The sequence below is a fragment of the Marmota monax genome, unplaced genomic scaffold (assembly GCF_021218885.2).
Source record: "Marmota monax isolate L192 unplaced genomic scaffold, Marmota_monax_Labrador192_F-V1.1 WCK01_AAM20220418_F8-fsc00068, whole genome shotgun sequence".
NCBI classification, from domain to species: domain Eukaryota; kingdom Metazoa; phylum Chordata; class Mammalia; order Rodentia; family Sciuridae; genus Marmota; species Marmota monax.
This window is the reverse complement of record NW_026692352.1, coordinates 3,193,900-3,476,077: the sequence shown is the minus strand read 5'-3', so window position 1 is coordinate 3,476,077 and position 282,178 is coordinate 3,193,900. Positions and strand designations below refer to the sequence as shown.

General features: G+C 49.4%; 4 protein-coding genes, 2 long non-coding RNA genes and 3 pseudogenes across 27 annotated transcripts; 5 read left to right on the top strand and 4 right to left on the bottom strand.

Moving 5' to 3' along the window:
- The first annotated feature begins 12,203 nt into the window (after positions 1 to 12,203).
- On the top strand, positions 12,204 to 36,293 carry Stard10 (StAR related lipid transfer domain containing 10). The gene is made up of 7 exons (XM_046441885.1): positions 12,204 to 12,316; positions 12,688 to 13,010; positions 32,362 to 32,509; positions 33,099 to 33,202; positions 33,845 to 33,962; positions 35,611 to 35,663; positions 35,879 to 36,293. Exons 2-7 carry the CDS (start codon positions 12,804 to 12,806, stop codon positions 36,122 to 36,124), a joined length of 876 nt encoding a protein of 291 aa, XP_046297841.1. The 5' UTR covers positions 12,204 to 12,316; positions 12,688 to 12,803; the 3' UTR covers positions 36,125 to 36,293.
- A 1,879-nt stretch (positions 36,294 to 38,172) lies between these two features.
- Positions 38,173 to 101,426, top strand: Arap1 (ArfGAP with RhoGAP domain, ankyrin repeat and PH domain 1). Of its 18 annotated transcripts, XM_058578519.1 has the most exons (37): positions 38,173 to 38,294; positions 51,767 to 51,851; positions 55,693 to 55,756; positions 58,978 to 59,081; positions 62,144 to 62,696; positions 72,800 to 72,942; positions 73,717 to 73,784; positions 74,395 to 74,516; positions 74,653 to 74,802; positions 75,166 to 75,235; positions 75,518 to 75,638; positions 76,040 to 76,242; positions 76,597 to 76,703; positions 79,254 to 79,453; positions 81,407 to 81,492; positions 82,975 to 83,157; positions 84,211 to 84,385; positions 85,545 to 85,679; positions 87,723 to 87,858; positions 88,156 to 88,258; positions 89,094 to 89,289; positions 89,552 to 89,603; positions 89,719 to 89,882; positions 89,984 to 90,196; positions 90,502 to 90,607; positions 90,999 to 91,146; positions 91,236 to 91,322; positions 91,408 to 91,476; positions 91,767 to 91,884; positions 93,186 to 93,299; positions 93,527 to 93,672; positions 94,209 to 94,241; positions 97,722 to 97,804; positions 98,905 to 98,955; positions 99,143 to 99,206; positions 100,468 to 100,617; positions 100,867 to 101,426. In XM_058578519.1, exons 5-37 carry the CDS (start codon positions 62,188 to 62,190, stop codon positions 100,882 to 100,884), a joined length of 4,323 nt encoding a protein of 1,440 aa, XP_058434502.1. In that variant the 5' UTR covers positions 38,173 to 38,294; positions 51,767 to 51,851; positions 55,693 to 55,756; positions 58,978 to 59,081; positions 62,144 to 62,187; the 3' UTR covers positions 100,885 to 101,426. The 18 variants fall into 18 exon arrangements, 16 of the variants coding, with proteins under 16 accessions (XP_058434502.1, XP_046297831.1, XP_046297835.1 ...); XM_046441875.2 differs by lacking the exon at positions 58,978 to 59,081; XM_046441877.2 differs by lacking the exons at positions 38,173 to 38,294; positions 58,978 to 59,081 and adding an exon at positions 50,951 to 50,988.
- A 9,027-nt stretch (positions 101,427 to 110,453) lies between these two features.
- Pde2a (phosphodiesterase 2A) lies at positions 110,454 to 198,815 on the top strand. Of its 3 annotated transcripts, XM_046441869.2 has the most exons (32): positions 110,454 to 110,748; positions 139,807 to 139,873; positions 150,458 to 150,519; positions 170,998 to 171,087; positions 174,364 to 174,452; positions 180,349 to 180,458; positions 181,290 to 181,345; positions 186,242 to 186,301; positions 186,870 to 187,023; positions 187,270 to 187,322; positions 187,538 to 187,612; positions 187,694 to 187,735; positions 188,250 to 188,318; positions 188,422 to 188,552; positions 189,312 to 189,423; positions 189,875 to 189,914; positions 190,025 to 190,088; positions 190,609 to 190,681; positions 190,808 to 190,985; positions 191,122 to 191,234; positions 191,897 to 191,974; positions 192,890 to 193,012; positions 193,514 to 193,584; positions 193,800 to 193,922; positions 194,280 to 194,367; positions 194,598 to 194,645; positions 195,782 to 195,856; positions 195,998 to 196,097; positions 196,369 to 196,481; positions 196,834 to 196,872; positions 196,989 to 197,095; positions 197,411 to 198,815. In XM_046441869.2, exons 2-32 carry the CDS (start codon positions 139,855 to 139,857, stop codon positions 197,619 to 197,621), a joined length of 2,766 nt encoding a protein of 921 aa, XP_046297825.1. In that variant the 5' UTR covers positions 110,454 to 110,748; positions 139,807 to 139,854; the 3' UTR covers positions 197,622 to 198,815. The 3 variants fall into 3 exon arrangements, with proteins under 3 accessions (XP_046297825.1, XP_058434500.1, XP_046297824.1); XM_058578517.1 differs by lacking the exon at positions 150,458 to 150,519; XM_046441868.1 differs by lacking the exons at positions 110,454 to 110,748; positions 150,458 to 150,519 and having other exon boundaries at positions 139,701 to 139,873.
- A 5,930-nt stretch (positions 198,816 to 204,745) lies between these two features.
- On the top strand, positions 204,746 to 204,855 carry LOC124091271 (small nucleolar RNA U13; annotated as a pseudogene).
- Positions 204,856 to 210,367: 5,512 nt separating this feature from the next.
- LOC124091170 (cGMP-gated cation channel alpha-1-like) lies at positions 210,368 to 214,833 on the top strand (annotated as a pseudogene).
- Positions 214,834 to 223,940: 9,107 nt separating this feature from the next.
- Positions 223,941 to 228,627, bottom strand: LOC124091004 (uncharacterized). The gene is made up of 2 exons (XR_006851283.1): positions 228,452 to 228,627; positions 223,941 to 226,069 (listed from the first exon to the last, which is right to left on the bottom strand). It is a non-coding gene; the product is annotated as an uncharacterized LOC124091004 (long non-coding RNA).
- A 10,263-nt stretch (positions 228,628 to 238,890) lies between these two features.
- LOC124091003 (T-cell ecto-ADP-ribosyltransferase 1-like) lies at positions 238,891 to 249,613 on the bottom strand. 3 transcript variants are annotated; one of them, XM_046441865.1, is made up of 5 exons: positions 249,552 to 249,607; positions 247,946 to 248,007; positions 243,500 to 243,584; positions 241,940 to 242,672; positions 238,891 to 239,305 (listed from the first exon to the last, which is right to left on the bottom strand). In XM_046441865.1, the coding sequence occupies exons 3-5, from the start codon at positions 243,542 to 243,544 to the stop codon at positions 239,259 to 239,261; spliced, it is 825 nt and encodes a 274-aa protein (XP_046297821.1). In that variant the 5' UTR covers positions 243,545 to 243,584; positions 247,946 to 248,007; positions 249,552 to 249,607; the 3' UTR covers positions 238,891 to 239,258. The 3 variants fall into 3 exon arrangements, with proteins under 3 accessions (XP_046297821.1, XP_046297822.1, XP_046297823.1); XM_046441866.2 differs by lacking the exon at positions 247,946 to 248,007 and having other exon boundaries at positions 249,552 to 249,613; XM_046441867.2 differs by lacking the exons at positions 247,946 to 248,007; positions 249,552 to 249,607 and adding an exon at positions 248,405 to 248,898.
- Positions 249,614 to 268,290: 18,677 nt separating this feature from the next.
- LOC124091241 (la-related protein 1B-like) lies at positions 268,291 to 270,455 on the bottom strand (annotated as a pseudogene).
- A 3,218-nt stretch (positions 270,456 to 273,673) lies between these two features.
- On the bottom strand, positions 273,674 to 279,921 carry LOC124091002 (uncharacterized). Its single transcript, XR_009226583.1, has 2 exons — positions 279,165 to 279,921; positions 273,674 to 277,155 (listed from the first exon to the last, which is right to left on the bottom strand). It is a non-coding gene; the product is annotated as an uncharacterized LOC124091002 (long non-coding RNA).
- Positions 279,922 to 282,178: the final 2,257 nt, after the last annotated feature.

Here is a 282,178-nt window from a genome sequence, read left to right as displayed (position 1 = left end):
CCTTTTTATATTTTATTTTGAGACCAGTCTCACCAAATTGCCCAGGTTGGCCTTGAACTTTGATCCGCCTGCTTCAGCCTCCCAAGTGTGTGGGATTACAGTTGTGGGCCACCCAGACTGGTTAGAGGTAGAACACAAGTTCAGAAACCCCTTATCTCAATCTCTGCCCCTGGGTGTAAATTCTGTCTATTTAGTGAGTTAGATCCCCCAGGCAAGAGTTTCATTCTTGTTTAAACAATTCAAACAGCTGTTTCCAATAGCCTATAATTTTAGAAAACAAGGCTGCTCAGTTAAGTAAGGAAGAAGTAGTCACTTAAAGCAAAGGGTTGTTAGGACATTTTTATGGTTGTGGTATGTATTTAGCAAAAATATTTCTTGTTAATTTTACCACCTTCAGGCAGGTGGCCCACGCCTGTAATCCCAGGAGTTCGGGAAGTTGAGACAGGAGGATCGAGTTCAAAGCCAGCTTCAGCAATGGCAAAGCGCTAAGCAATTCAGTGAGACCCTATCTCTAAATAAAATACAAAAATAGGGCTGGGCATGTGGCTCAGTGGCTGAGTGCCCCTGAGTTCAATCCCTGGAATAATAATAATAATAATAATAATAAAAATACCACCTTCTATGTGTCTGTTATTTCAGCCTGATGAATAGCAGGGCAGATTTTTACAGTCCAAACTAATTTTGAAGTTTCCAGGGACAAAAACTGAGGAGGGAGCTGCAAACTGATAAGCACACTGAATGTCAGACCACAAGAAACTAAAACAGGAGCCTCACAAAGGCAGGGGGCAAGGTGACTGTTAGTATACAGCAGCCCCAGGTCTGGTTTGCTGAGCTGTTCCATATGGTAACCCTACTGACAGCTATCCACTTAAGCTTACATTAATTAAAAGTTAATTAATAGGGCTGGGATTGTATCTCAGTGGTAGAGTGCTTGCCTAAAACGTGTGAGGCACTGGGTTCGATCCTCAGCACCACATTTATTTATTTATTTTTTTGTTTTGTTTTTTGTGGTGCTAGAGATTGAACCCAGGACTTTGTGTGTGCAAAGCAAGCACTCTATCAACTGAGCAATATCCCCAGCCCCTCAGCAACATATTTTTAAAAAGTACAATAAAGGTATTGTGTCCATCTACAACTAAAAAAAAAATACATTAATTTCAAAGTGAATTCAATTAAGTACAAATTTGAATTCATGCATGGCATTTATCCACATGTCAAGTGTTCAGTAATCACAGATTAATGGCTATAGTATTGAATAACACAGATAAAGAACATTTCCATTATTGCAGTAAGATGATAATTGAGAGTGCAGTCTCCGAGGAGTGATGGGGAGGGGGCCCTGTGGGAGTTGTAAACTAATGGGTTGTATTCTAAGACACATCCTTAGCAATGCTTGTGCACTCCTACGCTAGCTACGCGAATCCGCCACTCCAGGTTCAGAGCCTGAGGTTCGCTTGCAGAACCCCAGTAAGGTCTCCAAACTCTAATCTCCCAACAGGCGGCGGGTCCTTCTGCCACTCTGACTCTTGGACTTCTGGGAAACGTAGTCTTTACAGCGTTCCAGCCCCAGGAAGGTCCTAGCCGCGAACTACAGCTCCCATGCGGCGGTGCTTTGAGGTTCCGGTGGGATTGACTACGGTCTCGGGTCTGCGGCGGTGGATGCTAGGTGCGACGCCTGAGGTTCAGTGGAACGACGACAGAGATGCTGAAAACAGGGTGAGGAGGAGATAGTGATCACTCTGTGCCGCCCGTCGCTCCTAACATCTCCACCGCTCTGGAGTTGTGGAGACGCCCCAACCTACACGGAGCCGACTGAGTCCCCAGGGAGCCTTGGTGACAGAACGGCCACAACCGCTAGGAGGACTGGAGCGCGCAGGCTCTAATCTGAGGAGGAAGAGCCGCCGGAGGGTTCTGGCTAGGCCGGGAGGCTGGAAGCGCACGCGCAAATGCAGGGCCTCGAGGCCTCTGTAAACACTGAAGGGCGCCTGCGCAGTCGGAGCGCCTAGGGATCGACGCGCGGGGGCGCTTCAGCCAAGAGAAGAGCAATTAGGTAGTAATGTAGCGGTCCTGTCGTCTTTCTGCAGCCGTTTATAGTTTCCCAAACACAGCCCCCCCTCATTGCCTCTCCTAATTAGATCCTCACACTGTACTTTTACAAATGGGACAAATCAAAGAAAGCCACACAGCAAGAGTCCCAGCATCACAGAGAGTAAAGGACCAGGGAAGGACCAAGATTTCAGGGCTCTAATCCAGGCTTTGCCTTTGATTTGCTGTGTGACTTGGGTATTTTTGTTCCCTTGGGAACCTAAGCTTTCTCATTTATAAGTGGATTAGCTTGTTGGGAGAATCAAACGAGATCCAGGGATGAAAATGAAATTCCCAAGCAGTCTATAAAGGCAAAAGATTATTATAGTTAGGTGATTGCAGACCGAGGGACCCATTTCCTCTTTCTACAATTTGCAAAACTGAGAGTGCCAAAAGGGGTAGGGGCTTGCCTCAGGTCTGAGCAGCCTGTGAGCAAGAGTGAAACCCAACCCTCCTACTTTTGGGCCTGGAGCCCTTCTTTGAATCCAAAGGAGCAGTGTGTCTTTGTTGGATATAGGTGTAGAGAAATAAACTGTTTCCCTAAGGGCCTGGGCTTCTGCACAATGGCCTATTGGAGGAGTGTCCTGCTCTGTTGAGGTGACCACCAGAAGCAGGAAACTGAGGAGGAGCAGGAGAATCCTGGGGGAAAAGAACAGTGTTTCTGGAGATGTAGAGACCCTGCTTCTTGGGACTTGACAAAGGTGAGCACAGGAGCCCAGTTGTGACAGATGATGTGTCAGTATTAAGGGGACAGATTAAATAGAAAGGAATGGTAGGACTTGGACTCTGTTTTTGAGCTTGAGAGGCACAGATGACTCCAGTTGGGCCAGTGGCAGCTGGAGGTGATACACCAGCTGGCCTGGGTGGTGAGGAGAGGAAGTGATGCACATTGAGGTGAGGTTGTGGGAGCCACTAGTACAAATGGAAGAGAGGTGGTACCTTGCCACCTGCAGGATCATGCAGCTGCTCAACAGGGAAGTGAACTTTTCTCTGTTGTAGCAGTAGAGCTGGGCTGTACACAGCTGTTTCCCTCTGGAGAGCTCTTAGAGGTTGTAGGGGTAGGTTGAGGTAACAATTGGGAGATCCTGAGGTTTGATTGCTGTTTAAACATCCTCAGGCAAGTAAGGCAATTTGGCTATTTATAGAAATAGGAAATCCAAGATCCTCCCCTCTTTCAAGTATCTAATTCTGTGGGCCTTCACTTGCTTCTGTTTTTCAGCCAGGGAAACTGAGACTAAAGAAGAAAAAGGATTCTCTTAAGGACACATAGGAGTTGGGGGACAAGAAGACTAGAATAGGGATTTTTTTAACACATAGCAGTAATAATGACATCAAACATTTATTAGGTATCTAATGTATACTCTGAGAAGGGCTTCCTTGGGGTAGCAAATGGAAACCAGGATTGCAGTCAGACCTGCCTGGTTTTTCACCAGCCTTCCCAGTGATTCTGGGTGAGTCACTGCCCCTCTCTGAGCCTCCAGTTGTTCTGTAAAGTGGAGGTGGTAAGCCTTATCCAGGGCTGTCTTGAGGTTTAACTATAAATTAAGTTAAAACCTGTTTAGTGCACAGAACAGCACCAGGCACATAATAAGCACTTAATAAACACTGGCCACTGTTGTTCCTCGGGAAGACAGGTTGAGGCAGGCTGCAAATGGTTTCTCTTCCAGCAGACATGCAGCATCCCCAGGTCTGCCTATGCCCCTGATTCCTCCATACCATGCCCCTCACACTTCTGGAAGCCAAGGGGAGACCCAGGTCCCCATATTCTCCTCTGGCCTCAGAGCCTGGCAAAGAAAGAGATGTCTCCAGTGTTAACACCTCCACATGCATTCCCCACACCTGAGGCCCAGAGTTGAGACAATTCTTTCCTGAAGTTGTATGTTACATACCTGGACAGACCAGAACTGACCCTGGGATCTCTCCAGCCCCTTCAGGGTAGGGGGTTGTACCTGACTTCTCTTCCCTGCAGGGCAGAAGTCCAAGAAGACTGACAGCAGGTTCTTGACCTGTGTTTCCCCTGAGTGGAGCAGGGATTGGAGGCAAGGAGGAATTTAGGTGGAAAACAGGCCTGCCAGACACCCCACCCCCAGCCCGCCCTGCTTGAAGATGGAAGCCTGAAACAGTGGTCATTTCAACTTTGATCCATGATTCACTAATAAAATTCTGGTTGAACCCCTTATTTATAGAGGAGGAAACAAAAGTCTAGCACTGCCAAGAACTCACTGAGAACCTCAGAGAGGAGGGAGGATTCTGGTTCAGTATATAGCTTTCTGACTTCAGGTGAGGGCTCTGCCCAGCAGATGAATTGGAGTGGGCAGGGCTTTACTTCACCTCTCCTTCCCCTAGTTCTGCTTTGAGCCAGACCTCAATATGGCCACCCAACCCAGGCACATGAGCTCTAGCTGGGGTTGAGGGAGTTGGGAATGTGGAGACATCAGGGAAGGAGGGGTATAGACAAAAAGAAGGCCAGAGCCGACCTGGGGCAAGTGGGAGCAGGGAGCTCTTGGTGTGTGGCTCTTGTGGGATTCTGGGGCCTTATTAATCAGTCTGAGGTAGCAGAAGATAAAAATACCGTGGGAGCACACTCCTGGAGGAGGGTAGCAAAGCAGATTCAGGAATGAGTCACAGAGCCCTGGCCCTAAATTTAGAAGGTGCTGAAGGAGGCAGCCTTCCCCTGGGGAAGACTTGGAGATGCCTGCTGACCCAGGGACACCAGGGATTCAGGGCAGGAAGGAGTAGTTGGCAGGAGTTCCCTGAACTGTAGCACTCCCTCCTATAACTGAGCCTGCTAGAGGCCTGTACCAGGGGTAGATCAAACCCAGAATGAACCTTAACACAGGACAGAGCCTTCAGTCCCATTCTTAGAGTCCCAGGGAACCCACCCACTCAAACCCTTCACACAGTCCTGAGAACCAGCCTCTGCAGTGAGGACATCTCAGAACCGTGCTGCCCACTGGGTGGGCATGGCCAGGCTCCCTGTGCCACTTGCGCTGCCATTCTGGTATCCATTTATCAGACACCAAGGAGAGGAGTGTGAATGTAAGAAGCTAATGCCATTGAGTGAAGGTCTCTCAAAGGGGACCCAGCCAGACCTTTTGTAAGCTCCTCTGAGAATTGAGGATGAGGGAGAGGGACAACATGTCATCGTATCCACTTTTGCCTTATTCTCAACCCTCCAGGCTCCAGATTAACACAGGTCAGGAGAAGGGAGAGGAATCAAGGAGGACATGCTTTGGGGACAGATACCAGACCTGGGGGTAAGGAAGCTCAGGAGATAAGATAGACAGTTGCTGTGGCATTCATTGAGCACTCAAAGAGCCTCCTCTTCCATCCTCCCTTGCCCATCCTCCCCTGCCCATCCTCCAGTCCCTAAAACCTGACCCCTGCACTGAGAAAAGTGCTCTGTCCTCATTCTAATGATGGAAATCCTTGTAGTCCACCCATCTTAGAAGTCAGAGAGCTGGCTGGGCACAGTGGCACCTTATAATCCTAGTGACTCAAGAGGCTGAGGCAGGAGGATTCCCAAGTTTGAGGCCAGGCTTAGCAACTTAGTGAGACACTGTCTCAAAATAAGAAAGATTGGAGGCTGGTCATGGTGGTGCACACCTGTAATCCCAGCGGCTAGGGAGGCTGATACAGGAGGATTGCAAGTTCAAAGCCAGCCTCAGCAATGGCGAGGCACTAAGCAACTCAGTGAGACCCTGTCTCTAAATAAAATACAAAATAGGACTGGGGATATGGCTCAGTGGTCAAGTGCCCCTGAGTTATATCCCTGGTACCCCTGCCAAAAAAAAGATTGGGGATGTAGCTCACTGGTGAAGTGCCCCTAGGTTTAAAAAAAAAGTGGGACAGCTGAGACACAGAGAGGTTGAGTAATGTTCTAGATCACACACTGAGTAAGGTGTTTTAACCAGACAGTCTGGCTCCCTGGCCCAAGTCATTTTCCTAGACTGCTGAGCTAGGTTCTTTACCCCATCTGTCAGGCCTCTTCTTCCATCCTTCCAGGCCCATCCTCCAGTCCCTGCACCCAGAACCCTGGGAGCAGATCTTTGGGGCTATGCAGGATCCTGCTGCCCAGGTTACCCACAGGCTTCAGGAAAGGACAAATTTAACTGGCCCCCAACACCGCTATGCAAGACTTCACAATTGATGGAATCCTCCTTAACTCTGTGGGGGAGGCCTCTTGAGCCCCACCATTCTACAGGAGTACATCCTAGAGAGGTGCAGTAGGAAGGACTGCAGCAGAACCATAGGGACTCCCCACCAGGGAAGGCCCCAGGCTTGTGTTAGGACTCCTGCTAACAATATCTGTTGGGACCTGCTGTCTGCAAGAACTGAGTTCGATCTCTGGGTCAATGCTGCCTTCTAGAAGCCCTAGAATTTCCTTTCAGAGGTGCCTGATCCATCTGCTGACCTTGAGCCTTCTCCTGGGATTTGTGCTCAGGCTAAGAGGGTGGAGGTATCTTGAGTATTTTCAGGAAGGACAGGTTGTTCAGTCTTTCTGCAGGGTGGATAGAAACTCCAGTCCTGAGACTACAGCCCCTCTCTGACAGCCCACATGACTTCCTTCTTTTGGTTCCTTTTTAATCTAAAACCTGGGCCCTCAGTGCTCTGACTCAGTACAGTTTCATCTCCTGGAACTAGAGGGGCTTCCAGGAAGAAGTCAGAATCACATTTTGGGTAATAAGCGAGGTCAGGAGTCCACACCTAAGACCCCCAGGCTATTATCTTTCCAGAAGAAAGAGGCTCCTCTGGGACACATTGCTGGCCTGAGTGCTGCTGGTGAGTCTGGGAAACTCAGATACACCAGGGGACATAGCCTGGCCCAGGTATAGCTTGATTTCCCATAGCTAGGGGAAAACACACTGGGACACCTAGGATAGCTTCTGTTTCTTGCTTGGCTTTTTTTTCCCTCAGCTGTCAAATGGGGCTAATGGTCCCTGCCTAACATTTCACTTAAGGTGTGAAGGTGAGACAAAATGCGCATGAAAGACGTACCCTGGTCTAGTGCCATGTCACAGAAAGAAGGTGCAGAGGAGTGTGTGTGTGTGTGTGTGTGTGTGTTGTGTGTGTGTGTGTGTACATGGCAACTTATACACCACTATGACTTGGGTGCAATGTGCATATTCCCCTGACACAGCAGGCATCTGAGGTCTGTTTGGGAACTGACATGTGACTACATAATGCTTCAAGGTTTTGTGACGTGGGTGTGGCAGTGCCTCAAATGTAAGGTTGCCAGATTTAGCAAATTTTGGAGATGTAGTAAAGTTAATCATTGCTTGTCTGAAATTTAAATTTTTAAATTTCACTAGGTGTCCCATACTGTGTGTGTGTGTTCCTGGCACATGCTAGGCAAGCACTCTACCACTGAGCTACCTTCCCAGCACATTCTGTCTTTTTTTTTTTAAACTGGCAACTTCACTCTGATATTATGTGTGACCATGTATGTGCATGTACCTGTGCTGGACTGGCCATGTTTGAGAATGAGATGGTATGTATTTGTGTGTAATTCTGATAAGACATTGGGGTGATGTATGTGACTGTGACAGTGTCACCAGGAGGAGTAAGGATGTGGGTAACTCTGGGTGATAAATGTTGTGGCTGTAGCTCCCAGAGGTTGTAACAGCGCCCTCAGGGCAGTGTGGGCTGTTTGCTCAGTGAGGCCCATCAGGGCCAGGAGACCGCCTTGGGTAAACATTTAGATCCGGGTTTTTATGGGACTGAGATGTAGCTCCTATTGCCGCTGTAAAGAACACGTCCCTCTCCAGGCTAAGCCAGCCTTGGTGGCCTCAGAGTGCTTTGTCCTGGACCTTTCTTGAGGGCCTGTGGAACTGAGGCTCTGCTGCTTCCTAGTGACATCACACAAGTCACTGTCTAATCTTCTAGAATAGTGCCCCTAGGATATTGCTTTGTTGCCCTAGACAACTTGGGAATTTGCTCCACCCAAACTAACAGGTAGCATACCCCTGAGGAGGAGGTGGGGGCAGAAGGCACCAGTGGTGGGCCTTCTTACCTCCCAGAGGGGAAATTGAAGTAGTCATCTGTCTGTCTGGCTAAATGGTGAGTAGAAATGTGTACCTAGGAGCAAGTCAAGTCTTGCAGGACCCCTATTGTACAGGACATGGTCAGGGTGGGAGGCACTGGTGGTGAGGATGGAAACTAAATCTTGAGGATTAGAGAAGGTGGTGACAATGCTAAGGACCCACAGGCAAATGGAAAGAGTAGTATGTAATGGGGGTTAGGAGTCAGGAGTCCTGGGATTTTTATTTCTGCTTGACTCTGCTAGCTGGGCCTTCTGTTTCTTTTTTTGGGAGGCTGAAGCCAGATGACATTAGTCTGAGGGGTTTAGATCTAGTGTGGGGAGTTGGCCAAGGGGTGACTCTAGGCAGATGCCCTCACCCCTACTCCAATAGTTGTCAGGGCCTATGAGCAAAGTCTGGTGTAAATCTCTAAACAACTCACTGACCCCCCCCAAGTCCTGGGGTCACAGTCTAGGGGCTGGACCCAGAGGGGTTCTGCTTTGTGTATGATTTGGGCCCTCCTGGAGCCTCAGCTGCTCTCTCTAGGAGGAGCATAATAAGACTCAGTCTTGCTCAGTGCCCAGGGTAATAATTCCTCTCACTCCCATGAGGAGGCTTCTCAGTTTGCTAAGCACCTTCTTGTACACACTTTCACCTTCTACACCCACCCGGCTCCGCTTAGTGCTGTTCTTTCTGGGGCCCAGAGCAGTCAGACATGGGCTCTGCCCTGGGCTCACAGAGGCACCTCCATCCACCTCCTGTGGGACTTGGGTCTGTGGCAGGGGGCTGAATGGGCAGAGAGCAGGGGTCATACTTTGCCAGCCCTTTTCACTGCTTAATCTTTCATGAGAATCATACCTAACATGTCAAGGTGTTACTTTAATGCTTTTTGTTGGAGCCATACATTTTTGGACCAGTGCATTCCTCCATGCCCTACCCTATCCCCGAGTTATATTTTTGAGTGACACTGGCATATATACAGCTCTTCATTTCAGTAATTCTCAGAAGGTATTATTATTCCAGATGAGGAAACAGGCTTGGAGAGAATGTGTCACCTGCTTCTGGTTACACAGCTAGAAAAAGTTTTGAATCTAGGTCTACTGACAGACTGTGGGAAGCAGGGATGGCCTAGGCCTGGGACTTCTTTCCAGATTCTGTCCCCAGGCTCCTTCCCATTCCTTACTCTTCCACTTTTGAATAGCAGGCCCTTAGCTATGCTGCTCAGTGGTGTTGTGAGACTCGGTATGTTCTGTCATGTTCAAGGAGATGTAAAGAGCCTCAGAATCAGGGACACTTAAATTCCTAGGGCATCCTTTGCAAGGGCAAATTAATGAGTAGAATGGAGTGATGCCCTTCTGCCTACCTGCTGGCCAGCCAATCTCATCTGAAATCAAGACCCAGGGATGAGCCCAGGGCATAGCCACCTGAGCCCAAGGGTGCCAGATCACCCACCTTTACTGACCCAAGACCCAAAAGATTTATTCTTGTCTTAATCTGTGTTTAGATGTGAGTGATGTTTTGGTTCTTGCCATCTTGCCATCTGTATCTTCCTGGGTTTCTGTCTCTTCCTCAGATTGGCAGCCTTCTGGGGTGGGGAGTTCCTTCTGTCAGTTTGCCCTCACTGCCTCCTCCTGCTGTCACTCCAGTCTTATCTTACTGTCTGTTGAGATGTGCTGGGTGGGGGGACACTAAAAATGCAGAAGCCACCAGACCAGTGCTGCCATCTCTTCCTCATGGCTGATCCCACAGGTTATAGTCCAATTCCACAAACCAGACTTGGGTCTGCTGGGGTCCCCTGTGGCTCTCCTACCAGCCCGGAAGCAAAAGTGTCTTCCTCAAGGCCTGGGGAAGACAGTAACGTGGCTAGAATTGGGCCAAGGGCAGGGGAGGTAGATTAGAAGTCAGAACCTGGTCCTCCCCAGCTGAGAGCTAGCTGCCCTAACACCTAATCATTCCAGACTTTTTCTTTTTTCTTTATGTTTTTTTTGTATTTGTGGATAGACAACATGCCTTTATTTTAGTTGTTTATTTTTATGCGGTGCTAAGGATTGAAACTAGTGCCTCACAAGAGCTCTGCCATTGAGCTAAAGCCCCAGTCCCACACTCTTTCTTTTTTTCCAGTACTGGGGTTTGAACCCATGGGATCTATACCACTGAGCTGTATCCCCAGCCCTTTTTATTTTTTATTTTGAGGGAGGGTCTCACTAAGTTTCTGAGGCTGGCCTTGAACTTTTGATCCTCCTGCCTTGGCCTCTACTCAGGGGGCCTCTCAGGGGGTTGAAACAGGAGGATTGAAAGTTCAGGGCCAGTCTCAACAATTTAGTAAGACCCTGTCTCAAAAATAAAAAGGAGTGGGCTGGGGATATAGCTCAGTTGGTAGAGTGCTTGCCTCGCATGCACAAGGCCCTGGGTTCGATTCCCAGCACCACACACACACACACACACACACACACACACACACTAAATAAATAAATAAATAAATAAGTAAATAAATAGGAGTGACTCCTGGGTTCAATCCCCAGTGTGTGTGTGGGGGGGGAGGAGTGTGATTCTGGAGGTTGGAGGTGGTTGATAGAGATCTAGAGTCATCACATGGGCCTCATAAGGACCTGCAGCTCATTGTACAGGCTTCAATTTGCTGAATGTCTTGCTGTTGTCTTGCTGTCATGGCTCCCTATTCACCCCCACTCATTTTTAAAATTGGGCCTGATTTACAAACATCTCAGAGCCTTGAGCACTTCAGGAAGAGACACCTCTATTTGTGAACACACCATGCTGACTCCTTATATTTACTCTTAGTGCCTGTTAGCAAAGCTGTTCTATCCCAGGGCTCTGGATGGTGAAGCCAGGATATGCCTTCTGATTCCCTCCTTGTATAGGAGGAACCAAGGCCCAGAGATAAGCAAGTAGAGTAAGGAGCCCTGGGTAGGAGGAGGCTGAGTGGGCTTGTGTCAGATAGCTATGGACTCACTTTGATACTGGGCCAGTGGTAAGTATTTGTTGGACCTTGTTAGGTGCCCATCCAACGGAGCTCAGCAGAGGCCCTTCCTGCTCCTGTTTAGTCCAGGGCCAGTCATGGGACAGGTTGCCACACTCATACTGACCTGACCTCAGAGAAATTGATCTGTTAGCCTTAGTTCACACAGAGTAGCTGCATACAGAGATGGCACTAGGACCCAGGGAGCAAGGGGGCAGCCTCCAGGCTGGAAGGGGTGACTGGAATGCTGGTGGACATATCTCCCCAGAGGCCATGAAGCTCTGATCAGTTCAGCCTGGGAAGGGACCAGGAAGCCTTAGAGGTCTGGGGCCTGATGCTATTTATTGAGAATCTTGTCTAATACAAGGGAGATGTGTGCTGAGAAACGGTGACTTTGGACAACAGCCTGAGTAAGGGGCTGGAGGAGTCCTGGTAAAAGTCCCAGGTGGGAGTGAGACTAGAGAGGAGATTTTGCCCAAGTCTGCCTAGCCTGTGAACCTTGAGCCAAGTGAGAGCAACTTCCAGCTGGGTTGGCACACTCCAAAGGGAATTGGGTTGGGTGTGTATAGGCTTGGTGTGACTCTTGGTTGTTGGGGTTGCAAGTTTTGGGAATCCCTGAGTTGCTGTGGGGCTGTCATCCCTGCGAGTTAATCTCTTGATTATCGTTTGTGTGTGTGCCCATCTTTGGGTCTCCGGTGTTCTGGGGACGGAGTGCCTGTATGTAAATAGGTTGTTGCAGAGGTGTGTACCTGTGAGGGTGGGAGGGGGACAGCAAGAGGCGGTTCATAATTAACTTCCAGAATCCCTCTCTAACACCTCGCCTTCCTTCCTCTGAGAGCCCACTCTGTCTTGGCCACTCCTCACCCAGCCCCCAAGCCCTGCCTGAGGACTGCACCCCCGCCCCCGCGCGCGCCGGGTCCTCTCCCGGGGCGTGTGAGGGCGGGCACTAGGACCCTGCGGGGGCGGGACGGGGCTCGGAGCTCCGTCTGCTTTACCTCCGCAGCCTGGAAAATACCGAGCGAGGCAAGCCGAGCCCGGGAGCCCTCAATCTAGCCCGGAGGGAGGAGCGCGGGAGGGGGCGCGCGGGGCGGGGGGTGCGGGGCGGGGCCGAGCGGCGGGACCCACTGCTCCTCCCCCCAGGGTCCCCGCGCGGCCCCCGGTCGCCCGGGCAGCGGCGGCAGCGGAGGCACTCGCACCCCGGCCCCGGCGGGCCCCGGCGGAGCAGCGGACACAGGTGAGTGGCCCTGCCGGCCGGCGCCCCACCCCGCCCCCGCGCTCACCCGCGCGCATCCCTCGCCCGCGCCGCTGCCGAGTTAGTTGAGCCTGTCCGGTCACCACTGCGCGGGGCCCCCAGCCAGACCGTCCGTCACCTCGGATACCCGCGTCCCGACAGGCTTCCGCGGGCCACCCGCACCCGATACGCAGCCCCCGCGCCGGACCCAGAGAGGTCTGGGGTCGCTCATGGCGGGTAGCCCCCATGACTGTCCTGTGCCCGTCCGCCCTGCCCCAGGGGCCAGCCCCTGTCTAATTACACCAGTTCAGGACCCCAGCAGCTCCACCCGCGCCCCCAGCACTCTGACTCCGGTCCCCAAACCGGTCTTGCAGGTCCCAGGAAGGTGGCGTCAGCATCTGCAACCGCGTCGACAACGTTGTCAGAGCCTCCGCGAAGGACCCAGGAGAACCGGACTAGGACCAGGGTGCTGGGCCTCCCCTCTTTCCCAATGGAGAAGTCAGCGGCCTCAACAGAGCCTCAAGGGCCACGGCCAGTCCTGGGCCGTGAAAGTGTCCAGGTGCCGGACGACCAGGACTTCCGCAGCTTCCGGTTAGAGTGTGAGGCTGAGGTGGGCTGGAATCTGACTTACAGCAAGGCTGGCGTGTCTGTGTGGGTGCAGGCTATGGAGATGGATCGGACTCTACACAAGATCAAGGTAGGGGTGCACTACTGCACCTGCAGCCTCCACCACACTTTACTGCCTCATCCCAGGGTCTCCTGTTCTTGCTGCAGGGCCACAGACCCCTGGGGGTGCATCTTGGCCCAGAAAGAGTCTCCTGCCAGGAACTAGGAGGAGGCATGGTCTACTGGGCCAAGTCTCCATTATACAGATGGGCCAACTGAGGCCTGGAAAGGGGATGTGACCCACTCTGGCTCACTCAGTCGAAACCAGGCATGCCCCTTTTTGCTGAGGAGGGGGACTGCTGCTAGGCCTATCCAGGAGAGTGGTCTCCCCCAGGGACCCCTCTGTCCAGCAAGCCTCCACTTGGCCCCTGAGTTGAGTCACCCCAGGCCAGAGACTGACCCCCTTTTTTTTTTGTAATTCCTAGTTCTCAGCCTGAGCTGGGTCTCCTCTCCTATTCTCTGCCTGATCTTTCCAGCCTGATCCCTTTCTTTCTCCCTTCCCTCCGTGGCAGCTCCCTGAGTTTCCAGCAGGGGCTCAGCATTGTGGCTGGCAGATTGTGATTATCAGATCATGAAGGCAGGGCTTTGATGTCCCTGCTTTGCACTGAGGCAGGCTGGGGTGGGCTGGGGAAGCAGGGAACCTGTGGTCAGGTCAGAAGCCAGCTCAGAGGACAGTTGCAGACACAGCAGCCCCTCACAGGTACCCTCTCACTCCCCTGCAGCTTCATGGTTCTCTCTCAGTCATGAGGTAGACTTGGGGTATGATGGGTAGATGGGACAGATGGGTAGGGGCCACAGTAACTTTCCTGACACCTCTGGTGTTGCTTTGAGTAACACATTTTGAGGGTGGGTAGATTTTCCTTCAGAGGGCTTCTTGCTTCCTTTCCCTTGCCCTCTTCTCCCTTTGACCTGGAGCATGTGGAGGAGTACATTCCTGTTGCCAGGGGCCAGGATGGTGGTCTTTTTAGGGAGGACCCCTCCTACCTGGGACCTAATCTTTGACTTCATTTGGGTATACTGCCTCACACCAAACTTGAGCTGTCTGACCTTTCCCTTCTGATCCTGTGCCTTTCTGCCTCATTTTGCCTTAATCATTTACTGCTTTGTCCATCTTGTCCCCACATGATGTGGCTTGCTCTTTCTGCCTTCTCTTTTCTCCTCCACAGCTCTCTGCTTACATCCTGGCCATCGGACTCTTTCTCTTTGTGTTTCCATGTGTGAGGGTGGAAGGGGGACAGCAAGAGGGGGTTCTGTCTGTTCCCAGGCTGGAGGACCCTGGGCTGGGATTTCTCAAATCCATGTCTGAACTGAGGAGCAGGGAAGGATAGGGCAGCTAAGAGGTTCTAGCTTGATACTGCCTGAGGCAGGAGGGACAGATTCTATCTTCCCCACCATCAGGGCAGGGATGTTTGTTGAAGGAAGGTGGGGAAGGAAGAGACTAAGGAACAAAGCTAACGAAAATTGAGTAAGGTGGATACAAGGGAGCCTGATTGTGACCCGAGAAGGGCTTTTGGCTGGTAGTGCTTAGGGAGGTGGGAAAGTGTAGTTTCTTCACTAAGGTTGGTTCTGGGGGGTGGGTACTCCCACCCTCTGTCAACAGGGTGGAGCTGTCTCCTCCATCTGGCTTGGTTAATCAGTAAACCCAACTCAGCCCAGAGTTGGCAGGTCTGGGGGCCAAGTTGCCACAGTAGACCCCATGTGACCAGGTCAGACTTGTGAGGTGGCCTTCCTTGGGGGTGGAAGTCTTAGAAAAACTGGGATGTTCTGGGCAGGGTGTATATCCTGGCTCTACTTCCCTCTCAGACTGAGCAGAGGCTGGAGGTGCCAGAGGGGCCTTTGAAAGCCCTGTTTCATACTTCCCTTCCCCCCACACTGGGGTACAGGTAGTGAGGCCCAGAGGAGTCAGGAGCCAGCCCAGGGTCACACAGCCAAGTTCTGGCAGAGCTGGCTTAGAGCCCAGATGTGCTAGCCTCCCAGTCCTACCCTCTCCCTTACTTTTCTCCTCATGCTGCCCCCAGCTCTTTTCCCTGCAGTAGAGGAGGTGAGCAGAGCCTAGACCTATGGAGGAGACTAACACCTTGGTCATAAGCATCCCCAGGGCCAGCCCCCCTTCCTTGCCTTTCAGCATAGCAGATGGAACTCTGGGAGCTAGGCAAAGGCCTCTTTGAGCTACCCATCCCCAAAATTCCAGGACTCTCAGGTGCCATGCAGCTAATCCTATTTCTGATAAGAGCTCCTTCTCTGAGCCAAGCATGTTTCTCCTTCAACTAATTCACCCTCAGGCAAGTCCTGGGCAGTAGTAGACTTGTTGCCTTGTTACAAAGAAACTGAGGCTGAAAGAGAAGATGTCCTTTGCCTAAGGTCATACAGCAGTTGAAGCAACTGGCTCCACAGCCTCTGCCCCTCCGTGCATAGGCTCACATCATTAGGCAACATCTGGCCTTTAACCCCATCAATAATTCTTTGAAGAATCAAGGACACAATGTTTTCATCATCCCTTTCTTGTTTGATAGATGACAAAGCTGAAGCCTGCAAAGGGGAGTGACTTGTCAAGGTCAGACAGCAGGTTGAAGCCAGAGTTCCAGGGATGACTGGGTCACCCCAGGAGGCTTGGACTCAACTGCATGTGTTTGTTGAGCTTTGTTCCTCTCCTCCCTCTTCTCTCCTGTCCCAGCCAGCTGCCCCTAGACATGCCCTGTGTTCATAATGGAAGGGGAAAGGCATGTGTGTGGAGAGATCCATCTACTTATTTATTTGATTGATTTCCTCCTCTTCTTCCTACCCTGGTGTCCAGAGGTCCCTGGAAGCCATCACCTGGCTCTGGGCCCAGCAGTTGGAACCAGGACAAAGGAAAGGGGCTGTTGGAGGCCACTTTCACTCTTCCCTTTTTCTGATTTCCATTCTGGCCTGGCCCCAGGCCTGTACCATACTCTAGGTACTGGACAGGAGTCAGATACTGCCTCCTGAGAGTTCAGGCCTTGTACCAGAGGCAGACACTGAACATGGATCTCGTGTACAAGGCAAAGAGCTGCTTGGAACCTGAACCCGAACCCAGGTCTCCCAAATGCCAGACCTGCTCCCCCATGGTTCCCTTAGAGGTATAAGAAACGAAAACCTAGAGATTGTGTCCATCATTCAACTAGGGCCATCTGGGGAACCAGTCTTAGCTATGGTGTCCTCTTGCCAAGTGTGACTGTGGACAAGTTCCTGCCTATCTCTGGACCATTTGTCCATTTGTGCCAGTGGGCCCTTCTGACCCCAAAGGCCTCTGAACTCAGTGCCTGGGCCAGGAAGGAAGGTGGAAGGACTGGACTAAGGAACAAAGCGAATGAAAAGTGAGACGAGGAGCAGAGGGCAGATAGCAGATGACATGGCCTGCTCAGCCTGGATGCCATGTGCTCAGGGCCCTTTATTTCTGCTGCATGCCTAGCCTTGTGCATGGCTAGCCATGTGAGGAGGCAGAGGATGAGAACTGGGCCTTTCCAGAGTCTGCTGGAGAGGGAACAGAAAATTCCAGGTGACCCTTGCCTACCACACAGGGTACATATTCACAGGCTACTCAGAGGCAGGGCTGGGGCCTGGTGGGAGTTCATACCTAGGACAGGTGCCGGGTGCAGGCTGGGTTGGAGGGCCCTTGAGAGTCTTGGTTCTAAAGCAGGTGTGGGATATCTCTTGTGGGAGTGTAGCAGAGAACCTGAAGTTCCTCTTGCCACAGGAAACTGAGCAGTGGGGACCTGTTTCCACTGACTTCCTGTCTGCAGCCCCTCCCCTTCCCCTTTGAAGGAAGCTGTAGTGGCCCCCTTTCAGCCCTGTCTCACTGACCACCTGCCCCACATCACCGGCTCTCTGAACTCAGTGCCTGGGCCAGGAAGGAAGGTGGAAGGAATGGACTAAGGAACGGGACTAAGGAAGGGACTAAGGGTTCCAAACTCAAGCCAGTGCTCAGGTCTTACTCCCTGCTCCCTTCCCTTCAGTGCCTCTGTGAAACACAGCTCACTCAGGGATCTCCAAGGGCCCTTCTTACTCTTAGCCAGTGGGCCCTGCTGCTTACTCTTACTTCTTATTCTTACAGCCTGAAACTTAAAAGTGTCTTGGGGAAGGCGGGGCCAGGGCCAGGACTCTTGGCAACTGTCCTACAGGGTATGGCTATTAGCTTCATCAAACAGGCATGGAAATTGAGGCTCGGAGCAGGAATTCTCATGTGTAAGGCCAAACAACTAGAACTGCCTCAAGTTGGGTCAGAACCCAGGTCCTTGGATCCTTAAGGCTGAGTTCCCTTGGCAACTTGGGTCTAGTTATTAGTGTGGTTAGGCCCTTCTCTCTCCAGACCTGTGGCTCAGAACTTATCTTTCCCTTCATCCTTGGGTCACCCTGTGCTGTGTCACTGTGGGAGGGCACCTTGGAGGGCTCCCAGCTAGGCAAGAGCCTACTCCTTACTGTGTGACCTTGGGGGGCCATTTTACTTTCCTGGGTCCATTTTCTTTTGTTCTATTATTTTATTTTTTTCTCCTGGTGCTGGGGATTGAACCCAGGAACTCACTGGTGCTAGACAAGTGCTCTGCCACTGAGCTACATCCCAAGCCCTTTTTATTTTTATTTTTATTTTGACAACAATGTCTCACTAAGTAGTCCAGACTGGCTTCAAACCATGATTGTCCTGCTTCAGCCTCCCAAGTAGCTGGGATTATAGGTGTGTGCTAACATGCCTGGCTGGCTTTATTTTCTTATCTATGTGGCAGGGGCAGGAATTAATCTGATTTTAGGGCCTTGGACTATATGAGTTCAGGTCCAGGCTTGGCCTCTGCACTCTCTGGGGCTCAGTTTTCTCATCTCTACAGAAAGTTTCTGGGCAGGAGCTTTGTAGAGACTTTATTAACCTTAGGCCAGGGTAGGAAGACTTCACTGCTAGATACAGAGTACTGATGAATGTTAAGGCCTTGATAATTTGTGCCATGAGGGGGCTTTCAATTCAAAATTAGGTCTTGAGGACCCTAGCCCTGCTAGCTCTAGACTGTCTTGGCATGGGGGAAACTGCAAGAGGTAGCTCTAGAGCTGTCTTTAGGGAACAGGCTGCCAGAGATCATGCCCTAGGTAGGTAGTTTCCAGACTTTGGAGTAGGGACCTCAGGGAAAGTTTAGAGGTGAATGGAGGTATTAGGGAAGCCCTCCTGCCAGAGGTGCCTGGTTGAGTTGAGGATATAGGGGAGAGAGCATCAGAGTCCTGGCTGTGTGGCTCCAGGCAGGTTGTCTCTGCCTAGGCTTCAGCTTCCTCCTCTTTAAACGTGGATAGTAGCACCGGGCCGCCCTGCCTTCTTTGGGTACTTTGTTCATTCATTTGCTCTTTCAGTGTGATAGCCTTTCCTTGCCTGGCTTTCTGCTGGAGGTGGGGGATAGTGGGGAATCAGACCCTCCCTCAAGGCGCTCCCAGTTGGATGCTGAGCCAGACACTTGTCACAGAAGCTGTGGAAATCCAGAGGGGTCAGGCCTTGGGGGTCAGGGAAGGTTTCACAGAGGAGGAACTCTGAGGTGATCTCTTTGGAATTCAGTGGAGAAAGAGAAGTACAAGTTTGATAGCATCAGAAGCATAGAAGATCTGTATGAAAGCCCTGAGGCAGAAAACAAGGCAGTGCACGTGGAGAACTATAAGGTGATGAGTATGGGGACTGGAGGAGGTTAGAGAGCTAGGCCAGGGGCCTGGGTTGTGAGGTCGCAGGGGAGGGTTTTAAACAAAGGAGGAGGTGGGAAATGCTGTTGCTGCCCTGTGTGTCCAGAGAGAGGTGCCAACCCTATACCAAAGCAGGGCTGTGGTAAGTAGGGCTAAGAATTACATCCAGAGAGATTTAGGAGGGGTAACGGAGGGGACATGGTGGTCACCACATAACTGTGCAATGTGTGAACTGTGAACTAGTGCAGGCTGGGGTGTTAGGTGGTAGGGATGTGCATCCTCTTTGCACCTGCCCTAGGAGTGGGGTGGGGTGCCTCCAGTCTGTCCCTGTCGGGAGATGAAGATCCCCAGCCCCCCAGACTGGCTCTCTGTCCTCCACAACCAGCTCCCCAGGCTCTGGCTTTTAAACTTTAACGAGCCCCAGCTCAGTTTCTAGCCGAGAGTCTTTAAAGTTTCAGGAGATGAGAGAAAGGAGGAATCCTGGAGACAGCTGGGTTTTCTTTGTTTCCCCTGCATCTCCACGCCTGGCTGGGCTGCCTGGAGCCAGAGCTGTATGCTTCATGACCCCAGAGGCCTGGCACTCTGTGGGGATCTGGGTTCTTGGCTGGACTGTTCCAGGCTGTTTCTGAGGGACAGTGTGGTCATAGGCCTGTGTGCCTAGAATAGATGGGTAGAGACCTATTCAAGCTCTGACCACTCACTCTTGCCTCTGACCCGGCAAATGATCATGCTTTGGCAACTGGTGGGGGGAAGGCATCAGATCAGGTGTCAGGCTGGAGGTGTCCCCACTCTTCTTCATGCCTTCCCTTGGCATGCTTGAACTGGCTTTGATGCTCTGGAGTCCTGGAGACTAAGAAACATGGGCATGGAGGGCCCCATGCCATGGGTATGGAGGGCCCCATGCCAAATTCAGGGTCCTCTCACCTGTCATTAAAGAGAGTCTGGGGCAGCTGGCACATTTCTCTGGGACTTTGACATACCACTGCTTTCCTGTCTCAGCCTGGGCTTGCTAAAGGCAGATATCTGCCACCTCTGACATCTTTCTAGAATGCTTATATCTGGGGCCAGGTGAACAATCTCTGCACTTTTGGGCAGTGGGAGTGACTCCTGCCTCAGATCTCCCATATGGTGCCTAGGCCACTTACTTAATTTCATCCTTTGGGTTTCATTACACAACACCCGTCTGCCATTGACTCTCAGATCCCTTTTTACATCTTCTGGTCCCTGCTCTCTGTCCTTGGGTCCTTTTAGATTGCCTGGGACCTGTTACTAAGTGAGGGAGGTGATGAGTCTTGAGGCAGAGGCCCTCTAGCCAGAGTGGGTGGAGCTCTCTGTGTGTCTCCAACATGCGTGCATTCACTCATTCACTAATTCCCCACATTTGCTGAGTACATACCATATGACAAGTATGTGTTATGTCCAGGAATTTAGCATCAAACTACACAGATCAGACCCTGCTGTCATGGGGTTTACTTCCTGAAGGGGAAGCCAGCAAAAGGGAAGCAAACGATTGAATAAGAGACCAGATTACAATCGTGTGAGGACAGGACAATGTAATGGGGTTGAGGATTCTATGTCAGGGCTTTGTGAGTGGAGCTGGATTGTGGATGACTGTGTGTGATGTGGACCATTGGATGGACTGTGAACCCCCTAAAGCAGGTACCAGGATGCCCATCTCCTCTTCCTGCCCAGTTAACAGCTCTAGAGCAGGCACCAGACAAAGATCAGTCAATCTATGTTGAATACATGTGCGTGTGACTGTGGTTGTGTCTGTGCCTGAGTGTGAGACTGTGTTTCTGTGTCTGGTTTTACTCTGTGTGTGAGTCACACCCCCTCACTGCAGAAGCAGAGTTGTCTCTGATCCAATTGTGTCTCCTCAGATGTCTCTTGGCGGTACTCGCCCTCCTGACTCAACTCTCTTTCTGCCCCCAGTGAAGACTCCTGTTCTCACCTCTGGGACTGTTGGTGGGTCTCAAGGTGTCCCTTTTAGGTGTGTTTTTCTATCCCTGTCTTTGTTCCCCTCTCCCTCTATGCTTACTGCCTCTTGTCCCTTTTTCTCTACATTTTCCCAGTTTTTCTTTCTTAGAACAAACCTGTTTTCTTGCCTCCTACCCTACTCTGCCAGTCACTATGCTGGTGCTGGGGACCTGGAGATGAATAAGACCTCATCTCTCCTCCCAAAAGACTCAAGACCTGGTGGGGAGACAGAAATGGAGGCAGCCCTTCTTGAGAAGTGCTGGGACTGAGGCTTACACTGAGGCTAAAGGGGGCCAATGACTGGCAGCATGGTAGGGGAGAGAAAGAGGCTTCACCAGGAGATGGGATCTGGGTGGTGCCTGGGGGCCCAGCAGGAGTCAGGCAGCAAGCTGACAAGGCCCTGTGAGTCCCTCAGTGGGATAGGCTGCCTGTGTTTGGTAGGCATACAAGGCTGAGGGTGAGGAAGAGTGGGGACAGAGCCAGAGTGGGGAGGAAATTTTGGAATTTGGATTGTATCTTGAAGGCACAGGGAGAGAGAGAGAGAAAAAAAATCTTTGGGAGGAAGCTAGCAGAGGCTTTTAAGCTGGGCAGTGCCATCTTCAGCTCTGGGCTTTAGAAAGCTCCCTGGCTACAGGGAACTGATTGGCCTGGAAGCCAAAGAAAAGGATGTGGCTATAGGGCCGAAGCAGTGTTGGTGAGGCCTGCCTTGATGGGCAGAGAGGGGTTTCTGGGAAGGCTGGGTCTGAGCAGAACCCAAGGGGCAGGATTGGTAAGAGTAGAAGAGAAAGAAATGCGTCTAGAATCACACCCAGGTTTCAGGCACAGGAGGAAGGGTATGGGAGGAGAGTGGGTATTGGGGGAAGAAATGTGCTGGCCCTGGACATGGTCAGCTTGAGAGACCTGTTGGCTGTCCAGGGTGTGAGGCCCAGGAGGCTGAAGAAGATGAAGTCTGGAGCTTACTAGATTTTCAGGGGGCATCATCCATTGGTCATCCCTGAAGTCCTGTGAAGTATTTATCCTTTTATTCTTTGTCTGTCTTGATGTCCAGCGGCAGCTCTGACCCCTGTCTTATCTTCTAGGCCTGTCCACTCTCTGCCTCTCTTTCTCAGCTCTCTCTTTCCTCCATCTGGCTCCCCCTCCTCCCCCAGGATAGGAGTGAGGAGGCGGGAGGTCCAGAGTAGGAGGTCAGCCTTTGCAATGTCAGAGCAAGATGTTCATTACTGCTGCAGAGCTGGGGCCTGCTGCCTTAGAGCCTGGGATGGGGGTGGGGTCCAGGGAGACTGCTGGAGACCAGCAGGAGGGAGTGGAGAAGGCAGAGCAGGAATGAGTCACTCAGCCCTGGATGGAGAGCAGCACAGAGGGCCCCGCTGGGTCTGTTTGGGGAGCTCTGTCTAGGGAGACATGGCAGCACCTCCGTTCTCCATACTGTCTCAGGGAGCCCACTTTTGTGGGCTTTTTGTAATAAGCTTGAATTAGCTGCTGTCAGGTCTTCTTCTCATCAGAGGACCAAGCCATAGAAACTGTCTGACCATTTTATAGGTAGAAATAAATATTGAACCAAAGGAGGGGAAGGGCCATAACACATGTGCTTTATGTATCCCCCCACCCTAGGCAGAGCCAGTCCTGACATCCCCTTCCCATTCCACTCACCCACAAAGTCCCAAACTCTAGTATGGATGCCTTGAGAACAGACCTCTTTTAGCAAGGCACTGGCTTACCTAGGATTCCTTGAGTCCCTCATAAAACAGAGCCTGATTCTTGGGGATCAGTTTCAGGGGTGGACTTTGGTTCACACTGGGTTCCTCCACTTCACTTTTCTGAATGACCATTTACCAAGGGGCATAATATTCTCTCAGGCAATTGAAAGGATGGAATTAGGTGGGTCAATAAAACCCTTAGCAAAGAATCTGGCACAGAGCTGGTACCTTCTTAACACTTGTTGAGTAGATGAATGAATAAAGAGTTTGAGGTACCCAAGGGACAGCTCCACTTGTCACCTCATCCTTGTTCACTCAGGGTCATATGTTCTCTCCTTCCCCTGACCAGTTCGACCATTTCTAGTTCTCAGGTTTGTGCCATTACCTCTGCCAGGAACCTCTCCCCCTACCCCTTTTCATTTGAGTGCCATCTGTTCTTCTGGTCTTCCTTTAGGGCTCAGCTTTCAGGCCCCTCTCTGTACCTGTATCTCCTGTTTCCTTCTGTTTCTGCCCTAACCTTCCCCTTTGCCCCACCCACCTCCTGCCCAAGGGTGGGTGGCCCCAGTCCCTTCTGGCTCCTGGTCCCAGCACAGTTTTCTGGGTTCTCAGGGCACAGAGCTGCTTGGCTATTTTTTTCTGCTCTGGGGGAGTCTAGTATCCTTAGCCTTTGAGGAGCTTGGTGACATGTTGGCCCAACCAGATGCTGTGGAGCATTTTCATTACCTCAGTGTCATACAGGCAGCCTCAGGACCCAGCTCAGCTGAGCCCAGGCTTTCAGGTCCAGGAACAAGGACTTGTGGGTACAGGACAACACTTTTATTAGAAAGTGTTTTTAAAATTTGTTTTTTAGTACATTAGAATTACACATAGTAGTGGGGTTCATTTTGATATATCCATAAATGCATACAACCTAGTTTTCTTCATTTCAATCCCCAGTACTTCCTCTAAAAGTGTGTTTTTAAATATATTGTAGAAACTATATTATAGCAACAGTGACAGGAATCCAAAAATAAGAGTCTGGTGAGGTGGCAAGTACCTATATTCCCAGCTACATGGGAGGCTGAGGCAAGAGGATCACTTGAGCCCATGAGTTCAAGGCCAGCCTGGGCAACACAGGGAGACCCCCATCTCTAAATAAATAAAAATATAAATAAATGAAAAATAAATCACCTAGAGCTTTTCCTTGGTTCCTTCTAGCTGTCTTTCACAGGTGCAATTTATACATTGTTTAAACCATGCACAGGTATTAGTTTGTATCCTGTTTTGTTCATTTAACATTTTATCTGTAGAAGTTTCTCACATTGCTACAGAGTTGTTAATTCACAAAAATTTCTGGCAGCTGCTCACCACCAGGCCTGATCTGAGTTCTGAGGTACAGACTGGTTGCTTGGCCATTGCCTCTGCTCAGTGGGAGGACATTCTGGGGAAGATACATTTTGGGTACACCTGGAGGAGGAAGTGTCTCAGTACCCCTCATGGCAGGACTGATATACATCTTCCCGCCCCTCTTCTTTTTTTTTGGTACTGGGTATTGAACCCAGAGGCACTTTACCATTGAGCTACATCTCCAGCCCTTCTTTATTTTTATTCTTTTGAGACAGGGTCTTGCTAAATTGCTCGAGGCCTTGCTAAGTTGCTGAGGCAGGCTTTGAATTTGCAATCTTCCTGCCTCAAACTGCTGAGTTGCTGAAGTTATAGGCCTGTACTGAGGACACACCTATCTCCTCTCCCCTGTTTCCCTGGAAAATCTCTTAAGCACCCTGGAATGTCAGCACCCTGAAACATCTTTTAAGATGTTTTGATGGTGGGGAAGGGTATGAGGATCAAAGTCTTGGGAGTCTCCATTCTGGTACCCTCAGAAACCAAGAGGCAAGTGGCAGGTCATCCTTCAGCTTGGTCTTGTGCTAACCTCATGGGGCTTTGGGAGTAAGGCAGTAAGCAAGCCCTGAGAGCAGAGAAATGCAGAGCAAAGGGTCCCTGGTACTGAGCCTTTGACTTCCTGTGTGCCCTGGGCAGTTTGTGCTTCTCAGAGCTTCCTCTCCTGGTCCAACATGGTAAGGACAGGGTCTGGCTGTGGGTCATGAGGTTGGAGTGGGTAGATCTGTTCAGGGCTCTAGTGTGGAGGGCTGTCAGCCCCTTTCTGTCTGCCTACCCTGTAGAGGGATCTTGGCAGTATTTTTTAAAAACTTTGTTCCTAGTCCTTTTATATCCTGCCCTTTGGGGATTAGCAGGAAGGCTCCCTTGGGCAGGGCCTGGAGAGTCAGAGAAAATTGCTGGAGAGCTCCAAGAAGGGCAGCTGCCACAGAGGGTTTATGTACAAGTCTCCTTTTATCCTCATAGTACCACTCTGAGGGGAGGATGATCCCTATTTGACAGATGATGACACTGGGACTCAGAATTTCTGTTCTTTGTCCAAATTAAGGCCATACAGCCAGAACATGAGAGGCAGATGCCTGCCTGATGCAGACCACCCAGATTTCTGGGTAAGCTATGGGTCTGTGGGTCTGGCTGGGACCAGCAGGGCAACCTGATGGGGAAGGGTTTTCAGAGGAGGTTACTAGGTGCAGCACCCCGGCACTGGGTTTCAGAAAAGCACAGTCCTGCCTTTGAGCTAGTGAGGTCTGGGGATTGAGTCAGAAACTTTGTTCAGAAGAAGAATATGTGAGCTGGGCCTTCCTGGTCAGCAAGCCCTTCTGTATTCAGTAAACACTGCCTGATAACTACCAATTAACTAAAGCAGACTCCAATTTCTAGCATGTTTGTTTTAGCTGGGCCAGTTCTACGCTGATGAAGGTGACAGAAAGTCTTAGCACTTTGGAGTCAGGAACACCTGACTCTCATTCTCTGCCCCACTGCTGTTAGCTGTGTGGCCTTGGCCAGTCATTGTAACTCTCTGGGGCTATTTCATCATCTTTCAGATGGGAATGATGATTCCCACCCAGGTATTGGAGGGTAAGAGGCATTGTCTACAAAGGATGCGGCTAGGTACCCTTGATGTTTATTAAATTCCAGTTCTCTGTGAGGTCCAGGTCCAGGTATTCCTGTCCACTTTGTGGGACAGTCAATTGTTCAGTGATTCAAAGCATGTGGTAAGGCTTGTTGAGGTTGGGATTATTGACCAGGACTGTGATTGGATTGATCCTTTGAGCCCCATCCCCTGTTGAACATTTCCTCTTGTTTAAGTATGATTCTGCTGGGAAAGGGATTTGCTTAAGTTACTTCCACTACAAAACTGTGTGCTAAAATGTTATATGTAGAATTAGTATAGTCTGTGGGATATTTGCTTTACCCTTCTTTGGGCCTCAGTTTCTCCAGTGATGATCTGAAAAATGGTGGTTGAAGAGATTATCTCCTGGATTCTGAGGATTTTGGGATAATCCATGCCCCACACATCCTATGGGCAAAGATATTGGAGACTACCATGTGAGGTCTTGTGGGGAGGGTCAGACTTGGGTCCATTTGTGTGTGTCCATGTGCTTGTTACTGTCCTGACTTTTGGCTCTCAAGACCAGGGCTCAGCCTAATGGAGGCGACCTGTCTTCCTTTCCCAACTCTAGTTGGCCATCATCTGGGTCTTGGGAGAAATTCCTGTCTCCCATGTAGTAGAGATCCATGGGAGTACCTATTGGGTAGTGGGTAAGGAGTGAAGAGACAGCCTGGACATTGGATCCTCCTCTGAACCTGTTTAAGCCTCCTGGCCTTCTCCTGTGTCCTTGCAGTGCCTCAGCTCCTTATCATTTGGGGTTCAGTTGCCCTCTGCCCCCACAGTTCCTGTGTCTCCCCTTTTCAACCCAGCTGATTCTGTGTTCGGGTCCTAGCCTCTCTTACCACTCCATTTGGTGGGGCCTCTTTGAGGCAGGACCCAGGTCTGGTTGTCCGTGGTTGGTTACCCACTTCCACTTTCAGGCCTGGCTCACAGCAGTCTTCAGAAAGTGGTGAATGGATGAATAGAAGGGCAGGGACCAGAGTGAATCAAGAGAGGTGCCCAGAGCACAAAATATAAAGAGGTCCTTGCAAATTTGACCTTATCCATTCTAGTGTGGAAGGATGAATGGCTTCTCAGGAAGCCTGCTGAGTAGCAACAGCTATTTTTTGAGCATTCACTATGTGCTAGGCATATCACTTACATCATCTTACTCAATTATGGTATCCTCAGGAGGGAGATACTTTCTTTGGGGGGGTACCAGGGATAGAACTCAGGGGAACTCTGCCAGTGAGCCACACCCCCATCCCTATTTTGTATTTTATTTAGAGACAGGGTCTCACCGAGTTGCTTAGCATCTTGCTTTTTGCTGAGGCTGGCTTTGAACTTGCGATCCTCCTGTCTCAGGCTCCCGAGTCCCTGAGATTACAGGCATGTGCTACTATACCCAGCTAGGAGATAGGTACTTTTATTCCAGTTTTCATTTCAGGAAATTGAGTTTTGTTAAATCTTGTGCCCAAGGGGAAGAGTTGGTCTTAGGTCAGAAGATTGCCAGCTTCAAAGACTGTGTAAATCTCCCCTCGTGGCCTTCCTTGCTTTTCCAGTTCCTTCTGCCTGTGAGACTGGGGATATTGTAGGGGAGGGGAGTTCTCAGGGGTTCTGGGCAATCCCAGATACTCATGGGGACCTCCATCTCATGGGATTTTAGAGAGTGAAATGCTGGGGACAAGCCTGTAATTTCTCTGGTGACACTTGTTCCCTCTGGGTCTTGATTTTCTCAGCTGTAAAATGGCAGCATGTCAGGCTTTCTTCCCTAATCAGGCCTTAAGGACTGTGTAACCCAGCATGGTTCCTAGGCCAAACACCCACCTCCCATTCAGTTCCCATTTCCAGTGGAAGCTCAAGGGTTTCAGTCAGATGAATTGGCTTGCCTGTGACCCAATGACTGTGGGTTCTGGTCACACCTCACCCACAGTCTGCAGTGACTCAGCTCTACCCCAGCACCTGTCCCTCCTAAAGCCTCTTAGAATTACACCTTGTGGGGTGTGGCCAACACTGCCAGCACAGGAACAAAACCAGATATAATTTCCTCCACGTGTCACTGAGGTACTGCGTCCTTGGGCCTGTGGAAAGCCCCTTGGCTAGGAGCCAGGTCAGCTGCCATGGGCTTGGTATGTCTGTGGACAATTACCTTACCTGGGCACTCAGCCTGCCTCAGTTTCTCACCTAGGCCATTGCTGCCAGGGTTCTCACCTTCCCAGCAGGGTCCTGCTGCTAGCCTTCCTCCAAAACAATCTGCCACCAGCATGGGAAATCTATGAAGTTTCCTTCTTTATCTTCAAGGTAAAGTGCAGTGTTTACGCTAGTGGGCCCTTCTTCTCTCTTGTGGTTCTGCAAGTTTAGCTTCCTGCCTGCTGTCCCAGAATGGGGAGGGCTCTGGGCTCTGGAGCCACAATAGCCCTGATCCAGTAGTCTCTGGGAAGAGGATGGGCAGTGTCAGCCCTTTCCTGGGTGCATCCAGCTGTGTGGTTGGGGGTTGGGTGGTGTCAGGCCTGGCTCCAGAGAAGGTGCAGTTACAGTTTGGATTCTAATTTAAGAAGCAGAGTTTTGGGCTGGGGTTGTGGCTCAGTGGTAGAGCACTTGCCTAGAACATGTGAGGCACTTGGTTTGATCCTTGGCACCACATAAAAATCAATAAATAAAATTAAGGTATTGTGTCCACCTATAGCTAAAAAATATATTAAAAAAAAAAAAGGAAGCAGAGTTTTGTTGTCACTGCCCCACGTACATTCACTGTCCAGCATAACATGTTTTGAGGTCTTGCAAAACCAGTCCAGCTTCCAAAACTTGGATTTAGAGAAACTTTGATTTCCTCAGAAGTCACACTGAGTGCTCCCTGATGGTTAAGGTATAGGAAGACCTGGTTTTGAATCCTGCCTTCTTGCTTTCTTGCTATGTGATCTGGGCAAGTTTTTTACTTTTCTGGGCTTTGTGTTGTTTTGTAGCACAGGAATGATAACAAAAGTTTGAGGTGAGGAATGAGCACACGCTGAATGTTAGTGCAGCATCTGGACCTTTGCGTGGCTGCTCAAGAGAAGGCTGTTTGGATACTAATGGTGGTGCCCATCTGGCTTCTGCTGTCTTCTCCAACTCCTTTCTCACCATTGCATCCTTTCCATCACTTTGGTCACTCACTCCCTCGTGTCTCAGTCATCTCCTTCAGTCTAGTATAGTTCTCGAGTCTTTCCTTGGCTCTTATAATCATGGCACTTCTACGCCAGTTCTTTTGTAAACTGTCCCCATTTGGGGTTTGTCAGATGTTTCCTTATGATTAATGTTATGCACTCTTGGTGGAGATATCACATAAGCGATTCCAGAATTTTTTTCAGTGCATCCTATCAGGTGACACCTGGTTGTAGCTTCTCCTGTTACTAATGTTATTCACTTTGATCATTTAATTGAGGTAATATCTGTCAGTCTTCTATATTATAAAGTTACTCATTTTCTCTTTGTAATTAATAACTTTTAATAGGAAGGTACTTGGAAACTGTAAATATACCCTATTCCTCATCAAACATTCCTTATTCATACCTGGGTATATTTTGGTTTCTTATTTTACTCAATGGAGTATAATCTGTTGCTATCATTATTTAAATACAGTTTGTCACAAATTTAGCCCATGGTAGTTTGGCTGGAATTAAGGAGTTTCCCAGGATTCGAGTCTTTCAGTGATAAAATTGGGAGAGTCCTAGGCAAACCCCTGTATTTTTGCCTACTACCTCTGGGCTTTTGCCCTGGCTGTTCTCTCTGGCAAGACCACTTGGCAAACCCCTTGCTCCTAGACTGAGCTTCTCTGTGAAACCTGAGCCCCCCACCCACCCCAGGAGCCAATCTCTTCTGAGCCCCCACTGAGCATTTCAGGGCACCTGGAAGCTTCCCAAGGACAAGCCTCATATTCATCTCTGACTCCTTTGGGCTAAGGACTGTGCTGAAAGGGGGCTGCTAGTTAAATGGTTGGATCTAGTCATACCCTCTCATGCAGCAGAAAAGCAAACAGTGCAGAAAGGAAGGGTGACTTGTTCAGGGTCACACTTTGCAGGCTGGAGTCTGCCCTTTGACTTTTTTTTTTTTTTTGGTACTGGGGATTGAACCCAGGGCTTTACGTGTGCTGCTAAGCAGCACTGTACCACTGAAGTGCCCCCAGCCCAGGCTTTAATTTTCTTAATTCTAAAGTGAGGTTAAGACCTCAGAGCATTGCTATGAGAAGAAAATGAGGTACTGTGCATAAAACACTTAGTATAGTATATGTCACATTATCCCTGGGGATCTTTTTATTTTTTAAAAATTTTATTATTAGCTGAGCAGGGTGGCACATCCCAGCAACTCGGAAAGCTGAGGCAGAAGAATCACAAGTTCAAGGCTACCCCAGGCAATCTTGTGAGATTTGTCTCAAAATAAAATATAAAAAGGGCTGGGGGGGTAGCTCAGTGGTAAAGTGTCTCTGAGTTCAATTCCCAGTACTGAAAAACTTTTTTTCATTATTTTAGAAGCAGTATTATAAGATCAGAAATACAGATAAGCAAAAAGAAGATAAAACCATATAGAGATTACCACTGTTAACACCTTAATAGTTGTGCTTCCTTAGTGAGATCCTTCTCCATTCCTTTTCTTCTTCTTCTTTCCTTCCTTCCTTTCTCATGGTGATCAAACCCAGGGACATTTTACCACTGAGCTATATCCCCAGACATTTTATTTGTATTTTGAGACAGGGTCTTGCTAAGTTGCTTAGAGCCTCACAAGTTGCTGAAACTGGCTTTGAACTTATGATCCTCCTGCCTCAGCCTCCTGAGTCACTGGGATTATAGGTGTGTACCACCACACCTGGCTTCTTGAACTTTTCTCTGAATCAACCAATTAATCTATCTATCTGTCTACCTATCTATCTATTTCTTTTTTTCCACAAAGAGATTATACTGTTCATTTCTTTTATCCTCCCCTCCCCCCCGCCCCCCCCCCCCAGGCCTCACGATGCTAGGCAAATGCCTTGCCACTGAATTACATCCCCAGCCTATGTACATTCCGTTTTGTAATCTGCTTTTTTTTTTTTTTCCTGGCAGAACTCTCCTCTGTACATTTTTAGTGCATCTAATACTGACCACCTTCATGTTTCTCCAGTTGTCCCCAAAATGTTCTTTATAGCTGGTGTGTCCAGATCAGTATGCAATCCAGGATCACACTTTACATGTGGCTGTTATGTCCTTTGTCCGTTAAACCCAGTCCCTTTATTATGACATTGACCTGTCCATATGAAATTGACCTGCAGAAGAAAGCAGGCCACTAGCCCTAAAGAATGTCTCAGTATTTGGCTTTGTCTGGTTATAGTCTCATGGTGTCACTTAGCTTGTACCTTTGACCTCTGTATTTTCTGTAATCTGAAGTTATTTACAGGATTTGATGAGTTTCTTGGTACCTAGAATACCCCACAAGTGTGGTGTGGCCTTCCTGTCACCATTAGTGGCACCAAGGCCTACCTCTTAGGGTTGCATGCATCCCCTTGTGAGTAGAAGTAATATGTGTGTAGTCATTGTACTGTCATGTGTAACTAATTAAAACAAAACAACAACAAAAAAATGATTAGCATTTTAAATTTGCTGTAAAATAATAATAAAATTATATATGTATTAGAAAAAAAAGAGAAAGTAATATGTGAGGATTCTCCAACTCCGAATGCCAGTTCTTTTTTGGGGGGGATGGGTAATGGGGATTGAACTCTGAGGCATTCGACCACTAAGCCACATCCCCAGCCATATTTTGTATTTTATTTAGACATAGGGTCTCACTGAGTTGTTAAGCAGCTCGTCGTTAGTAAGGCTGGCTTTGGACTTGTGATCCTCCTGCCTCAGCCTCTAGAGCCACTGGGATTAGGCATGTGCCACCATGCCCAGCTGAATGCCAGCTCTGGGAGACCTTTTTTTTTTTTTTTCCTTTCTTTCTTTTTTTCTGTAGTGGGAATTAAACCCAGGATCTTATACATGTTAGGCAAATACTCTACTCTTTTTTTTTTTTTTTTAGTTGTTGATGTACTTTTATATTTATATGTGGTGCTGAGGATTGAACCCAGTGCCTCACACATGCTAGGCAAGTGCTCTGCCACTAAGCCAGGACCCCAGCCCCCAAATACTCTACTCTTAATGAGTCATATGCTCAACCCAGAATCCCTTTTTAGACTACACAAAAACACTTGTCAATTTGTTAAGGATAACTTGATCTTGAGGGCTGTGCTCTTTGGTAGGAAGAAAAAATTACAGAACAAGTACGTTGACTGAGTTTCATTTTTCTTTGCGAGTGCAAATCTCAAGAAACCTGGTTCTGATTTTACTTGCTTCCCAGACATGTGAGCTGGGTTAAATCCCTACATTGCTTCTTTACCAGCTGGGTGACCTTGGGCACATTACCTAACCTCTTTGAGCCTCAAATTCCTCCTTGGATTTCTTGTCTGGTAGAGTTGTTGGGAGAGTTAAATAAAACAAGGTATGCTTGGCTGTTTCTCCCCTAGATGGAAAGCTCTTTGCAGGCAAGACTAGTAAATAATTAATAAACTAATAATAATAAATAGTAAGACATCTAGAGGTGTTTGTGGAATGAAAATACACATGCAGGAGGACAAGTGGTATGGCTAGGTGATAAGTACTAGGGAGGGGAGGGAAGCCGTCATCCATCTAGGTGTTCGTTTTTTTACTTGTGCTCTCATTTCATTGACATATAGCCATCCCAGGCTCCACAGCGAATCAGCTGTGAGCCTCTGACCCCGAGGAGCTCACCAGGGTCTGCAAAGGCATGGACAGAGACTCAGGGTGGGGACCTGGAAGGTCTGACTGGGAAGACTTCCTGGAGGAGACTGGGCTGAAAATAGGGAGATGATCTTTGGATACAGGGGCTCTGTTTCCTGGCACAGGAGGCTTCTGGAGAAGGTTTATGGTAAGAAGTGAGTCCATGCTGGCTTCAGAGGTCCCTGATCCTTTTCTCCTTCTTCTCCTTCCTCCTTTGCCTGTCTGTCTACCCTCCACCCTGGCTAGGGCCCTGAGCCCTGTGTGATACTGACAACCCATGTCTGTCTGCAGTGCCGTATGGAGTGCCGTGATGTGCCAGCAGAGACACTCTACGATGTCCTACACGACATTGAGTACCGAAAGAAATGGGACAGCAACGTCATTGAAACTTTCGACATCGCCCGTTTGACAGTCAACGCTGATGTGGGCTATTATTCTTGTGAGCAGGCGCAGCACACCGAGCCCAACCCCTTGGCCTCCATCCAGACCTCCCCCAAGCCTCCTCCTGTCACCTTCCCTCCCTGTGGCCATTCCCATGGCCAGGCTGCTCAGACACCTGAGACTGAAGGATGCCTGTTTCTAGATACTTGGGTACACATAGGTACACTCACTAACACATATGTAGTTACATGTTCATGAAGACTACACATACAAACATGCATCCACACAGTTGTGTACACAACCCATAAAATGTGTCACATCCTTAGGCATATATTTTCATAACACACATTCATAATAATACTGTTTTTCTCTCATCACATATTCATATATACAAACTGGCCAGACCAGCAAGGTAAGGGCTGTGTGAGGTTGTGAGGAGCAGGGATAGCTAGACAGTAGGGACAAGGGATATTCTCTGTCTCTTCTCTGGTTCCAATGTGGGAGTGTCCTGGTGGGGGTGGGTAACTGTTTGGATCAGCAGGAGCTGGCAGTTAACTAGGCATCCCTCCGTTGCCAGCCTCTGCCACACCCTCACTTGCAGGCAGGAGGACCAGTGGTCTGGCTGAACTGTCCCTTGCCCTCCACAGGGAGGTGTCCCAAGCCTCTGAAGAACCGTGATGTCATCACCCTCCGCTCCTGGCTCCCCATGGGCACTGATTACATCATCATGAACTACTCAGTCAAACATCCTGTGAGTCCATCTGCCTTCCTTGCTGGGTGGGTGAGGCAAGGTGCCAGGCAAGGCTGGGCCATGGCTGATACCATGACTTCTCTGTGACTTTGGGCAGGCAGGGGGCTCTGTGGCCCTCAGTTTCCTTTCTGACAGGATAATGGCTTCTGTCTCCCTGCTTGGGCACTCAAGTACATCAGAAGAGGGTAGTTTGGGCCATTTCTGTGGAGAGGGGATGGGTTGGGGTGGCCTTGGTTTGATTGAGCACTGGGTGAAGCTGGACAGAATATAGAGAAGCAAGATGTGAGTGGCAGTGTCCTGTGGACCTCCCTGAGGTGGGGCCATTTTAATCACCCTGGGCAGGAAGAATAGGCAGGTATGGTTGGCCTGGACAAGGGTTGAGTGTCTATGTGAACTCATAAGCCTTGATCCCAGGCTGGGGGATTTCCTATGGGAATAAGGAAAGCCTTAAGAAGGGCAAGGATGATCTGATCTGATTCTTACCTTTCTCCTTGCCCCAGCATCAGGTCTGGCTTGGCACAGACACCAGAGGATGTGAACTAACTCTGTGTGTGTGTGTGTGTGTGTGTGTGTGTGTGTATCTCAAAGACATCTCTTTTGCCCCCATGCTGAGTCTCACCTCCCTGTACCTTCCATCCCCAGAAATACCCACCTCGAAAAGACTTGGTCCGAGCTGTGTCCATCCAGACGGGCTACCTCATCCAGAGCACTGGGCCCAAGAGCTGCGTCATCACCTACCTGGCCCAGGTGGACCCCAAAGGTGAGGGCTTGGCCCTGGCAGCCTGTCATGGGATCCTTCCCTATACTACACGGGATGGGCTTGATCTACTAGGGGTTCAGAGGCCATTTGTTAGGAGATGTCTTGTACTTGGGCATCTCTACCCAAAGTCAATGGAATGAAAAGAATGGGCCAAGGTGGTAGCTTCTGCTCCTCTGAGGAGACTTGGAACTTTCTTCCTGGGCCCTCACATTTCCAGCTCAGATCTGTTTCTGTTCACTATCTGTTATAGCTCTGTCTTTTGGGCTCCCATCCTCTGTCTATTCAGGAAGCCTGGGTTTTCTAGGACTGCCTTTTCTTGGGAGGGCTCAGCCACTCCTGGGGCTGCTTTTGAAGTTGACCACACATCTCTTTCTGCTGAGATACAGGTCCCCGTGGCCACTGATTTCCTGCACATTCTCCCTCAGGAGGTCTTCTTGGTACCTGAGACTCAGCATCCAAAGCTAAGCTCACCATCACCCCTCTCCACCTCTCCTTCTCCTAAGTCTCTGCCTTCCAGTCACCCCACCTGGTCAGCTGGAGCCTCAGCTCCCAAATCCAGTTCCTGATTCTTAATGATTCTGCCTCAGACATAGCTCCTGAATCTGCCATTTTTCTGCATATTCAGCTGCCCTATCTGTCCGTACCAGTTACTGGAGGAAGTTTTCTAAAATGACTGCATCCGTTTAAAATGCCTCTCTGACTCTCTGATGTCTCAGGATATAGTCTGAACCCCCTCCCCAGGTTTCTTAGTCCCTCCATGCCCCTACACTTTTCCACTCCCCTGACTTTTCCTTCAGATATACCTCTCTTCCCTTACTTAGCCCTCCAAGCCTGCTTCAGGTGTCACCTCTTCTGTCACTAATGCTCAGGGGAGTACCTGCTCCCTACTCTGGCCCACTTCCCTTTAGAATACCTGGCACATGGTTGAGCCCCCAGACAGTGAGTTCCTCTTTGGATCTCCAAGGCTGGTTGAGGGTAGGTATCACAGTGAATGTGGAGTGAGTGGGTGACTGAATGAGTGACTAAAGGATGGTTAAATCTTGAACATCCTTGCTAGGTTCAAGTCCCCAGAGTCATAGTGGTCCTAGTGCAGGGTTCCCAGGTCTCACTAAGTGTATTGGCTGTCAGAGGCAGAGCAGATTCTTGGCAATGAGGTAGTTGGAGAGCTGGGCTGTAAATTCCAGGTCAAGCCAGGCTGGGGTGTTCAATAAGATGCCTGCATAGTTAGAACAGGGGATGGAAGGACAGCCAGAGGAGGGGCTGAGCATCAAGGCCCAGTTATGGTAGTGGGGTTAAGAATGAGAAGGGACATCAGTGTAAAAGGAGGAAGGAGGCAGGCTGGAGCTTGGTGGGTCAGAAATTCAACCCACAAGTAGCCTGGGGTTACCTAGGACCCTGTCGTTTTCTTCCATGCATTCTTGGAGCTCAGCAAAGGGACAGTGGGGGCAGAGTTGACCCCAGGACCTTGAGGAGTGAGGTGGGAAGGAGTCAGGAAGACGTCTTGTAGGATTGCCTCACTCATCCCTTCCTGTGGAGTAAAGGGAGGCCTTCCAGGAATGCTAAGCTGAGGGAAGGGGCTGGGAATTGATGGGGGCTGGGTGTCTGAGGCTGCTTCCTCCCTTCTCACCACATTTCCCTGCCCTCTTAGGCTCCTTACCCAAGTGGGTAGTGAATAAATCTTCTCAGTTCCTGGCTCCCAAGGTGAGTGGCCTTGGGACTTCAAGGTTCTGGAGGCTGGGGGAGAGGACATTGGGGATGTTAGGGTGAGGGGGTGGAAACAGGGATGGACACTGGGGCAGGGGATAAGGGACCAAGTTATAAAACCCACAAGAGTTGGGAAACTGGTGGTGCTGGGAGGGGTTTGGGAAATTCCTAGTCCTGCTGGCACCCCTGACACTCGGGTATCGGGTCTGCAGGCCATGAAGAAGATGTACAAGGCATGTGTCAAGTACCCTGAGTGGAAGCAGAAGCATCAGCCACACTTCAAGCCATGGCTGCACCCAGAGCAGAGCCCATTGCCCAGCCTGGCACTGTCGGAGCTGTCAGTGCAGCACGCAGACTCACTGGAGAACATCGACGAGAGCACAGTGGCAGAGAGCAGGGAGGAGCGAGTGGGTGGTGCAGGTGGCGAGGGCAGTGATGATGACACCTCGCTCACCTGAGTGCAGCACTGCTGCATGGACTGAGACCGGACTGGGGCTGAGCCCTGGGGCATGGATCCTCCCGCACTTCCTCCTGTCTCTCACCCTGCCTCCTGGGGGCCTTGGGCTGCGCCCAGGCGGCATTGCAGCCTGGCTGGACACAGCCCCAATAAACGATCCCACAGCCTCAGCTGGCTCTTCGCTGTGCCTGCTTCCCACCTGCTCCAGCACTGCCACTGCCCTGGTTCCCTGGTTCTTCAGTTAATTTTGTTAATGATATTATTGCTTGCCTGGCCTTTGATCCTTTGGGCATCTTATTTGCCCATATGTAGCTGGGGCAGTTATTGCCCCCTTGTTCTGTCCATTTTCACTCATACATCCACCTGTCCTTGTTGCATGTTCACTTTGCCATTTGTTCCAGGCTATCTGATTGCCCTCAACTGATCTAAGGGAGGGAGCAGGCCTGACTATAGGCCTCTCATCATGGGTTGGAGAGTGGGGTTCTACAATGTGACCTCTGTTTCAAGGCCCCTTAGGTTCAACCTATGGAATGGATATCTGATGATCTCCTGTCATCACAGAAGGGCAGGGGATGGATCTGTAGGTCTCAGGCCACAGAGCTATGGGTCTCAGAGCTGAGGCTGAGGCAGTATATTATAGAGGAGGGAGTTCATGAGTGCAGGTGAGGGTCATTGACTCTACTGCAGTGGAAGGGACAGGCTCTTTTGTTGCACCCTTCTTAGTTTTTTCTGAAGGTTTCTGGACTCTGTTAACAGAAATGGTGGGGCCTCAGGCCTCCATCCCCTTTCTAGTGGCCAGATGCCAGCCTCCTTGCCCTGTGCTTCACCTGACTACTCTTAGATCTAGAGGTAGGCCTAGGCTTTATCTGTTCTTTGTGGCCTCTCTGTTGCCCGAGTGAGGGCCCTGTGTTCTGCTCCTCTCCAGTAATTTAGGTCCTATGCAAACTTGGGGCTTAAAATTTCTCCCCAAGGTCTGGCTTTTTTTTTTTTTTTTTTCCTTCTGGAAAGTTGCTTGCCTTAGTGCTGCCAGTGGAAGACATAATCTACTCAGAGTCAGGTCCTTCTGAGGGGAAAGGCAGATGGCTAATGAGGGTGGGCAGGAAATTCTGTCACTTACCTTGAAGGGTTCCAATCCCAGCTTTGCTCAATACTGGTTCTGTAACTTGGGGAAAGCATGGGAACTTCTTGGAGCTTCATTTCCTAATTCATAAACTGTGGTGACAATCTTTGCCTTCAAGCAAGTATGAGAATCGAGATAAAAGGAGTAAATTGCCCAGCACTATGCCTGGCATATAGTAGGTATTCAAATTAAGGGCATTTCTCTCTTATGGTAAACCCCTACACCCATCCTAGTGACAGCTGTTCTTCCAAATATCCCCACTGTGTATATGGAAAATACACAATGAAACCCAGAGAAAGTTAATGTCTCTGACTTAGCTGGACCTAGAAGTGCTTGCCAAGCCCTGGGTCCTCCTCTTTTATGTACTGGAAGGAGAGGAAGAATTTCCATTTTAAGTTCATTGAAGGAGCCTTAGGTGCTGGTACCTCAGGCTGCAGGATACAGCTCAGTGATCCTGTGACAGGACTCTTTCTTTCCCACTACCCAGGGGGATGTGGGTCCAGGGAGAGAGGAGGGATACTCTTAAAGAATGTGGGAAGAACTCCCGGAGGAGGCGTTCAGGGACCACAGTCCTCCATCCTCCACCGCCCCGCCCCCCTCCAAATCTCCTTCTCGTGTGGTGTGTTTGTATGTCCGTGTCCCTTCCCAGGGCGCTGACTCACGGGAACAGGGGTGGAGAGGGAGGGAGACTCCGGGAGAGACGGAGACTCGGCTGCCTGTGTGCAGGTGGCGGGGGGGGGGGGGGGGGGCGGCAGACTTGGCCTTAGGAGACCCGAGGACTTGCCAGCAGCAAGAAGGGAGGAGAGAGAATCAGACCCACAGGTCTGGCAGGCGGACCAACCCCGAGGACTCAAGGATCGCTACCAGGCTGGGGGCGGGGCGGGGCCGGGTCCCTGCCCCTTCTCCGCTCCCCCCTCCCCGGGGCGTCACGTGGGGCTGGCGGAAGCGCCCCGCGGGGTGGGCGCGACCGGCCGGCTGCCGCGAGTTGGCGGTGGCAGCTGGAGTCAGTAGCGGCCCCGGGACTTCAGGTCCCCGCGTGGACACTTCACAGGTCAGTGCTTCTGGCTTCCTTGGCCCCCGGTCCGCAGTCCCCTCTCCTGGTGTGTCTGCAGTTTCCCATACCTCGGAAGGGAACGCCGAGCCGCGCGGCTACCCAGCGCTGGGCTCCCACTTCCCTGGGTTATCTCCTCTGCTTTGCTTTTGGCCGGGAGTGGGATGGGGTGGGGGTCGCTGCTAAGGATGAACTGTTGGGTCAGAGCGGGCAGACACCGAGCTTCCAGCCCTCAGCCCCTCAGCATGAAGGCTCCCAGGCTCCGGAGCCAGCTAGTTCTCGGGAGTCTTGAAATTCTTAATTGTAAAATGAAAGCTCCCACCCCGTTGGCTGCTGCTGAGACCCTTAACCTTTCTGCAGAACCGTTTGACCCAGGGCCTTAGACCCGGGGCAGGCTACTTCCGGTGTCTGCACCTTAATTCTCGGCCGGTAAATGGGGGCATGGCCTCCCAAGAGCTTACCTGGCCCAATTGCTGGAAAAAGGAGGGCTGTGTTCACTGAATGGGGTCAAGCCGGAAGTAGGTGGTTGGGCCTGTAGAGCACAGGCTTGGAGTACCACCTGGGGACACAGGGTGGTAATTGGTCCCAGGTCTCCAGGAGTAGTTTTTGGTGCTGGGGAACTCTAATCAGGAGCCATCAGAGATGGCTTCTACTACATGCACTCACCCAAATCTCATGTCCTAGGGAGCCTTCTCTCGGGGAGCCACACTGGTGGGGAGGGAGGGCTTCAGGGGCAGACATGGGAGGGATGTTTAGGAAAGTATTTGAATGCCTACAGTCTCAGGGTCCCAGACTGAGGCACTCATGATACCTGTCCTTCAAGAGCCAAGAGCACTCAAGCTGGGGGAGACCTCCCAGCAAGATCATTATAGAGTAGAAGGAATCCAGTGGAGCCATGAAGACAGGTATGGACAGGTACAGGCCCAGGGAGGAGGAGATGACTGGAATGGGCCTTGGCAGGTCAGTGGCAATTAGTGAGGTCAACGGGCCTTCAGGTGATGGCATAGCTGTGCAGAGGCAGGAACCTGGATGGTGTGTTTGAAAAATGGCATGGAGATGGGTGTGGTTGCAAGGGGTGACAGGGGAGAGGTGTACAGAGAACTCATCCTTATATTCCAAGGGTCACTGGGGATTGTCTAGACCCTAGCCTAGGGACCCTGCCTCCCCATTGGCCATTTGCTCACTGGAGTAGTATAGGAGGGAGGTGTCCCAGGCAGAGTACTGACAACTATAGTGTGTGTGGTAGAGGAGGGCAGAGGTCCAATGTCCCTCATTGCCCCCAGGCTTTATTTGGGCATTCAGTCTCCTCCCTCAGTCCCAGCCTTACCTTTCACCATCTGGGCTCTAGTTATTTTTCTCCACACATCAAGAATCATCCTTTTGTGCAGATTGCATGTCCTCCCCACACCCTCCAGAAGTTTTCTCTCTATCCATATCCCACGTTATTTGGGACTTTAGTTTTCAGAAATGGGCTGCTCACTCTTTCCAGCCCAGTCTTTCAGTCCTCTCTAATAGCACAAGTTAGGAAGGGTCTTCCTGGAGCTCTGTGGAATAAGGTACTGCAGCGCCATGGGACTAACTGGGACTTGGGACCTGAAGTCCCAGGGCACCACCAAGCACTGTCTGGCAAGACCCCATACTTCTCAGATCCTTCATTTCCCCATCTGCAGGATGGGGTGGTAATCCCTGGCTTCATGTCCCAAAGAGAGACTGTGCTGGGGCAAAAATATAGTCTATCTGAAAATAAATCCTGCCCCCAGCATTGAGCATTTGAGTGAAGGAAAGAAGGAACCCAGGAAAAGTGGTCAGTTCAGGAGGGCTGCAGAGTACTGGGGCCAGTGGTGGACCAGGCCTAGGGCACTGGCTAGAGGGAGGGGAGTCCCCATCACCCTCCTGGGCCTCTCCCCTTCCCACTCCACTCTCCCTTGGCTAAGCTCAAAGCAGCCGCCAATGCCCAAACAAGTGGCCTGTGTTCCCAGGGGAGGGGGAGGGGAGGCAGGCCCTGGGCTCCAGGCCCGTCTGTCCAGCATCCAGTACTGACCCTGGCCCCCGCCCCTCTCTCTGGGTCTTAACCCTTGGGGGCCTGGACTGGGTTCTGAGCTGCTTGAAGGCTGGTGCTTCTTGCCCACCCTGTTTTAGGTTTTCAAGGGTTCTTTCTACCTTGTTTTAGGTTTTCAAGGGTTCTGTGAACCATGGGGGAATGCAGTAGGGTATCAGTTGGAAATGGGAAAGAAAGGAGGGATGAGGGATTGGGGAGAGGCCCCCTATGGCAAATACAGCCATGAACACTTAGACACCACTTGGCTCAGAAGCTTCTTTTGCAGATGATGACACAGAATTAAGGGCCCCGAGATCAGACCAGGATCACACAGGAAGCCTGGGCAGGGGGCAGGAAGTATCAGGACAAGTAGACTCCTAGTCTGGGGAAAGGGAAGAAGAGAGGGAAACTTTCTCTGAGAATCTACCAGGTACGGAGGCTATCACTGCTTAAGAGGAGAATCAAAGAGGAAGACACTGAGCCTGAAAGAGTTTAGTACTTACATTAGTGAGTACTATGTCGGCAAACATGCATATAGTGTTGTAGGCATCTTCATGTCTGTGTGTATATAGATATGCATATACATACACAAATGTGCATTTACACAGTTCTGAGACTAAACCCAGGGGTGTTCTACCACTGAGCTACATCCTCAGCCCTTTTACATTTTATTTGAGACAGGGTCTCACTGAGTTATCCAGGCTGGCCTCAAACTTGAGATCCTCCTGCATCAGCCTCCCAACTTACTAGGATTACAGGTGTGCACCACCATACCCAACTACTTTTATGTATATTAACCAATTTTATCCTGCCCACAACCAGAGAGATTAGGTGCTGTTTTACAGATCAGGAAACTGAGGCAGAGTGAGGCAGAGTAACTGGCCTTAGTAACAGTGGATTAGGGTAGTGACAAGATCAAGACTCAGGCAATTCCTTGCCTCCTTTAGCCTGATTTCCCCTCTCCCAGGCTACTGTCACCCCTGGAGCCAGGGTCTTGCTCAGTGAGGGACTTTCCCTGGGTGATGGCCAGTGTCACTTTGAGCCAAGTGTGTCCCCAATCAGGCAGCCCTGGGCCCTCCTTCAGAAGTAGAATCCATCCCTTGGGCAGCTTCTTGCACCCCATCTTCTGGTCTCAGCCCCCTCCACAGCCCTATACAGAGGGAGGTTTCATGTTTTACTGAGGAGAGGGATTCTTCACTGAGAGTGGCCACGTAGGTCTGAACAACATAAGGATATGAGGGACCCAGACGTCTGCCTCCAGTGTGTACTCCCCACGAAGCTCAGGGCCTGCCCCTGATTCAACACTAGGGTCCTCCAGCTCTGGTCAAAGAAGACATCTTGTCCATCTATGCTCACCCCTGGGAAGACCCCCAGACCTGTACATTCCAATAATGACTCTGGGATAGACAGTCCTAGCTCAAAGAGGCAGATGGTGCCAGGTGTCTGGGAGAGTCTGGGGCTATAATGCTTGGTTCATCTTTGCATAGTCTTCCTTTGCAATGTCTCTCATCTTTTAGGTGATAGTTCAGGAAGGACAAGCTTATCTCCCATAATTAGTATATCTGGCCAGGCACTGTAATGCATGCCTATAATCCCAGCGACTTGGGAGACCGAGGCAGGAGGATTGCAAGTTCAAGGCCAGCCCAGGTAATTTAGCATGACCCTGTCTCAAAATAAAAAATGTGCTGGGGATGTTGCTCAATGGTAAAGTAAAGCACCTCTGAGTTCAATCCCCATTACCAAAAGTAAAAAAACAACAACAACAAAAAAAAACATTAGGACATTTGCCCTGGATCATTGGGATGGTCAAGAGTGGCTGAGAGGGGATATGGACTTAAGTAACCAGTTCAATAACATTGTGATTTAGTTTAGTAGAAATAAATTATTTAATTATAGTTATAATAGCATAACTATTGTTTCTTGGAAGCTGTGCCAGGCAGTGTGCTAAGAATTTTGCATACTGATTTCCTTAACAATAATTTGATGGGGTAAACACCACTCCCATTTTATAGATAAGGAAACTGGTCCCAGAGAAGTTAAGTGATTTGCCCAGGACCATCTACTGGGCATTTGAATTTCTTTTGCTTCAGTGGGAACCCTGAGCATGGGGAGGCATTGCAGACAGAGGCATTGCAGTCCCAGCCTGGGGACTCCCAGTTGGAGTCACAGGCAGAGAATAGAGCGCCACCTGTTCAGGTGATACACTGGTGCCCAGCTGTGGAGCCAGGATCCCATCAAGGGTTTCCTGCTTGCAGACTGGACTAATTACTGTTGAGTCCAGAGTCCCCAGGAGCCCAGGGCACCTTCTGGAAGACTGATTTCTGCTCTTGTACTGTTTGGTCCAACCTGACTTTTGGTAATACAGTGGTTTTTGGATGAAGAGACTGAGGTCAGTAGAAGGTAAGTGACTTACTAGCAGTGAGCCAAGAAAACAGAGGGCTGGGACAGGAACCCAAGTTGGTGGGGGCTGGGGGGGGCTCTAAGATGTACTCAACCCCTGCCTGGGGCCTGGTTGGACCCCCTGAAGCCCTGAGCTTCCTCAGACACTTCCCACATTGACTTGCAACAGAAGCCAATCTTTCTTCCTGACCAAACCCCAGAACCAGTTCCTCCTAAGGTGCCTGGGATCTGCCACAGTAGGGTGTCAGTGACTGACCAAACCTAGGAAATATTCCTAGAGCCAAGAGGCCAAGATGCAGAGCCCACCTGTGATCAGGAATGTGATGCTCATGACCAGAGGGGTCCAAGGAGGGCTTAAAGGGTCAGAGTCCCCCATGGAGGGATATGGTAGAGTCTTCCTCCTTATCATTGTCTTCATTGTCATGAGGGCAAAGGTAAGGGCAAGAGGGGGAGACCTCTTATGACCATTCCTCTGTCATCATCCCAGGCCAGGGACCAGGGGCCATACCTGGAATCTTAGCTGCCCAGAGGCCCTGGAGGATCCTGGCCTGGTCTGGCCCTAGTTCCTCTGATCACGCCTGTGTGGGAGCTCCTGATGGGACAATAGCAGGGCTGAGTTGCCACTGCACATTGGTCTTCAGATCCATGGGTGTCTCTAGCCAGCTTCCCTCCTGGCCCACCTCTGTGTGTCCCTTACTCTCCTCCCACCATAGCACGAGGGGCCTGGAGTTAGGAACTCAGGGTCTGTCTGTGGCTTCTAGCTAAGTTCAACTTCCCTGAGCTTCAGGGAGGGCAGGGTGAAGTGGCTCCTTGGATATTCCAGGCTCACCAGCCCCAGATGTGGACAGCACAGGGCAGAAACCAACCAAACTGGACAGGTGGGAGGTGAAAGTAGAGGTAGAGGAGAGTTTCTCTTTCCTCTCTGCTCCCTCCTTTTCTCCACACTGGCTGACAGGATGTTAAGATTCCGAGATTCTAATCATCAGAGATTTCAAGGATTCTAGGGTTTTGCTATGTCTGTCATTCTCAGCTTCTGAATTTCTGAAGGTCCCAAGTTCCAAGAGCCTGCACAGCTTGGAGTTGGGGTGGATCACCCTGAGTTGAGGCTGAGCCTCGTGCCACTCTGTAGACAATCTGGTGTTCAACCGAGGATCAGAGAGTTTTGCAGGCTGCTGGGTGAATAAGAAGCCCCACTGGCCTCCAGCCTCTCCGTGCTTTCTGCCCACACCACCCCCAGCACACACACCCTGCTGCCTCCCTTTCCAGAAATCTGAGGAGCAAGCCACAAGGACAGGGTGGGAGCAGAAGAGACAGCTGTGGTTGGAAGGCAGGGGCCCCCTCTGCATTGACTGGGAGTAGTGGGGCTGTCCCCATGGACACCAGGTCAGGTTGAATGGAGACTCAGGGAGAGAAGGTGGTGACTGGCTGGGTCACAGAGCAAGGTCAGCATCATACTGCGGGCATAAAAGCCAGCATGAGATGTGGCTCAGCAAACCAAGATCAGGCCTTGAAGCTTTACTCAGGCTTAAGAACACTTACGAAGAGAGGTGATTGGCAGAAATCTGTGTCAGGGAGCCCAAGGGGAAGCACTATCCGGCCTTAGGGTGCCTGGGTCTTGGCTGAGGGCCTTGGGGTGGTTCAGGATGCTTCCCCCAGCTCTTCCCAGTGCTGTCTGGTCCTGTGCTCAAAGGGCCTTAGGCACAGGAGTGCTTCCTGGGAGACTCCCTGGCTGGGTGAGCTCCTTGCTGGGGCTTGCTTCTTAGCCCCTTCCTGGCCACTTCCCTCTGGTGGGGACTCTGTGAGGTGGGCTCAGCAGTTGATGCCCCAGTGGTTAGGGTGGCTGGAGCCCAACCCTGCACCCCTTGATGTGAATTGGGTGAGGCTTTCAGCCTATGAGCCTTGGTTCTCTTTAGGGGTGACCTCTAGCTGGCTGCTGTGTGGTTTGGCAGCTAAAATGCAAGTTTGTTTTTAGAGGCCATCATGGGCCTGGTGGGGAGAGAGGGACCCTTTCCTCTGGAGTCAGGGCTGGGAACTGATATTATTTCCAAATGGCAAGACAGCTTGGGGTGGAGTGTCCCTTGCTCGGTGAAGGGGTATTGGAGTGTCAGCTGAAGTTCTAATTCCCCACTCAGGCTGGGGCTCTTCCTCCTGCTTCTTCATTTTTCCTCAGTTCTACAGATGGACATGCTAAGCCAGGGAGTGTCTGTTCCAGAAATGTGAATCAGGACACTGACCTGCCTCTACTGCTGGTGGCCTGAAAACCCACATTTCTCAGGGCCAAACTGGCTTAGCCCACTTGGAGGGGCAGGTTACTGGATAAGAGATACTGGTTTGCTCCATTATCTCTGAAGTCATCTGAGGACCATCTGCCTACTAGTTATTCCAAGCTCAGGCCTGGTCCTGTTCCTGACTTGCTGTGTGTCCCAGTTAAGCTTTTGCCCTCTCTGGGACTTAACTTTTCCTTCTGGAAATGTGGAGGATTGGAAGTGGTGGTTCTTAATGTGGGAAGAATGGATGGTTGGGGATTACAAAGTGCCAGAGGGAAAGCAGGGCTGGATGGGACAGCAGGAGGGTAGAGCTGTAGCTAGTGGGCCCCAGCAGGAAGGGGGCATGGTGCTGGGAGGCTAGAGGCTGGACTTTAGCCACACTTGGGTTGCCGACTTGCAGGATGATCTGGGCTACTTGCTCTCCATGTGTAAAATTGGGGAGTATCCTTTCAGTCAATAGCTATTCATTGTGTGCCATCTTTGGGACATGGGAATCAGATCATGGTCCTGTCAGAGTTAGGGGTGAGAGACAATATGTGACAGATAGAGTCACACTGACCAGTGGTGTGATCAGAGCTGTCATGGAGTCAGAGACTGCTTCCTGGAGCAGGTGGCACTTGATCTGACAGGGTGAGGTAGAAAAAGATGTTCTAAGGTTCTAGACAGATGGAATGGTTATAAGCAAAGGCCTGATGGGAGGTAGTGCTGATGTTGGGAGTGGAGGGAATAAGGCCAGAGATGAGGGACAAGAAGCAGAAGCCAGTGGCTGGGGGCCCACTGAACCCCAACTGGCAATGGGGAGCCACAGAAAATTAGGCAAGCAGGGGAGAGGCAGCACTTTCCTAGTGGGTGGTGGTTGGTTTCAGGGACTCCTGAGAGCCTGTTGTAGTTCTGACCTGCTCTGGGGAACTGTTGAGTGATGCATGGGAGGGTGGGGTGTCCTGAGAGTCAGCACTTCCCTCTGTGTTGGGGGGCTCCCCAGAAGTGTTTATTGGGCCAGCCCAACAGGAAGTGGCTGGGCCAGCCTCAGAGGTCAAAAGAAGGGATAAGCCCAGCCACAGAGTCAAAAGAGCCTCAGAGTCAAATCTTTGACTCTATCCCTCCAGTCTGAACTTTGCCATAGATCTTGACCAATACCCTCACCTGTCTATCTCACCAGGGTGAGCTGGGATCAGCCCCAGATAGAATGCCTCCCAGGTCCAACCTTCTGCAGCCCCTGCCCAGCCCTGCCCACCTCTGTGTGTGTGCCCAGCCCCTGCTGCCCATAGCAGCTCCGAGACTTTTGGGGGAAGGATGTGAGGCAGAGGAGGAGGGGGATTCAGGAGGGAGAGGAACAAAGGCTGAAAATACTGACAGATGTCACATATTGAGCACCTGCTGCAAGCCAGGCCTTCGTAGATTTCCGTCAATATCTTTCATCTATAGTTATTGAGCATATTTTGGAAGACTGCTCCAGCTCCTAGGGATACAGCTACGCATAAAACAAGGCCTCTGCCTCCTGGCTGAGGAGGTTGACATTAACAAATATATAAAGTGATGTCTGGTAGTGATAAATGAGATGTTGAAGAATGAAACAGGGTGAGGAGAGAGAGACTTTTAGTGGTGCTTTTATAGGTCCATTGATCAGGGAAGGTATAGCATTTGTGAAGGTGCCTGAAAAAGTGTGGGAAGGATTTGTGCCAATGTCTGTCCAAGAGCATTCCAGGCCCAGGGAGCTCCAGCGCCTGGTCTGAGGCAGGAGCCCATGCAGTATGTGGTATTGGAGTAGCATCCAGAACAAGCAGGTAGGAACCAGTAGGGACAGACCTCACAGGGCCAGGAGGCTGTGTGCCAGATGGAGCTTTTACTCCGAAGGAGTGAGAGCTGGTCAGCTGTGGATCTGTTTTGAAGGCTTAAATTTATTCTTTTCTAGCATGCAAGACAAAGCTGTCATGATTCTATTACACAGATGTGTAAACTCAGGCTCAGAGAAGTTATGTGGATTCCCGTCTCACCGTCTGTGGCCGCGCGCTCTGTCCAAGAAACACTCTACTGCCTATCATGGCTTCCTCTCATCTAGACAGTAACAATGAGCATCTTAGGTTAGACTTCAAGTTCTGTCTTAGCCTACACTTGCTCTCTCTCTTCTACCTGCCCTCCCTGTCCCCTTCCTGGGCCCTGTGTGTCTCTGTGTCTTTCTGAGGAGATGGGGTGGAGAAAGGATCCAGGCAGTCCTTGATTCAGATTCTGGCCCCGGTGTGGCCTTGAGCAACCTCTGAGGCTCAGTTTACTCATCTGTAAAGTGGTCTAAAACCACCCGCTTTATCGATGTGTGTGGTATGGTGGCTGTGGATACAGTACTTGGCAGATAGTAGCCACTGAATAGTGTGTCCTGACAGTGCTCTGAGCAGGGAAGGCTGACCAGGGGAGCAGGTTAGGATGCCCCACTGTGGCTCTGCTGGACAGGGCTTGGAGAGGAAGGCTGAGTCGGGGAGTCCTCCTGTCTTGCTGGCTGTGTAGTGGGGAAAGCTGAGGTCACACAGGAAATCAGAGGCCATAGCCTGTGGGAATGGTTTCCCATCTCCCTCCTCCCTTCCAGTCACAGCCCCTTCCCCTGCCATTCTAGCCCCCCCACCCCCCAACACAGCAGCTTCCCCTTTCAGGTGGCAGCAGCGAGGGGCCCACTCATCTTCCGGCTTCTCCATTCTCCTAGGGGCCACCTAGGGAGGGGCAGGTCTGGGTCCCTGTTCCCCTGGGCCACAGTTCTGGGGTGCAGAGGAGCCCACCAAGTCCTCCTGAGCAAGCAGGAGCCTCTGGTTTCTGGTCAGTTCTTCTCTCTACCATCAATGCCATGCTGGCCCGAGGCCACTCCAGTGTATGCCAAGGGGCCTGGCAAGAAGAGCAGTGGTCACCCTCCTTCTGTCTGCTCCTGCCACCAGTGATTCTGTGGTCAGCCCTGTGTTCCCATCCTTCTGCTGTCTTCCTGTTTCTGCCTCATTTACAGTGCTGATAGCCCCTCCTATCTCCCCATGGGTAGCGGTCACAGCAGAGGGTTTCCTGGAGTCACCCTGTGGCACCTCAGGCCTGCCTCTACTCAGCACACACACTCTGTGGTGTGAGAGGTGCCCTGGGAAGAAGTCCCAAGCCCCAGGAGACCATGTTAGTGACTGAGGGTCATGGGCCAGGCCAGTGCCCTGTTGTGCTTTTGGCAGGAGCGCAGGTGTGGGTCATGGGTGGGAAGGGCCTGAGCTGGCCCTGGAGGATGAAGAAGTGGGGCAGAGAATGTGGATGTGGGTTGGGGCAGGACCTTTGCCATATCAGGTTCACCTCGTGGACTTGAGGGCAGGCTGGCTGTGGGTAGGGAAAAGCAGGAGGCAGGGACAAGGGGTCAGGGTCCAGGCGAGCTAGGCCAAAGGCTGGTATAGCTGTCAGTGGCCAGTGCTTACCACAGGCCCTGGGTTTCATCCCCTGCACTGCAAAAATAAACCATCAGAGGCCTGTTGTAAAAGGTGACAGGGAGAGGTGTGACAAAACATGCCATAGAGGAATGAGTTGGGAGAGGGGAGTGGTCCCAAGTGGCCCATCTGGGGAAGGGTACATGACAGGAGGAGAGGGATTAGTATGTGGCAGACTTTCATGAGGCCTAAAATCAAATCCTTTTTACTTTCAGCTTCATTTTTTTTTTTTTTTTTTTTTTTTTGCAAGTGAGAGACTTTGGAGTCATAGCTTGCTTCCTACCTGACCCTCTACTCGGAGGGCACTGAGCCATGAGGGGGCCGAAGGGTGAGTGTCAGGGCTGGGGTGGAGTCAGATGCTGTCTGGAAGACAAACCACGGAGTCCAGGGAGCCTTGGGTTTACTGGTGGGCCTCGGTGCATTTCTGGTTTGGGAGTTGGAGGCTGCGCTCTGCCTCTGGCCTCTTAGGCCTGGGGAAGACTGGGAGGGACCTTATTTGATAGCTGTGTGTGAGATCCTCAGGAGTTGGGGAGGGGGCTGTGGGTCTCTGTCTCTCATTCTCCAGTCTAGATGACCCAGCATATCAGCAATTTTGTTTATATTTCTCTTAGTAATCTATTGCATGCTTTATTTAAAATGAAGCTACTGTATAATGATAGTGTTAGGGAACAAACTGCAAGAAACTCAGTGCTAGTTACTTAAATACATTTCTCTTTTTTCCTTCTGATTATAAAAGTGATACACAGTTGTAAAAACTTCAAACAAAACAGACATCAAACTTGTAGAAAATCTTTCAAGATGGGTCAAAAGTTAACATTAGGCATGAAATTACGACCTGGGCAGTCTATTGTCCCTTAGTCTTTAGTGTCTCTCAGTCATTAATAAAACTGTGGTTTATCATTTTATCAGGGTGATGCTGGTGGGGCTACCATAAGAAAGTTGCTAAAATATCATGTCTCATTGGGCACACCCTAGGGATGTGATTGCAAGTTCAAAGCCAGCCTCAGCAATTTAGTGAAACCTTAAACAACTTAGTGAGACTTTGTCTTAAAATAAAAAAATAAAAAGGGATGGAGATGTGACTCAGTGGTTGGGTGCCCCTAGGTTCAATCCCTTGGCACCAAAATAAATAAATAAATAATATTATTAAAATTTGAAAAAAATCATGTCTCTCATCTACACTCTGTGGATGTGTGTTGTACACTGCCAAAGGGTACTGGGGGATGGGTGGAGGTGATGGCTGGAGAAGAAGATCTGAAACCCAGCCTTTCTTCTGCTTGCTGGGCTGTATACCCTGGTGCAGGGTTCATGGAGGAAGAGCCTTCTCTATCTAATTTGTTTAAGGGCCCCACCTGGGTTGAAAGTGCTTCTTTCAGATCAGGGTGCCAAAGAGCAGGTGTGTTTGGTTTGGGATGGGAGGTTGTGGTGTCTTGGGCATGGCAGGCAGAGGTCCAGCAGGCAGTGGGTGTCTGGTCTGGAATGATGGGTGCAGAGGGACATGGCTGGAGGTGAGTGAGGTAGTCATTGGTGTCGGGGGTAACTGAAAACCTCGGGATGCTGGGGGTCCCAACTAGATTCTGGTTGTAAGTCCAGTGCCATGGGCTATTCTGGTCAGCACTGGCCAAGGCCTTGGGATTAGGGACAGGAAGTGACTGCCTTAGCAGCAGAGAAGTGAGCAGAAGATGAGCAAGTGTAGCCTCCAGTACACATGTGGTGACGCGTCATGGTTGTCTGGGTGCTGGGCAGGGACTGAACGCTTCATTTTGTGGAGAGGGAAACCGAGGCTTGGAATATCACATGATTTGCCCAGGGCTTCAGGCAAGAAGTGGTGGAGCTGGGACTGAGTCCAGACTTGCTCTGCATACTGGGTAGGGGTGCCTGAGTCCTGGAGCCCAGGGACTTGCCCACAGACCTCCAGCTTCCCGCTAGGTAGCTGAGGCAGCTCTTCATTTACGTGGACCCTGGGGACACTTGCCATCAGCCTCCTATGCTTCAGGGACTCCAGACAGGCCGTACTGCAGATGGGATGGGACTCTCCTGGTGCTAGGAAGGTTAACAGGGCAGAGACACAGGCAGGAGCAGGACACGAGCCCTGGTGTGTCTTCTTGGGACTTGTAAACAGTGGCCATCTATCCCTGAGAGATAGAAAACAGGTCTCTTGGCCCAAGGGCAAGCTGACTAACCATTTGGGAGTTGCACTTGCTGTCTTGCAGGAGGCAGGTGCGGGTGCTGAGAGAGCTTTTTTTTTTTTTAATATTTTTAGTTGTAGTTGGACACAATACCTTTATTTATTTATTTTTATGTGGTGCTGAGGATCGAACCCAGGGCTTCACATGTGCGAGGCAAGTACTCTACACTGAGCCACAAACCCAGCCCAAGAGCTGTTTTTTGCAGGGGCGGGGGTCACTTCTGCACCCTTGGGGCTGGGAACCCAACCCCCACCTAGTTCCTCATATCTACAGGAAGTGTCTCCAAGGCTTGCCCGCATTAGCCTGAGCTAGTGGAGTCCCAAGCGCCGAAGCGGTTGGTAGATGTCCAGGAGGGTGACCCTGCCTGTAGGTATCACCTGGTGACTGGGCCGGGGAGGGCTAGACATCGGGGTCTAGGGCATGTCCAGGGTCTGGAGCATGTTGGGCTCCAGGGCAGTTGTGCACAGTGGGATTGTTGGTGGAGAGCCCGAGATCTGAAGGCCGTGTGGTGTAGTGTGGTGGGGCAGGTGGTTGTGCTGTGTGGCTGTCGGGTTGGTAGGAGGTGTGTGCCCTGGAGGCAGTGCAAAGTATGGGTTTGTGGTACTCTTGGGGTGTGACTATGTATGTTTTTGGTTCCTGTGTAGACAGCTCCGAGGGGTTTCTTGAGGTCTGTATACTCAGGTTCCTGCCCACCTGCTCGTGCTGGGAAGCCTGGGGCAAGGGGCAAAGGGCTGGCCATGCAGAGAAGGAGGAGGTGGGTGAGTGAGCTGAGACCTCAGCCTCCTGTCCCCTGGAGGGTTGGATCTTTCTTTGAACTCAGAGTGGAGCTCTGTGCAGAGGGGGCCCTGGAGATTCAGTCTGGGGAGATGTTCTGGCCCAGAGGACTTCAGAACTGAGTGTGGAAGGAGTTAGGACCTTTAAAACTGCCCTGTGCCCTGACCAAGGATGACTCATTCATGCGAAGCAGAATGCAAAGAGGCTGAGGGACGCCTCAGAGAGGGACACAACCGCATGGGTCAGCAGCCTGCCGTAGCTTCTCTGGGTGTCCTCTCTTCCCATCCTGCAGAACTCTCTGAACTTCAGGTTATCCAGGTCCTTTCCTGTCCTTGGGCCTCTCACATTCAGTTCCCTTTGCCTGGAACAGGATCCCTCAGGAAACCTCTCTGACTCTACAAGACAGAGGCAGCCATATCCTCTGAAGGCTCTGTGGGCTCCAACAAGTAACCTGGGTAAGTTTCCACCACATGGTGTGAAAGGGGGTAAAAATCCTAAGTCTTAGGGCTGGGGATATAGCTCAGTTGGTAGAGTGCTTGCTTGCATGCAAAAGGCCCTGGGTTCAATCCCCAGCACCACACACACACACACACACACACACACACACACACACACACAAATCCCAGGTCTTGGGATGGTTACAAGGATGAGTGAGAGGAAGGTGGGAGTCTGCAGAGGCTGGGCACACAGTGGCACTTAGGAGATACAAGAAGCTGGGGTATGGTTGTCATTCTTACTGGGCTACCAAAATGGTGCCATCCATCAGTGGTGGGTAGGAGTGCTGAGAGGGAGATGCCAAGCTGGGACAGAAGTGGGGCTCTGAAATTTAAACTCTGCTTTGACTCCAACAAGAGGGACTCAAGCAAGACATGAAGAAGGACTGTCTGGCAAGGATTAGAGATTCCAGATGACTGTTTCTTACTTCTGAACTGGGACTGGGTGCCCTTGTGAGCCATCCAGGTGCTGGGCTCCACTGTGGAGAGCAGGGGAAACAAGAAGAGGTACAGACTCTTAGAATACCCCAGGCCACATTGGTTGGATGGAGGTGGATCCCTGCAAAGAGAGCAACCAAAGAAAACAGAAACAGTGCTGAGCTGTATGGCTGTACAGAGGCCTAGGACACCAAGGGGCAGTCAAGGAGGACTTTCTGCAAGAGATGGCCTGGAGCCAGTGCTCTGAGGAGGGAGGGTGTGGTTTATTTACTCATTATCAGCTGACAGTTTTAGGGGCCCCCATAAGCCAGGCCAGCATCTGGTATAGGAAGTGACATGGAGAGAGTTGCGGAGGGGGCCAGCCCAGCCTGCCTGGGGCTTGGGGTATGTCACTGAGAATTTGAGCAAGTCACTTCCTCCCTGTGGGTGTTTGTTTCTTCTTCCGTTATAGTCAGGGCTGGACCAGGTAGAATGACAGCTGATGAGCTCCTGAGAACACAGGGATCTGGCAGAACTTTAGCAGGGTTGGGACCCTGGCCATAGCCAGCACAGCCAGCGATGGCAGAGGGAGATGAGCCAAGCGAGAGAGGAGGCCTGGGCCCTTGGGTTGGGGAGAAAAGCCCCCCAGCTGTGGCTGTGCCCTTGCTACAGGAAGACATTTGCCTCTGCCCTGACCCTGCCTCCCTGGGGGTAATGACTCTCTAGGACTTGTCATAGCAGCATAGTTTCAATTCCTAAACCAGGGCCAGGGTGAGGACAGAGTAATTGAGGTGTAAAATTTAAGGGGGGACTAAAGACCTCTGATCATCCAGGTATATCTTTTTTTTTTCTTTTTAGTACTGGGATTGAACTCAGGGGTGCTTTACCACTGAGCCACATCCACACCCCTTCACATTTTTCAGTTTTAGACAGGGTCTCACTAAGTTGCTCAAGGGCCTTACTAAATTGCTGAGGCTGGCCTTGAACTTGTGATCCTCTTGCCTCATTGTCCCAAGTTGCTGGGATTACAGGCATGTGCCATCACACCTGGTATAAGATATTTTAATGCCATTTAAAAAAAATCAAAATTTATGCCAAAAATACATGATGAGCAACATTATAAAATATCACAGTTTTCAGTAGAGAGAGGACAGTATTGCTGACTGGGCCTGCTGAGGCCCAGCCTCTGCAGAGCGGTGCTCCACTCTTCTTGTGTCCAGGAGCTTCCCTCTCCAGGGAGCTGCCCCTGACCCCAGCCTGGTGAGGGCCCCCTGGCTGATCTCATGAGCTGGTGGTGTTTGATCCCTTCTGGCCCAAAGTTTCTAGAGGCACCCGGTTCATGCTTCTAGCTCCTTGAATGGGGAAGTCATAAAGGGGTGTCAGTGTGAGACCTCATGTCTCTGACCTTGGCTTTTGCCCTTTAGTGAACGAATAGGAACTTGAGAGAGGCCCAGTGGGGGCCAGGCTCTGTTCAGGGAGAGGGTGGTTTCCTGTCTCCCTTGACCAGTCCGGTAAGGTGGCTGGGACCATTATCAGTCCACTTGTGTTACACCTCAGTCAGGTGCCTGGCCTGTAACAGGTCCTCCTTCGTGTTTGCTATCACTTTTGAGAAGCAGTGAGCTGAGTGATTAGGAGTTGAGAACTGTGCTGCCCAATGGAGATACAGTGCAAGCCACAAGTGCAATGGAAATTTGCTAATAGGCACATTAAAAGAAAAAGATGCCAGGGCCGCAAGTGTAGCTCAGTAGCCGAGCATGTGCAAGGCCCTGAGTTGATCCCCTGCACTGGGGGCTCGGGTGGGGTGGGGTGAGAAGAATTAGAAACCATGTGCAGTTAATGTTATTAACATTTTAAATCTAAATCATAATATTATCATTTATCATATAATCAATAGGAAAATTTGAGCTATTTTACCTTCTTTTTGTACCGAGTCTTCAAAATTCAGTACACCTCATTTTGGGGGGCTACATTTCAAGTATTCAAAAGTCATCTATGGGGCTGGGATTGTGGCTCAGCGGTAGAGTGCTTGCCTAGCACGTGAAAGGCCCTGGGTTTGATCCTCAGCACCATGTAAAAATAAATAAATAAAGACGTTGTGTACAACTACAACTAAAAAAAAAAATTTTTTAAAAAAATCAAGCCATCTGTGGCTGCTGCTGGCTACTGTACTGGACAGGGCAGGTCTAGACTATACTCAAATTGCTTCTTCCCAGCGTTGTGACTTTAAGCAAGTTACTTAACTTCCCTGTGCCTTAGTGGTTTTTTTTTTTTTTTTTTTTAAAGTAGACTAATAATCAAATGTACCTGATAGGTTGCAGTGATGTTGAGTTGATGTAAAGTGCTTAGGTATCTGGCATAATAAGCAGTGTTTGTCTTCTCTTTTTGTCTTTTGAGTAACACTGCCATTTTTGCCAACAGTTTCATCTAAAGTACCGGTTTCTTAAAATTTGTTTTTATAGTACCTACTTAGAAGCACATACCTGTTTTTACCATTTCCTAAGCAATGATAATTGTAGGGTCTACATAAGATAAATACCTATTAGTAAACTGTAAAATGGTCAGGAATGCCTGCCAAAGCCATTTTGCAGAACACAGGAGTTTTTTGGCTAACCCTGCTCTTATGGCAAGGAGACCTGACTTGACTCCAGGCCAGGGGAGGGAGACCTGTCCATTCCATTGCACCCCACTCTCTCCAGCCCCACAGAGCCTGTGTTGCCTGGGCAATAGGAGTCATGGCCTGCTGAGAGGATTGGCCTGTTCTTTCTCCTCCCCTGAAAACCCCATTTTTTGGCCCATTTTCCTCACCTCCCCCCCAAGTTTATGAGCGTGGCCCTGGGGTCTCAGGCCCTGCCTCAGTTGCCCCACCTCTGCCCTCAGCACATGTTGTGGTCCTAAGACTTAGTGGAGAGGGCCCTGCATCCTGGGCTCCACCTCTCCCGAGAGGCCACAGGTTAGGGGAGACTCCCTTAGCCAAGGAGCTGCATCTGTCCCTTCTTGGTGACCTCCTGGGGGGCAATCTCTTTGCCAGCTAGCCCCCACATGCAATCCAGCCACTGGTCCTAGGGGCGTGGAGAGTGGAAGTGCTGACTCCCCTTCACACCTGTGCAGCCCCCACCTCCAGAAGGTCTGTCTGGCTGCCTTCCTCGTCCCTGGAGGCCTTCTTCTGGTCCAGCCTCCATTGCTTGGCTTCCAGCTTCCCTGGACCCTTCTCTTTTCCTTTTCTTCTTCTTCTTCCACCTCTTTCCCACTTCTGCTTTCTTCCCCTTTCTTTGCTCTTCCTCATTACTCTCCCCCCTGTCTCTTCTCCTCTTCCTCCTCCTTGGCATTCTGGCTGCTCCAAGTGGCCTCGCCTCATGGACTTTCTCCCCCATCTCTGTCCTTGCAGCTTCCACATCAGGCCACCATGAGGAGCCCTTTGGAGTAGCTGTGGCTTCTGGGAGGATCAGCCGGTGAGTGAGGAACTGGGAGGATGGAGCTGGGCTGAGTTCTCAGGCTAAGCCCAAACCCTGAGCTAGGGAGGCTGGGACTTTCCATTTTGAGAACCAGTATTGCAGGCAGAAGGTGAGGCCCTGAGGGCTTGCTAAGAGCCTCCTCCAGGGTTCCGAGAGGAGGGACAGGGCAGGCTCCAGCAGGCTAGACTGGGAAGCATAAGCTGACTTGATTTCCCTTCTTGCCTGGTGAGTTTTGGTTTCTTTTTCATTCCCAGGCTTTATTGATGATTATCACATTATCTTTTTAAAACTTTCCTTGTTTAGTTTTTAAATGGTACAAAATTTTAAAAATATAGAAGGGTGTAGTGTCTCCTGTCTTCCCAACTGTCAATTCTCTCCCCAAAGCCAGTTTCTTGTGTATCTATCCAGAGTATTCTATTATATATTTGTGTGTGTGTGTGTGTGTGTGTACACATGTATATATTTCTTTTTTAAAACTCAGTTGTTATATAACTCTGTCCTGCACCTTACTTTTCCACTTAACAATAAATCTTTAATATTAATTTATATGAACTTTAGAACCTGTTGGTCTAAACCAATTCCATTTGGTAATTTCAGTTGGGAAATTATATTCAAGTTATAGCTTAACCCCGGGAGAACTGATGTCTTTATAATTTTAGGAGCCACTGTATCCAAGAACATGGAATGTTTGTGTTTATAACTTCCTTTGGCTCTCCCAAGTATCCATTATATTCTTATTCTTATTTTTAAAATTCAGAGAGTTCAAAATTTAGGTGATAGACTAAGTAAAGTGAAAAGTGTTCCTCCTGTCAGAGGCAGATTTCCAGGAAAGGTGGAATTTGACATTCAGGGGTCCTTCTAGGATCCAAAGAGGGGGCCTGAACAATGTGGACACATGGGTCCTGTGTTTTTGTGAATTTGCAAAAGTGAGATATTCTTGTGTTCTTTTTACCCCAAAGGGCATCTGGATTGTGTAAGCGTCAGACCCATGAGCTCTCATCTGCCTCCGTTCCCTCTTGTCCTCTCAGCTCTGTTTTCCACCTCTGAGGAGAGTGGTAGCCAGTGTTGCTGGACCCCCTGGGCCTCTGCAGAGGCTCTTCATATATTTTGCTGTGCATGCGTGCTGAGCCACTCTCTCTTTTTGTTTATTTCACACAAAAAACCAGAATGTTTTGAAACTGTCCTGCACTTTTCTTTCTTTACTTAACAGCATATCTTGGAGGTCATTCTGTGCCCATGTGTAAGGAGTTTCCTCCTTTTTAGGGCCTCTCAGAAGACTGCCCCATAATCTAGTTAACCATTCTACAATTGTTGGACATTTTGGTTATTTCCAGTCTTTTGTTATTATACACAGTGCTGTAGCCAATAACTATCTACCTCCGTCATTGCAGATGTGTTCCCGTAAACCTGTACAGTAAGTGTCTGTACTTTGACCCAGGGTATCTGGGCCAAAGGACAGTGGCTTTCCAGCTCAGGATCTTGTAGTTACTGTGGCATGGCTTTCCTTAGAGGCACAGCCACCAGCCAGGCAGGAGTAGCCCCACCCCATTACCAGGGCTGTGTATTTTTAAATATTTTTTCTTTGATATTCTCATAGGTGGAAAGTAGCATTGTACTATATTTGATGTTTGTATTTTGTTAAGTTTCTTGTCATATGTTTAAAGGCCATTTACATTTTCCTTTCTGTGCTTGTCTCTGTCATTTTGTAACACAGAGCATGGGTTTGGGTTTTTTATCTCATGAATTTGAAGAGTAAAATCCATGCACAACAAAGGGTGAGAGTAAAGCATCAGGATTTATTAGAGTAATAGAAAGCAGAACTGCTGAAGAGGGAGGGGTCCTAAGAGAGGGATGCTCAAGAGTGGCTTTTGTCTAGGGCTTTATATAGGTTTAAGGAAGTCAGCCCCTTGCCCAATGCTGCTTGAATACCATGAATACCTCATGAATACCATGAATACCTCATGGTGTTCATGCAGCCTTTAGTCCAATCAAAATATCAAGCAGGAATTTTTCCTTCTTTTTTTTTGGATACCAGGAATTGAACTCAGGGACACTCGACCACTGAGCCACATCCCCAGCCCTATTTTGTATTTTATTTAGAGGCAGGGTCTCACTGAGTTGTTTAGCATCTTGCCATTGCTGAGGCTGGCGTTGAACTTGCAATCCTTCTGTCTCAGCCTCCTAAGCCGCTGGGATTACAGGTGTGTGCCATGGCACCTAGCTGGATTTTTCCTTCTTTGGAGAGGCATGGACCCCAGTGACACAGGTCCTAGTTTAAAAATAGCCTTTTTGTAAGTTTCTTAGGAAATATCTGCAGGTGCTGTTGGTGCTGTACTGCCCAGGAAGTTGCTACCCAGGGGCCCATCTCCTATCCTCCCAGCCTTCTCTCTTTCTCCTGATGTCAATATTCTTTGCCCGTTTTTCTACTAGATTTTTGTTTGAAATGAGTAGGATGTGAGATGTCCTCTAGGTCCTCATTTACCTCTTGCTTTGCATATGGTGTCTCCACCATGTTGGCATGTTTATTTTTTTCTACAGTGTCACACAATGCTCAACAGTGGGGATACATTTCTAAAAAATGCATCATTGGCAATTTTGTCATTGTGTGAACATCACTGAGTATAGTAACTCAGACCTAGAAGGTCTGGTTCAGTCACTCCATGCAGCCTCGATGCTATCAGGAAATTTGCAGTAAACACAAGATGTATGAGCCTGCTGCCAGGTGAGCTGGCATTCTGTTTTATAATACACTTCTTTTATAAGTAGGAATATACTCTAAAATAAGAATAAAAAATAGAGAGTAGTAAACACATAAACCAATACCATAGTCATTTATTATCATTATCAAGTATGTGTGGGCTGTACTTTTATATGACAGGCAACACAGGAGGCCTGTTTAAACCGACATCACCACAGACCCCAGAGGAATATAGTTTGGCTACGATGCCACGAGGTGATAGGAATTTCTCAGCTCCATTATAGTCTTCTGGGCCTCTTGTCATCTATGTGATCCATCACTGATGGGAGCATTACTATATGGCCTGTGACAGTAGGTGAATGTTCCAGGCTTCTCTGCATACCTTCTGGGCTTATATCTTTTCCAAAATATTTTTACCTAAGGGGTTTTTTACGCCCCTTTGGTATCAGAGATTGAACCCAGGGGGGACTTAACCTCTGAGCCACATCCCCAGCCCTTTTTATTTTTTATTTTAAGACAGGGTCTCACTAAATCGCTGAGGCTGGCCTTGAACTCGTGATCCTCCTGCCTCAGCCTCTGGAGCTGCTGGGATTACAGGGGTATACCACCATGCCCTGCTCTAAGGTGATTTTTCAATCCTTCCATGGTTTTATTTTTTTATATTGAAATCTTTGATCCATTTGTGACTTATCTAGTTGTAAGGTGTGAGGCAAACAAAAACAGAACAGGGCTTCACAGAGGGGAACACCTTAGTTTTTTTCTAGATTTCTCTGCAGCTGTCCCAACAACTTAATAACCCCTTTCCCCCACTAGTTTGAGATTCTCCTTTCATTGTGTACCAGTTCTTCCATCTCCTCTTGAGCTTTTGTTCTGATTAATTAATCAGTTTGTTCCTAAGCTGCTAGCATATACTGTTTTAATTATTGTGACTCTGTGGTATGTTTTAATATGTGATGGGGCAGATTTCTACCTGCTTCCAAAGCTTTCCTGGGTCTTCCTGCTTTTTTATTTTTCCACATGAATTTTCAAATCCATTTGTCTAGTTTAAAAGGAATTTCTGTGTACACACTGAGTAGAATTGTGTGTATTTATAAATTAAAGAGACTTAATACCTTTGTGATGTTTCTGTCCAGAACTTATTATGTCTTCTCATTTGTCTTAGTCTTTTTTCCTCCCTTTTTTTGTCTCTCAAGAACACTACATTTTTTCTTCATGTAGACCTTGTTTATTTCTCTTTTCTTTCCCTACTGTGTTAGTCTGTCTGTCCTTTCTTCCTTCCTTTTGTACTGGGATTCAACCCAGTGATGCTCTATCATTGAGCTGCATCCTCAGCTCCTTTTGATTTTTATGTTAAGAACAGAGTCTTGCCAAATTGTCCAGATTGGCCTTGAGCTGGCAATCCTCTTGTCTCAGCCTCCTGATTGTTGGGATTACAGGTATGAACCACTGTGCCCAGTGAGATTTTTTTTTTTCTCCCAAGTACTGGGATTGAACCCAGGGCCTGGCACGTGGTAGGCAAGTGCCCTATCACTGAGCTATCCCCCAGACCATGTATATTTATTACGAAGTTTATTCTTGGTGTTTTATGTTTTGTGATCCTACTGTAAATGGATTCTTTTATCCTAAATTCTATCTAATTTTATCCTAAATTCTACTGGTTATTGCTTAGAAATATTGATTTTGAACTCACCTAACTAAATTCTTTTATTTTTTTTAGCTGTAGTTGGACACAATATCTTTATTTTATTTATTTATTTTTATGTGGTGCTGAGGATCGAACCCAGGGCCTCACACGTGCTAGGCAAGTGCTCTGCCACTGAGCCACAACTCTAGCTAACTAAATTCTTATTTATAATATTTTATTAGTTGAACTGCTTGGGCTTTCAAAAGTTTATATTATTCTCAATTAATGATAGTTTTTTTTCCTTCCTAATTTTTATACCTTTGTTCATTTTTGTTGTCTAGAACATCTAGAGCAATAATAATAATACTAATAATGAAGTGGATACTCTGGTCTCATCCAAAACTGTAATGGGTCTCTTCTGTTGCTTTTCCATGAAGTAAAGTGTTAGATTTTATTTAAGGAGTTTGTCTGTTGCTATTTTAGTCAGGTGTTGTTTAAGAGGTGAATGTCAAGTTTCATGGTGTGCCTCTTTAGTGTCTGGGGATGATTGGATGACTTTTGATCTGTTAATCATCTCTGTACTCCCACCAAGCCAGGAGCTCTTGAGTGCAGGGATGTGGAACCCAAGTCCCCATTGACAAGTGTGAGGCTTTTTTTGTTTGTTTGTTTGTTTGTTTGTTTTGGTACCAGGGATTGAACTGAGGGGCTCTCAACCACTGAGCCACATCTCCATCCCTATTTTGTATTCTATTTAGAGACAAGGTCTCAGTGAGTTGCTAAGCACCTCACCCTTGCTGAGGCTGGCTTTGAACTTGCGATCCTCCTGACTCAGCCTCACAAACTGCTGGGATTACAGGTGTGTGCCACTGCTCCCTGCAAGGCTGTATTTAATGAACAAATGAATGAATGTCCTTCCCCTTCCTTGGCAGGAAAAGGGGACTTAGGGGTTCAGGAACCCAGAGGCTGTGTGATCTGGTTGACTTGTCTTCTGGAGCATTCCACTTCCTCTGTGGGCACTGGAGATGAGGTGGAGGGAGGTGAGGCTCTGTCCCCACACTGGGCATGCAGAGGGACCATCAGTAGTGCCTTTCAATTCCACACATGTTGGCTAAGCCCCTGGGCTTGGCCCTCAACTGGGGACTTACCTTAGAGGGACTTGGTCCCTGGCCTGGCTCTTGCTGAGGGCATTGGGGAGGGGGTACCCTGTACAGCATCAGACATGCCATTGGCCAGTCTTGAAGAGTGGCCCAGGCTGCATATGGGCATGGGTGTGATGCCAACTTTGGAGGTGATGGAAGATTTCCTAGAGAAGATGTGGTCAGAGTGCTAGGAGGCCCCAGGGACAGTGTGATGGGGGGTGACTTAGGTAGAGGGAAAAGCCTACGTGTTTGGGAACTGCCAGTACTTGGCTTTGCCTGACACATGGGGCACAGGGGAGGAAGCTTAAGGATTGAACTTGAACCCATGGCATGAGGGGGTTTTGGAATTTTGGCTTTTAAAATCTCAACATTTACAGTTTTAATATTTTGGGATTGTAATTTTGGGGATTTTAGACTTTAGGGATTTTGATCTTTGGGGATTCTAATATTTGGAATTGGCCTTTGGGATCTTGTCTTTTGAGGATTAAGAGTAGCATTGGGGGGGTTGGGGATGTGGCTCAGCAGTAGAGTGCTCACCTAGTACCTGCAGGGTGCTGGGTTCCATCCTCAGCACCACATAAAAAAATAAAATAAAGGTATTGTGTCCAACTACAACTAAAACAAAATATTTTTTTAAAAAAGAGAAAGAGTGGCATTGGGGGCTGGGGTTGTGGCTGAGTGGTAGAGCACTTGCCTAGCATGTGTGAGGCCCTGAGTTCGATCCTCAGCACCACATAAAAATAAATAAATAAAATAAAGGTATTGTGTCCAACTATAACTAAAAAAATATATATTTTTTAAAAACTTAAAAAAAAAAGAAAAAAGAAAAAGAGTGACATTGGCCATGAAGGAACACAGAGGGATGCTGATTAGGGGAACTGCTCTGGGCCACCATGTCTCTGACCTGTGCTTGTCTATCCCAGGTCTGGTTCGAACCCTCCTGGCTGGGCCTCTGCTGGCAGGAACCATGGCGGAGGGCGGGGACGCTGCCTTGTCAGTGGCTGAGTGGCTGCGGGCGCTGCACCTGGAGCAGTATACTGGGCTCTTTGAGCAGCACGGACTGGTGTGGGCCACTGAGTGCCAAGGCCTCAGCGATGCCCGCCTGATGGACATGGGCATGCTACTCCCGGGACACCGCCGCCGCATCTTGGCTGGCCTGCTCCGTGCCCATGCACCTCCAGCTCCTGCACCCCGCCCTACACCACGACCTGTGCCCATGAAGCGCCACGTCTTCCGTTCACCGCCCGTGTCCACCACTCCACCTGAGTCACTGCCCACAGCTGGGCAGGATGAGGTGCCACCTGCTGCCCCGCCCATCCCACCCCGCAAGAGCTGCCTTCCGCCGGCCTGCTTTGCCACCCCATCCGCAGCTGCCCCAGACCCTGTGCTGCCCCCATTGCCTGCCAAGCGACATTTGGTGGAGCTGAGCATTCCTCCAGTGCCTCCTCGCACAGGAGCCCCCCGCCTGCTGGTGAGGTGAGTGGGTGCCATTCATGTGGGTGGAACATAGGCAGAGGATTCTGGACCGTAGGTGTGGAGTTCATGGCCTTCACACGGGTAGAAAGGCACTTCAGTTGGAGGGAACAGCCTGTGCAAAGCTCAGAGGAGGAAAGTGCTCCAGGTTCCCCCAACGATAGTGTGGCTGGGTTGGTGGGTGAGGCTTGGGGATAGTGCTGTGAAGGCCAGGCCGGGATGCCAGACAGGTTTTCAGCAAAATGATAGGATGAAATTTGAGGGCCTGGAGCATGATTCTGGCTGCTTATTAGGGAGCTTGGGGGGAGGCTGGGAGGTGAGTGAGTGGTCACAAGATCAGGTGAGGTCCCAGGTGCATCAGGCTCTGCTGATGCACCTGTTAGAAAGTGAAGATGAATCTTGAAGGGCCAGGACTTGTGGCTGCCTGGATGTGAGCAGCGAGGGCAGGGGGAGCCGCGACAACTTCTAGTTTTCTGTCTCAGGTGACTGGGTGCTCCTAGGGACAGATTTGGGATCCAGAAGTAGAAGTAAATTCAGGAGAAAGTCTGAATTCAGCAAAGGACCTGGATAGTATGAGATACTGTGGGGACTCGGGGCATGTTCTGTCACAAGGAGGTAATGTGTGGAGAAAATGGAAAGCCTGGGATCCTAGGGTAGGGTGGGAACTGTGCTTGTGCTCCTGTCATACCTGGACCCCCCAAATGTCCCAAATCCTTGGACACCTAAGAGGACTCATCCTGCTTACCCTCCTTCCTCTTCCGAACTGTTTACTCCATGACCCCTGATCCCCCTTTTCTTGGGTTCCTTCTGCTTCTGTGGACATTCTATACTGTCTCCTTCACATACACCTTCTTTCCTACCATTTGCTTGGGTGCCCAGCCAGGAGGGAGCCTCCCCAAGAGGTTTAGGTTTGTGTTCGGAGGGGGGATTTGTTGGAGTGCTTGGTTCAAGTCAGGCTAAACTAGGAAGATTTCTTAGAGGAGGAAGGGATATGCAGTCTACTGGTCCTGGTTATTGCTGGATGCTGTGTGGGGCATTTTGTATACATGATTTCACTGATCCCTGCAACAAGCCTTCTGAGGGATTTGTTTCCTAGTTTTAAGCAGGGACATTATGGCTCAGAACAAGGTATGGGAGGCACTGTTTGGATCCATGTCAAATGTATTATTCTGGGAGGAAGGTCAGGGAGGTTCTCCCAACCCAGAGAGGAGCATTAAGTCAGGGGGTCTTGAAGGTCAAACCAGGTCTGTGGTGGTATGAAGTTTGGATGGTGGAAGCACAAAAAAGGTTTGTGCCTCTCCTAGGTTCACACAACTGGGAACTAGAATCTCCCAGCAGCCTGGCTCACAGCCTAGATGGGAATTTCCTGGTGCAATTGTGCCCTCTATTGGCCATTCTTCTGTATGCAGGAGTAATTTTTGTCCTTCAACTAACTATTGTCAAGACACTGAGGGGCTGGGATTGTGGTTCAGTGGTAGAGATGTGAACTGCTGGGTTCGATCCTCAGCACCACATAAACATAAATAAAATAAAAGTATTGTGTCCAACTGCAACTAAAAAAAATTTCAAAAAAGGACACAGAGTTAAACGGTCCTGGGCTCACCACCCCAAATCCCTTCTCCCCAACCTGTGTCACCTCACATGCGTTGGGAAGGGAGACAGCACAGAGGAGGCCACTGGGTGGAATAGGCTGGGGTAAGATCCTCAGCCAGAGACCAACATGTAGGCAAATCAGCAAGCAAGCAAGAGTTGTCTCTCCTTCTTGGCCTGGTAAGGCTGGGGACTCTTCAGAGCCAGGCTCACCATTCTGCCTGGCCTCAGTGGACCCACTTCACCCCCAGAGTCTGCATTCTTTACCATTATTTAAACCTCTGGTGGAGAACTTGCTGAACTTGTGCTCCTGTCATACCTGGACCCCCAAATGTCCCAAATCCTTGGACACCTAAGAGGACTCATCCTGCTTACCCTCCTTCCTCTAGCATCTAGAGATGCTAAGACACTTGTCCATATTCACCCAGCCAAGCAGAGGGGAAGCAAGGATTCAACCTTGCCTCCTGGTCTCCAAGCTCCTTTTTTAAAAAAATACTTTTATTTAATTTATTTATTTTTATGTGGTGCTGAGGATTGAACCCAGTGCTTCATGCATGCTAGGCAAGCGTGCTACCACTGAGAGCTACAGCCCCAGCCCATCAGCTCCTTTTTATAGATGTGAACTCTGAGCTTCCCTGAGAGTCACAGAGAGATCACTGCTTCCTTTCTTTCTTTTTTTTTCCCTACCAAAGACATTTAAATTTTTTCCATATTTTTCACTGGTGCACTATAGTTATATTTAATAGTGGGATTTGTTATTTTGTTCATGCGCATGATATAACAACATAACTTGGTAAATATCATTCCCCAGTATTTCCCCTTTTCCTCACCTCCTCCTTTCCCTTGGTCCCTCTCTTCTACTCTGCTGGTCTCTATAGGGGTCATTTCTGATCAGGGACATGAGGGTCACTCCAGAGAGCCCCTCCCAGCTTGCTCTTAGCCTCAGTTTCCCTCTCTGGTATTTGGATGCCTGGAGATACCTCTGAGAAAGGAAATATTTGCCTGGAGGGGGCAGCTGTTAGCTGGAGTCATACTGCAAGGTCTCCCTCCTTTGCTCTAACTGCCTTCACCCAGCCAATCCCCGGTCTTCCTGAAGACTGATCACTTGTTGCTGGGGCAGAACCTGTTCCCTTTGAAGAACTTCTTTCTCAGCCTCTCTGGGGTTTCTCATGAGCGTAGGAAGTGGGAGAGGCTACTGCAGGGGCCAGCCAAGGCCGGGGCTTCCTGGGCGTCCATCCTGTAAGACCTCACAAGACCAGCAGACACTGCTGGTTGTCCCATCTTAGCTTGGGGGTGGGGGCAAGGGGGCGGGGAGGAAGTGTCTGCCCCAGGGGATTCTGGGTGACTTTCCTCTCTCAGTCAGTGTTTTCAGGAAGTGTGTGTGTTGGCCCGGGCTTCAGGGGGTGGGGGAGGCAGAGAGCAGGAAGCTGGGGAGACCAGAGCTGGATGCACATACACAAACACACACACACTCATTCTCCCAGACAGATTCACAGGTAAACTCAGAAATATACACACTCAGAGAAGCGATTTATAAATACTCAGAGACAAATCACAGGCACAGAGAGACTCTTGGGCTCCAACATCTCCAAGGGAACCCAGCCGCAGACACACCTGGGAAAAGGGCCCAGGCAGTCTGTGAGGCCAGCCCAGGCTGACACAGGCTTGTTTGGGCAGGACACGACACTTGAGCACACACTGAGCCTGCCTGGTTGGAGCCTTGGAGTCCTTGGGCCCAGGACCCAGCGGGCCTCTGAGGGTGAGCAAGGAGCAGCCTGGCTGGGCTGTCGGGTGGATGGGAGGGAGCCTAAGGGCCCGGGAGTCCCTGTCTGTCTGTCTGGTTGGCTATTACCCCCAGGCCAGATTTTCTAGGGTGCTCTGCTCCCCCTTCTCTGTTGGCTTTTAGAATTTCCTATCTTCTATCAGTTTCTCCACTTCTTCTATTTTCCCCCTCTCTTCTCCTTCTCCCCTGGGCTTTCCATGTCTCTGTCTCCCCATAACCTTTTTCTTGGGCCCACTAAGAGCCCATGGTGTCTATTTTGGGCCTTTCTCAGACTCTGCCTCACTGTTCCCCTGTGGGGTCTCTGCTCTGTAGGGCCCTGGTGCCCACCTACTCAGTTCTGGTGTCCACTCCTAGCTCTCAGCACCCCTCTGGCAATTCCCTTGGGGAGACTTAGGTTGCCTTAACTTACTGTTCCCCTCAAGGTTGCATTTTTCTGAACCCCCACCTCCAGTCCAGCATGGTAGGGAGGTGTGCAGAGGGCTGGCACATTGTTTGTGTATTTCCACCCTCTCCTGTCCAGGACTCTAGTGTGGTGGGTGCCTGTGGAGTGCTGCCCGCATGACTGTGGATCTCTACTGAACTCAGCAGCTCTCTGGTCACTGGGGACATAGAGTAGCCTCTAACCTGGGCAGCCGGGATGGTGGTGGAGTTCTGTGAGCTATAGTCTGTGAGTTCCCTGGGGGCTGAACTTCATCCCCTTCCTGCCCTCAGGAGCCAGCACAGGGCCAGGCCTGAGAAGTACACAGAGCTGCCTTGGCAATAGGCCTCTGCTGCCTCCTGTCCACAGCAGCAGGGCTGGCTTGTGGGGAGCTCCACATAGGCCTGGCAGTGGGAGTGCCACTGAGGCCCCAGTAGGCCTGTGCACTTAGAGGAGGGAAGAGGCATGTTCTGAGCACCATAGAGGTGATGATTTCTGATCATTAAATGTAAAAAGCCCCCAGCAGAAACCTGGCACACTATGCATAGCAAGTAGTAGGCTTGTCCTCAAGAGAAGTGCCTTGGCTGTACGTTGGGCTCTGGCGCTTGGTGGGCAGACCTTTCTGTGACTGGGATGTGGGCAGGGCAGGGCAGTGGTCATTCAGTACACATTCACTAAGCCCCCTTTGTTGGATACTGGAGGCAGGGAAAGGATTGGCCCCAGGAGAGGCAGGCTACAGATGTCCATTCTGGCAAGGGAGACTCCAGGAGGGGCTTTGTATGCTGCAGCCTGAGCAGAAGTGAGTGCTGTGGGAGTGCTAGAGGGCTTGGCCTGTGGAGCAGGGATTACAGGCATGTGTCACCATGCCCAGAAGGACAGAGCAGCCGTGGAGGAAGCAAGAGGCATAGGATTAAAGCTTGGGCTGCTGAGGAGGCCAGGGCACGAATGAGGAAGTGGGCAACTGGGAAAGTTTGTCCCCATGGGTAGGGGAGACCAGGGAAAGACACAGATGTCCCCAGATCTCTGGGCCTGGCCTCACCTTGCAGCCCTGCTGGTGAGAGTCTGGGGGGCTGGGATTGGCCTGGGTTCTTTCAAGGCCCACGTGGTATCTTAGGGACAAGTTCCTGCTTCCAGGCTGGAGTATAGACAGAGTATTTGGTCCGCTGAGGTCATTTCAGTGAGCAGCATAGACAGACATGCTGTGTGATAGGAAGCATGGTGACTGGGGGAGCCCCAAGGAGGCCCTGCACTGGCCTGAAGTGTGAGGGGAGGCCCACAGTGGAAGGGGAGAATTGTGCGGTGTGCCTTTTGAAGGAAGAGTAGGAATTTGGCCAGACAGGAAAGGGTATTCCAAGTGAAGGAACAGTGCATGCAAACATGTGTTTATATGGGCTGGGATTGTGGCTCAGCGGTAGAGCACTCGCCTAACATACTCAGGGCCCTGGGTTCAATCCTCAGCACCACATAAAAATAAATGAATGGAATAAAGGTATTGTGTCCAACTACAACTAAAAAAAATTAATATTTTTTTTAAAAAAAGATGTGTTTATAGAATGTAGCTCAGTCAAGGAGGCCTGGAATGTGACTGGCTAGTAAGTCCAAGGCCAGCAAGATATTCAGGCTACCCCTCTCTGCAGCCTACCTGCCCTCAAGGTGAGACCTGGTTCCTCTGGCCAGAGATCAGTGGAGATTGAAAAATCTGAAGGGGCCAAGTGCTGTGGCACATGCCTATAATTCCAGCAGTTTGGGAGGCTGAGGCAGGAGGATCACAAGTTCAAAGCCAGCTTCCACAAAAGTGAGGCACTAAGCAATTCAGTGAGACCCTGTCTCTAAATAAAATACAAAATAGGGCTGGGAATGCGGCTCAGTGGTTGAATGCCCCTGAGTTCAATCCCTGGAATACCCCCGCCCCCAAAAGAGAAAAATCTGAAGGGGAGTCAGAGACAGTTAGAGGAGGAGGAGGCTGGACAGCTGCCTCTGGCCTAGCCTGTAAGACTGAGTCTCCTTCACCCACAGCCAGGTGAGAAAGCTGTGCAGGTGATGCATGGTGCTCCCTTATTGAGGTATCCATAAGCAAGGAGGCAGGTCAGAGGGGAAACAGGCTAAGAGGTGAAGGGAGTAGCTTGGGGTCAGAGACTGATGATGGTTGAGGTGAGATTCAAACCCACATCTGCCTGGCACCAAGCCCCTGTTTCTTTTATTTATTTTTATTATAGATGGACAAAATACCTTCATTTTATTTATTTTTATGTGGTGCTGAGGATCCAACCCAGTGCCTCACACGTGTGAGGCCAGCTGCTGGGATTATAGGCATGAGCCACTGAGCTGTAATCTCAGCCCAAAGCCCTATTTCTCTTTTTTTGGGGCGGGGGGGGGGTTACTGGGGATTGAGCTTAAGGGCACCCAACCACTGAGCCATAACCCCAGTCCTATTTTGTACTTTATTTAGAAGTCTCACTGAGTTCCTTAGTGCCTCACTATTGCTGAGGCTGGCTTTGAACTTGCGATCCTCCTGCCTCAGCCTCCTAAGCCTCAGGGATTACAGGCATGTGTCACCATGCTCAGCTAAGCTCTGTCTCTTAATTAGGGTGACCACACATCTCATTTTGCCCGGGACAGGCCCTATTTGTGCCTACTGTCTTGACATGGTTAGTAACAGTGCCACTTTTAACTGTCATTATTTCTGTTTTTTGTGATTAATGAAACAGTCACTCTGCTCTTTTTTTTCTAACTTGGGACCTTCATGTTCCCCTGCTCCTGGGTATAAGGTCTGCTGGGTATTTTCCCTAGTCCCATAAGTCAGACTTGTTGGACTGCAGGCCCAGTCTGGGGTGGATCAACCCTGCTCAGGGTGCCCTGTTGTGCTGTGGGCGTAGGCGTCACATGCCTCTTGGCGAGAAGTGGAAGGACTGAAGGAGCAGGGAAGCCAGTGGCATCAGGGAGGCTGGGGAGGAGCTCCACTGGGGCATCCTGGGGACTGCCTGGAGGTGCAGGTAGGCTTCCATGGATGACGATGTGGGGAAGAGGGCAAGAGCAGGAGGAAATAGTGAGCAATGGCCTGGAGGTGGGATCGTGCATTTGTGCCCTGGAATGGGGCAGAGGCCAGTGAGCAGCACCCCAGTTGGACCTCATCTGGGCTGGCGGCTGCTTCTAGGGTGCAAGCCCTGCGAGACTGGCAAGGGCACTCCATGGGCCCCATTCTCGGTAGAGGGACACTGCCCTTCCCTGGGGTTTTCCTACATGCTCTGCCTTCCGGAAACCACTTCTTCTTTCCTGGGCCCAGGCCTGACTCAGCAGGCCCTGATACCCTGTGCTAGGCAGGCAGGGGTCAGCCAGGAGGTTTCCTGGAGGAGGTGGCTAGAATAGGGCATGGAGGTTTACTAGAAGCCCTTTTATCCCCTTTCCTGGGACATAGTTCCCTTCCTGCTGGGAGAGGAGCCCTTTGCCTGTGTTCTCCTCTCCCTTCTTGCCTTGGTCACTGGGCAGCCATCAGAGCTGTGATTTTGTTCCCTTTGGATAGAGTGTCAGCTCTAGAGCTGGCTAGACCCTCAGCCTAGGTGGCTATTGTGAGGAGACAGGCCTCAGAGAAGTCCTTATACTTCTCAGGCCTCATTTGCCAGGCTGTAGTGCTGGGATGGGTTCAAATCCAGCTGTAGGCCGAAGGACAAATTACTTAAAATTTCTGCACCTCAGTTTTCTCATCTGTAAAGTAGGATAACAAGCCTTAAATTATAGAGCCCTTGAAAAAAGTAAATGAATAAATCCATGTAAAGTACTTAGAAGGTGGCTGGGAACACACATACATAGACACACATCATTTATTAATAAGAATTAATTAATCTAGATAGTCATTTGTTTATAAATTTCTGCTCAGTTCTGAGGATACAAGAACTGAGAAGGTGGGGTGGAGGCAGAGGTCTCAGTATGGCAGACCCCTTGCCACAAGATAGTCAGGATAGGGATGAGGACAGACTGGGAACCAGAGTGAAGGGGCTGATGCCACCTGGATACCAACAGTGAGGAGCAGTGGGCAGCCTGGCCCTGTTGTCCCCCTCTTCCCATCAGCCCTTAGACCTGGGCAGGTGTTGGGAGCTATACCCCTTCAGCCTTGCTTGGTGCTCTTGGCATCTGGGAAGCAGCAGAGTGATTGATGGACTTGCCTGTCAAGCAGTCTCCAAGGACATTGTTCTGACCAGCTGGGGCATGTTCTTGGGCCTGTGGGCACTCAGTCATTTGGTTCTTTGGTCATCATTCATACTTCATTTGCTTCTCTTTCAACCCTAATGACCAGTTTACCCACCTGCCTATAGACTACCTTTCCTCCCACCCCCCTGTCCAACGTGCTCTTGCCACCAACTCAGCCAGGCCCTCCCTGCCCTGGATAGTGGGAATATTGAGTCAGATGCTGCCCCTGCTCTAAAGGGACCTAAGGGTCAAATGGGGGAGAATAGGTCAAATGGTACTGTGCCCACCAGAGGGTTTTCTTAAGTTCAGCTAAATGTTCAAGCTCTTGAGACCACCACAGCCCCCTCGAGACCACCACAGCCCCCTTGAGACCACGACAGCCCCCTCGTTATCAGATTCTCAGAGAGGCAGACAGGGTCCGGAGCAGCTTGCCACCAGCAGCTGCAGGTCTTCCTCTGCTATGGGGTCCTCGTGGCATACATGCAACATCTGCACATTCTCCATGGTCCTCCAGGTGACAGCTCAGAGGGAGGAGCTGAGGAATCAGAGTGGACATGTGGCTTGCAGGGAGCCAAGCCCGGTGTAGAAACCTCTTGTGCCAAGAGGGCAACCACACATGCGTGGCTTTAGGCCCTGCTTAGGATGTACCAGTGGGGGAAGCTCAAGCTCTGGCTTATCTCCCAGATTCAGAGTCTACTGACAGTTCCCGATGCAGGCCAGCGTGCCGGTGCAGTGCTGCCTAGTAACAAGGCTGCCAGGCCACCAGGAGGAGTGTCCAGAGGGAGAGGGCTGGAAGCCAGCTGAAGGTCAGACTGCACAGGAGCGGGTGGGCACATTCCCTTTGGTTATGCACTACAATTCGGAAGTAGTTACGTGTCCTAAGAAACACGGGTTGGAGCTAGGGGTTCAGATCTGCTTAGACACCAGCACAGTAACTGTCACAAGGGACTTTGAAGTATCATTTGGAATAATTTTGTATGAAGTTCATAATGGAGGGAAACATAGGGACTAGGGGAGCAGACGGGAGCGCTCAGGGCAGACTTTCAGAGGAGGACTTGATCTAGAGATGAAGAAGGGCGTACAACAGCCCCATGTTGACCCAGTCCTGCCCTCCTAGTCCTCCTTGCTTTTAACACACTGTTAGTCATTGCCAGGAATATGGGAACAGACCAGACCAAAAATAACCAAGGGAAGCTGCCCACTCTGATACTCTTTGTTGGCCCCTGTAGGACACTGGCAGAGGCAGGTGGTGGGACCTGGCCTCCAGGGCTCTGCACTTGTTCTAGCTGGTGTTGCCTGAACATCCTGTGTACTGTCCTGTGTCATATCTTGTCTGTTAATCCCCCACCACCCTCCTAGTGCAAATAGTTCCATTTTATAGAAGAGGAAACTGGGGTTCAGAGAGGCACGCACTTGTCCCAGAACACACAGGAGCTAAAGAGACTGAGGCGATATTCAGACCTTGCCTTTGATGACAAAGACCAGTCAGAAACAGGTGGTGTGAGAGTCCAGGGGGTCCTGAACCTGTCCCTGGAGAGTCGGGGGAGGAGAGCGATAGTGGAGATGAAGAAGTGGTGTCATGAGAGATGAGTATGTTGGGGCGAGGTGAGTTGAGGGGTCTGAGGGTACCCAGGAGGTAGTATTGAAGTCTGGACAAGAGAGAAGTTAGCCTTAGTCCAGAGACCCACAGTTCAGGGGCTCAGGAGTTGGTTTTGGAGACTGTGGTTTGTGCCTTCAGCCTCAATGTCCATTTCATTTCTGTCTCATTTCTTTGCCAACAAATGCCTTCCTACCATTAAAAGTGCAGATTCAGCATCACCTCCCCCAGGAAGCCTTTTCTGATCTCCATTCTAGTCTCTATCCTTCCTCCAGAGTGGACACCCAGTGGCTAAATTCTGGAATATTGGGGATAAGTGACCAGCTCATTCAGGTTGAGGAGGGCGCCTGCTTCCCTTAGACTTTGTGCCGGGAAAGGTCTCTGTCAGGAAAGTAAGGTGAGGGGCTATGTGAGGAGCTCCGGTGGGGGGGCGTCTGTAGGGTGTGGGTATGCGGCAGCCAGGTGAGCTGGCTCCCAGGGCTCGAGTCCTGCCTCTGTCGCTTAGTGACACTGAGCATCTGTTCTGTTCCCAGCCTTCCCTCCAAGGAGGAATTGTTGCCACCAGTGTCATCCCATCCACAGCCAGAGCCAGAGGAGCCTGCATCCACCGTCCCCCAGGGGCCTCCCTGCCCCCCAGAGATCCCTCCGAAGCCTCCCCGCCAGCCACCGGAGTTTGGTGGGTACTGCAGCCAGATGGGGCTCCTGGCAAGTTACCTGGGATTAGCCCTGGAGAGCATGCGAGGGTGCCGCTTACATTGCTGCCTGCCTGCCATCAGCCCACTGCGCTGCCTGAGCAGGTCATGGGTCTCCCCGAGTATCATTTTTATCTGCAAAATGGAGACTGCTTGCCAGGCGTGGTGGTGCATGCCTATAATCCCAGCAGTCTGGGAGGCTGAGGTAGGAGGATTGCAAGTTGAAAGCCAGCCTCAGCAACTTAGTGAGGCCCTGAGCAACTTAGCGAGACCCTGTCTCTAAATAAACTATAAGAAGGGATGGGGAAGTGACTCAGTGGTTAAGTGCCCCTGAGTTCAATCCCTGTACCAAAAAATGTAAAAAAAACTAAATAAATAAAATGCCTGATCTCCTGACAACTACGGGCGGGACACAGCCTGAGTGAGCCTTGGCTTCAGGGTAGGGAGTGCTCCCGTGGAGCCGGCTTGCGGCTGTGGGGTGGTCTACTTTCCTTAATTCTTGTTGCCTTTGTAGCCTTTTGGGGGCCGTCCCTGCTCCGACCTCCAAGCTTGCTGCCTGGTCAGACCTCCCTGTGGTGGCCCTGCCTCTTCTTTGATATAAATAGCACTTCCTGTCCCTGTGCCTTTTTTGAAAGCCAGGCCAGGGTGGGGGTGGGAGCTGCAGTATGGAGGTGGGCTTTTTGAAGCCAAGCTGCCAAGTCTCGAGAGGTATGGCCAAGCCATTCGCTGCAGGGTCTCCCCCACCTCTTTCTCACCAGATGACTCGGACTATGATGAAATCCCAGAGGAGGGGCCTAGGGCCCCGGCCAGAGTGATGACCAAGAAGGTGGGCAGGACAGCGGGCAGGTTGGGTTGCCTGCTGTTGGTATGGAGGGAGGGCCGCCCAGCTGCCTCCTAGACCTGGGGACCACCAGAGAGTGGGCTGCTGTTCCCCAAGGGAGTTCCCTTTCCCATTTCTTTGTCTTGCCATGCAGGGGTAGAGTCCAGTGCAACCCCAGAACCTTGAACCAGGGGTCTGGGCTCTGCTCTGGGGCTTCTGCTCCAGGCTTCAACTGTATCTACATATGTGTGGCCTGCCCCCTCCCTCTGTGTCTGTCTTGGAGCAGCTGTCCCTCTGTCTATTTTACTTTCTGTGTTCCCATGCCACCCTCTCTCAGTGCTTGTCTTCTCTCCCTCGTCCTGAGTCTTTCTCTTTCTTAGCTTTCTGTCTTTGTCCCTGTCCTAGATCTCTGTGTGCCACTGGGTCTCTGGTCCTTATGAGCCTGGGTCCCAGCATGGTCTTAGCTGGCAGGGGTGGGGGTGGGAAGAAGCAGAAGTAAAAATGCTGAGTTGTGTAGGGAAGGGATGGAGTGGACAGAGGTGCACGTGGCAACCCCCGGGGCTGTGATCTGGGGCTTGAAGGGAAGCCTGATGTTGAGTGGGCCTGGGGGGGGTAGGAGGAGCCCCCACCACGCCAAGTCCCACGGGCCGTGCGCGTGGCCAGTCTGCTGAGTGAGGGGGAGGAACTGTCTGGGGACGAGGAGGATGAGGATGACCACGCCTACGAGGGTGTCCCCAAGTGAGTGTCTACTCCTCTGGTAGTTCCCCCTCCCAGCCATCCTCCTTTTCAAAGCCCAGCCCAGCCCTCCCATCTCCCCAGCCCCCATCCTGAGGGAATCTCTATCCACTGCTCTCCGTCCCTCCTCTTTTCCTAGTGGTGGATGGCACACCAGTGGCCTGATCTCACCCTTGCCCAGCCTGACCCCTGAGCTCCCACCACAACCCATGGAGGAGCTGCCTGGGGGCTCCAGCCCCATTACACCGGTCATCAAGGCCGGCTGGCTGGACAAGAACCCACCACAGGGGTGAGTGAGGCCTCTTGGGTCCTGCTGGTGTCCACATGGGGTGGGCGTGCTCCAAGACACTGGTGTCATGGTTCCAGAGATCAGTGGGCTCCAAGATTATTTGAGGGAGACTCCTTCTGACATGCCCTAACCACTATGTTTTATTGTTCTTAAGAAGTTCTATTTTGAGTCTGACTTCAGTTACTCTTGCTATAGGGAAAGCCCATCTTCCTCTCAGTGACTACTTGAGATCATTCCTCCCTTATACCTGGCTGATCCTAACTTTGTGTATGACTGCTGGGGTGGTGGGGCTAGGGTAATGCTGGAACCTCTCCCGTGACGTCCAGTCCTTTGATCTGTGGTCCTTCTGCCTCTTCTCTCCAGATCTTATATCTATCAGAAGCGATGGGTGAGATTGGATGCTGATCACCTGCGATATTTTGACAGTAACAAGGTGAGGCTTACTTAGATCAGTCCTGACTTGACCCCTGCTCAGGCTGGGCCTGGGCTAAACTTTGATGTTGGATCCAGGTGGAGTCTAACTGAGTCCTCATTAACAGTGTGGTCTGACTCTTTGAACTGTGTCCTCCTGGCCCACAGGCAATGTTTGGGGTCAGCACAGGGCGATCCCTGATCACTGCCGGAGACCTCTGCAGCCTTCGGTTCAGCTGAGGCTGAGGGAAGCAAGGGAGGTCCCCACCGCCCCCATGAAATATAGCTCTTGTCTCTTCCCCAGGATGCCTACTCTAAGCGCTTCATCTCTGTGGCCTGCATCTCCCGTGTGACTGCCATTGGGGACCAGAAGTTTGAAGTGATCACTAACAACCGGACTTTTGCTTTCCGGGCAGAGAGTGATGGTGGGGAGTGGGAGGGGTTGCATGTGTGGAGCGGGGAGAGGAAGCTGGAAGTTTGGTCAGATAAGGAGGAGGAAGAGACATCTGCTCCCCTACCTCACACCTAGGGAGGGAGGGAAAGAAGGGGCTGCTCTGACTGGACCCCCCCACTCCCTGTCTCTCAGAACCACATATTCCCGTATGCAGGGGAAACAGGCTCAGACAAGTGAAGTGACTTACCCAGCCTAAGTGGCCCAAGCTGGGACAGGGGCCTGAGCTTGTTTGAGTCAGAGAAGTCAGGCAGAGGAAGAAGCGCCAGTGTGGGTGGACTTCTGGCAGAGGTGTTTCCCAAGGAGCCTAGGGCTAGGAGACCCTGGGGCTCCCTGCCAGGCTGAGCTCAGACTTATCCCTTCTTCTCTGCCTAGTGGAGCGGCAGGAGTGGATGCAGGCCCTGCAGCAGGCAGTGGCTGAGCAGCGTGCTCGGGCCCAGCCGGCTGGTGCTTATCTGTTGGGAGTTCGAGGCTCAGAGCAGCCAGAGCATGCTGGCAGCCTGGAGTTGCGTGGCTTTAAAAATAAGCTATATGTGACCGTGGTCGGTGACAAAGTGCAGCTCTATAAGAATCTGGAGGTGAGAAGGTTGGGTCAGGCCACTGAGGCTCCCCCTGCCCCATTACTGCCACCCTGGTCCTTCTTCCTGTCCCTTGCCCATTCTCCGAGCCCTGTACTTTCAGCTCCACCTTCCCGGCACTGAGCTCAGGACTTTGCCTCCCCTCCTCTGCCTCTGGATCTCAGCCCATCCCTTGCCTGCTCCCTGAGCACTGCTCTCCTGTCACCTCCTGGCTCTGGCACCTGCTCCTCGTTGCTCTGGACCCCGAGCGCAGGCCATTTCCCTATGCTCCGATCCCTGAGTCCTCCCTTATCTTTTTCCTGGGCACTTTCTAGTCCACTGAGGCCTCACCCTCATCCCTCCCTCTCCCGCCAGGAATACCACCTGGGCATCGGCATCACCTTCATCGACATGAGTGTGGGAAACGTGAAGGACTTGGATCGGCGCAGCTTTGACCTCACCACGCCCTACCGCATCTTCAGGTGTGCCTGCCCCCCAGGCTCGCCTGCATCCCCGCCTTTAGTGTTCTTTTCATGTATGTGGAGCTGCCCCTGCTAGGATGGTTTTCTTCCCACCCGGCCCTGCCCCACCTGTGCAGGTCCTTTGCTTTTTCTTGCTGAGCTGCTCGGGTCTCTCCTTTCTAAGTAGACGCCTCACTGCACTCTGCTTCCCACTGGTCCCCCCGTACCCCATGCCTACCGCACAGCTCACAGGTCGCCCCTACCAGCTTGCTTCACCAGCCAGCTGCTCCCCCACTCCACTCCCCTCTGCTGTCCTCTGGCTGCCCTGCTTCCCCCCACCCGCCATTGGTGCTGGGGATCAATCCAGAGCCTGTGTATGCGAGGCAAGCCCTCTTCTCTCAGCTACTCCCCAGCCCAGCCCTGCTCTCTTGATAGTGCTTCTGCTGTCATGAATGTTCCCTCCACTCAAAGGTTCCTCATTTTGTCTTGAGGGTACGTTCTGGATGCTCCTCCCTGGTCCCCAGCTTTCCTTCAGTGTCTGTGTCTATCTTCTGTTCTCTCCCTGAGCAGCCTTACCACTTCCAGACTTTCAGCTGCCACTTCTGAGGCACCATGCTGTGCCTGGGTCCCAACCACGGGCCCACCTCTGATTAGTTGTGTGACCTGGGAGACTACTGCCTTGTCTGTGCCCCTGTTTCCTAGAGACTGAGGACTCCAACACTGTGGGAACCACTCTGTATCACCATTCTCACCGCCACCATCTTTACCCTTAGCCCAGCTGGCTCTCCAGTTCTAGGCCTGTGTGTCTGACAGCTCTGTGGACATCTCCTTTTGTAGGGTCCCCCCAGGGCTCCATCTCTACCCCTGAGAATCCCTGCGTCTCCTTACCACTGTGCAAATCTGCCACCGCCCCTGTCTTGCCCCACCTCTATCTGTTCCTGTTCCTTTGCCCTTACCCTCTTGGCCTGGGCCTGACTGGCCCTCTGACCCCAGACCCCTACCTCTTCACTCTGTGGCTGACTGTGCCACTTTGCTCTGTCCACTGTGACCATAGAGTGTTAGCCGTTTCGTTGAAAGCCAAGTTTTTATTTGTCCATTTCTTACATTTGAAGTACTAATGACATCTTGGCCTGAGATTTTTGCTGTAATTCTTTTCCTTCTTCTTTTTTTGGTGGCACTAGGGATTGAACCCCGGGCCTTGCACATACTAGACAAGCACTCTACCACTGAGCCTTATCCTCAGCCCTTTTTAAAATTTTGCTTCAAGATAGGGTCTTGCTCAGTTGCTGAGGGTCTTGTTAAGTTGCTGAGGCTGGCCTTGAGCTTGTGATCCTCCTGCCCCAGCCTCCTTAGTAGCTGGATTACAGGTGTGTATCACTGCACTGGCAGTCCAGAATTCTTTTTTTTTTTTAATATTCATTTTTCAGTTGTAGTTAGACACAATACCTTTTTTTTTTTTTTTTTTTTTTTACTTTTATGTGGTGCTAGGGATCGAACCCAGGATCTCATACGTGCTAGGCAAGCGCTCTACCGCTGAGCCCCCCCAGAATTCTTAATTAGCACACAACTGCAACTACCCATGTGATGGGGTTTCCCCTTTATTTCTGTTTTACAGAGGCCACTCACTCTCCTCATCAACCTTACTTAGGTTGATTGGATGGATGTTCAGCACAAAGGGCTTCCCCCACCTGAAATACAGGGTACGGTTGGGTGCAGGCACATAAAGATGGACTTGGAACTTGCAAGGCTTTGGAAGCTTTGGGAATTCCAGTGACAGGCTTTTGTGGATAAGGGGAGTCTTCAGCCCCTCTTGTAAAGTGGTGCTGACATCCATTACCTCTCTATCAGTAACACCTTTCTCAGCATGGTGGTAGGTGCATGTGGTGCAGAATCTTGAATATACGTGTGGCTTGGAGGTGGTGGTGGCAGCAGGGAAAGAGCCAGGGGGGTCTTTTTAGGGTGGGGGACACTCATCCATTTATTGTCCATCTAGGACTTTCTACATGAAGAGCAGGAAATGGTGTGGCAGGGCTCCAGGTATCTGTGTATATTGGGTCGACTGGAATAGGAAGGCAGTTAAAGATGCGGATGGCATAGGGGTCTTTTAGAGACATATCTGTACCCTTCCCTTACTCCCACTTCAAACCACTATAGGTGCTCGGCTGTGCTGGGGGTACGCCTTGACCTCCTCTGCCTAGCACAGGCCCGTGTGGTCCTGGAGTGCCCATGTTGCCCTGCCCCTCTGCACATACTGTCCCCTCTGTCTAGAATGCCCTTCCACCACCATTCACCTAGCTCAGCCCTGCTCATCTATCAGGTCTTAGTCCATGCATCATTTCTTTCCACCTCCCTGGCCTGGGCAGAGTCCCCCCGCTCCATCTATACCTCAGATTCAGTGTCCTTTCCTTTGTCCATGCCTGCCTTCCTCACCAGACTCAGAAGGCCTCTCTTTTCCAGGAACTCCTAAAGCCTTGTTCTGCACCCCTCCCCGCCCTGATGCTGTGCTCCTTCCTGCTGCCCCAAGTCCCTCTGGGCCCTTTCCCAGCAGTCCTCTTACTCCTGTGTTCCCAGCTTCTCGGCCGAGTCAGAGCTAGAGAAGGAGCAGTGGCTGGAGGCCATGCAGGGAGCCATTGCTGAGGCTCTGTCCACCTCGGAAGTGACTGAGCGCATCTGGGCCGCAGCCCCCAACAGGTTCTGTGCTGACTGTGGGGCTGCACAGCCCGACTGGGCCTCCATCAACCTCTGCGTCGTCATCTGCAAGCGCTGTGCAGGTGTGTGTGTGCTAGGGGCTCCAGGCATACGGGGTCAGGGTTGGTGAGTTGGGTCAGCAGGTTGCCTGTGCTGCAAAAGGGACTGGAGTCACTGTTCATAAAGTTGCTCTTTCCCGCTAAGCCCTTCTCACCAGGTTTAACCTTAAGTCCTTACACAGCATGGCAGGGGTTCCATTTTCACAACATGGGTGAGGATATTGAGGCACAGATAAGGAAAATGGTTTGTTCAAGATCACCCCCAGGGACTGGAGTTGTGGCTCAGTGGTAGAGCGCTTGCCTAGCAAGTGTGAGGCACTGGGTTCGATTCTCATACCGCATGTAAATAAATAAGATAAAGGTCCATAAAAACTAAAAAATATTTATTTATATATATAAGAAGATCACCCAACAATTAAGTGAGTCTGGATTTAAGCCTAGGCCGATTGGGTCTGGTATCCCTGTGACATTGGAAGACTAGGGGGAGGTCAGCCAGGTGGGTGGAAAGAACTGCTGTTTGTCCAGAGGGGCTAGGAGGCAGGAGACCCAGGGACCTGTCAGATTTGTGGATCAAACTCTGACTGGTGGCTAGAAGCTGAGATTGGAGACCAGTCGGAGGACTACTGCAGGGTCCAGGATAGAGAGCAGTGGGAGGTCTGGCCTGGGGAAGGGATGAGTACTCAGGGTTGTTTAAGATCTGTGTTGTAAAAGTCTCAGTGAGGAGGGTGAGAATGAGAGGGTGGAGCCCAGATGCATTCATCCCAATGAATTTATTAAGGGGTTTCCCTGTGCCAGATGCTGTGCCAGACATTGAACCCTCATGGGAGCTGTCAGTGCCCAGGTGGTGGCTTTGGTTGACTGCAAGTGGGAATCCTCTGAAGTGGGGATCCATGGGGAGGGACAGGCCTGGGGAAAGCACTAAGCTCGGGGAAGAACCCCAAGGCCTGTGGGACTTCTAAGGCAAAGGTTCAGGGGTCTGGGGCCATGAGGTTGGGGTACAGGAAAGTGATGACCCAGCTGGGGAACATATGAGAAGGGCATCAGCTCATGGAGTTGTGAGGCTGACTGGAGGGGACAACATAGGTGTTCCAAGGGAGGCAGGCCAAGGCCAGAGCCGCCCCAACTCCCCTCCCTGTTCCAGGGGTCCCTGTCGTTACCTGTAGCTGAGCAAGGCTTCATTCCCTGCAGCCCCTCCTTTCATTCTGCCAAGGTTTACTGGTGCTTATCGTATGCCAGGCTTTGTTCTGGGCAGTGAGGATGAAGCCCTGAAAAGGGCAGGCAGGACTCGGGCAGCCTGCAGGCTGCTGACATTCTAGCAGGGAGGCAGAAAACACAAAAACCAAGAGAAGTGCTGGGAGTGCTAGAGAGAATGTGCTGTTGTCCAGGAATCCCTCCTGGAGGAGGTGATGTGTCAGTAGAGATCTGAAGGACAGGAAGGAGTGGCATTGGGGGATGGGGATGGGAGTCCAGGCAGAAACATGGGGCTGGAGGAAGTGTGGGGAATTTAGATTGGTCCCAGGGACCACTGGAGGTTGTAAAGAGGGATATGCCTTTTAAAGCCATCTCACTGCAGGGCTGAGTGGAAAGTGGCCTGACAGAACCAGCCCAGTAGGAGTCTAGGGAGGCAGGGTGGTGGCGGGATGGTGGGATGGGGGTGGCAGCAAGAGTCCAGGTGAGAGGATGTGTGAGGCACTGGGACCTGGTCAGATTTGTGGATCAGACTCTGACAGGTGGCTAGAAACTGAGATTGGAGACCAGTTGGGGGACTACTGCAGGGTCCAGGATGGAGAGCAGGAGGAGGTCTGGCGAGAGTTGCAAGGCACAGTGCTGTGATGTGGGGAGCAGGGGTGCGTGATCAGGCTCCAGAGCTATGCCTCAGGTAGAGCCTCAGACCCGGGCCCTGGGGCCTGCTGGGGTAGGTGGTACTCACATGAAGGGGAGGGCCCGTGTGACTGGAGTCTGGCCCTCTGTTTACAGGGGAGCACCGGGGCCTGGGCGCTGGAGTCTCCAAGGTGCGGAGCCTGAAGATGGACAGGAAGGTGTGGACAGAAACACTCATCGAGGTGGGCAAAGCCCCTGCTTGCCACCAATACTTAAGATTTGCCCCCCTCAGCTGCTCTCTGGGTCTCCCAGCTCCTGTCCCCTTCTCACTGACCCCAGCACCTTGGAGCTAGGGAGACCTTTGTGATAATGTAATGGGTGGGGATCTTAGAAAAACTGACTTTTGGCAAAGTCAGCAAACTAGCCAGTGAGCTAAGAATGTGTTTACAGTTTTCAAGGGTTATAAAAAAAAAGGAAGATGTAACATAGACTGTATAAGCCTGTAAAACACAAAACTATTTATTATTTGGCCTTTTTGGAGGATTTGCTGAGCCCTGATCTAGTTCAACTGTCATCCCATTGTACAGATGTGGCTGTAGTGGGCTTGAGATTACCCAGCAAATCCATACCGACCACACAGCCCTGCCCCTCTCCATCCCACCTCCTGGCTGACCTGGGCCTTCTCCTCCACCTCAGACATCCCCTCAGAGCCTCTTCCCCTTCACTTTATCTGAACTCATCCACACCAGTGGATATGAGGAGGCAGGCTTTGGGATACACACAGATGTAAACATGTGTTTCAGCGTACTTGAAGTTCCCTGGTACCCAGATGTGTGGTAGTTGCAGTGGAGAACATGGAGCAGGAGGCTAGTCCCAGGGACCTACCTCGTAGGGCATCGCTGACAGCATCAGCCAAGCTGGGGATTTCAGAGCAATCTGGGTGTCACATCCATTTGCTCTGTCCTCACCGTGTGTGTGGTACATAAGGACTTTGCAGTTGTTAATTAACTTGACTTTCAAAACAATCCTGTGAGTTAGGATTAAATACCCAGTATACAGTTGAGGACGCTAAGGCTCAGGGAGAAAAATAACTTGTTAAAGCCACAAAGCAAGTCTGTAGTGGTAGGGCCTATTTCTGCTTTTTCTCTACTGTGACTCCAGCACCCTGCATAGGACCTGAGAAAGGGGAGGTGGGAAACCAAGGAAATTGCTGTGGAATGAATGTTGAGCACAGAAAAGAATGAACTAGCTCCTCAAATGCTGGACCCCTGCACTCTCCTAGAATTTGCACCCCCCCCCCACCCCGCACCCAGACAGGAATGTCAAGACAGGAGATGTTTCCAAAACCCCTGCCTATCCCATTGGCTGACAGGTTTGACAACACCCCCACCCAGGACAGACTCAGGAATGCAGAGTTCCAGATGTGGGGCTGGGTGGGGCAATGACAGGGTCCCCAGGGACCAAGCACCAGGCCTGGGGCGTTCACCTGTCAGACTGTCTGCCTCTTGTCCTATGCTGCCTCTTGTCCTTGTGCTGAGCCAAGGAACTGGCTTAGCGCCCATGACTTAGTTGGGGGCACTCACAGCTCCCAGCAGACCAGGCCACTCCTCTCTTTCCCCATTGGGGAATGGGGGAGTGTCTTAGCTCTCCAAGGCCACAACCTCAGGGAAACCCACCCCCTCCCCCATCGGTCACCCCCTCTGACCTCTTTCCCATACCCGCAGCTCTTCTTACAGCTGGGCAATGGTGCTGGGAACCGCTTCTGGGCAGCCAATGTGCCCCCCAGCGAGGCCCTGCAGCCCAGCAGCAGCCCCGTTGCCCGGCGGCACCACCTGGAGGCCAAGTACAGGGAGGGCAAATACCGCCGCTACCACCCACTCTTTGGCAACCAGGAGGAGCTGGACAAGGTCAGGGCACTGTACCTCTTGGGCCCTTGAGCTCATCCCCTTGTCCCTGCTTTGTCAGGACCCCTTGCAACTATCCCTTGTCTTCTTGCCACTCCATTTCTCTATCTCAACCCATCTTTTCTACCAGCTCAGAACAATGAGTTGGTAATGGGGAAACTGAGGCCCAGAGGGAAGAAGAACCTAAGGAAACATTAGGGCAACGTCGGAGGAGCTAGGCCTTGGGCCTGTACCATGTTCCTACCATCTGTCTGCCTCCCTCTGGATTCCTCTGTCTCCCGCACCCCGTCCTGTTCCCTCTGAATCCTGCCAAAAGGAGTGAACTTGATGGGGATGCTATTTCCTGTCAGGCTCATGAAAAACAGCTGGACTGTGCCGACCCACCCCTATCCACACCCTATTCAAGATGAGGCCCCATATGGGCCCCAGGCCCTGACAGGCTGGGAGCCAAGTCTTCTGTCTTGATCTGGCTCAGCCTGGGTGGGAGGCAGCTTGCTCAAGGCAGGGGGATGCCATTGGTGACCTCTGGTCAGCCCTCAGTCCCTCCCCCAACCGGCCCCATCCCAGCAGGCTCAGTCTAGCTCTAGAAGCCCAGTGGGAGCCAGGCTTCCACCTCCCAGGGACCCAGGCGTCCTGCCCCCAGCCCAGCCCAGTCTGGCCTGCAAGCCAGGAGGGCGGCAGATCCCATTGGTTGGGAAGGTCAGGCAGGCGGAGAGGAATTCAAATGTGGGAGGACTTAGCTACAGAGTCCCCCTCTGCCCCTCCACAAGGCAGAGGGAGCTTGAGATCCTCCTCCAAAGGCTGACCGACAGCTGTGTCCCAGGGCTGCCATCCGGGTGAGGCCGCTGCTAGGTGACCTGTGGCCGCCCTCCCTCCCCTTGTCTTTTCTGTTATTCTCTGTCTTCCCTCTGTTCTTTCAGAAGAAAGACTCCTCAGAGTCTTTCTATCTGGAGCCACCCCAGACCTGGGTGACTCCTTCCTCTTTCTTCTTTTCCTCTCCTCTACCCCATCCCCACTCATTCTCTGCTTGAGCTCACCCTCCCTCCCTTCTCCCAGGCCCTGTGTGCTGCAGTCACCACCACAGATCTGGCAGAGACCCAGGCACTTCTGGGCTGTGGGGCTGGGGTCAGCTGCTTCTCAGGGGACCCGCAGGCCCCCACGCCCCTGGCTCTCGCCGAGCAGGCTGGGCAAACACTGCAGATGGAGTTCCTTCGGAACAACCAGAACACGGGTGAGTGGCTGGTGGGACTGTTCCCCTTGTCAGATCCTCCTGCTGATAGGGACTGGCCCTTTGGAGGGATTTGTGGGGTGAAGGTCCAACAAGGACCAGAGGCTTGATTTATAGGCTACTCTGAAACTGCTGTCACAGGTCCTCGAGGCACCCTGGGGCAGCAGTGTGTGATGTGGAGTGTGTTTGGATTTGTGTACACTTGTGCTTCATATATGTGTTCATTTGTGTCTCTGTGACTGTTATGTATTTGTGTGCCCCTTCCTGACTTGAAGGGTGGGTCCTGCAGGGTGGCATCTGTGTGTCAGGGCATGCACGCTTCAGAGTTGCTCTGGGTCTGTTTCCTTGTGGCGGGGAGGGGTGTTGAGGGCTTTGAGGTTTGCACATGCAGTGTGTGTCTGTTGCTGTGTAGAGGCAGTGTTGCATTTCTGTGTGTGTGACCTGCAGTGGACATGGCAGCCCTGTCCACTGCTCTGTTTGGGTGGAGCCCAGTCACAGACCTGGGTTGGGTCCCATTTGGCTCCCACTCCTTGGGTGGGTGAGGAGGGGATGGTGGGGGTGAATGGCACTGGTCATGGCCCAGGCCTAGCCTCTGGAGCCACATCCCAGGACTGAGGGTGGAGCTCAGTGGCTGGGGTTCTGGGCTCTGGGCCATGGGCGGGTGGGGTATGCAGGGTTGGAGAGAGCCCAGGTGTCCAGGAGGCATAGGAGACCACCCAGCTGGCTTGGTCTGGAGGGGTGTAGGACACTCCCCCCTCACTTGCATTGCTGACCACTGGGAGCAAGGCTGGAGCCAGGCTGCTTTGCTGGGCTTCATGCTGTCTGGGACAAACCTATCTCCAGGGATTGTTATTGAGTTGGCCCAAAGCCCCCCCTCATTCTAGCATTCCTGGCCTTGTGCCTCCAATTGGGAATAGGAGGGGGGCTGGGAGTCAGGATGGTCCTGGAGCTAGGTTTTGGGAATGAGTGGAGCTCCCACAGGTGGGCAGTAGTGGGGAAATAGCTTGTACGGAACCTAGGAGGTATGACTAGGAGCCTGGAAGTGCTGCTCAGGAAGCTGGGGGGCTGAGCTGGGACTTGAATGTGAGTCTGGGTGCCCAATACAAGAAGCCACCCTCCTGGATGGCCATCATGACCAGCCATTCTTTCCCCTGCTCCAAAGAGGTCCCACGACTGGACTCGATGAAACCCCTGGAAAAGCACTACTCAGTTGTCCTGCCAACCGTGAGCCACAGCGGCTTCCTCTACAAGACTGCTTCTGCTGGCAAGCTGCTTCAGGATCGTCGTGCCCGGGAAGGTGGGTGCTATACCACCCCCACCCTGGCCATGGCATTCTGGCATGGCTGCAGGGCCAGGGAAGCCAGAGCTAGACAGTCTGGTGGACCCATGAGGGTGCCAAATGGACTAGCAGAGTCACCTGGAAGGCTCCCTGGGTATGTCTCTGGTACATAGTAGGTGCTTAAAAGATGGGCTAATTGGGGGTGTGGCAGGGCAGTGCAGAGCAGGTCACTGCCAGAGTTTCCTTTCCACTAAAGAAGCCCGGACTCAGCCTCTGGGTGTGGTTCCATGCTGGGCATCTGGTATTTGGAACCTGTGGATGGTAGAAGGTTAGACGACTAACTTGAAGCTACATCCTATTCTGATCTCAGCCTTCCATTTACTCCTCAATCCTGAATACAACCACAGTCCTTACCTCATCCCACAGTCAACTGTCCCAGCCCCTTACCTTGAAGACTCTCTCCCCTGGGCCATCTCTCTGGCCTTGTAATTTTTCAGACATGCCAGATTATCTTCCACTAGGACCTTTCCTTTTGCTGTTCCCTTGTGCCCTAAATGCTTTCTCCAAACATCTGCATGATTAGTTACTTCATTTGGATCTCAGTTTAAATGTTAGTCCTAAATGGGCATGGTGGCTTACTCCTATAATTCCAGCTACATGGGAGGCTGATGCAGGAGGATTGCGAGTTTGAGATCAGTCTGGGTAACTTAGAGAGACCCTGTCTCAAAATTTAAGATAAGGACTGGGGATGTAGCCTAGCATGCATGAGGTTCTGGGTTCAATCACCAGTACCACAAAAAAATTTTTTTTTAATATTTATTTTTTAGTTGTAGTTGTACACAATACCTTTATTTCACTTATTTATTTTTATGTGTTGCTGAGGATCAAACCTAGGGTCTTGCACATGCAAGACTCTACCAATGAGCCACAACCCCAGCCCCACGAAAAGTTTTTTAAAATATAAAAAAAAATCTTCCACAGAGATGTCATCCTTACCACCTTATCCCATCTGTCCCTTGACCTGACTTTTTCTTTGAACCATTTATATGACAATGGTTTGTCTTTTAATAAAGTGTACATTGTATACTCTGTACCAATGGAACCCCAGTGCCTAGGAAGTGCTCAGTGCCTACCCAGTGGCATTTGGAACATGTCTGCAGAATGAAGGGAAAGGCAGTGCTGGCACTTCGGGAAGGAGCACATCCTGGGGACAGGCTCATGGACACATCGTCCTCAGTGGGCAAATGTTGGGCCCTCCTAGATGAGATGAGAGATAGAGTTTGCTATGGGAACAGAGACTGTTGCTCACTGCATCCCGCAGCACCTCCTCCAAGAAGCACCCCTGGGATGAATCCCTCCAAATCCAAAAATATTTCTTTGGGACTCTATGTTGTTCACGACCTCACTGCCCTGGTCTACCTCTGTCTGTCTGATAATGTCATTTATGTAACTGCCTGAGTCATCCTTTTTGCCCTGGGTGCCAGGAAGCTCTGAGCCATGGTGAAGCTCAGTGCTGTGAACTGTATAAGCCTTCATGGCCTTGACCTTCTTCTGTTCTTTCCATTACCTTTCGTGGTCTGGACTCCCTATTCTGTTTCCTGTATGGGATTTTGTGGGTCTCCTCAGATGTAGGAAGAGGCAGTATCTGGAGTGATGGGAGCTTCTGGCAAAAGAGGGTGGGGCAAGGGGTGGGCATAGAAGGTTTCCTGTGGTATTTGGGCCATGGGTGGAGGTAACAAATACTGGAGGTGGACAGAGAGGTGGGCAGGTCAGACCCGGCAGCTCCTTGAGTGCCAGGTTGATGTCACAGATTGTCCTGGGGAATGGTTTTAAGCAGAGGAGGCTGCTGGGAGTCCAGGAGACCAATGAAGAGGATACTGTAGAGATCTGGGGGAGAAGATGAGGTGTAGACTGGGCTGCGGTGTTAAGGCTGCAGAAAGGGAAATGGAATGGGGAGACGGACATGGGGCAGGAGGAGTAGGGACCCAGGGAGCATACAGAGATGGTTTTCAGGTGATGTGGGAGAATCCCTCATACCTTCTCTGTACAACTTCTTTCCAGAATTTAGTCGACGCTGGTGTGTCCTTAGTGACGGGGTCCTGAGCTACTATGAGAATGAGCGCACAGTGACACCCAACGGGGAGATTCGGGCCAGTGAGATTGTGTGCCTGGCAGTGCCCCCTCCTGACACTCATGGGTGAGCACCCCTGGCCAGAATCACACGCTATTGGTGCTGTGTGGTCCAACCTCCAAGTGGGGAGACAAGGAAATCGCCTAGAGAAGGGCAGGACTTGTCCAGGGCCATACAGTAAACTGGAGCTGTACAAGTGCTGACCCAGGCTCCTGAGACTCTAGGCCAAGGCTTTTCTACCACCTCTTAAGGGGCCAGGGGAAAAACAATGGTAAGGGCAGTGGGGGGTGCTGGAGAATGGTAGGTATTGGGTGGGGGGTGGGCCTGGGTGAGGTGCATGAGTCCTGGCCTGTGTGTTTTCAGCTTTGAGCACACCTTTGAGGTATACACAGAGGGAGAACGTCTGTACCTTTTTGGGCTGGAGAGTGCGGAGCTGGCTCATGAATGGGTCAAGTGCATTGCCAAGGTAGGTCTGTTTTAGCAGGGCTGGTGTCTGACAGAGGCAAGAGGGACCTCCTGGCTGATCCCATGAACCCCAGCTCTCACATCTCTGATAGAGCAAGGGCTGGACAAAGGGCAGCCTACATGATGGGGAACAGGCCTCTCGGGCCAAGGGCTGGAGATAGTCTGCAGCCCTGTGGTGGGACGTTAGGAGACCTGTGTCAATCCTTCAGGCTGTGGGATCCGTGTTGGATGAGTAGCCATCTTAGAATGGACAATGCTGCATCTGTAGGTGATCAGGGGAGGCTTCTTGTAGCTAAAGGCATGTAAGCAGAGGCTAGAGGAAGGAGGCAGGAAGCCTCCAGAAAAGAGCCCTACCTTGGAAACTAGAGCCAAGTGCCCTCTGGGGTCCCCTGTATTGTGAAAGCCTAGAGCTCTTTTTATCATTCACTTGTTTGTTGGTCAGTGGCTGGGCCCTGAGGATCAGTGCTCAGAGTCCAGGGGACCTGATGAGCCACTTGGTCCTGGCTCTTCAGTAGCTCCCATGTGGGTCGGGGGAGACAGATGGGTCCAGACAGCAGCAACAGTGTAGTCAGCGCCATAACAGAAGCAGAATGCTTGGCACTGTGGAGGCCCAGAGCAGGGACATCCCTGGCGGTGTCTGGGAAGGTTTCCAGAGGAGGATACATCTGAGTGGATGGGCATGATACCAAAGCTTCATCACTGTTGGGTTCCTCCTGGAAGAGAAGAGGAAGCAGCTGGGTGGGAAGAGGGTTCTTGCTCCAAGCCATGGAGCTGGGATACCCGGACAGGCAGTGCTGTTGGATGATGGGGTCTCTTGTGGCCATCTTCCTCACCAGGCATTCGTGTCTCCCTTGGCTGAGGATCTGCTGACCCGGGATTTTGAGCGGCTTGGGCGGCTACCCTACAAAGCTGGTTTGAGCCTCCAGCGTGCCCAGGAAGGCTGGTTTGCCCTCACTGGCTCTGAGCTCCGTGCTGTCTTTCCAGAGGGACCCTGCGAAGAGCCACTGCAGCTACGGAGACTGCAGGAACTTTGTGCGTGGACTCGGGCCTGGACCCCTAACCTCCAGGGCACTCTATCCCAGCCCCTGCCTGGAAGTCTGAACCCTATCCTGGCTTGGCCAGAAGGAGCCAGCCTGTCCTCCCTTGTCTTCTTCTGCCCTTGGGGTGCATCTTAGTGATCCTCCAGGTGGGCGGGTGAATGCTGCGGGGTGGATGTGCTCAGAAAGTCTCTGGAGGGATCAGGTTGGGGATAATGACCAGGGACTGGGCCTCACCTTGACTGGCCTCTCCACAGCGATCCAAGGTGACAGTGAGAACCAGGTGCTGGTGCTGGTGGAGCGAAGGAGGTGAGTCACTGCTGCCCTTGGGCTCTGAGAAGGCTGAGAGGGTCTGACAGGCTTGGGAAGAGGTGGGATGGGGGATAGACCGAGGTAGGGCAGTGATTGACTGTCCCTGTTCCAGGACCTTATACATCCAAGGAGAGCGGCGGCTGGACTTCACGGGTTGGCTGGGGGCCATCCAGAAAGCAGCAGCCAGCTTGGGGGACACACTGTCTGAGCAGCAGCTTGGGGACTCCGACATCCCTGTGATTGTTTACCGTTGTGTGGACTATATCACGCAGTGTGGTGAGCCCCTCCCCTATTGCCCAGGCTCCACCCCTCAGATACCCAGCCCCCAGTGGCCAGGATCCCTCTGAAAGTAGCTGCATGTCCCTGGCCCTCCCCAGGCTTGACCTCTGAGGGCATCTATCGCAAGTGTGGCCAGACATCAAAGACGCAGCGGCTACTGGAGAGCCTGCGGCAGGATGCGCGCTCTGTGCATCTCAAGGAGGGCGAACAGCACGTGGATGATGTCTCCTCTGCACTCAAACGCTTCCTACGTGACCTGCCGGATGGGCTCTTCACTCGCGCCCAACGGCTGGCCTGGCTAGAGGCCTCGGGTGAGCCTGCAGTCCATGCCCAGCCTTGTCCCCTTATATCTCTGAATTCTCTCCTGGTCCCTGCCATGCACTTGGATTAGGCATTGCCTCAGCTGGTGGGCTCCCACCCCACTTTCTTCTGTTGTCACTGCACGGAGACAGGCCCCTCAGAGATGGATAATTCCTTGTCTTTTCCGAGTGCCTGGCCTGCTTTGACTTGGAGGGTCAGGGAGTGTTGTCACCAGTATGAGAGGCAGAGCTGCCAAAGGGTAGGACAGAGGAGGTGGCTGCAGGAGACCCTGACGCAATCTGTTTTCCCCTACCAGAGATTGAGGATGAGGAAGAGAAACTTTCCAGGTACCGAGAGCTTCTGGTGCATCTGCCTCCTGTCAACCGGGCCACCGTGAAAGCCCTTATCAGCCACCTGTACTGGTGAGGGCTGATACTGATGCAAGGCTGTGGGGGGAAGGGGTGGAGAAGGTTCCTCTACTCCCAGCCTGGTTGACTGCCCTCCCCTGGGAACCAGGTAGGCCTGGGGACTGAGTATTGACTATGATCTGTCCTGATCTCAACTTTACTTCCTGTGGGATGGGAGAGTAGAGGAATTTTGAGGTACCTTGTCTAGATTTCCCAGCTGCCCATCTCTACTCTTTGCCAGGACCCAAGACATGTTCCCTTCCACCCTTAACTAGGGGTCTACTCTGACCAGGACCTTCCTGGTCATTCTAGTGGCCAGTCTTGGATCTGTCAGGAACTAGGAAGATGGGACAGGGAAGTTCTGGGCTGGACTCCTCACTCATGGCCTCTGTTCTCCCCTCTCCAGTGTCCAGTGCTTCTCAGACACGAACCAGATGAACACACACAACCTGGCTATTGTGTTTGGGCCTACACTCTTCCAGACAGATGGGCAGGACTACAAAGCTGGCCGGGTGGTGGAAGACCTTATTAGCCATTACGTGTTGGTGTTTAGTGTGCGTCCCCAGCCCGTGGAAGGGGGGAGTGGAGGGCTGAGCCTCTCAGATGGCAGCAATCATTTTCCTTTTCCCTTTCCCCTCCCCAGGTGGACGAGGAGGAGCTGAGGAAGCAGAGAGAGGAGGTCACTGCCATTGTGAAGATGAGAGTAGCTGGCACTGCCAGTGGGACTCAGGTGAAGGCCAGGGCCTGGGCGGGGTCTCAGGCTGGCTGCCTGTACCTGCTGCCCAGACCTCCATCTGAGCCCTGTCTCCCTGCAGCATGCCGGTGACTTCATCTGCACAGTGTACCTGGAGGAGAAGAAGGCAGAAACAGAGCAGCATGTCAAGGTGGGGGCTGGGGACCTAGAGGCCAAGGGGCCAGTAGAGGTAGGCTGGGTGAGGGGCAGACCCACATTACCAGGGAGCACAGCTTCCATCCCAAGGAGAGCCCAGTTTGGGACCAGGTACTGGTCCTGGTCCTGTCTTTTCCCCTACTCATCAGGACCCTCTGAGACACCCCTCCGCATCCCAGGACTCAGAAGACGCTGAGAGGGGTGGGGTTCGGCCTGAATCACACAGTAAGGTGGTAACAGAGTAGGATTGGGGTCAGGGTAGGCTGATCTTCTTGGTCACTGCAGATCCCTGCATCCATGACAGCTGAGGAGCTTACCCTGGAGATCCTGGACCGCCGGAATGTGGGCATCAGGGAGAAGGACTACTGGACTTGCTTTGAAGTCAGTGAGAAGGAGGAGGCAGGTAGGTGGCCACCAGGACTGGTAGAACACACGGTGTGGCCCGTCTCGTCTGATCTGTAGCCCATCTGTCCTCCTTCCCTTGCAGTATAGCAACTATGGTGTGAAAAGGGTTGTGATGACACCCGTTGCTGTCACACACTGGTGAAGGCTGTGGTCTCTGTGATGGTGGTGACAGGGAACTGGCAGGGGTTGAGGTGAAGACTGTAACAGGGCTAATAGGAGGCTGATAGTGAAGGGGTAGATGTGTCAGCTGACGAGGTTTTCTCAGGTGTCAGAGAGTGGTGCTGCTTGTAGGAGTGACAATGCTGAGTTTGGTAGGGGATTGTGGGCCACACCATTCTTGGTGGTGAGGAGAGTGGTAGGTAGTGGTGACCCTTCACGCAGGGGATGGTGGTGTAGGTGAGGGTGGCGTTAATGGTGTGGAGGGCCTTGGTGCAAGGGGCTGAGCAAGGGGGCGCGGCATCAGTGGAGGGTTATGTTTCACTGCTGTTTGTTGAGTGCCAGGCACTGGGCTGAGGGGCCAGGCTAACCATCCCTACCCTTGTGGGGGTCGGTCTGGTGTGGACAGAGACATTGATCCATTAATCCCATGAGCACACTGAGAAAACAGAAGCCATGTTAACTGGTGTAGAGGAAAGGTCCCAGGAGTCTCCAGAGCTTATGTCAGGGTCTCTGGCTTTGGATTCTTTAAGCCAGATGTGGAGGAAGATGGAAGTTATTTGGTGAAGCTGGGGGGAAAGTGCTCCCAGACAGCAGGAACAGCACAGGCAAAAGCCCTGTGTGGGCAAGGCCAGCCCCTCCAAGGAGGTGGAAGCAGTGAGAGGGTGCGGCTGGGGGTGGCTGGAGATGGAGGCAGAAGTGGCCACGCAGGTCTGACCGTGCGAGGCCTTGATGCTGGGGGAGAGGTGGGACAAGAGAAATGAGAACACATGCAGGAGGCCACTTTGAAGGCCTTAGTAGTAGTCTAAGAAGATGCCAGTAATGTGGACAGGGTGGGATAGTGGAGAGGGACAGAGCAGATTTGCCATGCTGAGGGGTGGCGGGAGCAGAGGAGCATTTCTGGCTTGAGCGGCTTGCCTGGTGGCAGTGCTGCTGATTGGACACATGGGAATGACTTGGACACGTGGGGATGACCATGGGCTTGGTTTTGGTCACAGTCAGGAGTGTCCAGCCAGAAGTGTGGTTGTGGGAAGGGTGGTCATGATGGTGGTTTGTTGTGTTGCTAGTGGACCCGGAAGTGGACATGCTGGCTCTATGTCCAGCCATGTGATGTTAGTGACAGTGGGTGTGACTTTTCCCCAGAGCGGCCCCTGCACTTTGCCGAAAAGGTGCTTCCAATCCTGCACAGCCTGGGCACAGACAGCCATCTGGTGGTGAAGAAGCACCAGGCCATGGAGGCCATGCTGCTGTACCTGGGTAGGTGGGGCTGGCAGGGTGGGGCAGGCTGAGGGAGTTTCTTTATCCAGAGCCTGTGGGAGGGACCTGGTGGCACCAGGGAGGAGCAGCTCTGATGCAGAGCACCAAGTTGGTGACCCTATGGAGACAGGATGAGACAGTTTCCTTCATGTGAGGATCTGGCCCTGGAGCATGTGGATCTGGGGGTGTGGTTGGTGCAGCTCATGCCCACTCCAGTCCTCTCCCAGCCAGCCGTGTGGGTGACACCAAGCATGGCATGATGAAGTTCCGCGAGGACCGTAGCCTCCTGGGTCTGGGGCTGCCCTCAGGCGGCTTCCACGATCGCTACTTCATCCTCAACAGCAGCTGCCTGCGGCTCTACAAGGAGGTTCGGGTAAGTGGAGCTGAGTCTTACTCTGAGATGGGCGCCTGCATCCTAAGTGTGCTTAGACACCCAAGCACACGTATTCCCCTTGGTCTGCAAGGGGCAGTCTCCCTACCTTGGGGTCTTGGGATAGCACAGGAGTGGGGGAGAACTGTAGACTCCCAGAGATCCTCCCGCTGTAGGCCTGGGTGGCCACTCCACTGTGCCCTGTACCCCATTAAGCCATGGTACCTGGTGCCATCATATCACAACATGCTGTTTCACCTGTGCCTGTGCCGATCACAGCACCCCAGGAACTTGCTCCAACATGACAGTCCCAGGCCATGGTCTAGGCCTGCCTTGCCAGGTCCGAGGCCTTCCATCCCTCTCTCCATACCCGCTCCATCTACATGCTGGGTGTCGTCCCAGACCAGATACCACAGTATCTAAGTGACCCCCCCAACTTCTGAACATAAATGCCATGCCCCTGTGCATCAGTGCACACACTGTCCTGGTGCTAGACCTCGGACGACTTTTTCCATAACCCTTGATCCTCTATCAAACAGAGCCAGAGGCCGTGGAGCGGGGCCCCTGAGACCGTGAGTAGTTATGTGCTCTTAGCTGCCTTACACCGCCTGGGGGCCAGGCGAGCTGGATGGGAGTATGGGAAACTTCAGGGCTCCCAGCTGTCTTCAGGCATGGTTCCCTGCCCCCTTGCCAGTGTACACTGGCCCCCCACCCTGGGACCTGGGACCCAAGCTCTGTCCTTAATCTGTAACTCCATCCCAGGGTCCTTTTCCTAAGATAGGGTCCCTTATCAGTGTGATGCTCTATTAGAATTTTCTGTAGGATTCAGTGTAGAAATTATGAAGCAGTAATGGAGACCCCAAAGCTTGAATCAGGGCTCTGATCCTCCTCTCCCATCAACTTGGAGTCACTCTCTTTCCAACCCTGGGCTATCAGAATGTCCTTGCCATTTCCTGATCCTAACGTGCTGGGGTTGGGGGATGGCATCCCTGTCTGTGGTGGTTATGTCCTCTGCAGCCCCTTCACCTGGTCGCTCAGCTTTCCTTGGCATACCCCAGGGAGAACGGAGCTCTCCACCCCTCCCTTGAGGCCTCCCTATCCTTAATGGGATTCTTCTATCTAGGAGAATGTGCATACTCTACTCCAGCTGAGAATCTGCCTCCCATCATGCCCCTATGGGTCCCAGCTATGTCTCTGGGGCCACAGAGCACAGATATTCTGCAGAAACAGGCCAGAGAGGCATGGTTCCAAGCCCAGTGGTCGAGCTTGAGCTCCCACAGCTGATCCACCAGTGTCTTTACCCCTTTCCTGCCTGGTGCATCTCCTGAGGACACATGGACTGGCCTGGCTTCCATGGATGGAGCAGGACCCTCACCTCCTCATCTTTGCATGTTATACCTGTATTAATACAGTCTGGCCTCCTGAAGAACACCTCCTCTTCTCTTTGCCGCCCTCTGTGATCGCATCTTCACTTCTGAGCCTATCTGTCCTTCCACTCAGTCCCCCATGGTTCTGGGATGTCACCTCCCTGGCTCCTCCCTTGAGAGGTGCTTAGTTAACACTGTGGAGCAGAGCAAGACCATCAATGTGGGCAGAGGGAAGGGAGAGTGTCTGAGGCTCCTGGAAAGGCAGCTGCTGGTGCCTCCACATGGAAGGGAGAAGGTAGGAAATCTAGAAAAAGGGAAGATCTGATGTTTATGAGCCAGGAGTGATGCCTGCCCTTCACATCCTGAGACATGTGGCCCACACTACTGTCCTGTGAGGAGAGGGGTATTCTCTGCCTGCACAGGTAAGAAGATTGGCTTTTGGTGACTTGCCCTTGGCCACCTCCAGGTGACAGAATGGAGTCTGAGCTATGAAACTCATGTTTTGTATTCCTAGAAGTTTAGGAACTCGAGGACATGGCGGGGAGGGCTGTTCAGTGATGTTCTCCACACCCCAGTGACAGCCAGTGCATCTGGCCAGGCAGAAGCTCACAGTGAGGTGTGGCTTGGCCACTGAGGTGTTGGTAATTCTAGTATTAATGGCTTTATGGGACAACCAAATATTTGAAATTAGGACATCCCAGGTGAGTCAGGCTCCATGAACAACCAGGCCTCATCCTGGGGTCTCCCATTGTTAAGTGCCCTGAGACACCGGGAAATGCATGTTCTAGAAAGATCTTGGTTTTAGCAGAGATCCTTGAGCATCAGGGGTGACCTGTGTTCTCTGCCTGTGACCTTGTCCCTCAGAGATGCCAGAAACACGAGGTAGAAGTCAAATTCTTGTGGGACTTATTCTCAAAAGGAGATTGTGTTGACTGATACTCCCTGACCCCACAACCCCCTCAGCCTTCCTGTCTTGGCCTCCCTCCCATGGTCTACGCGTAACCACACTCCCCAGATCCCAAGGCAGTGTGGGCCCTGAGGATCGTTTTCAGATTTTCAGGGAGCCTCAGCCTGATTAACATGCTTGACCTGGCCAAGAGGGTCATCGCTGTCACACCATGGACCTGCACCTTCCACCCTGACTTCTTTTACTCCTTGCTCCTAGTTCTTTTCCCTCCCACTCAGCACGATTCCGTGTTTACCGGGAGCCGCGTTTCCCCACGGCCTTCCTCCATCATGTCCAAGCCTGTGTTTTGCTGGCCTGCAGCTTACCCTCCATCGTGGCCTGTCTCGGTCTTCCACACGCACCACCAGGTCTCCCAGTTTGTGGGCTGATTTCCTCAGCCCACTGGCCTTTGCTCTCCCTGTTCACCTTTCATCCATGCTGTTTTCTCCCCACACCTCATTTTTCCCACATCTGCGGCTTCATTTCCCTCCCTCCTGCTCAGCTTCCTCCTTACCTGCGAGCCCTGCTCCTCCCACATGTAGAACCAGGTTTGCTCCAGGTCCTGTTGAGTAGATGGCGATTATCAGGTCAGGTGCTGTCTGTATAGGACATGGGGCTCCTCGGTAGGCCCTGGTTGTCAGGGAGTTCCTGGAAAGTCCCTATTCAGGCCCTCCTAAACCCTACATCCTGGGACAGCATGGAAGTCTCTAGTCCCTAGATAGCCCATCTTTTTTGTGAGTCTTCCCAGCTCCCTTGGTCATGCCCTAGTCTTCTCTTTGCTCCTGCTGAGGAGCCATGCCTGGGGGTGGCTGGGAGCAATGGTGGGAACAAAGTGGGGGTGGCTCAGTGTTGGACCCCCAGTTTTGGTTGTAAGTGGATCCTCCTGTCCTACCATCCATCCTGGTGCCCCTGCTGGCTCCACAGGTGCCTGGCATGGGGAGGGCTTCAAGCAAATGGACTCCAGAGCAAGAGGAAGGCTCATTAGCTTCATCTCCAAACAGCTCTCTTCCCCTTGCCTCTGAGCCAGCCTGCTCCTTCCAAGCCAGACCCATATGCAGAGGCGGGCCCAGAGAGGAGCGTGTCAATGATCTGGTGCCCCTCCCCAGTACATTGGTCTCTTGCTTCCTGTCCTAGATCATTGGGAAGTTCTCCCTCTGGTCTACCGAACAGTCATTCTGCTTTGGCTTGAGTCATGAGCTCTTCTCATGGAACCAAAGAGCTAGTAACTGCTGATCCTCAAGCCTTCTGCTCACACGGTCAACCCTGGAGCCTCTGTGGGGCAGGGAGGGGTGAGGAGTGAATAACCAAGACAGATGTAACACAATCAGCCCGCTGAGGCGCTCAGATCATGCCCGCCTTTTCCAGCTTGGTGCTGAGGACGATGCTCAGTGTTCTCCCTTGTGCACCATCTGATTCAGGCGATGCTACGAGTCAGTTCTCCACTGTGCAGGACAGCAGGGTAGGGCTGGGATTTGCTGTCCTAGACGTCCCAGCTGGGCTGGCTGCCTCAGGGACTGAGGGTTGACTGTCTGATGCTGCCTTAGGGAGAGAGGCCAGGGGACTGAGGCTGGATTGTGAACAGGGAGGGATGCGGCAGGAAGGCTCCTTGGAGGAGGTGCCCTGTGCTGAGGTGCAGAGGGGGCTGGGGAACAGGAGGAGGGTGGTGCCTAGGGTGACGATCTGTCCATGTGCCTGCTGGCCCTTACTGAAGTGCCCTCTTCTCCCCTCCCCCACCCCAGAGTCACCGGCCTGAGAAGGAGTGGCCTGTCAAGAGTCTTAAAGTCTACCTGGGTGTGAAGAAGAAACTCCGGCCACCCACCTGGTGAGCTGGAACTGGGGAGACAGGCCTGAAACTGGGGCCTCTGAGGGCTCAGAACTGATGAGGAAGCACAACCAGGGGCTTTGAACTTGACGGGTCATTGTTGTGGTTCTGAAGTTGTGGTCCCCTTGGCCAGCTGTATCATTTGGACACACCTTATAAACACAAATTCTCAGGTCCCTCTTGAGTCCTGGATTCTAGGGATGAGGCCCAGCACTCAGGCTCCTCACCCCACCACCCTTGGGATTGGGGGATTGAGCTACATCCCCAGCTCCTTTTGTTTTGTTTTCTTTTGTTTTATGACAGAGTCTCACTAAGTTGCTGAAGCTGGCTTTGAACTTTTTTTTTTAATATTTATTTTTTAGTTGTAGTTGGACACAATATCTTTATTTTTTTATTTTTATGTGGTGCTGAGGATTGAATCCAGGGCCTTGCATGTGCTAGGCAAGTGCTCTACCACTGAGACACAACCCCAGCCCGGTTTTGAACTTTTGATCCTCCTGCCTTAGCCTCCCAAGAGGCTGGGATTACAGGCATGCACCACTGAGGTGCAGAGGGGGCAGCACTATTTTAAATAGCAAGTTGTCCAAGGAGCTCTGGTGCTTGCTCATGGCCTGGATTAAAATCCTGTCTCTGACTCTCTTTGGGGCCTTTCTGTGCCTCAGTTTTCTTAGCTGTGGAATAGGGACCCTGAGGGTACACCTGTTTCTAAGGGTGATCGTTTATTTTAAAACATTGGGAAGTGATGCTTGCCACTTTTACCTTTCGTTACATGTTGCAATCACCAGACTTGGTTTTCTGACTTTTTCTTCAGCTGCTAGCTGTGCCTGGCTATTTCTGGGTCTAGGGCAGGCCTGGAACAGGACATCAGTAATTTTTTTTTTTTTTTTTTTTTTTTTTTTGGTGCCTGGGCTCAAACCCAGAGTCCTGAGCATGGTAAATTAGTGCTCTACTCCTGAACTGTGACCCTAGCCCAGGCCTCTGGTGGAGATTGGAGAGCTCGGGGCCTAGTGGTTAGTGGGGGCTGAGAGAGAGAGGCATGCTACCCTTGTGAGGAAGCTGAAGGCTGTCAAATGACCCCACCCCCCCACCCCTCTCTGCAGCTGGGGCTTCACAGTGGTGCACGAGACAGAGAAACATGAGAAGCAGCAGTGGTGAGCAAGGGCCCCATCCTGAGACCCCGGGGTTAAGGAGAGGTGGTAGCATGGGCCCCTCAATTGGGTTTCCCCTCACTGCCCAGCTCTGTGACTTGCTGGGCGACTGTGGGCTGGGGAGATGGGCAGGGTAACTCCCCTTCAAGCCAGGCCCTTGGCAGTGTCCAGACCTGTGCTCTCCCTGCAGGTACCTCTGCTGTGACACACAGATGGAGCTCCGGGAGTGGTTTGCCACCTTCTTTTTTGTGCAGGTACCAGGGGCAGGGGGTGTGGGAGGCTCTGCTATAGAGAAGGGTGCATTTCCTTCTCTCAGGCCATCCACTGCTTCAAGGAGATATCTACTTGTTTTTAATTCATTTACCTGTATGTTCAGTAAGCCCTTCCTAGTGCCTGCATAGTCCATCCCTGAACCAGGCCTGCTAGGGACAGCACATAGGCCCCTGCCCTTTGGGGCACTCCCCAGGCAGGAAGAAAAACAGGCCCAGAAGTGATTTGTTATATTCTAATGTGATCTGTGTTGTGGTGGGAGAAGGAAGCCCAGGAACCTAACCAGGTGGGCTTCGAGTGGGAGGGGGACTCCAGGGAGAGGGTGTCATGGGAGCTGAGTCTCTGGGCATGGGGGAGGGTTTACCAGGAAAGGAATGGCTTCCAGGCAGAGGGAAGAGTGTATGCAAAGATCTGGAGACTTGAAAGAGAAGTACAGTTTGTCCAGTGGGGTGTAAAGGGAGAAGCCAGGAGGGCCAGAAGTTGGCCTTGGAAAGGGAGTCAGGAGCAGGAGCCCCAAGAGCCTTAAAGGCCACACCCAGATGCTAAATTTGCCCCAGAAGGTAGTGGAAGAGTTTGAAGAGAGAGAGGGAGAGGGAGAGAGGGGTGTGTGTGTGTGCAGTCTTCTCAGATTCCCTCTGGATGTGTAGGGGAGAAGGACCTGAAGCATAGAGCCCTGGGGTAAGGAGGTCAGGGAGTTGGCTGCTACAGTGGCACAGATAGAAGGGAACAGGGTGGTGATGACCCCCGAGCCAGAGCTGGGACAGAAGCTCCTCAGATTTAAAACAGATGAGTTAGAACAAGGATTTTCATCTGGAACCTCAGAATGGTTTAGGTAAAAGGAAGACAAAACTACCAGGACCCTGGGTTGAGAAGCTCAAGTGGTTGAGCTTCCTGGTAGTCAAGGCCTAAAGGGAAACAGTAGATTCTGTAGTTCTTGGTTTCTGCTGAGGAGGCACAAACGTGTTTCTTCTCTTGGAGAAATATTTTCTTGGTGCTGCATTCTTGGAGAGGTTTGTGGATCCGGAGATGAGAGTCATTGAGTAATGAATCTGGCTGTTCGCTGGGGATATGGTCCTGTTCTGCTAACAGCTGCTTCTCATATCGGCTGGGATCAAAGCTGAGGGTGTCACCTCAGATCATAGCTGGAGGCTTTTCTGGGAAGTGTGGGTGGATCCAGAGCTGAGTGTCTGGGTGAGCTGAGGCATGGCCCAGACCCCAGCAGCCCTCCTCTTCCCTGTTTCCCAGCATGATGGCCTGGTGTGGCCCTCAGAGCCCTCGCGTGTGTCCCGGTCAGCCCCTGAGGTCCGGCTTGGCAGCATATCACTGATCCCCTTGCGTGGCAGTGAAAATGAAATGCGTCGGAGTGTAGCAGCCTTTGCTGCTGACCCCCTTTCTGTGAGTGACTCTTCGTCCCTGTGGGCAGGGGGCTGGGGACCTCGATGGATGCCTGCCTTCCATCCCACTCTTCATTATTTGAGTAGCCTTCAATACCTATCCTCTACCTGAGTAGGTTCAAAAGCCCCCCTACCTGGCCTAGGGATACCAGCTGGTGAAGCTTCTGTGGCCACCCCTCCATTGCTAGCTGCCTGGTTCCTCGACCATCACAAAGCACTTACAGAATCTGGGCTTCTGTGCTTCCTACAGCTCCTCCGCAATGTCTGAGCACTCAACCAGCCTGGCTGTGGGACTGACTCTGCTGCCTCGACTGCGACCAGGAAGCCTTCCTGTCCAGACACCCTCATGCCCTGCATTCCTGGTGTGAGCCAGCATGAGGAAGCTGTACCCCACATCCCACATCCTGACCACAGCATGAGGCTTCCTGGCAGGGATGCGGGGATTTGGGGTCTGCCCAGGGAGGGACACTTCTGGCTCTTCAGGTGTGCAGCCCTCCTGGCCTAGTTTGCTCACCCACTCTGAGTTTGTGGGGTTGGAGAGATGGGTAGAACCAGGAATTCTGGAGGACATCAACCTTTCAGAGTCTGGAGGCCCTGGGCCCCCGCTGGAAGGGAGCCTACCCCTTTGTACAGACTCCAGAGCCTTAGGAAGTGGGGCCTTAAAGGAGCACTCAGCCAGGCAGGAAGGGAACTCTTAGGGAAGTTTCTACAGGACTGAGAGCTGAACTTTGGGAACTTTAGCCCCCCTTCCAGTCTGGGCTTCCCCACTTTGGGGTTTTTTTGATAATATAAATATATCTGTATATTTTACCCTGTGTTGCTGAGGCCTGTGATTGGTTGGGGGGATTGTGTGTCCTGGGGCAGGTGGGGACAGTTGGTCTGGAAGCACAGAGGTGGGTGCTTAGTTCTCTGAGGCTGGGAGCCTGGATGCAGCTCTTTCTGGACCCTGAGCTGATTAGACACTCCTCCTTGCCCCAGGCCAAGCCCTGGCCTGGCTCTGTGCCATCCCTTGTCCCACTATGCAGCCAGGCTGGACTGAAATTGGCTTGAGCCCCTGCCCCTGTTGCAGTCTGAGCCAGGGCCTGGGTATGCAAGTCAGTGACTCAGGGAAGGAGGCACAAGGCCATGGATTCCCAAAAGTTTTAGTAAACTCAAAAGGAGAGCCTCAGGTCCTCCTTAGCCCCTGAGCACACTCCTCCAGAGGTAGGACTCATCTTGCTTCAGGGAGCTGCCCTTGTTGGATACTGCCTGGCCATCTCCTCCAAGCAGACAAGGTCTTAACCAGCAGGGGAGATAATAAGCTGTTCACAGATAGATTTGGGACTCTTGGGGAAGGTGCTAGATTCCCGTCTCTCCTAGAGCCTCGTTGTCAGTGAACAGACCTGCTGACCTCCCTGCCTCAGCCAGTAGAGCTGGGCAAAGCTGATCAAGAATGGGCCACCCATCCCTGACTCTTGTGATCCTGCTCAGTGGGGAGGCCTGGGTACCCGCAGAGTCCCATAGAGTGGGTGAAACTGGAGTTGCCTCCTGCTAGCCTCATACTGCCCTGGCTCAGGGGCTGGCTGCAGGGGCTGCTATGGGCCACCAGGGGGCAGCCATGGATTGCTCATCCCTGTCTCTGAATAGGCTTAGGTTTTGCTCTGCTGGGGAGTGGAGCAGGACCTAGCTCTGCCTTTGACTGCAGGTGGTGATATCTAGAAGGTAGCTCAGTACAGCAATGTGCTTTGAAATCCTGGGGCTCTAAGAGGAGAAGGGAGCAGCCCTGGACCAAGCACCTGCTGTGAGTCTGCACTACTGCTGTGTGCTCCATCTCTTCTTGGCCAAGGAGGAAGTTAGGCCCAGAGAAGGAGGCTCTCTTGAGTCAGGCCTAAGGACCTCCACTGCTCTACATTGGAGGAGTCTCTCTTGGCTCCGTTCCTGATTGCAGCACTGTTTTCCCCTTTCAGGAGTAGCCATGTGTGCTTCTGAAGGAAGGGGATATGAGCTAGCAGGAATCAATGCCAGCGCAGACTGCTTTCCCTTGGAATGGGGATTGTACCCCAACAGGAGCCTTCAGGGCCTCAACCTTAATGACAAGTGCCTGTGACAGCAGTGTTGGGTGGATTAGAGCAGGAGACTCTGCTGATCCTGTCACAAGAATTCCTAAAAAGGAGGCTTCTTGGGATCCTGGGTGGTTTGTGCTCTTGTTCAAGGTTGTTTGGGGAGAGAGGTGGGTGAGGAATCCAGAGATAGGGGTGGGGAGCCGCTCTCGGGATGGGAATTCTTGGTGATTGATGTTGAGAGAGGAGGACAGGGCTTGAGGGCCAACCCATGTCCAGGCACTGCCCCAGGAGACCACAGGGAACCCTGGGAGAGAAGGCTGTGGACAATCAGAGGCTGAGGAGTGAGGGCATTGTGGGTGGAGAGAAGGCAGAGAGGGAGCAGGCGGCTGTGAGGTCTGCTTCCTCCTCCCCCCAGCTCAGCCCCCCTGTCCTGCAGTGTCCAGCCTCTGGGCCTGAGGAGCCCTCAGGAGACCCATTGGGCTCGCAGGAAATGGATGGGACAGGGGAGGAGAGAAGCTGGGCCCAACCTCCCACTCCCTTTCCCCTTGGGCACAGGTGGCCTGGGGCTACAGACCCTACCCACAGCTTGCTGTCCCACTAAAGCATGGTTGTGGATGCCCATACTCCCATTTACAAGCTGAGCGGCTTCTCTGGAGGTACTTAGGGCTCTGACCCCTGTGTTGTACGTGGGAGACATTAATAGTGGATGCCTCCTAGTGGGTTCTCAGAAGGACTCAATGAGCTGATGTGTGAAGCACCTAGCACTGTCCCTTGCTGGTTCTCTCTCCAAATATGTCTGATATCATGGCATCCAGAGTCTTTTCTAGGCCCAATGTATTTTCATTTGACAAACACTCATTGAATACCCACTATGTGTAGAGCTTCCTGGAACACATGGTGGGGAACAGATGAGTAAGTGGGTTGGGTTGGGAGTCCTTTGGTGGGGGATATTGATCAGGGAGAAGCCTCATAGGGAATGGGAACCTAGACGGACAGACGGTGTTCCTGTAGGTGGAGCTGAGAGGGAAAGAGATCTCCAGGGGAGGGAAGGGCTTGAGCATAGGCAAGGCCATGTGACCTGCAGCTTGTTGTGGCTGGAGCCTAGTGCCCCTGGGTACCCCAGGCCCTCTCCTCCACTCCTCCACTGTTGGATCTTTGCTCTATCCCTTGCTCTGAGATATGACCACATCCCAGCCAAATGGGCTCCTTGGGACCTTTCCCCATCAGAAAAAGACATACTTGATATTCTCTTATCCATCTCTGTGACCTGAGTGACCCAGGCCCTGCTCTGGGGACTGACTGACTGCTTCTCTCATTCATACAAGTGCAGCTGGAGGGAATCACACAACCCTCCTTCAAGAGGACACCTCCTCAGGAAGCTCTCTGGATTGCTCTTCCATCCCACTGTACACTGTGCATGTGTGTGTTGTGGGGGCAGGTAGGCCACATGCACCTAGCTGGGGAATGCCCCAGGAAAGAACTGTAAGGAACAGTGGCTCCAATCAGCACAGGCTGGCCTAGCCTTGGCCTGTCCCTTTTCCCACACCACTTTCAGCCTGTGGAAATTTCCACACTTTCTCTGCCCTGGTTACAGCTCCTACTGCTGTATTTATCACCCTGGAGACACAGTGGCACAGGCGCACACATGCACACTCACACACTCATGCTCTGCACACACGTGCCTATACACCTCAGCCTGCACTTTTGGGTCTGCAAGTGCATCTCACACACACACACACACACACACACAGCATGTGGAAGAACACCTACACACAAAGAACTCTCTAGGAAATGTGCTCCTCCTCCCTCCTCCTCCTCCTCCTCTGCCCACCCACCACCACCCGCCTCCAAACCCTGAAACCAAAGAGATGGGCTGGACGGTGCCTCCCACCTCTTGTCAGCTGGGAAGCATATAGCATTTTCCCCTTGGTGACTGTAGTGTGCCCCCTCTCCCCAGTCTTCCCTGCCTTCCCCCTCTCTGCCACTTCTGTACTCCTATCTTTTCTCCACATAAGTCACTCTGAGTTCTCTCTTTGTCACTCTTTTGACTTGGAGTGAAAACTGCCCTTCCTCGCTCTCCTGAGTCAGGCTTGGGGGCCTTACTAGCTAATGGAAGATGAGAGGGACAGGCTGGGGAAGCCCAGGGGCCTGAATCCTCAGCTACTGTCACCTTCAGTCCCTCCTCCTGGGTGAGGGGAGGCTGTGTGCCTAGCACCATGGAGACCAGCGTCATGGCAACACAGTCTGGGTGGGCATAGTTTTCTTCTTCCTTCAGGGTTGGGGGGCCTATAGGAGGAGCTGCCAGGAGGCCTGGAGGAGGTGGCCTTGTGCTCATGCCTAGAACTGGCTGCCACATCTGCCTCATCCCTTACCACCCCCAGGACACCTTACCAGGGTGCACCTGTAGCCTCTAGTGCTGCAAGTCCCCTGGGGCTGAGAATCCTCACAAGCTAAACTCTAGACCTGGGGGCCAGAGAGAGCAGGGGCTTGCCCAGGGTCACAGAGCAAGTCTAGCCAAGCTCTTGACTCAAATCTCATTTCTTTTCTGGTCTCCTGCGTGCCACCAGTCACTGGGGGCAGTGAGGTCAGTCCAACCTTGGTTCTAGCCACCTGAGAAGTCTCCAGCCAGCCCTTTGTGTTGGCAATAATGATGATACAAGTGACAGTGCTGGTCCGTCATGGGAGAGCACTACCTCCTCCTGTGCTAATCTTTGCATGTGTCATTCTCAGAAGGGTCTCCAAGAGGAAGATGACCAGTGAGTGGCCTAGTGAGGCCAGAAACACAATGTCCCTCCCTGATGGAATGGAGGACCCAAGCATCAAGAGCAGGTGCTGTGCTCTTGATGAACAGCAAATGTCTTCATTTCTATCTTGGTTACTAGAGAGAGTTAATGGGGGAAGATCGGGGGCTTAATCTGGATCTGACCTTAGGGTTTCTAGAAACTAGAGGGTTGTTTTTCTAGGAAGATGGAGGAAGCATCCTTCCTCATGTGGTTAGATCTAAGGAAGAGATTTTTTTTTTTTTTGCAGTCCAACAATGCAGAGACATAACTACCAATCCCCAGGTCCTCTCAAAGCCATGTCTACTGACCAGGCTGGAGCCTGGGAACAGAAGGGGAAGGCCCCTGCCTCCTGCCCGGCCTCAACTTGTCTCCCAACCTTGATGGAACTGTCACGTTGCAGCTAGCTTATGTAATCACTCAAATATAGCAGCTGCCTTTATCCCACTGAGTCACACCCACTCCATCCCCCACTCAGGTGCGGGGAGTTAAGGGGGAGGAGGAGATCAGGGCTGAGTGGGGGACCCTGGCAAGGAGGATCCTGCTATGCTGGTTTGGAGGGTGGTCATGAAGAAGCTCGAGCTTCAAGGAGAGCAAAACCATTCCTAGAATATGAAGTTTCAGGGGCACTTCTGCCCTAGCCCATGGCCACTGAAATTCCACATTCCTGGGGAACCCTCCCCAGAGCCTCAAGCTATATCCAGTTTTCTTTCCTAGGCTTTGTCCCAACTGGAAGAGGTGAGTGAGGGAGAGATGTAGATTATGAAGAGGAGGAAGTAGTTTGGGGGGCATTGGCCAGGAGTCCCTGGTCCTAGGCCCAGGCCTGCCTATTATTTTGTGACCTGTGCACGTCTCTGACCCATTTCCCTATTGGTACCACGAGGGATTGAACTCCACTGGCCCTAGCATCTTACGCTCCCTGATTTCTGTCTCTGGAGATGACACCAACTTAGTCAAGAGGCTTCCAAGTGTTGGGCCCAGCTCCATTCCATTCTGACTTCCCTCTTTCTGCTCATCCCCAATCTACCCATTCTTTCTGAGCCATCTCAGCACACTCCCACCATGGAACAGGGTAGGCAGGAAGTGCCACCGAATTCTGAGCTGAGTGACTGAGCAGCCTCTGGATGCCTCTCTCCTAAAATGATAATAAACTGCCTCAGCTCCCTGCCCAGCATGATGAGATCACAACCCCCACCTAGGGTCATCCCTTCCCTCAGAGGGCAGCACTGACTGAACTCGGAACCTGAAGCTGAAACATGACTATTCATCCCTGCGTCTGAGTTCCCAAAGCCTTCCAGAAGAGATGGCGAAAAGGTCGCAGAGGCAGTGATGACCTTTCATTTCTTTGTCAGCCAGTGTTTTGTCATCCATGGTGCGATAGGGCCCATGCTTACTGTAGGAGTGCAGGGACTGTGCTAAGCTCTTATGGGCATGGTACCCTTCTAGCCATTGCTGTAGGAGCCCCAGGTGGCAGCTTCCTGACTGAGGGGAGGGGGAAGGATGCTGTGAGTAGCTCCCTGCTCCACCCCTTCCTCCCTCTCCTGGGCTCCTGTTGCCGAGACCCAGATGTGGGCCTAACCTGGCCTCCATCCAGAGGGAGTCATCCAGGAATGTTTAGGCCAACCCTCGGTGAAATCCACATTCTGCAATTACCAGCCTTTCCCCAGAGAGTTTAGAGCTGTCTCACCCTCTGCAGCCTCAGCCTGCCCAGGGAAAAGGCATGGCTACAGAGCAGGTCAGTGGGGGCCTTCCACATGACCTGCGCTCCCCCATCACCTATGGCCTCTTACTGAGGCCACATTTCTAGGTGGCCCTGGGCTGAGCTCTGACATGCACCTCATCCCCATATTTCTCTCTTTCCTTCCCTCTGACTCCTCCACCAGCATTTCTTCCTCAAACCTGAGCTGACTAGAACTTTGGCCTGTCCTCAAGGAAAGCAGTACGGAGTAGAAGAAATGAGGTGAACCTGAGCAGCGGGGGGTGAGGTGGTGGGGCAGATGGCAAGTTCAGCCAAAGGCTGCCCAGCCCCTCAGCACAGAATCCTGGGGATGGTGGGCAGGGTGTGTGCTGAATTGACCCAGGAAGGGTGAACCAGGATTTGGGGCTGGCACAGAAAAGAAAGATGAGGGAAAGTCAGTCTGAGAGGAGAAACAATGTACAAAATCAAGGAGCCATCTTAAATGCCAGGGTGAGGAGGTTGACTTTGGTCCTGAGTACACTGTGTTGCCTCGAGCAGGGTTTTGAGAAGACATTACACGACCACACAGGTGTCTTAGGACAGTGCCATCGGGTGCAGACTGGATGTTGGGTAGAGAGGCTGGACTGGAGTAGGGGGCTGGGAGGTGACCAGGGGAAGGGGGAGGAAGTGGGTGCATGGGGAATGGAGGGAGGGGAGGATGTGAGAGAACCAACAGGCCTCTGGACACACTGGGCACAGAAGGCGGAGGGCAGGGAAGAGACCAAGCGACTCTGGAGTTTTCAGAAGTTTGCTGGTGCCTCTGATACAGGCCAAAGTTGTGTTGGATGTTTAATAGATGAGTGGGCTATTCCCGGAGACCAGGGGGCCTACAGCTGGAGCGCCAGAGAGGGACCTGGGTTTCAGGAAGCGAGAGTTCCTATGTTGGGGGAAGGTTCCCTCCTGGTGGGGGCGGGGTGGAGACTGAGGAGAGACCGCCGCGGCCCTGTGAGAAGCTCGGTATTGAGGGGGCCAAGAATGAGCCAGCGAGGGAGACCGAGGAGGGGCCGTCTGGAAAGTGGGAGGAATCTGGTCGCCCGTAGGAGGGGGCGGGGGCGGGCGCTGAGAAGTCGCCTTTTTGGGCAAGGAGGAGATAGCTGGAGCCCGGGAACCTGCGGTCTTCCCAAGGCCAGGAGAGCGGTGCAGAGGCCGATTCCAGACGTGAACTCCCGCCCCATCACTTTGCGCCGCTACTCCGCTCCCCTACTCCGCGTCCTGGCTCCTCCCAGTCCCTTCTACAGCGCCCCAGCTGGCGAGGAGCCGAGTCGGCTGGCCGCCCGCGGGCGGGGGTCAGGGCCTGGGAACGCGGCTCTCGGGGCTCAGCACCCTGGAGAGCAGCTGGGGGGGCGGGGCGGGGCGGGGCCCGAGCTCCAGAAAACCGGTCTTGGACCCAGCTCTCGCCCCTTTCTGCACCACCCTTGTCCGTGTTGCCCCGCTGCTTCCGGCAGCACTCTGCCTGGACAGCCTCCTGCACAAGCTTAGTTGTTCCTGTCCTTCCCCATCCCCACGCCAACACAGGGCTCTCATTCCCTCGGCTCCATCAATTCCACTTTCCAGTGGAGGTGAGGGACAACCATTTACCAGGAACTTCAGAGACATCTCTCAAACCTCACAACCCTTCAGGCTTGGAAATTGTGATCCCATATTTCAATGAGAAAACGAAATTGGAGTTCAGAGAAGCGAAATCACTTATCTAGGCACATGGCAGGGCCGGGATTTGAATCCTGCCTGCCTCACTCTGAGTCTAAAGTCCCCTTTAGGCCATCTAAGTCCTGGGCTTTGATTTTGTTCCTGCAGACCCTACTTCTGGGCAACTGGGGTATCTGGTGTGGCGTTAGGATGGGGCAGAGACCCTCTCTCCATACTCCCAGGAGATTTCTAAGGTTGAAGCCACCAGTGTCTCCAGAGTGGGAGAGCATAAAGGGGGCTGAGGGCCAGGTGAGGCGCCGCACCTGCACCCACCCTTGCCCAGGAGGCACCCTTCTTTGAACTCTTCAGACTCAGCCAGTGAAGACTCCTCAAGCCAGTGAAGTGGAGTTGTGAGAGAAGAGACTCCAGACTCGAGTGGTGGGGTCACTGCAGTTCCTCCTCCCTGGAATGTACCCTCTGCCTTTCAAGACACAGCTCAGATCTTCTCCCCCAGAAATGCTTGACAACTCCCCTGGCTGGGTCAGAGGCCATTTCTGGGCTCTACAGATCCTGTGCTTCCCTTTGTCATAGCCTACAAGTTTGGGTGCTTCTCACAAGCAAGGGACAGTCAGAGCTGTATCTGATGGGGTTGACCAGTGGTAGGTGTTTGCAAATGAATGACTAAATTAATTGTGGAGCCAGAGCTCCACCCACCCTGCCCCCTGACTCCTGCCTCAAGCCTGGAGCTTTTCCTCCTAAATACAATAGGAGCTCGGCTGCCCGAAATGCCCCTAATTCACTGGGTTAAAGCTTTGTCCCGAGGAGTCTTCTCTGAGGACTAGGCAGAGGTGCAGGGTGCCTCCCCCATGTCTAAAGCCCAGCGGTGAAGGGCATGAGGGGTATACCGTGGCCTGGGTGCCCACAATTTCTAGTGAATGTCCATGTGCACATATTAGCTTTCAGCCAAGCAGAGCCACCATGAGGGGTCTCTATCACAGGTTCTGAGTCCAAAGGCCATCTACAAAAGTTCCCCCTAGGCTGCTGCGTACCATGTCCATGCTGGGATGCACCCTAGGACATGACTCAAACACAGAGGGGGTAGCAACTAGTCTGCATGAGGCCTGGCCCTCTCAGACTTGAAGACAGGCATGTCCCTCACCCTGAAGGACTCTGTGATGGGGCAGCAGAAGGTCTGGGTCATGTCCACCTGCCCTTCAAGTCCCCAGCTCATGACTGCAAATCCCTCATCCTCACCCTCTGTCTCTCCCACCTCTTCTTCCCCCCCTCCCTCCCTCCATTTCTGCCTCTGATTTATTTTTTTTCCCTTTTCCTCTGGCTTTGTTCCTCTGTGTGGGTTTTCCCCTATGCCTCTCTGATCTCTGTATTTCCATCTTGATGTCTCTGAGGCTATGATCCCTCTCCCCTCTTCTTCTTCATGCTTCTCTCCTCCTTCCTGTCTCTGTCTATCTCTCGGTCTCTCCCTCCATGTGTGAGTCTTTCTTCCCTCCCTTCCAGTCTCCCTACCCCTCCCTCCCTGTCTCTCTCTCCCTCCCTCTCTCTCTCTCTCTCTCTGTCTGGGCCTCTCTCAGTTCCTCCTCCCTCCTCCCTCCCCCTTCTGCATTATCAGACCTGCTCCAACCTCCTCCCAGAGCCAGCGAGCAGCCTAGGCAGTGGCAGCGGGAGAGGGAGAGGCGGAGCAGCCGCCGGGGCAGCAGAGCTGGATTGGGGTGTTGAGTCCAGGCTGAGTCGGGGACAGGCTGTCGCTCTTGGTCTTTGTGCCTGCTGGGGGCGCCCTGCCCAGAGTTCTGGGCAGGGGTGAGGGAACAGGGCAAGGTGCCACCTTAGTCTGGCTGGGGAGGCAGACGATGAGGAGTGATGGGGCAGGCATGCGGCCACTCCATCCTCTGCAGGAGCCAGCAGTACCCGGCAGCGCGACCGGCTGAGCCGTGAGTACTAGCGAGGGGCTGGGGCTCTAGGAGAGCGGCTGAGAGGCGCCACAGACTGGGTCCTGGGAGTCCCTCCAAGGACTGGGATTGACATGAAGCTAAGCCACGTGGGAGGATCGATCTTGCTTCTGGGCACTGGTTGCAGGACTGCAGCCTCGTGGGGGCCTCTGTGCAGGGTGGGGATGCCTGGCATCAACCTTGGAGGTGTTGAGACTTGGGTCTCCTTGAAGGGAATGCTGGCTTGGGGAGGGGCTGGTGATGAACCTGAACAGTCCCCTGGGGTCTAGGATCAGGGAACAGGAGTTACAAGGAGCTCTGGAGCTGAGATAGAATGGTTCAGGACTCTGGAGAAAGATAGTGTCTTGGACCACGAGGGCTGTGTGTGTGTGTGTGTGTGTGTGTGTGTGTGTGTAGGAGAGAGTAAGGAAGAGAAAGAATGTGCATAAGGAAGAGTAACCCTGCAGCAAGAGAGGGTCGGGGTAATCAGCCTGCATGGAATTGGGAATTGGGGTTCAGAGCCACCACTTTATGCAACTTTACCACACAGCATCTATCCCAGGATCAGGTAGAGAGAGCTACAAAGCTGGATGGGACGAGGCCCCTGCGTGCCAGCCTCGTGTTTGCCCATGTGCAGAGGGGTGCATATGCAGATGAAGGGTGGACTCGGTGGAGGTGCTTCTTCGAGGGTTGCTGAGGTGGCAGGCAGATGATTGTGTATGCATGCACGTGTGTGCATGCACGCACATGTGCCCAAGTCAGAGGTGTAGATCTATGCCAAGCTATGTGAGTGTGTATATCTGTGTATGCGTGTGTGTATGCATGTGGGGTGTTAGGCACATGGTGGGTGTAGAGGGGCCTGTAGGGTTCTGGGGTCCTTGGTGTACCGATGTGAAGCCGCCTGTTGGAGTTCGGGAGTGCCGTGTTGACTGTGGGTGTTCATCTCCTGTGTCTGAGTGAAGCTTGGTGTGTATGTGCGTTGGGCTGGGTTTGCTCATTGGTGGGCATGTTAATATGTGTGCTATGTCTGTAAAATTAGTGACTCAATACATCTGTTTGATCCAGTGTGTGTGTTCCTGTTTGCGTGTTATTTGTTAGTGTGTTGCTGTGTGTGTAGGTGGGTGTCTGTAGTAGCACAAGTGTTCAGGTGTGGGTATGTGAGCATGGTGCCAGTGTGTATCCATGTGTGTGTATCTTGGCGCTTCTGTGGCTGGTGTGCAAGTGTGCATGTGTATAACTATGTGTGTGTTCATGTGAGTGTGTGGGTGGCTGTTTCCTTCCCTTGGTGGTGGAGGACACAGCTGGGACACTGGCCTGCTGAGGCAGGAGCAGGTGGCTGAATGTGTGACCGTTTCCAAGAGCCCAGGACAATTCATTCTACACCCTGTGGGGAGATGCCGAAAAGAAATAGGCAATAATGGCTTTGTCCTCTGGGGCCTCCTAAGCTTCATAGACATAAAATAGCTGGCGAATAATTAGGTAGTAAAGATCAGCATCAAATTAACAGGTGGGGTGGGTGTGGGAACAGCATGAGCAAAGGCCCTGGGTTGGGATGGACACGTGACTGAAGCAGCGAGGAAGAGAAGAGGGCCCGGGACGTGGCTGCTGGGGCACGCTGGATTTGTGGGCTTTTAAACCAGGTCTCTTGAGCTTTGTCCAAGGGGCCCCAGGGAGCCTGGGAAGGTTTGTCCCTGGGAGGGACACCATCAGATTTGGGTTTTAGAAATCTGCCTCAGTGGTGCTGTCAAGGTTGAACTGGAAGAGTGGGATGGGACCAGGAGGCCAAGGACCAGACAGGGCTTTCTGCAGGGAGGTTTGGGGACCTGGGGCAGGCTGGACAAAGGGGGATGGAGCAGGCAGCACTGTGGGTGCTCAGGCTTTGGGTGGCGGGGGTGGGGGGACCTCAGAGAGTCAGGATTTCAGGACAAAGAGCTCTTGTCAGGTTCAGGCCAGCTGGGTGTGGGCTCAGGCTGTGGACAGACCCTTGAGGAGTTTCTGGCTAGGACACACAGGGTCAGAGGTCACAGAGGCCTCTATTGACAGACAGAAACAGGTTGTCAGTCTCCTCTGGTTGCAAGGCTGGGCTGAACCCCTTCATCAGCCCTGACCCTCAGTATCCTTCTCCTTCAGGCCCTGCCCAGAACTTCTTGGGCAGCTGAGCTGGGTCAGCTCACTCAGGGTTAATTGCCGTTACGCTCCCTGCACCCCCAGTTCCCCCTACCCACCAAGCAGCTCCTGCAATTCTTCCTGCTTCCCACTCCAGCCTCCTGTCCCCAGGGACTGCTGATGGCTTGGCTGGGATCTAGCCAAATGGTGTTGGGGCGGGGAGCAGAACTCCCGGCAGTAACCCTTCCAGTCTTAATGGACTGGGAGTCTCACCCTCAGCCATGCTGCTGTCAGGCCAGGCCCGGTCTCCCCAGACTTCTGCTGCTTGGGCCTATGAAATCCACCCACTCTGCAGGCTCCCATTACTGCCTTCATTCATTCATTCACTCACTGGACAGGGGCTCCCCAGTGCCTGCTTGGCACCCACTGGGCTGGTCACTGGGGACACAGAGAAGACACAAACCTGCTGTCAGAGAGCACTGGGCCATTGAGGGAGCCAGGAGTGGAAATCTACAGCCCCACAGCGTGAGCAATGCTAGACCCTGTGGGATGGGCAGCAATGGCCCAGGCGATGAATAGCATGGAAAAGTGGGCAGGTAAGAAAGAGCAACATGTTCAGGGGACAGAAGGTTGAGGCTGATAGAAGCGAGAAGGGACACTGCGAAGAGGAAGAAAGGGGCCAGATTCTCTAGGATTTCCAATGTCATGCTAAAGGCCTTGGACTTTTCCTTATAGGAAAGGAGTTGGGGAAAGGTTTTTGAACAGGATGCCTCCCCTAGGAAGCCCTCCTTGGTTACCCCCTCCCTCTGACCTCAAGGCCTACTCTGATGTTTCTGTCCCTAATGGTATAGGATCAAGAATGTGACTCCAACTTGGCCTTCCCCTGCCACGTCTCCTGTATGGAATGCCTTACTCAGCCTATCAGGAAGTTCCTCAAGGGCAGGAGCTGCCTCATCTGGCTCTCCCACCCCTCTCAGGTACAGGGCTGAGCAGCCTCTAAGAGGGAGGAGATATTAAGAGCTGCCTTCTATCAACCACTTCCCTCCTGTCTGCTGTGTGCCTATGGATCTGTCCAGTTCCCTGCCTGCACACCTGGGCACAGGATGCTCATTCCTTTAATCCTGGTGCTTCTATCTGCCCTAGGCCTTCTCTACAGGGCCTGGCTCCCTCACCAAACCTGGCCCGGCCTCATCCCCTTTCTTCATCTTGGGTCGCTGTCTTTCTCCTAAGCAGAGCCGGGCTGGGGCATAATGATCCAGGAGTGGTTCAAACACATCCTAGAGAGTGGGGGAAATGGGCAATTTGTGTTTCAACTACACACAGTGAAACTGAGGTAGGGCCAGGCCCTGATTCCTCTCTTTACCATTATCTCAAAATAATGATAAAGAAGCAGGCATGGGCTGGGCACAGTGGCTCATGCCTGTAATCCCAGCTACCTGGGGGACTGAAGCAGGAGGATCATAAGTTCGAGGCCAGCCTCAGCAACTTAGCAACACTGTCTCAAACAGAAAGGGCTGGGGATATAGCACCGTGATAGAGTGTCCCTGGGTTTGATTCCCAGTGTCTGTCTGTCTGTCTCTGTCTGTCTCTGTCTCTCTCTGTCTCTGTCTCTCTCTCTCTCACACACACACACACAAAAAAAAAAAAAAAAAAAAAAAACAGGCATGACTTGAACAGGGAGTGAGGAGAGACAATAGGAAGAACTTCCTTCCTGAGCAAAAGGGCTGTGAAATCTGCTGGCTACAAGAGAATGGATTGTGAGGCTGCCGGGAGAGTGTCCTGGGGCAGGAGGGGAGTGGGAGACAGGTGCTCTCCATCCCTGACCCTTCTGCAGGGAAGTAGACTGAGCTAGGAAGAGGGAGAGTGGGGGCTCATTTGTTCACAGAGCCATTTGCAGGCTTGTGCCCAGAGGAACATGGTGGCCCTGGAGGGACATGGACAGAGCCACTGATCATGTAGGGGGATGCTGTCTTCCCTACCTGTGCGTGTCAAGGAATGGCATTCAGGAGGAGGTGCCCCTGGGACTGTCCTTAGAAGGGAGAGTCACTTCAGGCTGAATTGAGAGGGAGCACCAGGAAGACGTCCGCCGTGTGCAGAGGCCTGGAGGCAGAGCTAGCGTGGTGTTATTTATGCCAGGACTGTGGGAGGTCAGAGTGGCCAAAGGATGATGTTCAACGCTGGAGGGAAGCACTGGGCAGAGACGGAGTGGGACAGGCATGGGGAACTGAGGTGAGACTATAGGAAGCACTTTCCTGCTGTGAAAGTGTCCCCAGCAGCCTTGACATGTGGAGATCCTTGTAAATTTGTGACATCTTGGTCTCTCTCAGTGCCCCTGGCCAGGGCCTGCCAAGGAGACCATCCTACTTGAGAATAGGTATGAACAAGCAAAGACTCTGGAAATGAGGGAGAGGCAGCATTTGAAGAATATGGGTCCCTTCCAGAAAGTGGCATGCAAATGAATGCAAAGTAATATGCAAATGAGCCGGCTCCAGCTTGGCAGCTTTGGCTGGGAGCATGAGACATCACCCCTTCCATGTTGGCCTCCTCCCCCTCTGCCCCAGCCTCTGGCCAGCCAGACAGCCTTATCTGCTGCTCTGAGTACCCCAGCTTGCCTGAGCCATGAGACTGTGGCCTCCAGGGCGGGGCCCACAGGCTCCCTGTCAGCACCCCGAGCCTCTGGGGAAGTCGATATATTTAGTAACAGGGATGTTTTCACACATTTATCTCCCATTGTTCAGCTGCTTACTCCCTGGGAAAGGCCAGGTCTCTAGAGATGTGACCCACTTCTTAAAGTCCCTGAAGTCACCCTCTTATTGCCCTCCTTGGAAAACAGGAGGCAACTGGGGCTTTTTGAAGCAGGAGGGACTTAAGTCAGATATCTGAGAGGACTTCCTAACAGTGTAGCTGCTGAGATGTGTGCATCCTGAGATTTCTGGGCTCTCACTCTTTGGATGGCTACCCTGGTTCAGAGGAAGCTATGAAGATAGAGTAGAGAAACTGGCAGATAGGCAGAGATTCAAATTGCAGCTCCAGAGCTGTGGCATCCTGGGCAATTGCTTAACTTCCCCCTGAACCTCAGGCAAGTAGTGCGGTGGAGATAATCCTACCTTCCTGGTGGGATGGTTGTGAAGGAGCTGAAATACAGAACTTAGCGCCAGGCATGCAGCAGGTGCTCATAAAGGTTAGCTGCTGCCATTATGAACCGCCCACGCTCACCTACACTTTTAGAAAGATTCAGTGGGGGCCTGGAGAGGGGGGCGACCACAGCTAGGAGCCCAGACACAGCCACTGTGTGGGAGAGACAAGGAGGCCTGAAATGGAGCCCTGGTGGGTATGGTGAGAAACACAGACGCTCTGTGGGAGGGGCCAAGGTGTCTCAGGAACATGGGACCTCCTGGCTAGGCCGCCCCTCTCTGGTCTGAGACCAATCCCCAGGGAGCACAACGGAAGAAAGGGATTGAGGAGGGCGTGGCTAAGCGTGTGGCCACGCCCATGACAGCTGTGAGTCATTCTGGGAGTTGTAGTCTGGCATGAATTGGCAGGAAGTACAACTTTGTACTGCCTCTTGTCATTCAAATCCACACCCTGCTGCCTGGGCTGGCTGGCAGCAAGCCCTGGTGAGTGCTGGGGGATGAGTGGCCCAAAGGGGACACATTGTTGACCCCTTTCCTCAAGGATCCCTCTGCTTACTTACTCTGGGGGCAATGTAGGTGGGAGCAGGGATGAAAGGATGAAGCTGTAATTATGACTCCTTGCATATTCACACAGATGTTTACTTCTGCCTGAGCCCCGTGTTCACATCCATGATCTTGTTTAATCTTCACCACAAACCCAAGAGATGCTGTTTTCTGGATGAAGGAGCAGAGGATGGGGGTGGGGGGGATGATGGCAGAGAGGTGCTTAGCCAGTGATGGGTGGGGCCAGGCCTGATGCACAGGTCCCTTGGCCTCCAGAGCTCCTGCCGTTTCCATGGATTATATTGTTCCATGTGGCAAAGGCCAGGCCTAGAAAAATACGTAAGGCATGGATTGTTAAAATTTGGGGTGAAGCATCTCAGCAGAGCAGCAGCTGAGCAAAGAGCTGTTCAGGGGACAGAAGGCAAGGGCTGGGCTCTTCAGGATGCAAGGTTAAGAGGTGGGCTAGCCAGATTCCAGAGACCTGATTCTAGACTGGGAGTTTGGACCACCAGGATCCACCTGGGGTTTTGAGCAAGGGTCGGACCTGGTTAGAGTTGAGCTTTGGGAGAGTTGATCTTGCAGTCTGGGATGAATGGATTGAAATGAAGAAACCCAAGGCAGCTTAAGGCTTCTGAACTTCATTCTTGGAGCACCTAGCACTTTGCCCGGCTTCCTCCTCTTTGCTGAGAGGACTTCCTTTCCCCTGCTCCTCTCCACCCCAGCCTTGGGAGTGATGACTGTGTATCATAGAACTGTGCTGTAATACCACATGCTTCCAGCAGGGGTTGCTGCACATACTCCCTTCCAGCCTGGATTTTCCTTAGGCTGAAGGGCTAGCTGGAGAGAAGCCTGCAGGAGGAGAGAGATAGCAGGCCCTGTTATATAGAGGTGAATGAAACTGAGGACATGCTAGACCTTACACAGCAGGGGACAGACACACTGGAGGAGTTGAGCCATGGGAACACACATTTTCTTCTCCCAGTTCTGGGACAGGCTAAGATTTGGAAATGGGTGTAGAATGACATTGCACTTGGGGTCTGGGTTTTTACTGGGTCATGATTTGCTTGAGATTTGCATGATACTAAGATGTGGGGTGAGATTGGTTGGTTTATTTGTCTCTGAGTATGTATGTATGTGTGTGTGTGTGTTTGTGTGTGGACCTGAGTGTGAGTTTCCAATTGTGGACGTGAGTATACACTCTGAGAAGGTGTGAATGGGTGTATAAAAATGTGGACATACTTGTATATGTGAGCTTGTTTGTCCATTTTAATGTCTGATCAGTGGTAGTGATTGTGTGTGTGAGCGTAGCTTGTGTGTTTGTACACGTGCTCAGAGCGTGGCATACATATTTTGTGAAAATACATGGGTGTGTACCTCCGTGTGCACAGGTGCCTGTGTTTGTGAATGCATGAAGGAGAGGATGTGTGTGAGCCCCACATACCTGCTCTGCTGATCCCACAAGGTCATGCCCAATGTTTGGCTACTTGTCACTTTCTTCCCTGGGTCCCATCCACCCAAGTATATACGAACTTGGGCTGAGGGAGTTATCATGCCTTTTATCCATGTGTGAGGCTGGGCTTCCCTCAGGGGACTCTGAGATCCCTGACTGTCAGTGAGGGCCTTGGAGGAACAGTGTGTCTGTGTTCAGGCTCAGGATCCTAGGCAATCAGATTGAGGAGCTGAACATGGCTGGGGAATATCTTGGTTCGATTCGCCAGAAAGCCCTGTCCCATTTTTTATTTTTGGTACCGGGGATTGAACCCAGGGATGCTTAACTACAGAGCTACATCCCAAGTCTTTTTTTATTTTATTTTGATACAGGGTCTTGCTAAGTTGGCAAGGGTCTTGCTAAGTTACTGAGACTGGTTTTGAACTTGTGAACTTCCTGCCTCAGCTTCCTGAGCTTCTGAGATGACAAGTGTGTGCCACCACACTTGGCTCCACAGAAACTCTTAATGGTCACACCTGTACCTCATTATGCGTTTCAGGATCTCCCTGCTTAGTCCTCTTGCTCTATAGAAGCAAATACTGAGTCCAGAGAGGAGCAGTGATTAAGTCACCCAGTAGGACCTAGGATGAGACAGCAGGGCATGGAGCAGAGAGAGGGGCATGCCTGGCATGGATGGCCTGCCCCCCTCCACCCCCTCAAGCAAGTGGGGAGCTCCAAGTAGATCTGAGTCTGGGCCCAAGGCCACTCCTCCGCCTAGGGCACTTCCATGCCTCCTGGCCTCAGATGCTGCCTTTGAAGTTTCTACAGAGCTTTTGCATGCTGTGAGATTCTTCCAGGGGACTTGTGGAGTCAGACATCCATGGAGCATGGAAATTCATGGACAGGAGCCCAGTGGTGGGCGGGGCCGAGGAGGGCCCTCAAAGTCTCAATTGCTTAATCTTTGAGCTGGTCCTTTTTTGGTTTCTGTGGTTCTATAACATTCAAGACGTCACCTATCCGCTCTCCTGGGGCTCTGAGCACTGGGAGCGAGCTGGAGCTGTGGGGGAGTTTGGCTTAGGGTGAGGGAGGCAGGACAATCGCCTGGTCAGAGGCTGCCTTGAGAGGGAGGCCTGAGCTTCCTGTCCATGGGAGGAGATGTGAGCAGCTGCTTCAGGGGGCTGCAAGTGAGCCTCCCTCCTGCAAAGGAGTTGGTTGCAAACTCTTTGGAATCAGGTTTAAGCTATAGCTGCCATGGAGGGGCCAGAGGAGGATGTGCTTCAAACTCCTTAGGCATGAGCAGGTTTGGGTCCCCAGGGTGTGTCCCCAGGCCAGACCACCCAGGTAGAGCACGGACATCCCCTTCCCTGGGGAACTAGAGAGAGCACTGTCTTCCAGGAGGTGTGGTATTGGAGGCGGGGGCTGGGTGCCAGGCACTCAGGTGGAGTTGGGGTGGCATGGGCAGGGACACATCCTGAATCATGGGCTGGGGGTGAGAGGCTCAGCACTAGGGGCGCAGACATGGGCTCCAACTGGAGCAGAAAGGGAGGCTTCCTGGAGTTGGGGGATGGGTGGGCACTGGAATAGGAGAGGAGAGAAGGCAGTGGGATCACACCCTCCCCAGGCCCGAGAATTCCCAATCATCTTAAAACTCTGAGTGGGGTGGGATTTGGGGGCCAGATGGAGAGAACTCATGTTTACCAAGTGGCCTTTATGTTTTAAAAATCACCTTCTTTAATCACTTCAACAATCCGTGAAGGAGTCAGCCCCTTCTGAAGAGAGGAAACAAAACAAATGACATTCAAGTGGGTTAATTGAAGGCGATTTGATGAAGGAACTATTAGAGGTGGGGAAGGATCGAGGAAGAAAATAGGGCATATCAGGGTACTCAGGACCGGGATCACAGATAGGGACCTGAGGGACGAGAAGAATGGCACAGATCCCCATGCTGGGGCTTTGGAGAAGGGGCTGCCCTACCAGAGCTTGGCCGAAGTGAGTGGGGATGTGAGGGGCAAATACCCTGAGCCCTCTGCTCTCCTGCCAGCCTCCAGGGCCACCCAGAACTGAGCAGGAAAAGGTGGAGATTAAATATGGAGGGACAAATGAATGATGGGAAAATGAAGTCCAGAGAGGGTGCAGACTTGCCCAAGGTCACACAGCTGGTTGGTTTCAAAGTTGGTGCCAAAGCCAGGGCCTGCCCATTTTGTCTTATTGACTGAGATCTGATGGTTGGCCAGGCACCCACCGGCTGCTGATGCTTTTTGTTGTTGTTGTTGTTACCAGGGATTGAACCCAGGGGTGCTTAATCACTGATCCATATACTCAGCCCTTTTTAATTGTTGTATTTTGAGACAGGGTCTTGCTGAGTTGCTTAGGGCCTTGCTAAGTTGCTGAGGCTAGCTTTGAACTTGTGATCCTTCTGCCTCAGCCTCCTGAGTTCCTGGGATTACCACACCTGGCTCTGCCCCAGTGCTTCTTGAGTGCTTCCATGTGAACCCAGTTGTCCTCTGTCAAGCTGGAAGCTGCTTCCTGACACAACCATCCTGCTCCCTATCTGTGCAGCATAACGATACTGAAGAATATCATTATAAGAATTCATACAAAGTGCTCTGAACCCCCACCATGCCACCTGCTCATTCAACCCACCCTTCCTGATGCTGCCCTGATGGTCCTGGCCCTGTACATGTCCCTCTGGCCATGGAGATGGACCAGACAGTGCTTGCTCTCCTCTTTGTTAGAGAGGCACATAGCCAATCAACTTGTGGGGTGAGGGCCGGGTGGCTCCTGAGGACACCTCTTCAGGAGGCAATGCTGGATCTTAGCCTGCAGGAATGAATGGGAGCTTTTCTGGTGGAGAAGAGGAGGAGTAATACAGAGGGAAAGCCCCACATAAGCAAAAGGGTACAGAACAGTGAGCGGGCCCCGGGGGGCAGGTGTGGGGCTCCTGGGCTGGAGGAGGGCCCAGTGGTGGAGAGGAAGGCCCGGCTCACCTGGAAGAGCAGAGGTGGGCTTAAGCAGGGTCAGGCGTGGTTAGTTTTGGGCTTTGGTGAATCAGAGAGGCCAATGTGGAGGTGGTGTGGAGACCCAGGCAAGCGTCAGTAAGTCTACTCCAGGAGCTGAGGACATGTGGGTGGCACAGACAGACCAGAGGAGGAATGACAGTCCCCACCCTCAGCTCATGTGTCTGCCCTCCAATGAAGGAGTGCGTGGCATCTCTAGACCCTCCCCTGGGGACATCCCTCCCTGTCTCAAGCTGCATGAAGCTTCCACTCTTAGAAGCACCAGTCCATGGCACACCTAAGCCCAACCCTCAGACCCAGGACCTGAGAGCAAAGCTGGGGCACTGCTGCCTCATCTCCTGATCATGCGCATGGCCCTTCCATTGCCAAGTCTAGAACAGGTCCTTCCCTGGAAGACCCTCCTCCTGGACTCTGTCCTGGACCGCCATCCCTTGTGCTGTCTGGAGCCCCAACTTTGGGCCTCCCTGGGAGATGAGTCAGTGAAGACAGCCCCCTCACGGGGCTGAGTGGGTTAGGGACTTTGGCCCAGACAGCTCATCCGTGTACTGTGTGCTGGTCGGGACCCACTTTCAGCCTCCACTGGGCCTTGAGCCCTGACTCATTATCAGTGATAATTAGCACCTCCCGTGCAGCCTCCTGCCCCACCAAGCGCTCAGTGATCATTAGGTGCTATTGTGGGCAACTGGATCCCAGCCCCAGCTCCCCTGGCCCAGGATGCTCCTCCCTCCCCAGCTGCCTGAGCTGGAGGACTAAGTGTCCTAACCAAAAGCATCCAACACACAGACTCAGATGCAGCCCAGGCAGAGAACACCGACACTGACACAAACACCGAGAGCAACAAACTTGACAGATGCAGAACGCCCCACACGGGAAGCAGACCCCAGCACAGGGGCGTGGGGGGCCTCCACACGCACCACACAGACATCAATTGGTGTGCCAAGAGCAACAGGCACAGGATGAATCCAGAAATTAACCTGGAAATAGAGAAATAGAATGACCACAAGGATACAACACAGAGGTGCAGCACGGGCGCCATTCAGCACATGCGTGGTGCACCTAGTAGTGCCTTCACCCTCGGCCAATGTGTTAGCCAGACAGTGCTGCCTGTGCTTCCCGGCGGGGCAGCATCCCTAACTTCTGGGCGGTTACATATGCTGTTCCCTTTGCCCTGCACCCTCTTCCTCGAGGCCTCCATCCCTGTACTTGGCCAGTTCCTGCCATTCCTCAGATCCTGGTGTCCTTTCTTCCAGGGATGCTTCCCTGCGTCTGGGTAGGGCCTTTCCACACTCCCCAGCCTCGGAGTTCTTCCCTACCCACCCCCATCATCGACTTTTCCAACCAGTCTTTGTCAAGTTTGGGGATGAAGGATTTCTTTTGCCTGCTCCCAGGAAGGTGGTGACTGTGGGTGTGAGTGGCCATTAGTGCCAAGAAACTGGACAGAGACCAATTTTGGAGGAATGAGTCAAATACAGCAGCAGGGAGCCCCTGCTGTGCAGGGCCTGAGAGGGCCACAGCTGGCACGGACAGAGGACAGATGCCCTCTGCCTCTTTTTCTCTGGCTTTGCCTGAATTTTTATGTCTCTTTCAGGCTTGCTGCCTGACCCAGATCCCTCCTTCCCAAAGCCATGCCCACTTACCTGGGTGTGCCCCGTCCCTACTTGCTAAGCCCAGTGAAATCCTCACCAGTCAGGACCTGGGGCCAGAGGTCCCTCGCACGCACGTGGCTTCCTAACCCATGCTGTTTAGTACCTTAAAGAAGGTGGGGGGTAGTGAGCGAGTGCAGGCCTTGGGGACTGTCTCTCTGCTCCGCCACATTTTAGCTGCAGGAGTCATGTAAATTCTGCCATCTTTGTTCCCTCATCTGTAGAAGGGAGATGAACACAGAGCCCACCTCATTAGGGCTGCTTCAAGGATTCAATGAGACAAAGTGTGTAATGTACCTGGGATGCACTTGGGCTCCCTCTCTGGGCTGCCAGCGAGCAGGGAGAGAGCTAATGAGCTCGAGGATGTGCAGGTGCACCTGGGAGGCGCCCAGTGACTCTTCTAATTGGCACCGAGTGAAACAAACATTTGTGCATGAGCACCCACTGTGTGCACCGGTGGCTGCGGCTCTGCCCCTCAGTGGCTAGCAATTCTCCCCAGCAAGGCTGCCTGTGGGGTCCAGAAGGTGGGGGCTTCTCTTTTTAAGTTTATTTTTTTTGTATCTGTTTTAATGAGGCATATCTTGCATATAGTAAAATCACCAATTTAAAGAGTCTAATGAGTTTTAATAAATATATGCAGTCATGTAACCACCACTACAATTAAGAATTTTTGTCATTCCCAAATGTTCCCCTTGTGCCTTTGTGGTTAATCTCCTGTGAGTGTCAGGGTAGGGACGTTAAATTCTTACAGAGCTGTGGGGGGTGCTGGGTCATCCTGGAGCTGAAACCCAGGCACACAGAGCGGAGCTGCCCCTGGCAGGCTGGGATATGCCAAGGAATGGCTCACCCTCTCTGGGCCTTGGTTCCGAGACAAAGAGGCCAGGCAGGGAAAGGATGCTCAGGCAATGGCTCTTGACAGCAGGCCCTGAATGTGAGGTTGACACACCTGGAAGTGGTGGCTTCAGAAATACAGGGTGGGTGACAGGGAATAGAGTGGGTGCTTCCACAAACCTGCCCCTCCTTGGGCCAGGTATGCCCCGTGGCCCTGGTGGAAATGGTCTCATGTTGGTCCAGATTGGAGAGAGGACTGGCGGAGATGACGGCATTCTGCTCCCCCAACCCAGGGACCATAAGCCCCACTCTGTGGATTAACAATTCCCTGAAAAGAAGGGGGGCCCTTTTGTTCCCCAGTTCTAGAACCAAATATTAAAGCAATTATGTAACTAGCAATAAATTACTTAAAGTAGTGACTCACTCAGCTTAATTAGAGCGCGAGCAGGGAGGGATTAAGGTATTTTTAGAGCACACACCTCGCTCCCTCCTGTGGGGGGAGGCCTCTGTGCAAGGTGGGGGTGGAGAAGGGGCTGGGAGCTCATGGAAGCACCCCAGGTGTCTGCCAGGAGATGGAGGCTGATCCTCAGCCCCACTGAGGACTTAACTAAGAGAGGCCACGTCACAGTGGCAGCAAGAGGGATCTAGATCAGAATCAAGGAAAGTGTTCATTGAAGAACTAGGGCAGGGACACTAGATTATAAACCCTTGGAGGGCAGGGACTAGGTCCCAGGAATAGATCAAGAAGACTTAGAACCTCTGGGTTTGAATCCTGCCTTTATCGTTACTAGCTGTGTGGCTTTGAGCAGGCCCCTTTGTCACCCCAGGGCTTTCCATTTCTACCACTAGAAAATGGGCACAATGGTGTCCTCCTGTGTACACCTTGTAAGGATTGAGAGGTCGGTAGGTGTAAAGCAGACCCCAGTGCTGACTCTGCTAGACCCAGAACTCTACAAAGGCAGGGTTAGGCCTTTTTGTTCACTACCATCTCCTTACCTTCATTCATAGGACTGTACATAGTAGGTGCTCAATAAATGCCCTATGGTTAGTTTTATTCCCATTCTCCTGATCTATATAGGTTCCATTTTGGGGGATTTTTGTGAGTGAAGGGAATAGGCTTTGTGTGTGTGTGTGTGTGTGTGTGTGTGTTGGGGATGGAGGTCACTGGTGGGAGTCTGACATGTCTCTCCAGGCTGAGGACTCTCTGGGTTCCAATGGAATAAAAAGTCCGACTTCTGGTGAAGGTGGTGGTGGTGGTGAAGGTGGTGGTGGTGGTGAAGGTGGTGGTGGTGGTGAAGGTGGTGGTGGTGGTGGTGGTAGGGGTTGTTCAGGACCACGGACAGCTCCCGTCAGCATTGATGCTGTGCTGAGTAGCTGGGATGGGAAGATCTGCTTGTTGCGACTTCCACATCCCAGGGTGGGAGAAAGAGGAGCCACCAACCCAGTGTGTGGAGGGAAACCAGGACCCTCACCCACCATCCCTGAGGGCTCAGAGGATGTGGGAATAAGTGTGAGTGGGGCATCCTCAGAGGCTTCCTGGAGGAGGGGGTAGGATTGGCTGTGAGGATTCATAGACAGATGGAACATCCAAGTCTCTGTAAGATTGAGCAATAATTTTGATCTTGTAGGTGTTTTGCGATGATTAAATGAATTACTTTTTTAAGTTTTATTTTTTCTTTTTATTGGTGCATTATAATAGTGGATTTTTTGTTACATATTCATACATGCACACGATAGAATAGTATAATTTGGTCAATTTCATTCCTCAGTACCTCCCCATTCCCTTCCCTCCTCCCTCCCTGGTCCTCTACTCAATTTGGTCTTTTATTTTCATCCCCCACACACCTATTGCGTTATTTCTCTCTAGTTTCCACATTTGAGAGAAGACACATGACCTTCTAAGTTTGACTTATTTTCCTTAATATGGTGTTTTCAAGTTCCATCCATTTTTCTGCAGATGATATAATTTCATTCTTCTTAGTGTCTGAATAAAACTCCACTGTGTGTATAGACCACATTTTCTTTATCAATTCATCCATTGATGGGCACTGAGGCTGGTTCCATAATGCACAGTGATGCCTGGTGTATGCCTGCATATTTCAGGGTACCACATATGAGCTAGATTCCTTCCCCTTCCCTCCATCCCTCTTCACACACCCTGTGACACAAGGAGGAATATTTCCCTGTCCTATTTGAAAACTCTGGGACTGGGCACTCACTCACAGAGGCTGGGGGGCAGGGGTCATCACGGCTCTCAATGACCTCTGCAGCTGGACTGAGCTGGATGCAGATAGGTCCCTGGGAAAGAGTGGGGAAGGGCTGTGCTCTTCCTCCTCACTGGGGCTTTGGGAGGGTGAGGGGGGCATGCAGTCCCTTCCCAAGGCCTCAAGACTTCTGTCCCCCATAGCCATTCTGATCAGCTCTGACCAACTCTCCTCACACCTCGCTGGCCTCCCAGGGCTCAGGAGATGAATTAGTGATGACAGCATCCAGCATTGCTATGACGACGGTGTGGTGCTCTTAGTCTCCATTGGGCATGGGAGGCAGAGGCCAGAGACCCCTTTGGCTCTGGGCCTTTGTAATGGTATGTGTGACAGGCTGGGGCCAAAGGGGTAATAGGTGAGGGGGATGGAGGGAGCATGGCCAGGGCATAGGGCCCCTTCTAAAGTGGACAAGAGTCAGTGCAGATTGTGAGATCCAAAGGGATGTTAGAGAGGGTCATTTCCTTGCCTCCTTCCTTCCTTCTTTCATCCTTCCCTCCCTTCCTCCTTTCCCTTCCTTCCACTTTAGAAGGAACCCTATTCTTGTTTGAGCCCCGGGGCTTCCTGCCCTTTCCTCCACCTGGGGAATCAGGCCCAGCTCGCCCTCACCCTGGGGAGGTGAGTGAGGTGGGGCAGCCACATTCTAGCTTAGGCCTCAGGGAAGATTGTGGGAAGCACCAGGGACCCTGCAGAGGCCTGGCTTAGCTCTGCCAGAGGCTCTGCCGAGAGAGGAGGAGGTTCTCCGCAGAGAGGAGAGGCTGCAGCGAGGTCTAGAGGTGAAACGCCGCAAGATAGGGAGCAATGGCAGTTCAGAGCAGCCCCAGGGTAGCCGATATCTGCAATGGATTGGGAGAAGTGAATGCCACAAGGAGCTTGCAGATTGTCCCACAGGCAGAGGGGCCCTGAAGATTTCTGTGGTTGCTTGTTTGATTTTTAAATGAGAGGTTCACTTTAGAGATAGGAAAACTGAGGTCCAGAAAGGCAAAGTGACATGCTCAAGTTCATTTAAGTCCCTAGAGACCCTGAGACTATAGGCTCTGCTCAGGTCCTGCTGGGCCCCAGCTAGGATCTCTTGCCCCAGACATGCTAGCCAGAATTTCCCCCAAGCAACCACTGTGTCCACAAGCTGGGGACAGCCATGGGTGACTTTGCTCTCAGTTTGAGTGAAATTTGCATAGGCCAGACCGTGTGGAGGCCCTTCCTGCTTTGCATCAGACATGCTGGCCTGGGTATGCGTGGTGGTGGTGGAGGGGGGCATCCAGGAAACATCTGGAAGTCAGGGACGTGGCTAAGATCAAAAAGGAATTAGGGTCAGAAATTGATTCCAATTGGGTTGGGGAGCTCCCAGCCCAGAGCCCATGCTACATGCCCTCTTCCTCCCACTCCCAGAGACAGCAGGCTGAGTTGGTCACTTGTGGGAGGCAGGGGTATCCCAGAGCCCCTCAGGCTCTCCTCAGGGCTCTTCCTGGTCCCAGGGCCTAACATTGGACCCTCTGTGCAGAGGTTTACCTGGGAAGAAAGAATCCGTTAGCCCCATTGTCCTGATGATGGAATTGAGGTCCAAGGTAACAGTGACTCATTAGGGTCACAAGGGGTCAGTGACTGGGCCGGCCCTGGCTGTCTGGCCCTCGGATTGTCTACATATCCCGTTCATCCAGTAGCTCCTTCCCCGCCCCTCCCCCACCCTGCTGCTCAGCCTTGCTGGGCCCGCCAGCCTTGATGGATGGCCCCGCAGCCCGGCCTCCCTCCTGCTTCTCTCCGGATGCTGGGCTGTTAGCCTCCTAATCACCAGTTCTGCCTGGTGGCCACCAAGACATCCATCTCCCCTATGGGCTCACTCAGCACAGGTGATTTTGGGGCGTGGGTGGGGAGGGGCCACAGCTAGTCCTACTCTGAGGTTGAGAATTCAGCTGTAGCCCTGCTGTAGGGGACCCAATGGTTAGGGAACAACCTGTACCCTCTTTCTGGAGTGCCAGATCCCTCTGGGACCTCCCAAGCACACCTATACATGCACACTCACCCACACGTGGGCTCAGTAACACTAATAAAAGCTTCTGTGTATCAAGAAATTGTATGTCAAACCTTGTGTCAGAGCTCTGTGTGTATGATCCTCTCATCCTATTATCTGGGTGATATTGATAATCCCACTGCACAGCTAAAGAAACTGATATTCAGAGAGGTTAAGTGACTTGCACAGCACACACATACGGGAAATGAAGGGGCTGGGATTCAAACCGGGACCTGGGTGGCTCACACACTGCATTCACAACGCATGCTCCACTGACAGGCCCGTGCATGCGCACACATTTGTAGGTCTGCACAGGGGTACGTTGCACACGTATGCGTGCACGAACACGAGCTCCCATGCTGGCCCTAGCACCACCCTCCACCTGGCCAGATCCCTCAGGAGGGAAGAGAATGCTGGGCTGTAGAGAGAATGAGGGGACGCTGGGCATCATTCCCAGGCTGCCCCAGACTCTCACCCTGGCTGTGACACTGGACAGCTGGGGGGCTGCATGGAAGAGGCAGCCTCCAGGCACTGGGAAGGGGAAGTGGGGTGGCAGATCGATCATCCCTTCAGCGCAGCCTTCCAGGAACTGGGGCCCAGGGGAGTGCTGCACCACCAGTCAATTTTCTGGGCTGTGGCCCAGACCCAGCGGACAGCATGTGGGGCGAAGCTGGTGCGCAGCACCTGCCTTCCCCTACCGGCCCATGTCCCGCCCTGCCTTCCCCTGCCAGCCCCGCATCCTGCCCCTGCTTCTCTCATGCCCGCATGAGCACGCCAGACTTGGAAAATCAAACCCCCTGATCCCGGGCACCCACTGCACACTGCTATCCATCCCTCTCTACTCCAGAAGCAGATGTCAGGTGGGTACCATGAGAGCCACCTATGGTGGTGACAGTTAGGGATGGTGCAGAGAGATGGGGTCAGCGCATGGCCCTTAAAGACCTCCATGGACTATTTAATGAGATAATAAATGTAAAGTGCGTCATGCCATGGGGCACATAGTAGGTATTTAATTAGTCTTCTCAATCTTCCCTGAGAAATACGGAGAGACGGAAGCTGGCGGGGGTGTGGGGGGCACTTCTGAGGTCACTGAGTTCCCAGAGTCTGCTATTGGGGTCCAAGACAGTGTTAAAGGGTTAGCATAGAGAGGTGGGTGGTGGCTGGGTGGGGAAGATAGAGATTAGCATCTGAGTCTAGCTAAATGCTGTCACCCATTCTGACATGGGGAGATGAGGTGTCTAATGCTAAGAGGAGTGGTGGCCAGAACAGGGTTTAAGACCCCCCAACCCTGGTTACCCCCACGTTACCCCCACATCCTTCCTGAGAGAGTCCCCTGAAGACCTGGGTCCCGCCCCTGGCCACCCCACCCTGGTCTCCACAGGGCCCTTCACCTGCACTGGCCTCAAGAGACCCGGCTTTCCATCCTGGCTCAGTGCCTGCTGGCTGGTGGGGATAGTTAGGGCAAATCAGTTCCCTCCGGGGCTCTTGTTTTCTCGTCCGTACCCCAGGTGTGCTGAGCATTAAATGAGATCTTGCCTGTCAAGTGCCTGCCACTTCTCTGGTCCCCAGGAGCCAGGCTTCCCCGGTGCTGGCCTTCCCAAGCCACATCCCTGAGATGAGCAGCTGGGTTCATCTCCCCCCCACCGGGCTGCCTGCTTCATCCTCGGGTCCTCCGTGTCCTGACAGGGCCTGTTGTAGAAGGAGAAGTGAAACCCAGGGCTGGGCTCTGGCCCTCACCAGGGGATCCCACCTTACCCTCCACCTGCTGCGGGGCAAACAAGCCTTTCTGCACTTAGTTCCATGGGCAGCTAAGAAGTGGGCTGACTCCAGGTGGGACTGGGGAGGAGCTCTGGGCTGACATTCTCAAAGCCTGACTTCCCACAGGCTGCTTTAGATACTGCCTCACTCTACAAATTTGGGCCAGGGTCTGTGTCTAGATGAGTCTGTGTCCTGGGGGAGGATCCTGGGTTATGGGGCACAGTGGGCAGATCAAGGAGGCAAGGCCAAGACTGGGGCCAGCTCAGGAATCCAGTAACCTCAGCATCCTTGTCCTCATATTTCTGCCATTTTGCCCCTGCCACTGTCAGCTCTGCTCCCAGTTCACAGTGACCCGCCTGCCCTTCTCCCTTCCTACTTCTCTTCTCCTTATCGCTGCCTCTCTACTGCCACCCCCTCAGGCTCATCTCTTTCTGTCACAAGTCTGTCCATCTCTGTCACTCCCCTTCGACTCTCTGGCACACCCTCCCCACCCTTTGGGGATGGACGGGGGGCCTCTCTGGGAGTTGGTCCCTCTCAGCCACTTGTCTCTGGCTCTCTGTGACTGGCCAGCTCTAGTCGGCTTCCACCTTCCTGCACCTCTCCGTTTATAGTCCCAGACTCCCTTTGTCTCGCCCTGCATGTTTCTCTGCCCTTATCTCTGGGTCTCCTCTCTCCGGTCCTGTCTGGTCTTCACCTTCTTCCCCTTGCAAGCGCAGGGCATCAGGTCCAGCCCTCCACCCCAGAGAGAGCACGTAGTCACCCTCCTCCTTCCTGCTGGCTGCCTGGGAAGCCCCCGACAAAGCCCTCTGCCCCACACCATGCCTCTTGCTTCCCTTGTTGCTAGGCCCTGGGCTGGAAGCACCTGGCTTCCATAGCGACGGGTGCTTAGAAACGGAATGCCACATCTCCTAGTCCCACCACGGGAGCCTTTGCCTATAAGTGACTTTGGATCAACCAGGAAGTGTAGCTGGGCTCCAGGCTGCCGCTGGCTTGGGAAGGAAAGAGAAGAGGGGACCTTGACCTCTGTCTTCTGGAGTGTGGGGACTGCTGGGATGGGAGGAGCTGCTCTGATGTGGCCCCAAAGCCAAGCAGGCGACCAGGAGGGAGGCCCTGGCCTCTTCTCCCCGGAGTCAGTCTGCTGCAAGAGAGCCAGCTTGGGAGCCTGGAGGGGCCACGCCCAGATTGCTGTTCTGCCATTTCTAATTGTGTGACTTTAGACAAATGACCTCAGTCCTGGAGCCTGTTTTGCCAACTGAAAAGTGGGGCTAACATCATGGAGAGTAAATGAGAGAATAGATCAGGAGGGTCTTTGCTTAGAAGGTGGTCACAAATGGTTATGCCCCTCCCTTACCCTGTAAAGGTGTTTCATTGGCACGGAGTGGGCAGGTCTCTCCAGCCAAGGGATTGGAATAATCAAGGGTGGAGGTGCTGGAGTGCATCTCACACCCACAGAGGTGTGTAGGGGAGGACCAGGAGCCATATCTGGAAATGGTTCTGCCAGAGAAGCCCAGCTGAGGGGCTCATGGAGGAGGGAGAACACGATCCTGGTCCCCTGAGGGGTGTGTTCTTGCTATGTTCAAAGGGGTGGGTTGGATCAAATTCTCCTCTAGCAGCTAGTGCATTGGTGCACACCTGTAATCCCAGTTTCTCAGGAGACTGAGGCAGGAGGATCACTAGCTTAAGGTCAGCCTGGGCAACTTGGCAAGACTATGTAATACAAAATAAAATAAAAAGGACTGGGGATGTAGCTCAGGGGTAGAGTTCCCCTGGGCTCAAGTCCTAATACAAAAAGAAATTTCTTGTAGCATTTTGTTCTTGGGGTTGGGAACCATATTGGGGTGCCCTAGCCTATTCCTATACTGCTCCCTGCCTCTACCTTGTCACAGCCCCAAGACAGTGGCCTCTACTGGCTCTTCCTCCCTTCCAGGCCAGCCCACAGAGGTCACTATGATCACATAGCCAGAATCCTAGGAAAATGAGCAGTCCATGGAAGACCTCAAACTGTCATGGTACAGTTGAGGAAACCAAGAGTCGGAAGTAAGAGGCTTCCCTGATCCTGACCCCCTCTCCATCAGGCTTACCTTGTAAAATAAAGACTGCAGGGACCAGGGGGAGGGGAAAGAGGAGCAGGTGGGCTTGTTGGAAGCATGGGGGCCAGCAGGCTTACGTCACCTGGGCAGCCAGGAAGGGGTCAAACATCTCTATGTCCAAAACATGGGCCCTGGCCCAGCCGGGGACTCTGACCAGCTGGGGAAGGAATATGGCTAGCTCTATATTTTCCTGAGCTGTGGATGCCTGGTTCTGTGCTAAGTGCTTATGGGCCTCCCCCCGTTTATTCTTCATAACCACCTTCTGAGGAAAGACAGTTGATTCCTGGTTCAGAAATGAGTAAGCGGAGGCTCTGGGGGCTGCTTGTTGAGAGGTACATAGCCGCAGGAGGGTGGGGCTGGCCCTGTCCCTTCTTGTCCCCACACTCCAGGGCTGCCCATGGTGTTTCCTGGCTTCCCCAACCCCTGCTCTCAGGGGTCCCCACTGTGGGCATGTGCAGGGCTTCCTGGGACCTGCCCCTTCCCTGATCTTCACAGAGGCTCAAGCCCACAGACCCCTGGTTCTGAGGGACATGGAGACCAAGGTGCTGGAGTCCTGACATCCTGGGTGGTTAGGATAATAGGACGATGGGATCCTGGGCTCCTGCACTGTGAGACCCCAGCTTCTCAAATTCATACAGTGTAAGAAGCACAGACTCTGAATAATGGACATTATAATAGAAAGTGATCTTTTTTTTTTTTTTAGAACATGAGGCTCTGAGAGTTCTTGCAGCCTTGGTCGCAGACTGGGACCTCCCTGTTTGATGGTTTCTGAGTTGGCAGGGAGTTTTCAGAGCATGGGGCCATCGGTTCCCAAAGCTTAGATTTTCTCCCCTCAGTATCTCTGATGGGCTCAGCTCTAAACAGCCCTGGGTGTGTGTATATTGAGGGGCACTAGAGTTGGTGTCTGATTGCAGCCTGCGTACTCCTGAAGCACAGCCAGCCCAGGAATAGCTGGTGGTAGTGAGTGGGGACTGGGTAGCTTGATGGGTAGGGCTCTTGACCAAGGACCAGCCTGCCCTGTTCACCCACCCAGCCTTCCAGCTAGGGCTCAGGAGGAAGCATCTCCTTGTGGTACTCCTTGAGGGGAGCCAGAGCTGCCCTTCCTAGTCCTACAGACTGAAGGGCAGGAGGAGCCAGAAGGAGGGGAGGAGATGGGGCAGGAAGTAGTAAACCTTTATCTGAGCTGGGCTGGGCTCCTTCTTCCCATGTCTACCCAAGGCTGGAAATGTTGCTAAGTTGTTCTGAACCCTGGGGTCTGCCTCTCCTTCTGCTGGACTGACTCCCTTCCAGCTCCCCATGGGGATGCATGGTTCAGGAGATTCAGGGTTGACAGGATGGTGCCGTGAGAGGAGTCAGGCACAGCCATCCCATAGGGGACAGAGCTGTCTGGGAAGAGGGTAAGCTTCCTGTCCCAGGAAGTATGCAAGCAGGAGCTGGATGGCCAGTCCGAGTGACTTCTGAAAGGGGTTCAGATGGGAGAGAGAAGGAAGTCTGGAGGTCTCTTCTTTCAGACAGTGAGGTGTGGCTGTCCTAGGCGGCCCCACCTTCCAGACATCCCTGAGCCTCATAGAGGGGTTGTTACACCCTGGGCTCTGCTGAGTACTCGGCCTACTCCCAGGTCTGTCCCCTTCTTGCTGTCTGAGTCCAGCTGCATGCTGGGCATGAGCACATGGAGCTGAATCAGACCCAGCCTCTGCCTAGAGGAGCCCCAGTCTGATGGGGGAGGCACACAGGGCCGGGCGGGAGAGGAACCAATATAGTCGGGTAAGTCCCACAAAACGGGAGTTAAACCAGGCTGGCAGGAAGGTTCTACCATGATTCCTGATGTGGTTTTTGAGTAATTCTTCTAGTTGGGGACTTCTAGAAACTGGGGACAGTGAGAAAAATAGAGAAAAAGTCCTGTCCCCTGAGTTGACAGCATTGTGGGAGGTTCAACATCCCCAGCAGGAGGAGTGCTGGAGGAGTGGGGAGTGTGGCCCTCAGGCAGTGTGGACAGGGGGAGGGGAGGCCTGGCCTAGGCTTAAGGTCCTAGAACAGCTTCTAGGTTGGGATCAGGGTTCCCACTGTGCCCCTTGGGCAGGGGGAGCCATGTTGGTGTAAAGGAGGTAGCACTAGGCATAGAACAGGTGACTCCAGCAGGGTGGGCATTGGGAGGGAGGCCCACCTGTGCCTCTGTGTGTCAGAGCCAGGGGGCCTGTTTCCCTGGGTGTGGGGGTGGTCAGGGACGTTGTGTGTGCATGTCTGTAGAAAGGCTCTGATGGCGTGTAGGGGTGTGTATATGGGTGTGTAGGGCCCAGCCTTGTGCAGAGGAAGGATCTTGGGGTTTGTGGATGATGGGAGCAGATAGTGAGGCCTAAGGTGTGCCGAGGTCTAGTCCCCAGACCTCAGTCCTGTACAAGTCCTGCAGGTCCTGGACTAGTCCTAGAATCTGATGGTTTCCTCCCCCTTGAAGGGCCACAGAACTGGCCATCTGCTGCAAACAAGATAAATGTAGATGCAAAAACATGGAAATGATGAGATGTGTGGCTGACCCACCCCATGTGCCCTCATCCCTGGGCCTCAGGTCACCCAGCCTGGGCTCTTCCTGACTCAGAGCTGATGTCAGGGCTCTAGGAGAGGCCCTGCCCACCCAGAGCCGAAACCCATACTGTCCCCAGCACCTCCTCTCTCTGTTTCCACCCCTCCAACTGCAGCCACAGCCAGTGGACACAATGCCAGTGGCCACGGGCAGTACCTCTGTCAGTTGTGAACTAGAATACAAACATGTGCACATATTCACACATAGTGCATGCACACAACATACTGGAGACTTGTGCATACACAACTGCACACACATGTACACACTCCTGTAGACACACATGCGTGACTGTGCTCACACATAAGTGCGGGTATATAAAGGAAGTGTTACTCACCCTCACAAAGATACAAACTTACTTACTGTGCTCACACCCTCTCCCACTTTCCTACTTATGCTCACAGACCTGGGTGCAGAACCTTACACACCTGAGCACACACACACACAGCTCTCAAAGGGTGGTTGGCCCTGCCCAGGTGCACCCCCACGCCCACACCAGGGCTAAAGTGTTGAGGACAAGATCTGTAGGCAGAAGCTGCAGAAATGCCAGCTTCCTTCCAGGAAGCCTCAGGACAGTTACTGTACAGAACCCCCAAAGAGAACAAGGAGGCCGTCTTTTAGTTCATGGGCTCCACCCCATGTCATGGAGAGATGGAGCCACAAACCGTCTCCTGAGGAGCCTCCCATATTGAAATCTGGTCCTTTCTCATAGTCCTTGGCCTGGTGTGCCTGGATCCTGCCTCCCTCCACCTCAGCTGCCTGGGCCCTCCACAAGAACCCGGCCAACTTCACAGCTGCAGAGAAGTCTGAGGTTAGAGGGGACCCGAGCCTTGCCTGAGGTCACCCAGGAAAGGCTTGTATTTGAACCTGGGCTTCTTGGGTTTGAACGTGGTCAGCAGTGGGATAGGTGCACATCAGGCACAAGACAGACTCGCAGAAGCAAGATGCAAGATCATGGGGAGTGGGATTAGACTTGGACTCTACTGAGGGTCTGCCATGCCCATCATGAAAGATGGAGAGATGCTGAGATAGAAACTATCTTTTACTTAAGGCTACAGTGTTCCCAGCCCGGGCAGGATTGTGGAGGGATGCAAGGAAGGATTGGAGACCTTGGGGAGGGCTGGAGATGGGTGAGGAAGGGAGAGGATGGTGTCTGTTGGAAAGATCTAGGTGGTTCTACTTCTCATTGGATCAGAATTTTCTTCTTGTGTCTCAGAAGATCTGACTTTTAAGTTCTTTATCCTCAGTACCTGGTAGGGAGTACATTCTCAATAAATACTTGTAGCATGAATGAATGGACAAATGCTTGATGTTGACAGGCAGATATGCCCTTGGAAGGGCATTCAACATGGGAGAGGAATAGTTGAGCAAAAGCAAGGAGGTAAGGCCAGGCATGGTTTTGTATACCTGTAATCCCAGAAGCTTGGGAGGCTGAGGCAGGAGGATCGCCAGTTCAAAGCCAACCTTAGCAACTTAGCGAGGACTTGAGCAAAATCAGTGAGACCCTGACTCTAAATAAAATATGAAAAGGGGCTGGAGGTGCTGGGGTTGTAGCTTAGTGGTAGAGCACTTACCCAACACATGTGAGGGCTTGGGTTCGATCCTCATCACCACATAAAAATAAATAAATAAAGATGTTGTGTCCATCTACAACTAAAAAAAGGCAGGGGGGGGACATGGCTCAGTGGCTAAGTGCCCCTGGGTTCAAGCCCCAGTACCCCCCCCCAAAAAAAAAATAAAATAAATAAGCAAAGTACAGCTTATAGGAGTCAGGCATGGCCGATGGTACAAAGGGGTAGGAGAAGCTCACTCAGGGATGAGCCTTGTGTGCTGTGCTGAGAGGTTGGATGTTGGAGATCATGGGGAGCCACTGCAGGTGTGAGCAATGGGTATATGTGGCCAGAGCCATTCTGCCTTGGAGGGCTTCAGCTGCACGCCAGAGGTTCATTCTAAGTGTCAAGAATACTGGGTGTGGAGTCAGTAACCTGGTCCAGGTTTCTATACTGACCAGCTGGGTGAGCTTGGGCAAGAGTCTCTACTTCTCAGAGCCTCGTTTTCTTATTTATAACTTGGAGTTGAAGCAGTGCCTCCTAAAGAGATGCTCTGTAAGGTCAGGGCCCACTTGTGGGATTATGATTAATGTTGTTACTATTAGGAACAAAGCGGGGCTGATTTCTGGAAGAGGCCTGAGATCAAGGGGGCCTAGGACTCAAATGAGTCATTTTTTCCTGAAATACCAGTCTGGGGTAGCTGTGCTGCTCCAAGTGGGCCCTAAGGTTAGAGATGAGCAGAAGGTCCAGGGACTGGGGACGTAGGATTCTCAACCACTGCATTGTTGGGATCCTAAAGAGAACTAGGTAAATCCATTTTTTTTTTCTACCAGCCTTTGCTTAAGAGGCAAGGCATATTTAAGGCCCAGACTGAAAACAGAGAGCCAGGATTTGAATTTTGGCTCCACTGTTACTAGCTATGTGACTATGGGTAAGTCAGTCTCTCTAGACTTAGTGCCTCAGTCTTCCTGTAAAATGACTAATAATAGGCCCAGCTTTATATCACTGTTGAAAAATAAAATGTGAGGCATATAATAAGTACTCCATAAAAGCCAAAGCTTCCCAGCCCCAGATATATACCCAGATATATAGCCCTAGGGGCCAGCCCTGATGCTTGTCTCCATGGAATGGAGGTCAGCCAGGGATGAGATGCATCTAATCCATGACTCTCAGACCAGGCAGCAGATTGGAATAATCTGGGAGAATTTAAAAGGTATCCGGGATAGGGTTCTAGGCAACAACTTTTTAAAATGCTTCCAAGTGATTCCAATGTGAGCCAGGGTGGGAAGCCAGCACAGTATCACAGAATGTAGAGCTGGAGTGGGGGCAGGGATCTGTTGGGGAATAGAGGAGTACTAATCTTGGAACAGAGGTCACTTCCTAGCTGTGAAAGCTCGGCAAGGCCATTCCCCTGGCAATATGGAGGAGCTTTGGTTGCTTCCACTGGGATGGGGCTGGTTGGAGAATTTCAAGGATTTCATGAGAGAATGTTTACAAAAGGACTCCACATCCTACTAAGCTCTAGAAGAAATAAATATGGTTGTTTATTGAACCTAGTATGCTAACATGTCACAGATAGGGAAATTGGGACCCAGAGAGATACAGCAGCCTGCCTAGAATCACACAGCAAGTCTATGTCAGAGTTAGGACTCAAATCCTCTGAGGGATCTTTGAATCTGAAAAACAGACACAGAAAGAATCTGAGTTAAGGGAGACATAGAGCATGCATCTGGGAGTCTAGTCATTGAGCTGCAGTATGAGAGACTCAAGTAAGATTTAAGGAATAACTCAACAGTGGAGTGATGTGGAGGCCCTGTTTAGAGTGGTAGCTGTGCCAGGCCAGGGTTGGGTCTTGATTTATAGGGCCTCTCCTAAGAAACAAGTAGCTCTGGCCAGTGACCAATAACAGATACCTCCTGGGCGCTGGCATCCTACCCAGGCTATCGAAAGCCCAGGACTGAGCTGGTGACACGTGCTTGAGACTTGACAAGACTAACTGTGCACTGGGATTGGGGCTCAGAACTTGGTCTTCATCATAGCCCTTACATTGTTCCTCCCCTTTTGCAGAGGAGGAAACTGAGGCCCCCAAAGGGAAGGAAGGCCCTTTTGGGGACCAGGCCTTCACACATCTTAGCTTGTATGATATTCTCTTCAGTGTTAAGTAGGGCAGATTGCCCTATTTTAAAGATACAGTAAAATACTTTGACTTGGTCCATGTCACTTGTCCTCCACCTCTCTCCAAGATCCCAGACATGGTTCCCAGGAAAGACACAATAAGGGCCACAGAGATGACTAAGGTAGTAATGGGGAAGGTATCCTGGAGGAGGTATGCCTCCAAACTGCCCCTGAATGATAGGCAGGCTGAAAAGGATGCCCCAAAGCCTGGGGATTGTGTGGCATGGGCAAAGGTCTGGAGATGAGAATGAGGGGTCCCTGATCTGTGTGGAGTAAGAAGTACAGATGAGAAGGTGGGAGCAAAGCTGGGTCAAGGTGGAACTGGAGAGTCTGGCATGTCAGGCTGAGGGTTTGGGCTTTATTGTGCTGGTTGTAGCCAGCCACTGAGTGTTTCAATAGGGGAAGAAACATATTTAGATCCCTGCCTCAGAAAGGTGGGACAATGCTGTCATGGAGGGTCACCCTCTGAGCTATTGGGACTGCCAGGACTCTGCCAAGCTGGTACCAGGTGCCTGGACTGTGTCCAGGACTGGGCTCAGTGACTCAACGTTGAGGAAATCACTCCCCAGGGGGAAAGGGCCCAGATGAATCATCTGAATGGGGACCCGCTGGGAGGCTGGGGGCTCCCTGAGTCACCGTCCTGGGATCGGGAGGGGGAAAGTGACAGAGAGGTGTCGGCAGTGCAGTGGAAAGAATTCAGGTCAGACTACAGCCGAGAGCTGCCAAGGGGCTCTGTCTGCCTTCTCATCATTCCGGACTTGATCCTCCTGGCAGTCCTGAGCAGGATATGGGAAAACTGAGGCCCAGAAAGGTGGGGAGGGGATCTGACCAAGGTCATTCAGCAAGTCGCTGGCAAAAAGACCCACACTCACCCTTCTGTTCAGGCACATCCCACCGCCTCAAATGCTCTCACGGAAAGTGGAGGCTAGGAACCGTGTTGGTCCAGACAGGGAGCTGACCCGGGTTACAACCCACCAACCTCCTCTCAATTCCGCCAAGCCAACTGCAACTGGGGCCGGGTTGCGCCACTGCGATGAAACACCAGGGGGCGCAGGAGTGTCACGGCTGCCGCAGGCGCCTGAGCACAGAGGCCGCTCTGCAGAGGAATACGCTCCCGGCGCGCGGGTCTCACCGCGGAACTGCGGACTGCGTGGCCCTGAGGCTTGCACCCTCTCCAGGCTCCCGGACGCCGATGCAGACCCGCCTGTCACTCCTGGGGGCTAGGTGCCCCCACCCCGCACTTAGGAGGGGTGCGCCTGTGTGTCTGTGCGCACGTGTCTCCCTCGCAGATTTGCTACTGCTTCAGGGCTTGTCGGTCTTGGAGCGACCTCTAAAATTCTCCCTGACTTCCCTCTTCCTTCTGGGTCGGAGGGAGAGGAGCAAGTCCAGGGCTCTGTAGTGTCCGCGATCCCCTCCTTCTTCTCCCTTTTCCGCTCCCACCCCGGACCGCGTTTCTCTTGGCCACGGGGGCTCTGGCCCCGCCCAGGACTCAAAGTGTAGGGGAGGGGATGTGGCCGGGGCACCAAGCTCTGAGAAGCGACCCCTGAGAGATAGGGAAAGGAGTGGTGATGGGGCAAGGGAGGGGAGCGAAGGCTGAGCGCCGGCTTCCAGGAGGGGATCCTAACAGCCGATAGGCTGGAAGAGTCTAGGGAGGGGCGAGATGAGGGAGGGAAGAGGCGGCAGGGGTCTTGGGGGGTCCGAAGATCCCGCCAGCTGAGAGGTACCGTCCCATGTTGCTGGGAGGAGGGCGGGGCTGGGGCGGTCTGGGGGCGGGCCGGGGGCGGGCCGGGGCGGGGCCGGGGCGGACACTCCCGCGGACCGAGCGAAGCTGTCGCGGACGCGCTGACCGAGCGCAGCGGCCGGGCCGGCGGGCGGGCGGGCTGCTGCGAGCATGGTCCTGGTGCTGCACCACATCCTCATCGCTGTTGTCCAATTCCTCAGGCGGGGCCAGCAGGTCTTCCTCAAGCCGGACGAGCCGCCGCCGCCGCTATGCGCCGACAACCTGCAGGTAGGGGGGCCCCCCCATTCTGGGAACAGCGAGAACCGGGTGTCCGGAGAGCGCCTGGCCAGGGCCGGGTCCTCTACCGAGTGTGTAGTCGCCAGTTCCACGGTCCCCTCTCCCCTGAGTCCCCTGAACCCTCCTGGGGAGAGGACCCCTCCCCTAGTTCTGATCCCCACTTCTGTGCTAGGACAGCAGCCCATATCCAGAAGGAGCCCTTGAACCCCCACCTTTCAGTCTAAATGCCACCCTAGACTCCGAATCCTATTTGGATCCAGTACTCCACCCCAAGCGCCAAACTCCTAATCCACAGTGGGACCCCAGTTCACACCACTCTACTCAAGCCTGCAACACCTACCCCCAGAGTAGTGGAGGACCCCTTCCCAAACCCAGAAGCCTCCACTGGGTATACCAGACTGCTGGCACACACAGACCACCTGAACCCCTATCTGCCCTGTGGCCAGATCTCAGTTGGTGCCTCACCCCAAGACCTGAACCTCCACTCCACAGCCTCAACTGAACCCCCAGATTCCCACTCAAACATCTAGACTTTAGTCCTCAACCCAAACTCCACCTCAGGGTCCAAACCACCTTCCCTCTGGGCTTGTCTCCCCTGTGGAACTCTTCCTCCACATTCCTTCCCTCTCTCTTGTATAGAAAACCCCCTAGTCTTTTCCTGCTGGTATCCCCCTTCTCTTGTTTCTCTCTGGGTGTGGTGGTCCTACTTTATTCTCTTGGTTTCTCCTTGGGTTTCCCTCTAACTCTTGGGCTTACTCTCTCTGCTTCTCTCCTGTGTGCCCACCTTTTTGGGTCTATTTGTCTCTCCAATTTCTCTAGGTCTCTGTTCTAGGAACTCCTCTCTCTCTCTCTCTCTCTCTCTCTCTCTCTCTCTCTCTCTCTCTCTCTCTCTCTCGTTATTCTTCCCCCTTAAGTGTGCCTCTGCTTTGGGATAAAGGGAGGACAGGTTCAGAGGACAGGGCTGCTGTCCCAGGACCTGCACCCCTCCCCATGTTCTCAGGACTGGCACTACGTGGGCTCTGGTAGAAGGACCTAAACATGGAGTGTGCTGCCCTCGGGTGGTGCCCAGAGATCTAAAGAGGGTGGAGATCACGTGGCAGCACTGGCATTGGTAACTTATAACCCCCTCATCCCTGCTGTGCTGGTCTTGACCGAGGCAGCTGGGGATTTGGGGATGGGAGAGACAGTCATCTGGGCGAGTCTGGGGTGTATGTGTTTGTGTGTGGCATGGGCTGGTTGCATGTGTTAGTGTGCCTGGTGTGTACTCGTGTGTTGTACTCTGTATGATCATGTCGTCATGAGTGGGATTATGGTGAGTGTGGGATTGTGGGTCTTTGGCGTTGTAAGCTGTGTATGGCTAGAGAGGCAGAGTTGTGGGTGTGGAGTGGGAGCTGGGTGTGTGTCTGTTATGTGTCTGTCATTGTGGGGTGGAGTTGTGGGGCAGCTTGCATAGGGATTGCATGTGTGGTTGTGTATGTTATTGGCTATTGTGTGTATTGTTATTGGCTATTGCCTGTCCCTTGGTGGGGACCTGATGGGTTTTCCTGGATGTTTTGTCAGAGAGGTGGTAGGGGTGGGTTGTATGTGTCCACGTGTGTCAGTGTCTACCTGATGGTTTAGAGTCACTGTGGTACAATCTGGGTTTGCTTGGGGAACACATAAGGACCTGTGTGTTGGTGTTTGTGTGTCAGTGGTGGCTGTTTGTGCATCCCTGGACAGGCAAGGCTGCAGCTAGAGCCAAGAGGGTGGTGGACCAAGAACGGGGTAGGAGGGTGGTAGGAGGAGGCAGTGGGCAGGCAGGATTATCTGTGCTGAGGGGCTTTGTGTGCCCACAAATGTGTGACATTAAGTGTTCACATTATCTATGCAGGGTGTGTCTGCATGTGCCTCATGTCTGGGTGGTGTGTGTGTTGAATTTAATTGGATGATGTGTCTATGGTTGGGAGGTGAGTGTGAGGTGTGTGAGGTGCCTGGTGGGAGATGGAGTGTGAGTGTGGCATGCGGTGTGGGTGTGTGAGCTGTGTGACTTTTCAGCGTGAGGTGTGGAATCTGTGATCTTTTCTCCCTGTGAGCTGTTTGTGTGTAGTGAGATGTGAGGTGTGTCCAGTGACTAGGGGTGTGTGTGTGTGTGGGGGGGGGCTGTAGAATATGCTGCAGGGGGTAAGGAAAGTGTGTAGTATGAGGAACGAGGCATGCTATATTTGGGGTGTGTGTATAGAATACAGTAGGTGCCTCATAAATGTTTGTGGAGTGACGTGTCTTTACAGGGGGGGCTTGGCTGCCATCCTGTCTCTCCCTCCCTCCCTCCCTCCCATAAGGTCCCTAGAGATGCCCTCCCATGCCCCGTGCCTCCCCCAGGCTGCCCCTACCCTTTGCCCTTTATCCTCCTCACTTTGACCAAAGCCTTTGTCTTGGGTTTCCTGCTGAGCAGGCGCTGGACAGGCAGGCGGCAGGCGATGTCGCAGTCCGGGAACCTTTGTTCTTTTCCTCTTAGCCTGACTTATGTTGGGGCCAGGGCTTGGAGGGGGGCGGGAAGAGGATGCACGTGTCAGCAAGGTCACTGTGTTTACTACTACCTCGCCCCGTGGTACAGAGAAGGGAGGGGCCAGTACAGATGGTGAGGCTAGGGTGTCTCTGGTAGCGCCTCTTGGTGCCCAAGCAGACTGGGCTGGGCTTGGAGTCCCGCAAGTCTGCAAACCACACTTAGTGTTGTGTGGCCCAATACCCTTTCTGGCTTATATCTCCCAGCACTCCTTCTCTATGCTCCCCTACCCTCTTCCCTTCTCTGTGTGGCTGTGACCCCCAAGGAGGGTCACTGGACTAGAATACAAACAGGAAGACTTCACTCTCTCTTTCTCTTTTATTGCCCCCCTCCCCACCGCCTAATGTCTAATGGAAGAGAAGTAGTTCCTGTCCTCATAGATACCCTTATCTGAAAAGGAAGACTTGAGTCCTGATCACACCTTTGGGGACCCTGAGTATGACGGGGGAGATCCTGGTCAGTAGAGGATCCAGGTTAGACCTCCAGCGAGGCCATGGAAAATCTTCTGGGTGGCCTCCGAACAGGTATTTGAAGGCATCAAGGTCTAGGACTCCTTAAGGTTGGAGGCACAAAGACAATTGCAGTCAGTCAGGAGAAGCCAGGGATTTAGCATTACCTTCAAGAAGTTTGTCTGAAGGGAATGGGCTTATGCTGGGCCTTGAAGGGGTGTTGGGGTGGGCAGAGAAATGCAGCCTGGGGCTGAAGAAGATTCTGATCCAACCGGCAAAAGGAGGAATCTTGAAGCCCAGAAATGCTGCATGGCTCTGAGTGGCTAATCCTGGGCCTCCAGCCTTCTCAAGCTTTCAAGTTACCTTGTCCCATCGCATTGTCTTTGACCGGAATCATTGTCATCATGGTTGTTATCATCATCATCATCACCATCACCATTATCTTTTAGGCATTTCTTTCCAACTTTCAACTCCCTCACAGATGTCTCCTTTGACAGATGCCTAAAAGCATTTATGCAGCCATGCTCTAGGCCGGGCAGGCACAGTTCTCAGTGCTGGGGTCATAGGGTTGACCAAGTTGGCCTCATGGAGCTCCCAGCTTCTGTTTGCAGCCACACTGCCACCCTTCAGGCCTTGGGCAGTTGGCTCCTCCCTTCTGATGTTTCTAGCCTAAACTGTACCCAATTCTATTGGGGCCCTAAGTTTGCACCCCATTGCAGTCTGACTCCTGCCAGAATAAGAGCTTTTCAGAGGCTGGGTCTGGGTCTCCTATCTTTGACCCCTGTGTTCTGAGCTGGGCTTGGCAAGGTCCAGGAGCTCCTTTCTGTTATCAGATGTCCATAGTCCTCTGTATAATTGGCAATTGTCCAGCTGCCACTTAGGGAAACTGAGGCACAGACTTAAGGCAGCATCCTCATAAGACCCTCTTTTTACCAGCATTCCCAGAGACCAAGAGAGGTCAGGTGACTGGACCAGGGCTCACAGAGAGGTGGCAGGGCTGCTACCATTATCCAACTCTTCTGGCTGCCTGGCTGGGCTCTGGCCCCAGCACCATGCTGCTCTCTGGCTGGCCTCAGTGCTGCCTGTGGCGGGTAAATTATTATTAATGACCCCCCTGGCAAAGAGACAGGAAACGCTTCCCAGCCACAGCTGGGGAGCTGCTCCCTGCCAGCCCGACATCCATACCCGCTCTGACCCTGGTGTCGGCCCTGATACTATCTCCATTCCTCCTCGGCCCTCCTTTGCTGCTCCTGTCCATCAATCTGCCACCTCCCTGACCTTGGTCTCCAGGGGTTAAGGACAAGAAAAGGCAGGACTTTCTTTTCCACATCCCTGTCACTCTCCACTTTCTCCAACCTGACTCATTATCTGCTTTCCTGCCCCAAAGGAATCAGAAGCAGCACCTCCTCCAGGAAACCTTCCCTGAACACGTGGCCAGTCCTCCAGGTGCTGCTAGTATAGGCCCCCGGGGCACTGAATTGCCCTCATTGCAGACTCTCTTCTCACTCAGCTTGCTTTGGTGGCTCTAAGGCTGGCCTATCCCCAGTCGCTGCCTTAGGACTGACCCATGGAAGATGTCCCCAGTGCCTCCTCTAGGAAGACTCCAGCCCAGCTCAGGAATCTCACCTCATCTAAGCACCCCTGCCCCACTGGTCCAAGCTGCACACAGTGTACCACCAGTCCTTCATAGGTGGATATTAGTGAGCATCTAGTACGTGTCCAACCGGGACAGTGGGTAAATATGAGCAAGATACGGGCCTTAAAGTCCTCTATACCTTCCCCCAAGCCTGAGTCATGAGCCTAGGCAGGTAGCTCAGACTGGGTGCCATGGATGAGTTGGGGTGGGAGCAGGGATGAAGGCTGATGCTGGTAGCACGTGTAGTGAGGACAATGATGGAGATAAACTCAGGGGCCATAGTGGGACATAGCCTAGGCCTCTAATTCAGCCCAGAGCAGGAAGGGAAGAGTAAGTTGGGGTGCTTCTGAGAGAGGAGACAAATCTAAACTGGGAGCTAAGGGATGAGTCAGGAGAAATTTCTAGACAAAGAGAAAAGGAGATTATTACTGTGATGGCTTGCTGGTGGCAGACAAACCGAAGAAAGCATGTGTTCCTTGGTGCTACGGTTCTGGGGTGGAGCTGGGTCTTGGACTGCTAAGGCGGGGCAGGGTGGGGAGGGGAATGTGTGAAGCATCAAGAGGCAAGGGCTAGTGAGGCTGGTGAGGCTGGCATGGACCAAATTGTGCAGGACTTATAACCCATGCTAAAGATGCAAGATGTTTCCCCCCAGAGGGAAATGACATTGGGGGAGGGGTTAAAAGAAGGGAGCTGCCCATCAGGCCTGTGTGTGAGGAGCTCCCTGGACCATGGGTTAGAGGCTGAGGTGAGGCTGGTGTGGCCTAGGCAAGGGGTGGTGAGGCCTGGTCAGGGAAGGAGCTGAGGGGTGGGGGGGAAGGGAGGGGACTGAATGCTAAGAGACAGGTGGGAGCTGTTGCAGAGGTGGAAGGTCAGGGAACAGAGTGCCTGTGCCTCAGATCTGCGTGGGCTCTGGGCAGCCTCTGAGAGGTGTGGGAGGGAAGCCAGGGCCTGTCCCTCTAAGGGCTTAAAGATGTCCTGAAGGCCTCCCAGGAGGTCATAAGCTTTGAGGCTAAGTTGGCTCTGGACCCTGCTCAGAGCTTCTGTGCCCTTACCTGTGCTCCTGGGGAACTTGGATCTGCCCTAGGTAAAGAGTGTTCAGAACTCAAAAATTAAAACAATCTGTGAAATGTAATAATACAATTCAAATCCAAAAATGTATAAGGATATTCCAAAAATGAGTAGAAATGTAAATTTATGAAAATGCCAAACACATGATCCCTCCTAATGTAAATCGTGAGCCTCAGCTGCTTCCCTGGACTTTGGATCTGGCTCCCTTGAAGTTGCTGCCTCTGCTGTGGCACCCCTTGGGCCAGGGCCTTGGTGTTCAGCTCTAGGCAGAGGAGCCTTCAGGGCCCCTCCTCTGAGGACCCTGCCCTCTCCCTCCTGCTAGTGGCTTCAAGGGACAGGCATTTTGCTTTTCTTGTTCCTTACCCTGAGAGAATTGGTCCTGTGCTCCCCCATCCATGGTTATCTCTATATGGGTGCCCTGGGGCAGGGGCAGGATGAATCAGGTGGGGAGTCTGAAGCAAGAGCAAGGGGAAGTGAGCGAGGCTGAAAGGGGAAGTGAGGGAGTGAGAAGCAGCATCACTCACACAAATGCTGGAATTTCAAAATTTGCAAGTTGCAAATTTCTGGATCACCTCCCCAGCCCAGCACGCTGAGGGCCCATCTTGCAATTTCAGAGTTGGGCACTGCTTGGCTTCTCGCTCTCTGGTGATCTTGCACAAGAACACTTTTTGTGCTACATTTTCTCAAATGTAAAAGGAGGAAGTTGGGGGTTAGTAGCTCCAAGGGCCGCCTGAGCTCTGGCTCTAGATATAGGGTGTATGATTTGAGAATCTGGGCTTGTGGGTTTGGGGCTGTCTCTGGGAGGATGCTAGCCTGCAGTGACTCTCAGCTCCCAGCCAGGGATGGGTGGGTGTGTGGTTGTGTGATTCCAACATTTTGTGACTTTAAGATGCTGAGACTCTGGGAGCTAAAGATGCGGACATTCTGTGCATCCAGGATTCTAGGATTTGATGATTTGATGATTCAATGATTCTAAATGGGGCTGCTGGGAAGAGCTGCAGCCACCTGCCTTGTTAATGTCAATGTTCAGTTATTAAATACATAATAAGAAGCAATGGAGACGGATATCTTGGGATGGTGGTGCCCCTCGGCCCACCCCAGTGAGGGAGGGGAGGGTGGCATGCTGGCATTAGAGGATACTGGAGACCCTTTCAACCTGGTCATAAAAGCTCTCTCCCATCACAACAGAACTGGTGCGTGTGCATGCGGGAGATCTGCCATGCCCTAAGCTTACAGGGTTGGAGTCATTCCTGTCATCCCCCTGCCTCCATTCCGCAACCATTTCAGCCTATGGCAGAAAGGAGCATCTTTCCTCCCAGCCCCCAAAGTCTCTGGGCAGAAATGTGGACAGAAATGTGGAAGGAGAGGCTGGCTCACCCCCCTTCTACAGCAGCTGGGCCTGAGGGGAAAACAGGACATGAGCACTTCCTGGACACAGGCGTGGAGACACACGAACCCCTGCGCGTCAGGGCCCTAGCACCAAGGGCTTAGATAGGGCAGCTGCCAGTTGCCTGCATATAGGCGGAAGAGGGAAGACTCTGCTCTCGCCCTGAGGATCAGAGGGTCTGGAAGAGCTGGTGGGTCCCTATTTGTGTCATAGGCCCACTGCCGAGCTTAGCCTAGCCCAGGGCTAGCCCAGTTGTCCAGTATCTAACTGCCACTTCCTGTTCCTCAGGACCCAGGTGGGAACTGGGGAGGGGAGAATTTCGGCCTTCTAGAAGCCGATGGCACACATCTGAAGGCTTCCCTAGGGCACACTGTGCAGTCCAAAAAAGGTGGAGGGGGGGCTTCCTGATTTGTAGGGTTCTCCTTGTTACTCCCAGCCTCCCCCTTTCCCCCGGGACACCTGAGGAGCAGGAGTGGAGGAGACCCAGGTTTGCAGGGTGGAGTCTCTGTCTTGTCACCCCTTCATGTTTCTCCTACCACTGGCTCGAAAGCAGGTGGGGTGGGGACAGCTGCTCCCTGTCATCTACAAGGCTCCATTGTCTCTCATCTCCTGACTTGGTGTCAGGATAGGGTTTCCAGCTGCCATACCCACAGCATGCCTCCCGGGGCTCTCCTCTCCCCACTCTGCTACCCTCTTTCTCCTGCTGTCCCATCCTCCCTTTCATCTCCGCCTGCCCCGGGCTCCCTCCCAATCCCTGTAAGTCTTCATCTCTGGCTCTCTGGGAGTTTAAGTCTTTCTTGAAAGATGGTTGGACTTGGAAGGGCCTGAGGAGATCACCAAGTCCCAGCTTTTCTTCAGATAAGGAAACTAGCTCAGAGAGGGGAAGGTCCTGTCCCAAGTCACAGTAGGTTGTGGCAGAGCTCAATTCTGTGCTCCTTCCACTTCTGGGTCACACATGCACCCTGCCCATAGTATCAGGTGTCCAGGTTTTGAAGACTGACAGTGCCAGGACCAGTGGGGGTGCTGAGCATGCAGATACCTCCCAAGGTGCAGTGGGATTCTCTCCCCAGCCCTCCCCCACAGCCCCAAGTTGCTCTTCCTTTCTCTTTTTTTTACCCAGACTCCTCCTTCTCTATGGTTCCTGCTGCCTGGCTGACCTCTACCTTGGGCAGCTCCTGGCCTTGGGACTGGGATCAGAGCACAGGCCTCCATGACTAGGATGGCACCCATGCACACAGACACACAGACACATGGCAAAGTATATACAAATCCCAGATGAAAACCCAATTGCAGTTAGGAGGCCACACCCTGGAACCCAGCATCCTCTTCTTCCTGTGAGGCCTTCTCTAGGAAGCCCCCCAGGACTCCCACAGACCGTCTCCATCCCACTATCTCCTTTGTGACAGCTGAGCTCTAAGAGCCTTGGTTCCTTCTCCTGAGGGCAGGGCTGATCCTCCCCTTCAGTCCTGGGGCCCCTCCTTCAGTGTCTCCAGGAGGGGCTCAGCTTCCTGTGACTGGGTGGGGAGAGCCCTGAAGTCCCTAGAGGATGGTGGGACAATGGGGAGGCCGTGACAGATGAGACATTGAGTCTTTCCCAAAGGAGGCTCCACCCTCCTCCGATCTCCCTGCCTGGTATCTGGGGTTGGGGGTCCCTTTGCACTGGGGTTCTGATCTGAGCCCACAGCGCAGAGGTTTGGAAATCAGAAGCCCTGATACTCTCATAGCAGTTCCCTAACTGGACACTTTGGAGCCCAGGTCCCCAGAGCACCTGCTGAAGAGTCCTGGGGCATTTGGAGGCAGGGTGTGAGCTGGGCTTCTCTGGCTTCCCTGGAGGGAAGTAGGAGAGTGGCCAGCACTGAGGCTGGGTGGGGCACGAATGCCAGGCTGATGCCTCTCCTGCTCTCCACTTTCTCCACAAGAAGTCAGGTGAGGATGGCAGGCAGGGCCTGCAGCTGGCCCCTGGGCACTGCCTGTGCTGGGAGCAGCAGGAAGCCTGCGGGGGAGGCCGTGGATCAACTGCAACCTGCCCTGCCTCCTCTCCGGGGAGGGGAGGGCTGTCCAGGGCAGCGCAGTGGGTAGACCATTGGGAAGAAAAGGCTCACGCTTTGTGGACAAAAGGGACGCCCTTGGGGTCAGCTGGTTATCTGGGCCCTCGTCATTTCCTCCACTGGATACAGCTGGGTTAGCGGGGTCATCGCACAGAGGGAAGGAATGGGCCAGAGCCAATGACTACCAGGCCCTGTGGTCGTCAGGCACATGAGAGACCTCGTCAAGCCCTGGGCTGCAGTCAGTCCCCTGCAGAGGTCCAGCCACATGGCCACAGTCACCCTGGAAGATGGCCACTCCTCGACCATTAGCTCCCCCATAGCCACACAGTGACCCTGCTTAGCTGTCCCCCTAGGACTCAGGGATATGTGAGACAGCCAGATACCCTGCCACAGCCAATGCACATGCATCCACACACCAGGTGCAGCTACTTCCACCCCTACAGCCACTCAAGGAGAGCCATAGATTCCAGCAGCCATGGACAGGTGTTCAGGGCCTGGTCGAGAAGAGGGGGACACGAGGCAGGGAACTCAGAAACCCCTTCCCCAGGCCAGACTGTGCCCTCCCCCCAGCTCACTGAGTGCCTGAGGCTGTTTATTTCCTAACGGGGATGGGTGTCTCATCCCCCTCCCCCCTCCCTGTCCCCACCACACGCTTCCCAAGCTGCCAAATCAAATCAGCCCCTGCACCCGCGCCAGGCTGGCATGGCGGCCAGCAGCTGACGGGAATGAAGCCAGGCTCAGAATATCCCGCCGCCTGTCCGATGCTGGGCACGCTTGCTGGTGGGGGCAGGGAGGGGCAGGAGCCTGCACACAGCCCCTGGGCAGTGACTGTCAGAGAAACTTAAGAGTTTCTGGAAGCTGCTTGGGTGGTGGGCTTCAGAGAAAGAGAAAGTGGGTCCCTGTGTGTCTGCCAAGGCCTGTGGCAGCATCTCCACTGCCAGCCTTCAAGGAGCTATGGAAGTGATGCGGGTGGGACAGGGGGTGGGGCTCTTAATAGGAGCCCAGAGGACTCCGTTTCAGGCACTAGGGGTGGCGGATGCCACTTGAAATCGCATTCATTTGGGGTTTGCAGCACCTCTGGGCTGAAAGCCCCTTGATTGCCTGTGAACCAAATGTCCAACCCACTGTGGAACCTCAGAGACCGTGCAAGGAGGACATAGATCCTGTTTCATAGATAGAGAAGCTAAGGCTCAGAGAGGGCTGGGGGAGTTCCCTGGAGAGATGTGGAGGGGACTCAGGAGGGGTTAGGATGTGGTCATTTCCACTCCTTGGGAGTGCTAGGCAGAAAGAAAAATCATGGCTCTATTCTCAGAGTCAAGAAGAAGAGAGTACAGGAGAGCCAGAGAGAGCGGAGGAGGCTACCTGTGGGCTTGCTGGGAGGGCAGGCTGGGGAGAAGGGGAAATGGCCTGGCAGGCCTCAGCCCCTGGCCTTCTTGTCTCTGCAGCCAGCCAGGACCCCCTTGCACAGGAGCCAGAGCCCCCAGGGAGTAGAGACGACCGACTGGAGGTGAGAGCTCAGTGGAGGGAGGAAGGGGTGGGCTTGGGGGGTTGGGGGCGCAGGCTAGAGGGCAGTCTGAGAACTGCCCCTGCCCCTGGGAGGACTGGGAGGCTGGAGCCACATCCCAGTCCCAGCCCCAGCCCCTCTACCTCACACCAAGACTATCTCCCCCCACTTTCTATATACTCAGCCTGGGGTTCCCCGTCTCTGAGGAATCCTCCTTCCCTCAACTAACCTGGGAATCATTTCACATCCCTCCCTCGCTGTGGCTTCTCTGCCCTGAGCATGTCCTGAGCTCCTCTCTTCTCCATTCCTCCTGCTGCTGGGTCCTGTCCCATCAGCTCCCCTGGACTCACAGGTGGCCTGCTTTCAATTACTCCATCTTTATGTGGGTGCCAGAGGATCCTTCTAATACAAAAACCTTACTTGTCATTCTCCTGCTCACAGATTCTCAGTGCTCCCACCAGGACCCCTCAGAAGCCCCAGTTTGGCCACAGTCCCCCTAAAGGACTCCTGCCTCCCCCAAACCACTGATGCTTGTCCCTTCCCTTCCTTGGCCTACTAAATCCGTCTGGGCTCCGCTCTAGCCTCCCTCCTCTGGGACATCCTCCCTGCCCCTCCATCACCTCCAGACCCAGCTGGCTCATGCTCCCTCCTCTGAGCTCTCCTGCCTGGCAGTCGGATGCTAGGGTATTCTGCTGTCTGTTGCCCACTATGTGTGCCACTAGCACCCTGTTTCCTCCATTACATGACTCCATGTGTGTGTGTGTGCTTATCTTCTCTGCACTGTGAGCTTCTTGAACCTGGGCACTGTGCCTTTTTCATTCCTGAGTCCCCACTGTCTCCGTGGGTGCCTGCTACAGGGCTTGGTCAGTGTATTTCCACTGATAGGAGAAGCGGCTGCTCCAGCCCCTGACCATGACTTTAGGGTACCTTAAAGAAAACTTTCATGTTCAATGAAGAACAAAAATGTGTGTGTGCGTGTGTGCGTGTGTGCGCGCGCGCGCGCGCCTGAATGCTGGGCGAGAGAGAATGAGTCCAGAGTCAGCTCACATGCCCCAGGGCCAGCTCAGAGGAGAAGGAAGCTGTGGCCTATGTGTCAGCCTCCTCTGATCTGGGTGCATTAGATACTCTTGTCTAATCTCACCAAACCCCTAGGAGGTAGGGACTGCTATTGTTTCTCTTTTAGTTTGGGGAAACTGAGACCCAGGGGATGTCCTGAATGAGTCAGAAAATTGCTGAGAGAGGGGAGATGCCCACCCACTCCCTGCCCTCAGGTAAGGTGGGAGGGAGATGCAGCACAGTGTCTGGAGCTGGAGGGGTTCAGCAGGGGTTCCCTGCTGTCGCATGGGGCCAGGGCTAAGAATGTCCCTCCCTGTGGGCCTGAGCCCTGCAGCTGGGAGCTGGTGAAGGGAGACTGGGGAGGGCCTGGAGAGTCATTATTAATTTATTTATTGCTATGGCATTCCCCATGGGGCGGGAGCTCCCCCCAGAGCTGGGACAGATGGTGTTCCTGGGAGCCGGCAGAGTCTCAGCAGCCTCGGCCAACTGCCAGGGAAGGCTGGATTTGTCATCTACCCAGGAAGCCACTAGGGGAGGGGGATTTGGAGAAGCTGAGACCCTCCTGGGCGATGAGGGCTGGGTCCCATGGGAAGGAGCCTGGCTCCAGTCTCCTTGCCTGTGCCTCTGTGCAGGGACTTTCTGCTGCTGCTACTGGCCTGCTCTAGTGAGTTCTGACTCCTCCCTACTTCACCAACCTCATGGTCTCCAAGAGGCCTCCCTGGATCAGCCCATTTGCTCCCATCCCTGTATTCTCTCTCTGATTCTCCTTTATTCCTATTGCCTCCTGCCTCTGAATCCTAGGCCAAGAGCACATCAGCTCTTGGCTTTGTCCTGCCCCCAACTCCATAGCCGTCCCACAGATGGTCAGTGCTGCCTGGCCTCCTGGCAGGGCCTGCTTTGTTTCTGGGTCTGTCAGCACCCCCACCCTGAGTGCCCAGGCTCATGCTCAGCCCTGCTGGAAAAGAGGCAGGATGCCCTTGTGGATTCCCCAGCACAGAAAGGACAGGCCTGGAGAGAGTGGGGACCTGAGAGTATTGCTCAGATTATAGAACAGCTGGAGGGAAAAGAGAGGGTAGGGGGAGCATGCTGAGGACCCTCCTGTCACATGGAGGCTGGAGAGATAGATGGCCTCATAGAGTGGACAGACCATGAGTTTGGTAAGTGTGGGTTCAAGTCCCAGTTTCCCCACTTCCCAAGTGGGTGGATCCGCACTTGGCCAGCCCAAGCATTAGCCTTCTCACCTGCAAACAGGGATGAGATCCTCTGTTGTTACTGGGCAGATCACTGTTACTGGGCCTTGTACACAGAGCTGCTGGGAGAAGTTATAATAAGTGAGTGTGACTGTCTGGCCCAGTGTGATCTACAGCAGGTCCTCTGAGAGAGCTGCCCTCCCCTTGCTCCCCATCAGGGTAAGATCCTTGGAGCCAGGACTGGGCTGCAACCCCGGGAGACAGGGCATGCTGTGGGGCTGGGCTGAGGCTAGTGGATGTTCAACGGGCATGGCACATTCTCCTGGCATTTGCTGGGTGGCAGCCAGAGGAGCAGAGATACTGGCACCCATCCTCACCCAGTGGGTTTGGGTTCAGCACGTCCTCTTGGGATGGCTCTCTGGCTCCTGGCCAGCTGGCTGACTTGGAGGAGGGGCCCTTCCAGCTAAGCCTGGGATCCTGAGGGAGAATCCTCTGCATCGTTGCTGTCTCTGGAGGTTTGGGCTGAGACAGTTCAAGTTGGTGAGCCGGGAGCATTGCATGGATGTCCTTTCTGTACTGGATCTCAGGCCCAGACGGGTCTTGGGAGCCCTGGGATGAGGGTTGGGTAGTGGACAAGGACAAAGTCCCAAATGTAGGGAGCAGCACTGCTTTTCTATTGCTGCTCTTAGGATAAGTAACAACCACATCCCTTGGCATTGTTCTCTCCACCTGCTGGGCCCCTCATGTCCACTCCTTGCCCCCAGACAGCCAGTGCTTTGGCCACAGGGCCATGCTCACTCCCCAGCACATGCCAGTTCTTCTGACTCCTCTGTCCTGAGCAACCTTTCCTTGTTCTCCACTCACGCTTTTCAAGGGCCAGATTAGATGTTACCTCCACTGTGAGGTCCTCTCAGACGGCTCCTTCCACATCAGGCTGAGTCCGTTTGCACCGTGTTCTGAACCTCACAGCTCCCAAGTTTCCCTGGGGTTACCTCAGGTAACTTGTTACCCCACGTGGTTATGGGGGTTATATATTCTTTCCCATTTGATTATAAACACCTCAGTCTCCTTTATCTCACATGGGGTCTGACACAGGCCTAGTATACAGTAAGTGCTCAATAAAGACCTCTTGAATGAATGAGAATGGCTGTGAGTAGGGTTGGAATAGTTTGAAGAAGGGGGCTCAGTTGTCGGGTTGGGGCAGTCTTGGAAACTTTGTGGAGGAGGTAGCCTTAGGACTGTGAAGGAGGGAGAGGGTCAAAGCCATGGATCAGTGAGGCCCAAGATTGCCTGGGCAGGGGCTGGGGATATAGCTCAGTTGGTAGAGTGCTTGCCTTGCATGCACAAGGCCCTGGTTCAATCCCCAGCACCACAAAAAAAAAAAAAAAAAAAGAAGAAGAAGAAGAAGAAGAAGAAGAAAAAGATTTCCTGGGCAATCAGAGAGGTCAATGTGGTCAGCTTCGGACAGGACCAGCTAGGGGCAGCAAGGACCAGCACCGGACTGGGAACAGAGAGAAGAATCTAGAACAAAGACTTGGCCCCAGAGGTGCCTACAGGAGGAAGGCACAGTGCTGAGAAAGGAGCTCCCGGGGCTGGGGTTGTGGCTCAGTGGTAGAGCTCTCGCCTGGTATGCATGAGGCACTGATCCTCAGCACCACATAAATATAAAGATATTGTGTCCACCTAAAACTAAAAAAATAAATATTAATAAAAAAAGAAAGGAGTTCCCAAAACCTCTGCCTGAGTTGTAGCCTGAGGAAGGCTTGGCCTTTGGGTCAGGAGTGAGACTGAGGCCACCAGTGAGTGGGCCTGGGTGGTGGGGTAGCAGTAGGTGAAGTGGAGAAAGGCTTCTCGACCTGTGCATGGGTGGGTGAGCAGGATGCTGCTGTGGTCTCCATGGGAGAAGGCTCTGCGTGTCAGTGGGGCATAGGCTCCCAGGCAGAGAGCACTGTGTAAGTCAGGAAGGGCCACTGCAGGTGGCACTTTTCAGGCCATAGTTTAAAATTCTTGAGTGAATGCTCCTGGCTGCCAGCTGTGCCTGCCTCTCCTGGATTCCGCACATCAGTAGCAAGTGGCCTTGATGATGCTCTGTGGCCTCAAGGGAGCTGCCGCCAACAAGTTGGCCATAGCATCTGGCATCCTTGGGAGCCCTGAGGTCCTGCCATCTGTCTGGGCCCACCTGTCAGGCTGCACAGGCCCAGGGTGTGCAGGGACGTGCGGCTGGGGGGCAGGGTAGTCTCAGCTGCCACTCTAGCCTGTCTGTCTGTCTGCCTATCCATCTGTCTACACCCCTGACTGACTGAGGACAAGGAGAGACGGTGTCATGGGGTCTTGCCATCCGCCTAGTCTCAAGGGGGAGGCAGTAAGCTCGGGGACTTACATGAGAGCAAACACAATCTGAGCCAGGCTGTGGGCAGGGCTAGGCCCAGGGACAGCAGCCTCTCTAGAGCCTGCAGCAGAACTCAGAGGGAGGCAAGGACCCACTCAGAGGTGCACAGCAGGTCTGAGGCAGTACCAGACCAGAGCTGTGGCCCAGAGATGAGGTTCCTCTAGTGGGCCCCTCCCCCACTGTCCTGCCTGGCCCTTGGCTGTAAACACAGAGAGAACAAGTTCCGTTTCCCGGGAAATATTTATCTCAGGCCGTGTGGGGAGCGTGTGCACTGGCCTCCTCCTGTCCTTCCTGCGGGCCGACTAGGGCAGGAGGTGAGGGCCCTTGGCAGCTGAGGAGCCTTGGCAGCCCTGGAGGCTATCTGTGGGGCCACCAGCAAGGCCAGGGAGGGGCATTCCCTGAGGACCCTGCAGGGGAGGCTGCCTCTGACTGCTGCTGGCTGGGGAAGGAAACCTGTTTTCTCCAAACCCCACAAACGACCTCCCACTCTCTCATGTTCCTCTGCCTAGCCCTGTCTCCTCCAGGTACCCTTCTCCAAGACTTTGCTCCCGTCTGGTGCTCCCACCTGGGATGACTTTCCTCCTCTTCCTCAGCTGTCAAGGGCTTCCTCTGGGGTGACTCCCTGCTCTCACTCTCTACCCCTTTGTCCTCCATCCACCTCCCACCTTCCCCTCCTCAGGCTTCAGCTTCAGGCTGCATCCCTGCTGGTCTTGTTCAAAGTTGTTCCGGGCAGGGTAGGCAGCTTCTCTCAGCTTCCCTCTTGGCAAGCGCAGGCCTGGGCATTCTGAGACTAGGGCAAGGCCCACAGGTCCCCCTCCTCTGCCCATCTCACTGTGACCAGCATGAGCCTGGGCACTTGGTGGGTCAAATGGGGGATGATGGAAAATCCCTTTAGTCCCACCAGGATTGGTCCTGAGGCAGAGGCGGCCGGGGTTCCTGCTGGCCCTCTCCTGGGCTTTGGACTGTGTATCCCAGACGAGACCAGGCCAGAATGGGCCCTGACAACAGGAAATCCTTGAAGGAACAAGCAGGAGCTGAGGACTCTGAGCACAACAACAGGAAACAGGCTTGACACAGGGCAGCAGCTCTGTGACCGTGCCCAGCAGGGGCGGAGGGACCCAGGGTGACGCTGAGGGTGACACTGAGACACTGACTGTGGGACAGTGGGTATTCTATTGAGTGTGTGACACTGAGCTTGTGACATGTGATATCAAGTATGTGACCATGACCTGGGATGCTGTGTGAAGATGGGTTAGTCATTGAATATGTGACCTGGGTGTGTGGCACTCTGTGATGGCCAATGTGGGAGACAGTGGGTGTGCCACCAAGTGTGTGTCACTGGGGGTGATGATGGATGCATGAAGGGTGTGACATCATGAGAATCAAATGCCATGTGCAGTACCAGATGTGGCTTCAGTGTGGGGCTGGAGTGTCTGACACTGAATGGTGAGATTGAGCGCCACCCAAGGATATGATACAGTGGGACTGGGTGTGCAAACATGGTGTGACAACTGAGTGAAAATGAGTGTGTGATGCACATGGCCCCAAACCTGACACTGCATGTGTGAGGGTTGTGACCATGTGAAGTGTAACACGCAATGCCATGTGTGACAGTGTTGTGGGAAGACACTGATAGGTTCAGGCGGAGAAGCAGCGTGGTCTGAGAGATGGTGTTGAACGGCGGCTCTGGCTGATGAGTATGGGGGGACAAGTCAGGGAACAGTGGGGAGGCCATCAGGTCCTTTAGAGTCTCCTCAGAAATGGCCAAGCTTTATAGATGTTTGTCAGGTAGAAATGACCAGACTTGCTGATGACCAAGAAGGTGAACAAGAACGACAAACTGAGGACGAACAATTCCCAGGTTTTTGATTTGAAAAACCAGGTGACGGAATATGGAGAGGAGCAAAGACGGGGATGATCAGGGGGTTAGTGGGGACAGGGGGGAAGGAGGCAGAAATGGAGAGGCCTGCTTTGGACGTGTTAAGTCAAACATGCAGATGAAGCTGTCCAGTGGGCAGCAGGGGCCAGGCTGGCCGTATATTTAGGAGTCCATAGGGGTGGGTAGTGTTAATCTGTGGATCTGGCTGGGATGATCTAGGGAGAGAGCATTGTGACAGAAGAGGTGGGGACTGAGGACTGAGTCCTTCCCACACACCCCAGAGTGCAGAGAGGTGGTGAGGACAGAGAGCCACCAGGGAGGTGGAGGAGACCAGGAATGTGAAGTTGGAGGCCAAGGAGGGAGAGAGGGTGAAGGCGGGGGTGGGGGGGAGTTGGGGTATAGATGCTGCTAGGCCCTCAACTGAGGTAGGGGATGGGACACTGTCCCTCCTGGGCCATGAGGGTGTGCCAGGCTGGTAAGACCTACTTCAGTGACAGGCGGGGCCAGAAGTCAGACTGGCCTGGGAGGGACAATGAGTGGGAAGTAAGCACAGCAAGCCTTTGGAGACACTGGTCTCTGAGTGATGCAGAGAAGGGGTGGGCATATCTGGAAAAGGGGTGGGGTCCAAGGAGATTAAGATTTTTTAAACTGTGGAATATTTTAAACACACACAATATTGGAGAGAATAATACAATAAACTGCCATATTCCTATCACCCCAAATCAACAGTTGTCAAGATTTGGTCATATTTATTTTATTTCTTCCTCACTTTTTTTTTTCATTTTTCTTTGCTTAAGTTTCTTTTAAAAATGTTAATTATGGTAAAATATATGTAACATAAAATGCACTATTTCAACAACCTTTTCTAAGGGTGCACACTGGTGTTAGTGCACTCACATTGTTCCGCCACCAGTCTCCAGAACTGTTTTCATGTCCCAAACAGAACCTGCAGCTATTGAACAATATTGACCCTGCCCTGGACACCACCAGTTACTCTCTATCTCTAGGAATTTGACCTCTCCAGGTACCTCATGTAATTGGGATTACGGAGCATTTGTCTTTCTGTGACTGACATTTATGTTCACTTACCATAAGTTCATCTGTATTGTAGCATGTGTCAGGATTCTCCTCCTTTTTATGGCCAAAGACTATTCCATTGTATGTAGGGACCACATTTTGCTTATCCACTTGTGTGTCCATCAATGGACACTCTGGTTGCTTCCGTGGTTTTTCTTTTGTGAATCAGACAGCTATGAACATGAGCCAACAAAGATCTCTTTAAGACCCTGCTTTAGGTATACACCTATAAGCAGAGTTGCTAAAATCATATGATAATTCTATGGTGGATTTTTTTTTTTGAGAAAGGGCCATACTGTTTTGCAGGGCATCTGCACCATTTTACATCCCCACCAGCAGTAGACAGGTGTTACAGTTTCTCCATGTCTTTGCCAATTCTTGTTATTTTCTGGGTCTCTTGATGGTAGCCATCCTAGTGCGTGTGAGATGGTCCCTCACTGTGTTTTTTTTTTAAAAATATTTTTAGTTGTAGATGGACACAATACCTTTATTTTGTTTATTTAGTTTTTATGTGGTGCTTGGGTTCGAACCCAGTGCCTCACACATGCTAGGCAAGCGCTCTACCACAGAGCCACAACCCCAGCCCCTCTCCCTGTAGTTTTGATTCGCATTTCCCTCAGGATCATTGATGTTGAACATCATTTCACATGTTTGTTGGCTATTTGTATATCTGCTTTGGAGAAATGTTTATTCAACTCCTTTGTCCATATTTTAAATGAGAGTTTGCTTTTTTGTCACCGAGTTGTTAGGAGTTCTTCATATTTGCTGGCTATTATCTTCTTAATAGATAAAGGGATAAATGGTTTGAAAATATTTTTTCTCATTCTGTAAGTTGCTTTGCTGAAACATTTTAAAGCATCATTATGAAATGATGTCATTTCATAAAAGGTGGATTTTTTTTTCTTTTGAGACTAGGAGGTCCTGGATGATGCTGAAATGCGATAGTGTGATGCAGAGCCAGCACGGTACCTGCATCTGATGCTGTGGGTGACAGTGTGGCCTTGGGATTCTGATGTAGGATACTGAGAATGTGGGACACTCTGAATTAGGGTGATAGTGATGAATCACTCTGTGTGGCCCTCTGACACTTGATGTGGGGCCCTGTGGAATGATTGTGTATCACCAAGCATGTGGGACGTGCTCTGTGAAGGTGACAGTGATCACATCCCTGTGTGTCACCTTGGGGTGAATAGTATGAAACAGAGCAAGACACTATGTGTCAATGAGAGGGGCTGACAGAGCACATGCAATCTGAGGGTGATCAGTCCCAGTCTCAGCTGCTGAGCATCAGAGGGAGTTTGGACAACAAACGTCCACCATGGACAGAAACAGTGTGAGCTGGCACGAAGCCCTCTCCCTTCTCTGGACACCCAGGAAGGTTTCCAGGGGCCGGTGGGAACCTTGATGGGATGTGGTAGGTGCTGATGGGCAGGACCCAGGGTGTGGGGCAACCCTGCCTGGGCTCTGACTGTGGCATTTTATCTTTGGAGCCTCAATTTCCTCGAGCATCAAATGGGACTGTCAACAGGACTGCACAAGATGCCCTGTTCTATCCTTCGCTCTATGTCAGTAATCCCCCCACCCACTCACTCCTGCACCCTCTTCTCCTTCGTTAGCCTCCAGCCCAGGTTCCTGCAGCCTCATTCAATTAGGCCTATGCAATTTGCTCAAGAAAAAGCCCCATAATTTGGTTAATCACACCAGTAGAAGATCTGGCCCTGGTGGGGAGGGGGAAGAGGTAGGAGGGCCATGCCAACAGCTGAGAGCATGGGTCTCTCCAAGTGCTTGTCCCTGGACCCCTACAGCCACCTCTCAGGCTCCATTCAGGAGCCAACAGAGTTCAGACGCCTGGTCTTTCAGATGGCAGCCACAGAGGCCTTGAAACCAGAGTCCCCTGGGGAGGGCGACCCTGCTCCTCTCTAAGCCTCTGTTTCCCATTTGGACAACGAGGGTTGGGCTGTGAGTCTCCGGTCACCCAGCCACCTCAGGGTCTCTGCATCTCAGCTCCAGTTCACCCCCTCTTAGGGCTTCTGTAGGGCCTCCTGGGCCCTGGGGGAGAAGGGTGGAGCGGGGAGGGACAGAGCCCCAGGGGAAGTTAAGAGGGATGGGTGTCCTCAGAGTCCCATCTAGGATGTGTCCACTCAGTTCCAGAGTCAGAGAGCCTCTACAGGTGGAGGTGGGAGCAGGAAGAAAGGGAGCTGCCATTTCTTCATCACTTACAAGGCCATTGCTTCCTAATGCAGCCTGTACCTCACACAGGGGTGCCAACAGAGATGGAGTGATTCTGACATTGAGCCCACTCCCCTCATGGAGGCTTGCCCCTCAGGGATGCCTTTTCTCAGAGTGCTGGGTCCCTTTTTTCTAACTAGCACAAGGTGGCCTTGGCCCCTGCAAGTAGCTATCTTAGGTGGTACTTGGATGGCTCCAGTTTAACCTAAATTTTACAGATGAGGAAACTGAACCCAGGAAATTGAAAGACTTGTCCAATGTGTATGGTGTGTGGTGGGCCAGGGAGATGGCAGATCTGAGGAAGGTGATAGAGGAGGTGACAGGGTGCCTAGGGAGGAGAATTATATTACCCAGATACCAACACTCTCAGCCACACACTCATTCATAGACAAGACCCCAAAAGAAACAAAGCTCACGGCGTGCACCAGGCTCACATCGATGTCAATGACCTGATTCACACCCGCAGGGACATAGGCAGTGAAAGCCATGTGCAGATGACCAGGTATGGACGTGGACATAGGATACTCACACATTCACACTCTTAAACTGTCTTCCACAGAAGCACAACCCATATGCTTTCACACAGATGTTTTCCTAGTAACCCAAGGGTCATATTCTGCTGTGGTCACATGGTGGCCCATAGGGACACACCATTATGGACCACATATGCTTAGATCACCAGCCAAGCAAGAACTCCCTAGAAAGTGAGAGAAAAGGTCAGCCTTGATGAGTATACCCAGAATCTTGCTCTCAAAAAAGCCACACAGAAAGCTATTTTCATTTTCATTTCCAAGATAAAATTCATTTTCAATTGCAAATATAGGGTCTGAGGACAGGCGGAAGGGCATCATCCTTTCAGGACTCTGGGACTCTAAGAAATCTGCACAGACTCAGACACAACAATCCCACTAAAGTTCCCAGGCTTTTGTCTATCCGGCCTGGGTTGTATGCACGTGTGCGTGTGAGCACGTGTGTATGCACACATGTGTAATTGCTCTGGCTCCCAGGCTCTCGGGATGCAAGGCGGGAGAGTAAGAAATTCCAGAGAATCCGGATGTTTGTTCTATGGCTCTTGGGCCCTCCAAAGGCAAATAACTTTGGATGCCAGCCTGCCTGCCTGTACGAGCAGGGTGGGGTAGGGTGTATGAGGAGCCTGCCTCCGTCCCTGGAGCCCCTCTGCCTAGGACCCTGTGCACTGATGCAGTAACTGAGGACTGTGACTAGCTTCCCACAGTCTCTTAGGCCATTACCTCCCACCTCTGGGGCTTCGGTCCCTCATCTGAAAAATGGAGGCAGAGGGGAGATGAGACTGGGTGGGATTTACCCTGGTGACCGAATAGAGAGAACCCCTTGGGGCCAAGGGTCCAGAAAAGAAAACCAAAGCTGGAGAGGGGTCATGCAGGGGACCAAGAGGGTCCACGTTCAGGGCAGGGCATGAGCCCCAGAGCCTGCAGTGCCTCCCTGCCAACTCCCTCCTTCACTGGCAGAGGACTCTGGGCCTCAGTGCCCACATCTGCTCTGGGATCCTGCAGCCCAACCCCTGGGTTGCTCTGCCAAGGCAAGCAGGGGAGGGAGGAGGTGGCAATGAGTCAGAGAGCCGGGCTGGGGGTTTCCCAGAGGACCAGCTCAGGGCTGGACCTGGAAGGACAGGAGAGAAAAGAGGGCACCACATGCAGGAAAATGGGGAGCCAAGGCCCCAGTGGGGAGAAATGAAGGGGTGAAGAGAATGAGGTAGAGTTGAGTAGAGGCCCAAGCACACCCAGCCTGGGTGAAGGTGGGGAGTCAAATGGGCACAGCCCCTTGTTCCTTCACTCCTTTGGAAGACTCCAGGAGGGCTGTACAGGCAGCTCCCCACGGCCCCAGGCTAGAGCCCACGGTGGGTGTGATGAGCACTGGCAGTCTTATGGGAAGGCAGGGTATAGGCACACTTATGTTTTAACAAAGCACTGCCGGGAGCCAGGCATGGTGGCACATGACTAATCCCAGCGGCTCTGGAAGCTGAGGCAGGAGGATCTCGAGTTCAAAGCCAGCCTCAGCAACTTAGTGAGGCCCTAAGCAACTTATTGAGACCCAGTCTCTAAATAAAATATAAAAAGGGTGGTTGAGTGCCCCTGGGTTCAATTCCTGGTACCAAACAAAAACAAAACAAACAAAAACACTGCCAGGGTAGGGGGGCCGAGAGAGGCCACTGCCCTGGGGAACACAGTGGATGAGAGCCCAGACGCAGGGGCATGCCTGAGATGAACCCTGCCCAGAAGATTCCTCACCCCAACTCCTAATAAAGAAGGGCTATTTTTAGGGACAGTAAAAGTGCTCAGACATTCCTGCAGGGGGAGGGATGGAGAGGGAAGGGTAGGATTAGTGCCCAGGGAGAGAGAGGGAGGACCCCGCTTCTCCCCCCAACTCTGTCTTTGCCTTCAAGGCCTTCCCCCCAGGGGATTCCCTGGCTGGCCCTGCCACTCCAGTCTTGTCCCCAGGGTCCCCTTCTGGCTCTTATGTCTGTCACTATGTTTCTGAATTGATCTCTGTCCCTGTCTCTCTTTCTCATACTCCCATTTTCTCCCTCCCCTGGGATTTGGGGAACAGCTGGGTTGGGCCAAACTCTGAGGATGGAGCCAGATAGAGTCACGGGACAAAGCAGCGTGAGGCTGTGGGAGAGACGCCCACCAGAGAAAGACAGCGAGGGAGGCAGCGTGGTGAGCCCGGGAGGCCCCGAGAGAGCTCAGCACAGAGCCAGGGTGAGCCCCCCAGTAGGCATCACTAGGCAGCCAGCTGCCCTGGGCCTGCTGTATTGTCCCAGAGGCGGCCAGCATTAGGCCCCCCCGGCACCCTTACCCACCCCACAGCCCCTCCCCAGGCTTGCTCTTCCTCCCTGCCCTCTGCAGGCCCACACTAACCCTGAGCCAGGCCAGTGCCATTCAGCATTTACCTCCAGGGTGGGCATGGTGTCTGGCACAAGGGCAGACAGAGACCCTGACCCCAGCCCAGAGGAAGACACCCCACTCCACCCCACATCTGAGAGGAGCTCATCCAATCCCCTGGCCAATACAGGGTGTCCAGGGGTCCTGAAGACAAATTGCTCAGAAGGGAGGTAGACTGGTGTGGCTAAGAGGGCTGGGCTGGGGCATGAGCCTCCCCCTCCAGGGGAGAACCTGAGCAGGCCTTCCCTGCCTCCTCTGGCCTTAGTCTACCCCCGTCAAGCTGGGGACTGGCCTCCAGGAGGCCTGGGGCCTGTTGACTGTGGTCCTCTGGGAATTCTCAGGAGTTCTGGGAGTAGGACAAGTGACCACCTGGGTTGGAAGTCTTCCTGGAGGAGGTGATGTCACTCACTCACTCAGTCACTCACTCACTCTCCTGACCTGCTGCCCCAACTCCTTCTTCACTGGGAGATGATCCCAGTGCAAGAAGGGCCTTCTGGCCTGCACAGACACCCCGGGAAGGTTGCCAGAAGCTCTCAGCACAAGGTGCCCTCATTCCTTTGGCTCTTCTCTAAGACTGTTGCCACACCAGCCTTGGGAGACTTTGAGAGAGCTCATCAGTTCCCCTGCCTGGGGGTCTCCAGGGGTCCTGAGGCCCACCTTTCGATGCATCCTTCATGGCTCAATAGCCCTGAGCACCCAGCAGTTCACAGGTCAGCGAACATCTGACTTCTGTGAGGGGCTAGGTGATGCCAGGGACCTGCAGAGGAGCAGGGCCCAACCTTCCCCTTCTAAGAGCTCCGAGTCTGATGGGGGAGCCAGGTGAGAAAGAGCGACAATACATTGACACACACAGTGCTGTGACAGGAGTGCACAGGGTCATGGGGCCCTAGCGGGGAGGGTCAATCTGCCTGTGAGGGAGCACCAACCGAATCTCCCTGAGAGTGGGGTTGCTCAGGGGAGAGGGGTCGCTCATCCATCCATGGATCACGTTCTTCCTTTTGGCTGTCATTTCCTAAAGAATGTACCCCTCGTTCTGAACTTGCTTTGTCCAGCTTCTGACCTACCATGGAGGCCCTTCAAGGGGGTGAGGCAGAGGAAGCCTCCCAACATTGAGGTCATGGAGTCGTGGAGTGTAGAGCTGGAGGGGCTACTCTTTGCTCGCACACTCTGGAGAAGGGCAGCCACCCTCCTTGCCACCCAGGTTCTCTCAAGGCAGGATGCTGGCTCACAGTGTGGCTACAGCTGCCTCCTTGTGTCTGGGCCCCTGTCCCAGCTCTGCCTTCATGGGCTCCAGGCCAGGAGACAGGAGAGTTAGAGGTAGAAGCAGAACCACTGCCCGGTAGCTGGCTGGGGGAGCAGTGGTGAGGGACTGTGAGGAGAAGGTGGGTAGGAGGGATGGGGTCGCTGTTGTTTGAAATGTACATGACACAGCTGAAGGTGAGGAGGGGTGGAAGAAGCCCTGAGCCTGACCTGACCTCTCACTGAGGTCATCTCCCCCCTCCATGTTGGCTGCTCTCTTGTCCCCTCCCTCCTTGCTGGTCCCCAGGCTGGGGATTGAGTCAGGCCTCAGAGAACTGATGGTTCAGACAACCCCTGCCTTCCCTGCCCAGCCACTTCCCCCTCTCCCCCAACACGACCTAGCCCTCGATGGACCCAAGGGGGCCTGGACAATTGGCAGGAGCTAGAGAAGCCAAGTCTGGAATAGGGTGAGAGGCCCAGAAGGAGCTGGCCGCGGGTGTGGGAAGGAGGGATCCAGCAATAGTGCCAAGGTCATCAGGGAGGCGGGACCCACGGGAGGCACCAGGACAGGCACAGGTGTATTCTACAGTGCACGTGTCTCCAGTGTGGCTCGGAGGCTGGAGACGCGGCCCTGTTGGAGTAACAACTGAAGCCGGAGTCTGCAAAGGGTGGGCAGGAGGGAGAAGGAGAGGGATGGGGACAGAGAGGAATAGGGGGATGGAATGAAGGAAGGTGGGAAGAGGAATGAGAGGGGAGGAGGGAGGCAAGGCCTCGGCGGGTCCTTCTTCTAGGGCTGGGCTGCAGGTAGCCCCTTCCACGTGCCCTGAGCCCTGTTGCCTACCACCCCAGTTCTCTCCTTCCTCACCCCCTGTCTGTCCCCTGTTTCAGTACTTTCCCCATGAAGTCCCCTCTGTGGGGCAAGTGGTGTAGAGTTATCTTCAGAGGCTGGGCTGCCCTCACCAGAGCAAGGCTCTCCCTCTGTCCTTAGCTCCTTCACCTATAAATTGGGATGATCAAAACAGGTCTCCCCAGGGCTCCAGGAGGCTCTGAGATCATGTAGGTTAGTGGATCTCAAGGTGTGGTTCCCAGACCAGCCACACCACCATCATCTAGGAATGATGGACCTCATCCCAGACCAACTGGGTCAAAATCTCTGGGGACAGGGCCCAGAACTCTACATTTTTAACAGGTCTTCTGGTGATTCTGGTGCATGCTAATGTTCGAGAACCCCTGGGGGACACTGTAGCCGTAGTAGGTGGTTGAGACAGATGCTTTCCCTTCCTCTAGACTGCTTCAAACAAAGCACTGACATCTGAGCTAACCCAACTGTGGCCTAGGTCTCTGTCCTGCCTCCCCCTTCAGACTAGTTTCAGGAGCGTCACCAAGCCTCTTCCCTCTGCCCGACCCCTGGTCCAGCTCAGCCTTGCTGTGGGGAGGTTTAGAGGTACAAGATGTTAACATGCATAGAGGACTCTTCTCTGAGTATTTCAGGCACCAGTGTCTGCTAGAGGCGGCTCCTTGGGCAGGTGGCAGGCGTGGGAGGGTGGGGAGGGAGGGAGGAGGGGGGAGGAGGAGGAGGAGCTGCCTTATTCTGCTTCCTTGTCTTCTGTCTCCCTGGCCAGGCGTGCTGCGGGGCTGTGAGGAGCCACAAAGGAAGCCCAGGGTGCTGGGCTCAGTCTGGGGTCCAAGGCTCAGCCAAAAGGCTTCTCTGGTCTGACCCCCCGGGAGGCCTCCTCTGGGGGAGTTCTACCGGTTCCCCTGACCAAAAAGCTGCACTTGCTACTTGCGATGCTGGGCACAGAGATGGGCATGTTCTCTTTTGCCCTTGAAGGACCCCATTCTCTGGAAAGATTAGAGAATGTGTATGTTGCCCATCAGAACAGGAGGCAGGGTGCAAAAGAGGTGCCCAGGAACCCCCAATTTTCCCCATCATGGTCACCTTCCTAAGCCCCACCCCCCCATTCTGCAGAGGGTCTATTTGTGGTCAGGTGCTTTCTCCTCAAGTTCTCAAGATGACTACTTGGACGTTTGGGGGAGGAGTGGGCAGGAGAGATGGGAGCAGGTAGGGACAGGGATTATTCAGGGGAGAGAGATGGAGAGTGGGAGGATCAGCCATCCGGGAGGAAGAGGGAGGCTGGGGAGGTGGAAAAGACTCAGAGGCAAGACAGGAGAGCAGCATGTGGCAGAGGTGGACATTGGCTGAGGGAATCAGAGAGGGGCAGAGAGATCCACCCGAAGAGCCTGGCCCACAGAGAAGCAAAGAAGAACAGAGAGGCAGCAAAGCCTCAAGGTCCAGGGGATCTTGAAGGACATCCCCACCCTTTAGAGAAGAGGACACCAAGTCCCTACCCCCCAGGCCACGCAGGGGACCCAGCACAAGCAGAGTTGGATGAATCAGTATGGACAGTCCCAGGAGCACAGCATGAGATGCAGGAAATACTTGGCTCTTGAGCTTGATGTTATTCTTCCCTGGAGGCAGCATGAGGGCCACTGCAAGGCTTCATCTAGAGCAGGAGGCAGGGGGTCTAGGTGCCGTGCAGTGGGGAGGGCCACAGGAGGGTTTGTGGAGATGGGAAAAGACATAGAGACTCATGGGGATGGGACAGGAGGGCAGATTGTGACAAAGACCCTGAGCCTCAAGAAGTTTACCAGTCCCTGTGCTAGTGGCTCCAAAGACGATAAGGCCAAGGTCTCAGGTTTCATGTAATTTTAGGTTGTCAGGAATTAGAAATATTAATTACAGACCCTCTCCTCGCTCCAACGAAATGCTGGTCCAGATCCAGCTCCAGGACAGGCCCCAAACCTGGCTTCAGAGGACCCCGACTCAGAACAGCCTCCCCTCCCCTTGGTACCTGAGGAGAAAAGATGGGTGTGTGGGCATGGTGCTGTCTGCGGTGCTGATGGCCTTACCTCAGACCACAGAGCAGCAGGTGGAGAGCTGGGAGAGCAGGAAGGTTCCATCCCTCTATTCATCTACCCATCCACCAGCCTGCCATCTACCACCCACTCCTCCACCCATTTTTCCACTCACCCACCATTTACCCATTCATCCATCCACCCACCCAGCCATCCTCATTGAATTAAACGACAAAACCATAGAACTACATGCAACCGAGCTAGAAAGACCCGTTTTTACTAATGAGGAAACCAAGGTTCAGAAGAGGAAAGGGGTGTGCTTCAGGCCACACAGAGCTTCTGTCGTCAATCTGGGGCAGAACTAGAAATTGCTGTTCTTTTCTATACACCACAGATTCTCCCCTGGGGTCTGGGAAATTGCCTGGTTGTTATGCCGATATTTACACTGGTGTTTGTTCAAGAAAGCTTTGAGGACAGGAAATGTGACTCCTTCACCCCACCCTGAGCCTGGGCTCTGTGCATGCTGGCCTCACTGCTTACTTGTGTGTGCATTGGACATATGGTCGCATTTCTGTGTGTGTATGTGTGCATGCTTGGGTGAGGGTGTGCGCACACGGGCATGGCCAGAGGTGTAAAGATGGCAATATGCATTTATGTGACATGTGTGGATGGGCATATGAGCTAGATTGGCTGTGACTCCTTTCAGAATTCTTGGGGCTCCAGCTCAGACTTGACCTGGCTCCCCACCTGTGTCTCCAGTTCAAGAGCACCCCCACTTCTCATTTATAGCTGCTTCCCACTGATTTTCCCTCCTTGTTCCTGCTCCAGTTCTCCCCAGTTTTCTTTCCTGCTCCCCCACCATTATCCTGTCCTTGCCCTGAGAAGTCAAGGAAAATTGATCAATCAGAAGAAAGGCCAGACAGGCACCCACCAATTCCAGTAAAGGACAGTTCGGGGTACCCCCCAATCACAGCAAAGGGCAGATTGGGGAGCCCACCAATCAGAAGAAAGGACAGATTGTTCTCTCTAAGCCCCCTGAGGCAAGACACAGGGGTTGGGGTGCTGAGCAGGAACCAGGCAGGGGCCAGAGATCCAGAGATCTGGGCTTTGGATCTGACTCTGTCTTGACCAGCTAGATAATTACAGATAGGTCATTGCTTCTCTTTGAGTCTCAGTTTCTTCATCTGTCAAATGGGAAGACTGAACTGTCTGAAGCCTGTGACTTTGAAAAATCTCTCCTCCCATACCAAGCTCACTCCATTGCCTGGGCTTCTCTTCCCCAGTTTCCAGCACACCCATGTTTGATGTCACTGAGGGCAGAATCTTTCAGAGGTTGGTTTGGTGACCCACATGCCCCTGCCCCTTGCCTCCAGGCAGGAATAGTTCTACACCAGCACCAGCAACTGGGGCCCTGACCTTGGGAGCTCTGGTCTGGGGAGCCTGGTTCTAAAAAGATTATATTTTGAGATTATCTGGGGCTTCTGCTCTTTCTCCCTCTTGGTCTTCACTTTGACCTTGGAAGGCCACAGCAGCCTGTGTGTGTGCTGTATGAGCAGGTGTTGCTGGAGCCCTTGCCTGTGAATCCCTGAGACCCCCTGTGTTGGTGTGCACACATGCCTGGAGGGATCAGAGGCATGGTGGCTCTCTGTGAGGAGGTAGATGTCTAAGGTTGGGTGGTGCCAAGGATCTGTGAACTGTTCCCGCAGCTCCCAAGAGTCACAGGAGAAAGGATTCAAATTGGGGATTGTGTTGTTTGAAGTCAATGGCTTCCAGTGTCCAAGGACAGACATCTTCGTGACCAAGATGTATCTTCATCCTTGAGCAGGAGGAGGGATGAAAAGGAGGTTCAGGGCTGGGGAAAGCAATGCCTGGACATTTGGGCATAAAGTTCACTGCTGTCCCCCTCCTCCTGGGAACAGGGGCTTGGGTGGGGGTGGGGGAGAAACTGTAGCCAAGAAAACCCCAAGTGTGAAATTTAGATCTGAAGCCCAGACCATAGGCTTCATTCAGACTCCAGAGCAGGCCTTCCCTCTGCAACCCTCCTCCTAAATGGGAGTTCCTCCCATGCTTGCATACCCTCAGAGATGGGAACCTCACTTCTTCCATGTCTCCTGGTGGCCTCTGCCTTTGTACTATGGCTTTGCCGGTGGGAAGGTCTTTTATCCCACTGGACAGATACCAGCCTCCTGTGACATCCTGTGGGTCCCCAGGCCATCAGGGGGCCACGGACTTCAATCCTCCAAAACTGGAGTGTCTGAGAATTTGAAGTTGGAGACTGATAACCCTGAGTCTGCTCTGCTAAGCCTTCCTAGATTGTCCAGTCTTACTCAAATGAAGGACTTGGTTTCCAATTCCCTCCTTACATGGATCATGTCCTCTGGAAGAGGCTCATCTTGTCCTTACCTTAGTTCATTAACTAAGGATGGTTTAACCAGATTGTAGAAGTGGAGGATCTGTCATCTTCCTTATCTGGGCTAACAGATCTCTATTAATATGGCCTATAATCTCAGCATTTTTATTTTTATAAGTCATACTTAACACTGGGGGCTCATGTTGAGCTTGTGGTCTGCTAAGACCCTCAACCTCATGTTATTTTCACCTGAATGGGGGCCACAGCATGCCTCCTTGCAGTTAATCACTTTGCTTTTTGAACAGAGACCTAGCCATCCACAGGGAAGATATCAGAAAGGACTTCCAAGGGCTGGGGAGAGGGCATGGCTGAGTGGATGCTGTGAGTCACCATTCTGCTTTGGCCCTGGATCCCCTGTTCCATTACCTTTCTCTTTGATCCCTGTGGCTCTGGCCAAGTTAATAGAGCGAGAAGCAGGGACCTTTGTTGTCTCCGTTCCGGCTCCCCAAGGACAAGGCCTGTTTCTGAGATGGGAAGGCTGCGAGGCAGCCAAGGCTGACTTCTTCCCCCCCTCTGGTTGCAGGAGTAGCCCCAGCCAGCCTCTCCCGGGGTGTGAGGCCGGGCCCCCCTCTCAACCCAGTCCTCGCTTGGCTGTAAAATGAGACCTGCGCCCTCCTGGGAAGAGCCCGTGGCCGGCTGCAGGGAGTGTTTGGCTAAGCGCCTACTCAGTGCTGGACACTCCCTGAGGCACTTTTAGCCTCAGTTTCATTTTTATTTTCATTTTTTTATGTGCTCAGTTTCAGTTTGTCTTAATGTCAGCCTGTAAGGGGCAGTAGCCACAGTTGCCCCCAATTAACAGATAGATGACTGAGGCTCAGTGATTGAAATAAGACAAGCTGCTGATACATAGTGAGCCGGGTATCAAGTTTAGGTGGGTTCATTTTTTTTTTCTGGTTATTTACTTTTTTTTTTTTTTACTGTATTTTTCCTACACTTTCAGAGCTGTCCTCAACTAAAGGACAAGAGATCTGGGGGCTACTCTTAACTCACTGTGAGGCCTTGGCTAAGTCCCTGGCCTTTCATCGAGCCTCAGTTTCCCCATCTGTAAGACGAGGGACTTGGTCACTCGAAGGTCCTAATATTGTTTAATTCTGAGACCTTAGGATCTGGGGATTCAAGTATCTGAAGCCTCAGGCTCGGGTCTGAGCCGGGGGTTTGTGTTCACAGCCCTCTGGGCACGCGGGGCTGCCCTGGCCTGCCCAACAAAGCCCTCACTGCCCTCTCCTCTCTTCCAGGATGCTTTGCTGAGCCTGGGCTCTGTCATCGATGTTGCCGGCCTGCGACGGGCTGCCAAGGAGGCCCTCTCAGCTGTGCTCCCCAGAGTGGTAGGTGCCCAACCTCACCCCGCACTTCCCAGCCTACCCCAAAGCCTCGCACAGGGTCAGAGAGGAGGGGAAGAGGCAGGACCTGATCAGAGGACCCTCATGGGGAACTGGAGGGTCTGGGTGTGTGTCCTAAGACGGTTTGCTGGAGGAGGAGGGCTGCAGCTAACACCAAAGAATGAACTTTTTAAAAAGAATCCCACAGTATCTGAGCCAGAAGGGGTCTTAGAGGTTAACTGGAAAACCTGTCTCAGATAATGGAGGGGATTGCAACAGGACATGATGGCATCGGGTGGGTTTTGGAACATGTGCATAGGAGGTTTTGAGTGTGGGCATGAAGAGCTTCCTGGAGGCCAAGGTTTGCAGGTGCTAGAGGGCTCAGCTTTGGTGACTGGATCTGCACTGGGTTAAGGTGTCCTGTCTGGAGACAGGAGCCTGGACTGAAATGACCCTTAGTAATCTTGAAGCTTCTCTCTGTCCCATCCCAACACTAAATGGAGTTGCAGATTTGGGGCAGGTAGAGGGTGGTAACCCTGGTCACATAGACCCTGAATGCTTTGTTGGGGAGATTGTGTCCCTCCTTGGTGGCTATGAGCCTCTTCCAACCAGGCTTTAATGCCTACTGTTCATCTCTTAAGAAGGAGGGTAGATTAACTGGCTGTTGAAGCCCAAATCAGCAGGGTCTCAGTTGTGTTATATAGAGGAAAGTAAGGAACTTTTGGAACCTGAGTGAGGGATCTGATCCAGTCTAAGGAGCATGGAAGACTTCCTGGAGGAAGATGCCCAAATTGAGTCCTAATGGCCTTGAATGTCCTCTCCCCTACTCTCACCCCCAGCCAAGGGCAGCCTCTATTCTGGGAAATTGAGCCAACTCAGGATGCGACCTTCTTGCCCCGGCAGAGCCCATTGTCCCTGAATCTGCATGATGGATGAACCACCGGAGGCCCAGAGAGGGAGGGCACTTCCCCCAAGGTTACACAGCATGACAGGAACAAATGGGACTTGGCACCTCAGCATCCCCATTCCCTCTCCTCAACTCTGCCTTCTCCAAACCTCCTAGAAGTTCAGCGCCCAGGAGGAGGGCTAATGACTGAGCTTTATTGAGCGTGAAATTGGTAGGAAGTGGGTGGTGTGTTGGCACCCAAAAATAAATCCTCCAGGAGGGGAATGGGATTGAGGCAACATCTGGCCTGGGGTAGAGGCACATCTGGAAAAGGAGGGTTAGGGGAAGCTGGCAAGGCAGTGTCCACAGGCTGGTCCTGAGGGCCTTGAGTCTCCCTTGGGTGCAGCAGGAGGAGGTAACTGGCTAGGTTTGCTCAGGCTGGGTGCCCTGGTGGCTGTGCGGGCATAGATGCCCTGCACTGGATTAATTGTAGTCCTAAAGCTGGGGGCTGGGTGACAGCTGTGATCCAGAAAACGAGATTCCTGGGATAGCGGAAATGTCTACCCCATTCCACCCAAGAGACCTGTCATGAGCTAGGGAAGCCCTGACTTAGGGAGACCTGGCCTGATTCCAGGCCCACAGGGAGGTAAGGCAGGCAAGGTCCTCGGCTGCAGGGAGGGTGGGGAGATGGGGAGGGGTCACCCTCCACCCCGGGGAGGATTGCTGCAGGCACCTGGCTTCCTCATCAGCACCCATTGTGGCAGGCAGCCCCGACGCAGATGGTGCTGATGTGTCTGAAACTGTTCCCTCCTTCTCTCCAATACACTCAGCTAATTTTAACCCGGAGGGCTGAATGAGGGGGTGGGAGACGCGGACATCCGGAAGTGAAGTGAGGCTGTGTCCCACTCCACCCGCAGGATTACCACCCTCTCCCTGCGAGGGACGACTCTTTGTGTGCACCTCATGGGCTCCCAGCCTGTTTGGGCCCATACCTCTGGCCCCTCGTGGCTGCTGAAGAGAATGACAAGAGGAGCCGGTGGCCTCATTCCCAGAGTTCTTTTTTTCCTGAACTCTTGCCTGGAGCCTCATCCCAGGAAGACAAAGGGGGTGCAGGGTCTTTCCAGTGTTTGCCACTCTCAGTCACATTGGGCTCTGTCATTCCCATCTGCCACCCCTTAACCTGGAAATGGTGCTGGGGCATCTCTTGTGGCCTGAGAGAGGGGCGCTGCCTAGGGACAGCCCCTCACAGTCCTAGAGGCACTCCTTCTGCTGAGATGGGTCCCACACCTATTGAGGGTGGGCCTTCGATACCAAGCACCCTGTCACCTCCTTCTGAAGGTTCCCTGATCCCTGCAGTGAAGGAGAGCCCCCTCCAGCCTGTCACAGAGAAAACTACAGAGTTGCACAGTTGGGCTGTGCAGAATTGGGGGTGGGCAGGGACCCTTAAGAGTCGCAAGTTTCTGCTCAGAGGGAATGTGAGGTTTTGCCTGTGGGTCAGTGAGAGCGACTTCTGTCAAGACGTGGCCTGCAAAGAAGGCCAGTACTGCTCTGGGCCCGCGGGGGAGGGAGGATTGGAAAGCTGAGGACTTGACAAGCTTTGAGCAAGAGCTTTGATCTCACTCTAGGGAGCAATCTGTCCAAAATACAAATCTGCTCATCAGGTTCACTGCCTGCCTGGCCCCCAGCTGTGCTCTTAAGGCCCTTCAAGCTCAGGCCTGCTCACCCTGAGCAAACCCCTGGACCTCTGGACCTACCTACACACCTGGTGCTTGACCCACGAACTGGTTCTCTCTCCCACTTCCAGTCCCCAGATGTGTCCATTTCTCATTCAGTTACAGCCTAAAGCTCTTTCCTCCAGGAAGCCCTCCCAGGCCCCACAGAGGATAGGTGCTGTGCCCTCTCTGCTGTCTCCTGGCTCTAGTCACAGTGTGTGTGTGTGTGTGTGTGTGTGTGTGTGTCTGGTTGTTTGCCAAACACCTGAGGCTGGAGTCAGGAAGGAAAGTATCCAGGGTGGAGGTGATTGGTTTGCACTCAAACCTTTCACACTCTTTCCCCAGCACCTTGGATTTAGGGTAAACAGTTAGAAAAGTTGGCAGATTCATGGATCAATCACTTTCTGCCCAGAGCCCCTTCCGAGAATAGAGGGTGAGGTACTCGGTTTATAAGGGTGTTTTTGCACTCTGGCTGCATGTTAGAACCACCTGGAGAGTAAAAACAAACAAAAGTGTCAGAACCCTGCTCCCAGAGAACGCATGATTTGTGGTACAGACACAATTTGAGCGTGAAATTGTGCCCAGAGCCCCTTCCGAGAATAGAGGGTGAGGTACTCTATGTATAGACTGGGACTGGGCCGCTGGGGGCCTCTCCAGAGGGCTCATGAGTGCCTTTTGTCTTAGGAGACTGTCTACACCTACCTGCTGGACGGGGAGTCCCGGCTGGTGTGTGAGGACCCTCCGCATGAGCTGCCACAGGAAGGGAAAGTCCGGTAAGCCATTCCCTGCACCCCCTTCGCCCTCTTGCACTGCTGAGGATGCTCAGAGTGAGAAGGCCAAGGCTATGGAGTCTGTGAGTTTGAATCTATCCCATCATGCCATGAGAACCGTCTGTGGTGACAGTCACCTGCATCTGAGAATATGGAGCCCCCCTGCCTGGTTCAAAGCCCAGTTCTGTGTTTACTGAGTAATCTTGGGCAAATTATACAACCTTTCTGGGTCCAGTTGTCTTTTTGTTACATGATGAAAACTGTAGTCCTTGTAGGGTTGATGGGAGTATTCAACGCATTTAACACATGTCAAGCACTTAAACCAGCTTGATCCATGATGAGGGCTATCTATCTGTTTGGTATTATCATTATGATAGAGGATCAGAATCAGGGATTTTAGGATCAGGGCTCAGTATCCTATAGTCCCCTGATACCTCTGAGCCCACTGAATTCAGCTTCTTCATTTTATAGAGGGGCAGGAGACATACTTCAGGCCACATACCAGGTGTGAGGTCTCCTTGTTCCTGGGTCTGCAGTGGTCAGTAAGAGGAGGAGACTTGTCAGAGGAGGAAGTACTGATGGCAGAAGTGTAGGTGCAGAGGAGGCTGGCTCCAGAGCACTCGATGTTGTTTCCCAAGAATGGAAGCTAGGGCCATCCCGTGGCCCATGGAGCACTGGGCTGGGAGCTGAGGGCAGAGTGGGCACTGGTGAGGGTGTTCCCAGGAGGTGGCTCTTCCCCGGTGCCATGTGGTTTCAGAGAGTACCTGAGGCTTCAGCACCCCATTCACAGAGGCCAGGGGCAGCATTTGGTCTGGAGAGGCTGACTCGCAGTCCTGAGGTCCCTCCTGTTACTGGAACCCTGGATTCTAGAATGGTGGTCTCTCCCTGCCCCCCCAGCCCATAGACGTATCTGGCTTTTCTCCAATAGGCCAGAGCCTTCCCACCTCCTGTCCTGTTCCTGAGGTCCTTGGGGGTGGGTAGCTGTGACACTCCCTTTTAACTTCTCCTGGCAACTTCTCCCTTCAAGGACTATGTGAACAAAGCCACCTACTGTCCCCTCTGGCCTCTGTGTCCCATCTGTAAAATGATGGGATATAACTAGAAAGTCTTTGGAATCTTAAAGGAAAACATGCTGTAAGGGGCTTGGGTGCAGTTCAGGGGTAGAGTGTCTGCTTAGTGGGCACAAGGGACTGGGTTTGATCCCCTGGGGGAGGGAATATAATAATGTCTTCTTATTTTCTCTCAACTAGCTCCCCCCACCTCTAAGTCTAAAGAACTTTGTCTAATAAGAGCTTAACTCCTCCAGGAAGTTTCCCCCAAGCAGCCAGGAAAGGCCTTCCTGGGAGGGACGCAGGATGACAGGGTAGGGAAGCAGGGGTGGTCCTGAGGGCTTGCTCTGCCCCTTCTGGCCTGCAGCACCGCCTCTGGCTGCTTGCCTCTGGGGGAATGGGCAGCTCTGCGGGGCCCCCAGGTCCTTTGAACAGCAGCCATTCAGCATCTTCCCCATAACCGCTTGAGACCCAGCAAAGCCTTTGGAAAGGGAGGGGGGAGAAAGGCAATTAAAAATGAAGGCTTAAATGCAAATAGCCCAGAGCTTGTTGGAGATTGAGAGGCAAATGCCTTCTGGAGACAGGGGTCAGGTTCCAGGAGGCTACCATGGACCAGGAAAGGAGGAAGCAAGAGGGTGAGGGTAGGGTACCCCAGAGACACAGAGATCAGCATTCATTCAGGTTGGCAAGGACCTTGGTTTGGGGGTGCAGGCTTAGGCCTAGTGCTCTCTTCCAGAATCTTTGCTGTGCCTGCCCCCCTGTGTGTCCAGCATACAGGGTCAGGTGTTCAGCTCACCTCCACCTCTAGGAGCGAGAGGCCCAGGGCTGGCTGGGCCCTGCTCTTGGGCACTACCAGCAGGACCAGGGCTTTAGACGTAGGTGTGTGTGGAAGAGGTAAGAGCCCGGAATGGCAGCCAAACGCGCTTGGCTTCTGGTTCAGCCTGCCTCACTGTGTCCCACCTATGTGTTGCCTTAATGATAATGGGTGCCAGTACTTAGCACAGTGCCCAGCACACAGTAGGAGCTCAGGGATGGCGGGTTGCCCAAGTTCCTCCAGTGATTAATTTTGGGTGACCTTGAGAAAACGACTTTCCTTCTGGCTTCAGTCTCTTTTTCTGAGAATCAGGTGAGGCTGGATACAGGTTTTCTCCAGTGGTGCCCCTGTGACTCTGGTCCCATCAGGAGGTGGAGGCACCTGTAGATGGAGGTGTGGGTGGTGGCGGGGTGGGTGTGCTCCTCCAGGAAGCCCAGGACCGCTGTCGGGGCTGGCAAACAGCAGCAGCTGTGACATGGAGGCTGGATCATAAAGGCAGATAAGGCCCTTAGAGGAAGGGGCAGAGAAGCAGCTAAGGGTGGCGTGGGGGACAGCAGGGTGGAGGTGGATCTGGGCAGGAGTGAGTGAGGGGCACCCTTGAGCCTCGTTGTCCCACCTGTCCTGCCCCTTCCCACCTGCAGGCTCTGGGATGCCCGGCTGTACCCCCAGGCTTCCTTCTGTCCTGCTTGTAGATGCTGCTTTTCCCCTGCAGGATCCTCCCCTGTCTCACCTCCACCTCAGCCAATTCCATTTTCCTTTAGTGGCCCCGCCAGAGGCCCTCTTCCACAAGCCTGATCCACAGCTCCCTGGCACTGAAGAAGATCCAATCTTCAAAAACAGGGGTCTGGTCATAGTGGCCTTCCTGGAGATGAATCTGTCCACAAGGAGCTAGGGGTTGGGAGAACTGGGTTCCAGGACACATGGCCGCAATCGTGACCCCATGTACTCTCTAGTTTTTTTTTTTTTTTTTTTGCTGTTGTTGTTGTTTTTTCCAGTGCTCAGTATGGAACCCTGGGCCATGTGCATGCTAGACGAGTGCTCTACCACTGAGCTACATCCCCAGCCCCCTGCTATCTCTCTGGACCTTGTTTTGCCTTTCTGTGAAATGATAAGGTTGAGCATTCTGTTGTCATGGGCTGGTCCAGCTCTGAATTTTAGGGGCTGCAAGGGGCTTCAGGGCTGGAGAGGAGAGAATCCTGGGAGGCTTCACCTCTCCTTTGTGGGTGCCCCCACCCCAATCTTCCAGCCTATTTCAGTCTCCAGCCTGCCACCTTCATCTTTTCATTGCATCGTTTGCTACCCTAAAGCCTCTGAAATCTTGCCACAGAGCATGGGAGACCTCAGGCCCTGCAGTTACCAAGAGGGCCCCTGCTCAGGCTGGCTGCCATTACCATTAGGGGCCCAGGGCCCAGCTTTGAGAAATCTCCCTCAGGGCAGACCTGGTCTCCTCTCATTGAACAGTTTATCTGCCCCTCTGGTTTATCTGGAAAACACAGGGACTTCTCTGATCCCTTCTCTGGATGCTCACATTTTGGAGAAAAGAGAGGGAAGAAAGGGTCCAGGTCTGCGCCCGGATCATAATTTGTCTTCAAAAGAGAGATGAAAGGTCAGAGAAAGGTTGATCCTCAGTGAGAGAGGGAGGGCTAAGTGAGGGGACGGGGACTCAGTAAGGAGAGGGGACCTCAATGAGAGATGGAGGCTCAGTGAAGGAGGGGGATCAGGGAGAGCACAGGGGCTCAGTGAGGAGGTTGGTGTTGTTGATGAGATGGAGCTCAGTGGGGCACAGGGCTCATCAAAGTCAGGCTCAGTAAAGGGCCTGGGCACTCAGGGCTGGGGCTTCATGGCAGGTGGGGCTCATGGAGGGGCCAGGCAGGGGGTAGGTCTCATTAAGGAGAAGGGGCTTACCCTGGAAGAAGATCAGAGAAGGATGTCGGGAAGGAGACCTGGGCAGTTAGCTCTTTCCAGGCTATTGACCTTACCAACGGAGAGCTTTTCCCTCTATTCTTTTTCCATTAAACAAATAGTTGTTAAAGGGACGGAACAGTCATAAAATCCACGCCTGTTCCTCTCTCCACTCTGCCCATCTGTCTTTATCTTTAGAGGGGCAGACCATGACCATTCAGGGACCCAGGGCTGAGTCATTGGTCTTCATCTGGACAGCTGGCCCGGGGGTGTGGAGTCCCCCCAGCCCCAGCATCAGCCTGGAAGATGGGGCAGGGGACTGGAGAAGGAGAAACGGAGGAGCTGAGGAGGAGGCCAGAAGGGCCTTAGTGGAGAACCATCCGGGAACCTAAGTAATGGGAAAGCCCCACTCGCACGTGATACCTTGCCTCAGTTGCCTTTAGGGGACCTCAGGGACATGCAGGGGAGGTTTCCAGTTAGCTTTTGGGGATCTGGGGTCTAGAGCTCATTGAGAGTTGGAGTTCATAAGCCATGAGCACAGAGGAAGAAGTTCTGTGCAGAAGAAAGGCTGGGACATATCCTTTCATTGGGGTCCCTGGGGAGAGGCTGACGCTGCCCTGGGTCTATGGGTGGGCAATGATAGTCAGGGGTCCACTGGGGAGGCTGCAGGACTTACCAGCAACATAGGACTAGCGCCACCTTGTGGCTTCCTGATAACCAGAGTGTCAAAGGCCAAGTAGCTGGGTGGGGTTTAGCTGAGGGTCACTCCTGTCCTAATGAAGTCCCAACCTTCATCAGTTTAGTCCATTGTCCTTCTGCTGCCCTAGCTCTCTATTCCTTCCTGGGGTGATTCCAGGTAGTCAAGATAGCCCAGAACTGAAGCCCAGCATTTGGGCAGACTCAAAAGCTCCTGGATGTAGGGGTGAGAAGGTGGGAGACACCACTGGTTTTTGTAGATTCTGAATTGGTCAGAGGGGCCAGGAGGGAACTAGTCTGTGTGACATTGAATGAGATGATCAACCTCTTTGGGCCTCTGTTTCTCCAGAGGCTGTGACCTCCTGATCTGGTGACTTGCAGGCTGTCCCCTCTTGAGTCCTCATCTGACCTGTACTGGATTCCCCTTAGTGACCCCAAATGCAGACACCAGTGTACCAGTCCCCTAAGCTTCTCGTCCATCCAGATCAGGCAGTTCCTATAAAAACATGGAGGCAGCAGGAGAGATGAGGAGCCCAGGACAATTCATCACTGAATTGAATCCAGAGGCCTGGGGGGAGGGTGGAATGTATGGCAGGGCAGAGAGAAATGCATTCTTTCCACAGTCGACCTCCCTGCCTCAGTTTCCACCATCACACCTGGGTACTCATGCTAGTCTCCTGCTCAAGTGTCACAACTCACCAGTCTTTGGGATGGTTCAACCTAGTTCTGGTGCCAACTGCCTGGCGCTTCCAATTATTAGCTGTGTGATCTTGGGCAGGTTACTTAATCTCTTTGTGTTTTAGCTTCTTTATCTGAAAATGAAGTTGATGGTAATCTCTAACCCACAGAGTTGTTGATAATTCTGAGCTAATCTCTGTGAGTTGGTTGGACTGTGCATGGCACAGAATAAATGCCCAATAAACTCTAGTTATGATGACTGCCTGTGGAGTATTGCTCCTATGCTTTGCACCAAACTTCCTCTACAGCTGTTTTCTGAGGTCGTGGTGGGGAGGGTTATACTCTCCCCAACTTCCATTCTCCCAGGGAGGCCCAGAGAAGTTAGGTCACTTGCCTAAGGTTGAGAAGCAGCAGGGGCGGGGTTTGACCCAGGCAACCTAGCTCTCAGCCTGCGGGTGCCCTCCCTGATCTCCCCACTGCCTGGGGTTCCACACTGGGCTCCACACACATGCTTTCCCCACATCTACCAGCAGGAGGCACCAGAGACCAGGCTGTAGCTCCCTGCCCCGCACCTGGGGCCTGGGTCTCCACCCTCAAGGGCCCTGGTTTCATTTTTGTCCTCCTCTATTCCACCCTAAGGCAGTTCAAGCTGTACAGATCCTCACAGGTGTGCAGGGTCCACCCTGCTGTGTGTCCCCAGGCTGGGTCTTGCTCTGCTTTGATCCCAGGACTGAAAGGTGGCACCATGTCCTCTTTTCAGAGAGGCTGTGATCTCCCGGAAGCGGCTGAGCTGCAATGGGCTGGGCCCCTCGGACCTGCCAGGGAAGCCCTTGGCCAGGCTGGTGGCTCCGTTGGCTGCTGACACCCAAGGTAAGGGCAGGGAGCAGGGCAGGGTAGGGAGGGCTGTGGTTCTGCTCCCAGGTCATGTATGTCTTCTGCCCGTCTCACCTCTGTCTCCTCTCTCTTGCTCTGTTTCTCCAGCAATCCCTCCATCTAATTCTCTCTCTAATGTGCTACTAACCTCCCCGAGCCTCAAGTTCCTAACTGTAAAATGGGGACAACAGTACCCACCTTGAGGGGGTGTTGCAAGAAGCAAATGAGATGACGCATGTTAAGGGCCTGGCACCTAATAGGGCTCAGTGGACAGTGGCCGTGGTTACCGCTTGTGCCCATTGGCAGATGGGGCTGTAGTTATTGTCATGGTCTCTGTCACTTTCTCTGTTTCTGTTTCTCTTCCTCTCCATGCTCCCTGTCCGCCATGTCTCTCTCTGCCTCGTGTCTCAGTCTCTCCAGGTCTCTGTCCTCTGTGTCGATGTGGAAAGTGCACAAGACTGGGAGTCAGGAGACCTGACTTGCTGTGTGACCTTGGGCAAGTCACTTCCCCTTTCTGGACCTCAGTATCCCAACGTGTAAAATAGGGGTGCTCATCCTTACCTTCCTCCCTCCCTCCCAGGGTTGCTGGGAAGATCACAGAAATTTCTCTAGTGAGGGGGTTTCCTTTTCCACAGGGGTCACTGCTGTGGTTGTTTTTTGTCACTGGCTCAGGCGCCCTCTCTCTGTCTCATTGGGCCTCTGGGTCTTCCTGTGTCTCTGTCCAGGCCTCTCTCTGTCTGTGTCTTTGTCTCCTTCCCTGGGTCCCTGCTCAGTATCTCTGAGCCTCACTGGCCCCACAGGACCACCTCATTGCCCTCTCCTCCTCAGTGCTGGTCATTCCGCTGGTGGACAAGGAGGCCGGGGCTGTGGCAGCCGTGTTCTTGGTAAGAGCTCGCCCAGGCGGTGGTAGTGTGGATGGGGGAGGGGGCAATGGGTGGGGGCTGTGTGTGTGATGAGAGCCGCAAACTGGGGCAGAGAGGGGAGGTGGGGTCTGAGGGGAGTCTGGGGGCATCCCCCACGCCCAGCAGTGTGTCCCACCTTGGATGGGTAGAAGTAGGTCTGGGCTCAAGCCCCACCTGTGCTCTCAGCCCCCGTGGAGTTGCAAAAGCTCAACCCAGGCACGACCCTGGCTTGTTTCTTCTTTGGGATCCTCCTGGTGTATTGGGGACAGTGTCCAACAGGGCAGAACACAGTGAGATGGGACACGACTGACAGACACTGAGGAAGGACCGGTGGACATGAGAAGCTGAGCAGCAGATGCTGGGAAACTCAGTCAGTGATAGGGGTGGCTGGAACCAGGGCTCTTGAAGAGGCCCATGGGGTGGGGACCCCAGCCAGGTCCCAGCCAAGGCAGCAAGGGGACCTCCTGCAGGGGCCATCAAGGGCGATGGGGAAGGGTACTCTGTGGGAAGTGGGAGATGTGAGGGGGGCACTGCAGGGCGGAGCTGGGCAGGGGACCTGGGCAGGGCTCCCCTCTGCCTTCTGCTGTCCCTTGTGGAGGAGAACCCCAGGCTCTGGCTCACCTGGGGGGTTGGGAGGGTGGTGAAGGTGCCTTGCAGAGAAGATTCTGTCTCCCGTTCAGCCTTTTCTTCCCTGTGAAGTTGGGGTTCAAAATCCTTGTCCCTGTCCTAGGGAAGGAAGGGTTAGCCCCCAAATTGCCGTCACTGGAGGTCTTCTTCCCCCGAAGTGGCTGCCACCTGGGCAGATAAGCCTGCCTTGGTGTGCCTGGGGGACTCCTCCCGAGCTCATTAAAATGGAATTAAAGATTCTGAGGCTTCTGACCTTTCCCAAGCTGCTGGGGGAGGAGAGTGTAGTGGGAGTGGGGGGCGGCCTCCAGGGGAGCAGGGGAGGAGGACTTGGCCTGCTCTCCTCGCCCCATCTGCCCAACCGAGGGAGACCAGGCCCCTCCTTGGCTTCTTCTGCAATCTGCTCCCACCTCCAGCTTCTGTTCCTGCAGGGACTGGATCCGCTGTTGGCAGAGTTCTCAGTGGGCTGCCTCCCCATCTCCTTCGCGCTTGTGTGTCCCAGAGCTCGTGGGTGTGGGGAGGCCAGGGCTAGGGGTAGTGCAGAGGCGTGGGGTGGGGAGTGGCTACCTGGTCCACCTCCTTCTCTGTTGAGGTCTGGGGAACCAGGCTCCTGAGAAGCCTCACAGACCCTCAATGGAGTCTGGGTTGAGGCCATGAGGACAGGAAAGGGATGCCGCTCTTGGCAAGGGGAAGACATCCTGTGTGACTATGGTCAGCCCAGGAGTCCAGGTCTTGGGCTTCTGGAGTGAGGAAAGGTGTGTGTGTGTGTGTCTGTCTGTCTGTCTGTCTGTCTGACTGTCTAGGAGGGTGTTGAGATCACATCACTTAAATTGAACTCACCCAGAAGAACTCTGCTCTGGGCCACATCCCAGGCTGGGTGCTGGAACAAATGTATCTGCCTTCTAGGAAATTTCAATTTGGGGAAAGGCAAGGATACCTTTGAGCCACCACAGATCAAATAAAATTAGCACTACCAGCAGGTGTTCTGGTAGCAGAGGCTGGAGCAGCCAGGGGGATCTTACAGTGAGGACAGAACTGAGAGGTGCTTTGGGGCATGGATAGGAGTTTTACAGACAGAAAAGGGAAAGGGTTTTCCAGATAGAGGGAACCCCATGAGCAAAGGCAGGGGGCGCCGTGTGGTGTGTTGGGAGAAGAGTGTGGAGAGGTAGACATGTAGGGTTTGAGGAACATGCTGCCCAGGGTTTTGGCTTCCAGAAATTTCCCATAACCATTCTCTTACCTCCTCAAATACCCTGGCGGAGAAGTGTTCTTAACTGTTATTTGGATTATTCGCCTTCTGCCCCTCCTCCAAGTCTGTACCTTCCCACTCAGGTAGAAATACACTTCCCTAGGACACCTCTCTCCCCAAGAAATCTGAGAGCAGAGGGTGCAGAAGATAGAGGGATACTGCAGGGCAGATCTTTGGGAAGGCTGAGTCACAAGCTCCTTTCTTGACAATCCCCAATCCTCTCTGTAGGCCTCTGCTCTTTGTAGTCATCAGTTCACCCATTTATCCATCTACCCATCCACCCACCCATTCATCTACCCATCCACCCATCCACCCATCTATCCATTCATCCACCCATCCATCCATTGAAGAACTATTTCTGGAGTACCCACTAGGTGCTAAGCACTGCACTAGGCTCCAGGAACAGATGTGACCAGACAGGCTCTGCTTTCACAAACCATAAAGTCTGGAGGGCATGAAACAAGTGAACAAAATAAGGATAGAATTGCTAACGATGCAAACCCTAGTGAGGAAACCAGGAAGCCCTGCGAGGAGTGCTATGAGACACAGTTAGCAGAGTGCTTGCTGTGGAATATGCTGCCCAGGTGCAGGGCTGGGGGGCTCAGTTCTGGCCCTGGCAGCTCACAGCTCAAGGCGCCTTGATTGCAGATTCTTTGTGTAGGAAAGTCTCCGACTCATTCTTCAGTTCTGGATAATAAGTCCCTTTGAGGAGTGGGCGGCCCTTGGTCTCTGGCATTTGATGCTTGATTTGTGCTCGCTCTTTCCCCAGCTGTGCCTGCCACACCAGCTCCTTGCATGGGGATGGGGTGTTTGTGGGGCTTGGTGAGGGTGGGGAGCTAGCTGCTGCTCTGGGCTTTAAACCATTTCTACAGCCCCAGTGCCCACTACTGAGTGTTCCCCTGGGGCCCAGACTCCCTCCCTGAGTAGCTATGGCAATTGCAACAAAAGGCCACGTGTGCGTCGGGATGATTGTGTTTGTGTGGAGGCGGGGCATTAGAAGAGTGTGCATGGCTCTTGGGTGTATGAACTCAAGTTTCTTGTGTTTTGGTGTGAATATGCACATGCAAGTGATACAGACACTAAGGGTGGGTGTGGGGATGTGTCTGTGACTGCACTGTGTGTGTGTGTGTGTGTGTGCGCACGTGCGCACACTTCCATGGGAAGTATGAGTGTGTGGGGCAGGGCGCTGAGGTTCTTCATCAGAGTACATATGTGTGTTTGTGCACAGGCTGGTTGGGGTGGAATGAGACATCCCAGGGGTGTGTGCTGGGGTTGGCAGGGAGGGGGCTCCATGATCCCTTCCTCAGTCTTTCAAAATCTCCAAGCTCTGCATCTGGGACCAGGCAGTTTGGGCAGCACAGGAATTGTTTGCCCCACAGCCTAGAGGAGTGCCAACCTTCCCTTTTCCCAAGAGATGGGCCCAGGTCCAGGTGGAAGGAAAGGGAAGGATGCCCTCCTCCATGCATAACAGTAAAATGCCAGCATATTTATATAAACCACATGCAACTGAATCCTGGCCTCACTTTCTTTCTTTCAACCCTCTGTCCTGTGGGAGCCATGGGGGAGGTGTCATCCATAGCTTAAACTTTGACACCATCCTTGGCCACCGAGGTCTCTTTGAGGTCTTCCTGCCTCCAGTCTTGCCTCTCCTAATTCACCTTCGACTCCATTAACTATGGCCCCCAGGCTAAAGCCCAATTTCTTAGCTTGGCCCTTGAGGCCTTTCCCTATGTGGCTATGTGGACTCTCGCCCTGCCCAGGTCCTCATTTCCCACACACCAACCAGACTACCAGGACAGCCTCCTGCCTGCAGGATCCCCTGTGGCTCTGCTTGTCTTACGTATGCTTCATTGTCAATACAGGGAGCCTCTCAGATGCCCTCCCCCTGAGCCAGGTTGTCTACCCTCTTTCTTCTTCAGGTATGGGCTCCACACCTTCCCTTAAGTGCATCCTCCCAGGCTGCCCACCTCCTCAGGTTTCTCTATCTGCTCCTGGCAGGGGACCCACAGAAGAGGCAGGCAGGGGCTGCTGAGGCTCAGAAGGGAGGATGGAGGAGGAGTCCCCAGTACAGGCCCTGCAGGGAGCCCCACAGGAGGTGAACCTCTTCAAGTCGGCAGGAAACTAGTGAGGCAGGTGGGGAGCGTTGCTGGCAGGGCCTGCAGTGGGCCCCCTAGACTGCCACCACTCCATTTTCCTCTTCTAGCACCCAGACGGGCTGGAGGAAGGGACTCCATAGAGTTCGAAAGATGGCTAAGGGGAGCCCTGGTGACTAGCATAGAGAACTTGGAGAAGGACAGGATAAAAGGAGTAGGGGGTTGGTGAGAGAAGATCTGGGGAGGGAAGGTGTAGGCAAGGAGCTGTAAGGCAGGGCTGTCCTAACTCTGCCACTTTCTGCTTTGTGAACTTGGGCAAGTCTCTAAACCTTTCTGGGCCTTGGGTCATCTGAAGCTTGTATCACACAGTGGTGAGAATCACAAGTGAGGCAAAGCACTTCATCAATCCATTCATCCACCCTCCCCTCACCCAGCAGATGTGTCATGTTGAACTCCTTCCTTTATTCCAGACTGAGGGGTGCTTCTAACTGAAACTCAGAAAGAATGGAGCTGGGAGGCTGAGGTTAATACCACTAATTCTATAATCAGGGCCTGAAGGACCCCATGAGTGGAAGACAGGATTTAAAGTTCATCTCCCTGACACTGTACGCATGGTCTGTGCTGTCTGGGGGACTGTGGATTTTCCTTGTGATGGGACAGTGCTGATGGAAAGTCATGGGATAAAACCAGAAAAGTTCCACTCTTTGAATCTGCCCTAAAAGGCTTCCAGCAAGAGGGGATTTTCTAAAAGTTATCTGCATGGTCAGAAAAAAAAATGGGCTTACACAGAGGCCCATGGACTGGAGTGTGTAGGTGTTGATGGGGCCCAGTGTGTGCTGGGCATGATGCCGGCACTCTGGCTGAGACAGTCTGGGAGAAGTCACAGGGAGTTCTCCTCTTCCATCCCTCCAGGTGCACTGCGGCCAGCTGAGTGACAGTGAGGAGTGGAACCTGCAGGCCGTGGAAAAGCATGTGAGTCCTGGCGGGTAGGGCTGTGGGAGGATGGGGGCTGCTGAAGATTCTTATTACAGCTGGTGGGGCGATGACCTGGCAAAGGAACCGGACAGAACTGGGTTCAAGTTCTAGCTCCATCACCTTTGAGCTTTGGGACCTTGAGCATGTCACTTAACCTCTCTAGGCTTCAGTTTCACATCTGAAAATGCGGATAATGATAACACTAACCTACCTAGGGTAGTGGTGAGACGTCAAATACCTGTACATAACTTAGGCAGGACTAATTACATAGTGAAATTGAGGCTCTTTTCAGCAGGAGATTTTAGGATTTTGTGACTTTAACAAAGCCTTAAGAGTCCCCACCGGTGCTAGAGACAGAGAAATCCTACCTTGGCCTATCTTGAAAGAATCTGAGGGCTAGCAATGGAGACACACCCTATTTGTTCATCCACGGAGGGATGCTCCAGGGCAGTGGGAACCCCCCCCCCCCCCCCCCCCGTAGCGTGGCATGCTGAGGGCGGAGCTGTTTGGGCTGGGCGGGGCGAGGGTGGGGCCAGTGGCGTGCTGACCACTCGGTCCGCCCCAGACCCTGGTGGCCTTCAGGAGGGTGCAGGCCCTGCAGCAGCGCGGGCTCGGCGCGGCCCCTGCAGCTGTCCAGAACCCCCCAGCGGTCACAGCGGAAGACCAGAAGGGCGGGATAGAGTACACCGACCACGACCGAAAGATCCTGCAGCTCTGCGGTGAGGGTCCCGCCTGGGCAGGTCGGGAGGGCGGGGCAGGTAGAATTGGAGGAGTGGGAGGGGCCTGAGAGGAGTTGGGCGGCCCCGCCAGAAGTTGGAAGGGATGCCTGAGGGCTGGGTGGTCGGGTGGGGGCGGGGGCGGAGGCGGAGCCTTGCGTAGTCCTGGACTTGGCGATGCCGAAGGGACCTGGACCCGGCCACCTAGGCAAATCGGGGCCCTCTCTGATCCGCGCCCTGTCCTTGCAGGGGAACTTTACGACCTGGATGCCACTTCCCTGCAGCTCAAAGTCCTCCAATACGTGAGTCCCTGAGCCCCTCCCACTCTCCTCAGGGTCCTGGCTCCCTGCAGGGACCAACTTCCCCCCAAACTCTCCATCTCAGTTGGTATTGCTTGTTCCGCCCCTCCCTTTCCTCCACAAACCTGAAGAGCCTCCAAGAGGCGAGAGGGTGGGGTGGGGTGACTTCATACCAACCATTCGCTGTCAACCCTTCGCTCTGTCCGTCACCCTTTCAGCTTCAACAGGAGACCCAGGCATCCCGCTGCTGCCTTCTGCTCGTGTCTGAGGACAATCTGCAGCTTTCCTGCAAGGTGAGGGCCTAGGTCCACTGGCAGAGCGAGGGACCTGGGTTTGCCTTTCCACTAACAGGTCCTCACTACTCGATTTCTCAGGTCATCGGAGATAAAGTGTTGGGGGAAGAGATCAGCTTTCCCGTGAGTCCTGTCTGGGTCCCCTGTGTTGGAGTCTGCAGGGACTGCTAAGACCTGCTAGGCAGTTGCAGGGGGGAGGGGGGTTTGCCTAAAGGAATTGAGGTCCTCTAGAATCTCTTGGAATCTGGTGAAATTAATCTGGATCTTGGGATCTGCTTAAAATTACAAGGTATCTCGGTATGTTATGATCAGGCTCCACTAGAACTCTCTTATCATATACAGGAAGGCTTACATGAGGACCAGCTCAGTTCTAAAATACTCTGTTGGAGTATTTTTAGATATGAATCTGTCCAGATCAATGAGAATTCTTGGAGTCTGCTTATCGCCCCCCTAATTTGGGAAGAGCCTAGAGTCTTCTATAGATGATTCTTCCAGACCTCCCCCTAGCTCTCTGCTCCTCAATATTTAACTCCATATACTATTTGGACTGACTGAAGTGTTCATTGAAACTGGGGATGGGTTGAGATCCCCTGACCTGGGGAGAGCTGACCCCTGACAACCTCTCCTCACTCTCCAGTTGACAATGGGTCGCCTGGGCCAGGTTGTGGAAGACAAGAAGTCCATCCAGCTGAAGGACCTCACCTCTGTAAGCCATGGCCTGCTAAGCCAGGGGAGGGGAAAAAGGGAGGACTCCCTGCCTAGCCCCCAGAACCTGCCCTGACTTACTCCCTCTCTCCTCCCCTTTGCAGGAGGATGTGCAACAGCTGCAAAGCATGTTGGGCTGTGAGCTGCAGGCCATGCTCTGTGTCCCTGTCATCAGCAGGGCCACTGACCAGGTGGTGGCCTTGGCCTGCGCCTTCAACAAGCTTGGAGGAGACTTGTGAGTCTGGGTGGGATGATGTGTATCAGGAGCTGGAGCTGAGGTGGGGCAGGGCTCTACTAGGATAACAGCGTGGGAAGGGGACTATCCAGAGAGTATGCTATCTAAGCAGTGCTGGGCTGAACAGTTTGTCAGTGCTAGACTATTAGGGGCTTCTAGACCCTTGCAGCTGTTGCTGGCTGAGGCACAGGTAATCCCAGACTCTCCATCACCTTTTTGACTTGGTTAAAGCCATGTTAATATCCAGTCATTTCCCCTCCCTTTTTGGAGAGGCACTTGGGCAAGAGCAGGAGGACAACCCAAGGGCAAGTCTCTAGTCTGAGGGGGGAGACTTGGCCTTGGTCCGGGTAAATCCCCAATTAGAGGAGGGATTTACAGCTCTGGTTTTAAAAAGCAATAGCCTTGTGGGTGTCATCGGGGCACCTGTAGTCCCAGCTATTGGGGAGGCTGAGGCAGGAAGATAGCTTGAGCCCAGGATTTCAAGGCCAGCCAGGAAAACACAGGGAGTCCCTGCTTCAAACAAAAACAAAATAATAGCATGAGAATAAAACCACACTTTAGTCTGAGAAGTACAACCTTCCCCTCAGGGAGCTTTCAGTCTAAGGTGGCAGGCAGGCAGTGGAGCAGCCCCAGCAGAGGAGATATATGGTTGGCTGGTGGCTGCCTCTATGGGGTTTCTGGGGGCACAGAAGTAAGGAGAATTGGGGAGAGAAGCCTGTCTTCCCTTCCCTCTTCAGTGACCCCAGCCCCTCCCTCCAGGTTCACAGACCAGGATGAGCATGTGATCCAGCACTGCTTCCACTACACAGGCACAGTGCTCACCAGTACCCTGGCCTTCCAGAAGGAGCAGAAGCTCAAGTGTGAGTGCCAGGTGAGCGGCCTGCTTTGAGCCCCTCCCGGGACGAGTTCACCCAGCTCACCCAGCTCTCGGGACTAGAGAGCCAATCCCTAAGGAGGTGTCCATGCCTTCCTGGACCAATGGCTGCCCTGCGCTGCAGCAGATAGGTAACCTAGTAACCTGGCGGCCTCTTAAGAAGAGAGGTCAGTAGTTTCCTCAGGCCCAGCCCAAGCAACACCGGCCACAGGCACTGATCGCCCTCTAGTGTTCAATGTGGGCAGTTAGACAAGAGATATCTTCCCACTTTCTCTGGGGCTATTTCCTCACTTCTTTATTTATTAGCCAAATAACATATTAGATACTGTCAGATTCTAGCTTGTCCAGAGAGCACAAAACAAGGAATGAGAAGCCCCTGGGAATTTTGAAGTGGGGAACTGGATAGAGGGTCCTCAATCGGCTATTATTTCCATTTTCTCCTTTCCAGGCTCTTCTTCAAGTGGCAAAGAACCTCTTCACTCACCTGGGTGAGTGCAGTGTCCTCCATGTGAGGCTGTCTGGTTAGGAGCGGTGGGAAGGCTTGGCCTCAGTACTACAACCTGGTGTCAACATTGTGCTGTTCTTCTCCCTCCCCCAGATGATGTCTCTGTTCTGCTCCAGGAGATCATCACAGAGGCCAGAAACCTCAGCAATGCAGAGATGTGAGTGGATCTCCCTAGAGGGCTGGAGGGAGAAGGTTTTGGGCCTCAGTCCTCATTGCCTCCTTTCCTTTCCCCCTTCTCCACCTCCCTGCCTTCTTGTGGGACTCCACTGTGTGTGTGTGTGTGTGTGTGTGTGTGTTGCTGGGGATTGAACCCAGGGCTTTGTGCATGCAAAGAAAGCACTCTACCAACTGAGCTATATCCCCTGTCCCCCCACTGCATTTTGACTGATCCTTTATTTTGTACCTATCTCCCTACTGGACGGTAAACTCAACTGACAGCAGAGCCAGGGCTAGCTTTGCTTGCTGTGCCCAGCTCTTATCACAGTGCACTGCACATAGTAGGTGCTCTTCCGAGTAGACAAATGCCAGGAGCCAGCCATACCTGAGGGGATCTCACTCCAGGGCATTCCTACTAGTTCTCAGAAATCTGGTCTCCACTCAAATCATAAGAAGTCGGGGTGGAGGGGGGTGGCTGGAGGGATGTCAGGGCTCTGAGGACTAACCTTATCTCCCCACAGCTGCTCTGTGTTCCTGCTGGATCAGAATGAGCTGGTGGCCAAAGTGTTTGATGGGGGGGTCGTGGATGATGAGGTGAGGGATTGTGTGGTCCTGGGCGGCGGTGGGGGTGTATGTGTGAGGGGGTGTCCGTGAATCCTCAGGGGGCCCTCGGTGGATAGGCCACTAACAATCCTTTCTGCTCCTTCCTTGCTGTGGCAGACCTACGAGATCCGCATCCCAGCCGATCAGGGCATCGCGGGCCACGTGGCCACCACGGGCCAGATCCTGAACATCCCAGACGCGTACGCCCACCCGCTTTTCTACCGCGGAGTGGACGACAGCACCGGCTTCCGCACGCGCAACATCCTTTGCTTCCCCATCAAGAACGAGAACCAGGGTGCAGCCTCCGGGCAGCGGGGGCGGGGCTGGGGCGGTCCAGTCGGGAGGGGCCTGAGCGGGGTGGGCGGGGCTCGGGAGGGCAGGTCCCTGCCCGGCCCCTCCGCTGTGGTTCCTAGCCCTTCTCCCTTCCCCAGAGGTTATCGGTGTGGCCGAGCTGGTAAACAAGATCAATGGGCCCTGGTTCAGCAAGTTCGACGAGGACCTGGCCACTGCCTTCTCCATCTACTGCGGCATCAGCATCGCCCATGTGAGGGGGAGGGACGGGGGCGGGGCCGATGAGGGACAACCCCCTCCCCATTCTACTTCCTCCACCCTCTCTCCCTACTGGGTCTAGAAGGTTCAATTCCTGGGATGGGACTTAGATCCTGGGATGCTGCTGAGGTGCCACGCAGCCTTCAGTGCTCTGGGCTTAGTTTCCAGTTGGGGATACTATTTCTTGCCCTTTCCACTTAGCCTCTGGGTATCATGAAAAACCCTGGTTGCTGAAAATCTACCCCTGTCCTCCAGAAGCAACGACCTCAACCCAAACCCCTGGTCAACCTCTTTCTGACCAATATTGGGTCTCATTGTCCAGCTTGTTGGAAGTTCTGATCTGAGAATCCAACCCCAGTTCCCTGGCATGAGTCCCCTCCTTGCTGCTCTTCCTTCCGTGGGCCTTGGTATTCATCACTGGAGTCTGGGCCAAGCCCTGGAGGGGTGCAAAGTGCCTCAAATGTGAAGAGGACTGGGGAGGTGGTTTCGGGAGCTCTGGACATAAGTCAGAGGTGGGGCCTGTACTCTGGTTGGAGCCAAAAGGCTCAGTCTGGGGTCCCAATGGGCTTCTGTCTCATCCCTCTGTACCACTTTTGGGTGTTTCAAGGATTTCACAGTTGTCTTGTTTGAGTCCTGTCTTTCTCTCTCTCTCCTCAGTCTCTCCTATACAAAAAAGTGAATGAGGCTCAGTATCGCAGCCACCTGGCCAATGAGATGATGATGTACCACATGAAGGTGAGGCTTGTGTGGCGTTTCTGTCCTTTTCAGGGCCATCTGCTCCTGTACCCTCCTTCCCTGCCTTTCAGAATCTTCAACAGCCCAGGTCAGGGCTGGGCTTTCTGACTGATTGATCACCTAGGGTAGAGAAGACAGACCCAAAGCAACACCTGGCCTCCTGCTCTGCTCAGGGACAGCTTCCCCAACTCCTGCTTACAGACCTCTCCTCTAAGCTGTTTCTCAGTTCAGCACCAAGGCTGCAAGTAGCCTGCAGGCAGTATTCTACCCAGGGAAGAACTTGATTAAATCAAGTATTTCCCAAGTCCATGGAGTAAGTCCCATCTTGGGAATTACTGAAGGCTGGGAAACCCACCCAGGGCTTTTCCCCACCACTTCCCTGGGTATGAGAGTTACACAGTCCTGGGCAACCCTAACTGCTGATGTTCTAGCCCATTCACAGGTCCTGTGTCAGAATAGCTATTTTAAGCCTCAGTTCACAGTATGTGATAATCATTGTTCACTTGGACATTTCTTCTCATCTGTGTCCAAACTAAAGGGTCCCAGACTTTGTGAATAGGCTAAAAACTGTCATATGAAGAATTGAAGTTAGACTCTAGGAAGGTCTCCCAAGAGAAGGACTGCTAGGTTAGTGTCTATGAAAAGCCACCATGAGTTGAAGTGTCACAAAGGGGTGTCTCCCTGTCTTTGTGGAGGATAGGATATCTGCATAGGTAAAAGGTGGTCACCGGCAGGAAGGTGGGTTGTAGGGCTGGGTGGGGAGGGTGGAGATCTACCCATTCACAGTTCATAGGGTAGGGGCTCAACTGGGCTGCATTCTGTGTGAAGGATCCCCCACCTGCCATGGGAATTTGAGAGTGAGGACACTGGACAGGAAGGAAGCCATTGTCTAATTCTCTGGCTGGCTTCTTCTAGGTCTCTGATGATGAATATACCAAACTTCTCCATGACGGCATCCAGCCTGTGGCTGCCATTGACTCCAACTTTGCCAATTTTACCTATACCCCTCGCTCTCTACCAGAGGATGACACTTCCATGGTGAGCTGGCCCTCCCCTGCTTGACAGGGAAGTGGAAGGACATACAGTCAGAGATTTAAGTTAGATGTGCGTAAGAATTTCCCATAAGACAGGGTCATCAAGGAAGGCTATGGAGGCTCCTTTAGAGATGGAGTGGGCATGTGGTCTGTCATTATGGGGCTGTGGAGTTGTCCAGGGCCCAGGGGCTGGACTGGATGATCACCAAGAACAGCTCCAGGACCACTGATACTTGAGCTTGTGGCTTTAGGATTTGCAGCCCCTGCCCCATTTTTCTAAGATTTTAGGTGAGCTTTGTTCCAAGAGTTCTTAGTGCTAGGGCCCTTAGATGTCTAAAAGTTCACAGACATGAGAATGCTTGGTTCAACAATCTTATGATCCTTTAATTTAGATTTAAAGTTATAAGACTCCCAAATTTTGAGCTGGGACTTCAAAAATGTCTGAGACAGGAGCCCCATCATGATATTGACAATTCCTCTCGTCCTTCTCATCCATTTCCTCCAGGCCATCCTGAGTATGCTGCAGGACATGAATTTCATCAATAACTACAAAATTGACTGCCCGACACTGGCCCGGTATGTGCCCCTAGCCCTCCCCTGGGTGCAGACAGCCTCACTCTCACCTCTGTTGGTTTCTCTGAGTACAACTGCAGGAGACCCAGTCTCGTAGGGTTGGGGAGAATGCATGAATGAGATGCAATCTGGATCATGAATAAAGGAAGGCAGAGCCCAAAGGGCTTCCTGGAGGAGGGGAAGCTGAGACCCCTCTGCTGCCTCCTGTCCTCTCCCAGGTTCTGTTTGATGGTAAAGAAGGGCTACCGGGATCCCCCCTACCACAACTGGATGCACGCCTTTTCTGTCTCCCACTTCTGCTACCTGCTCTACAAGAACTTGGAGCTCACCAACTACCTCGAGTGAGTGGCTGCTCCTCCCCCACATCTGGCAGCAGCTGAGGTTCCCTACCCTGGGAGAGGGAGGCATCTCCTATGAGGCAGGTCCTGTACCTGCACACTCATGGAGTCTTCTCAGCCTGGGGAGGAAGGTTGCATAGCCCCCGTCTCCAGGAGGGACTGGCTCAGGATTAGTGACTAGTGGGCCTGATTCCCACCTGGGTTTGCCACACTCCAAACCAGTGCTTCTTTCCAAGAAGGAGACTGGGGTGTCCCAACTGCCTGTTTGGGTGGCTGCTGGACACTTCCCAGCTGTCTCTCTTCTGGGGGGCTCAGAGAGGGAGCTGTGGGTGACTTTTCTTCTTTCTGTCTCCTAACCAGGGACATCGAGATCTTTGCCTTGTTTATTTCCTGCATGTGTCATGACCTGGACCACAGAGGCACTAATAACTCCTTCCAGGTGGCCTCGGTGAGACCTGCCCTCCCCAAGCAGGAGCCCTCCCTGACGTCTGGGAGGAGAGGTGGGGGCATGAGAAGGGGAGCAGTTTAGAGCCTGGAGATGCCTTCTGGGGTTGCCCAGGGCTCTCAGAGAGGCAGGAGCGGGGCAGTGGGTAGGAGCAGATGCTGCTGAGTCTCAACTGTGGTGGATGCTTGGACCTGCATGTGAGGAGTGACTGGAGTTTTCCTGGGCTTTTCCAGAAATCTGTGCTGGCTGCGCTCTATAGCTCCGAGGGCTCTGTCATGGAGGTAATTGTCATTCTGCCCTGACCCTCTCTTGCTAATCCCCATAAGGCCAGTGACTTGCAAAGTTAGACTGTGACCCAGCACCTCCTGTTCCCACACCAGGCTCTCTAAACAGGCTGTGGGAGCTGCTGCCACTCCCAGGGCAAGTCTGGCTCATTTTCCTAACTGGGTTGGGGGGTTTGTGGGTGCAGATGGGTTTGTGAGTGGGGCTGTAGGAACTGCCTGAGCCAGGTTTGCAAAGGGACTACTGGGTGTAGGGTGCGTCCCTTTGGCTGTGTGGGTCAACCCTGGCCCCCTGTCCAACTCAGCCTTCTCAGCTTTGTCTTTTTTTTTTGTACTGGAGATTGAACCCAGGGATGCTTCACCACTGGGCCCCAGCCCCAGCCCTGTTTTGCATTTTATTTAGAAAAGGGTCTCATTGAATTGCTTAGGGCCTTGATAAGTTGCTGAGGCTGGCTTTGAACTCTTGATCTACTGGAATTACAGTGGCTCAGCCTTGCCTTTGATTGTTGGGTTCCCCACCCTCACTTGGAGGATCTTTGGATCAGGACCAGGTCTGAGACATGTCTGAGTTTTCTGCACTTGTCTTGGCTCAGGTGGGAGCCAAATCTCCAAGGTCACTTTGCCCTAGGCTTCCTCCCACAACACCCTTCCAGAGGCTGCCCCTGTTTTCACACCCCCAGAAATGCATGTGGTGCTTGCCTTCTCCCAGGAGACCTGGCAGCAGCCCTGGTTGTGCCCTCTGTCCCCTGGCCTCAGCCAGCTCCTCCTCCGAGTGACAGCCTTTCAGCATCTGGAGACAGGGCCTTGCTCTCGCCTCCTTGTCTCGCCTTTCCTTGTCAGCAAACAAATGTTTTCTGCGTGAATTAGTGTCTAAGACTTCAAGGAAACCTTTCAAAATTTTTCCAACCTGTGATGCCCTTCAAGTTTACTTTACTGGGTCTCTCCATGTGACAGCTGAGGTGTCTGAGGCGTGGAGCTGGACAAGGACTTGCCCTGGGTCACCCAGAGGGTTGGAATAGCTCAGAAAGGGAAGCAGGACTCCTGAGTCCCCTTTCTACCTGGTTTGACTGCCTCTTGTGGGGCCAGGGTGTGGGGAGCCCCTTTGCCCCAGCCGTCCCTCTCTTCTCTTCCCCCAGAGGCATCACTTTGCTCAGGCCATCGCCATCCTTAATACCCACGGCTGCAACATCTTTGACCACTTCTCCCGGAAGGTGATGGGCGGGGAGCAGCGAGTAGGGGTGGGTCCAGCAACTGGCCCAGACAGAAGAAGGAGCTGTGGGTACTCCTCAGGGGTGAGTGGGGGGGTTGTGTCCAGCGGGAGGCCATGAAGCTCCTCCCTTGACCCACCCCAGGACTACCAGCGCATGCTGGACCTGATGCGAGATATCATCTTGGCCACGGACCTGGCCCACCACCTCCGCATCTTCAAGGACCTTCAGAAGATGGCCGAAGGTGCCTGCCATTAGCCCTAGGCTCCCAGCCAGGGAGGGATGGGTGATCAGGGTGGGGAACTGCTTGGGGAGCATCCCCAGGGCTCAGACACATTCCCTTTCAGCATTGGCCCTTCCCTGGCAACATGGCCCCTCCCAAAAGACCCAGCACTGGCCCCTTGACTCCCATTGGGAAGGCCCAATTCCCTGGCTAGCTTTGAGGTGGGAGCCTAGTTCTCAGAGGGTACAAGGAGGCTGCTCCTCCTCTCCTTAAACCCATGGTCCCCCAACAGTGGGCTATGACCAAACCAACAAGCAGCACCACAGACTTCTCCTCTGCCTCCTGATGACCTCCTGTGACCTCTCTGACCAGACTAAGGGCTGGAAGACCACCAGAAAGATCGCAGTAAGTGATCCCCTGTCTGCGAAGGTATAGGCTACACATTCTGCTCAGCTCTGTGACCCCTCTGCAGCCTCTCTGTGCTAAGCCCAGCCTGGCTAGATTTGGGGGAGACAGAAACCTAGACTACTCAGGTGATGGGTGAGGAGACTCAGGGTTGCACAGAAAGTCAGTGACTGGTGAAAGGTGGACCAGAACCCAGCATCCACCTCTTCTAGGACCACCTCACTGCCAGGCTTGGGCTGGTAATGTCAGGCCCTCAGTGGGACTGGATCACTCGGCCTCAATTTGCTCTTGGAGCATGGGCTTGGGGGGGTGGATCCCACCCACAGCAGGTAACAAGAACATTGTCTTCCAGGAGCTGATCTACAAAGAATTCTTCTCCCAGGGAGACTTGGTATGTTCAGGTTGGGGGAGCACTTCTGGCCTAGGCTGGGGCGGGATTGGGCTAGCCTGACCCTGGTCCCTGATGGAGGAACAAGAGGGGCATGCCTGATGTCTTGCTGCCTGCAGGAGAAAGCCATGGGCAACCGGCCAATGGAGATGATGGACCGGGAGAAGGCCTACATCCCTGAGCTGCAGATCAGCTTCATGGAGCACATTGCAATGCCCATCTACAAGTGAGTGAGCTCACAGGGATGGCTAGGGACTGCCTGGAGAGGGTGGTGCAGAGTGGGGCCAGCTGTGGGTGAAACAGTAGACATGGTGCTGAGTTTGTCCTTGACCAGCTCCAGCTGGTACACAGCTGCCTCCTGCCTCAATGGTCCCTCCATTTCATCCTTGGCCCCCAGCTGTGGGAGACCATCCTGCTTTCCTGTGCTAATCCTACAGCTCAGGCCCCTGCAGAAATTCCACCTGTGGTGCGACTCTTCATTTTTCTTGCTGTCTATGCTGAGTTTTAACCTCTAACCCTGCTCCGTCTTCAACTCCCACAGACTTTTACAGGACTTGTTCCCCAAGGCGGCAGAGCTGTATGAGCGGGTGGCCTCCAACCGTGAACATTGGACCAAGGTGTCCCACAAGTTCACCATCCGTGGCCTCCCAAGCAACAACTCGCTGGACTTCCTGGATGAGGAATACGAGGTGCCCGAGGTGGACGGCACTAGGGCTCCCGTCAATGGCTGCTGCAGCCTTGATGCTGAGTGATCCCCTCCGGGACCCTTCCTGCCCGGCTCTTTTCCCACTACCCTCCACCAGTCTGGCCTGATGCACTGGGAACTAGAGCCATGGGTCCTGGATTCTAGACCAGGATGTGCCATGTCACCCTGGGCATGTGTGGACTTTCCTGGGCCTCAGCTTTCTCATCTTTAGAGTGAAAGCAACACTTCCAGCCTTGCCAAGACTTTGTGACTTGTCCTCCAGGAGCACAGGGGTGACCAATGAGCAGTGGGCCCTGCTCTGCTCCTCTGGCAGTACCCTGGCGAGTTCTCCCCAAGCCACTCTTTCTCTGAACAGCCTGGATGGTTCCTTCTATGCCCCTTTCTTGCCTCATCAGATCTGTGTCCTTCTCCCCTGGGGGCCCCACCCCATTGGGGTCTCCAGGCTCCTCATGGAAGGGAAGGTGGGACTTCTCCATGAGCAGGGGAAACAATCACTAGCTCTGCTGTGGGCAGAAATGGAAATCAACACGGGGTAAAGGTGCCTCAGAGGACCACCCCTGTACTTGAGGGATACAGGGACTCCAGGAGGAAGCTGCCAGAGGGGCAGCTCAGTGTTCTGGGGAGGGGACTTAGGCAGAAAGCAGATAGGAACAATGAATGGGCAGAAGGATCCCATGCTGGGAGACAGGACAGATGTTTCAGCAATGCTTTCTGCTGGCTGTGTGACCCTGGGCAAGTTCCTTTCCCTACCTGGGCAAAACAGAGATTAAGACAATCTGTTCTCTAAGATCCTGTTTAGATAAAAGTCTCCACAGCGCCAAGGAGCCCAACAGAGGGTGTGAAATGTCTCTGCTACCCTAGGGCCCTGAGTTCCTCAGTGTCCCCTGAGTTCCTCAGTGTCTCCTAAGTACACCCCTTGGCCTGAGTCCTTCTCCCTTTCCTGCAGCCAGAGAGGAACCTGGCTTCACCCTGGCAGGGTTTCTCTCCTCTTCAAGGCCATATCCACCTGTGCCCCAGGGCTTGGGGTCCCTCCAGGGCCAGGCCTCTTGCTTCAGCCTGGCCCACTGGTTTCGCTCTTCTGTTTTGTTCTGTGTGTGGGGGCGGGGAGGGGCCACCTGCCTTACCTACTCTGAGTTGCCTTTAGAGAGACGTGTTTTTCTAGGACTCTGTGCACCTGTTGTATGTGGTCCTGTGGGCTGACCGCTTTGTACATGAAAATAAATCTATTTCTTTCTACCAACCCCGCCCTGTGGGGCTGTGGGCAGACCCTGCATGGGGTGGAGGGGAAACAGACCTGGGAAAGGCATATGTCCTTTGGAACTCCCCCAGCTGTCAGAGTCCCCCCCTGGTGCTTAGCCCTTCTTTGGGGGGGGGTTATAGTCCTCTTGGGTTACTCCCTGTGCCTGCCCTGTGCCCGCTGGTACATGCTCAGGGGCGGGTTGCAGATGGTGAAGCTTAGACATGGAGCAGTGAAGGGACACATCGATTTTTAAGAAATTGTGGAATGCAAAGAGAAGCTGAAGCAATCAGGGAGACTGCCTGGAGGAGGTGGCCTTCTATACCTGTGTGCTGGCCTACCTTGGTTGTCAGGCTGTACTGCACGGGTCCCAGACTCTGAACCTTGTTCTAGCTTCAGGATGCCCGAATCCCTGTTAAGTCCCACATCCCAGTTTCCCTGTGTCCTGTCAAAGGGGTTCCCCTGTGGTGAGCCCCACACCAGATCCATCCCTGGGTTGTGTCTGGGAGTTAGACCTTGCTCACCTGACCGTGTGAGTGTTTGCCTCAGCACAGGTGAGAGAAGCAGAATCCAGGTTGGGGGCCATGAGGAAGTTTGACTGGCAAAGTCTCCAGGCCCTGTCCCCAACTGGCCTAAACCTCTCTTCTGTTCATCACATCTTGACTAGTCAGGCTCGACCTGTGAAGGAGGAGATAGATAGGGCCAACCTGTCATCACAACAACCCCCCAGGATGCTAGCCTTGTGGATCGCTGCCTATGGGAGTATGGAATCTGCTTCCCTGGGCTAGATGGTCTCAGAGCCTCCCACCTTCCTCTTGGGGCTTGGGTTCCAGCACAGGACTCAGGACTGACCAGGGGGCTCCCAGGCAGGAGTAGGGGTATGTTCCTGGCCTAGGCAGGCAGGGGTTGGCTATCCTATTGATGCCCAGCTGACAAAAGAGTCTGCGTAGGCTGGCGGCTGCTCTTCGGCCCTTGACTCCCATGCCACCCTGAATGTGTGCACATGTCCTTCTTCCATAAGTCTTGGACAAAGAAGAAACAACCTGAATACAATCCCTAGGGGCTTTGCTGACCCCTCAACCCCGCATCTGCTAACCATCCTCAGCCCAGTTGTCCTTTGAAGACCACGCTGTGACACACCCTCCTTATCACCAAATTGAGTGAACAACCCACAGATGATTTCCTCACGCATGCAGGACCCTGTGCTGAGCCCAGAGTCTTTGTTCCTGGTCTGGAGGGTCTCACAGCTCGATGGAGGATCCAAACTCATACCCAGGCTGTGGGGCCTCAGGCAGGATCATAATCCTGGGAAGAACCACAGGGAGATTTGAAGAAGAGGATATGCTCTCCTGCAGGCACAAGGGACATGAACTGCACAGTGAAGGCGCGGGGAAGGGAGCTGCTGCCTGCAGAGGAACGGACAGCAGGAGGGAGAAGAGGCCAGCTCACACCCAAGGGTCAAAATGCCAGGCTGTGCAGCTTGCCTTTCCTCTGTGGGCCAGGCCTTTGGCAGGAGAGGGACCTCCTCTGTGTTTCTGAGTGCTCCAGAAAGTTCCTGCTGGACAGTAGAGAAGTGACTGCGAGGGAGCTTGAGCAGGGATCATTCTGTGGGTGCTGCTCTGCCCTGGGCTGGGCGAGGAGAGGACTGTGAGAGGTTGGATTGGCGGGACTTGGTGATGGGGGGTGGAGGTAGGGGTGCAGGTAGGTGCTCTGGAAGGTGGGCTCCATGCCTGCCCATGAAGAGCCCTGGGTGGCTGCTTAGCACCATCCTCATGGCACCCTGGTGTGAGGTGGAGCCTCTGGCAGGGCCTGGGCTCTCTGGAAAGGTGGACTGGGCAGCTGTCTGGGTTGATCAGGGCAGCAGTCCAGGAGAAGAGGCAGAGGACAGATAGGGGGAAGGCTATGTTTCTGGCCAGAGCCTGTGGGCAGCCCTCACCTCACAAGCTGAGAGGACCCAAGTCTAACCCCACTGGCTTCTAGTAGCTGCCCTGCCCTCCCAACTTAATGGTTTCATTTTACATTTTATTTAAACTTCACAAGGATTCTGTGTCGTAGACACTATTAGCCTATTTTGTAGCTAAGTGGACTGAGGTTCAGAGAGGTTAAGTAATCTGCCAAGGCTAGGATGTGAGCCCTGCCTGTCTGCCTCCCCTCCAAGGGCTCTTTCTCTAGGATAGAACAAGGTAGCTCAGGAGAACAAGGTCTCCGTCTTCAGTTTCTGCATGACTGTCATGGGGAGCAGGGTGACAAGCAAGTGGATTGAGTCGCAGAGCAAGAGCTGGGATCAGAAAAGTGCACTCTGGTGGGTGTGTGTTGGGGGGCAGGGAGAAAGCGAAAGTGGCTTATGGCTTGTAGCACAGCTCATGTCCAGTAGGTGGCACCCAGCACTTGCAATCCTAATCTCCCCAGGGGTCAGAGAAGGCAGGGGTGAGATGTTGAGATAGTCTGGCTCGGGTTCACCCCTGTAAGCCCCTTCATACTCACACACACAGTGACACTCCCACATGCACAGCCTCATATGATCATTCTTTTACACAGATTCCACTACACACATTCGACACAGCCTACATTCCCCAGGGACAATGGGAAATGCTTCCAGAAGTCTACCTGCCTCTATAGGTGCTCTCTGAACAGGACAGAAGTCCATCAGTTCTACCTGAGTTGGACCCCTTGTCCCCTGGGAGTGTCCACCAGCTGATTGATCTCCCTCTGCAGAAGGACCCCTGGGAAAACAGAGTCAGCCTATGATCAGGTGTGGGCAGAATTGAGGCCACCCACCTTTCTTGTGAATTAAATAATTGCAAGGGAGCATTGAAGGTCTTGTCCTGTGTTCACCAGCTGAGAGAGGCAGAGCAGGACAGGAGGGGGCTGGGGCCCTTAGAGGATCTTGAAGTTTGGGTGGGGAGGCCAAGTGGAAGAGGAGGTAAAGGACACCACAGACAGACCAGAAAAGCAGGCCAGGAGGTAGGGACTTGCAAGGGGCTGTGCAAAAGGCCTCAGTCCACCCTGGCTGCTGAGCCTCCCAGGGCTCAGTCTCCTTGAGACAGGAGTGAGGGAGGGTTGCAGGGGGGAGGGGAATTTGGGGTGAGGGTCTTGGGTGTGGGGAGGGGAAGTGAGCCATGGAAGGCATGAGGTGGCTAGACGGAGTGAGATTATGTTGAGAGATTTTTTTTTTTTTCACTGCCTCATTGTGGCCTCCTAGGATGGTGCCAGATCCAGGGAAGAGAAGGCATGAGATGCGGCCTCTGAGCAGGAGCTGGGCTCCCAGGGGGTACAGGGAAGCCCTCAAGGCCAGGGTCTGGACCACACCTGGGGAGAGAAGGGAGTATTGGGTCAGGGAGAAGGGGTCCAGGAAGGAGGGGAGGAGACAGCCTGTAGGGTGTGGAGAAGATCAAGGATGTCAAAGGGGTCCTCTCATCTGACAAAAGTTACCACTTCTAGGTTCTTTCCTGAAATACAGAGCAAGAGCTGTCACCACAGACTGGCACCTGAACTCCTCGGCTCTGTTCACAATCCCTCTTGGGATTTCTTTTTTCTCCTGGCAGGATGAGCATTAGAATTCTTCACTGGTCTTAGTTTTCCTGTTCATAACCATAAACTGGAATGATGTGCCCCACTGGAGACCTTCAGGTTATAGGAAGGTGCTCTGGCGGGGGTGGGGAGGCTGCCCCATTCTGGGGAGTTGCATATGAGTGAAATCCGGGTATAGGTGGCCAGGATGAATCCATACAGGAAGTAATGAGCCAAATTTGGAGGTTGGCAGGTCAGATGTGAGAATGGGTAGTGTGGTGACTTCCTGCTGAGATAGCTGTCCATCTCAGTCCCTAAATTATCCCTGGAGAAATCACATAACTGAATGGGAAGTGTGGGATTCTAGGAACTAACAACAACACTCTGGGGTGGATTGGGGTAGGGAGAGAGAAAAGTGAGGAGCTGGGTTGGGGGAGGCACCCACACTGCCTTGGACAATCACTGCCTGCCCTCCCAGCCCGGAGGGTCACAGTCAGAGAAGGTGCTTGCAGAAGAAGGTGCCCGATTTCGTCTGCGTGGTGCTTGGTGCTCACCTGCTTTAAGTCAGGATCCCAATACAGACCAGGGCCTGCCTTCAGCTCACCCCCAGTCCACATTACCAGTTGGAATCACGATGCCCCCCAGGGAAACACTGGCCACCATGTTGAAAGAGTACATCAACTAAGAAACACAGCTGAGATTGACTTTCCGGAACAGATGGGATCTGCATTTAAATGCTTTCAATTTATTTAAGGACGCAAGAGAAGATAATAGCAATATGAAGTAAGAATAAGAAAACATTTGTAAAGAATAAAAAGAACGAAGTAGAAGAATTGGGTATGAAGTAAAGAAGGCAATAGATGAAAAGATCAGTGAATTTTGAGGATCAAGTGGGAACTCTGTCAACATAGGCAATAGGAAATGAATCAAGAAATAGAGGAAGAGAAAATATGAGAGATGTGCAGGACAAAAGTAGAAGTGTCAACGTCCAGATAATAAGCAGCTTAAAAGAGAGGGCAAAAAAATTGGAAGACCTAAGATTAAAAGGGATCAGAGAATGTCAATCAGGGGAGGTAAAGGAAAAACACAAGCACATACACACATTTAAGACCAACAATATAAAGAGAAAATTCTGAAATTTCCCAAGGGGAAATGCAGATCACCTGAAAGGAGAAGGAATCAGGTTATCATGAGAGTTCTCAACCACATTTATTTCTGGTTGGAATGCAAAAGGGCACAGCCAAAGAATATACGCACGTCCTCCGTAGTATGTGGTCTGTGCATACACAGAATATCTGAAAAAGAGATCCTCTATGAGGCAACATGGAGGACTAACAACTCCAAAGGATCAGTATGCCACAATGTTTTCTGATCATAATACTATTGTAGATATAAAGGGACATTGATAACGAACTAATGGTCAAATTATCATGTATCTGGACATTGAGTTGCATATTACTAAATTATCCATGGGTTAAAAACTACAATGGAAAGTATGAAATTCTTAAAATTAGATTATTAAAAAATCCTTACTACACATCCACATTTGTGAAATGACCAAAGCTATTTCAAATGACAAGTGAATGTATTTTTTAAAAAATATCTTTAAATTCATTTGTCAGGAAAAGAAGACTCTAAAAATGAATGAAATAAATGAGTTAAGCATTCAACTCAAGAGGCTGAACAAGAGAGCAAAAAAAGAAGAAAAAAATAAACAAACATGGGGCAGAAATAAATAACCTTGAGAATATCAGCAACAACAATTACAGAAGGTTCCAAAGCCAAATGCTGTTTCCTTGAAAAGATTAATAAGATTGACCCTAACAAGATTAATCACTAAAACAAACACACACAAAAAGAAAGAACTAAATATAGAACAAAACCCAGACAATATTTACCGATTCCAGAGAGGTTAAAAACATAATACAAAACATAATAAATTCACAATAGCCAAACTATGGAACCAGCCTAGATGTCCACCAATGCATAAATGGATAAAGAAAATGTGGTATATATACCCAGTGGGGTTTTTATTCAGCTATAAAGAAAAATGAAATTATGTCATTTGCAGGAAAATGGATGGAACTTAAGACCATTATGTTAAGTAAAAGAAGCCAAGCTCAGAAGGTCAAGGGTCATATGTTTTCTCTCATATGTGGAAGCAGGAGAGGACAAAGGAAAGCAAGATGTGAGGGGAATCTCATGAAAATGAAAGGGAGGGAGATCAGTAGAGGAAAGCGACTAGAGGGAGGGACAAGGGGAGGGTACAGAGAAGTACTAGGGAATAATATTGTCCAAATTATATCGTTACATTGTGTGCATGTACAACTACATAACAACAAATCCCACCATTATGTACAATTATAATGCACAAATAAAAACATGGGGGAAAAAGAGATAATAAAAAAACATAATAACTACAGATTCTTTTGTGGTTCATAGGCATGATGGAAAGGTGTTTGCACCATTGTGTGAGATGTACCTCCCTCTACACCCCACCATAACCTCTGCACATTGCTAGTCCCATGTGAAGAAAAAAATTACAATCTGAAAACCTGGATGAAGTAGATACATTTCTAGAAAAATAGAAAATTTACAGGATGTAAAACTTGAATAGATAAATATGTATTAAAGGAATGACATTGTCGTCAACAGCCTCCCTTCCTCAAAAAAATTCCCCTTCCAAATAGCTGTTCAGATCGATTTCTAATTCATATAAACTGTTCCAGAAGAAAAGTTAAGCTGCCAGCTCATTTAATAAAATTAACCTGTCCTTGATTTCCAAATGAGATAATAATGCAAAAAATAGATAATGCAAGATTAGCTCCATTTTTGCCTATGAATTTAGATGCAAAAATCCTATATAAAATACGAGCTAACCAGATGCAACAGCATATTTTAAGATGTATCATAATCAGATGGAAAAATTTTCATCTTGATAAACCTACCAATGTAGTTCACAATGTTAATAGACTTATTGAGAAAAATCATATGATTATTTCAATTGGTGTGGGAGAAGTCTTTACTATAGTTAATATTAATGTGTGCTTTTAAAAAATTCAACAAACTTGGATTACATGGTGATTAACTTGGAAAAGGTAATATTCCAAAAAATTTCAACCATCATTTAAATCATTTTAGTCAATATGTTGTTCTTATGAACAAAAATAAGGCAGGAATGGCCACTATCACCAATACTGTTTAGCTCAGGGCTGGAGGTCCCGGTCAATGCTCTAATGAAAGGAAGAGAAGAGGTGCATATTTTGGAAGGACCAGATGAAATTGTCATTTTTCACAGATGATACATTCAGCTTATTAGAAAACAAACAGAATTAATAGACAAACAGAACTGAGAGAGCATCAATGTTGCTGGCATTAAGATAAAAATCAGGGGCTGGGATTGTGGCTCAGCGGTAGAGCGCTCCCCTAGCATGGGCGGGACCTGGGTTCGATCCTCAGCACCACACAAAAATAAAGGCATTGTGTTGTGTCCATCTATACCTAAAAAAATAAATATTAAAAAAAGCAGCTTTAAAAATCAGTAGCCTTTCTGTTTAATGGCAAGAACCAACAAGAAAAGACAACTTAAAAATAGGGGCTGGGCCTACTCAGAAGGTCAAGGGTCATATGTTTTCTCTTATATGTGGAAGCTAGAGAGGAAAAAAGGAAAGAAAGTTGGGGATGGATCTCATGAAAATTAAAGGGAGATCAGTAGAGTAGATTAAAGGGACCATGGGGTGGCAGAAGGGAAAGGAAAGGAGAAATACTCAGGAATAATATTGGCCAAATTATATTGTTATATTGTGTACATATACAACTATATAACAACAAATTCCACCATTATGTAGACTAATGTACCAATAAAATATATGGAAAATTTTTTTTTTAAAAGGGCTGGGTAGGACTTGGTTGTCACTCAGTGGTAGAGCACTTGCCTAGCATATGTGAGGCCCTGGGTTCCATCCTCAGCACCACACAAAGATAGATAAAATAAAGGTATTGTGTTCATTTATAACTAAACAAATATTTAAAGAGAAAGAACTAGGGATATAGCTCAGTGTAGAGTGCTTGTCTAGCATGTGGGAGGCCCTGGGTTCAATACCCCATTCTGTTAAAAAAAAAAAAAGTATTTCACTCACAATAGCTATAAAACATTTTAGAAATTAACTCAGGCAAGAATACGATGCAATCTTTAGGACAGAATCTTGAACTCTGATTGGAAACATAGGAGATTATTTAAATAATGGAAAAACATTCCACACTCTGGATGGGATGATTTCATATTGACATAAATTAATTCTCCCAAAAGTAATCTAGATATTCAATACCATCCCTATTCAAATTCTTGTTAGATTTCTCGAGCCTCTCAATAAACTCCTAAAAATATATATATGGAATAAGAAAAGTCTGTGAATAGCAAATTAATTTTTAAAAAGTGACAGTAAAGAGGGATATAATTTAAAAAGTGATTACTGGTACAAGCAGGCTAATGGGCCAAAGGAATAGAACAGAGAGTTCAGAGAGGAACATACATGTAAATAGGAATTCCATGATACTACACAATAAAAATGGGAGCAGAACCTAGAGAAAGAGTGGATTGTTGAGAAAACTCACCAGGATATTGAAAAAAAAAAAGAAAGAAAAGAGAAAACTGAGCCAGGTACAGTGGTGCACACCTGTAATCCTAGCCACTAGAGAAATTGAGACAGGAGGACCACAAGTTTGAAGCCAGTCTGGGCAACTTACAGACTCAAAATAAAATAAAATAGCCAGGGATGTGGCTCAGTGGTAGAGTGTTTGCTTAGCATGGGCGAGGTTCTGGGCTCAATCCCAGTGCTGCCAAAAAATAAAAATAAAAGAAAGAAAGGAAAGGAAACTAATCACTATTTAATATCATATATACAGGTGGATGCTATGTGGATTATAGACAAAATATGAAAGTAAAAAGTACTAAGAAATGTAGACTAGCTTTGTGAGCATTGAGGGCAAGCTATAATGAAAAGTAATTTATGAATTCAATTACGTTGAAATTGTAGATTTCTGGTCAGTGACACATATCATGGATAAAGTTAGTAGAGAGCTGATAGAATGGGAGAAGTTATTTGCAAAGTTTAAAATTGACAAGGGGCTAATATCTGCAATATATGAGAAATTCTTGTAAGTCCACAAGAAGACAGCAACCCCAGTAGGAGGAAATATAAAAGAGGGGTGGGGGAGGGAATCACCTGAATAAGTAATTTATAGAAAAGGAAACTCAAAGGACTTGGAAAGGATGCTCAAACTTACTGGTTTTCTGAGAAATAGAAATGGAAAAAAACAAGTTATTTTCTATCTATTAGACTGGCAGAAATCAGAAAGTCAGATGTCAACTGTGGACAGAGGTGGGAAACTGGAGCTTTGACACTGTCATTGGGAATGAGGACGGATGCAGCTCTCTCGATAGCAGCACTCAAATTAAGTATATGTATTCCCTGTGACCCACAGTGCCACTCCTGGATATGAATATTTGTATCCCAGAGAAACCACAGGCTACAAAAATGAGGACACTGACTGAGGACCCAGTATGTTGTTGGGCAAAATGGGGTGTATGCGCATCATGGAGTCCTGTGGGAGGAATAATGAATGTATAGATGTACATATAGCAACATGAATCCTAAAAAACTATTATAGGGAAAAAAAAAGGGAGAAAGGGAATGAGATTTATCATACAGTACAATTTACATAATTAAAATGTAGGTTTTCAGAATTATGACTTTCACTTTACAAGAATTCACATGAGGACATGGTGATATCCACCTACAGTCTGGCTACTCGGGAGGCGGAGGCAGGAGGATTGCAAGTTGGAGGCCAGCCTCAACAACTTAGTGAAAACTTAGTGAAACTCTGTCTCAAAATTAAAAAGGAAAAAGGGTCTGGAGGTATAACTCAGTGTTAGAGCACTTAACTTGCATGCATGTGGCTCTGGTTTTGATCCCTAGTCCCGCTTGAAAAAAAAGAGAAAAGAAATATTAGACATTAAGTGCATGATTACTTTTGAGGAAGAGAAGGAAGGATGAGGAAAAAAAGGAATAATTAAAATAAGATCAGGTCCTTGGATAGGCCAGTGATGGGTCAAGACAGTGAACTGAAACGTAGGAATAGCTCCACTCTCTGCATCTGAGGTCCAGAGAAACAAACAAGGCAGGCACAGGAGGTGCACAGCGTCCCCCAGTCTTCTGCGAGTTCCCCGTTTGTTCTTGTTAGAGAATTTATCTGTCTCTGGAAGCAGAGAGTTGAAGACAGTGCCTGATTCCTGGCCTGCCGAAAGCCTCTGTCAATGCTTTCGGGGTGTATGGAGGGAGAAGTGGATGGCCAGGCAGAGGAAAACCCGTTGAAGGAGAAATGAGCAAATGACCCAAGCAGTAAGTGCAGGAGTGAACGGGTAAGTGGGCCATTGAAGGAATGTGTGCCAGCATGACTGGGCAAGGGGATAAAAAGGCTCATGAGCAGAGGGGTCTGGTGAGTGGTGTGTGGATGAGTAGGGGAGTAAATTCATGAAGATCAAATGAGGGAGGTTGACCCACTTGCCCAGACCTTGGGGAGAGCTCACAAGAGGATGACCCAATTGAAGTGGCTTAAGGTCTGCTGGGTGCACTGAAGGGTCACTGGGCTCCATGCCTGCCCCCTGGCGGGAGAAGTTGGTAACCACAAAACCACACAGGTTGGAGGGGTTAGTCTCTCTTGGGAAGATGGACAGGGCCCCGATGGAGGCTTTAAGGCAGGTCTGCAGGGAGAAGAATGCGGCATCCCAGGCGTGAGGGCCGCCCCTGCCTGGACAGCTGTTGGGCAGAGGCCCCCATCCTCCCAAGTGCAAAGTGAACACAGTCCACACCTGGGAATACCGTCTTCCTGGGGGCCGACAGCAGTCCCCCTTCCCCTGCAGAGCTGAGATCCTGGGTCAGGTAGAAATCTGGAGCTTGGAGGGAAACGCCTCCTAAAGGCTCCTGAGACCCTTTGCCTGTCCATGAGCTTGGTTCAGCTCCCAGTTCAGGTGTTGGGTGGGTTGATGTGGGTCAGCAATGGGCTTGGAGGCTGACCGGGGTGGGGTGGAGAGAATGCTGTATTGGGGGAATAGGGGTGGGGAGAGGCAGGGCAAGTTTCCCCCTGTGAGTGCTCCCCTCCTCTTGGGCCATCTCCCAGGCTTCCTGCAGCCCACATAGGCATCATCCAAGGTGTCCAGAGCCAGTATCATGACAGTGAAGCCCCAAGCTTGGGGCAGAAAGGAGGGAATGACCTGAGCTGAGACAACCTGCATCCAAGCCTAAACTGTGGATTTTCCTGTGTTTAACTTATTTATTATCAGCAATCCCTTTATATGAATTTGGAAACAGATACTCAGAGAGGTCATTTAATCTACCTAACACCACCCAGCAAGGAACTGGTGGTGCCTGGACTCAAACTTCAAAGCTGTGAGTCCATCTCCTCCCTCAAAGTCTGTGCCCAGTTCCCACCCCAAATAGCACCTGAGGCCAGGTGGGGCAGGTGGTCCTCAGGCTGGCAGACACCTGTGCCAGCTGCAGCCAAGTGGAGCCACCAAGACTGCCAGGGGCTTCCTCATCTCTTTGGTGTTGGCTGGAAGAAAAAAACCATCTCTTAACTGGGAGGCCCTCCCAAGAAAGAGTAGGTAATATTGTCTCTTTGTTGGGGAGAGAAACTGAGGTCCAGAAGCTCAGTTGGCAGGAATCCTCACATAATGGATCTTAAAAAACATCCTCAGGGTCATCTGAGGAAACCAATATCCACAAAGGGTCAAGAACTTCTAAGATCACACAAAGATCTAGAGGTAGAGCAAGGTTGGGTACCAGCTCCTATTTTCTGACCCATGTTTCTCTCCCCTGTTCCAGGGATGGCAGCTTTGGGTCTCTCAAGTCACCAACCTTGGGCCCCACACAGGTTTGGAAAACTAAAATGACATTTCCTGGTCTCCATTATAGCTTGGGTTTCTTGTGCAGCCTAGTTTCCCTCAAGAAGTTGCCCCCAATAAGATATGGAGGTGGAAGGGCATCATGGGCATTGATGACTGCATGCAGGCAAGGTAGAATCATCTAGAAAGCAGCTGTGATGAAGGTGTCTGGATATTCCATGAATACCCATGAGGAAATTCTAAGATCTAGCACCTCACCTAGGTGCTAAAGTTATAGGTGGTAAGGTGATGAGATAGTATCCACTAGAAAATTCTTGAGGTGTGGTTGGGCATTCTGGACAGACACATTGTCCCTTACTATTGTCTTTGGGCAACACTGAGCCTGGGCCTCATCTCTTGCTTGAACCTGTGTGGCATGTACAACTACGGATCCTAGCCAGGGCACTTTCTCCCAAATTGAATTGGTTGCCATTACCTGTACCCTGAGCTCTTTGACAGGGGACTGTTTGTTTATTTCTGTCTCTGTGGCACCCAGATGTAACACCTGATGGTATGCACTCAGCAAGAAAATCACTGAATGCTTAAATGAAATGTTAGTCACTATTATTAAAAATCCAATCAGAGAGATTACATCTACAGAGAAGCCTAGGGCTGGCCTGTGTATCTTCAGGAGTATCTCAGTGGCGATCACAGCCTGCAAGAGTCACTCCATTCAGCTGAAGATAATAGGGTGCTCAGTAAAACCAGCCTGCATATTGAACAGTCAGGCCTCCCATCAGAGGAAATCATGTTCACAGTGGAATCATGCTTGCGTGACCAGTCCTGAACATCTATCAAACCAAACTAGCTTCCAGGACACCACAGGCTAGAGGATGCAAAATGATTTTCACCATGAATGAGGCTTATAGACATAGGACAGAGGAAAAGAATCACAGTTTATATGACATCGCCATCAAATCCATTTTAAAAGATCATGGATGGAAATTCTTCCTTAACAAAACACCTGCCCCTAAACACCTGTTTTCATCTCTTCACGTGATCTGTGATTCCTTATCTGAGTCCTCCTAGTGACCAAAATACAGGATGCCAATTTTGTGTTCTTTCTTATCTTTTCATAGCTTTTCCCATGACACCTTCTAAGTTGCTAGATGTGCTCCACACAGCCCCTCCTGCTGCATGGCAGACACGGAAGCCAGGGGCAGCAGAACACAGTGGTGAAGGGTGTGGACTCCAGTGTCAGGCAGGCCTGATTCAAATCCCTGCCCTGCCACTTCCTTGCTCCATTTTCTTGTCTATGAAGTAGGACTAAGGATAACCCTCTGCAGACTGTCATGAGGACGAGGTGAGCACAGGCACGAGGGACTGCCCACTGTCATAGCTGCAGCTGTCGGAAACATAGGGCTTTGCAAAGTGCATTTCTGGGAAAGAAGGAGCGGAGCTTCATCTTTGGGTAAAGATGTCAGAAGGGACATCCCAGGAAGAAGGCTTTGGCCATTTGTTTCAGAAAGGGCAGAAAAGTCTTGAGTTCCAAGCAGAAGAGTCTGGGGGCATTCCAGAGGTTGGTAGCATTGGTCGTAGGTTGAATGGTGTCTGCTCCTCCCCCAGTAGATATATTCAAACCCTAACCTCCAGTTCCTATGTAGGTGACTTTCTTTTTGGAAACAGGGTCTTTGCAGATGTGATCACACTAAATCCAGTGATTGATGACTTATAAAAGGAGAGGGACACAGATGCACAGGAAGAAGGCAGAGATTGCAGTGATGCTGCCTGTCGGGAGCTGCCCTGGATGCAGATGCCTTTAAGTCCTGATGCGCCAGGTTCTGACCAATTATTGCCTTCAGTACCTTGGGCGTTACCCCAGCTTGGATAACAAGGTGTGGCTCCAGGTGTAGGCGTCACCTTCTGGGGTTGAGTCACTCTTACCTATTCCTTTGTAATCCTACCCCTTCTCCCTTTTGGGAATAGAATATTCCATGGAAGAGCCTCCCCCAATAAACCCCGGGATCAAGGCGTGCTCTTTCTCTTTTTCTTGCCTTCCTTGTTTCCTTTGGGGGAGCTGGGTCAGAGGAGCCATCACAGAACCCAAAGAAAAAGGTATTTTGTGCCAGCCCAGTTCAGCTGGAGTGACCCTGACTGGTTTAGTCGTGTGCTGCTTATATGATCTGAATGTGTCTCCCAAGATTCATGTGTTAATATTTGAATGCCCAGTGCAACTGTGTTGAGAGGGGGTCCTTTAGGTCACGAGGGGAGTTAATGCCATTATTGTGGAATGGGGTTCATTCTTGCAAGAATGTTGTAAAAGCCAGTCGGGCCCCCTCTTGCTCTTAAACTCTCGTTCTTCTGCCTACAGCCACGGAATGATGCAGCATGAAGGCCCTTGCCAGATGCTAGTCCCTTGATCTTGGACTTCCCAACCTTCAGAACTGTGAGTCAAAGAAATTTCTGTTCTCTATAAATTACCCAGTCTCAGTCCCAGGGCAGCACAAAGCAGACTGAGATGCAAGGCAAGGAAAGTCATGGACTGCTGCCAACCACCCAAAGATGGAAGAAGCGCGAAGATCCTCCTTTAAAGCCTCCAGGGAGAGCATGACCCTGCCAACACTGTGATTTCAGATTTCAGCCTCTGGAGCTGTGAGGCAATAAATAGCTGTTGTTTAAAGCCACCCAGTCTGTGGTTACAGCAGCTCTAGGAAACAAGACAGTGAGTAAGGCAGGGGAGGAGTCCCTCAGGTCACAGAGCACAGATGGATTGGAGGGAGGAGGAGAAACGAGGACCATCATTTTCCAGCTGTGGCATCGTGGATGCAGATGGCAAAACAGTTCAATCACTGAAGACCATCTGGGATAAGCGCACAGAAGCCCAGCCCCCGTCTCACAGCGGATGACCCTCGGTGCAACCTGTACTTTTTACTCCAGACAGTCCAAGGCTGGAGTTACCCTGGGCCATCTTCTCCCTTGGCTCTTTCCTCACCCCTTTCTTCTTCTACTTGTCTCATCCCCTTACCAGGATTTCCAACAAGCACTCTCATCTGTCAGCTGTGTAGTCATCTGTCACTCAGAGCGTGGTCATTACACATCTCCCCAGGCCCAGCCCTGTGCTAGCTGTCGGGGTCAGGGTGGTACAGAAAAATTAAGAAAGCCATCCTGCCCTATGGGAGTTCACAGTAACCTGTACTAGCTAATTGATTAATACACTAATTAGTTCAGGACAAATTTATTTATTTGGACTGCTGAGGATTGGATCCAGTAACACTCTACCACTGAGTTACATCCTGGCCCTTTTTTTTTTTTTTTTTGAAACAGATTCTCGCTAAGTTGCCCAGGCTGGCCTCAAACTTGTGATCTTCCTGCCTCAGCTTCCCAAGCTGCTGAGACTATAGGTCTATGCCACTGTGCACAGATAGTCTGACACATTTTTTGAAAGCATACTATGTGCTGCTCCTGGCCAGACTTTGAAAAGGTTGCAGAGGTAAACAAAACAAGGAGCCAAACTAACAGAGCAGGCACCAGCTTACCGGTTAAGGTACAACTGGGTTATGCTTATTGCAGGAGCTCGTTTTGATTAACTTCAGTCTAATGACCTAGAATCTGGCTCATATTTGATTTCTTTTCAGATGTAGGCTGTCTTCCTGGTATGTTTGTATGAACTGCAACGTTTGTACAAACAGTCCCTGTTGCCTAGAACAAGGACTGCTGGTGGAGGAAGAGTTTAAACTCAGAAAGAAAAAAATTAGGCTAGCAATTTAAACCTGATGTTTTTTCAGGGGTACTAACTGATCTTCTGTATTTTAAAATGGGATGTAACTATCCTAAAATTACATCAGACAGAATGTTAAGGCTTTCTTGAATGTTTGAGTTCTCCCAGAGAACAGAAACGATGACTAACTATCCAAACCTCTTCAGGATCTCTGAGCTTGTTATGCTTTTTGTCCTTATCTCCTTGAATTTGTGTGTGTACGACTCCATTTCCAAAGCTTTTAGAATGGCTTTGGAAGAGTCTATCCAGATGTTAATAATCCTGAATTTGGCCACGGAGCTAGAAAACATGCTTTTACTAGTTTACAATGACTTTGACTTTCTTTGGCAAAATATCACCTCCTGTGAGGGATTCTGAGTGTCTTCATGGTGATTAATTTATTTTGGAGAATTAATTTTTGCTACTATTGTTGGTTCTATGATTTCCAATATGAATGTAGTCCTTATTAAATGGCTCAACTGCCTGTGGAACAACAACCCAAAAGCAATTGACAAGAAAGAAGTCTTGAGATAGCTACCTGATAAACTGAGAGCAGAAATGGCCTTCAGTGTTCACTGAAACACATTAACAAAGGTACTCATTTTTGCTGACTGTGAAGCTGCTCTGTTGGTAGAGTAAGACCACAAATCTATGGTCCTGAAGATTATCACAGTTGCAAGGTAGGGGATATTGGATGAGGGAGGTACATCATTAGGGAAGGAGATTATGGAATCACTCAGTTTATGGGGTTGAATAATGGCAGGTCCTCTGGGGAGTTCAGCATACTTAACATTAAAGGCAGAAAAATTGGCACCAGAGTGACAAATATTAAAAAGTATTTACTATTTAGGTATAGTGATGCATGCCTGTAATCCCAGTGCTTGGAAGGGAGAAGCAGGAGGATGGAAAGTTCAAAGTCAGCCTCAGCAACTTACTGAGGCCCTAGCAACTTAGCAAGACTCTGTCTCAAAATAAAATATAAAAAGGGCTAGGGATGTGGCTTGGTGGTTAAGTGTCCCTGGGTTCAATCCCTGGTACCAAACAAAAACAAAAACAAAAACTGTTTAAAACAAGGAAAAAGAAAAAAGTATTTGCTACTCAGATTTGTTCTATCAAAGATGACCTTATGGAAGCTGTCTGAGTACCTAGATACCAATCCTTCTGGAAGAGAAAGGGAAGCAAATCTTGATGAAAGATGCTTTACTGGATATAAATATTGCAAATATCAGAAGTGAGCCTACAGAACTGAAAGAGAAGGTCATCTGAATGAACAGGACAGTAGCCCTCCTACAGAAAAAGTTTGCCTGAATCCTGGGTGAGTATGAGTCAGTGCAGGAGAACTGAAGCAAAGATTAACCAAGGTTGAGATATTTCTGAAACTACTATTAACACAGAGTGTTCAGCTATGGAAGAATCTGGAGTGAAAAGTGGGCTCTGAATCTATGCAAGACTGAGAAACTGGTCATTGATAAGGATATACCTCATGATCCTTTTGGTCATGTGCCTAAAGACAACTATGATTTGGAATATGTGCTTTGGTGCAGGATGAAGGTCCACATGCTTATGTGATTGTATCTTGGGATTTTTTTTAATAATGGATAATGTACATTTTTTTAAAAATAATGGATAACGGTATCTTCGGATTTTGTATTTTATATAATAATCTTTATAAAAGTGAACAAGCATTCCTCCCTTTCAGCAATGTGCATTGTTGAGGAGTAAAATGAATTCAGAATGATTGGGAATTACCATGGACATCATACTCAGGATAATATATATATATATATATATATATATATATAATTTTTTTTGGTGGTGCTGGGAATTGAACCCAGGGCCCTGTGCATGTGAGGCAAGCACTCTACCAACTGAGCTATATCCTCAGCCCCCAGGGTGCCATATTTAAAAGAATTAGAATGCAATTGTATATTTGTGCAATTGTATATATATGAAATAGGGGCATCATGCTGTCAGACAGACTTGGTTTTGAGGCCTGCCTCTACTATTTACTAGTTGTATGACCTTCAGTAAATCATTTAACCTTTTTAATGTCTTTATGGAACATCTGTAAAATGGGGTTTACATCCCTGTTCCCTAAGATGTTATACAGATGTGTGATATGACACATATAATGTCTTTAACACTTGTCATGCTATTAGCACACAACATTACACATAGTCAGTGCTCAGTAAAAAAGATACCATTATTGATTCTTTGTGTAAAAATATGTCATTTGATCTGATTTTAACAACATCATGAGAAGAGAATGATTATAACTTATTTTACAGCCCTGATATATCTTATTTTGCAGGCCTATTGTGAAAATATTATATCTTATTTTGCAGTCCTGTTGATTGCATCCTCAACAGCCTTTCCTCCTCTTCCTTACCATGAGAAAATAGGTATTGTTTGAGTGTTCAAAGTTCCATATTCAGGAAAGGTAGTCTCCTCCTCTTCTGATTAGTTCAACCCAATCGTGATAGTACCATTCCCTAATGGAATGACGAAGGCAGGAACATGGTTCATTCCCTACCCAGGAATGTCCTGGTTTTAGGACTATTAATTCTGCATTCCAGGAAATCCTTCAGTCCTGGGCAACTGGTAAGATTGGTTACCCTACTAGCCTTTAGGACCTGAGAAGAGTTCTACAGGTTTGTGTGTAGTGGACATCTATAAAACTTTTCTTTTGCTAAGAATAAATGGTGAAGACATATATTGGAGGAAATGCCTTTCTACTGGATGCCTTTGTTTCTGTGTGTTATATTTGGAGCTGCCAGAGCCATTTTGTGACCATGAAAGAAGATAAACAATATGCTGAAGATGGTAGGTAAAGAAACAGAAAACACTGGGGTTATTGAAGACAATTTCGTGCTGGAAACACTTAACTCAGGAATTCTTGTTATAAGAGCAATAAACCATAATACCTACTGATATCCATTACTTACTTGTGGCCAAAAGCATCCTGATGAAAAATGGTACTCAGCTGGAAAAGGCAGAACTAGGTATGAACTCATCTCCATCCTAGTATTCAGATCAATATGAAACACTAGGACAGAGATAAATATAAGCTCTGGGAACAATTCCATTAATCTAAGATAGCATTTCTCTAAGTGTGCTAATTCCCTGGGATTCTTTCTGCAGAAGGAACCATAGTCAAACGGGCTTGGGAGACACAACTTGCTATCCTCTTACCAATACGTATTCATCTTGGGAGGTCTTGCAGAAAGGAAATCTACTTATCCGGAGTTAATTCAGTGTATCTTCAAATCATTTCAATGTGGATTTTTGTTTTGTTTTTGTTTTTCTGAAGTCCCTTCCCTCTGAAGATCTCCCAGATGTTCCAAGGAACACTCTCTGGGAACTGATCTAACAGACACAGGGACGATCTGGAGGTGAGCACCAGGCCTGGATGGAAGACCACTGTCTTGGTTTGCCTGTTGTCTGATGTGATTAATAATGCCTCTTCTACCCTTTAGAGAGTCCCAGTTTGGGATGATCAGCTCAATCCTGGAGGAAGAGGAGCGTTGGAGCAGCAAAGACCCCTTCAGATGTGGGAGCAACACCTGCCTTGGAAACAGAGCAGAATGCTGTGGCCTGAATGCTTCTATGAGGAAGCCAAGATGGTACCACACATTAGGAAGAATGACAGCAATACAGAGTGGAACCATGCACACATGCGCATATGGAGAGGAGGGGAAAGGGGGCCTCAGAAGGGAATGGTCAGTCTTGGTGGCAGCGGCTTGCAGGCTGAGGAGACAGGGAGCCACCTCTGATGCAGTGGCTGACCTGGCCCCCATAGCTGGCATCCTGTCCAGCCCACCATTTCCTAGGTAACAAGGAAACAGGGTTTCCTAATGCATCACCAGGGCAACAGAAACCTAGATGTATGATGGATCTGGAAGCAGGGAAGGAAGCTGCTCAAGCCTGAGTTTGCTAATCCTGTCCCCTCCAGCTTTCAGGGTTTTTTGTTTTGTTTTTAATTTATCATCTATCATCTGTCTCCTTCATTAGAAGGGAAGCTCTTGGGGTTCAGGTTCTGAGTGTGTTCTGCCCACAGGTGTATCCATAGCCCCTACAGTTCCTCATCCATAATACAGGTCCAATAAATATTTGCTAAACAAATGAATCTGAGAGGGAGAACATATTTTTTTTCTAAACCACCTTCTATGGAGGATCAAAAGAGCAGTAATGCTTAGTGAGCCTCACCGGATCCTTGGGGGCTTGCCAAGCAGTTTACCTCCTTAGCCCTCTTGCCTCTCAGTGCTAATGATAAGCCAACACATCCTATTCATCTTCTGAAGCCTGTTCAAGCCCCTCATCCTGCAGGGAATGTTCCTCATGTGAGGTCCTTCCCCTTTGAGGAGCCCTTCCACGCTGTGTTCAGTCCTGCACTTAACCACATGCTGCTGTCACTCCCTCAGACCACCTCCGGCCTGACTGTGAACACCTGAAGAGAGGCTGCATCTCTGCTTCCAAGTCTCCCCACAGAACCCAGAGCTGAATGGAAACTGACCAACAAGCCCTACATAGCCATAAACGAATAGGTTTATCTTAACACTGCTTCCAGCAATGACTTCCACTTAGAACATTCTTCTGGCCGTCATTCTCGCTGTCCTGTGGGTTCTCAGGAATGCTTTCTGCTCCAGGATGACAAGCAGGTGATTGTTTAAGTAAGCAGAGGTCTGGAGGCAGGCAGCCCAGGGCTGGGCTGGGCTTCTGAGATGCCATCCGAGACTGTGACTTGCTGTGGCTTTTTGCTCTGCCACCCTCAGTGGGCTGGCTGGTTGCCTCATAGTACAAGATGGCTAAGGAGGCTTCAGGCTTTGTGTCTGTATTTCATGCAGGAAGATGGGAGGAAGGGGAAGGCCAACACAATGAGGGGACGTTCCTCATGTGCGGCCCCTCCCCTTTGCACTGGCCCTTCCCCAGTGCATTGAGTTGTATTCTGTGGGGTGAGAGGGGACCTAAAGTAGAGAGAGACTCTTACTCCTGAGCCGTGGCTGTCCAAGGGCCTGAGAGCTGCCTGGATGGAGCACTGGGGTAGAGGCAAGTGGATGGATCTTTTTGCTCAGGAAAGCAAAAGATTTCCCAGAAATTTCTAGAAAACCTCTGCTTCACTTTACTGGCCATGCTTTGTCATGTGGCTGTACCCAAACACAAGAGAGTCTGGGAAACCAACTATTGAGGTTCTCTGGCCTCTAGTTAAAGGGATGAAGGAAAAGCTGTCTGAGAATGAGACAAAAAGTGTATTAGTCCATCAGTCAGGATTGCTGGCATGATTACACTCTATACAAGGAAGAGAGAGAGAAAAATCAGGCTTGTCATTAACTCTGGCCATTCTGAAATCTCAGCATCTCAGGCAGGACCCAGGGTAGATTTATTTGTCCCTGGAGAGATGCTGTAATTTCTGGACCATACTCAAACACTGATAGCTGCAGATACAGAGGGCACAGCCCGTGTCCTTCAGTACTACTTGGTCTGGTGGGGAGGGGTGAAAGACTGGCAGAGGTAGAGCAATCATCTTAATGCTGTGTGCTCTGATGGTCTGTCTGAGCATGGAAAGAGGTGGAATGAGGAGAAGCTAAACTTGCCTAGTGGGGGTAGTTAGGGAAGGCTGCCCAGAAATAGTGACATATGAGATTGAAATGGTTTTTAAATATAAGTAGAAGGGGCTGGGAAGAATCCTCCAGAGAAGCAGGTGCATGCGCAATGAAGTAATGGTGGAAAGAGAGCATAGAGTACTTTGGGACCTTTGGAAAGTTCTGTCACAATATAGTCTTCCAAGACCTTGGTCATCTTGACTTTCTGTAAATCGCTCTGGTCCACTGTGTTAAGTCATCAAACCAACTGGACCTAGTAAACAGGAATATGGCATTACTCTGAATATTCTAATAAGATACATGTGTCAGAGGATGAGAGATAAACCTTATAAAGATTCAGGAACCTACTATATAAGTGAAGGTTTTAGGAATCCAACTTTGAGATATGCTGGGATTTCCCTTCTAAGGTAAAGAACAAGTTATTGCACTATATAATTAAGCAAGGTATGCATGTCAGTTGGGGTATTTGGATTTGAGATGCAGAATATGCCATGTGGAGGATCCTATTCCAATGCATTTACTAAGTAGTCGGAATTCTAACAAAGAAAGCAAGAGAGCTTTGCCTGAGAACAAGGTTGTGTGGCAGTGTTACAAGGATCCATGGAGATGGGAGGAATCTCTGGCTAGCCTCCATGGGAGATGCATGGCATAGACCTCTAGCTAGACCATGCCTTCTGCATCAGAGAACTATGCATTCAAAGAGCAGCTTCTGATGTGCTGCTGGGCCCCGCAGAGATTGACTGAGGGACAGACACGGAGTAATTATGAGACTGGAGCTGTCCATCATGAGCTAAGTATTTACAGCCATGAAGTCATGATAAGGTCAGTCAGGCTCAGTAGCAATCTGTCACAAGATGGCAATGGTACATCCAGGCCTGAGGCACAAATGAGTTACAGGTGTCTCAGAGCTCTGCTCATGGAATCTGTTGCACCTGCAGCTCACACTTATGGCCTCCTGGGTCTTCCCTATGACAAGATGATGGAGGGAGAAAGCATCCCAGCCTGGCTTATGCATGGGTAGTCTCACCTGTAGGTTGATGTGAGTGGAAAATAGACTACTGCCATCAGAGCCCCAGGTGGCATAGAAAGGAGATACTACTAGTGGATGAATAGCAGTGCATTTAGTTGTAAGTATTCTGTGGGGTGAGAAGTGACCTAAAGTAGAGATAGACTCTTACTCTTAAGCCGTGGCTCTCCAAGGGCCTGAGAACTGCCTCAATGGAGCACTGGGATAGAGGCAAGTGGATGGACCTACAGGGATGGGCACTGAATGTGCAGATGTTTGTGCCTCACATCTGTGTTCTCTAGGAAGCATCCATCTCAGGAAGTGCTCCACAGGCTTGCAGACAGGACAATTTCTTTGCAGATGGCAGCCAGCCTCTGATTTAGCCACTCCAGGGCCAGCAACTGACCCATGAATGGAGGAGTCACATTGGAAGGGATGGAGGCTATGCGCTGGCCCGACAGCATGGCTCCCACTCACTGAAGCCAGTCTTGCAGCTGCCTCTGCCAATTATCTAACGTGCCAGCGACAGAGTCCAGAGTGCAGTTCCATCCCAGGACAAGAGCAAACAAGTGGACTACATCGGACCCTTCTAACCTGAAGGGAAGAGTGATTGCTCCCTATAGGAATTTAAAGTCATTCTGACTGTGGTTTGCCTTCTCTGGCTGCAGTGGTTGTGCCAGCATCGTGTAGATGCTGACAGCGTTTCTGGTTTCCTGGGTCAGGACTCTGCCTCTCATTGCCTAATTAAGCAAGATATGCATATCAGTTGGGGTATTTGGATTTAGGATGCAGCTTATGCCATGTGGAGGATACTATTCCAATGCATTTACCAAGTAGTTGGAATTCTTTTTTTAAAATATTTTTATATATATATTTTTAGTTGTAGATGAACACACAGTATCTTTATTTTTATGTGGTGCTGAGGATTGAACTCAGTGCCTCACGCATGCAAGGCAAGTGCTTTTCCACTGAGCTATAGCCTCAGCCCCAAGTAGTTGGAATTCTAACAAAGAAAGGAAGAGAGCTTTGCCTGAGGATGAGGTTGCCTAAGGCCTGGCTTGGCTTGATGGTGACAAAGGTGTGGCAATGGGCTTATTCCCACAGAATCTACTATAGAATGTCACCTAGAATTAGCCTGGCCTGAAAGGTGTAGGGAAAGTGCTATCTTGTGGATGGGGTGCTAGCCTTGACTTTGTGGGGGTCAAGATTCTATCCCACTGTCTTGGAGGATGAGGAATATGTATTGAACCAATGTCTGTCAGGGGAATTCTGTCTCCACCTGTTGGAATACAGAGGTCCAGGAACCCAAAGGTGGATGGAGAAGCCACTCCTCTTATTATCATGTCCAGTGACCCAATTATAGTTTTGTTTTGTATTTCTCCAGCTTTAGGTTCTGGTGGATGGAGAAGTCCTAGTTTCTGGGATGAGGGGCATCTCTTCCACCAAGGGACAAGGGAATTCTCCATGTGATTTGAAGCTACAACTGATTCCTGGATGCCTTTGGGTCTCCATGCTTTTGCCTCTCCAGTTCAGAGGCAAACATGGATCTACTCTATTGGCAGGGTGCAGGCAACCCTGATTTTCATAAAAATCTAACCCTTAATGGAGGCAAGAAGGAGAAGGTTTGCAGCTCAGGGAATTTCTGAGGTCATTTTGGTGCTTCTACACTCTGTAATGACATGAATGGGCAATTAAGGCACACCTGTCTTGACAAGGGCAAGGCAGCCACAGGCTGGAGCCTTCTGGAGTAAATGGTAAGCAGCTAGACTGGCTAAAGTGGTGGGTGAGCAAAGGAAATTCAGAGTGGACAGTGGCTAAGAGAAATGTTAAGTATCAGAGAAGAGAATGGAAATTAAAACTCCACTGAGCTGGGCATGGTGGTGCATGCCTGTAATCCCAGCGGCCAGGAGGGTGAGTCAGGAAGATCATGAGTTCAAAGCCAGCCTTAGCAACATAGTGAGGCCCTGAGCAACTCATTGAAACCCTGTCTCTAAATAAAATATAAAAAAGGGGCTGGGATGTGGCTCAGTGGTTAAGCACCTCTGGGTTCAATCCTTGGTACAAAACAAACAAACAAACAAAAATCTAGAAACCTCCATTGAAAGAACACTTCTACCCATCAGATAAGGAATAATCTCTCTTGGTGAGGCCAAGAGAAAAAAGCATGTTCACTCAGGGTGGGAGAAGCAGAAAATGGTTTCATCCTTGTGGAAGGCAAGCATGGCAACATCTAGCAAAATGACATGCATTTCTAGGAATCTGTCCCAAATATACACTGCCAAAAGCTGAGTTGACCTTGGCTCAAGTCCGCTCACTACAATACCGTTTGTATTTGCAAAAGACCCAGTGGAATGTCATCAAGAGAGCCACACTTCCCTATGGCAGCTCTGGGGAAGGCGCTGGAATCTGGACAAAACATGGGGTGATTTATTTGTTTCTTGCTAATGTGCACTGAGGGCCTGTGAGGTGCATGCTGGTTTACACGCATCACTCCATTTAAACTCTTTAATTTGTACCAGCAATCCTAAATACAGAACCTCATGAAAACATAACCCCAATGGCAGCAATTCTCTCTGCACAAAGAGACTTACAGAAGTATTTTTAAGAATTAAAAAATATTTTTTAAAAATTATGTAGGTATGTGGTTAAAAAAAAAATCCCAAGCAGCACAGAAGAGCATGGAGTATATAATGGTATCGAAAACCTACAGCTCTACACCTCCCCCCTCCAGGCTGGTCTCCAGGGGCAACCAACCCCTTTGAAGAATTCTGATTTTATGTCTTTCATGGGGTCACTTCTACATCTTTAAATAATGTGTTGTGTGACTCTGAATTTATCAAGTTTAGATATCACACATTGTCACTTCTAGGTCTATGTTAGACCAGGACAGCTTCAAGAACAAAACACTATTTCTCTTTCAAGACCCAGGACCTGGCCTTGAGACCGGCACACAGTGAATGTTAAATAAATATTTGTTGAATAAAGGAATAACCTGAGTGGTCAAGGAAGAGGAAGGCATTTGAAGCATAGAGAAAAGCAGGGGCAAAGCACAGTGGCTCCTTCTTCCTGACTGCAGAATCCTGATCTAATCCAGGGTGGATTTGTCCCCAGCTAAAATTACTTGATTTTCTCACTCCCTTGCAGCCAGAAGAGACCGGGTGATTCTGTCCTAGCCAGAGAGATCTCAGTAAAAGTTGCTGGGCAGAGCCACAGGGAAAGGTTTTCAAAGGAAACCTGAGGCCCTTGGCACATCATCTGGTACTTTTGTCCTTCTGGATTCTTCCTTCCTGGAACAAGGATATGAAATTTGGAGGCTTGGCAGCCACTTTGTAATCACATTCTGAAGATGAAAGTATTAAACAATAAAAGGTGCTTAATTTTTGAAGATTTTTATTCAATTCTCCATCAGCCCTGGACTATATATGTCTAGACATTATGTGATTTGATCCCAACAGTGCTGTTATTTATTTAGGATCATATAAATAGGCTTTCTATTGCTTGCTGCCATTTGCCTTCTTAACTGAAGGAGATGGAAAAAGAGTGATGCTCTTCATTATGCTCTTCTACTTATGTTTATTTCTAAAATTATCCATAATAAAAGGTTTGAAAGAATTATGGAAGTGAAAATACACATTAATCATCCTTGCAAATATGATTTCCAAAAAGGAATTTTGCAAGTGATGTTTGTAAGACATAACCAGGTTGTATTATGTAACACCAAAAGTAAGGCTTTTTTGTTGTTATTTGTAATGGGGATTGAACCCAGGGACACCGTACCACTGAGCTACAACCCCAGGCCTTTTTTATTTTTAATTTTGAGACAGGATCTTGCAAATTTGCCAAGGCCTCAAACTTAAGATCCTTCTGCCTTAGCCTCCCAAGTCTCTGGGGTTATAGGCATTCATCACTGTGCAGGGCTAGTAAGACTTTTTAATCTCCAACAAGCATGTGATTTGATTGCTTGTCTCATCAAATTTTCCTTTTTTAGTGAGAAGGGGATCATTGGCACGGCACCTTCCTCCATATACACAAGGAGAAATGAAACTACATTGCTGGATTTCTTATTTAAATAAAAAATCTGAGAACTTTATTTCATTTAAATTAACTGGAAGCTAAGAGCAGAGGTTGATGATCCCATACTGAGCTCAACGATAAGCCAACCAAAAGAAGGTGAAATTAACCTTCATGCATAGGACGCTTCTTGGGCCCACTTCACCCCATCAGTCCAAATGCCATTGCTGCAGCAATCGGGTTTGTGTAGGTGTCACAATGCTATTCCTCAGTTGTATTGTGTTTCTCTCACTTTCCACCCAGGGCTTCTCTGAAGCCTCAGTGGGAAATGCCTGTGGGAGTTCACAGGCACTCAGGCACAGGAACCCTGAGTGTGGGCAGAATGAACGCCCCCAAGGAGCAAAACTGACTAATGGAGAATGGAAACCAGTGGACAAATCTCCCCACGTCCATCCTGCGGGCATACAATTCTGAGGTGCCCTCTATGCTGTGGGATCTAATAACACATGAGCCCAGCCTTGCCCAGCTTACCTCCTTTGAGTACAGCACCCAGTTCCTGCACAACCAACTCATCCCTCATTTATTTGAGACTTCTCCAATTTTAGCAGTGAAAGTCTCAAATCTTAGCAAACTCCCCAGTCCCCAGCAGACAGGAATGGCTGGCACAGTACAAGTTCCTCACTCTTGCACCCTGCAATCATCTCCCAAACGAGTTTTCTGAAGGCAGCTCCTTGTGTTTGGCACTGTTTTTGAAAGAGAACCCAGGCAGTGACAGACAATTTATTTGGGTCTTGCTTATCTCTGGGATGTTTCTAACCAGCTCAGAAAAGGGCATCAAGGAACAGCTGGCTAGATCATCAACAGGGCATCCGAAGCAAAAACCTGCCATGCTGCTTCCTGCTGTCGTGGATGGTTGTATCTTGTGGCTTTTGCCAGGCATTCTTGAGAGCACACATGTGGAGCTGCATCTGTGAGCTCACCAGCAGTCAGAGCAGATTGAAAGAGCTTTGTGCCTCTGTCTTCTGGAATGAGTACTTCTAGTTTCTGGGTTAGACTTTTCTCTAATTCGAAGCTGGAATGTTTTCTTTCTGTTCAAATTAAGACCCAGCTAAGTGAAGTTTCCCTAGCATTCCAAGAGGCAAAACTCCGGACCAGTGAAGTGTTTTCCACCAGAAACAGAGAACTCCTGCCCCCTAGAGGATAAATATGTGTATGTTGCTTCCTGGAAGCTTGAGTGACTTTTTCTGGACGTCTGCAAGATTTCTTCTTTCTTTTTCTTAAGGGAAAAATTCTCCTGTTTGATCTTCCAATTTTGCAGTCGTGTAATAATTTCTTCTGTTGTTGAGTGAGAGACTCCCAGCCCTGTGCAAAGGTCCAGATGCATTGGTTTGAGTTGGTATGAACGGAGAGGATGGGGGTGGGGAATTCTAGGAGATTTTGGAAACAGTAGATATTTCAGCTTGCTTGCTCTGCAGGGCTGGTCTGTATATCCTGCCGACAAAGAAATGAGTTTGATATCAGAGACAGCTTGGAATTAATTAGGCCTACTCTGTAGATTTGCAGAAAATACAACTATCATGTCAACCAACCCCTGTAAAATTTCTATTTATATTGCTTACAAGATACCACTGAGAGCTTATATAAATCTAAGATAAAGGGACTCAATGTCTCCCTGTGGGAAAAATTAAGAAACCAAGCCACACCTCCAATGCTTCAAATGTGCCAGCACTTTATAAAAAGGCCTCCAGGGTGAGAGAACAATAAAAGAAAACCTTCCAAATAGCAGAACATTGAGTTTACAAAGAAACTTGGCCTGTAAATGGCATTCTATAATTTATGTTAAGACATTTAAAAAGATTAAAGAAATTAGTTTCAAAAGGATGAGTTTTTTAAACAGTTTCTACTAAAACTTCCAAGTGATAAAAAAATGAAACTACTCAATTGAGTATTAAAGCCTTTGGGTAAAAGGTAAACTTTATATTCTTTTAAGAATAAAATAGAATGGTGAATGTGTAAATAACCTTGAGAAATAAACTAAGTTGTTAATACAAATTTAAACACTATTCTTGTTTTCAAATCTAAGCCCTTTTTTCTAAACATTTTTAGATGGAAAAAAAAAAAAACCTAAGTTCTGGTTTAATAGCTTCAACGTTCCTGCTGAGTTACAAAATAAATATGAAGATCAGTCCCAATAATGTGCAATTCACATTAGGTCAAAATTGGCAGTTAGGAAGATTTTAAAAAACCCTTCAATACTGAGACTTCTAATCAAGGTTTGGAGGATTCTATTATAGTCATGCCTTGGTATCTGCAGGGGAATTGTTCCAGAACCCACCTCTGACCCCCAAAATGCTCAAGTCCCTTCTATAAAATGGAGCAGCATTTTCACTAGCCTATGAATCTTGCTGTATACTTTTATTTTGTGGTGGTGGTGGGGTACTGGGGATTGAACCCAGGGCACTTTACCACTGAGCCACATCCCCAGCCCCCCTTTTTTAAAGAAATATTTTTAGTTATAGATGGACACAATACCTTTATTTTATTTATTTTTAGGTGGTGCTGAGGATTGAACTCAGTAACATGTGCTAGACAAGCACTCTACCACTAAGCTACAACCCCAGACAGACCCCCTGAAGTAGGCCAGGAGAGGCTGGACACCTGAGGAATTTTCAAGAAGCAGTTTATTGACTGCAGGGTTCAGAGGTGGCTCTCGCCTAAGAATTCTTTCTCTGAACAAAGATTTTGGAAATTCTTTGAACTTTATATCCAGTGGGAGGAGGGCCTTGGAGGTTTTACATAACAAGTGCTCTCTCTTCCATCCTCTAGACCAACACAAGTTTTTACCAAGAAAATAGAGATAATATCTTTGCTTACAACAAGCTTGCAGACTAACTCACACCTTTTGTGTGCAAACCTGGCATTTTCAAGAAAGAGGAAACTTCAACCACAGTAAGCTTTGCAGACACCCTGCTGATCTGACAAGAGGAGAAGCTTAATTATGGCAAGGGTCTTCTGGGTGGGGGTCTCTGGCTTGCTTCACCCCAGTCCTTTTTATTCTTTTATTTTGAGACAGGGTCTTGCAAAGTTGCTTAGAGCTCCTAAATTGCTGGGACTGGCCTTGAACTTGCCATCTTCCTGCTTCAGACACCTGAATCTCTGGGATTAAGGCATGTGCCATTATACCTGACTGTATACTGTTTATCATCTTTAGATTGCTTATAATAATACAATGTAAATGCTATGTATAGTGTTACATTGTATTATTTAGGGAATAATGACTAGAAAATATCTGTGCACTTTCAGTTCAGACATAATTTTTTTTCGTATTTTATGTGCACATGCTTTCTATCTCTGTCTCTCCCTCTCTCCCTTCCTCCTTTCCTTTCGTTTCTTTTCTCCCAGAATTTTTAACTGCTGCTGGTTGAATCCACAGATGTAAAACCCACAGGTATAGCATACCAACTACACTCAATAAAATAAATATAAGGAAGCCCTTGAACCATGCTGTTAATTGGCCTGAGTGTAACTTTGACACAGGTGCTTCCCCGAAGTTGAGGATTGTGGGATTTCCTTTGGCGGGTCTGGCACAGGACGCCCTGACCCAGGTATAAATTAATGAACACAAAAAGAGTCAGCACAATGAATTCTGTTGAGAATCCCCACGTTTCCTCATTTCCTTTCCAGTTTCCTTTTTCTAAAGTCATTTGGTCCTTGTTAAAGTACGTGGAGACTCTATGGGTGAATGACAACACGTACACAGAACACTGACATTGTTCTTCAGCTTCTTAGTTTTAGTCTCTTCCAGGGTGTCTTCCCCTTATTTTATCTTAATGATCCACCTCTTTCACAAGTCAAGGGAAACAAGGTACTGACCTGAGATGTGAAGTTCCAGATGCACCTTCAAGGACCAGACCAGGACCCTCTGGTATTCAGTAAGGCCAGGGTTAAAGGTGCATCTTGCCCCCTGGTGGCTGCACTTGCTTACTGCAGACTATGAAATGCTAATGAGCAAACTCAGCAGCCACACATCCTGGAGGAGCTGCTAAGTGTCAGCCTTCAGGGAAGGGTTGGACACTTTAGTCTGCTGGCTCAAAAGAACACCAGAGTATTTTCTAACCTGTACTCAAAACTTCTCTGTGATTAGGACCTCTGCTACCCTCTCCTGCACACAGCCACCTCAACCAGCCTATCCCCCAAATACTTCTCCCCCCCGCCCTCTCTCTCTCTTTCATTTTCTAGGGAAATACCTGGAAGTATTTAGTTGTCTTAATTCTAAGAGAGAAATGATGGCTTCTGCTGAGTCTGTCTCTGGTATTTTAATTAGTTCAGCTTTCCCAATGGCACAGGACAAGGACTTTTGTGGCCCCATTCTGTGGTGTGGGCCTACTGGGAGTACCTACTGTTTCAGCTCAAGCAATTCTTCCCTTAGAACTTGGACACTGTTTGTCCTAAGGATGTCGGTTTTGTTTGACCAAGAAGCTTCCAAGAATTCTACTTCAGCGTGTGCCCCTGAGAATGAGCACATTCAGGGGGAAGACTGTGTTCTAGAAGCCAATGTGTATTTCATGTGATCCTTTTCAGTTGAGGGATTTGTTTCAAATAAGTGTAACAGAAGCCCCCTGAGCAAGAGTGGGGCTGGGTAAAGCAGATTACCTTTGAAATTAGCTGCTCTTTCAGAATTTGCTGTGATTTGGAACTGGGGAGGAAAGAGAAAAAAAGGAAGTAAAAGCCATCAAATCTGGCTACTGTACAACCTTTATCAAATGGAGTTCCGCCTCCATCTTGTCACAGTGTCTCTTGCAACAATGGCCTTACAATTAGGGGTTTTACAGGTGGGGCTCTAAACAAAGGATGCAGCAGGGAAAAGTAAATAAATAGAAATTAAATGTTAACTTATGTGCTCTTATATTATTTATCAAGGCAAACCCTTTGATAAAATAAACTATACCTTGAATTTTAGTTAAAAGATGACTAAAAGATGATTTTACATAAGTAAAAATGCAAATGTGGTATTTAATTTCTGAAAGACTTTGAATTTAATTTTTAATCTTTGGAAAAGATAAACAAGGTAGAATTTCTAAATTTTCCAATTATTATTACTTGCACTAATATTCAAGAATATGTCAATGTAAACATGAGTATTCAGCTAGTTGATTATTTTAAACACCAGTATTTTATAAACTAGTTCTTATACTTTTGGAACTTGTATAATATTAAAAATTATGAACATCTACAGTTACTCTACTTAAATGGATAATGTTTTATTACCATATTTCTTCTATAAACTCTTATAATCAACAGAGATTGGTTGATTATAAGATATAAGAAAATATATTAGTATATTTTCTAAGATCTGTCAATGATTCTGAACCATAAATGGTAAAATTTTAAGTTAATAAGTTACTACTATTATTTTGAGACTTTTAAAGAAATTAAAATGCAGAGAAAATAAGGAATATGTTAACCAAAATTCTCTACCCTATGTATCATTTTCTATGTATCGGCACATTTGGTCTTCAAAACATTCAAATTAGGAGGATAAATTAATTGATGCATCCATAATGTGACTTTGTAATGTGCTTGATCTTATCCATGATATTTTTAAAAACTAGATATTTTCATTTAAACATATTGCCACTGGGCACTGTGGTGGCCTTCTGAATTGAGACTCAGAACCATCTGTCTGGGGGGCAAACAAGAATTACTTATCCTTGACTCCTGTCCTCCACTGGTTGAGAGGAGTTCCTCTTGGAACTTTGTCTTCCCCACATTCCTGGATTGCACAGGTGTAATTGCAAAGTGGAGTCTCCTCATGTCTCTGTATTAGGGATGACTAGAGGCAGGAAGCCCCTGAAGAGAAGGGCATCCACAGGAACCAGGGTGGACCTTTCACTTCTGCAGTATCTGGAATGGTCAGTGAGGCTGAGAGAATGTGTTTGATAGACATTCTTTTGTGTATTGAGCATGAGGTTTTGATACAAGGTACATTAAAGTTAATGACTTAAAAAACAAAGATCTTGGGTGATGCTGTCTGCTGTTAACACATGTAGCAAAAATTCTTTATTTTTGACTCAGGTAGCAAACACGTTGCTTCTTCTGAATCTGTAGTCTCACTTCTCAAAAGTCTGTTTGTATTTGTATCAGTTCTCACTATGTTTTTGAGTACTTCCAGACTATAGAAAATTGTTTTAAAAATAAACAAATAAAAAACCCAATATTTCCTCTCACTACTTGCTGTAGGCAAAATATTTGTGTTTGCTCAAATTCATGTTAAAAATGTAACCCACAGTGTGATGGTATTAGATAGTTGGACTTTGGTAGGTGATTAGATCACAAGGGGAGAGCCCTCACAAACGGAATTAATGTCCTTATAAAAGGGACCCTGGAGAGCTCCTTCTACCATATAGGATACAGCAAAATGATGGCTACCTGTAAGCCAGCAAGGAGGCCTTCACCAGAAACTGAATCTAGGGCACCAAAATGATACTATGTCTTTTGGCCAAGAGTTTCTAAAGATTTATTTTTAAACTTGGATTACCTTTGTCTATTAATAGTTGTAAAGCCTTATTGATTCATAAATGTTTTGCGGCTCACATTACTTAGAATCAGAGAAGATAGAGAAACTTCAAAATGGAATTCTAAAAAAGATAAATTGGATAGGGTTGTACAGAAACTGGACTGGAATGGCCAGGTACCCATCTCATAGCTCTTATACCGTGGCATCTACTACAAAAGAAAGATCAGGACTTTCCCCAAATGATCCAGCTGCAAAGTGTCTATACCATTTCTAGTTACTCTCCATGGCCACTCGTTGGCAGAGCATTTGTAGGCCAGATAATGTTGTTTCATTTCAAAGCATGAATGATGTGTGCATCAAAACATTCTATTCTAGGTGCAACCTACCAACTGACCTCTATAGACAGAGTAATGGGGAAAAAAAAAAAACTGTTGACGGAGATCCTGTGTTTGTCAAAGGAATACATCTCTGGAACTCCATTGGAAGGCACCTTATCAAGTCTTCCCAAAAATGGCTCACAGGTTATATTAACTAGGGTTCTCCAGAAAATAGAATCCATAGATTCATTATGGGAATCAGTTCATCCAATTGTAGAGGCTGAGAAGTCCCATGCTCTGCCTGGAGACCTGAGAGAGCAGGTGGTACAATTCAGTCTGAATCTAAAGGCCTGAAAACAGGGAAGCTGATGGTATAACTCCCAGCCCGAGGTCAAAGGCCTAAGGGCCAGAGAGAAAATTTTTTAGGACAATGGGGGTTAATTTAAGTTCCTAAGTCTGAAGGCCTGAGAATCAATAGCTTCTACAGCCAAGGACAGGAAATGATGGATGGCCCAGCTTAAGGAGGGGGGAAGAGTTTGCCTTTGGTGTCCACCTGTAATGGTAAGGACAGATCTCCTTTACCCATCTACTGAGTCAATGTTAATCTCTTCAAGAAATACCTCACTGATAAACCCAGAAATATTGCTTTTCCAGCTCTCTGGGCATCGTCTTGGCCAATCATATCGAAGCATGAAGTTAATCATCACACAGGTGCCAAGGCTTCCAGTATTGCCACCTGTGTTATCACTGTGAGAGCGTGTACCCCACCATTATAGCTTGTTATGAATCTCTTACTCTTAAACACAGGGATAAATAACTTGCTTCTCAATTGAGGTCCAGAGAGGGTATGGAGAATTATTTGACAGGATCTACTAAAATTGAACATTATGTATACAGTGGGCCCTCTTTTCTTTTCTTCTGTTTGTTGGTTTGTATTGTGGTGCTGGAGATCAAACTCAGGGCCTCGTGCATGCCAGGCAGACACTCTACCACTGAGTTGCATCCTCAGCCTAGGGCCCTCTGTTTATATAACAAGGTCTACATCCATTGATTCAACCAACAAGCAAATTGAGAATATTCATAAAAAACTGCAACTGTACTGAACATACATGGACTTTTTTTTCTTGTCATTATCCCCTAAATAATACAGTATAACTACTGTTCCCATCTTGCATTGAATTAAGTATTATAAGTAATGTAGGGATGATTTAAAGGATGCAAGAGGTTGTGAATAGGTTATATACCCATTATACATCATTTCATGCAAGGGACTTGAGCATCTGCAGATGTTGGTGTGGTGGGGAGAACTAATCCTCCAGAGATACATAGGGACAACTCTATAAATAACATGTCCTCAGCAATCCTACTCCTAAGTATATACTCAACAAAAATGAGTGACATGTATAACAATGTGTTCACATGTGTGCAATATATACAACATGTTCATTATACATACAACATTATTCCTAATGGCCAAAGTTTAGAAAGAACAAAAGGCCCATCACCAATAGAATGGGTAACTAAATTTTCACATATTCACAGAGGAATATAATAAAGCAATAAAAATGAATAAAATACAGCTATATGTGAAAATATGAGTCTCACAAGTGTAATTTTTAGTGAATGAACCAAAACACAAGAATATATTCCATACAACTCCATTTATATACAGTTTTAAATCAGGCAAAATTAATCTCTAACTAATTGAACACTTAATTAATTGAAAGTTAGAGTAGTAGTTACTTTTCTAATGCCCCCAGAGTAGGGGGTCCCAGGAGATTCTGGATCACTAGTAATGTTCTGTTTCTTTTTCAGAGTGATAGTTACACAGGTGTGATCATTTTCTGAAAATCCATCAAGTGGAACATATATGATTTGTGCACTTTTCTGTATGTAGGCCATGCTTTAATAAAATATTTTAAAATTATATTGAAGTATTTAAAATATCTTTTAAAAATAGTAAAATATATATTTTTTTTAAATAATGCAGCTCTCAGTCTCAGGGTAACTCCAGATCTGCCTCTTTGGGGCTGGTACATTGAAGAAACATGTTCTTCTAAGTCTTAGTTTTCTCATTCACAGAATGGAGACAATTTCTTTATTCAATAAAGATTTCCTAAGCTCCTACTACCTGCCAGGCACTGTTCTGAGTGCTTGGGGTATACCAATGAAGTAGCATACAAACATCCTTGTCCTTGTGAAGTTCAGATTCCAGAGTCTGGGAGACATTTATAGCATTGAAGGTAGTAAATGCTATAGTGACAAAAACCTTATAGGATCAACAATGTGGAGGGGGCAATATGCAATAGGGTCAGAAATGTATGCGTGATGTTTTAGACTGCAAAGTGCTAAAGAAGAGCAGGAAAGGGGGATGGTGTGCAGGAGGGTAGTAATCTAATCATACACAGACATGGGACATCTCACTGAGAAGGGGGTCTTTGAGTAAAGACTTGAAATAAGCTTTGTAAGTTGGTCAGATATCTAGGGAAAGTGCCAGGGAGCAGGAACACAAAACAAAGGCCTTGAGGCCAATGAGTGCCTGCACAGTAGAGAATTATAAGGAGATCAGCGTAGCTGGAGCAGAGCAAGCAATTTGGAGAGCAGTGGAAGAGGAGATCAGAATGTTTATGGAATACCAAATTTGGATGTGGTCTTTTTAAGGCATTGGAAGGACTTTGGCTTTTAGCCATTCACAGATTTGAGCAAAGAAATTGCATATTGTGTCTTGAGTTCATGGGGCTACTCTGGTGGGCAAGAGCAGAAGCAGGGAGCCCAGTTGCATCAGTTAGGATTCTATGAAAGAAACAGAAGCACTCTAGGCACCTCAGACAGAAAGGGATTCAATACAGGGAATTGAAATACAATTCAATACAATGTTTGGAAGGGCTAGAGTAGAAGTCAGACATCGCCACAGGCTTGGATTTCAAGGTCACACTAACTAAAAGCTGTGAATTGAAGTTCTCTGAAGAAGCCTCAGTTATGTTGAAGGACCTGCAGACTGTTGGACTGTGGCTGACAAGAATATCATGGTTCTGGAGAGATGGAATGTTACAGATGGAGAGCCAGAGTTATCTTGGGCTATCTATAGTTCCTGTTAATAATCATTTACTACCCATCTCTGTATCTGACCTTATATCCTTGTAACTACCAGATAAAACACTTGGTATATATCACTGACCTCTGGCCTTCATCAACCCTAAGGCTAAGAATGTGATTACATCAGAATCCTACAAAAAAGATTTTTTCCACTTTGCTGTAGCCCTCCTACTGAATGAGCCCCAATGTATTCATGAGTTTTTTTCATTCTGACTTTAAAGTTCATGTAACTGAGATAATCAGGGACCAGATCAGGGAACAAAAAGTTAGATAAACTCTCAGGTTTTAATTCATAATCTATTACTTGTTAAAAACCTTCCCCACTCTCCAACCTTTCAGTTTTCTTTTTTTGTGGTACTGGAAATTGAACCCAGGGGTGCTTTACCACTACATTCCCATCCCTTTTTATTTTGAGACAGTCTTGCTAAATTGTTGAGGGTCTCACTAAATTGCTGAGTCTGACCTTGAACTTGGGATTCTTCTCTTCAGCATCCCAAGTTGGTAGGATTACAGAGCTGCACCACCATGCCTGGTCTTACTGGTCTTACCCCACTCTTTCAACAATGTGTGAAATACAGAATGTGCCTTTATACACTCTCTTTCTCTCTCTCTCTCTCTCTCTCTCTCTCTCTCTCTCTCTCTCTTTGATACTACAGATTGAACTCAGGGGTACTCTACCAATGAGCTATATCCCCAGCCCTTTTTATTTTTTATTTTGAGACAGGGTCTCCCCAACGTGCCCAGGCTGGCCTTGAACTTATGATCCTCCTCCTCAGCCTCCCAAGTCCCTGGAATTATAGACATGTGCCACCATGCCCGGTTTGCATTCTTGAATTGAACAAAAGTCATACAAAATATCTCACTGATGTGGAAATAATTGCTAAGGTTGCAATACTGTTTATATGTTTCATAGGTGGCAGACTTAAAGGATGCATCAAAACCTTTCTTACTGGCCAGGTATGGTGGTGAGCACCTGATATCCCAGCAACTCTGGAGCTTGAGGCAGAAGGATTACAAGTTGTAGGTCAACCTCAGCAATTTAGTGAGACCCTGTCTCAAAAAATCCTGTGTTCACTCCCTAGTCGCAAAAAATAAAAACCCTTCTCATCTGGATATTAAATAAACAATGTAAGGAAAACATGAGAACAGAGACACAGAAACTTATGCAGATTAAAAGTGATAAAAGAAAAATTCTGAGATTAATCACAAGGGCCAGAGAATAGAAAAGGGAAGAAATAAGACAAAGTAGGTAATCAGTTAACAGCTGCTGGCAAAGAACCAAAAAGACTGTTTATGTTGAAAGCTTCAATCCCTTCATGGCTGACCACCAGGGCCACCAAACCCTGTTGATTTACAAACCCTCCAGATGTTTAACCCCAACTACTCCAGAAGCAGGTGCTTCTACTTATGAACAATCCTCCTGTCCCATAGCCTTATCCTGCATTCCAGAGCCAATGAAGGTCAATGTAAACTACTTAGACTTTCCTTCCTCAGAGTTTATACAAAGATACTCTAAGCTCTAGGTCCAGTGGACATGTTTCCAATTGCTGCCCGGGCCTATTGCCAATGGTTTTAGGAACTTTTCCCAGAACTGGTCTTTTTTTTTTTTTTCTGTTTAGCATTTGTAAAGCCTCAATAAATCCCTATATTTCAGAAAGTCTGTCAATTCTCAAGAGTTTCGATTTGACAAAAGCTAGAAGACTTTGCTTAAATTGCAACAGCTTGATAAGATCGAGTAGCCCATGTTAAAGTTGAAGAGTTGAAGTAATATGTCATGGTTGCCTTGATTTGTGTTTCAATCGCAATTGGCATTAAAAAAAAAAAGGTTGATTTTTCTCTTCGGTAAATTGTCTGTTCATATATTATTCTAATTTTTCTATTTTGCAGACATTCTTTACATGTTATAAATCTCACAAAGATCCTTTCCCAGCCTCCTTCTTGCTTTTTGATTCTGGCGTCTTTTGTTATTCAGAAGTTTATGTGTTTGATTTTGACTTATTTTCCTCACAGTGTAAGAGAAGTTTTGACCTACAGAAAGCATTCGCCTGGGACTTATCTAAAACCCAACATTTTTTTCATCACACCTGTTTTTTCCTGCTAAAGTTGATGAAGAATCATGAACTTTTAATGACCCCTGTAGGCCAAATGATAATTAGGCACTCCTTCCTGAATTAAAAACAATAGGATTTCTTTTAACCAATGAAGTGCAGACCCATGAGCTCTATCTTATCTGGAAGCCCAGCTTTTGCTGCTTACTTAGCATAACCCCTCCTAGCCCTTCAACACCCCTGACCTGACCTGCCATAGTTTAGGTTCTATTTCCTTGCTTCTTATGTCTATTTTGTTTATTTTGACAATTAGTTACATAACTCCTCAGAGCCTCGATGGTATAAATGGGAAAGAGTCGAGCTTACCTCATGAGGTTATTGTGAAGATTAAATGAATAAATATGTAAAATGCTTTGAATAAGTGCCCGATAACTCAGTAAGTACCCAAAAAATTTTGGCTATTCATCTTGTTATTACTATGTCAAATTTATTTGTGTTTCTCTTTATTTTGTTTTTTGGTCTTAAGATATACTTCCCCAAACAACGGGTTTTATTACAAATTTTCCTCCTCTCTTCTCTTTCCGGGTGCCTGGAAAGCCCTTCTTCAAGTTGAAGATGGCTGTGTGACTTGCTTTGATCAATGAGATATTATAAAAGTGATGACGTCATTCTTGGCAGAAGTAATAAGATCCCAGGATCTTAGGCATGGAGGGGAAATAAATCTTTTTTTCCTTTTGCTCTCATGTTAAAACAAATATTCTTCTATATATTTAAAAAAATGTTTTGTAGTTGTAGATGGACAGCATGCCTTTATTTTATTTATTTTTGTACACGGTGCTAAGGATGGAACCCAGTACCTCACACATGCTAGGCAAGTGGTCTGCCACTGAGCCCCAGCCCCAGCCCAATATTCTTTTATATTTTTATAAGAGTTTCGGAGGTTTATTCTAACATTTAGATCTTTACATTCCTTAGGATTACTTTCACGGATGGTATGTTGAAAAAATAATAACAGATTTAGTTTAAAAAACAAATTAGCTTTTACTGAAATCAGGCAACATCTCATTCTACAAAAGAGAATGGATATTCTGAGCTGGGCACAATCCTTATGCCTGTAATCCCAAAGACTAGGAAGGTTGAAGCAGGAGGATCACAAGTTCAAGGCCTTAGCCTCAACTTAGTGAGACTCTGTCTTATAAAAAAGTACAAAAAAAAAAAAAAAAAAAGCGAGGAGTGGGCTGAGGATGTGGCTCAGTGGTAGAGATCCCTTGAGTTCAAGCTCCGAGTACCAAAAAAATAAAAGATATCCTAATCAGCTGAACAGCAGAGGGGGTTGGTTTTACAGGCAGGAAAGAGCTAAAGAAAGCATAAATAGGGAACAAAAAGTATATTGGTTATTTGAAGGTACTTTCTTTATAGAATTAAAAAAGTGGACAGTTCCTCATCATGCTAGGTCAGGTAACTTGGGCGCCTTCTGACTGGTTACTGTGAATCTCCTAGATGTCAGAAAACTGGTGCCTTTCAAAGTTCATTTTGATTATAAGGCATCCAGCAAAAGTGACTCCATTCTGGCTTGATCTGGTCTATTGGGCCTCATGAAGCAGCTAAGTCCAAAACAATGGCTTTCTATGCAATGTAGGGGTCCAATCCAATTTCTTATTTCTTTTCTTTCATTTTTTTTTATGTAGACAATTAGCTGTCCTAACTCCATTCACACCCTCATGTTTCCTCCCGTGATTTGTAAGGCCATCCCTGCCATATACCTTGTTCCTGTGTTTGCCTGAGTATTTTCTTACCTCTTTATTCTCTCCAATGATTTTGATTTTATTGCACCATTATACTATTTGGAATTACTTACCATGTCTTCATAGTTTATCTCAGTAGCTGGTAGGCAATGGCAGTGCAGTCTTTCAGGCATGGAGAGTGGGGAATGAGGAGTGAGAGAAGCTCTGTGCATCTTAGCTAGACCCACTCTTGGCTAGGACATTGCCTAGATTTTGCGCTCCATCCACACCTCACAACAGGCTTTTCCATTTTCTCAAAGATGATCAGAGTAGGCAAGAGGCAAGGAATAGATTTGAGAACGATTATTAAAGTTAATTGACAGGGCTTGGTAACTGCATGCATTTTTGGCGGAGTAGTGTAGAGAGAGGAATTTATCTAGGACAACCCTCATATTTATGGCTCAGTCAATCAGTCCCACAAACATATCTATAAAAATATGCAATATGAATTTTCTCAGCTGTAAAAATTCTGGCATCAGATCTAATGCCTTAAGAGAGTTTCTTGAGCATAATACAATCTATAGAGAAACCTAGTCACAGAAAAGCAAGGTGTGATTATGAATGGTTTATTTCTTTAGATTATAACATTAATCACAAATTGCATTTTAAAGAGATTGTCACTGCTGACGGTGCATGCAAATATTGATTTGTAACCATAGCAAAGTGTCAAGACACCAGGAACTTATCTCAGGCAGTAAATTTGAAGACCGTATGCTCACTTTTATAGTGGGATTTAGTAATTTCCTCATATATCTGTGAGGGACACAAGCACTAAAGCGGACTACAAAAAAAGATCCTACCCTTCCCAATACTGCTGACATTGGAGAACCCAGTCAAGTCTCTGATCCTTGTCCTTCCTCCAACATCCTGCTCACAAATCTGATATGTAGTCAAGGAAGAGAAACTTCAGGCCAAGGGCTATGGCTCAGCAAGCAGCAGTAGCAGCAGCAGCAGGAACACAGGGCCTATGGGAGGGAGAGAAGGAAAGGTTTCAGTGTGGAGTTTCTCAAGACATAGCCTCCTAACTTTCAGAGCTTCACCTACATGTCAAAACCCTAGAAGGTGGGCTCTAGGCACTCACTTAACCTGACTAGCCTCTCCTCTTATTTTCCCAGGATTCCTGAAGTAGTCAGAAATACCAGGGAGAAAGTGATTAGGGGGAGAGAGGAGAAATACCAGGGAGAAAGTGATTAGGGGGAGGGAGGAGGGGAGGAAATGGAGAGGTACCAGGGAAGGAAAGTGAACAAATTATGTAACTCACATGTACAAATGTGGTGTAATGAATCTCATTATTATGTAAATTATAATGTACCAATAAAAATGGTAAAAAGAAAAAAAAAATAAATACCAAGGAGAGAGAAACTGCAAGGACATCTTTTTGGTTTTTGAAGGGATTTCCAGAATGTAAGAGCAAATTTGGTTTAAATTTCTTGGATGCTTAGTCCCTCTGCAGCCCAGATCCACTTCTGGTTGGACCCCTGGCCTCTCAATAAAAAGTAACTTACTGCATCAATATATGTTGGAACCCTGATTCAAGTCAAGCCCATGGCAGATCTTGAATGCAGGTAAATAGGAGGGACAAAGTCTCCAGGCTATAAGCAAGAGATTATCATATAAATGGTAAGTCATACTCCATTATGAGGCAAAATGGCTGAGATGTGGACAAGATTCTCCACGAGAAAAAAAAGGAGGTATTTGTTGAGCAAAACTATGTGCCAAGCAATAAATCTTAAAAATCTTATCATTCTCACAGTGATACTACTCAAGTGTTTGTTATTTGTATCCCATCATTAAATGAGGAAATTCAGAGACAGATTACTTAGGCAACTTGCTTGAAGTCATAAAACTAGTGCTGCTGAGCCAGATTATCATTGAGGTGGTCTGAGTCCAAACCTATGCCATAGAGAATGGTGTAGGATTTAATTTTCCTTGAAAGTATCAAGGAAGGCTTATTATTGGAAGTGATATTGGAACTAGGTCTTGGAAGACAATCACCATGTTGAAATTGATGGTGTCTTAGCTTGGATCAAATATGATATGTAGTCAAAGAAGAGAGACTGCAGGCCACAAGAAATGATTGGTGTAAATGCATAGAGATCTAAAAGCCAGGACCACTTGGGAAAAGATGGGGAAAGTGCTCATGGTGGCTCTTCTTATGCATCTCGAGGCTGGGAGTGGTGACAGCTTTCTTGGTGTTCTTTGTAACCAGTTTCAACCATTATTGGTATGTCTTCTTTGAGGTTCCTATCTCCTGATTTTACCAACTCTACCTTCATCATTCCAGGCACTGTCCCTCTACATGTGGTCTACCATGTGGACCACTTGTATTGATTTAACTTGACATGACTGCAGCCATCTTGAGTTGTAACTGCCATGATTGCTCCAAGGTAAGCTTAGTTTTTTTACATAGTTTCTCAGCAAACTATATGTAGACAGAGTCATTAGAGCGGTTTGTGGAAATTTACAACTGGCTCCTGGCTCCAGGGAAGTTCCTAACACTTTGCTATTAACTTAAGATAAACCAAGTACATTACATCCAGGATGAAGTCACTTTGGGAGGGCATTAGTGGAGGACTGGGAATTTAACCTACGGGTGCTCTGCTACTGAGCTCCATCCCAGCCCTTTTTATTTTTTATCTTGAGAAAGTATCTTGCTAAATTACCCAGGCTGGTCTCCAAATTGCAATCCCCTTGCCTCGGCCTCCTGAGTAACTGAGATTACGGGAGTGTGACACCACACCTGGCAGGATAGTCACTTTTGTCCTCATCCATATATATCCTCCTTTTTCTGACTGAAACTGCTCAGATCCAATCTGGTCTTGCTGTTGTCCAGCACCAACGCTTTCATCAATGAGTGCCCCAATCTATCTGCCTCTCTTTCTTTAGTCCTGTGAGTGTCCTAGGCTCATTCCCTATACACTAGGGCTGAGTTGTTCTCAGTGCAAAATCTTCAGTTCTTCAACTCCTCAATCCAGTGCTATCCATCTTGCTCTTCAATCTAGCCAATTACTTTTGTGGAAATGTCCTGGAACCTGATTAACAGTTAACACTTCACACTTGAAATCTCAAGGTCCCCCATCCTCTTTTCTGACTGCACCCCTCAGCTTGTCCACCTCTCACTGTCTTCCCTCCCAGGAAGAGATAGCTTATAGACAGACCTAGAACCCAGGCGCCTCCAGCACCACAGCCACTCACTCAGTTCAGGCACCTTCATCTCTTGCCTGGATTCTGCAGCAGCCACGCCCTTCTGTCTGGAACCAGCAAGCCTCCCAATTCCTCTGATGCTTTGATATGGCTGGCCCCTGACACACCAGTACATTCCTTGGTTCATTCTACCTGGTGTCCCACAAGACTTTCTGACCTTTCTGCACAGCAGGGGAAACTGGAGTTTGGCTGGACTAGAAATGGCCTCATGTCTATGAGCCTGAGCTCTGTTCTCCACTCCAAAACAGTAGTCCTGTCCTTTTAGGAACCTGAGACTCTTCAGCAATGGACTGGATGCCCATTGTTCTCTGCTGTGGGGGTTTCTGCAGGGGAGCACCCTCTTCTGTTTCATGATGACCCCACAAACCCCACCTCCAATGCAGACCCAGACTCACCTGAACTGTTGAAATTGATGTCTGATTTGCTGTGAATTGGAGTAGAATTAAAGCAATTGAAGTTACTCTTTCGTTTTTGGGGAGCTTCGAGGGAAATTTCATTGTGATTTTTACCAGTTTGTTTTACTGTGACCTTTTGATATACTTCATACCCTGGTATTAACACTTCCTCTTCTTGAGGGTAGAGAGAGAATGCTTTGATATTAACACCCAAACAGGTTCTGATGATAAACAATGTCCCATCAGCACCAAGAAATCTTGGAGAAACAGCTACATTTCTATTCAAAGATGATGAAGTGAATTGCCCAAATCGTACACTACCGGCCCCACTGTAATAAAACTTGGTATGAGAGCCTCTAAAAACTTGGTTACACTGGGATGTCCTCAGAAGCTGAAGAGCTCTTGTCAGATAATAATGGAAGGCCTTGTACTGAAAGTCACTTGAATTTAGTCTGAATTCTCTTACAGCTCGGTTAAAATCTTTTGCAATTTTCCCAGTGTAGGCCACTATAGCAGTTCCATGGAAATCATTGAAATTTTCTGAATAGTTTATGTTGGACTTTATTTGCTTCCATTTTTTCTTAGCATTTTCCCATTCATTCTTAAATTTTTCATTCATGCTTAGCTCTTCTTTTAACAGCTGGGGTGCCTTTTCCTCCATTGCTTCGATACAGCCCTCATACTGATCATCAAATGCGTTGTTGGCCATGTCGAGGACTAATTGGCTGGTCACCTGTAGGGAAGGAGAGTCCTTTGACTAGTTTGCTGAGGAAGGAGCATGTTGGGATGCTATCAGAACCCACAAAATAGGCTTCTTACTCAGCCTGAGATTTCACATATTCCCATCACAGGGCTCATATATGGAGCATACATGAACACATTCTTATTACACTATGAGTGTTATAAAAGGAAAAGCTGAGCATTGTGACTGTTTTGTTTACTTTCCGCCCACATCCCACGTAGTGGGTGGGAATGGGGTTCCCCTCAGTGGAACAGGCTGGCTGAGAAATAAAAGCTAGGAAAAATAGAATGGTGGAAAAAAACACAGAAAATAGTTTCAAAAGCAGGGGCAGAACAGGCAAATGGACTAGACCAGACGGATCCAGCTTCTAACACAAAGGAGCCCTGCTTTATTTATATTGGAAGACATCAAAGAAATTCTAGAGAATGTTCTTCACCAAAATAGGATCAAGGTGGGGGCAGGTGGGCTGTTCCTAACAGGTTACTCCCATCTCTGGTGCTACTGTGAGGGATCTTTCTAGCAGAGCAGAGGGGAAGGTCATATGCATTGGATGGTCTCTCACCTTTCAAAGAGAGAGCCACAGGAAGTTCCCAATGTTAGGCCTATCCTTCCGTGGCTTCCACAGCGAGAGAAGGTCCTCCTGTATTTCACAGATGGCTTCCCACATTTACTGATACTATTTTTAAGTTACTTTTCAGATTCATACTCTCTCACTGACTCTAGCCATAAACTCAACTCTGGGAACTATCTGGTCTCAAAGATATGACGTAAAAGCAAGGTCAACAGGATGTGGGTGGAGAAGGGGTAGTACATATTACCTGCTGTGTTAGCCAACAAGTTAGTATGAAGATATAAACTGCCATGTCTAGAAGCAATGTTATCTTCAAGTTCACAATTTAAAAACTGCAAACAAACATAAAGCCATGTAAGTTAGATGTAAATAGTTTTATTGTGTTTTGATGCCCAGTTCTGTTGATAAATCCCTATTCATTCTGTTAATGAATCCAGAAGTCCAGGCTCCTGTTCACACTGCTTCTTGATCAGCTAATCAGGATCCCTTGTAAACAGCTCTACCAGGATCTTGCACCAGGGAGGAGGTGACTCCAACATCCCGCCCGCAGTAGGGAGCTAGTTTTGAAACAATTGATCCTGATAACAGGTGAAGCTATAAGTCATGTAAAATTCCAATGAGAGAAACAGATCACATGGGAGCAGATATTTCTTAGGACCTAACATTTTATTCTCCCTTAGAGAAATATTCTGAGTCTTTTCACAGATGCTTAAAAAAATTCTTCTCCAAGTTTTGTTAACCTGGCACTCTCCAACTTCAAGTTAATATTTCCAATATTTCTCTTTCTTTCTCTCTCTCTTTCTCTCTTCTTTCTTTCTTTCTTTCTTTCTTTCTTTCTTTCTTTCTAAGGTCTCACAATACTGTCCCAGCTGGCCTTGAATTCTTGGGCTGAAGCAGAGCCTCCTTCCTCACTCAGCCTGCCAAGTAGCTGGGACTACAGATGAGATAGATTTTTCAGTTGTTCATTTTGTTTTGTTTGTTCTTGCAGTTCTGGGGATCTGACCCAGGCCTTTGCACATGCTAGGCAAACACTGCACTACTGGGCTACAGCCCCAGCCCTTAAATCAAGACTTTTGAACGTGTCCTGATCTTGTCAGCTTTACATCATCAGTAAGTAGTACTATGATTTGGATATGATTTGTCCTTCAAAGGGTCATGTGCTAGAGGCTTAGCACTCAGAGTGGTAGTGTGGAGGTGGTGGGACCTTGAAGAGGTGACCTAGTGGGAGGTAAATAGGTCATTGAGAACATCACCCTTGAGGAGATTAATGCAGTTGTTTCAGGACCCCACTTAGTTCCTGCTGATACCATGATGTTCAGACTTTCCAGCCATAGAATGTGAACTGAATTAACATCTTTTCTTTATCAAGTATCCAGCCTTAGTTATTTTGATAGAGCAACAGAAATAAAACAGATATAGCAACAGACCAATACAATCAATTTACCTTATAAATTACTATAATTAATGAAAATTCATTACTTTTGACTTCTTTTTGAGGGATGGAGATATACACACTCAGTAAGGCAAGTCAAAGAATGAGGTATGATGATAACACTGCTTCATTCTTTTCTGCTTGCGGTTCTTGGCAAATTATGAAAATTGTCCTCTACACTTGAGAAACTGATGTGACTCCATTTTTGAGAAACAAGCTTCTACCTCAAGGCCTGTCCTAAGGAAGGGGGTGTGACCCTTGTCCTTGGAAAGACCCACAGAGCACTCCTAAGCACATACCCACCCTGCTGAGTTGTTTGTCTACAAATAACTGGAGAGATCTGCAGAGCCAGGTGTCCCTGACTCAGTTAGGCTAGGTGAGGACCCATAGCAACCCCCTAGCAACCATCAATCAGCATGAGACAGGGAAAATACCTGGGATGCCAGATGACCCCCCAGTAGTTTATGGTAGTTGATAACATGTTGGGAAACCATGTAGTTAAGCACATACACCCCTATTGGCTTAAATCAATCAATTCAAAGGAATCCCCCTCTTGTACTAACCAATCACCCCTACCCAACTTGTTCCCGCCATTGAATGTGCTAATGAATGTTAAGAGTTGTTGTTTGACTTTCCCTCGATGTGAAATGATTTGCTGGTGTGATGTTGTGACGCATAGAATATATCCCCCCAAAACCTATAAAATCTCACTGAGCAAAGAACCAGGACTCACTCCCTGGAAACGGTTGTGAGTCCAGCCTCCAGCTTGCAATAAAGACTCTTGTGTGATTGCATCGAATTCGGCTCTTGGAGGTTTATTGGCGTCCCACGAGAGTCTGGCATTACACACTCTAAGCCCATTGTGTTAATTTCCAAGGAATTTTGGCTGGTCTTGACATTAGACAATGCTCTATCTAGACCTCAAGAATGAGAGTGAGAGGGGCTGGAGTTGTTGCTCAAGGGTAGAGCGCTTGCCTAGCATGCATAAGGCTCTGGGTTCAATATTTAGCATCACATAAAAATAAATAAATAAATAAAGGTATTGCGTCCATCTACAACTTTAAAAAATATTTTTAAAAAAGAATGGCAGTGAGGGGCTATAAAACATGGTTAGCTGCTCTTGGTAACACCCTTTGCTGTGGTTCCTGGCTCTTCTTCCTTACCATGGTTCCCAATTCCCTGAGCCTTTAGGAAACACCCTTGAAATAACAGACTTCCAGTAACCCAATGGAGACTGTCCCACCCTGTATTCATTCTGGATTTAAAAAAAAAATAGAATTAACAATTAGCATAAACTAACTATAACCAACTACTTAAAGTAAGAGTTGACCTCAGGGTCACCTTTGTTTGCATACAATAACTACCCTCATGGATACTGAAAAACTTCCTTCAACATGATATCAGGATGGAATGAACAAATATTTAGAACAAATATTTCGTAGAAAAGAATTATATACTAATAAGACCAATGTTTACTTTGTTTATGAGAGAAAAACATTTGAGTAATGGCACCTTTCCAATTTCTTCCACTGTAGAAATTCAGAGATGACAAAGAATACTGAAGTTTATGACTAATTCTAAAAATTCTTTTAATATTTGAGGCAGTCTTTATTTTACAGAATCCCCCCAAAAGCAATTGGGGAGCTGTAACTGACAGGAACATATTGTGATGAATTAAAATAGTGTACCAGAATCTTAGCATATCCTGAATGATCTACTAAGAATGGTATGCTCAGAACAAATACTTTTTTTTTTTTGCCAAATTTAATCTTGTCATAGAGTAAGCCCCAGTTCTGGAGCAATCAAAATTATGGGAGTCAAATTTGAACAAACCACACTGTTTTCTTTGATTAAATAATTAGCATATTTTATGGGTGTTATTCTTCTAAAAATTATATTTTTAACATGGAAATTTTTGTATTAAATGCTGTTAAACCAAAAAAAAAAAAAAGAACTAAAATGAGATTGGAACTAGAAAGTTAGCATTTCCCCTTAATTATAAAAGAAGTAATTTTATATTTGTCTCTGTGGTGATAAGTACATTTTTATAGAATATAAAATTTGAGCTTAACATATTTTGATTTTATGTGACAATTTAGATTTCTTCACTAGTATTATGCAGTTAAAGAATTATGCAAAAGCCATATATACATGGTGCTGTGATTTGGATCTTAATCATTCACCAAAGTCTCAAGGGTTAATTAAGGGCTTGGTCCTCAGTGGATGGCATTATCTGGAGCTGGTGGAACCTTTAAGAGTTGGGCCCTAGTGGAAGGAAGCAAGGTCACTGAGGCTATGCCCTTGATGGATATTGGAACTTTGGTTTCTTCTCCTCTGTTTTTGCTTCCTGGCTGCCATGAGGTGAACAGCTTTATTCTACATGTGCTCCCCACTATACTGTTCTGCCTCGCCACAGGCCAGAAGCAATAGAGCCAGCTGGCTGATTATGGGATGAAACTATGAGCCCAAATAAAACTTCCCTCCCTTTAAATAGATTTTCTCAGGTATTTTGTCACAGCAATGGAAAACTGATTAACACACATGGATGTTCAATTGTAATCTATTACAAATTGAAATGTATTATAATTTTAAAAACTGGGAGTGTAGCTCAGTGGTAGAGTGTGTGTTTAGCATGTATAAAGCTCTGAGTTTAATCCTTAGCACCAAATAAACAAACAAACAACAAAAAACACTTGTTTTTTATGTCTGAATATTATGAATCTATGAAAAAAACCTTCCTTTAAATATTTAAATACTATCCAGGTGCTGTGGGGCACATCTGTAATCCCAGCTACTTGAGAGACTGAGGCAGGAGGATCACAAGTGCCCACTTGGGCAACTTAGCAAAACCCTGTCATAAATAAATAAATTAATTAATTAAAACAAAAACCACCTAAATATAACTGGGATTTATCTTAGTGGTAGTGCCCTTGGGTTCAATCCCCGTATTTCTCTCTCTCTCTCTCTCTCTCTCTCTCTCTCTCTCTCTCTCTCACACACACACACACACAAATCCAATGTAAATTGATATTATCTGCACATATTCCCTAATAACAATTTAATTGTTTCATCACCTTTTCTTATACTTTGATTTTGCTTTTCTAGCATTGTTAGTTGAATCAGGATTTTTAAATTGTATAGCATTAAAATAATAAATACTAACATTTATCCAACATCTCTCTATGTGGAGTTAATTATTTAATTTTCTACATTATATTTCCATCACTTTTTTGATCTTAAGGCAAAGTTATAAAAGCTTACCTATCTTCTTTAAGGAATTTCAGGACCCTAGGTATCCTCCTTAAATTCCTCCGAAATTCCTTCTGGAGGAGGATTTGGAGTGAATTATGAGTAGAAGAAACATCATTAATGAGAAAAATACTTTGCTTTGACATACCTTAAAATAATTACGCAGCCCCTCCTTCCTAGTCACAGAGCTTCTGGAAATTAAATTGCCTAAGAACTTCTCTGGGACACTTATTAGCAATAGAGATTTCTGGACCCCAGTCTCAAAATTGTATATTCCATATTTTTACATGAGTTCCCTAGTTGATTCTGATGGGGATACAGCTGGCTTTTTGAGAACTGATAAGCATGAATTTCAAGCTTCTCTTCCCCATGCCTCATCTCCCCACCCCACCATTTGGAATATAAGTTTAATTTTGTCATACCAGGAGCATGGTTCACTTATCCTTAACTCAGTTTTAGTTTTACACTTACCTCTTCTGCAGTTCCTCAATGTAGTTAGTCCGGATATCTGTGTTATACAAGGCCTTGTGACCTCTTCCCTATTAGACAGCTATGTACAACATATGACTGGCTCTGCTGACCCTCATACCCCATATGGACTGTGCAGATATGTTGCGGTATCACATCTTGGTCATAGCCTCTTGACACTTACATTTTTTTGCTTTAAACCTACCAATTAAAACTCTTCTCAGAAAACCTGTGTGGATAACTCCCTGGATCCCAATGTTGACATTGTCCCATAGTCTCTCCCTGCCATGCACACACACTCTGTCTGCACTCCTTGACCTTGACCTCCATGAGTGTGGCTTTCAGATGTCTTGTGTACCACCCAGGGCCCATCAGTAGTAAAATCTTTCTTTCCATCTTGTGTCTCTCCTAATCACTGAAGTAGTGCTCTCCATCTTAAAGATCCTAAATTAAAACAAAGAACTTGAGGCCTACGGACTCTTCTTTCATTAAACATCCAAGCTCCTGTGCACTAAACTCAGGTGATTGACACTGGGAAATGAAGTCTCTGGCTCTCGACTCTCAGTCTCCATTTAAAGTTCAGCTGGGATACTAGAAGTTAATGTGGGCATGAATTTGGGAGGGAAATGGGGAAATTAAACATATTCTTGTTCTGGCTTGAAGAATCTAAGCTTGACTAGCCATAGGAAGGGAAAGGCTCTTTTGTATAAGGGACCAAGTGGAACACAGATACCAGCAGTACTTCCTCAAGGATCTGGGAGCAAAGTATATGATCTTGGATAAGTTTTTAAGTGTTTGGAGGGTAGATATGCTACATGTCTGTCCTTCAAGATGTTTTTCTTTTTCCAGAAATGAGCCCAACTCCCTACCTGGGATATTTTTTTTTGCCCAGAATTGATTTTGTAGCATTAAATTTTGACACATAACCCTCTACTACCACAGTCACCCCAGTCCTCGGGTTTTCTCCCAGCCCAGTTCTATTTCTAGTCTCTCCTCAGGGGACATTCCTAGATCCCTGAACTCTAGAGACTCTTTCCTCCTCAGAGCACAGGGTCTTGCTGTGTGCCCTAGCTGGCTACAAATTCTTGAGCTCAAGTGATCTTCCTATCTCAGCATCCAGAGTAGCTAGGATTACAGAATTGTCAGGTACCTGATCTCCTGCTGATCCTGGGTGATTCAATCCTCTTGGTCTTCTAATAGCAGTACCTGAAAAGACAGTGCTGTGACCCTTTTATTCTTGAGAAAGTTGTGCTTTCAGTTTCTGATTGAATTGGAAAGGGAAGACAAATAACTTATGAACTAATAATTTGTGTTTTCCTATTGAAACTTTTACTTTCTCTATACCTAGAAGGTAAGACCATTATGTCCCCTCCACATAGGATTGGGATGTGTGGATGTGTGTATTTTGCAAGGAGATCCTGCAAAAAAGCAGAATTTGCTGGTTGATCTTTGCACCAGACATATGGTTTTACAGATTGTGTTAAACCACGACACAAAGAAAAGATCACCGACTCCAACGGAAATCAAATTAAAGCAAGCTTGTAATTCTGACCATACGGGGCTGTCTCTCCCCAAACTTGTGGGAACAGAAGACAGCACCCCAGCTCTCTAGGAGTGCAGCTTTATAGCACAGAAAGTTGCAAAAAGGGGAGGTATCTTGAGAGCTTACAGATAACAGAATTTTGACAAGCATAACACAAAGGCAGATAGTAGGTTTAATGGTTCAGCACTTAGGGAGTCAATTTAGATCCCAACATCAGAATTTATGAGGCACCATTAGAGCTTTAGAGAGGGTCGTTATCTGGCCAGGGAAAGCCAGAATTTATGAGGTGCCACTAAAGTTTCAGAGAGGGTTGCTATCTGGTCAGGGAAAGCCAAGCATGGGTGAGTTGAAGGCAAGGGCAGGCATTCCAAGCAAGTTTAGAAATCTCAGTAATTTATAGTAAAGCAGAAATTAACTTTTTATGCCTTTGTGGCAAGACGGCTTCTAATCTTAAGAGGGAATTAGGCTGGGTTTATCAATTGCTTGAGCCATTTGAGAGGATTAGTGAAGGACAGAGAGGTGAGTGCTCTTAAGATCACGTTCACATCCTTAGTCATTGCTTACTATGAGTCCAACACATGAATATAGTTTGCTCAGAAACTGGCTAAAGCATATAACCACATCGTTGATGTTGTACACAATTTCCTTGGGAAACTACCAGTTTCTCCTGGTCTTATATCCTTGTAGTGAACCAATTGGTTTCCTGGATAAATGGACCCAGCCATCTGGTGACTTTTTAGATTAAAAAACAAAACAAAACACCACAACAGACCATACTGCCAGAAATCTAAAATTCCCTATTCCATCATAGGTAGAAAAAAGGAGGGTCTACAAAAACTAGCTGTAAACTTTTGGGTCATTGGGTTTTGTAATGAACTGTCACAGAAATAGAACTTAGAAGAAGAAAATCTATTCAGCTAGAGTATATTTGGAGGCAAATCATTTTCTCAGATCTTACAAGTGAGAAACCTAACTCTTTTTGTTTTGAGACAGAGTCTTGCTGTGTAGCCCAGGCTAGCTATAAATTCTTGGGCTCAAGTGATCCTCCCACCTTAGCCTCTAGAGTAGCTAGGTCTACAGACATGTGCCATTATGCTCGAATCTACATAACAATCTTGATGCTGTACAACCTTCAATGTCTGGTGCTGACCTTTTCTTTATGAATGGTGCCAAAATGGTGCAACAATATTCTATAGTCCCATAGAGATATTTTGGACAAAAGCATATGATTGTATGACCCCAGCAATTGGTATTGAATTAAAGGCACAAAATCCTATGGGCAATGTAAAGCAGGGTGGTCAGTGAGGAGCAGGGGGAATTCAAATCTGAACATTAGTAGGGAAAGACTTTATTAAGGAAGACTATTGCACTAGGGAGATGCTTAAAGCCTAAGCTGGAAACCTCTCAGAGAAGGAGTAGGTGAGCCAAACTTTTTCTCAGAAGCCATGAGAAAGAGGAAAGTGACTGTGAAAAGAGGAAGGAAGTGCAAAAAAAAATTCTGGTGGAGGAAGTTTAAAACTTAACAACTGCATTCAACATTAAAAAAAAACTGATAGTGGTAGGCAACAACACTGTTTGTGGCTAGGCATGTGAGTTGGAAGCAGAGGCTTGGAGGGAGCACATTATAGTATGGGAAGTTCACATCAAGTTCAGTTCATGCTTAGTCTGTTCTAGTAAGCACAAAGTTTGGTCCGCCTTGTCCATGCATCCTCTTGTTCAAGACAGGCTCAGAGGGACTGTTCTTTACATCTTAGGGTTAAGGAAAATAGATTCAAAGTAATTCTCTCGGCGATGTTGCTCCCAGAGGACCAATTGGACCATCTTTGGGCATACTTGCAAAGAGCCTTCAGACTAGGCATTTAAAAAGTGAGATGTCTAAAATGATAAAGAGAAATATGAATATAAAGTGTCATAGTCATATTAAAGTAAAATCAAGCAGTTGAACCTGGAGGGCATCTAGTCTAGTGCATTCTAAGTGGTGGGTGGATGAAAATCCTTCAGGGACACTCAACCACTAAGCCAAATCCCGACCTATTTTGTATTTTATTTAGAGACAGGGTCTCACTGAGATGCTTAGCACCTCGTTTTTGCTGAGGCTAGCATTGAACTCATGATTCTTTTGCCTCAGTCTCGCAAGCTGCTGGGATTACAGGCATGCGCCACCTTGCTCAGCTGAAAGTCTTTTGATTATGCAGCACCACTTGTCTCTTGAAGCTAAAATATGAATGCTTTCATGATATTGTCTATACCCTTGCCCTTGATTACCTTTCTTCTTTCTTTTCTTTTTTTGTACTGGAAATTGAACACAGAGTACTTTACCACTGAGCTACATCATCCCCACCCTTTCTACTTTTTATTTTAAAACAGGGTCTTATTAAGTTGCCCAGGCTGGCCTGAAACTTACAATCCTTCTGTCTCAGCCTCCTGAGTTGCTGGCATTACAGCATGTGCCACTGTACCTGACTTGATTAGTTTTCAAATAAGCACATGAGTAACCCAAGCATTTTTCCAGACTTCCTAAATGACCCAAAGCAGCTTGGTCAGGTGGAAATCTGGTCCATGCATGGTCTGCTGCAGTTGATGAGGCCTTAGAAGTATATATCAAAGGCTCTATCTTGTAATGCTTCTTTAGATCTTGGGAAAAAAGATCATTGACGGGAGATCTAGAGTCCTTAGGATCTGAGCTATGAGGTTTTAGGCTTTTTTGCTTTTTGTTCTTGTTGTTGTTTTTGGGTACTGAGTGAACTCAGGGGTGGTTGACCACTGAGTTATATTCCCAGCTCTTTTTATTTTGAGAAGGTCTCACCAAGTTGTTGAGGCTGGCCTTGAACCTGAAATCCTTTTGCTTCAGCTTCCTGAGACACTGGAATTATAGTTATGCACCACTGTACCTGGTTATATTTTAGTTCTCAATGATGCTAAGTTACGAAGGAGGGAGAAAAACTGAAAAGTTAGTTCAGAGAGTAATAGACACAAATTGAAGGAAACTGAAAGAATTGAAAATTTGGTTAAGTGTTAACAATTTGGGCATGGTATAGGATCCAGTCCAATTTATAGGTAGATAACAAAATTTTTTTCCCATAGTAGAAGTCAATTATGTTTTTAACAGATAAGACAGAGATTGTATATGCATTAGTCATCTGCAATTTTCAAATGGGAAAAATATTGTAAACACAATTAATGGAAGCAGAATCTGATAATCCAGAAGGACGTATCAACATTTTCTACTGAATTTTATTCTTAAAGTTATCCCTTCTGATTAAAGATGATCTCAAAGGACATTATTCTTGATCACAAAATAAGACTGGTCTCACTAGATTTGGCCTGATTATTTACAAGTTGTAGCCAGAAGGGTAATTTACCATCTAGGTTTTTAAAATAACTGTGTTTTGTTTTGTTTTATGTGTATGGTACTGGGCATTGAGCCCAGGGGTGCTCTACTATCGAGCTAGGTTCCCAGCCTATATTGTTTTTCATTTGAGACAGGGTCTTGCTAAGTTGACCAGGCTGACCTGGAACTTTGGTTCTCCTGCCTCAGCCCCTGGAGTCACTAGGGTTACAGGCATGTGCACCCAGCTACCTATCATAGCTTTTATTAGCTTTCTGAGCCACTGGGATTACAGGCATGCAAGTATATTCATTAACAGATAGGTTAATCTGATAGGTTAACCTATCTGTTAATGAATATACTTATTCTTGCCACATTGAGGAATTGTATTATTATATATATATAAAACCTTACATATATTATGTATACATATATATATAAAACCTTACATATATTATATATGCATATATATGTATATATACATATCTAGCAATTAATGTTCCAATAGTTTATCCTACTTAGAAATGATCTAAATTATGTGAAATTACCTAAATTAAGTGAACTGGAATTCTTAAAACATTTGAGTAAGTTTTTATGAAAGTTTTTTTTTCATATTGAAAGTAGTACTATTCCAATATATGGAAACTTTAGGAATATTATGTGTGTTTGTATGTGTGTGTTTATTTATCTCTAAACCAATCAGAATAAACTCTTTAAATAAATTTATAATCCTACTTAGTAATATCATCCACAGATGGGAAAATATTACACATATATAACATATACACAGGTATATACATAAAGATACAGGTAGACACAGAGAACATACAACTTCAATTCTAAAATTCTAGCTATGGGTTAAACATAAAACAAAACTCACTAGATCATATAATGAGCTGGCTCTCATATCCTGTTTTTGTCCCATCTTTTATTTTCTTTTTAACCTGGTTTCTAGCAGATGGGGTAAGCTTACCGTGAGGGCTGAAGTATTCCCACCAATATTTGTGGAGAAGACCTGTACGATGGCCTTTGCCCTGATGTGTATGTGATCTACATTTCCAGGGAGGGACTGTAAAAGACCAAGCAACTGTTGAGTAATCTCCAAAGCCCTTGTGAGTGGATAAAACAGTAGGCCTAGGGCTGGGGCTGGGGTTTAGTGGTAGAGCACTTGCCTAGCATGTGTGAGGCACTGGGTTTGATCCTAGCACTACACAAAAATGAACAAATAAAATAAAGGCATTATGTCCATGTATAACTCAAAAAAATATATTTAAAAAAACCAAAGACTAAAAAACAGTAGGCCTATTTGCAATTAACTTTTTTGGGGGTGGAGGGGCAGGTACCAGGGATTGAACTCAGGGGTACTCCGCCACTGAGCCACATCCCCAGTCCTATTTTATATTTTATTTAGAGACAGGGTCTCACTGAGTTGCTTAGCACCTCACATTTGCAGAGGCTGGCTTTGAACTTGTGATCCTCCTGCCTCAGGCTTCCCAGCCACTGGAGTTACAGGTGTGTGCTCCAAAGCCTGGCCAATTGACTTTCTTTGCTTCCGATTGCTCTTGGGGCCTCTGAACTCCTCAAGAGCCCTTGAGTTTTTAAAATTTTGTGGGAGATATGTTTTTCTACTCCTTTGAATCAAAAATTATTAGCATATCACTGCTTGAATGAGATCTTGAGTCACAGGACTCAAAATCTCCTTACACAATGAGGCAATTTGGGAAAACCCCATGTTCCTCCAGAGAGACCACTGAAATTCTAAGTTGTTTTTTAGTAAAATATTTCCATCTTGGAGAATTTGATGGAATTAGAACAGCAATAGTGGAGCAAGTACCCTTTGAGGGTGAGATCTGAGGGACAGAAGTCAGACTGAGTTCCCATGAAACAAAATGAACACCTGTGGGCTAAGGGCCCTGGGGGACCAAGGTTTCCCAGGAAAGACTCGGAATCTTTAATTTCACTTAGAAAGTCAGAAAGAAAAGACAGAGAATCAGAAGGAGAGGACAAAGTAAGGGGGAAATAAAGTCAAGTCCTTATCGTGCCATGACAGACCACAGCGGTGGGAGCGGTGGGATAGGCATTGTGACTTGCAATCTTGGGTTCTGATCTCCCCAGCAAGGAAGGACACAAAGGGCTAAAGAAGCTGGTGTTAATATCTGAATGAAGACAGTGGATTTGGAGTGGCAGTTGACAATTCGGCTAAATCATGGCACCATTACCATCAAGGAAAAGAATCGCACACTTGAGTTTACCAAGGAGGGCCACTGCCACCACAATCCAGAGATGCTCAAAGCCTAAACCAGAGACCTCTCAGGGGAGGGTGGGCAGCAAAAGAGTGTGGGCTACATGACTATGGGATAAGGAAGAGGGGGACTGCTAAAAACTGCTGGGAGTAGTTCATAAGTCATAGACTTATGAACTGCATCAAGCATAGCAGGCCAAGGCAGGCCATGTGGTTTGTGGTCAGGCCCACGTAGGGTGCAGGACCCAGAACGAAGCAGACAAGTTGCAGTATGGAAAGTTCATGCTCAGTTCAGGTCAACTCCAGTCTGACCAACTTTGTCAAATGCTGGTTGTCTGCCTCTCCCTATCAAAGCTTAGCTTAGTAAACTGACCACCTGCTTTCAGATTGGCCCCCCATATCACCCAGTGATCATTTCATCCATCAGATTCTCCTCCATGAGAAAGAGATCACCATTATTTTAACTTAAGAAGGAGAAAGCAGGACATGGTGGTGCATGCCTGTAATCCCAGTGGCTCAGGAGGCTGAAGCAGGAAGATCGCGAGTTCAAAGCCAGCCTCAGCAACTCAGCTAGGAACTAAGCAACTCAGTGAGACCCTGTCTCTAAATAAAAAATACAAAATAGGGCTGCAGATATGGCTCAGTGGTTGAGTGGTCCTGAGTTCAATCCCTGGTACCAAAAAGGAAAAAAAAAAGGAGAAAGACTGGGCCCTCCTGAGAGTAGGGGCAAGTCAGCTTTAGGGGAAGCCTTTATGCTTTGTGCTTACGTCTTCTAACGTTTGGCTGAAAGTGGCATAAAACACAGCACAGCAAAGGGGTAAACAAGGCAGAAATTTGTTTTTCTCTCACACAAATGGGTCAGGAGGCAGGTATTAGGGGGCAGGGTGGCTGCTCAGAGAGACACCAGGGGCCCGGCCTTCAATCTTCATGATTACTCCATCCTACGGAGTGTGGGTTCTTATTCCAGGGGCAAATTGGGGTTTCTGTGTTCCAAGATACCTGATGGGGAATGGAAAATAAAGAAGAAAGAATGAGCACTCACCATCTCTTAACCCATTATGTCCCATCTTCCTATATAGAATTAAATCTTTGGGAACGATCCTGAGACTGCTAGAGGACTGCCCTGTATAGCTCATTAGCCCAAACTTCTTCACATGGCTACACCTAACTTCAGGGAAGCTGGGAAATACAGTGTTTGTTCTGGGGAAGAAGAATGGGGAGAGGGGACCATACACCCAGCTGAAAATGCTGTTAAAGAAAAGTCTTGAGGGATACCAGGGCTGAGACCAGGAAGAGACCATTGAGGCATTTGCCTCAGACACAAAATTTAAGGGGTCACCAAAATACTCAGTATCACAGATAAATATTTGAATTACAGTATTTTTTTCATCATTAGTAACCCATGGGGATTGTTGAATTAGGAGGAGGTTATGTACCTTTAGGGGCAGGGAGTATATAGGAAATCTCTGTCCCCTTTGCCCAATTTTGCTGTAAATCTTATACTCCTCTAAAAAAATAAAGTCTATTTTTTTAAAAAAAGAAACAAGCTGGGTACAGTGGCATATACCTGTAATTCCAGTGAATTGGGAGGCCAAGGCAGGAGGATTGCAAGTTTGAGGCAAACCTCCGCAATTTAGCAACGCCCTAAGCAACTTAGTGAGACCTTGTCTCAAAATAAAAAATAAAAAGGGCTGGAGATTTAGTTCTGTGATAAAGTGTCCTTGGGTTAAATCTTTAGTGCCAACAAAACAAAACAAAACAAAACAAAACAAAACCCAAAGAATAGTTGCATAAAACATTACATATAGGTCTTTCTCCTCTCTCAGAGGACCTACTCTCTTCCTTAAGGATGTACTCTTTCCCTTTTCCCACCTCTTCAATAAATTTATGCCTCTTACTCTGAGTGAAGTGTCTAAAATCTTTCTGGCATGATTACAAGAATTGGGGTTTGAAGAGGGGGTATCCCACTGCTGCAGCTTTGTGACAGACCACTGCCCTGTGACATTTGGTGTTTACCACACAGTTATCATCAATTGCCCCAATTACTTTCTGTTATTTTTTTCCATTCAACTTTTTCTGAACCTCTCTGCTCCACCTCAGATTCTTGGTGACTAGAGGAAAAAATCTTGTGTTCCTTTGGCTAGAACTCACTCTAGTAAGGACCAAAAGATCTCTTGATTGGAACTCAGATGCTGAATTCTTACCTCCTTAGAGGTAAGAGTGGAAGCCTTCATCCTTGATTCTTTTCGGGGCAAAGTTCTCCTATGAGTAATTGAAGGGTTCTTGATAAGGGCACTACACGTGTAGAATCTGAAGGACAATGATCATGAGATTTTGAACCACAACACATGTTAGGGTAAAGAGAACTTTTTCCTTTCTCTTACCCTCTCGTTTTTATGTGTGGATCAACAGATCATCACTGTGGAACCTCACTCAAGACTCAAATCAGTGGGAACTCTAATTTACATGTAAGCACAGGCGCATAATCCCTGCCCTATGTAGGTCTCATCTGGTCACCCGTCAACTGTCATCATGGACTTCTGGACTGCCCTGTTGCTAAACATCCTTAACTTTCCCTGCCCCATCTGATGGAGAACAAGGACTTCAGTCACTCCCCACCCCAACTTCACCCTATCTCAGCAGGCAGCACCCAGGTCTAATTCATGCCCAACTGCCCTAAAAGAATTTAGAGACCTAAGTCTTTAAGGGGGTTGGGAGGACAGTTAGTTAGCTAGTCAGCATGAATCAGTTAGAAGGGAAAAGACAATGAAGGGTGACTGAAAACCACAAGGAGTCTTATCTGATAGGTAAGCACTTGGAAAATGGGGGCCTAGTATGTCAAAACCTCCCCAGCCACAGTTATATCCCCTTTAAAAGAAAAACAAACTATTATTTCAAGATCATGTCATACCCTACCAAGTGGCCTAGACCTTCCCTTATCACAAAACTATCACAACCCCCAAGCACCCTGGCAACTAAAACATCAAGACCCTCACTAGGAAGCTTCAAAGGGTAATAAACTGATTAAGGGGGCAATAAAATGAAGCAAAAACAGGGGGGCTCAATTTTCTTAAAAAATCTCCAATTCTGTGAACACTGCACCATCCTCTCTTGGAGGCAGTCCATGCAATTCCTATGCTGTCACTCAAAGGTCAAAAAGTGGACCTGGATAGGACTCTCTGGAAACTTCCCTGGGACTCCCAATAAAACTGGAGAGCAGGAGGGACACACCATCCTTCTCCTCTCTGAGAGGACCCACTCTCTCCCTTGAGAGTGTTCCTTTTTCCCCTTTCCTGGCCCTTTTAAAAAGCTCATTCCTGTTACTCTGAAAAAAAAAAAAATATAGAATTGTATTGTTGAATTTATATAAAAACATGATATATGTTAGTAAAATGGCTCAAAGGAGGAGGGAGGGAACAAAGCTATATTTGAATAAGAAAATGACATTAGAAGGTAACTCAGATCCAAAGGCAGAAATGAATAGTATTGACCAGGAATGGTGGCACATGCCTATAATCCCAAGGACGCTGGAGGTTGAGGCAGGAGTTTTAGAAGTTCAAGGCCAGCCTGGGCAACTTAGCAGAGGGTGCTGGGGATGTAGCTCAGTGGTAAAACACCCCAGGATTCAATCCCCAGTACTGAAAAGAAAAAGTACTGGAAATGGTAAACATGTAGCTTAATATAAAATACTATATAAATACAGTTTTTTCTTCTTATAGATTCTCTTAAAAAAAAAAACATAAGATTGTGAAAAGCAATAATTGTGACACTTTATTGGGTGTTAAAAAGAGATGATAAATATCAATTATGGCTCTGGGACCAGCTGCAGCAGCAGGAATTGTAGCTCTTTTCTAATCTTCTCATGCTAAATCTTTGCAGAGATGGCAGCTGCAAAGACTTGTGACGGATGGGATTTAACAGAGGGTATTAGAGGATCTCAAGTGCTATACCTCCAGCCCAGGCTCTGGATTCCTGCCCAGTCAACTGATGAGCTGTACAAACCACACACTCACATATGCGCCACCCAGGAGCAAAGGGAAGTTAATGCCCTGTGGAGGAACTTTTGACAAATGGCAGACAGGACTCAATAGATCCACACTTTCCCCTTCTGTTCATTAAGTGGCTAATATTGGATTGTGCTTCAAAAGGGTTCTAACATGGTCACATGGGATAGCAAAACTAGTCACTCACAAGGGCACCTCAGTAATTCACCCCTATATTGGTGTTCCTGTTTCCTCTCTTGCACACTATCACATGCTCTTGATCCCTGTGATCAAATGCCCAAATAAATTAGAACCCAGGCTAGACAATTCACTTGTTTAAGTACAATCTTAAGTAATTTTCCAAAAGAAGAGGTATGAAGAATAGCATCTTGCAAGTCTGAAAATGTTTTTATTCCACCCCTTACCTGACATTGATTAGCTAAATGTAAAATTATTGATTGAAAGTAATTTCCACTCAGAAGTTTGAAAGAACTCTGCAGGTTTCTTTTAATTTCCAAGCTATTCATGAAAAAATTTGGATATGGATTCCATTGGATTTAATCTTTTGGAGGCCTCTATTTCCCTTACTTGTGCTCCCCTCTGTAAGCTTTCAGAATCTTATATTTATTCTTGGATTTCTGAAATTTCACAATAACATATATAGATGTGAACCTTTCAATTCTTTGTTCTGGGAAATTGGTGGACCTGTTTGATAAGGATACTTGGTTTTTAACATCTTGGAAAATTTCTTTTCTTGTTCTCTGATGATTTCTTGTCCTTGTTTTTCTCTTTTAAGAAAGTATTTTTAATAGAGATTGAGCCTTCTGGATTGATTATCTATTTCTATTATCTTTCTTTCATGTTTTCTGATTCCTTGTCTTTGTTCTACCTCCTGGGAGATTCACAATGAATTTGTCTCCAATCTTCTATTGAATTTATTAAAAACTTGGCAAACATTTTTAACGTCCAAGACTGCATTCTTGTCTTCTGATTATCTCCCCTCTCAAACCTTCAACATTTTAAAAATTTTTTGAAGGACAGTTTTAGGTTCACAGAAAAGCTGACAGGAAGGTGCATAGGTATTCCATGTTCCTGTGACTGCTACATTTTTTGTCCTCCCCGATTGCTAATGTCCCCATCAGTTTCTTCACTTTATATAATAACATCTTGTTCTTGTTTTATATCATTCATTCTCCTTAATCTTGCAGACTTCGCTTAAATGTCTATCCACTTATATTTAATAATAAAACCATGGGGAGTTGACTTGGGGGCTTTGGGTACGTGGACTGGGTTTATTTATTTGCACTTTATCTAGATGTGATCCAACACCCAGCGGCCAAGAGCAGACATCTTCTCCCTGGAGTCAATACACATTAGTGGCTATTTCTGGTTCTGACTCAGCTGCATGGGCCTCAACGTTCTTTTCCTAGAGAAAGGCCAGGGGAGATGGGTTGGGTCAAAGCACAACTTCTTTAAATGAATTAGAGAAATGTCAATATGTGACTGCTGCGCCCCTCCCCTGACTCAGGCAATGGCAAGGCCCTGCTGAGGTGGATGGCGCCAGGCGTCCATCCTCTGGAGGAGCGCAGTATATTTCTGGGAATGGGCTGGTTTGTTTTTGTATTCCTTTAATAAGTATAGTTGCGACTTCTCATATGACCATTAAGTATGAAGGAAAAAACATGACTTTCCCAATTAATGCAACTGCTTCTAAAGAATGGATCTGTTTGCTCTAAATGCAATGATTCAGCTGTGGAGCATAAATTGTTAACGTTTAATTAAAAAACCCCTGTAGGAAAAACAGTCAAGGAAGTTTTTGAGAAATTAAATTAAAATCTAGAGAAGAAGAATTAATGTTAAGAAGACAGATTAGTGCTTAGTACAGGGCAACTTGTTCTTGTTCCTGTGCACAATGGTTTGTGCTCTTACTCTTGTTTGATTAAAATTAATAGCCTCTCTTTTCAAGTTAACCACTTGCCGTAACCGTGGCACCGGTTCCAGTCAGTAAGTCAAGAAAGAATAGTCAAGGTATAGGCCAATAGTCTGGGACATTTCTAACTATTATTAGAAGTTAACTAAGCAGAAACAGCTCAAAGCAAAACGAGAACTGAAAGGAAAAATGCTTGCTTATGCATAAGCCAAGATACATTCTTGTATTCTAATTGTAGCTACGTAACACTTTGTTTCTTTGAATAATAATTGATAATTATTATTAATCATATAATAATTATTAATAATAATAATTAATAATAATAATAATAATTCCTGGTTTAACCACAAAGTACTGTGAGCCTGCCAAAATGAAAAGTATATATGATTAACTTCACAAGTAAAGATTGGGATTCAGCACCATCACTTTTGTGTCTGTGTTGTTTCTCTACCCCCTTTCTCTGACTCCTTACCATCTGTTTGTCTCCTGAGACCCCCTGTTGGAGCTGGACTCTGACATGTGACCAGGGCTCAGATGTTTTTGATGGATCCTCTGTACCACACTTTGTCATACCATTCCCAATTACTTTTATCCATTGAAGGAGAATCTTCATTTATGGTCTTGTTCTCTCAAAGCTTTTCCATGAAAAGTAGCTTACCAAACTTTGGCTTGTTTCTCCCAAGACTTAGTATGTGAGCTAAGGGTCTATTTTTTAGCTCAATGAACACAACCACAGTCAAAAATTTAGGAATTCAGAGACTTGCATGGCAGGAGCCCTCTATGACACATGGCTGATGGCAATTCATGTTCTTTTTTTTTGGGGGGGGGGGTACCAAGGATTGAAATCAGGGGCACTCAACCACTGAGCTACATCCCCAACCCTATTTTGTATTTTATTTAGAGACAGGATCTCATTGAGTTGCTTAGCACCTCGCCATCGTTGAAGATGGCTTTGAATTTGTGATCCTCCTGCCTCAGCCTCCCGAGCCGCTGAGATTACAGGCATGTGCCACCACGCCCTGCGTTCATGTTTTTTTTTTTTTAATCAGTGACTATTGGGCAGGAACTGCTTAAGTAACTCTTAATGGTTAGGTTTCATTCTAGAAGCTGGAATTGTACTTATGCAAATAACAGTTAAGTAAACAGTAGAGAGATGGTATCCAGAGAGGTTGGGAAATAGGCCCTATGAATATCTGGAGGAGAGAAAAGGTAATTACTAGAAACTTTGAACATTTCTCAATCTCTATGACCCTGGTTCTGAAATGAAAGAGAATGTGACTGCACAAAAATGTTTATAGAGCGTCCTTTGGAACAGTGTTAAAAGTCAGGAGCAGCCTGATGTCTAAAACCAGAGAAGCAGTTAGCAGTTGAATACTATGTAGTCTCTAAAGTGATGACTATGCAAAAATGTAGGTGCTTATATTTGTATGTGAAATTAAGACTATAAAGAAACTGGAACTAAAAATAGTTTTGTGTTGGGATGTTTGGACTTAGGAGTGAAATTTTAAATTATTTTTTTTTATGAAGTTCTGAGTTGGTTCATTTACAAATACCGAAAGCTTAGCTTTGCCTTTATCTCTCTTCCACACTTGCACAAAGTTTTTGACAGATAGACAGCCAGCAAACCTTAATTCTACACAGAAGAAGGAAACCACAGGCAGGGAGTTTGGACTCCTTTGAGGTTTGGCTGCATCCTCTGAACTGTGGGTAGCACAGTGTTTCTTCTGACTGCTTCCTCTCCTTTTTCAACGTCATTCTTCTAATAAAGCAAAATGAGGTGGATAATATCTTGGCTTCCTACCTGTAAGTCCACTGACTGGTAGCTGAGAGAAGTTTCCTTTGGGAAACTTGATTCCCAAGCTTCCTGTGGGTTTTTGGATCTCTCCTCCCCCTCTCTCTCTTTCCCCAGGCACCTTTCAGCTGCAGAAATGCCCTGGCTAATCCCAGCTCTTTCCATATACATTTTTAAAGCATCAGTATCAAGTTCCATGAAAACTCTGTTGGGGCTTTTATTGGAATCACATTGAGCTTGCAGATGAATTTAGGGGAAATTGATATCCTTATAAAGATTTTTCTCTGTAGAGATCTTGAAAAACTTCTGGTAGATTTATGAGTCCTCAGGACTTAATATTCTCTGATACACCTGTATTCTTTTTTGTTTTAATTGCATTTCCTAGCAACTTCCTGCTAGTGTATAGAAAAACAACTGACTTGAGGATCTGATATCTATAAACGGCTATAATATTTCTAATAACTTATCAGCACATTTGTTTGGGTTTGTTACTTTCAAACAGTGACATTTCTCTGCCCTTTTTTTCCAACACTTTGACCTTAATATCCTTTTTCTTTGTTGTATTGTACTGGCTAGAATCTCCCACATCATATTAAATAAAAATAATGATAATAGGTGTTCTGGTGTACCTTTCCTGGCTTTAGAGGAATGTTTCTAAGTTTCTCCATTTGGAATGAGGCTTCTCTGGGTGTTTAAGAAAAAGCGCAGATTTAAAAATAATTAAAATAGAGGAAGACTAATAGATTAGAGGAATTGGATGGGTGAAGGAGGAGGGAAAAGAAGGGGGTATTACTGGAGTCTGAAGTGGAGCAAATTATACTATATGTATTTATGACTATGCCAAAATGAACCCCACAATTATATGTAACTATTATGCACTAATAAAAATGTTTTTAAAGGTGCAAATTTTCTATTCTATTCTTATTTTTCTGCAATCTCAATCATGATTGAGAGCTGAATTTTTGCAAAGGATTTTTCTGACCAATGACATTAATATGCCTTTTTTTACCCTCTCTTTTAACTAGTTAATACAATGATTTACATTGGGGATTTTCTAATATTAAACCAGCTTTACATATCTGGGTTAAATTCAACAAAGCAATGGGCAATTTTTTTGTGTGTGTATGTGTGTGTGTGTGTGTGTGTGTGTGTGTGTATATATATATTCTTGAGTTAGATTTGCTAATGGCTTAAGAATTTTTTATATTCATATTCATGAGTGGACTGGGCCTATAATTTTCCTTTTTTGGATATATCTCTGTTTGATTTGGTATATCATGACTGAATTAGTCAGGGTTTCCAGAGAACTAGAACCAAAAGAATGTGTTTACAAGGAGGTATGTAGGTAGTAGGTAGGTAGGTAGGTAGATGGATTGTAAGGAATTTGGTTCATGTGAATATGCAGGTGGGTAAGTCCCCAGATCTTCAGAATGAGTGGTAAGCTGGAAACCCAGGGGATCCAGTGGTTTAGTTTCAACCTGAGCCTGAAGTCCTGAGAACCAGGAGAGTAGCATGGTGCAGTTCCCTGTCTAATGTCCATCATTTTTTCTAATATCCAAGAGATAATAGTACTTATTTTAAATTCACAGACTTAATTTACTTTTTTTTTGTGTGTGTGTGTGGTGCTGGGGATTGAACCCAGGGCCTTGGGCATGCAAGGCAAGCACTCTACCAATGGAGCCAGCCCAAATTCACAGACTTAATTTTTTAGAATAGGTTTTAGTTTACAGAAAAATTGGATAGATGATGCAGGAAGCTGTGTATTCTGTACACAAAATTTCTTCTATTATGAGCATCTTACTTTAGTTGGTATATTTGTTTCAATTAATGAGACCTTACTGATACATTATTATGGACCAAAGTCTATAGTTTATTCAGATTTCCCTAATTTTTACCTCATGACTTTTTTCTGTTTGGGGTTCCCACCAGGATATCTTAACACATTTTGTTGTCATGTCTCCTTCAGCTCCCCTTGGCTGTTTTACTTTTTAAGATTGTCTTTGTTTTTTATTGCCTTGATAGTTTTCAAGAACACCGGTCGGCTCTATCGCAGGATGCTCCTGATCCTCTGGGTCTCCAGTAATCTTCTTTGCTCTGAAGTCTATTAGACCTGATTTTGTTTTAGTCAGCTTTTTCTCTGCTGTAAACAAAAGACCTGACAAGAACAATTTTAGAGGAGGAGAAGTTTATTTGGCACTTAAGGTTTCAGAGGTCTCAGTCAATTGGCCAATTCCATTCCTCAGGGCCTGAGATGAGGCAGAGCATCATGGTAGAAGGGTGTGGTGGAGGAAAGCACTGGGAACATGGCACCAGGAAGCATAGAGAGCTCTTCTCAATGAGAAAAAAAATAGAAACCCTAAAGACACACCCTCAGAGACCACCTCCTCCAGTCACTTCCCACCTGCCTACAGTCACCACCATATGATCCCTATCAGGGAATTAGGGTGCTGAGATGTTTAAACCTCTCATAACCCAATCATTTCACCTCTAAATTTTCTTGCTTTATCTCACACATGAGCTTTTGGGGGGATGCCCCATCTAAACCATAACAGATAAAATTACTCAACTTTCTGGCTTCCAATGTTTCTCATGCAAAATGTGTGGTCATTAATTGTTTCACCCTTGTAAGATGTCATTTCTCCTTCGCAGCTTTCAAGATTCTTTCTTTGGCTAGTCATGGTGACACATACCTGTAATCCCAGCAGAAGATTCAGGCTGAAGCAAGAGAATCACAAGTTTGAGGCCAGCCTGGGCAATTTAGCAAGATCCTGTCTCAAAATAAAATAAAAAGGGCTGGGGTGGTAGAGCACATCTCGGTTCAAATCCTCTGTACAAAAAAAAAAAAAAAAATTGTCTTTAGTTTTGGGAACTTCAATATGCGTAGATGTGGGTTTCTTTAGCTTTATCCTACAGGATTTGCTCAACTTTTTAACTATGTAGATTTATGCCTCTGCCCAAATTTGGAAATTTTTCAGCCATTATTTCTTCACATATGCTTCCGCCCCACCATTTTCTTCCTCTTCTAGAAGTCCATGACACAAATGTTACATGACATCTTTTGTAATAGTCTTCGGGAGCCCTCGGTCTATGTTAACATTTTTTTCAGTCTGTTGTTCAGATTGGGTAATTTCTTTTTTTTTTTCTTCTTTTTTTAGAGAGAGAGAGAGAGAAAATTTTTTTAATATTTATTTTTTAGTTTTCGGCGGACACAACTTCTTTGTTTGTATGTGGTACTAAGGATCGAGCCCGGGCCGCACGCATGCCAGGCAAGCGCACTACCGCTTGAGCCACATCCCCAGCCCCAGATTGGGTAATTTCTGATGTTATGTTTTCCAGTTCTCTGATTCTTTCTCTGTCCCTTCCACTGTACTGTTGAGTGTGTCCACTGAGTGACTTTTAGTCTCTGTTATTATATTTCTCAGTTTTAAATTTTCCACTCGTGTCTTTTTCATATCTTTACTCTCTTTGTGAGATATCCTGTTTTTTATGTTGGAAACGTGTTCATAATTGCTCATTAAGGCATTTTTATGATGCTGTTTTATCTTTGTCAGATAATTCTAAAATCTCCGTTACCTTGCTATTGGCAAGTTGTCTTTTTTAAATTCAGTTTGAGGATCTTCCTGATTCTTGATTTGTATTGTGGATGAAATGTTTCTTCCTCCTTAGGTTCACAAATTGAACTTCTAACCTCAATTAGATGGCATTTGTGCATGGGGCCTTTGAAAGGTAATTAGGGTTACATGAAGTCATGAGGGTAGGATCTTGGTCTGATGGGTTTAATGCCCTTATAAGAAGAGGCACCAAATTGTTTGCCCTCTCTTCCTCTATTTGAGCACAGAGGGAAGGCCACAGAGGGCCCAGTGAGAAGGCGGTCATCTGTAAGCCAAGGAAGAGAGAGAGCCCTCACCAAGAACCAAACTGCCCAGTTCCTTCATCTGGAGACCTCTCAGCCTCCAGAACTTGAGAAATAAATTCAGTTTAAGTACCCAGTCTTGTTATGGCAGCCTGAGCAAACTAATATAGGATAACAAGTGATATTCTATTTAAACATGGAAAATATAGGCATTATTAGACTTAGGATCTTATTTAAACCTTCTTTTTCAGCTGGAGTCTTTTTATGATATTTCTCCAACAATTTAAGGTATGTGTGTGGGGGCTGTTACCACCTCATTATTGCCAGAAGCAGGTAGAAGTACAAGTTCCCCACCCTGTCTCCAGCCTCCACTCCATTTACACGAATGGAGGAGGGCTCCTCACTCCTGCCTTGTGGAAATGGGATATCAGCACCTGACACCACCACCCCCATTCTCCCTGGCACCAGCAATAGGGTGAGAGCCTTGTTACTGCTCAGCAGGGATGAAAGTCCCAGCTCCTAACTTAGTCTTCTCTCACTTTTCCCCAGCAGGATGCTGGGTGGAGACATTCACACCACCCGGCTTGGCCTTTGCAGGCGTGTTTGGTGTCTGGCTGGAGTACAGTAGTTCTATGCTGCTGCTTTTCTGGTTTTTTGGCTAGACACAGCAGGCTTTAGTCCAGGCTTTTGGAGTCTGTGCCAATTGGCATTTCTGGGATACATGAGGTACAAAGAAAATGAAAGGAACTCATCACTGTATCATTCCTTCCACGAAAGTCCTTACCTGGTCTGCCTTCTTCTTTACTTCTTTCAGAGTCTTTTGTTTATTTTACATAAATGAGGATTTAGTTGTAGTTAATAGGATCAATGGAGATGGTTACACCCACTCCATCTTCAGGGAAACCTATATATTGAATTTTTAATTATCATTATTTTCTGACTGTGTTCCTAAAAAGTCTATTTTTTCTTTATTTCCAAGTTTGCCTGGTAACTCCTTATAATTACATAATTCTTATTCCCTGCACATGTTTTAAAGCATTTCTGTTGTTTAATCAAAATTATGAAACATGTTATGTCTGACAATGTCATTACTGAGATTTCTTTTGAATTTCTTTCTTTTTTATTATTTTATTCTTATAATTTTATTAATGATGTATAAATGGTTAATGAACAGGTATCATCAACTTGACTGACCTAAATTAACCATCCTGTGGGAAAAGTATTTATATTATCCAACTCCCCAGTGATTGTTCATAAACTGGTTTAAAATGTCATCTTGGAACCCAAGTTTAGACAATAAAAAAGAAAAAATCTAACTTTTACAGTTGGTCATTATATCTTCAAAAAACAAACACCCACAATGTCACATTTCTTCAACTTTAAAAACACTTACCCAAATTGCTTGCTGGCATTAGAAGCACAGAACTGACAAAGGAGTACAAGATAAAAATACCTGTGAAACTGTCCATCAATTAATGCTTCACTGAAGGGCAGGACTCATACTGATGTATCAAAAATACATTTTGAAGAGTCATGGAACAAAATATCTTTGTTGATTTCTTAAATTTATTGCTCCTTTAGCATCTGCATTAATAAATCTTACAGTCCCTGTGCAACATCTTCACATGTGAGTTATGTAATTTGCCGTAGTTAAGGACAAATCAATAGGAAAAAAAAAAAAACCCTAGCAATCCGGGAAACTACTCAGTCCTCTCTTTTTCTGCTTTGTTGACCTGGACACAAGTACATACACTTGGAAACAAAACACAGAACCTTGCAGTATTTCCATAATGATAATAATTAGCTTCCCCTGCAAATAAAGTAGCCCATGGGGCCTAAGTCCAGTCACACAGAAAATGGCAGGCAGCTCCTTGAATAAATAACAGCAGCAGTTCTCTGGTCTCTCATCATCACGAAGGTAGTCATCTCTGCTATTGTGCCACCTGAGGGGATGGCAGTGGACACTCTTGCACAGAAGACAGTCTGGTGGCTTTCATCCCTGCAGCCCAGCTCATTTCAATATTTACAATGCATTTGAGTCACCTGTTTCACTGCACATTCCCATCAGATGACAACCAGAGCATCCGTAGATCATCACCTTGACTGTATGTGAGCAAAAGTCTTGGCCTGGTTTGAACTCTGGACAATCAATCATTCATTTTCTGTTGGTAGCACATTTTTGGGAGGAGGGCCTGGATTGGCCATTTTTTCTGGTTCTATCTTTTGCCCCATTTTCTCATCCACAACTTCTACTTCTGCGCTGTTCTTCAAAGTCTCTAGAATGAGATTAAGGTCTGTGGTGAGAGCCTAGACATGGTGAAATCCAGCAATCATGGAAACAGGCAAGAAACCCTGTTCATCCATCTTTCTCCAAAGAAAGAAGTCATATTCCAAGTTTTGCATACTGAAGTGATATTCAACTTGGCACTTACACATTAGGCAGCGTTTCTTCCACAGGATACACCCATACATCTGTGTCCTCATTGTAATACGTCACCCTGGGGGGGTTAAGTTCTGTTTGATATGGCCGATTTGTCCTTTCATCATGCTCTCAGTAACTATTCAAATAATCAAAGTTCACTTGAGGGTCTCCTCTGCCTGTCCTCTTCCTCAGCCTCCAAAAGGACCTCGGTTACTATCACCTCCCTCCTTACACTGGATGTGCCTCTTGATCATCTCTTTTCTCTGTTTCTCTTCCAACCTCTCCTTCATTGATTGCTTCACTGAGCCTCATCCTCTCTGACATTTTCAACAGAACCATCTAATTGTGTTTCTTGGTTTTCTTTTCTTTCATGTTACTTCTCTTTTCAACCTTCTCTACTTTTTCTTTTCTGATTTGTGGCTTCTTATTTCCTTGGCTGTTGACACGCTGAGACTGCAAAAAGGTTCTTCCAGTGTTCCCTAATTCTCCTGGTATTGGCCAATTTGCTATATCACTGAAATCACTGGCCTTGTTAGTTTTCCTTGTCTTGAGTTTTCTGGCTTTTATAACTTTGGAGGAACCGAGCTCAGCTGCCATTTTGCCAGGCCACATGCAGCAGCTGACTCCTTCCTTCTGAATCTCTTCTGATGTCACTTCTGCTAATTCTTGCCGATGGCATCTTATTTCTTTATGTGGTTACTTTTCTTTTTAATTTTATTTCTAAGACTTAAAAAGATTTCTTAATTGAAATATAACTTACAGGGCCTGGGGTTGTAACTCAATTGTAGAGCACTTGCCTAGCACGAGTGGGGCACTGGGTTTGATCCTCAGCACCACATCAAAATAAGTAAACGAAATAAATGCATTATGTCCATCTACAACTAAAAAAGAAATGAAAAGACTATAACTTAGATCTCTAAAGTGCATGAATTTTAAGCTCTATAACTTCATTTTACCTATGGAACGATCACCTAGATCTAGATAAAGACTATTTCTGGCATCCCAGAAGAGTCCCTTGTGCTTTCTCCCAATCAGTACCTACACCAAAAGTAATCACTCTTCTGATATCTGTCGCCATACATATGTTTTTACTGTTTTTGAATGTCATATAAATAGAATCACAGAATTTGAACTTTTTATATCTAGCTTCTTCCACTTAACATTAAATCTTTGAGATTCATTCATGATTTTCAGGTATCATGTTTGTAGTTCATTATTTCTCATTGGTGAGAAAGGCTTGTATCCTAAGTCTGTCCCACAGGTCCACTTGGTAAAGACTTGGTTCTGCTGTGGCACTATTGGAAGGTGGTAGAGCCTTTAAGAAGTGGGGCTTAATGGGAGGTCTTTGGGTCACTGGGGGTATGTCTGCAAGGGATAGTATACCGTGGCCCCATCTTTTTCTTTTGCTTCTTGTCCGTTCGGTGAGCAATTTTGCTTTGCTGTATAATGTCACAAGCCCAAAGTGATAGTGTCAATCATGGACTGAAACTACTGAAACCATGTGCCAAAGTAAATCTTTTCTCTTTTTAAGTTGATTATCTGAGATATTTGTTATAGTAGCAAAAAGCTGACTGACAAATTTTTCAGATCTATCATATATTTGTATGCAGTATATATGTATATTGATGTTAATATATGATATTTTGAGCTGGGTATGGCGGCACATACCTGTAATGGCAGCTACTCAGGAGGCTGAGGTTGGAAGATCACAAATCTTGCCTGGGCAATTTAGAGAGACCCTGTCTCAAAATATAAAATAAAAAGGGAAAAAGGCTGGGATGCAGCTCAATAGTAGAGTGCCCCTGGGTTCAATTTCCAGTGTAAAATATATACATATATAATTTAATTTATATACATATAATATAAGCAGCCTAGAATGATTCATGTTGCAAATATCTGTTCCTAGTTTTTTTGCTCTCTTAATATTGACTTTTGATGATCAGAAGGTTTTTTGCTTGTTTGTTTTTTGTTTTTTTTTTTTTTTTTGATACTAGGTATTGAACCCGGGGGTGCCACTAAGTTACATCCCCAGCCCTTTTTGTTTTTTATTTTGAGACAGGGTCTCATTAAGTTGCTGAACAATCTTCCTGCCTCAGCCTCTGGAGTCACTGGGATTACAGGTGTGTACCACTGCAGCCAACCAACAGAAGTTCTTAATTTAAATGAAATTCAACTGATCAACCTTTTATGTTCTTTTAAAGAAATGTTTTCCATCTGTATTCTTCTAGAAACTTGATTGATTTGTTTTAGTTTCATATTGAAGTCTAGGGTCCATACTAAATTAATTTTTGATAATTGGGAAAAGGTGTCAAGGTTTCTATTTCTCAGCTTAGTTATCTCATCAATGCATTTTAATTTTTTTCCATATTTTTATTGATGAATTATATTTGTACATAATGGTGGAATTTGTTGTTACATATTTGTACAGGACACAATATAACAATATAATTTGGCCAATATTATTCCCCAGTATTTCCCCTTTCCCCACCCTCTCCTCCCTTCTCCCAGTTTTTCTGTTTTGTTTTGTTTCATTTTGGGATACTGGGGCGTTTCCCCTATTCTACTGATCTCCCTTGGATTTTCTTGAGATTCCCTCACCTTTCTTTGCCTTTTTCTTCCTCATGAGAAGTATATTATTTCTGAGTATATTATTTCTCTTCCATCCATTTTCCTGCAAATGACATAATCTCACTCTTTTTTTTGATTGCTTTTTTTAAATTTTATTTATTTATTTTTAATTTTTTATTGTTGGTTGTTCAAAACATTACATAGTTCTTGATATACCATATTTCACACTTTGATTCAAGTGGGTTATGAGCTCCCATTTTTACCCCATATACAGATTGCAGAATCACATCAGTTACACATCCATTGATTTACATATTGCCATACTAGTGTCTGTTGTGTTCTGCTGCCTTTCCTATCCTCTACTATCCCCCCTCCCCTCCCCTCCCCTCCTCTCCCCTCTTCTCTCTCTGCCCCCTCTACTGACATTCATTTGTCCCCCTTGTATTATTTTTCCCTTTCCCCTCACTTCCTCTTGTATGTACTTTTGTATAACTCTGAGGGTCTCCTTCCATTTCCATCCAATTTCCCTTCTCTCTCCCTTTCCCTCCCACCTCTCATCCCTGTTTAATGTTAATCTTCTTCTCATGCTCTTCGACCCTACTCTGTTCTTAGTTACTCTCCTTATATCAAAGAAGACATTTGGCATTTGTTTTTTAGGGATTGGCTAGATTCACTTAGCATAATCTGCAATCTCACTCTTTTTTATGGCAGAATAAAACTCCAATGTGTATATATACCACATTTTCTTTATCCCTTTGTCTGTTGATAGACGCCTAGGCTAGTTCCATGGTTTGGACACCTAAGTTTGGTTCCATTGTCAACTGTGCTGCTAAAAAACATGATCTGCCCATTTATTTAAAAATATTGCTGATAAACTGGAGTGTAGTCTTTGTCATAAATCCCACACATACATTTATGTCTGTTGCTGGACTCTCTATTCTACTTTTTAGGTTGATTTGTTCTTTGTTGCTGTTGTTCCCAGAGGAGCAATAAAAAGTTGTATAAAGGAAATGTGGATGAGTCCTGTGACCTTCTCTCTGAGAGGCATTTATCTCTCTTCCATGTTTTTTTTTTTTTTTTTTTTTGTACCAGGGATTGAACCCAGGAGCACTTAACCACTGAGCCACATCCCTGGCCCCTTTTTTATATTTTATTTAGAGACAGAGCCTTGCTAAGTTGCTGAGGCTGGCTTCAAACTTGTGATTCTTCTGCCTCAGCCTCCCAAGCCACTGGGATTACAGATGTGTGCCACCATGCCTGGCTCTTCCATGGTCTTACACGTGCATGTTCATATAGTGTGAACATACTGAAGTTTTTTAATGACTTGGGGAGATGCTTACTTGCAAAGTTCAGAGATTAGAATACAAATTTAACATGCAAAACTATATGACAGTGATAATTACTAGTAGTTTAGCCTTTACCAAGTAAGGTGCTCTGCTAAGCGCTTTACATGTATTAACTCATATAATCCTCACTACAGCCTTAAAGGATGGGGCAATTTTGCTTCCATTTTCCAGATGATGAAATGGAACACAGAGAAAGTGGAATTGCCCAGTGACACTGAAATATCCACAGATCCCAAACCCGGAATGAACCACACGAGACACTGGCTGCAAAAAGCAGGAGGCGTTTATTCTCACACAGGCGCCTGCGGGTGCACAGCAAAACCTCAGCCGGAGCTTCGATGAGCTGGCACACCGGGCTTTGGGGTATAGATCTTTTATATGGAACAGGTGGGTTAGGTCTTAGCTTAGCACAGCAACAGCCTTCCTATTGGTCCCTCTGAATTCAGCAGTTGAGTCACCTAGGGGGGTAAACTTGTTTTTCAACTTTTTGTTCTCAGAAAAACCATAAAATTGCATTCTGTCCTTTCAGTTCCTGTTTTTAAACCTAGTTCTCAAGTTTAACCAGTAGGACTGTCTAAAAGGAACATCTTGTGATAGGGGGCCCGTTAGGGTTATCTACATGGAACATCTTGTGGTAACATTGTGCAACACCTGAGGTGCTACATGCTGCTGGAGGGGTTTTGACATGGGGGTTGGGTGAGGGAACATCTTGCAGCTTCAGGGCACAGGGGTTAGTTTTCCTAATGTTGGGCCTGGGGCCTTGGGGTCCTTCATTCCCCCCTTTTTTTTTTATATCATGGATATAATCTTATATCCATTGACCCATCTGCTCGGATTCCAGCATTATTTTAGCTGACGGCTCAGCATACTGGTTGGGGGTTGGTATTTACTATTAATCTAATTTTGAATAGGACCCCAGGGTCATAGGCAGTTTTATGATATACTCTCAGGCCCCATTGTTTTTTTTTTTTTTATCCAATCTTTTGATGCTTTGCCTGCCTGAGTAAAGGTAATGTTTAAGGGGTTGCAGGCAAATGCGGTACATGGCCCTGCCCCGTACCATTTCAGGCTCCTGCAAGAGTCGGCAGAAAGTGGGGGATCCTGTTTTGTTTTTGTTTTTTTTTTTTTAAATTATATTTTTTGTCCCCGATAATACTTGTCATGTCTGGCTCACAGATTGGTTGGGGTTAACTGATATGGGGAAGACACAGCACAAAGCAAGAAAAATTAACAGCGAGTGAGTCTTATCTTTAGCGGATTTTGGGTACGTTGCAACTTCCATTCTGGATCCGGAGAGGTGTCTGCGGACTCCTGTGGATGTGCAGTCTTCACGTGGGAAGCATGGATCTAAGCAGCGATGCCGTCCACTTTGAGTGCAGTAGGAGTGGTCAGCAGGATAGTGTAGGGTCCTTTCCACCGCGGTTCGAGGTTCCTGCTCTGGTGCCTGCGTACCCAGACGGTATCTCCGACCTTGAAGGGATGTGGCAGCAAGGGGGTTTTAAGTTCCTCTTTGTATGCTGCGGCTAGAGGCTTCCAGACCTCATTCTGGACCAATTGCAAAGCATGCAAATGAGTCTGCATAGATGGGGTGAGGGAGGCATAGGTTTTAGTTTTATAAAAGTTAATAGCGGGAGGTGGGGCACCGTACAGGATTTTAAATGGGGTTAGTCCATGTGGGCCTGGGGTGTTTTGGGCCCCATACAAGACTAAAGGTAGGAGTTGTACCCAGTCTCTAGTGCCAGTTTTAAGTGTCAATTTAGTTAAAGTCTCCTTAATGGTTCTATTTACCTTTTTTACCTGTCCTGAACTTTGGGGTCTATAACCATAATGTAATTTTTAATTAATCTCCAATGTATTGGCTACCGCCTGACTTACCTGGGAGACGAAGGCAGGCCCATTAAATGTTTTTTTTTTGGTCCTCATTATCAGGATCAAAGGGAGTAAACCTCCGATAAGCCTCTTTTAATTTCTCTAAGAAGGCTGTCGGAGTTTCCTCTGACCCCTGGATAGTCTGTCTTACCTGAGCCAAATTGGTGGGCTGTCGCCCTGCTCCATGGAGACCCCCCTGCTCCATGGAGACCCGCTATGAGTAACTGGCGATAGAGATGTAGGTGGTTCTCACCTGCTTCAGTCGCATAGTCCCAGTTTGGCCGGGTTAAAGGAAAAGCTTCGTTAATCAAATTTGTGAGTTGGGTGGGGCGCCCGTCGTCCCCTGGCACATTTTTGCGAGCTTCCAAAAGAGCCTTTTGTTTTTCCTCTGTGTCTAATAGAGAAATCTTTAATTCTGCTACTTAGGGCTGGATAACCATATTAGCAAACATCAAGTCTACCTGTGTTGTCTAGAAATAAAAGCCTTAGACTAAAACTATTCTAGTAGTTCCTTTGACAGTTATCAGGCATTTCTGTCTAAGAATCTCTCTTGTAGCCTCCAGTCTATTTATTTATGGAAGTTACATTTAATTATTATTATTATTTAAGATGTCCAGGAACAGCTGTGCTTTGGCTTTGACTGTCTTTGCTAAGTGTTTAAGATGAAGCAAGTCAAACTGACTTTTGTTTCTACCTATTGTTTACAGTCAGCTGAGTTATCCTGGGAGTCCTCGGGAACTTCATAGCAGTTTTTCAGTTCTGCTAGTGCCATTTGCGCTAGGATGGGTCCAGGCCTTGTTTGACCATATGGCTTCCCTCAGAAGCATCAGGGATGTCTCCCTTTTTTAATGACCCTCCTCTTTACAGCAAATGCACCATTTGGCTTTCTGTCCTCCACTGGTCTCATTAATCTCCCTGCTCAGGAGGTTATGTGGCCTAGAGTTGCTGAGCCCTTTGGAGAAGTCCCCTATTCCCTGATTCAGACTGACTCAGAGGGCAAGAGCCAAATATTGGTTTTCTTGGCCCTTTTAATTTAACTAATTTTAAAAACTTGATCTTAAACATCCAGCAAATAAGTTAACAGCCTTATATTAAGAGCACTGGGCTTTAATGTCTATCTCTCTATCCTGTAGGTGATAACTCTTTATCTTATGTTGACCCAGGTTGTGTTCTTAAAGCAATACCTCTTTAGAATATTAATAGGCAATCCTTAAACCATCTATAAGCAAACTACAAAACAAAACTAACTAGGGTAAAAACATATTTAGCTTATATAATAGCTACCTTGAATTCTGGCAAGGTTATACATCATAATTTCCTGTTTGAGATCCTAGTAATCTTGGCAAAAACCTACTTTTGGACACAACTTTAACTGTACTGAAATCTGGCTTACTTTTTTTATAGCCATTTTCACATGTAGTGAGATGGGACAGAGCCTTATCTCAAGTAAGGCAGGGCTCTTTATAAATCTCAAGTACTATAGTTCTGAAGCTGATCATTTTACAAAGTTTACATAAATTGTTGTTCAAGTTTACATGAACATTAGCTAACACAACATAATATCACACCTAAAATATGAATTAAAGGCTGAAAGCTTTTAACTTCTTGTAGAAAAGTAGTAATGTACTTTTGTGTTTTGCAATTAAACCTTCACACAGATTAGGCTCTTATTAACTTAAAAATACATAAATTGTATCTTAGAGTAGAAAGTAACATGGAACTGTACATATCTTATTGATAACAAGTTCAGTTATAGAACACAAATGATATAATGGAATTTTTAACATTTTTTTTTTAAGCCTAAAATTACCATACAACTTTAGAACACCAGCTTGATATAATGTTCTTTTGAAGCTTTTACCTTACAGACTTGTATACCTGGAAGATATGAACACATTAATAACACCATAATTACATAAATTTTTTTTTGTTCACATTTTGAAACAATACTTGTAAACTTTTAAATTTAAGCAGAGTTAACATTTTATTAGGGCCTTTTTGAACACCTAGAGAAACTTATAAGCTTAATTTTGAGGACATCTTTACTTTTATCTGTTTACCCAATCTAAATTGAACCGTTTGAATCACGTGAATTAAAGATATTTGGATCTATTTTTAATTTTTTTTTTCAGGCTACCCAGTTCAAAATTGAAACTTTTAAAATTTTTTATCCCAAGTATTTAAGTTTTCTAGCATGAACTATCTGAAATCAAACTAAACAATTGTTTAAACCCAACTTTTAACTGCAAGATAGTGCAATGCTTTAGAAACCCATTCAGATACCAGATTGTTACAATAAAAAATTATTATTATTATTATTATTATTATTTTTTTTTTAGACACACATTTAACCTAGATTATCTCTAAGAAACAATCAGACAACCAGATAAGAAAATATCTCTCCAGGTTTTGAACTTTCATTTAATTATGACTTTTATCAGTGGCACCATAGACTTTCCTATGAGTGGACCAGATGTTTTCACGTAGGGGCAACTATAGGTGTAAAATCAAGGGTCTCAGTGTGACTGGCTTTATTGCATTCAGTGTCCCTTTTTTTTTAAGTAAACAGAGATTAAGTAAACAGATCCTTAAGATGTAGATAAGGACCCAGGGAACTCCCCAGAGCTAAATGGCTCTGGCAGCTGCTGGGAGTCCCTTAATCCTATCTTTCACCCACAGGATCAGTTCCTTTAGTTTAGGTATTTTTTTTTTTTTCTAACTTGTTAGTAGCCAGCTCCCAAAAAGTCCATCCTCTGCTTGCAGTTGTTTCAAGTGCTAGGCTTCCCCAAGAAAGCAGAGTGGGAACTCCTTAAAAGTCCCCTTGAGAGTGTCAAAATTTGTGACTGAAAATTTGGTTCCCATCTCTAAAGCCAATTAACATTAATTTAATAATGAGGACAGGGCTTTGAGAAAAGTCAAAGCGAGATGTCAAAGCTGTTAAATCCCCAGCAGGCATCTCTATTTGCACTCAAGCCGGTTATGGGGGGGGGAAGAAAACATTGCTTCCCTAGTCTCAGTATTTAGCCTTAGATAGAATTTATCATCCGCCTTGGGCTGCATTTCCAAGCAGCCCGACTCCAGGAAGACCCGTTCGCTTCCTGGGGTGGAGGGGCCGGGAGGAACAGGGACGGGACAGATCCGCCATACCGCCGGGTGGAATCCTCCCGGCGGACTGCGTGGATCCCACCCATGCAGGAGGGGATTCGCAGAGGTCCTGAAAGGTTAAAAGCCATGATCTGGATGGCCATGCGGCCCCGGCTGAAAGACAATCTCTGACTTTGCAAATTAGAGAGAGAGATGGAGGGACTCTCCTGGGGGCCATTTAACTTCGAGGGTGGGCCAATATTGGCCACTCCGTGGTACAGAGTGTTACCCATTTTTTCTTTTTGACTGTCACGGACAGGTTGTCTGCCCGATCTTGAACGTCTTGCCAATGATCTAGAGTTAGGCTCAAAGGGGTTGTTAGTGATTGTCCCATGTTATTCTCAGAGAGGAAATAGAGAGACAGACACAATGACACAAAAACGAAACCAAACAGTGAGATCGCTGCGCGGCTTCGGTGGAAACCGAACAAATCAGATGGCCTGGGAGAAGTTTGTACTTCTTTGTCGCCTACAAAAATGGTGTAACCCTCGGAAACACCGGGGGCCCCAAAGAAATGGACCCTTCTGATCCCTGGGACGTCTCCCAGGGTGGCAGGGGAGAAGTCCGAGTTCGTCAACTCCTTCTCAAGCTGCCTCAGAATACTAAATGACAGAACTGCCTCAGAATACTCAGAATACTAAATGACTATGCCTAGGATCATATAGTCTTACAGACGCTGCGCGGAACAAAGAACAGATAACCAACAGGACAACAAGACAGTCAGTTTGAGCTGGCCAGCTTACCTCCCAGTGATGTCGGGTGTCCTCCGGATAGGGACCGGGATCGAACCGGAACCGGGATCTTGGATCTCGGTGGAACCTCCACAATGAAATATCCACAGATCCCAAACCCGGAATGAACCACACGAGACACTGGCTGCAAAAAGCAGGAGGCGTTTATTCTCACACAGGCGCCTGCGGGTGCACAGCAAAACCTCAGCCGGAGCTTCGATGAGCTGGCACACCGGGCTTTGGGGTATAGATCTTTTATATGGAACAGGTGGGTTAGGTCTTAGCTTAGCACAGCAACAGCCTTCCTATTGGTCCCTCTGAATTCAGCAGTTGAGTCACCTAGGGGGGTAAACTTGTTTTTCAACTTTTTGTTCTCAGAAAAACCATAAAATTGCATTCTGTCCTTTCAGTTCCTGTTTTTAAACCTAGTTCTCAAGTTTAACCAGTAGGACTGTCTAAAAGGAACATCTTGTGATAGGGGGCCCGTTAGGGTTATCTACATGGAACATCTTGTGGTAACATTGTGCAACACCTGAGGTGCTACATGCTGCTGGAGGGGTTTTGACATGGGGGTTGGGTGAGGGAACATCTTGCAGCTTCAGGGCACAGGGGTTAGTTTTCCTAATGTTGGGCCTGGGGCCTTGGGGTCCTTCAACACCACCAATACACAGTGGACCTAGAATTCAAACCCAGGCTGCCTGGTTTCAAAGCTCATACTGGTATCCAAAAGTACTTAGACCAAGATACATGCTATTTATCTCTTACTACTCTTCACCCTTCCGGCTATTAGGGAACAGTTCTTTTCTAGCCTCCAGGCTAGAAAAGAATTCAGTCTAAATGTCCCATTCCCATGGAGGCCTGTCCTGACTTCTTACACAAGTCTGGCTTTCCCTGAAACAATCTTACAACTTCCTGTCTTGTGCTTCTCCTTTCTAGCCCTGGACACATTTTTTATTCACATTTCCTTGGCCAAGTTGTTTAAACAGCTGTCTTTCCTGTTCCTTTTCCTCTTCTGTGGGCTTCATGAAAGCAAGGTCTGGGTCTGTCTTATTCACCTTTGTATGCTCAGAACAGTGCCTGATGCACAGTAGTGCATGCAAGACTCCTGTTGTGTAGCAGGACAGCAAAGAGGCCAAAGGAGGCAGAGCTTGGAGATCCCTTTCTCTGTGTTCCAAGTTGGATACAGTGGAAGGTGCTGAGACACATAACCCTGAGTTCAAACACTGATTTGGTGAGCTGTGCAAACATGGACTATGTATAACCCTAACACTTTGAGATCTGCTTTCTCTCCTACAGTATGGAGTTAAGAATATCACCTCATGCCTACGAGAAGTCCTGACACATAGTGTGCATCCAGTACACTATGTTGAGCATTTTTAGAACTAAATATGAATTTTCAAGTTTCTAACTCCAATGTATCTCTGTCTTATTGTTTTTGAAATTATTAGATAGTTAAAAAAATAATATTTATATCTCTTAGGATTATTGTGAGGATATATAAGAAGACAGCCCACACAATACACAGAACCCAGTGTCATTTGAAATAAATGTTCAGTAAAGCTTAACTGTGCTTCTATTATTATGAGTGAAGCACCTTCTGCAGGGCCCTGAACACAGTAGATACTCTGTAGATAGATGGTGCCTAATAGTATGAATTGGTCCTGCCAGTCATGCCCCGCTGCTGCTTAGAGGACAATGTTGGGCCCTGGATCCAGGCACAATTCTGTTCCAGAGTTGGTGCTGTGCGATCGCCACCCAGTGGCTGCCATCTCCTACTGCAGCATCAGGCACAAATAATAACTTGCTCTAGGTTTCCCCTTCTTGGCTCCCTTAATACCTTAAGAACCTTCCTCCCAGCAGAGGGAAAGGCCAGGTGCTAGGGGAAAAAATTCACCAAATTACATTGTTCTATTGAGTACATGTATGAATATGTAACAACGAATCCCACTATTATGTATAATTATAATGCACCAATGGGAAAAAAAAAAGTGAGGGGGGGGAAAAAAGAACACACCTCCCTCTGCATGCCCTTAGAAGCCAGGAACACTGGAAACAAAAGAGGGAATAGGCTTGAGAGATAATTCTAGAAGGTGGACTCACTAGGACATGGTGACCACTTATATCACTGGGGAAGGCAAATGGATTTGTCTAAGACAGAAGCTCAACTAGGGACATTTGGCAATGTCGGAAAATGTTTTTGGTTGCCACAGCTTGAAAGAAAGAATGTACTGGAAAATAACGTGTGGAGACCACTGATGCTGCCAAATATCCTACAATGCGCAAGACCCCCCTCCCAAATTATCTAGTCCCAAATGTCATTAGCACAAAGGTTAAGATACCCTGGTCTAGGATGATTCTCAGGATCTTATCCAGGCATTCCAAACATCAGGAAAACTCATGAAAATGCCGTCAATTGAGGTATCACTAGTTTCCATCTCAAGAATCAGGTAAATCTGGGGAAGACCCTAGCCCCAAACTAGCATAGCCCATAGAACTCTCTAAAGTCATAGAAGGGAAACATTATTACCTATCATTTATTTCTTTAACTTTTGTTTACAGTCACAATGTGTATTTTTCATACTATTGAGGAGAGGGTATAGGTATTAATCACATTGAAGGACTTAAACATGACCTACATCTCATTAGCTAGAAAGTCTTAAAATGGGTCACATAATATTATAGTTCAATTAAGAGATCCTCTGGATTTCTATGCAGGAAAAAAAGCAGTAACTGAACTAAGAAAACAAAATTCTATTTCTCATGTTTCCCAATATTTGCTATAACAAACTTGGGTAGCAATCAGATCTCTGTCCTTCCTTTTGTATCTGTCTACAATGAAGAAAATAGACAATCAGAAAGCAGGGGAAGAGTACATTCACAAGGAACAGCAGGAAACCAGGCAGGAGAACCAGGCACTCAGGGTCTTCTTTTCTTTCTAGAAAGGGAAGAAATATTTCAGAACATAAATATTTCAGAACATTTCTCAGACCTTTCCAGTTTTACCTCAATAAACCAGGCAGAGGGGC

Excerpts from the sequence above, each read along its gene's own strand:
- Arap1 (XM_046441872.2), top strand. The coding sequence starts at position 50,965 with ATGTCCAGGAGGGTGACCCTGCCT. Across the intron at positions 89,290-89,551 it reads ACGGAGACTGCAGGAACTTT|CGATCCAAGGTGACAGTGAG; the intron begins GTGCGTGGACTC and ends GCCTCTCCACAG. Across the intron at positions 89,883-89,983 it reads GGACTATATCACGCAGTGTG|GCTTGACCTCTGAGGGCATC; the intron begins GTGAGCCCCTCC and ends GGCCCTCCCCAG.
- LOC124091003 (XM_046441866.2), bottom strand. The coding sequence starts at position 243,544 with ATGGCAGTTTATATCTTCATACTAACTTGTTGGCTAACACAGCAG. Across the intron at positions 242,673-243,499 it reads CTTGTTGGCTAACACAGCAG|GTGACCAGCCAATTAGTCCT; the intron begins GTAATATGTACT and ends CCTTCCCTACAG. Across the intron at positions 239,306-241,939 it reads CATCAATTTCAACAGTTCAG|GCCCTGTGTTCCTGCTGCTG; the intron begins GTGAGTCTGGGT and ends TCCCTCCCATAG.
- Stard10 (XM_046441885.1), top strand. The coding sequence starts at position 12,804 with ATGGAGAAGTCAGCGGCCTCAACAGAGCCTCAAGGGCCACGGCCAGTC. Across the intron at positions 33,203-33,844 it reads ACTACTCAGTCAAACATCCT|AAATACCCACCTCGAAAAGA; the intron begins GTGAGTCCATCT and ends TTCCATCCCCAG. Across the intron at positions 35,664-35,878 it reads CTCAGTTCCTGGCTCCCAAG|GCCATGAAGAAGATGTACAA; the intron begins GTGAGTGGCCTT and ends TCGGGTCTGCAG.
- Pde2a (XM_058578517.1), top strand. The coding sequence starts at position 110,678 with ATGGGGCAGGCATGCGGCCACTCCATCCTCTGCAGGAGCCAGCAGTAC. Across the intron at positions 196,873-196,988 it reads TCTTCTCCCAGGGAGACTTG|GAGAAAGCCATGGGCAACCG; the intron begins GTATGTTCAGGT and ends TGCTGCCTGCAG. Across the intron at positions 197,096-197,410 it reads ATTGCAATGCCCATCTACAA|ACTTTTACAGGACTTGTTCC; the intron begins GTGAGTGAGCTC and ends CAACTCCCACAG.